The sequence below is a fragment of the Phalacrocorax carbo genome, chromosome Z (genome assembly GCF_963921805.1).
Source record: "Phalacrocorax carbo chromosome Z, bPhaCar2.1, whole genome shotgun sequence".
Lineage (NCBI taxonomy): Eukaryota > Metazoa > Chordata > Aves > Suliformes > Phalacrocoracidae > Phalacrocorax > Phalacrocorax carbo.
The window spans coordinates 14,303,611-14,534,217 of NC_087548.1; the positions used below are offsets into that span (position 1 = coordinate 14,303,611).

The window sequence follows — 230,607 nt, forward strand, 5'->3', positions numbered from 1 at the left end:
AAAATCAGATTAACTGATTTTTCCATACTTGAGACTTTATTTCTATTCTTATAAAGATTGAAGAGGAGATAAAGAGTTGTCTGCATTTCTTACGCACTGTGTATGATGTCTTTGGATTTTCCTTTAAACTGTATCTCTCCACTCGTCCTGAAAAGTACCTGGGAGATATAGAAGTGTGGAATCAAGCTGAAAAGGTAATCAGTTTTATTAATTTTTTACGTGAAAGCAAGGCTGCAGCTGGAAGTCCTGTAAGAACATATTGCTTTCTGGGAGGTACAGTGACAGCTGGACATGAGCAATATAACTTCATTAACTCACCTCAGTTCAGTCTATGTGTTGTAAATAACTTACTCTCCATACAGAAGCAATCTCCATGTCAGAATCCAATTACATATCCCTTCTTCCTCCTTCTCTCTCTTCTTGCATTTTTTTGATAATTGACAAAAAAAAAAAAAAGGAAGAGAACCAATTCTGGCAGCCCTTGTAATAAGACTTAGAGCCATCTCCCAAAAGTCAGGTCGCTTTTATGATTAAAGGGATGGGGTTAGCCCCCGCAGGTACTGTACTGGGGAGAAGATAAGGCACAACTAGACATCAGTTGTATCAGGGTTGATCCCCTCTTAATATTATCCACAAACATTGAATCTAGCATAAAAATTTCTTGCACGTAAGCTAATGCTCCTTGTTTGGCCTTTTCCAGAATGAATGCACATCATGGTTTTAGCTGGGATAGAGTGGCTGTGTGGTGCTTAGTTGCTGATTGGGGCTAAACCATGACAATGCATTAATTTTCTTTGTTTGAATTTGGACTGTATTCTTTTTTATCTGGGGCTCTTCCAAAATTTTCTGTTTTCAAAAAATAAATGAGTTGCAGCAGTAACTGAGAAGTACTTAGAACTGGTAGTATCACAAAACTGTAGCAGGAGGCTGAGCTGATGCTGTAACATGGAAAGACAGCAAATGATTGGGAAGTACTGAGTGTATGTATCCTTTATCTCTAGCAACTTGAAAACAGCCTCAACGACTTTGGTGAGAAGTGGGAGTTAAACCCTGGCGATGGAGCTTTCTATGGGCCTAAGGTTAGTATGTTGCTAATCCCTAGCTGGGTTGGGCTATTAATTCTGTTGGGGTGAGGCAGACGAAAGTTATACAGTTCCTTGCTTTCCATTGATAACACTGTAATCTTGGCAGTAGGGGTAGCAGGCAAATACTGTTCTTTGCAGTATAGCAGATAAGCAGAAAAACCCAAAGTCTTTTTGTGTATACAAAATTATGCTAAATGTCACCTTCCCCAGAAAGACAAGTGTTGGGGCATCTATTTGTGCAGACCTTTTGCCAGGTGACTTCAAACAGATACCTGACCAAGGCAAAGTCTCCATCTAGTCAACATTCTGCTCTAAGCTAATTAAACAAATACAGAGGGATACTAAACACTGTAACGCACAAAGAATGTTTTTCATATCTTCTTATGAGCAAGGAGGAGAAAATAGTATGGTGGTGCTCTTGGGTTTTATTCACAATCTTCTTGGTAAAGACAACTTTTATTTTTCACTTATTGTCCTGCACATTCCCTTCCAATATAAAGTTATAACTAAATTTTTCAATGTCAGTGTGCGTTTCTAAAGCACTGGTGCAGGCTAGGTTTGGCTGGAGGATATAGAAGAAAACTGATTTCTAACTGACAACCTGGTACAAACTGAGATTGTTAAGAGCTGGGATTAGGAAGGGGCATTTTAAAAATAGTTTTCTAATACCATTTTAAGGTGCTGTATGGCTGAAATTTTTTTGTTTTCCAGGCACATAATCTCTGATGTACTTAAGACAGAAGTATACTCTATGATCCTGGTTTTCACATAGCTTTAACACACATTTCATTAATTAAACCCAGTTTACATGTATAGAATGTTTGTCTGCTGCTTAAACAGAGCTGACTGGTTTAGTGGGAAACATGAACAGAAGGTGGCACTGTAAGATCGGTATTACCACAGCAATTACTGCATTAGAAATCATCCTTTGAGCGATAAGTGAATCCTAAGTCATAAGAAAACCAAAAATAAACTTACTGGTAAAACAAATTTTTGAAAAATATTGCTTTTACTGGCACAGTTTTGTAGCTGCATTGAGTTGCTGGTGGGTTTCGGTATTTTAAAAAGCCCCTTGCATTAGTTTTCTGGTTTTGTTGTTTTGTTTTGTTTTAAAGCCACCTCTTCAGTTTGCACAGATTAAGTAGGGATGTTTAGAAATTTCCTGATATCTTTGAGTGTAAGGACAGAGAGCCTTACAAAACTACCTGCAAATCTTTTCTTAAACCTACACTACATTCGTGTCTACATTCAGTCACCTAGTAAACTGATTCTCATTTCTCTCTTTGTATGCTGATTGAATCAGTTTCAGTTTATGGGTGTAGGTGAAATGTGTTATAGCAGCTAATCATTCAAAACCTGAAATGCAGACAAGATTTAGTAGTTTCCTCAGTTAATTTGAAAGAAGGCAAATATCTACAGGAACCTCTGTTAAGGAACCTTAATTAAACCTATACTTGCTTTTAATACACTCTAGCCAAAGTAAAGTAAGCATTTTGAATTGGTTTTAATGGAAATTAGTTAAAGTTATGTCTTTACCTTGAAGTTCTACATCTAGGGTACTTTTAAACTACTTGGATTTTTTTTTTTTACTTCTTAACTGGGTGATTTGAAAGTAAGGAAGGTTGTAAATAATTTATTTTGATAGAAGCTCTTTGGTGAGTAGCTGAACTATGATAAACTCTGGCTTCCAAATGCAAAAGTGAAACACATTTAGAACATCAGTTAATAAAACACTGATCTGTTTGTTTGATACATATATTAAAGTAAGTCCCCAACATATAGCCATACTGCTAAAGTGATGAATAAGAGAGCTATGTAATAAATAAATAAGGTCAGGACACTATAAATCTACTGTTTTCTGTCTGTCTCTCTGTCTAACTTGTATAAGAAGTGTACTCAAGTTTAAAATGTAAGATCCAATAGAAAGAATAGGCTTGACTGTAGATACTCATAGCCAGAACAAGTGTCATTGATTAATATGATCCCTGCTGCTGAGTGGACCAGTTAACAGTAGGATTCTCATGCCTTGTTCGTGCCTGAATTTGTAACATAAGCTAGAAAGTATTCAAATACTGCATGATAAAGGAGTGTAAGTTTGCCAGTTTGACGTTGAAGAAATCTCATTTTTGGCAAGACGTGTTCACTTCTGATCTTGCACTTGCGCTTCTGTGCAGCTGAATTCACTCAGTGAAAAGGCCCATGAAAGTCCCAGATTGAAACTCATGAAAAATAGTCTGAGGTATTAAATGTGGTTCCCCCCTGAAGTAATGTCTCTCTACTTGATCACCCTGTTTTTAGCGCTAATATTTTTTGCATCAGAACCTGCAAATCATTTAAATCCTAATGTAGGCTGAAGTAAAAGTATGTTGTCTAAAACCACATATAGTTCCTCTGCATTGATTGAAACCTTCCATCTTAAAATGAAAGAGTTTGCTTTCAGAGGGGGATGCTTGTATCTTAAACTATAGTAAAAGTTTGTGTCTTTTTGTTTTTAAGATTGACATTCAGATTAAAGATGCCATTGGCCGCTATCACCAGTGTGCTACCATCCAGCTCGACTTCCAGCTGCCAGTCAGATTTAACCTCACCTTTGTCAGGTAAGCAGAGAGGCTGGTGGTTTTAATTGCTACATAATCTAACTTTCCTGTCAGTTACAAGCATAAGTTTGCATCAAGAAAAAAATCTTACATTTAAAAAAACCCTAAATCTTTCTTCACAGCCATGATGGTAATGACAAGACAAGACCAGTTATCATTCACCGGGCTATTTTGGGATCTGTGGAGAGAATGATCGCCATTCTAACCGAAAACTATGGAGGCAAATGGTAACACTGAAAAGTAGATTTATTATTCCAGTTTGAGCAAACACTTTACGTAGGAAAGAAGTTAGCCCCAAGTGTGCAAGAAGCAGGAGGGTTTGTTCTGCTTGCTGCAGAGATGTGCCTTCGGTATACCTAATGTGTTCCTTCTGAACCACCTCCCTTAGATACTAAATAATGCCAGGTGTGGTAGCCTCTGCATGATACCACTCATGCAGGTGCAGCATACAGCTTGTCTGTGCAAGGCGTATATCTCTCAACTTCGCTTTTGTAACTGGGCTTCCTTGCAGTGAGTCATTTATGTAGGTTGTCTCCTTTACCTGCTGCAGTATAACACCTGATGGGGATGATCCCTCTACTTATAGTAAGGCTCAAAAGTGAAAGTTTTCCCATAATTAGCTAGTAATAAGCTCAACACTCAATTATGATTTGGTGCCCATGGTAAAACACAACTTGAATCTTCAGGTGAAAAAGTACTTTCTTCCACACTGCAATTCTTTTAGACACTGTTCTTTTTGGGAGATAAATTGTAATGAGGCTGTCATCACCTCTGAACCCAGTCTAAGCAACTGGCTTTATAAATCTCTTGTGTAGATTTTAGTCCTGCCTGTTAAGTGGATTTTTTTATACTAAAAAAAATACTGAGAGCCATATAAATTTGGGTTTTTTTGTTTATTGAAGGCCGCTCTGGCTGTCCCCACAGCAGGTGATGGTGGTACCAGTGGGACCAGCATGTGATGAGTATGCTCAAAAGGTGATGTATATGGTTTGGGTTTTTTTTTTTCAGTATATTGTATTTAGTTGAGATACTTGGTTATTAGTGATTCATAGTCTATATACCAGATGAATGTTATAAGTCTTTGCATATTACATTGTATCATTTTTATATTACAATGACAGCTGCTGAATTTGGAGATGTAGCTTCAGAGGACCTGAAATAGCTTTTGGGTATCTAAACAACAAATGCTGATCTTTGTGAGGCTTTTATTTTTGGAAAACTTAGTTTTTTCTCTCTAGCTCAAAAGCTGTCTTACCCTTCAGGTTCTAGTATCCCATGGCCATGTGCTTCTTGCAAAAGCAGAAAGACGATGAAGATGGGTATTTGCATATTTAGCACCCAGCAGACCTTCTTCTGTATTTCTTTCAAGCACATTATACATAAATAAAATAGTCTGCAAATTAATTTTAAAAAATTTTCTAATCAGAAAGCTCCATCATCCTGCTGCCTTTGACAATACCAAATTAGTATTAAGCCCAAAACATCAGATATTCACATCACTGCTTAGTTATTTAGTGTGTACGTGCCTGCGTGATAGCTGACTGGTTTTCATTTCTTGAACTGGGATCATCTCCAATGCCTGAGCCAACGATGGTGCCTTTGTTTTAGGGGTCAGATAAGCTTGACTGGCTTGTGTTTGCAAGTCATAAATAGTGCATTGTCATGAATATCCTATAGTGACAGTTCAAATACTTTTTCTCCTAGGTCAGGCAGCACTTCCACGATGCTGGATTAATGGCAGATGTTGATGTAGATCCTGGGTGCACACTTAACAAGAAGATCAGAAATGCTCAGCTCGCACAGTATAACTTTATTCTGGGTAATGTACAGTGCATTTGTTAATTTATCCTGGCTGACTTTCCTGCGTAGGTTAAAGGATTTGATCTTTTTTCTGTGAGCAAGGCAGAGCGTGGTAGTCGGCGTTGTAGGTCACTTTGTTCCTGGGAGTCTCTGTTCCAGAGATTCTCTCCTGCCTGCATGGTCAGCATTCCTGGCTTGTATACCTGTCACTGGAAGGAGGTTGCTGTGGCCCAAGGCATAACTGCTGCTTTAGAAAAAGGCCTTTGCTGTCTTCTGGTCAGCAATGTTGGAGGCATATATGAGATCTCTTGCCCTTTGTCAGTCAGGTTGTTAAACAATTTTTCCATCCTCCCCAGTCATTTATGCTCTTGTTTCAAGTGTAGCATGAGAAGTACCCTGTTTTCACTGGATTCAGCTGTGGTGCGCTTCTGAGCTATACATACATAGGAGAAGACTGCTCCACGAGAGGGTGATACAGGGACAATTAGAAATTCACCCTGAGATATGGGATTTGAAGCACTATGTTAGCCATGTCATGTATATCGAGGCTCTAGCATTGACCCTAAAACTGTCTGGGATCCATTATGGTAGAAGGAGCCTTTGACAGAGAAACTCTACCCTCAAAGCAATTGATAGAATCAGGAATAAAGTTTTTTTGTTCTTTAAAAATTCAAGTCTATGATACAGATAAGACACAGCCACATTTTACCTTCAAGACCACAAACAAATATGAACTTATCAGGGGGAAAAAAAATCTCATCTCATTTGTTTGCAGAGGTTGTTTCAAGTTGTCGTCCACTGAACGTAAATTGTATTTCTCTGGTGCCCAATCTCCTGTAGCAACCTCCCAGCGTATTATGTAAAATTTATATTAGTAATAAGATGTACATATATTATCTTGGTATCTGTATCTTTATGTTTAAGTAAAATAGCTTTGGGATTTTCCAATAAACTGTCTTGCTGCCTCTCTAAAGAAGACAAATAGCTATCGGTTATTTACAATCAAGTAGTCTTTCTGATCTTTGCCTGTAGAGTACTCCGTGTTTATTTCTCACTTTGACTTTGTGGTTCTCTCTAATAAGAAGTAAGTCAAGCTGGACTTACTAGGTTTACTTTTCTCTTCTGTTTTGCTAAGTTGCTGTTCATAACATACTAAAACCTATTAAATGGTGTTGGTAAATGAGATTAAACAAGGCTATTGGCTGTTACAGGTTTAAGTGAGGGGAGGTGGGAGGAGGGCAAAGAAGGATTTGATGTGTTGGTTGGTAAGCTTTTTAGAGTTTTTGTTTACTAAGCCTAAGTTTTAAGGGAATGGGGGGAAAAAAGCGTGTGCTAAATGTTAAGTTCATTTCTCTGCATCTTGGTTTTTTCTAGTGGTTGGTGAAAAGGAGAAGGCAAGTGGAACAGTTAACATCCGCACCCGAGATAACAAGGTGCATGGCGAGCGTACAATTGCAGACACTGTGGAGAGACTGCTGCAACTGAAATGCTCTCGCTCCAGACAAGCTGAAGAGGAATTTTAATGCCATCTGCTCTACCTGGCATAAAAAATGATTCTAGTTTTCCTAATGCCGTTAAACACAGAGTTTTTGTGCCGAACCAGATTTTAAATATATTTCACATTGCACATCTTGCTCATTTTAGCAGGGACTTTTCTTTTGTCAGAAATATCTCTTTTTGCAAAAATCAATTTTTCTCAAACCTTGAAGTAAAATTTCCTGGCCTCTGACGAATGGCAGATGAAGGAAGATGAAATGACTTTCCATGACCACAAGGGAAAAATTGAAATGTTAATCAGGGATGCCCACAGCATTCTAACTACCCTGTTAAGAATAAAATACCTTTTGGTAACAAATGTTTTTCATGAAAGTTAAACAAAATACCTCAGGCCTTTCAGTAAGGCTGTATATGTCACTGCAGAAGCAAGAATGTACAAGGGTAATGATTATTTTTCTGAAGACAAATGCTACTTTTCAATTTAATAGGTAGAGTCTCCTTCAGTGGAACACTTCCTTCCCGAGCCTCAGTCCAGGGCATCACATACTCAGCGGCCCCTCCTACCTCACAGCTGGGGGATCTCATTTGTTGGCTTGGGGTTTGTTTTTGGGGGGGTTTTACACACCTGGCTGACAAGAGGCAAATGTCTGTTACTGACAAAAAATAAAATAATGGCCTGAGGTTTTTTGGGTTTGGTGTTTTTGTTGGTTTTTTTGTGTTAACTAACTGGAACAGCCTCCAAAGGTGGTTGATAACTCTTCCTTTAAAAAGAAAGTTACTACTTTCTTAGCAAACCCTCAGCAAAGATCAGACACATCTGAGGACAGGTTTGAACCCTCCTGTCTTTTGAAAACCTTCAGGTATCACCATTTCCTTTGTTACCTGGCCAGAAGCATTTCATCAAGCCTTTTCTCACCTATCTTTCTCAAGGTGATGGTAACATTATATCAGCACTTGAACCATTGTGAATTCAGTCTCACCAGACCACAACCACAGCAACTTTTAGCAAAATTTATTTCTTCCTCTTTTGGTTCATTCAGACTAAACGTTCCATCTAACTGCTGGGGGAAAAAAAAGCGGGGGGCATGCGTTACCTTTCCACTGCTTTGCTGCTTTAAGAATTACTTTGTTGAGAATTAAGTGTGTTATTATTTTCTGTATTTTTCATCTGCTTTACTTTGCTGTGAAGTGACTGTTGCTCCTGCAAAAAACAGCGGAATGGGATGTTGGCAGTCCCTGGGGCAGAAGGACTTCATCCACTGTTGAAGTGAAACCATAGCAGATACCAGTCCCCCAGGGAAAAGGAGCCACCAGCTCTCTTTCCCTCTAGGAATCATGCCTCAAACCACCTTTCCACTAGGCTGGTGTATTAGTCGATTTTCAGAGAGTGCTCTGCCTTTTCTTTTGCAGGGTCCCTAGGCAGGCTGGCACTGAACTGTAGGCGTGTAGTGAGATACTGGTGTGGTGAAACGCTAGCCACTGCTGCGTGTGGCTCAGTAGGTGTCAGTCTTGGACAAGTTATCCTTTTGCGGAAACCTCATTTACTTGGATTGTGCTTTTAAATACCCATATAATGATATATATGTAGATACGTGAAACTAGACACAACCCCTAAGGGTACAATCCAGTAAAATAGGTACCTCCAGCAGGGTGCGGACAGAACTGAGGTGTCCATGTGCAAATCGTGATCTGCGCAGTGCTGCAGTCCAGTGCCACCCACAGTCACACTCTGCTGTTCTTAAGTTCTCTAGCTGCCAAGAGCTGTAGATGTGCACAGAAGCAGAACTGGTCTGGGCTGAGCGGCACATCCTCTCTCTTGGTTCACCCAAAGTCCTCTGAAGAGCGGGCTTTGGCCACTGCTCGTCCACCTTTGGTAGGACTAAGCGCCCAGCAAAGTACTACGCTTGTTTCCTAAGGCAGGAGGACACAACTTTCATGTCACATTTTAACAGTGATTTGTCAAGCAGGGGAGAAGCCTTTGTACCATTCTTACCAGGGCCTGAGAAGCTGAAAGCCACTCTTCCAGTTCCATAGAGCATTAGGCAAGAGAAATACAAAACTTGTGCAACTTGGTTTTTAGTCTGTATGTCCCTAAGGAGGTTTTCATGGGAATGTAAACTGCCTCATGTTTACTAGGGAGTCCTCCAGGACATGGGCATTTCCAGTGGAGCAGCTGATAAGGTATGTTTCCAACTCTGCTTTACTTCACAGCAAGGTTTGTTTGCTCATACCGTAAAACAGATCTCAAAGCAAATTACTGAAGGAGCCGCAGAGACTGACAGGGAAGGAAGATAACTAACCTGATGGATCATCCAAGTATAGACAAATAAGGTCTGGCACAAATTTCTGCACCTGGCAGGAAGCACTGCGCCCAGCGTCAGTTTTGTGTGAAACGCCTCAGTTCTGCAAACTCCCCAGAAAGCGATTCCCCTGGCCCAGAGCCATCTGGACGCTGCCAAGACCAAGGGTAATTCCTTGAAGACTCTTCCTGTCGTACCTTGGGATGAAGTCCCCACAGCGGCTGATACTACCTCCTCAGTGAGACGACTGGGTCAACCTGATGCAGTTTCAATACTCTGATTCAGTAACGTTATGTCAACTCCTCTAGAAGCAGTGAAGCATTGCCTTTAGGGAGAACTCGGCTCTAAGACAAATTGTTAACTGGTGTAGGTGCCTTTACACAGTCTTGCCTTGACAACTTTGGTTTTTTCCATTGCCTCCAAACCCAGCCCATGCAAGCTCTCTGGTGAAAGAAAATCAGTTTGCCAAGTCTGACTTCTATCTTGTTAGAGTAGACAAAAGTTAAGGAAGGGGCCTTTGAAAACTCATTTCAGGCCTTCAGCTCATACCCTGTGTAATTTCATGATTACCTTAGCCTTCTCCACTATTTCTTAATTGCACAGTCAATTCTGGCAAAGATGTAAGCAATTTGCCCTCAAATCTGATAATGGTAACCATGCTATGAGAATTAAGTATTGCTAGAGGCTATGCTTATTTAAAAAAAGCAGCCCACACTGATTCGTGCTTAAAGAGTATTTCCAAAACCACTCAGCCTTTCTACACACCAGTGTTTTCCATCTGCCTTAGACATGAACATTCTTTCACAGTTGTCTGGTTGCAGTTGGTGCTGTGTTAGCCCATGTGATCGAGTACAGAATGAGCTCATTTGCACTTGCATGAAGGTTAAGTTTTTTCGCATAGGAGTGCCTCTGGAGCAGGGCATGTATTAACATCATCTGATAAATTACTACAAAGAACAGGCACTCAGATAAACTGGGGCAGCCAGGGACATTTTGTAGTGTTCTCAGACATTGAGGGTAAATCAACTGGCCTACAGCATTTATTTCAATGCATAAGATACCTGTACCCTTCTTGAAATATCCTTCCACTGGATCACAAAGCTCTTCTGCAAACAGGACCATGTTCAGAGATGCACAGAGGGCAACTGTGAAAATGGGAAAACCCACCAACCAAACCCAAAGTGTTCAGCCTCCAAAAAAAAAAAAAATGTATTTATGCCAGTTAAATGTGACAGGCCTTCCACAAGTCAACTGTGCATATCTATCTGTATAAAAAGATAAGGTAGCAGGGACCACTGCAATTGCACAACAGCTGAAGCCATAATGCATCATGAGGCAGCCTTGTCTTCCTCAAAGTCTTTGGAATTGCCTCTCTGGGATCCCCAGAAAGAGAAGCAGAAACAGGGACGAGAGGGTTGGCAGAGGGGAGCAGAGATTAGGCAAGAAAACATGCAACAAAGAAAACGGTGCTCTTCTTGCTGACATCCAGATGTAAAGTACAATTAAGCTCCTTGTATTTCCAGGCATCCCACTCTCTGGTGGGTTTATCTCACTAGATTAGAAGAGAGTATGTTCACTGCATGACAGTTTGGGGCTGACACTTAAAGCACTTTCTGCTACCCATCACAAGAAGAAACAGGCTTAAAACCCAGACTTCTGTTGATTTATTACATTGCTGAAGTATGACTCTTCATTTTGGGAATACACAAAACTAACCCTTGTTCATTGAGTGTGTATGGCAACATCAGCACAAGTTAACTTAATATTCTGCAAGAGCTTAAATGCACAACACTAATCTAATCATGTTTAATAGGTGATTTCTCAACTGCACACTTCAGGGACAAACTGTAACCTGCCTACAGCACATTAGCAATAAAAAGAAAAATTCTCTGTATTTTTGTTTAATGGGATAAAGGCCCATAAGGATGTGAAATCCCTACCCCTGTATATCTGCAAGAATGTTGGGCCACACACTGGAACAGCATTGAATGAACTGAGCAATGGCCGACTTAGCCATGAGTACGGAAAGACACCTTTTATTGGTGCAGCCACTGAAATGTCAAAATGGGATTAACTACTAAGGATACCTTCTCAAGAAGCTGTTGCCAGCTGGGAGTTACTAATCATAAATTACATTAATGCATAAACACTCCACGAGGCTATGGAAAAGTAAATCAAACATCTATATTCTGAGTTCTGGCCTCCACATCAAGACAGAAGATGGTGTCAGCAGAAGAACCAGGTGGAGTTTAAATACCTCCAGATCGTGCTAACAGGACAAAGGGATCAAACAGAGGCTTTCCTTAGGAGTAAGATTTCTTTCTTCAGGATTTTTAAACCACTGTAAGTCTTTGAGCAGATCATCCCTGGACAGATTATACATCCAGTTTACTACCAAGATTCCCCTTTCTCACACTGAAAGGCAGCTATCCTTACAGTCCTCAGCATCAGGAGGCTGAGCTATTAATATCTTTTATTGCCAGAGATTTTTCTGAGATTGTTCACAGGGTGGAAATAAAAATAATTTCAGAATGTTTGTGTTCTAGATTCCAATGACAAGTTTGTTTTTTTTTTTTCAGTGTAAGCCTTTTTTTCAATACATCTTTTTCCACAGAATAAGACTTTAAAGATCTGACTAGAAATGACCATCAAACAACAAATCTCCCTTTCATCGTACGATGTATGAACTTATATCATTCTGAATTTGCAGGTGGGGCACTTAGACTTAAGGAGGAAAAAGGAGCACATTATTTTGATGCAATTCAGAGCTGTTTTTTTTCAGGGCTCAGCTCCCTCAAACAAGGACTTGATAATTCTTTCAGATTTCATGTACAGACTGCCAGAGGAATCCAGCATTTTGTCTGGCTGGTTTGGAAAGGACAACTCACTGATCTGGAAAGCCAGCAAAAAAAGCTGTTGAAAAAAAAGTCAGCCTTTGCAACTGCATTCAAGAAAGATCTCAGCCTCTAGAGTGGGACTCAAGTGGAAACTAGAGCTCAGTCTCAGTCCATAACTGAATCTGCAACCAGCTGCTGCCTGGACCTGGAGCACCTAAACTGCAAAGGCAATGTCTTACTCTTCTTAAACCTCCCTACTCTCCATGCAGAGAGTCCCTGTCCCAGCTGTGGCATCCCCATTTGGTTTCCTCCTCTGCTGGAGGGGATTCAAACCCAAATCCCCAACATCCAATGAAGAGCACATTGTGAGGTTGGGGGTCTCTCTTATACAGAAAGAGACACAAGAAAAGGGAAGAGAGTAAGGAAATACAGAAGACAAGGCCTGTCTGTGCTTGTCTAGTAGTTCTGGGACCCTTACTGGGGGTTTCAAACACATTTCTACTTTATAGGCAGGAACTACTCTCTTCTCACTACCACCATATAAAGTTAGGATCTTTCTTTACTACTTCTGCTTTAGTGAATCTTTAATTCCCAGCAATTAACTCCTGAGTTCTCAAGATGCTCTGTGTAGAGCCAGTCGAGCACAAGATGCAACGATGTGGTGTATAGCTTTGTGTTCTCAATAGAAGAATACTTTGCAAACCAGTACTTTGTTTACTAGATAATCTATACCTTCCAATTAACAAACTCATCAGAACAAGTATAATAAACCACTGATAAGGTAATTTCAATCATCCCTATGTATGGAAGACAGTACAGCAAGATTATGGCAAGCTGTCACTCCGTCTAGCATTGTTTCCAAGTGAATGGAAGAAAGTAGCAGCTACAGTTTGTGACATCAGTCTGCACATGAATTAAGATAGACCTAATAATGCAATTTTCCTTCCATGAAAAGCAAGTCTTGCATTGCTTAGAAACATCTGCCTTGCACTACCCATTAAAACTTAAGATGGAGCGAGGTATCAGTTTGTATGTTGTATGGAGCAGGAGTCTCATCACAGTCAATGAAGAACCTGCTGAAGGTCAAAACACTGCTGCCATTCTTACCCCACCCTGCTGTAGCCAGGATAAAGCGCTGCCACTGCTGGAAAACTGCAACAAAGAGCATTTCAGCTTTGTTTGCCTGAACAGCAAACAGGAGACAATCATGCAGTAGCTAAATCATGGCTGGAACTGAGATCATGAAGCGAGAAAAGGAAAAGCCTGCAGGAATTGCATGAGAGAAGGACAAGGAATGGAGGAGACAGCAGGGTACAGCAAATGAGGGAGTGCTTTTAGCCTCAGACCTGGAATGGGGAAGGAGAGCTGTTAGCTGCCCACTTACAGTCATGTGCCATTTGGCTGCCAGCACAAGGCAAGGGCTCCACGCTCAAGGTGAGGCCAAGACCTCAGAAGCCATTTATTTGCATGGTTTGTCTTCCTCTTCACTTTCACTTCCACAAATGGGCTGTGTCACTGCTGCAGCAATTACACCTGAAAAGGCCGAGGCCCATGTGAGGATGACCCAGGGAGGCTTTTCCAATACCCCACCCCAGAGGCTACTGAGCAACTGCTGAAAATCAGCCCAATTGCAATTTTCTCTTCCAGCATTCACCCAGAGTCCCTGGCTAATGGAGAACCTCCTCCACAACCTCCTCACCTATACCACCAAAAAAAATATGTCAGGAACTGTTGTCTGGCTCCAAGGCCAAAACTCTCTTTTCCCTCCCCTAACTGAAGCTGCTGTGCCCACGCTGCCTCCCGACAGCAGTGTCCTCCAGCTGCCTCCCTGGGCTGTGCCCAACCAGCCTCTGAGCAGAGGGCTAATGCTAGGCTATGCCAAAGAACACGCTGACCTGCAGGCATTGCAGAGAGTGACAGACCAAAGCCTCAGCCAACATGCTGGGCATGGTTTAATTACCGTACATCCACGGCTAATCGATCACCGTTGTTCAGACAAGTATTTCTGGGCTTGCTGTATTAGGGGGTGCTAGGAAAGCACAGGTGCCCGTGTGAGGGCTCATGGGGTGGCGGGATTTGCTGTGCCTGCTCTTCTAGCACAGATGCCATCTTAGATGGCAAAGGAAATGACGATTACAGCTGCACATGTCAACCCAAAACAGAGACAGTGAAACCTCTGTTCTCATATGTGCCAAGAGCTGCCAAGTGCGTCCTCTCTGCAACTCTCCTCTCTTCCCCACTATGGCTGAGCAGCCTGTTCATTCTCAGTTTTAAACCCTGGGAGAACACCATTTGCTTATGAACAGTAATTTATAGTGCCTTTCTTATGTAGCCTCTTTTTGAACATGATAACATGAGTTTAAATGGATTATCTGTGTCACAGCCAGAGACAAAATGAATAACAGCAACCAATGGAGCAACCTAAAGATAATTTGTACAAATCTTAGTTTGCTGATGGCTAACCTGTGCAAGCCAGGGTTTTATGCCAGTTGAAGGAATAAATGCTAAGCTCAAAGTTATAATAGAAATCTGGACTAGAAGTTTTAACTTTCCATCCTCAGCTCTGTCCCTTCATTGCAGAGTCATTCGTCTTATAAACTGTCCTGGTGATGTGGCAGTAAATCATATAATATGATTAATATAATAGTATTAATGCAGTGCCAAGAGACCTCAAACAGGATCAAAATCTCATTGTTCAAAGCTGTACACAGGCAGCCTGTGCTCTGAGGAGCTGGCGATTTAATTACAGGGGGCACCAGGAGTGCAGAGCTCTGTGGTGACTTACCCGGTGTCACTCTGCTAACCCCTGGAAGAACTGGACCTTCAGGCTTGCAAACCAGGGCTCTGCTGCCCACACCACCATGCCTCTTCTGTTTGCTTTGCCAAGTAGCATTTTTAATCAGATTGCATTTGTTAGAAGAAAAAGCAACTATGCATGTGTGTATATGTACATGTGCAGAGTCTGTCTGCACCACTGCAAACAGGTACAGCACACATGGATCGCTGTTTCTTGCACCATTTATTTTTAGCAGCTGCCAGTACTCACTGACCCAGTCTTTTGCATCAGAGCAGTAAGTGAACCACACCAGCAGCCACAGAAAAGGAAAAGAGATGTGGTCAAAACTTTTTATCTTGAAAAGAATGGAGCTCCTCTGCTGTTTAAATTGCTGCTGTGAAAAGCCCTGCTCTGAGTTCCTGCAGTGATGCTCTGTGCTGTAGCGTTAAGTTTGTGGATTGAGACAGTGACTCCCTGTTCTCAGTGGGACCACCTTCACCTCCAACTTTTAATAACTTTTTCTCCCAGCCTTGAAGTGCTGATCTGGCCCAGAAGCTGCCCAGCATTTGTAGATATTCACAAATTTTGAGGCCCAATTCAGCAAAGTACTGGGGCCCTGCAGAGGCGTAGTGTTACCTCTGCTAATGCCGACAGCAGAATCAAGCCTTTGCCTCTTCTGGACGCTTGCTGACCAGGCGTTTGCCACCCAACCCCATCTGTGTCATCCACTGTGTACACTTCTGCACGACCCGATTCCTCTGGACTGTATTGGCTCTGTCTCAGGGTCTGCAGGAAAGGGCAATCTTACAGGGCCATGCTGCCTAGATGGCAATATGAGCCCTGGCAGTCCAGAGAGGTGCTTCTTCAAAAGCTGCAAAAGGATAAATCAGTCAATAAAGTCATTCTCTGGTCTACCTTGTCCTATGGTATTTCAAGCCCATTATTGATTCAGTGCTCAAAATAACACCAGTGCCTTTAAACAATCTTCAGTTCTTCAGAATACAACAGTCTTCATAAACTATCACAGATAATGAAGTCTGGAAAAAAAAAAAACCAGACAAAAAAATCTAACCTGCTGTTTACTTCTGACCAGCAGTTCATCAGCAGGGCTTTCAGAGCTGCTACACCCACCAGGCAGACTGTTTTCATCACACATCATGATCAAGCATAATTCTAGATGGAGGTGAATGTGTGAGAGTTTTTGCAGGCCAGTTTGGGATTATTACTGTAGATAACTCCGTGCAGTGTTTAGGCACCAACTTTGGTGGCTGCAAGCTCTCTCTGAGCCACTCACAAAGGCTTGATCTCTCTCTCCAGTAATTTATCAGTGACTCGTTTTCTCCTTCCTGTTCTGTTCCGTAAAAACAGCTTCAGAAGTTGGGTGAGCAATGAAGATGTTTCTGCAGAGCTCTGGAGTGTGCAGAAAGATCTGTGTTATCCACTTGAAAAGGCAAAAGCATCAAAAGCCTGATAGCTAGCAATTTACTTGTTTCCTCCCTTCCTTCCTCCCTCAAATAGTTTTCAGCCTTCATGGTGGAATTGGAGAGGTTGTTCTCTCCGCAGCTCTTTATTACTGTTGGACTTCTGTAGCATCACACAAAAATGCATTTATACTTGACAAGGACCATTGCTGTGCAAGAAATGGGAGAAGCTGGTAGAGGCAAGGTGCTGGGTGGGAAGGGCAGCATCCCAGCCCTCGGCAAGGACTACCTGCTGTAATAGCAGCACATGAGAATTTCACAAAAACAAATCTCATTAAAGAACTGCTGCACAGTAATTTTAATCCTCAGATACAACTAAGTGCCAGACAGGCTGGTTTTCTTTTCTCCATCTCAGCTGAAAACAACATTTGGCTCTGTTACCCTTCTACAAATGCAAGGTGAGAAGACTGAGGACTGAATTTCCTCAAGAAAGAAAAGACATTATTTGGTTCAGTTACCCACACTCTGCAAAGGGCTGAGCTTGCTGAATATGTTTCTAGTCCATACTTGCTTTTGACAGCGTTTTTGCTTCAGGTTGCAACCACAGGCACTGTCACCGGAGAAATTTTTGTGAGCACATCTTTAACTCCCTGAGCAGAGTTGGCTAGGCTACCATCAGTCAAGCAAATCAGTGTTTTGAATTCACCTACCTGAAAAACTACCTGCTTTCTATCTCAACTTTATTAGTGCTTTTGCTACTGTCTTCTGTAACACCCTTATTGACAAATTGATGAAGTATGGACAAGATCAGTGGGTGTGAGGTAGAGCGAAAAGTGGCTGAACTGCCAGGCTTAAAGGGTTGTGATTAGCAGCACGAAGCCCAGCTGGAGGTCAGTGACCAGCAGTGTGCTCTAGAGATCAATACTGAGGCCAGTCCTGTTCAACATCGTCATTAATGCGCCGGTTGATGGGACAGAGTGCACCCTCAGCAGGCTTGGAAATTATACAAAAGTGGGAGAAGTGGCTGATACACTGGAGGCCACCATTCAGAAAGTCCTTGACGTGCTGGAGAAACGACCTGACAGGAACGCCAGGCAGTTCAACAGAGGGAAACGCAAAGTCCTGCACCTGGGGGCAGCAGTACAGGCTGGGGTCCGATCAACTGGAAAGCAGCTTTGCAGAGAGGGACCTGGGGGTGGACAAGGCGAACATGAGGCAGCAATGTGCCCTCACAACAGAGGCAGCCAACAGCATCCTGGGCTTCATTAGGTAGAGCATTGCTAGCAGATCAAGGGGGTGGTCCTTTCCCTCTGCGCAGCATGGTGAGACACATCTGGAGTGCTGCATCCAGTGCTGGGCTCCCCAGTAGAAGAGACACGGACATACTGAAGGGAGTTCCGTGAAGGGCCACAAAGACGACGAAGGAAGGCTGTTAGGGAGAAAGCACACACATTGCTTCAGATGTGATGGAAATAAAATCAGCAGCAGGAGGCTGGAAGTGCTGGGCTGGAAACTGAAAAGGATATTACAAAAGGATGCACACACAGGCGTTTGTCAGGAAAAAAGCCCTTGCACTGCTACCCGAACAGTGTTCAAATGGGGAACGTACAGTCATGTAAGTCTCATCCAAGGGGTACTTAGCTGAACATCTGAAGCTTCATTTAAAAACAGCCAAAGCTTTGCAAAGCTCTTCTGTGAATATGGATTAAATTTCAAGAAAAAAATATGTTGTAAAGTGATTGGGGGTTTGGTTCTCATTTGAAAATGGGAAAGGGCAAGCTTCTGCTGATGAAAATCTTGTGAATTGCTGTTCAGTTTTATTCAGCTGCCTCTCCAAAGTTGCATGACTTGGTATTTGAGGTAGAAATCAGGTTCAACGCATCATTTTAGGACTTTCTTCTGATCTGATTGAGAGAAATTTCATATGAAACATGATTTTAAGTTGTATGTTAATAAATAACATCCAATGCCATATAACATATAGCAAATAAAGCCTATTTAACAGTGAACAACAATAATGAATGATAGCAGAGCTCATCAGTTACCATGCAGTATGCCTCCAATCTTTATGGAGGGGAAATGTAGGCACAGAAAGGAAATTAGACAGGACATAGGAGTTAACATCAACATTTCAGAAACATGTCAAGTGTTATTTCTCAGTAGTTGCTAGGACTGCACACAGGGTCAAACAAATAGAACCAGGTCAAAGTTTTGATTGCTTGTCAGCTTTCCACTAAGTACTACAACTTTGCCAAGATTTTACTTTGAGAGGAGGATGTTAGCTATGGCAATATTTTTTTTTCCCATGGAAAAAAAAAATCACTTTGTCTAATAAGATGTCATTTATTCTGAAATGTCATTTAAAAAAATTAATTGAGCTTCCCACAGTTGAACAAAATATCTTCAGTTAAGTCTCTTTTCATCCATTAAAATACTCCTGACCAGCTCCTGTCCTGAACTGTCTAGAGATTCAGAGTCCAGCTGTTAGTTTTTAAGCTAGATACCACTGACATTTGAAATAAGATCTGATATTATTTCAGACAGGTGGCATTTTCAGTCGTAAAATGGCTAAACAGAGAGTGAGCTCAGATCATCAAAGATAAGCATTCCCAGAATTGGCAATTCAGAGGCAAATTATTCCTTGTTCACAACCTTATCCAGTGGTGGCACAAGAGGAAAGTGGCAAGTCCTTCACTGAGAAAACTAATTCCTTCTCTCACAAAAATTACATGTTTTTACTTAATTTTATCGGTCATCAATAACTACCACTGCTTTGGAGTTGTCCATGGAAGTTTTGCCTGACCACAAGCCTACAGCTGTGCTTCTGTGATCTATCCAGAGGGATCACAGCTCAGCTCTACACAGGCGAGCAGTCCAAAGAGCACCTGGATTTGTAACAAGGTCACTATCACCTGCCTCCTCTCACAAATTTCCAGCACTCTAAGTTGCCTCCTTCTTTCCCCTCCAAATTAGCAGTAGCTGGATCTGCTTCTAAAACAATAACACTTTCCCTTCCAAGCTGTTACTAAGCTAGACTAGTCTCCCTAGATCAAAAGCAGCTCTGTTCCTGGCCTTGGCTATAGACATCTTTAGGATTATTTTCTCAGTTAAGGCAGTGATGAAGACAGCCAGCTCCCTTGCCAGCCTTCCTTCCTCTATTTGGTTTTACTCTGTAGAAGCCATGGCCAACTAATGGCCCCTGGGGAAGAGCAGGAAGGTGCTGGATTAATACCTGTGTGCACTGAGGTCGCAGCCTGGGAATGGGCTGCACCTTTTCCAACAGAAGCCTGTGGCACAGAATCTCCTGTTGCAGGCTCCCCTAAATTATCAGCCAACATTGGCTCAGGAAGACTTTCAAAACCAGGATTTCCCACATCATAACCCCATCAGATGTGCTAAAAGGTTGCTTAGCCTGGACTTTACAAGGAGACAGTGGTCCTGCCTGGATCTAGAAAAGCTGCAAGCACACATAACTCCCTGGTTGTCCCTTTTACTGCTGCCACACATCAGAAGCAATAGTTTTTTTGATGCTGTGTCTCAGCATATGGTCTACAGAACCAAGGTGTGTAACCTCTACGTCAGAACCATCCTCACTCTACAAAGTTCAGGAGCTTTCATAGCCCTTTCATAGCCTGGCCCCATCCAGCTGTAAGCACTGGGCCTGCAAGTCCCTGGCAGACAGCTTCAACAGATGCCCTAGGAACATCTGTAAGTTGAAGCTTTACAGTCAGCATATCAGCCATTAGTGTGAAGAGAAGCCAGCTGAAGTTCTTCCTCTGCCGTAACAAATTCCCAGAGTCTCGCTGGTCCCATGGGCTGGTCTGCAGCTGGTTGGAACAGCAGCTGCTTACGTTTTCAAAATTCCTATGATCGAATGTATAATTAGAAGTGTCAAAAGGCAACAAAGAAGCATGTCATGCAATAGATCTCCTCTGCAAGTCTCTTACTTTGCTTTCCTCCCAATTTGGATGTTTAAGATGGCAACTGTCCAGCTGACCCAAAGATGTCTCAATGGTTATACTAACAGAAAGCTGAGATCAAAGACGTTTCAAAGTTGTTGTTGAGCATGTTTTCAGTGTGCCTTGAGGTTGAAACTTCAGAAAGACAAAGGCTAGGTTTGTGGCTTTTACTGGGGCAGTTTGACAAGGATCAACCTAGTAAAAACCATAACCCTAACACAGCTTCCCTCCAACAGATGAGCTTGGTTGGACTGGACAAAAGGTATCTGTGAAAAATTTCAGTTTGCCTCATGCAATATTTTGATTGTATAAACTACCACTATGTTAAACGCAAGCACATTCAGAATTCATAATAAAAATAATATACAAGTGAAACATCAACCAAACACTTTCATTCCTGTAAAGACATATTCCTGCCATTAAGTATCTTTATTGATCTGGAAGAAAACAGAAAATCCATGCTAGGAATATTTTCAGATGACACAAAAATTGGTGAGACAATAAATAAAGGAGATTGGTTAGATATGGTGAACTGGGTCATTTGCTAAAGTCAGCGGAATTTAAAGATCTGCTTTCATAAAGGAAAAAAACTAAATTCATAGATGAGAGGTCATATATAAGAGGGTGCCTGTATGCTGAAGTTCATGACATTGGAAAATAGCAGCATAGTAATGGCAAACTACCACTGAGTTTATGTTTATAACTCAATGCTAGAGCTGTAATAAGTAAAATTTGACCCTGAAAAAATAACAGAATACCAATGCTGTGTGCAGTGACAAGACCAGATCTGCAGTACTGTAGCAAGTTTATGTGTCTGCACTTCAAAGTTAAAATTTTAAGGGTTCAAAAATGGAACAGAAAAAATTGAAGTCCATTAAATACACCTTGGAGTAACTGAAGAAACTCATTGTATTTATTACATTCAAGGGAAGACAGAGAGGTGATTTGACCAAAGTTTGCAAGCACGTCTCTGTGGAATAGATTTCTAATGGAGGCTGCACCTAATCCTGGCACTGAAAGAAAGAGCCCAGTCTTGAGGTTGGAAGCAGAAGGTACAAAAATTGCAGCTAGCAAAAGGCAGAAAGCTTGAAAATGTGCGGTAATATAACATAAGGTTAATCAGTAGTTTCAGTCATCCTAGCAGACCAGCTCAGGAGCAAAGAAGATGTCTTGATTTCACTGGGACACAACCTCTGCCTAGATCAAACATACTTTTCCTTTGATTAGAACAAGTACTGCTAAGGATGCAACAGTCCTCTTAGTATCAACCTTAATTCACTAATCTAGGGCTAAATATTTACAGTCTTTCACCAAATGTAAAGGAAACCAATAAATAAAGGTGATGAAAGAGGAGAAAGAAACTCATTGTCCATGTAGCTCTAATCTACAGTGGATTTTGCATTCTGTATATGGCATATTTTCATCTCAGCAGGCAACTCCCATCCAAGAGGGAGAGGTGGCATGTGCTGTCACAGAGGATACACAATGTTCTTTCCTCAGAGACTTATTTTATTATTCCCCCTATAAAAGGTCTTCAGCCTTAAGCACATGACAGCCCTGTGTGTGCAGAAACAATGGGAATCAGTCAGACATACCCTATAAATCTGTTCGGGGACTTTTGGTAATTGCTTACTGGGCGAATTCAACACCAACTTGCCTTGGCCGTCGGCTAGTAAAACACACCCATTGAAACCAACAACTTTCAGCTTTGTGCTTAACATATTTCCTGTATAAAACCAGCACAATGTGACTGGCCAGCAGAAAATAATTAGCTTTTCTGAGTAACTGTTTCTTCCTCAGCTGACTGATTATTTATTTAATAATAATAATAAAAAGAGATCATCTAGGGTCAAGATGAAACTGAGATTTTTCCCTGTGTGTTGGAGAAGGGACTGCTCCTTGCTCTCAGCTGACAGCCCTAAATATCACATTATACTGTCTTTGCTGTCATAATTGTCACTATGTAGTGGAAAACTCTGTCAAGAGGAAAGACTGGAGAGGGATCACTCCATCATCCTGCACAAACCTGCACTTACAGCACTCACACCAAGTTGCAGCCAAGTACCTGATCCAAATGTGAACTCCAGGTGGCAGCTGATGGACAAACCATCCAACACAGTTTCTGATACAGTTTCTGTCCTGTGAACAGCACCCACCTACATTCCCCAACAGAAACATTTCATTTCAGACATATCAAAATTATCAGTTTTGACATTATTCATGATTGCTCATAGAACCTGACTTAATGTGCACAAGATTTCAAACACTCCAACACTCCACTTTTCAGCAATTAAATTTTCTAGCATAGTTTGTCCCTATTGCTGCTTAACAAAAACTTCACATTTACACAGACAAACTCATTCTGCAACCTAGAGCAAGGGTGACTCGATGTAGCAGATGGAAAATTTCAACTCCAGTCTCAATCACCTTTCTGTAGTTTCAGACCCAATCAGGGTCATGGCCATGGCAGTCACAGCAGCAGGATAAAAGCTCCCTGGACAAAGCTTCCTTTGTATTAGTGGACACTTTTTGCCTCCTCACATGCTTGCAACAACAGCTGTCAGTGAACCCAGAGACGGGTTGCTCAAAGGATTTGTTGAGCTCGGCAGAGAATGTTTTTGTGTCCCCCATCTCACCACTCTTTTGGGTACCATGAGTCCAACAAGGGGTGAAAGACATTTCTCATTTGGACGGTGAATGCAGGTCAAGCGGAATGAAGCTAAGCCTCAGTCGGTGCTGAAGGAATGTCTCTGCAAAGGAGCAGCAGATCAAAAGCCCCAGCATCCTTGCACAGGTTTTATGCCAGCGCTGCCTGCTCCCAGCAGGGTCCCCAAATAAACGAGGGTACCCTTGTCAATCAGACCATCTGTCCCTTGTGGGAGGGGAGTGGGAGCCAGCAGGAATCTTCAGTCAAAATCAAGTTAGTTGAATGTGTGACTACAATAATTAACAAGACCCATTTCTGCTCCCATTAACTCCATCAGGGTCTGGCTGCTGCAACATTCCCACTGCCTCGTTGCCTAAACACACACTTGGGAGACAGGCATAAATGGAAATGAAGTGACCCAGGAGCAACAGGGAACTGTCAGCTTCCAGGTCCCTCACAGGGAACACTTATTAACAAGGGGGATGGCTGCTGTAAGCAAACTCTGGCTTCATGCTGGAGCCTGAGGACGCTCATGCCCTCCCCTCAGCTCAGATGCAATAATTTCAATTTTACATGGCTGTGAAGCCAAGACCAGCTGGGCTTAGCCACTCATCAGATGGTCAGGAGGAATAAAGTCAGTCAATTTTCATCTAGGTCTATGGCTGCTGGGTACAGGGTCTGGCACAGCCTGCTTTTAGCTAGGGGCAGAATCTCTCTGGTCTTTCTGTGTATTAGTTATTCCAGTGACTTGCTTTGACTACCAGGGCCAGGGCTGTGTACCATGAAAGCCAGGACTAGGGACAGAGACATGTAGAAGAGAATTTGCAGTTTTCCTCTGGAGAAAAGTGCCATTCAATTAGCTTTCAGATAGTAGGCGTTGCAGCAAAGAACAGTATTTTACAAGCCAGCATTGTTTGTTATGAGTCTGATTCAGGCTCCCATACATTATTACATGACAATATATTTTTATTTCCAGAGCCAAACAACCAAATAATATACTTCCAAGCAAACACAGTGGATAAGAGGTAATTTAATCTCAAGCTTCATTACTTCAGCTATTGTATGAAATAGATAACAGATGCAGGAGAACAGACAGAAAACCAAGTCTCTCCATACCTGCCATCTGTATAAATAAGTACGTGGGGAGCTTGAAAATTCACTGCACTCCCAGTCACAGTCACCTCACGGGTTTGTAATAAAGCATTCCCTCTCTGCTAGTTCATTAATAGCTTCCCTCGCACTGCAGCTTTTCTTATGGCACTTTCCCATTAATGCCATGTTTGCCATCACTCCAGCATGCCAGCATTCCCAGTGGGAATTTCCCTTAACAGTAGCACTACAGTAGACAGCAGTGCCCTTTGCCCAGGCAGCCGGGCGGGCAGGACCACAGATGTGGCATTATGAGGGCAGCACTGAGCGCCTGTTCACATCCCAGGGATTACTGCTGCAGTAAAGCCACATGCTGCCTTGAAGTGCTCCCACCTACAGTGACCTCCACCTGCCTGGGACTCCCCTCCTCATTTGCAAGGAACTGGCCTGACCTCACATGAGGTCTCTTTTTGCTAGCAGATAGTATTTACTCAAATCCAAGACAATCCTCAAGGGTTTAAAATCCAAGGTTCACCCCTTCTTTCATTTATTGATACTTCATTCTGAACAAGAGGGAATTCAGGGTTTCTGTTCTGCCTTAATGGCATAGTAAGAGCTGACTGTTACAACGTGTCCTTGGCTCAGTGCCTTGGGCACTGTATTGGCCTATTAATTAAGAAGCTGGGATCAACACCTTCCCTTTCAAATCTGGAGGGAAGTCAAACTGCAGCCTCTCATAGACCAGCTTTGGGGCAGGCCTCTTTGGCTGATTGGCCTTCATGAGCCCTGAAAGTACTGTTCTCCAGAGTCAATATAAAGAGAAGGGATGTATCATGTCTCAGCCCCCAGCCAAAGCCACTGAATCACTGGGTCCATCAGAGAACAGACAGCTGCTGAGGACCATCTTCTCACCTGCTTGCAACATGCCACAGATAGAGGTAACTCCAGAGGTCTAGCAAAAGACTGCCTCCTCAAAACACCCAATCCCTCCAAGTAACTATTTTCCTCTCTTCTAAATATTTAACTTTGATTTAGTAAAAGGTACACCAAATGACTCATAATGGTAACAGTGAAGTAGCAGAATCCCTTAAGAATCTTGATAAACTTTCTTTTTGATTTGATTGTATTTTTAAAGTAGGAACCCAACAACAGCCCAGATATTTAACATCTTCCTTGTTTTCACATGTTCACCACAGATTCCTACCAAAATCAAGGCACCTCAGTTTACAGAAGATGGTTGGCTACTTTGAAGGTACTGTAGTTGTTGCTTATTCTTCTGGCTCTTGCTGCTGCCACCACCATTTCTGTAGACAAGACTTGTACTCCTTGCCTAACACATCCCAGGTTTTATTCCTCTGGGTGTGCTGGAGATATCTGCATTTGTTCATTAAGAGAAAGGAGAAGGTTGGGATCAGCCGCAGAAATAAGCAATATCCTTGTGTGAGCTCCCCATATTCTACCACCTCTAGGTATAAGAGCTGGGAGGCTGCAGTGCTGGGCAGCAGCAATAAACCATGTTTCTTTTTAATCACAATTTTGCAGCAGAATGAGTCCCTGTAAACACACAGTTGGATCAGTCAGTCCAATGGAGAGAGGTGTCCGGCACCAAGCTCTCCAAGGGAACACGATAACCCACTGAAAACAAAGACATCTAGGACACTCACTTCAACAGGGCTGAAATTTGTCACTCTTAAGTCTCCAGTGTACTGTGTTTCTGTATCCACAAAATTAATCTACCAGTGCTGCTGCATTAAGTGGCTCCACCTGGAACGCTACTCCTCAAATCCCTACTTCCCTCTTGCTTCATCCCATCATCATGCAAGTGTGCTCCTGCTGGCAGAGAAGCCAGCACACCTAGAAATCTGCTGTAAAGGTCTACTCCTCATTGTGCCTTGAAGCCACAGGGTAGCTATTTTCACACTTAGCTGTTAATGAGCGTCACATCTATACAAATCTCACTGCCTAGCCCGCTAGTATTGCAGAGCATGAGATCAGAGGTTATGTGAAACCCAGCTAAAGAAACAAGTTACTCTGGGTGAGGACGCTCATCTGGCCTTCAGCTTACCCAGAGCTGGTTCACAGCAGAGCTGCTGTTACTAGGTGTCACAAACCACACTCACCTTTGCAGCCAGCAGCCTTAGAAAGGCTTAGAGAAGGAAGACGTCCAACATCTCCATCAATGAGTTGCAATACAGTACCTGACAGCTTAAGGCACGTGCGATGTAGAGTCTGCTGCTACTATGCGTGACATTTAGGGTGTTCCTGAGCAGTGTCCTGGATCTCAAAGTGCCCTTAACCAGCTTGTAGAATGGACAGATGGAGGTTGCATGTATAACAATTAGCAGACAATCAGTCAGTGATTACCTATGAAATGTAGTAGCTAACTTGTAGCTATCCCAGGTGCCTACATCTACATTGGATACTTCTGCTTAAGCGTGGGTAATATCAAGCACTTCTCATGTATTTCCATAAAATCAGAACAACCAGTGACTGACAAACACTTTTTCTACAGAAATCATGGGGGAAAATGGACAACTAATTGCCCAAATCCACCCACACCCTAGGGACCCTATTTCTATTAAAATCATGGAGGAAATCACAGAGCCACAAGCGCAATGTTTTCCCTGCATACTGATTTAATTTTGAGCTGATGCTAGGCAGCCAAAAGACAGGCTTTTTGGTGGGTGCTGCATGCTTTGCCAGGCCAAAGAAGTGCAGCAAGCCATGCCACACAATGCAGCAGACAGCAGAAACTACTCGTCAGGCTGTGTTGTGCAGCGGGTCGTCCAGTAAATGCCTAATGAGCCTTTGCAAAGTCGAGGGGGCTTCAATTAATTTTTCAATTCAATCCATTACTCCTCCTTAAAGCAGCTGTGCCAGACGCTGCCCTTGTGGGCTGGAGATCCACACTTTCTTTGTGAAGTAAGAAGGAGAACTTCCTGCAACTTCCATGGGGTGTCATGAGGCTGAACCCACGGATGGATGCAGAGGTGGAGTTTGGTAACTGAGTGCAAACTGATGGTGCTCTCTACCCAAGCATATGTGCCTAACTGCAATGCCCGTGCTCTTGGGCTGCACGCCAAGGAACAGGGTTAGCGTGATTCAATTTCTGGGTATCAGCAGTACTTGCAAAACCTGAGTATTAAGAAGATTCCAGGGGGCAGGAGGGGGTGGAAGCGGGCATGATCATATTGCATACAACTCCTCAGGAAACAAATGCACCCCACAATAGACACAATAGACATGCACACATCTGCTGCCAAGGAGCTAGGGCACATCTGCTTAGACAAGCAGTGGTAAGGTGTCATCTATTTCATAGGAAATAACTAAGCCTCTTAATGTATATTTTTAGTTAGTGCCATCCTTTATTCCACTGCTTTTCCCCGCACCGTTTTTAATGATATCTTTTATGTTGGAATATCAAGCATCAAAATACCTCAGGGATGAGGATTCCCCTAGAATAGAAAAGATACTTTCTAAGGGTTTTTTCCTTGGAATTCTATCTTATGAATCTTCTTGCACTGGAAACATAAAATACCAGAGACATCAGATATAAGCAATACCATTTATTGAAGCTTGAAACAAATATGTCATCATAGTTTATTTTTTAAAACTTGAAATGTTAGAACAAGCAGCGAATGTGCCAAATACACGTTTTTTTTTCCTGAGCAACCTGTTGAAGCTGATGTGTCTCAGGCTAATACAATATAACGATATCATGCCTCTGCACTTAATACTCTATTCAGTTTTGAGAAGAGTGACCATCTCAATTAGGACCATAAATCCACCTTTACTTAAACAGAGTTATGTCATAAGAAAGGAATCTTGCTAAATAGATGGGAGAGACGGCTGCACATATTAGCATAGAGGAGATATTAGGCTGCTGAGTGCAATGTAAGAACCCATGTAAAATACAGCAGTGGCACTGCTCTGTTAAAACAGTTCATGTTGTTGTCACAGTCTTTTCCCTAAAGTTTTAAGCTGAGCAACAGTGATGCTTGTGCTTCCCTGGGTAGAAAGATTACTTTGATTAATGTCCATAATATAATTTAATTACTTTTATCCATTTCAAATTAAGTTACAGCTCCCTGAAGAAAACAATGAAGCCAGAAATGGTTTTGCTCCACAATAGCCATACAGAGCACTGGAAGGGACAACCCCCCCCAGCACTTTTTCTCCCACCTGCACTATATCCACTCGGTCAGCTACTTTCTCCTTTGCCCGCATACCTGATGGCCCACTTCTGCTGACCTCTGTGAATAAAACATTGCAGGCACCTCTGAGCCAGAAGAATCTGACTCTGAAGCGAATCTAGCTTTGTCCTGCTTAAATCCTAGAAGATGCTTCTGGGAACATCAGAAACATCTGCACTGTCCACCAGTCTAGGCTGCCTGGCCATCAGAGAACTGCCTTGGACATAGCAGTACAGGCTCTGCTCTATGCAATGCAGCCTGTGGCCAAGCCCTGCCCAAATGCTTCCTGAATCAGATGGAACACCTCCACTCCTTACATGATTCAGTATTTCTGTGTCCAGTGGAATAAGAACTGCCCAGATCTCTATTGCTCAAAGGGTCAGCAGCCATTCAGGACGTCAGAAGGACATAAGCACACTGTGAAACTTAAAAAGCATTATGTCTGGCATTGGCCAGCAACACCATAGACATGTATTATTTTAAGAGTATGTGCATGTATGCTATATAAACACATGCATGCACGTGCACCATTGTAAGTCATCCCCTACATCTGTTATACTAGCACCATATTTTAACAGTGGATTTTAAGTTTTATCAGCACCTATAACTGGGGTTATATTGCCATCACAGAGGTTTATAAATCTAACCTTACCATGCTGCATATCCTGCACTCCCAGAGACTTCAAGTGAAGAAGTGAGCCCTTAGCCACAGGTCACAAACCTATGAAAAATGACAATTAGACTTGTGGCTATCATTAGGTTAATTCATTATAGCCAGGCCCAAATATTTCTATTAACTTTCATAAACTTCTGTCTAGAAATAGGGCTATTGCTAGTCATAGCTGTGTAACCATAGTGACACTTGGATTCATGGCTATGTGTCTCACTCTACACTGCATAAAATGTGACATTTCCCTGTATTACAATCTTAAATTGACAGGCAGCTAGGGAGTAAATATGAGATTTTCAAAAGAGCATGGAGAACCAAGGTGTCCAAATCCTACTGAATGTCAAAGGAATCTAAACATCTGACTCTGTCTAGCAATTTTGAAAATGCCCAGCTTTTCTTCAGAGGGTCCAGACTGGTCTCCCTGAAGTTTGTTCTGCCACTTTCTTCAGTAGCAACACATATACGCTATTTGGCTAGTGCTCTCCTAATGCCTGAGGCCCAGAGCTATGCAGATATTTTGGGTCAGAGGCTGCTGTCACTGGTGCCCTCACCCTCACTATGATCAAGGATTTGCACTGGGAGAGAAGTTTGCTATGAGTGAGGTGATAGAGTACTCTGTGGATGTGGGCTTACACTCTACTAGGAGATACTGGATTAAATGACAGCTCTACCACCACTCAATAGTGGTGTGAATTACAATCTACCTATTAAGGTGGTAGATGCAAACAGCTTTGCTTTCATGATACCACGAAATGTTGCTTAAAATATATTTGGGAACTTAACATCCCATATTTGGTGCGGTTTTCAGTTTACAGCAAGACATTTGTAGCAGAAGAAAACTTGCCAGGACAGGCTATTGGTGAGGTATCCTTCAGAGGTTCAGTCAAGTACAAGATGAACATTTTTTCTTTTGAAAAACCCAATGTTTCAATTCACCCTGTGTATCATAATCAGTTATTATAAAACTCTGCTTTTCAATTTATGAAGTGAGCAAACAATTTAGAGGAACACTGCCACTTCACCTTGATTCCTAAAAACAGAAAAGTGAGTGAGCACAGAGGGATCTGGCCCATAGTGCAGGTCTGTGCTGCCTCATCGGCTGCCTTCACCCAGCACTACTGAGTAAGTGGTGCTGCTGTTTCAAGTGGATTTCAGAAAAGAGATGGAAGAAAGAACAAGTAAAACATTCATTTAAAAAAATAAAAAATTATTGCAAGCTTGATTCTAGCCTCTATGCATGCCTAAAAAGTACTAGCTGCTGGTACATTGCAAATTATGTTACGAATTTTGGACTATTACACAGAAAAATCTGAAGCAGTAAATTAGGACCGATAACCCTCAGGGATGTGTTTTCCCAGTTTTGATCACAGACTTCCATTTATGTTGGATGGTTCAGAAAAAAAAGGAGGAACATAAAACCTGTAAACAGAAGCCCTGCTCAAAGGAGCTAGTGCCGAGCAGCTTGGTTGTTGTTTGCTTGGTTTTGAGGTGTTTTTATTCTAGATTTAGTGTAATTTTGTTGTTTGAGGCCTCGCTGATCCCAATATCTTGCTTTGTTACGAAATCGGGGCTGACCACACGTGAAGCAGCACTGAGTCTGTATTGATGGCAGCAAGCACTTGCCAATGCCTTTCAGCCTCTGGCAGAAGTGAACTGACAGTTGGTCTTTGCTGCAGGGTAGCCCTATGGTGGAGAAGATGAGAAGAATTAGCTATATTTTGCTGACAAATTATCTGTATTTCTAAAATTTTAAACTGCTTTATGCCAGACAGTCATGCCTGTTAAGGTTTTTATTTATGATGACTTTCTCTTTCTTTGTATTACTGGTCAGCTTGAACCCCTGAAATTTCAGGACTTTTATGTGAACAGGTCCATTAAACTTCACACGACCTTCTGTCTTGGAAAATATATCACTCTTTTACCACTGTTCAGTGAGGCTTTTCTTTTGCGGCGGGCATAGCTGATCTATGTTTTTCACTTTAATGTTTCTGCTTTTCAGAACTGCCAGAGAAGTCTAGCAACAATGATTTGTGAGTCTGGTACTTTTGCATTGTTGTAATAACGCATTTAAGACAAACCCAATGGGCTGGCAGCATGCCGCACAGCCATGAAGGGCAGGCAGAAGAGCATAGACAAGGCACATGCAACTACATGTTCAGCTGGACTACGCTTCAATTTCTGCAGCACCAGAATAAGCCAGGGACTGGTACTGTGTACATTATGGTGCTGATAGGTCTGTGGTAACTTTAATAAACTGATATGCGTGAGGATTAGTTAGATATTACAGAATAGGGGTCCTCAGCTGCAAGAAGAGATGGGTAGGGGGAGAGTAAAGGTTTGCAAAAGCAGGAAGGTGGTGGATTAGCTGAATGCAAGGCTGTTGTTCAGCAAATCCCTCAATACGAGAACTAGGGAAACTCAATGAAATCATTATACAGGTAGTTTAAAACAGATAAAAGCATTTCTTTTCACAGCAGGCTGTGAAACTCTAGAACTTGCTGCCACAGGAGAGGGTAGAACCAGACAGCATTGCAGGGTCAAAAAGGTATGCAACATATTAATAGAAAAAGTTCCATAAACCTAAACTAAAAGGCACTTAGAACAGGTGCCTAGTCACAAAATCACAGAATGGCAGGGGTTGGAAGGGACCTCTGGAGATCATCTCATCCAACCCCTCTGCTTGAGCAGGCACACCCAGAGCAGGGGGCACAGGAACACGTCCAGGTGGGTTTTCAATGTCTTCAGGGAAGGAGACTCCACAACCCCTCTGGGCAGCCTGTTCAACTGCTCTGTCGCCCTCATAGGAAAGGAGCTTTTTCTCATGTTTAACTGGAACTTTCTGTGTTCCCACTGGTGCCCATTGCCCCTTGGCCTGTCGTTGGGCACCACTGAAAAGCATCTGGCCTCATCCTCTTAACACCCACCCTTTAGATATTTATAAGCATTGATAAGATACTCCCTCAGTCTTCTCTTCTGCAGGCTGAACAAACACAGGTCTCTTAGCCTTTCCTCATAAGGGAGATGCTCCAGTCTCCTGACTATCTTCATAGTTCTCCACTGGACTTGCTCAAGCAGTTCCCTGTCTTTCTTAAACCAGGGAGGGGGCCAAAACTGGACACAGTTCTCCAAATGTGGCCTCACTCGGGCGGAGCAGAGGGGCAGGATAACCTCCCTCAACCTGCTGGCCACTCTCCTTTTAATGCACCCCGGGACACCATTGGCTTTCTTGCCCACAAGGGCACGGTACTGGCTCAGGGTCACCTTGCTGTCCACCAGCACTCCCAGGGCCTTCTCAGCAGAGACGCTTCCCAGCAGGTCAATGCCCAGCCTGTGCTGGTGCATGGGGTTGTTCCTCCCCAGGTGCAGGACCTTACACTTGCTTTTGATGAATTTCATGAGGTTGCCCTCGGCCCAGCTCTCCAGCCTGTCCAGGTCTTGCTGGATGGCAGCACAGCCTTCGGGTATATCAGCCACTCCTCCCAGCTTGGTATCATCAGCAAACCTGCTGAGGTTACACTCTGTCCGTTCATCCTGGTCATCGACAAATATTTTGAACAGGACTGGACCCAGCACAGACCCCTGGGGAACACCACTAGTTACAGGCCTCCAGCCAGACTCTGCCCTGTTGATCGTAACCCTCTGAGCTCTGTTGTTCAGCCAGTTCTCTGTCCACCTCACTGTCCACTCATCTAACCCACAATTCCTAAGCTTACCTATGAGGATGTTACGGGAGGCAGTATCAAAAGCCTTGCTGAAGTTGAAGTAAGCAACATCCCCTGCTCTCCCTTCATTGACGCAGCCACTCACGCCATCATAGAAGGCTATCAGGTTGGTGAAGCACTATCTTCCCTTGGTGAATCCATGTTGACTCCTTCTGATAACCTTCTTTCTCTCTACATGCCTGGAGATGGCCTCCAGGATGAACTTCTCCATCACCTTTCCAGGGATGGAGGTGAGGCTGACTGGCCTATAGTTTCCTGGGTCCTCCTTATTGCCCTTTTTCAGTGACATTGGCTACCCTCCACTCCTCAGGCACCTCTCCTGCCCTCCACGACCTTTCAAAGATGATGGAGAGTGGCTCAGCCACAGCATCCGCCAGCTCCCTCAGCACTCATGGGTGCATCCCACTGGGGCCCATGGATCCAGTTTGCCTAGGTGACCTCTGACCCACCTGTCCTCAAGCAAGGGCAAGTCCTCCTTTCTCCAGATTTTCTCTCTCACCTCTGGGGGCTGGGATGCCTGAGGGCCAGCCTGAGTATTAAAGACTGAAGCAAAGAAGGCATTCAGTAGCTCTGCCTTCTCTGCATCCTTGTCACCAGAGCACCCCCCTTCTTCAGCAGTGGGCCCACAGTTTCCCCAGTCTTTCTTTTACTACTGATGTATTTGAAGAAGCCCTTCTTGTTATCCTTGACATCCCTTGCCAGATTTAGTTCCAAGTGGGCCTTGGCCTTCCTCCTTGCATCTCTGCATAACCTGACAATATAGACCTAATATAGTCAGTTGGGAATGCAGGAGGAATACCACAGAAGTGAATCACAGGAAAGGACTAAACTCCTGTGTTCTCCCTAAGTAGCATCTTCTAATGCTGTTTCTGGAGATACACTATTGGGCTGCATGGACCACTGGTCTTCCCAGTAGGGCATTTCTTATGTTCTAATGGCCCCTTGAGCTTTTATTCACAGAAATAACTATTACTAGTCTGTGCAGGTAGTATTTATCTGAGCCTGTCTTTCTGAACATGAGGGGGACAGGAGACCAGCAGACCAATTCAACCCTAGGGCAAAACATGTGCTAATAATCTTTGCGCAGCAGGAGGAGTGATGCACCACTCTCAAGTGTATGCCAGATTTGCACTGCCCTCAGGAGTCAACCTCTTGTCCCATTGCCAGATTGGACCCTTACTGCTGACTTGGTAAGATGGAAGAATCTTCCCACAAAAGGCCTTTGAAGGCTCTCCCAGAAGGAGTCTGAGCTGTTGCTGTTCTTACCTGAGGGTACCTGCTGGATAATGCAGTACACAGACTACAGATAAAGATACCCTTCTGTAAACTTCCTCCCTGCCCTGCCACTTCTTTTCTGGGCTATTACCTTCTACACAACTAGGCGCCTGGGCCCTTGAAGGAGAGAGGTACAGGACACCCTGAATCACAGGAGGTCTTCTCTCCATCTCTTCATTTTAGAGACAGTCTCACCCTGTGGGGCACTGAATTCGTAATGCCAAGACTGTATCTGAGTTCACTGCCAGTCAGATTCTTCTTACAGTGTCTGTCTCACTTTGCTTGCTTGCACTCCCAGTCCAGAATTTACAGTTCCCATAGCGGTATCTGTCTTGAGAAATAGCATCTGTTTGGACTCACTGCATGTCCTCCTACAGCCCTCAAAACAGCCTATGAGTCACCTAAAGCAGGTCAATACAAGCAGACCTATTCATTTAGTTGTGGCATCATAAATAAGGGATGTATGCTCAGAGAACTGCATTCCCCATCATGGCAACACAAGGCCAGTAGGGCTGGAGTACATGAGAATGTGATTCTGCCAACAGTGTAGCTGAGCAGTAACAGGTTAGGCTGACCCGTAATGATTGAGCCTGTAGGATTCACAACAAGCTGATAAACTGGGTCAGCTCCCAGTTTTTGCAGAATTTCAGGACAAATTTGAGAGCCTTTTGGAAACTGTCTGATGCAGGTGTATTATCATACCTGTGCTTTTCCTGCACTCTTGCAGATTACATTTCTGATACTCTGTGGGCTTGGGTTTATCCACACACGCACTGTCATCTTCAGTTTCATTGGCTTCTGTATTCATGCACTTCACAGTTCTTTGCTGAATGCCCCCTCCACAAGAAACGGTGCACTGAAAGAGAGTAATTTTAACATATATAAAGTCCTTTACATGGAAATTGTGTAATATGACAATATTTGAGCTGTAATGTCATGGAAAGCTAAAAATGCCATATGATCCAGGACCAATAACACTAAAGAACTTTGTGTACTGCATTCTCCATCCAGACACCTCCATGGTGCATCATGGCCATATTTGGGAAGATACAATGGAGGGCTAAATAGTACAAATACAGCATCTTGGAATATGCAACCAGGATAAGAGGACAGTTTTCTACAGAGGAGGAGGAGGAGGATCTGAAAAGCCAGTCCTACAAAATAAGAGAGCAGTAATCCAAATTTGTACTGCATACTGACATTTTTTGTTTGCTGTGTTTTCTCATCATCTAAATTAAACCTGTATAATCAATTGCCATGTCAGATCTAGAAATGACCAAACTGAAGATTTAAAAAAAGCTCAGTGAGATGTTTTTAATTTGGTGATATTTACACTGATGGTTACCCATTCTTTACAACCACAAAACAACTGCCAGCTGCGTTTTCTGGCTGCACACAGAAGCCCATAAAAAAAAGAACATTTTCAAAACATGTTTCTGTACTATTCTGTAAATGTACTTAATTCTTCCGATGTCCCAGAGTGTCAGAATTCCAGTTAATTTTAATTTATTTTCTCCTCAGATAAATAGTGGCCAGCAAGATAAATGCTTCAACATACAGAGAATGCCAGCTAATGAAGCACAAGAGTTGAAGACAGGACTGGTATGTCTTTAATTTTTGCACAAATTATCCCCTCTCTAATGTGTATCTTTGTGCATAAGACACAATATTACTGGTGTGAAGCACATTAAAAGATCTTAGGTACTCCTGTGGCAACTTTAGATTGATGTTTAAGATAGGTTTTTTATCAAGTAAAATACATTGATTAATAAATCAGTAAAATAGCTGCTACACATTTTGGTATTCAGTTGCTTATTTTATGCAGTCTCAACATTTTCACTTCCATATTTAAGCGTTAGAGTTACATTAACTCTACATTACGTTATACTCACATCCTGTCTAATGGCTTTGTGTCAAAAATAACCCATTACATTTTCTGTGTTAAATGACTATCCATTATTTCTTTATTTGTGGCTCCTGGCTTTTGGTGTTCTTCCAATGTTCTCTTCTGCTGTGAGGACTATTTATGATGTATGAATAGTTTTACTAAGGAAACTGGAGGGAAAGGTTTATTAGATATACCGGTTTCTTTATAACTAAACGTGTATTGCAGATACTGGAAGGTTCACCAGAGATACACCCCGTATTTGTCAATTGGATTTCCAGAAGCCAAAGTAGAGGGCTATTGATCAAAATTCTGAATTTCTGCTTTGGCAAGTCCAATACTTCACAAAGCTGCTTTAAGGGTCACTCCCCAACCCCCCAAAACATAGTATTGAACAGTAAAACTTTACAATGACTGGAGAGGCTCTGGAACCACAGACAGATTGAACACCCTGGTTGTACTTGGAACGCCTGTAACCTCTTGAAATGTTACCTTATTCTCTATCTAACTGAACATGGTCAAATTTACTACCCACGAGCCTCTTCCAGTGGAAAATTTCGAATGAGTAATGGAAGAATGTCAATGGTAACTCCTTTTTTATTAGAAAAGGAAAAATAAACACCAGCCCTCCATCCAACAACATCTAATGCAGCAACAAAAAGTAAAAGCTATAACGTCTATCACCTGAAGGAACTGAGATGGACTGGCTCTGAAATGTTTATTTTATAATGTATATTTGCAAAAGATCTTCCTTTGTAGCCCCAGCTGTGCATAAGAAATCATACTTGCCATTGGCACTGAGGTTCACCGACAAGTGGATAATATGACTAAATACGGCCAACTCAGAACAACAAATAAAACAAAAAAATAACTGAATCCTACCGGGCCCCATGCCTGGTTAATCCACTGCGTACAAGGTTGCTGGTTACATGACGCAATGGCATTAGGTCTTTTTGTCCAGTCACAGTAGCCGCCTTCTGGGCAGTAGATATGCCGCTTTTGCTGGCCACCACCACATGTTCTAGAACACTGACAAGAGAAGTGCACAAACCCATGAGGAAAGAGGTGGGAATGGATAAGAAGCCAGAATCAGACCATGAAGACAATAGGAAATGTTCTTCATTTAGAAATGTGGAGACACAGGTAACATGAAGCACATCACTGACCCATGTGAAAGATGTACAGGCTAGCCTGCATATCAAGTCTTACAGTCCAGATATGAAGAAAAGCTCTGCACTGAGACATTTATTTCATCACATCCTTGGACAGAGTCGGAAGAAGCCATTATTGGTCCAAAATACTTAGGGGAAAGACGTTCCTGACAAGCATTAATGCAAGGCATATAGGACAGCATGGAAATGGCAATAGAGAACAGGCAACACAGAACTGCTCATGCAGCACCACTGGCAACAGTAAATTCTCTAACAAGAATGAGATTGGAAGTTACATGTCTGCAGGATTAATTTGTAATATTTACTGAAGACAGTGCAAGTTCATGAGATGCAACATCTCATTTTTATGAGGCAGTTGGGGACACTGAAATTCACCCAACCCATTCAATGAATTAACTATTTTGCAATAAAAACATCATACAAAGAAAATGACCCAGGTTATTTTTTAAATCTTCTTTTGTCCACATTCTAGTATTACTTACCAACTGATTTTTTACTATTATTCACTAGATCTGCAGTAGAGCCTGCTTGAAATACACAAAAGATTTCATAATCTGACATGAAATAAGACACCAGGTATACTTTGAATAATGCGTCCTATGGACATAGGACCAGAGTTGACATCTGATAAATAAACCTTTTCAATCCAATTCTATCCAGTATCATTAGCATGAAGACAACTGCCAGGGTTGGACAAGTTTTTTTATAAAATATTTTAAGTGAGAAATGGGTACAATCATTTGGCTACTCTTATTTTTTCAACCCTTGCTGACTGCTCTGACAGGAAACCCACATCCTGGCCCCCCTCTTATTGCAGGTGTGATTTGTCAGTGGTCTGTAAGGAAGCAATGTGATAAGCTCCCTCGAAATCCAAAACATCAGGTCCACATTACCACAAACACTGTGGCACTTTCTACAAAGCTGCTTTCAGTGGGAGTAAACACTAAAATGTAATGAGACCATGTGTTTTAGCTGACATAAATATGTGCCTGGTTATCTATGAGTGTGTTGGCACAGATTTATATTACAGAGTGACCCAAAAAGTCAGATTTATCATATGTCTGACCTCAGTCTCTGGCCCCATGAAATTCCAGCCCAAAAGTGTAAAGGAAAATTCTAAATTAATCATAACGAGAAAGCAACATTAAAATGGCAGCAAAAGGGATCAGTCCGAATGAATCACATTTAGTGATCCAGTAGGATAGCTAAAACAAATCGCCTAGGCCACCTGCTTCCCTCTTTCAGGGTATGGTAATTTACAGCTCTAGCTGTGTATCACACACAGCCCTAAGAATGATTCTAGAAGTTTTACAAACATCTACGGTAAGTTTTGCTGTAACCATACACAAGGGCTGCAAAGCTTCTGAGTCCTACTAACTGTGTGTCTTCTTTTGAGTGAAAGTCTACCTAACAGCATGGGATCTAACAGTCACTGTTAATTGACAGCTAATTTTTCATTCTCAAAGCTTCTTTTAAAGAAGAATACCTCATTCCAGGGCTCCACATGCCACTGTACACAAGGCTCCATGTTACAACTAGTGTTGAGTAGCGGTTTATATCCAAGTAATTGGCAGTGAAAAGGCCTTAGAAGTCGCTTTTCACGAACATCAATACAGTGAACGTCTCGGGTCTTGAAACCGCCGTTGCACTTAGCAGAGCACTGGAGACAAAATAGAAAGAGACACATCTCCAAACGATGCTCCACTGAGCAGATGTCCCTTCCCCAGTCACAGATGAGGACAGTGTGAGCTTTCAGCATCCTGACTCACAGAGGGAATTCCTAGTTTACCATTGCAACAATCTGCTGTTAGGCTTGAAAACTGTGGGTTTCATCATAGCAGATCAGAACACACCATGTAAATATTTCCCTTTCTTCACTGGAACATCTGTTAATAACACGAGTGCATATTTAATTAAGAAATCTTGCCAGCTATTTCCAAAAATGTCATAGTGAAAGAGTCATAATGCAATAAATACAATAAACAAATCCTTTATGCAGGGAAATTGTCAGTTCTTTAGTTGTTTCTGAGGGAGGAAGGAGGCACAGCGGTGTAAGTTGATTTGTCATTCAGCCAGGGCAGAGGTCAGTGTTCACAGCAGCTGATTGCTCAGGCTGGCAAAACTGCTCCTTCATAGCCCATAGACTTGAGCTGCTCCTGATACCACTGGGAGATGGTGGACTCATCCCGCAGCAGTAGTCCCCACCCTCACCTTCCTCACTCCTCCATGGTGCCAGGAGGATCCATACCCCAAGAGAAGCCCAGGCCTGAGAGAATGGGGGAGAAGAGAGAGGCACCCTGAGCCTCCCTCACTGCCTGTGAAATCCCTTCTCAGCTTGAAGCACCAGTGGTGAGTCAAGTGAGCCCTTCCAGTCTCCTATTTCTCCCCAGAGCTTGCTCCAAGGCCTCATGCAGCAGCACCAGTGTGTCCCCACCTACCAAAACCCAGGATCTCTCCAGCTGCTGAGGAAAAACTGAATTTGCTACCCCAAGGATAAGGACAAATATACACCTAATTATTCTGCCTTCATCTGAATTCAAGCCAGTTCTACTGACACCACTAAGTAACCTCAGATTAGCTTTCATCTTTACCACTGTCATACAATATAACAACTGATGCTGTTCTCCTTTGCATAAATAAGCATTCTCCAGCTGAACAAGGAAACTGAATATAACTTCCCCAAGGAGCTGAATGATGGATGAAAGGAGAGTCCATGCTCTTGTTCACAGAAGCTTTTGTCCCTCTTGATAGAAACAATGGACAGAAGTGACTGTACAAGAAACTGAGTACACACAGCTCCAAAATACATGTAAATTATATTTGGTATTAAATTTAGTCTGCAAGATCTAGTCTGAAGCACCTTTTTGGGGATAGGAACAATCAGATAACAGAAAAAGAAGCTTTACTACACTAGCAGTGGAATAGAGCCATCTTGCTGTGATAAGGTGACATAAAAATGTTTGACACAAGTAACAAAAAACAATTGCCACTTGCAAAAGCAAGCAAAAAAAATAGCCATTTTTATATATGAAATTGTAAATACGTTTGTATACTTCAATTGCTGGAAAATAAGGGTGGCTAACACAACAGAATTCTGCTAGGAAAAGCCTTTTGTCTCAAATTGGCCTCATAATTGAACTGATATTTTTAAACATTTCTTTCTTATAATATTTATCATCAAACCTGATTTCTAGCTAATATTTGAGACATAACTATCATCCACTTGTTGCAAGAGCAATAACATTTATGAAGAAAAAGTGAAGGTGAAATATGCCCTACTGCAACTGGGACTGCAGAATGTCTATGTATCATTTAAAATTATTTTTGAAGGCTTAAACTTGGTTATATAATGCCTGGGCCATTCTTGGACCTTCTAAAGAATCATGTATGTCACATAAAAATCAACTGTATCTCAAAGAGCTCAATAATATAACACAGGCTTGCAACTATAACTTTTCTTTGTATAAATCTGCCCTCTAGTCCAATGGCAACAACATTGTCCTCAAAAATTATAAGTATTGAGAAAGTTTGAGAGATCTACCTTTTTCTTTATTAAATCAACATTACTTCAGATAGAATTTTGTAGTTTTTCTCTTTTGAGTCTTGAAAAATAACCTACTGTTTGAAGCCTCAATTTTAAACAGTGTGAAGATGAAATCTAACAACTTCAGGAAGTCACCAAAGTCCTTCCAGGTGTTCATCACACATCTTACAATATCAAAAAAGAACTCAAACACAATTCATTGGGTTCCACTTACCACCTTGGACATTATCCTGTCTCTCAACCAGGCCTCTGTACATAACGAGGGCCAAATAATATCCTAGCCATAACAGGCATCCCCAGTATACTTTTCTTTAGGTTTTATTATGTAAAAGTTAGAGGTTACATGAATGGGGAACAGACAACATCAAGTAAGAGACAATACACAGTGGTAAGGGTGAATGGGAACATTCCAACTCCCTCTCCCAAAATCCCACTTGCTTCTTAAAATTAGGATACGCCTCTGGAAGCAGAGATCAAAAAGATGCCATGTGCACATATGTACAGCTTTGCCCTAGGATCTCCACGGAACATGGATGGTGAGCCCTGCTTTAGCTCTAGATGAAAGAGTTAATGAGAACAACCCACACACAGGAAGAACAGGATTCACAGCACATGCATTTCCATAAATAACTGAGTCAGGAAATTAGTAAATTAGTAAATTAGTGCTGCATGGTCAACTGGGAATCATGTATGCATTCACTGAGTAAATAACTATTTTTAAAATTAAGTATTTAGAACTCCCTAATCTTTGAATTTAGCCAACTTGCTGTTCACACACAGCCCTGAATGAAGTTACCTTGCTCCAATTTCCTGTTTTCCAGCTAGCACATGGGCGAAGATAACATTTTCTTGCAGGATCAGGCTTTTTCATGTGCTGACAGTAAGATGTGTTCTTGCTGCTGCACTCCACGTGTCTCCAGAAAGCCCCCATTCCACAGGTGGTAGAGCACTGCACAAGGGTGAGAGGAAAGCCCAGGGGCAAGGTCAATGTTAGTAAATCATTCTGGAAACAAACCAGGAACCTAAATATAAATAACCAGAGCCATATTAGATGACCTAGTTTATCTGAGATACTCAGAAGAAGATTTCACATTCACCTAAGGTTCTGAATGAGGTCTTCTTGTTGCTTTGTTAAGAAAATATAATTTCTGATTCATACCATGCACTGCTCCTCTTTGGCAAACTCCTGCTTACTGAGACATTCTAAATCTGTACCAGCTGTTCCACTGTTTCCTTCTGTGATCTTTGGGGATCCAATGCAAAACGTCATTGCATCCAATCTTCAGCACTGTTCTCTCTCTATCCCTAATACTGCTGATGAGATATTCAGCAAATTGCGTGCATGATGATGAAAATATGAAATAAATTGTGTGAGACACTTGGGAAAACTGTGCAGGAAAAGGATTTTTAAAATTATGAGTTCAGAGAGTGACTAAGTGTTTCCAACATTTGGGAGGGTTTTAGTGTCTGAGGCAAGAGAATATTGATCATGCCAGTCCAGATCCCAAGAATGCACACTCTTCAAGAAAAAGTCACTATCATTGTATTCTGAAGCAGGAAGAAGTGAAAAGTGGCTGGAGACACCCATTTACCTTTTTGTCCCTTAAAAAGGGAGGGACAGTCAACTATGTGCATAGAGTCAACTCCAACACACACCAAGCAGCCTGTGGCTGGCATGAGAACCAACATAAATAATCCTGGATTAAGACAGTAAAATGATGAAGACAGAAATTGTTATTGTGTGGTTTGAACTCCCTACATGGAAGTGGGAAACAGGGAAAACTGAGTAAGTGTCCTTGGAAAGCTAAGCTGAAGCTAAAGCAGGGGGAAAAAAAAAAACATTGAAGACATGAAGCTGTTTCCAGATTCTACTAGAGAAATGGAAAAATGGTTAATGGTCACAACAAAGAATTTTTGAAAAATTGCACATTATGAAGAGTGTGAATCTGCAAGACCTCTGCAGTATGCCATCTCCAGCTTCTAAGATCCCTGGAACATCTGTCCATGAGGCCACGAAGATCCTGTTAGAGGTGACTGCATAGCATGGTACAGTTTTGCATAGTCACGTTCAAGACAATTTGTCCAAGAGGATGGACTGTCCTTGTCTTGGTTGCTGACTCTTCCATGGCTCCCCCCAGTCCCGCTATACCAGTCTGACAACACCAAGACTTTATTGAAGGGCTGCTCAGTCTTTGACCAAAGCCCCATCCTGAGCATTCATGAGAAGACCAAAAATAGCTCCAGGGACGATGCTGGGCAGATCATACTTACCAAGCTTTATGTTCTTGTCTGAAACACAGTAGGATTGTTCAAAAATTGTTGCGTGCACATACAGAGCCAAGAGAGAAAGGCATGATGCTGCAAATAGTACCGGGAGAAAGCTTTAGCTTTCTTGACCATTGTTTCATGTTATATAAAGGAGACTGATTTCTCTGAAGTTCAGGAAGACTTACTGCTTTTCTCTTTTGTCATTCAGGAACTAAGACTTCCTCTTGTCACAGTAGATGTCTATTGCAGAGGGAGGAAGTGCAGGTGACGTTTCATGATCAGTACAGAGGTACAGAATGAGCAGACCTTGTAGTAACATGGTATCTTTCGTACCCAGAAAGCTCTTAGAAAGGGAAAACTGACAGCCCAGAACGACCTTGGAAAGTAGTAGGAAAGAAGTTAAAAGTTACAGACAGATGCACTGATGTTATTGGGCACTGTTTTGCCCTACTCTGATTAGGGCTCTCCCTTGAGAGGTAACTGTCCACAGTGTTATGGGACATGTCACACCAATCCATCTCAGTGACTATCACTATTCTTGTGCGCTATTTATTTACTAGTATAGACATACCCTAAGGAGAAAAGAAATGCCAGAATATTGGCTGTCACTAAAAGAGGAAGATAGAGAGCATAAGAAGACATTCAACTAGGTAGATGTAATGTTCTTGAAATATAAATGCCTTGGAGAAATGTAATCTAAAAACAGGCACAAAGTTTTATTAATGACAGGTAAATAGAAAGAGCAAAAATGGAGTCAGAAAATTGTAGTCTAAAAATGAATTAAAAGTAATGAATGATAAGAAAAGATTCTGTCAATGTTATAATCTAGGTGTGGAGAGGAAATACAAAACTTTCATTTTATGAGAAAGATAATAGATGACTTATTTACAGAATCACAGAATGGTTGAAGTTGGAAAGGACCTCCAGATGTCATCTTGTCCAACCCCCGTCCTCAAGCAAGGCCACCTAGAGCCAGTTGCCCAGGACAATGTCCAGATGGTTTCAGAATATCTCCAAGGATGGAGATTCCAGAAATTCTCTTTTTCACCAGCCTTTCTTCTTTAAACTTGAAAAAAAAAATCGAAAAGAAAACACAGAATCATGGAATGTCCCGAGTTGGAAGGGACGTGCAAGGATCATCGAGTCCAACTCCTGTCCCTGCACAGGACAGCCCCAAATTCACACCATGTCTCTGAGGGTGTTGTCCAAGTGCTTCTTGAATATCATGAGGCTTGGAGCCATGACTGCCTCCCTGGGCAGCCTGTTCCAGTGCTCCACCACCCTCTGGGTGAAGAACCTTTTCCTAACATCAAACCTAACCCTCCCCTGGCACGTCTTCCTGCCATTCCCTCAGGTCCTGTTGTTGGTCACCAGAGAGAAGAGATCAGCGCCTGCCCCTCCTCCTCCCCCTGTGAGGAAGCTGTAGACCATGATGAGGTCTGTCCTCAGCCTCCTCTTCTCTAGGCTGAACAGACCAAGTGACTTTAGCCACTCCCAACACAGTTTCCCCTCTAAACCCTTTACCAACTTCATGGCCCTTCTCTGGACACTCCCTGTTAATGTTGTATCCTTAATGTATGGTGGCACCCAGAAGTGCACACAGCACTCGAGGTGAGGCTGCACCGGCACAGAGTAGAGTGGGACAATCCCCTCCCTCGACCGGCTGCAATGCAGGGCTTGATGCAGGACACGGTTGGCCCTCTTGGCTGCCAGGGCACACTGTTGGCTCATGTTCAACTTGCCGTCAGCCAGAACTCCCAGATCCCTCTCCACAGGGCTGCTCTCCAGCCTCTTGTTCCTCAGACTGTCTGTACATCCAGCGTTGCCGTGCCCCAGGTGCAAAATCTGGTACTTGCCCTTGTTAAACCTCATCTGGTTGGTGATTGCCCAGCTCTGTAACTTCTCTAGGTGCCTCTGCAGGGCCTCTCTGCCCCAAAGAGTGTCAACAGCTCCTCCCAGTTTTGTGTCATCAGCAAACTTAATTAGTATTCCTTCCAGTCCTGCATCCAAGTAATTTACAAAGACATGTGCCAGGCTTCACAAAAAGTTAACTTGAACAAGACGCTAAAGAACCATAAAGTTAGATGCACTATCCTTGAATTGATTTAATCAGTTCTGTGAAACCAAATGTATTGACCTTACCACAGTATTTATTCAAGTATTCTTGAATAACCTTTGAACTGTTAAAAATTAGTTTTTAAAATAGATTGAGAAAGTCCCAGAGGATTAGAGAAGAACATCCTTCAAGTTATCTTTGGGAACAGAAAAAGGCAGATCTGTGGACTAATGGAACACTTCACTTCATAAGAACATAGAAAAGCAAATTTTTAAACAATCAGGATCAAAATGGTAAATTCTAACAAAGACGACAAAGCAATAAAACAGTCCACATGGACCTATCTAGAACAAGCTATTCAAGTCAATCTAATATCAGGTGTCTGAGCAGCCTGATCTAGTTGTAAACATCCCTGCTCATTGCAAGGGTATTAAACTAGATGACCTCTAAAGGCTCCTTCCAATCCAAATCATTCTATGATTCTGTGATCCTTCTCTGACAGGGGTACCTGGTTTAATGAAAATAGAGAGCCAGCCGATGTGATGGATTTTGACATGATCCCACAAAGCATCCTTTTAGCAAATGATGGAAATATGGTCTAGGTGAAATAATTACAAGATTGGTGCCCAGCTAACGAAAAAACTGTAATGAAGTGGTCCTCAGTGATTCAGTGTCAAAATGAAATGACATTTTATGTATAGCCCTGGAGGGCTCTGTCCAGAGCCAAGCTCTCTTCAGTATTTTCATTAACTAACTGAATGATGAAAGACAGCATGCACTTATAACATTTGCAGATGATACCAAGTTGGGAGAGTTGGCAGGAATGTTGGAGAACACAATCTGAATTGAAAAACATCTCGCCAAGGTGAAAAACTGTAAGAAAACAGCAACCTGAAATTCAGAAACATATGCAAAAAGCTACAGTTAAGGAGAATTTTTTATACATATACATACACATATATATACACACACATGAACACATGCATATGCACACCCCAAACAAAACTGAGAACATCTGTTCATCTAGAAATATTGTACTAAGGGATCCAGGGTTAACAATGGAACACAAATTGAATAAATCAAAGTGGATTGTTACAAAACAAGACAAATCCTATCCCAATATTCACAGAAAGTGTCATATATAAAATGATAGTAATTATTCCATTTTATTTGCCAGGTGTCAGCTGAGGCCATAATGAACACCACTGATGAAGAAATATATGATGAAACTGAGCAAGTCCATAGGAGAACAATAAAGTCACCAGGTATTTAGAAAATACAAAGAAAATATGAAAAGAACCAGACTGTTTTGTTTAGAAAATAGATCCAAAACCAGTTATTAAAAAGATAAATTATCTTCCATGGTCTGCATAAAAAAAATAGAATCTTCATTTTCAGTACAGAAAATGTCGGTTATGTGTAAGGAAAATATTTCTAATGCAGGTAATGAATGACCCGTACAAACTGTAGCATCTCTGTATGATAGACTTCTGTTCAGGATGTGCTGGGCTTCAGAGCTCAACCTTTGCCTGGCCTTTCTCTTGCAGGCTCTTTCACCCAGGCAGGTCTTTGGGCATGTGCAGAAGGAAATCCTTCACTTGTCTCACTTGAACATGGGAATCTAATGCCATTCTTACCTCGCCACTGGAAGGCACAAGACGAAACTTCAGACTGCCATCAGGAGTGCATGTCCTGAGCAACTGCTGATGAGGTGGTAACAGAGAAGGGGTCTTACCCACTGGCTGCAACCAGACAGGGCATCAACAGGATCTTGGTGGTCGAGCTGTGCCTCCACTGCCACCAGATACACTAAGTCATCTCTTGCTGTCCTTTTTAGCCATACATTTCTGCATTTCCATTAATGTGCATCATTCCAGGGAGAGCAAACAGGTACAGAGAAACTGACCTTTGATAGCCTTCTCCATTAATACTGAGACACAGAGGCAGATCAGCACAAGGAGGTTTCCAGATCTGGACCCTTGGCTATACTGATTAGCTTGGTTAAAAAAGGCCATCAGAAAAATGACCCAACTTGTTCAGATACAAAAGTCTCTCACTTTAGGTATCATTATTTGAAGAATATAAAATCCATTAGCATAAAAAGAACTCTGTTTACATAAAAAGACTTTTACAGTGGGAAGGATATTAAATTTAAGTTTATTCTATATTCTTTTGTTATAGTTGCTAGAATTAGGTGGTTGCCCCCTCACCAGCCCTGACCCCAAAGAAAGCACTATCTCAGGACACAGCAATGTAACAGCACAGAAACCTAACTGTCAAAAAGCCTGGTGCTGGGTATTGGTAAATGAAAGTCAATACCAATATATAAAAAATAGTAAGCACTTTTCTGAGGCCACAGAAAACTCTGCAACTTATACTGTTCTTATATTGTTATAACTTATATTAACTTATTAACTTATATTGTTATAACAATTCAGTAATGAGCAGGGATCAGGGGAAACTGGGACAAGTCATCACCTTTCAGACGAAGTATCTTCCATATGCTTTACATCTCAAAAGAATTTTCAAGCTCCCTGTACTTGTTTCATTTTCTCAAACAGAGAGACAGTGCTTTTGAAAGTGAGCATTACAGGATGTTAAAACCTGTTTTCACTGAATTTCACTACCATTAAAAATTTTAAAGTTCATTTTGGCACAGCCATTAAAGCAGATAAAATAACTGTTCATTTCCACATTCAAATGAGACATAATATAACACTGTTAATTATCAGCTGCGGTATCCAAAGATAGTATATAACCACAACCACTGCCCTGACAATTCTAACTTCTAGGCCAACCAGACAAAAATGCTTTTACTTTACCATGGCTACAACCCAGTTCCAATATATGATCACCTAAACATCAAAAAAAAGGTGCAGAAATCCATGTTACAGTGTCTCTCCGTAGACACGTGCTGGACAAGTTACGAACCTTGGATATACCAGTTTAACATTGGACTAATATTCTTGTCTTTGCTTTGTAGACTCAAACTGTTTTTACCAGGCAAAATGCTGCTCTGAGTTTGGAGTTATTTGCTTAATTGTGGATACAAACACTGAGGGTGGGATGAGACAGAAATGAACCACAAAACCTGTTAACAGCCAACTAAAAATATGTTTAAGTATCCATGTAATGAATGTGCTTTTATACAGTAACAAAGCTAGCTTACCTACATGACTGTGGTCACATACTAAGTCAGAAAACACACATAATTTAGAAAGAAATGATTTATAAGTGAAGGTTAGAACATAATAGCTTGTCTGCATCTTACTTGCATTATGTACTTATTTGGAAATACATAGTCATTTGGTGTCTCCAGGATTTGCTGTGCCCTAAAAAAACCCTCTTGAAGTATTTCTGGTTATAGTTAAACCTGAATGTCATGGCCCTGGAAGAGTTATGCATAGTTTTGCAGAATCCATAAAAACTCATTCTATGTAAGCAAATTTAACATTAGATATCTTAAGTTACTAATTTTTTGTGAGACAAGTATTTCATCTGAATGTATGATACTCATTTCAGATAACTGCAACAAACGAAGACACTTTATTTCCTCAGCAGTGGTTCAGACAGCTGTTCACACTCTCTACTTTTTATGAGTTAAAAATAACTTACCTCACTCCAATTGCCTACTATCCAGTAGGCATCACCAGGGAAACTGTTGGATGTTATTATGTGGCTGTTTGGTGTGACATTCGTCAAAACCCCCTCAGAGGTTGCACTTTGGTTCCTGAGAACATGCTCATGAGCTGACGATTCTGTGCTGGAGGTTGTGGCGTCAAGTAGCTTAATTTCTCTTCTGTTGTCAGTCTGGTCTCTTGGTAAATGACCAACCACTGTAGGCATTACTGTAACGGATGCTTCTTGGGTAGTTACTTCTGCAACAGGCACATCAACTTGCAGACCGATATAGTTTGCTGTTGTTGGAAATGCCACTTCTTGTGCTGCTCTGCTAACAGGAGGGAGCATAGAAGGTTCTCTGTGATGAGATACAGGGGTGGGATGAGAAGTCATGCTTTCATTTTGAAGGACGGGAGAGCCAGTATCTAGGGTTGTGCTCTTGGTTCTGATTTCAGGATTGAGTTCTGTGCTGTAAAAGAGATCAGCTGGTTTCTCACTGCCTCCAACTGACCCATCAATGTCATCAGATTCTTCTGTCAAGTAATCATAGCTGGAAGTTATTTCTGGACTACTGGTAAAAGAGGAGACAGGAGAGTCCTCACTTCTTTGCACCTCACCTTCTACAGTAGAAACTGGCTCCCTTTCAGAAATATTTTCAGCATGCCTCATAATTTCAGTACTTAAGATATTATGAAAAGGCCATGAAGTAGTATTTTGGTATGAACTATTTTCAGCAGAAAGAACCGGATGATTGTAAACACTACTTGGTCCTGCAAAATTATTTTGTGCAGTTTTGTTGGCTGTTCCTTCTTTTTCTGAGACATTATCCAAACCAGAGGACGTAGGCAAACAGGGTGTTACATTTTCAGGCTTGGGTATTTTTGTTGTTGTATGGGACCTCGGACTTGGTATGGGCATTCTGCGAGGAGGACTCCATTCAGGGTTAGTACTTGTTTTTCTGATTATGATCTTTCCTCTTCTGGGTGCCAGTGGGTGTATCGGAAATCTTCCAGGAGAAGGACATTGCTGGAGACCACACAGCGCCTTAGAGTTTGGTCTCTTGGAAGTATCACATGGCTCATCATTATTTTTGGCACAAGTGACATTACGAGTCCTTACTCCACCACCACAGGTAACTGTGCACTGCAAAAGAAACAGAATTAATATATCTCCCCTCTTCATTCTGCTGCATGTATCAATAAAAGTAAGTATCAAATGACATCTGTTTGTAATAAAGAAACATAATTATAAATAATCAATAACAAAGCTTCTCCTGAGGAACAAACCCTTCATTCTAGTGATGTTCCACCTACATGGAACTCTTTCCAAGTTTTCAGAACAGTAAATGTCACCTTGGGGAAACAGCAGTGAAAAAAAGACAACACCATAAAGACTAAATATTAAAGTAATATTCTAGAATATTATTTCTTCAGTGAATCACAAAAATTTTTTAGCCAATACCTTTCTACCAGGGTTATAAAAAACAGACTAAAAGCCTGCATTCAAAAACATATCTGACTGGCTCAGTGCTGGCTACTCACAGAGCCACAAATCCGCTGTGATCATCAATGCAGCAGCTCACAGATCCGTGTTGCCTTTATTAAATGGATTTTTCATTCAGGCTGAGTGCAACCACCATAGGCTGCTAGTGCAGCTAGCATGTCTTTCCTGAATGACAGACGACTGAAAGTAACTAACCTATCTGGCTTCTACTTAAATGGAAGCACTGTTTTGTATAAAGGGTGCTGGAAGCTAAGGAGACCCAGTTTTTCTGTGATGTTTTTCATCCTCAGCCCCACAAGCACAGCCATGCCATCAGCAGCTGTCCCTTCACTGAGGGCTTTCTGAAATTTCAACACACTTCTCTGGTTTTAGGTACTAAGGCTGGATGACTGGTGGGGTATGAATGGAGATGTTACATCAACGTACTGGAAGAAGTCTTCCTAGGATGTGAGGGAGCCTGACCTAATTCAGCTGGATTAAACCAGATGCTCAACATGAAGTGATGAACACTCCTATTGCAAGCACTTTAAAAACCCTGGAATATTTAATCATTTTTAGAGCTAGCCTAGGTCATGGGGCAGTAGAAATACCAGTAACCTTGTGTTACTGGGGCGCTCTCTGTTGTTAAAACCACTAAAATACCATCAGCTCTGTAGCAACAGGAGCAGGGAGGAAAGCAGAGTAACCTCAGAGTAACTAAATTCATTAGCTATTCTCTCTGTCCTCCTCGCTCTTCCAGCTGTATAGCACATTTGAAGTACTCAGAGCTATGCAAGTTTACATCAGCTGCAATTTAACCTCTGAAGTTACTGAGTAAAGAATTTTGCTTATTGGGGAGAACAGCAACTACTAACACTATGTTGTTTCTTACACAGAAATACAACACACTTATTTTGTCAGACTTTGCCACTTGGACAATTTACATTTGTGTGAGTTAACAGGAACATCCAATCTCATTAACTTTTGGGGGTAATGGCTGTCTCCCAGAATTAGCTTTGGAAATCTCTGCTTTAGATTACAGCCATGTACTAAACCCAGATTTTAGAATGGCTACAATGCTGTACCCTTGTTATCTGCCTAATTAAGTACGTTCAGTTTATAAGATACAGATTGATTTTCTAACAGCCAGATAAGTTCAGAGCAAAAGGAAGTTTTGCCTGTGTAAAATCTCTCCCTTACATTCGCCAGTAAAGTACATTCTGAAGTTACACGTGTCCTGAAAATCCTGTCATTTGTGCAGGAGAAATGATCTGTCCTAGGCACCCTCCCCAGTTTCTACAGGTGTAGAAATTTATTTTTGTCAGGAACTTGCAAATATAATCCAACAACACATGCGCATTGGCTGTATTCTGTAACAGCATGCTATTTCTATTGTACTGCTAGCCACATAATCCCAGTCTATTTTTGCAAAGGCAGTTAAAACATGGTGGCTACTCAATTCACAAAACAGCAGCATAAACTGAATTAGTACTGTCACAAAATTTTATTAGTTCAGTATCCGAATCTGCTCTCAAACACAATAGTGAGTTTGGTAAAAAAAAAAGTTAGGAGAAAGAAGTGGGAGGCCTTTTAAAAAAGGAGAATAGGATATCATATCATATCATATCATATCATATCATATCATATCATATCATATCTTCCATTGGAAGGGACCTACAGCGATCCTCTAGCCCAACTGCCTGACCACTTCAGGACTGACCAAAAGTTAAAGCATGTTATTAAGGGCTCTGTCCAAATGCCCCTTAAACACTGACAGGCTTGGGGCATCGACCACCTCTCTAGGAAGCCTCTTTCAGTGTTTGACCACCCCCTCAGTAAAGAAATGCTTCGTAATGTCCAGTCTAAACCTCCCCTGGTGCAGCTTTGAACCATTCCCACACATTCTGTCACGGGATCCCAGGGAGAAGACATCAGCATTTCCCTCTCCACCTCCTCAAAAAAGCCTCCTTTTCTCCAAACTAGACAAGCCCAAAGTCCTTAGCCATTCCTCATAGGCCATGTCCTCCAGCCCTTTCACCAGCTTTGTTGCCCTCCTCTGGACGTATTCAAGGACCTTCATGCCCTTCTTAAACCGTGAGGCCCAGAACTGCCCACAGTGCTCAAGGTGAGGCCGCACCAACGCTGCATACAGCAGGATAGTCACCTCTCTTGACCGGCTGGTTACGCTGTGTTTGGTGCACCCCAGGTTGCAGTTTGCCCTCTTGGCTGCCAGGGCACACTGCTGACTCACACTGAGCCTGCTCTCTACCAGCACCCCCAGATCCCTTTCTGCAGGGCTGCTCTCCAGCCGCTCCTCTCCCAGTTTGTATTTGTGCCCGGCATTACTCCATTTCAAGTATACTTCTTAAATTTTATCCCATTAATCATTTCCCAATGCTTCAATCTATCCAGATACCTCTGCAAGGCTTCTTGTCCCTCAAGAGAATCAATAGCAACTCCCAGTTTGGTATCATCAGCAAACTTGCTAATGGTGCATTCAACTCCTGCAAGATCATTGGTCTTGGAAGTTTTGAAAACCTTAGTAAACTGCTTTTTTATTGACACCTGAAGCGGAAAATATTTGTTGCGCATTTGTTGTCATGACTGTCAGCTAAATGCCTACTTGTGAGTTGAGCCATGAGCAAGTCATACTACAACAGAATCAGAATAAAATAATTTTAGAATTTCACGACTCAAAACCTATTTCTCCCCACTCCAGAAGAAATATCTTAGTGTGTTTTTAGTTTTCATGGAGAAGTAGACTGCTCCACATGCTGGGGACCCTGAACTCTCCTTGCCTTCAATGGAAAGTGAAGTTGTGAAACACCTGTAGGCACTAGCATCCTAATCTAAAGAAAACTAAGAAGCATGAGGTCCTTCCACAGATTAAAACCTATGGTAAAGCACACCAAAAGAGTGGTCCCTACTACTACTACTAAACATTGCAGAATAAGTTGCAGTATATTTAAACAAATTTAGTATACTGCTGCCATCATTTTGATGACCTTAGTTCATCAGTTGGCAGTGAAATAACTGCACAATATTTAATTAACTCTTGAAGGATACAGAGGCACTCCAGTGTGTGTTACGGCTTCAGATTAATACCAGAAATAAAAAGCTTGCATGCTATGACAAAACCAGCAGAGTTATGAATGCAAGAGATATGAATGTAAAGAATGTAAAAATGCTTCTTTGTAGGCCTACAGACATGACACAGAGTCTCTCCCCATCTGGTCCACAGCAGTAATGAGTATTACACAGATTTTTAGCAGGGAAGCGTGCTCTGTTCTACAGTCCCAAAAGCTCAGCAAGCCAAACGCCCAGAAACAGTTAACACGCAACACTTGCTGAGTTCTTTAACAAGCAGAGCAGCTTTTCTTTTCTGCACAAAGGATTTGTGAAGACATGTTAACAGAAGAAAATTAAAAGAAAAAAAAAAAGGCAAAAAAGCAGGTTATTGGTCCTCTCTGATGACTATAACGGGTCATCTTGAAAAAAACGTTCAATATCACAGTTGACATGAATTTACCTCAGTCCAGTTGCTCACTGTCCAGTCAGATGGGCACAAGACATCTCTGTTGCATGACAGATGGGTCTTTGGTTTAAGCAAGTGCCGGCACTCTGTGACAGCCAGTGCCTGCTCATCAGATCCCACTGTCTGGATACAAAGAACAGTTCGCTTCTTCTGGCCTGTTGGGCCACATGTGGTTGAACATTTCTGCCACTCTCCTGCCCACCATCTGAAAAACAGTGGGGTAAGAATCATCAGAAAACAATCCATCACAAGCACGTTAAGGAAAAGGTCAGAGAGTACAAGAGAAAGAACCAGTAATTTCAATTCTGGGTTCAGATATATGGTTTTCATATTAAGTCCAGATCACTCAAGCTTTCCCATCTGCTCTGTGCTCTAGTACCAGCCAGTCACTGAAAGATGCTGATTCCCCACAAAGCAGTAGGCACCAAGTATTACACTTCTACAGTCCATAAGAATTCTCTGAGTAGATGGTCTTTCAAATTCAAATTTGAGGAACCACTAGCAAGTTTAGTAATCTATTTACTCTACCTTATTGTTTATCTGCTTATCGGTACCTCAGTACCAAAAGAGTTAACAAATGAGAATTGCTGGAGAATCTGTAAGGACAGCACAGAGGTGGAGAAGGTCCCTGCACACATCTATGTAGCCAGTACAGCACAAGTGATCAGACTGGCCCTGCAATACCTCCAGAAGGGGAAGCAGCAAAGCACACAACCCCAAAAACCAGGCTAGTCAGAGGTATGCTGTGTGCACCCACGTGGAATCAGTGCCCTGCAGCGCTGTACCTCTGGGCCTAGCCTCTAGTTCTGCACTAGGTTGGACTATTTTGTACTTTATTCCACCATAAAATAAAAATGAGCCCCTTATGTGACTCTTTCCTGATTAAAGATGGTCTTCTAGTAGTGTGCTATGCAGTGTTGCACTGAATGAAAGATGTGTCCTCTAGTGCAGTATTTTCCAATGTAAAACACTGATGAGAACTGTCCCCTTTAGTCTCAGTTTACCTTAGTGTTTCTCCAGCTTCATCTAAACATTTCTTCTCGTGCTGACCCAGCGTGGATCAAATATCTGCATACCTGCCTTCCATGACAAGAAAGGAGGGCAAAAGCTTCTGGGCTTCTCCTATTTGAGAAGCATTGGCATCAACTGTGACATTTGCCTAGAGATTTACCTTTATAGTCTTTAAAAAAACCCACCATATTTTTCCTTCCACTTTAGAGGGCCATAGGCAAGAGCATTGCTCCAAGCTGCTGTATAAAAAATCCATCCCAGCTGTGAACTCTAAGAAACAAAAACACAATATCACTTGTTCCTGAGTTTTGAAGCAGGTCATGACAAAGCCTCCCACTGAAAACAAAACCAAGATATATTTGGAAAACACCTTTCTAGACAGAAATGCAGAAAAAATTGGTTTTGGCTTACAACCAACACCATTCTATTGTATTTTTTTCCCTTTAAGGTCAGTGAACTTAGAGCAAAATAATCCCTTTCTGATAAATACATAAAAGTTTAACATCCAGTTTTATAACAGTTTTTGCTCCTTGCTTTGTCTCCCCTCTGACTGCATTTTTGGCTTCTTCGCTTTGCTGATAATCCCTCTACCCTTTCCTCTGTAGTTGCCATGTTCCTTCTCTGTTTCCCAATTAATTTATTCTTCAGTTGCAAATGAGCTGTCACTGATGTGGAAGGCACCGATATCTATTCCCAATCATTTAAAGAAAAGCAAAAATACTCAGAGCAATCAAGCTATGCACACAGCTCATTTGTGCAACCATTTGATCTTCTTTGGGGTACCTAAACCTACCTTCCTTCTCTTTAGTTATGTATACATACTGCATTTGCTTTTGAATTACCCTAGGAGGCCTTTGGGGCACAGACTGTTTTGCTACATGCTTTAGAATGCAGCCCATTGCCACCACAACCCTGTGTGAGGCATCTGGACATTGCCGCAATAAAAGAACAAATTATTTTTCTCCTTTTCCTGACTTTCTTCAGATTGTTGGAACTGGCTGGATGGTTACCCACTATCAGTACAGGCTGGGGGATTAAGGGATTGAAAGCATCCATGCCGACAAGGACTTGGGGGTACTGGTGAACAAAAGGCTGCACACGAGCCAACAATGTGCGCTTGCAGCCCAGAAAGCCAACCATACCCTGGGCTGCATCAGATGAAGCGTGGCCAGCAGGTCGAGGGAGGTGATTCTGCCCCTCTGCTCTGCTCTGGTGAGACCCCACCTGCAGTGCTGCGTCCAGCTCTGGAGCCCTCAGCACAGGAAGGACATGGAGCTGTTGGAGCAGGTCCAGAGGAGGCCACAAAAATGATCTGAGGGCTGGAGCACCTCTCCTGTGAGGACAGGCTGAGAGAGTTGGGGTTGTTCAGCCTGGGGAAGAGAAGGCTGTGGGGAGACCTTATGGTGGCCTTTCAGTACTTAAAGGGGGACTACAGGAAAGATGGGGCAACCTCTTCAGCAAGGCCTGCTGTGACAGGACAAGGGGTAAGGGTTTTAAGCTAAAGGAGGGTAGATTTAGACTGAATACATGGAAAACATTTTTTACTATGAGGGTGGTGAAACACTGGAACAGGTTGCCCAGAGAGGTGGTCGATGTCCCATCCCTAAAAACATTCAAGGTCAGGCTGGACGGGGCTCTGAGCAACCTGATCTACTTGAAGATGTCCTTGGTCGCTGCAGGGGGGTTGGACAAGATGACCTTTAAAGGTCCCTTCCAACCCAAAGCATTCTATGATTCGATGTTTCTTGCTCTTCAAGACTTCTGTGAACAACAAAGAAAAACTAACAAGTGGTTAAAGAGAAAATGCATGGGCTCCTCAGTGAAACACAGCTATAAAATAGAGAAAAATGTATTATCACAACCTGAATCAAGGCATTTCAGGGTTGTTTTCTTCTCTCACATCTTCTTTCCAATTTTACCATCTCTAGTATCTTGGAATTTGTTGACACTTCAGCACAAATGCAATTTTAAGTATGTAAATTGTCCTATTAATTTTAATGGAACAAGGTCACATATTTCAAGCTACAGACATGCTAAGCTGACACCTCTTCCTCCCCATTTTCAAATGGCTCTGAGTGAGGGTTCAGAAGTTTGCAGGTTTAAATGCTAAACTCCTAGCAATAAATTAGCAGAGCTTACTACAGAACCTATCTTGCTCAGCAGTAATGGTGCATGATTGCATGCAAAACATTTTTACAAAGTCATGGAAGAAAGTAAAGTGCTTGCTCCAAAGTTAGGAAATCCCAGAATTAAGATTTTATCTTATTGCACCTTCATGGTAGATCTTAAATTACATTTAGTCATTTAACTTTTTCTATAGGGTTCTTCCTCGTTCAGTGCAGGTTCACAGAAGATACTGGTGAGCCAAATAGGTAATTGCCAGTGCCATGTTTACCACACACACTTCAAAAAACTTGCTCTGACCAAAAGTTTATTTTTATCAGTTTTTGATGGTGCGTTTTCCAATTTCTATTCTAGGGTGCATGCACGTGCTTTAAACACTCAAGCGTGAGAAACTTAACATGGAAGGACATGCACTCTTGTCTGTTCATGGTCCAAAACTGAGGACTTCTGAACTGTGGCTGAAGTTGAAGCTGAACAGGTTCCCTAGCTGACAGGGAAGAAAGGCAAATCAAGGATGGCAGAACACCTCCCATCCATTTGTTCTGGTACAGGATACTCCAAAGCAGATCCTGGACCACACAGAAAGGAGCAGCACCTGAGCGACTGCTTTGCCAAACTCTATCTGACTTGGAGCTTCTGCTGTCTCCTCACACTACAGAGGAATAAGCAAAACCAGAGGTGACTGCTAGGCACACATCCAGGACTGACAAAGCAATCTCAAATCCAAACATGCAACTTCAAAGTTGAAATGACCAAGCTATTGGAACCCCCATCTGTAAGCTAAAGAGTGGAAGGCACTGCCAGACAGACTTAGCTCTGGGCAGGTTATAAACACGGCTTTCTTAAGATCACACCTACAGAGACATGACTGGCAAAGAAAAGGATATGGGGAACAAAACTAGTAGGTATCTGTGCTGATTTTGGTGAGAGACCGGGAGTAGTTGGTGGAAACTGAAGTCTGATAGGAGTTGCCATCCAATGCTTGTTCCTGCCTCTGGTTTCTGATGGCATTTACCACTAGAGCAACTGACCTGTTCTTAAATATTAATGTACCACCTGATCCCTCCAAAGTGACAGGACTGTCTTACCTCCACAGTCAGGCATGGCTAGGAAAGATTGAGGTAACAAACAAACAAACAAGCAAAATGCATGATTTAGGCAATTTATTTATTTCTGCAAGCAGTAATTTTCCTGAGGCTGTCAAAATAGAGAGCAGTCTGTATGGTGACAGCATAACCTCAGTTTTCAGCTGCAGCTGTGAGTGCTCAGCTCTTCTGCAACCCAGCTTGGGATAGAGGTAGGGAGAAAATCTGATTCTCTCAGGTGGCATTCAGCTACCTTAAATGAGACCTATCTCTTTTCCTCCCATGCTTTGTTTCAAAGGTCTGTAACAATTAAGGCGTGGCCCAACAGCCTTAACCATTATACAATCCTCATCTATACCTAGATGATCTGTGCTGAATGAGGTGTGGATCCTGTTGAAGAAGTAGTAGCAGGCGGTTTTGGAACCGAAGTTTGCTATATTCATGCCTATGGGGCTGGCTGAATATTCCCTCCCTCCCACCATATTGTGTCACACATAAAGAAAGACTGTTCCTTCACTATGTATTTGTATAGCATTAGGCAAAGCAGATACCAACAGAGCACTGATTTTCACTCTGCATATTATGAGAGAAACAAGATTTCCTATTCTTATTATGCTGTTGGTGTCCACTAAGCAGTCTGGAAGCAGGACAGTACCGTAACAGCAGATAAAAGCAGGAGATCCCAAGTACTTGAAAAATAATCTATTTACGGTTACTTTGTTCAAGTGGTTAGTCAGGTTAAAAAGGCTCCAGGCAATTTTCTTTACAGGGGAGAGCAAATTTTTATTCACAACACTGTAAGTAGTTAAAACCTGTCTCTTTCTTTAAGTAGTATCTATTGATTTTTATCATTAACATCTACAGAGCTACATACCTGTCCACCAAAGAAACATATAACTGGAAATCATATTCCATAGTGTAATGTGGAAAAATCATGCATTTATGCTACAGTCTCATTGCACTCCTGCTAAGCCATATCACTCAAGTTTTACACAAGTGGTTGTATGATCTTTTAATTGTCAGCTGCTCAGCCATCTTTATTTTGTTCTGAGTCAACATGTGACATATAAATATTGTGATATTTTAAATACTGTATTTGTTTTGTTCTTGATTCTTTTAGTAGAAAGTGTGGAAAAATAAACGTAGACCAAATCATCTAAGAAACAAGAATGTTAAGCCTTGGACTTCTCAGAAGCCTGCCATTTAAACAGTTTATAATTAACTTCCTGAAATGGATTAATGAGATAAGATCTGGTTTGTAAATGTCACAAACATTATATAAAGTTAGTCTTTGCCTGTAGCTACTCTTTGATAAATTTTTTAATTCTGATTTCGTGGTCTAGTAGCTAGTTTCACAGTAGCATGTTTTCCATCAGTGGGATTTAGCAGATCATAGCAGGGAGGGTTATGCATGAGAACATCCTTCTTTTTTTAGATAGGATGCTCCTATAAAGAAACTGGTTCACTGCTGGGAAGTGTGAGATCCTCTAACAGTTTCAGTCCAGTGGCTGCAGCACTAACCAAAGATCCCCTGCAGTGTTGTGTTTAACAGCACTGTCCTCAACCCAGCACTGAATTTAGCTACTTCTCTACAGAATACTTCATCTTCGGCAGCTTCACATGAACTCTCAGTTATCCTGTATCATGCCGTTTGGGACAGTCACACCTTCCTCCAACATTCAGATTTTTTTTTGAACCAAACCAGGCTGCACTAAGTGTTGTCTTGCATTTCAGATGAAGATATGCAACGTTCTGTCTGGATTAGAAGTGACATATATGCCATGGAAAGTAAATACCAACTAAATCCCACACTGGGGCTACAGCCTGAACAGAGACCAGATCTACAAAATGAGAGGCTTGGGAAGGGTGGATAGGAATTTATTATTCACTGCCATCTCTTCCAGCAGAAGAACTCAGGGCCACCAACAGAAGCTAGTGAGAGCCAGGTCCAAATTAATTAAAATGAGGTGGTGCTTCACACAGTAGGCATTAAAGTGGTGGAACTTCTGGCATTAGAAGTTGTATATGATGGAAGTTTTATAAGGTTGCAGAGAGAGGCTGGACAAGTACTTGGAAGAGAGGTCCACTGGAGGTTACTGATTAGACAAGCCATAAAAGCCCCTGGAAATGCCTCGAATTAAAAGCAGTTGCAAGTTGGAAGAGTATTAGAAACAGATATAGTTTATGCTTGCCTTGTCTTTTCCTTAGGCACGTAAGCCCTGCTAGGAGCAAGAACAGGGACTTAGACCCTTGGCCAGACTATTACAGTCACTCTGTAATATAGAAAAATAAATACACAACGTGACTCTAGAACTAAATACATATGGGTTTCCTGCACTGCATTTTGTCAGGATTTTGCTGTCCTCAGAAGGATAACTGGTGCTTTCCTCTGCAGTGTAGAACGAGCTTGAGAATCACATAATTCTACAGTTTGCCCAATAAGGGACAAATTCTGCTCCCTCACTTTCAAAAGCAGGTCTAAATGATGCAGTCACTTAGAACAAATAGGATGAATTGAGCTTATTTGGAATTTTGGAATAGATAGCATAATTTACAAGTGCTATGAATAAAAAGCACCCTGATGTATGCAGGTAGCCTCAGCTCTTAGCGAGTCAACTAGTTAACAAGTTTGATCTACTGTCAATTGATTTCCCAGCAATCTACAAATAATTATAAAATGCTGGTAGTTTATGCTTTTAACAGTAGTTCCCAGAGGAGATATCATATACTGTTGTGAAGACAGTTGGAAACAACTGGTAAAACCAACAGCCATGTAGAATTTTTAACATTAAAGCCTCATGAAATTCACTGCTGGCAAATGTAATGCAATAGACTTTAAGGGAATCATTGTAATCACTTCAATTTGATTCTGATCTAACTAGAATTACTACGGAAAGACTGGTATACCATTGCGAACAGCATGATATACAATCTCTGAAGACAATGAAAGACAAAAGTAAGATGTTCCTGTACTTAAAAGCATAAAACTAAAACCAATATTGATTTCTCCCAGCAAATCTATGCCTATTTTATAAGCCCACGGTTCTAGTGTCACCTGGAATGTTTACTGTGGCTAGTCTTCCTTACACGACTTGCTAAAATGGTAGGACAGAAAAAACAGAGATGAAGATGAATTAAAATAATGTTATGGGAATGGAAAAAACTCTTCCCATGTGATCACAGAATGAACAAAGCTGCACTTTGCTGAAAGGAAAAAATAAGAATGGACATGATAAAAAGATGTCAAATAATAAGTGCTATAAAGAAGGTATAATAATTGGAGTTATAGAAGTGGGCATTTCCACTCATCATCCCTCACCAAAAGGACAAAGGAGTATCCAAAATACTGAACAGCAGCATCAAAAGGCTTAAAAAATCCTCTCTGCAAGTTAGTTTTTGGAACACACAGCAATACATTATCACTCAACCTAAGAGAGGATCAGGATTTTAAAATAAATAAGAATTTATATGTTTTTCAGGCACACCTGCACCTAAACTGACCAAAAAGAGGATCTATACAGATGAGAGAGCCATCTCTGCCATAACCAGCACAGACTGCTCAGTAACTTGCACTGGAAACTTCTTAGGGCAGCTCACTCCTAATCTATTAGAATCATAGAATCATTAAGGTTGGAAAAGACCTTAAGGATCATCAAGTCCAACCACCAACCCAACGCTACCATGTTTCCTAAACCATACCCTGAAGTGCCACATCTACACATCTTTTAAACACCTCCAGGGATGGCGACTCTACCACCTCTCTGGGCAGCCTGTTCCAATGCCTGACAACCCTTCCTGCCACCTTGCTCTGCAATGCTTGGGAGCTCTCACCATAGCAGGCCTTAGATGTCACACTTATCTGGTGTTAAAACCAACATTTTCCTTTGAATAAGGCTGCTATTTAGCATTCCCAGAGCCCTCCCAGTATCTGTTACCTGGGTGGACAGTCCTTTTCGTAGCATTTCTTTTGTCGTCCATTTGGCTGTGTTGCTGGGTCACAGAAGGAGTTTTTGATTGCTCCACTTCCCTTCCGCATGCAGTGGGCAATCTGGCGCTGCACCCCTGTGAGACAAAGACACAAAAAAATGATCAGCAATCTATGTAGGCTCGGAATGCACTGTAGAAATCCTCTAGCATGGTGAGTACACACTGATCGTACTCCACATCCCAGAATACAGTAACAGCTGTGAAGTCAGTTCTGCTGAATGTCTGGGCTAAGTCAGGTATGAGCATCCTTTACTCAAGCTGAAAAGGTGCTAAGCAGAGCTCTTTTGAATCAGATAGCTCAAGCAACACATTAGAAAGAACTTTCCTTAATCTCAATTTAGTTGTCAGCCTCAGAAAGGGCTCCTGCAGGCCCTGAAGCATGTTTAAAGGGCTATGAATGGTTCCTGGATTATTTACAGATAAAAGGTAACTCAGCAGCATCAGGCTATTCACAGCAAGGGTATTTTTGCTGGTCTTTTCTTTGTACTTCTGGAAGGCTGTTTAAGCAGAATACAAACTGGAGTGTACAAGCAAAACTATAATCCTGTGACTCTTAATGCTGAGTTCCACTTTTAAGAAGTTTTGGTACAAATCTTGACTGAAAATGATTATGCCATAATACAAGGGAGAAAATCTTCTATTTTCTAAATAACTAATACACAGCACTCATCACGAGGCAAAGCACAGTAATGACAAGAGACACAGAGACATCCCAATTTGGTTTATTTCCTAACAGTTCCACTTACAAAAACACATTTAACACAAAGAAACATGAACCAAAATACTCCATTACCCTAGTGTGAATCTAAAGAAAGACAGTTTCCAGAGGTGGCTGTCTTCCACACAGTTTTGCAATAATTTGAGGTAGGTCCTGTGCTGCAAACCCAGTGTAAAAAAAAATATTGAAATATTACCGTTTGAAAGGGTGTAGCTAGACAGATATGGAGACATTAAAATAGGGGCATAAGGCCCAAACAAGTCCGAAAGACTAAAAAGTCTGAAGAAACCTTGTTTATTAACTCTTGTTAAATTAACTGTGCTATTAATTCAGAGCAATTAATATGCAGATGGAAGGTCACTGTATCTCTGTGACTTTTATCCTTCCCCTGGGAATCAAAGGGCCCAACAGCACTGTTCCTATGATGTGAGGGGTAGGTGCAGGCTATTTTGCAGAACGTCTAGGAACCAAGTTTTTGCTTGCCTCACACCTCCTAATAACTAGCATGGGAAACGATCTGGAAGATAACAACAGTAACCCGTAGATAATAATACTTGGGAAATATGAAAATATTCCTCTGTACAACATATACCTATATTCCTCTATAGAGCAATGTTCCCATATATGGCAATTAAAACATATTTCCTAAAATTTCATGCTAGCATTATGGTTATCTTGCTTCAAGTAATTTCACAGCATTCAATTTTTTTTCCTTTCCAAAATTCAACAATCTAATTGTAAAAATAAACACAGAAAAGATGGAATACCAACTCTAATACTAGGAAATCCAAAGCTAGCAACAGAGGTAACTTCTGGTGGGAGAACTGAGCACAGACCGCATGTGTGAAGGAGAGGTTATAATGAGGTATTACTGAAGAAGGCCTCCACAACACAAGGAAATTAAAAACTTTCTATGCATATTTGGGTCATCCCATAGAAGCAGATGGAAACCTGTATCTCATTTTTATAGTGCCTTAAGACATCAGGTCTGTGATACTGTGAGGAAATGCTATAGCTTTTAGGGTATTTTCAGACTTGCGACTGAGTCATGTAAGACAATCTCTGACAACAGCACAGGATTTGATGACTGAGCCTCCTCCAGTCATACGTGAAGGCTGATTTGCTAAAACAAAGATTAGCTTCACCTAGAAAGGATGATTAAGGGACTGCAGCCCTGTGGCACTGTTAATACTCTTCACTTTGGCATTCAAGCTCCAGCATACATGATGTGGAAGTAGCTGCAAGACTTTGGGACTTCAGCAGCAGAAAGCTTTTTGGTTCAGTGCCGGACTTCCAATGTTTAATGCTCTGTTTTATATTATGAAAAAATGTAACTTGAATAGTTAGCAACCTTCCTGCTAGCTGTAAACAAAGCAGTTTACAGAAAATGTTTCTGTCCTTTTCAAAGTCATGATATGTTGCCGTTACAAATGCAAGTAAGAGAACTTTTTTGCTTTGATTAATTTTTACTGTCATTTCAGCTCCTGTAATTCACTTTAAAACCACTATAAACCTTTGCAGAAGTTTTGTTTCAAGGCTGTACATTCTCATAAAATATTTGCTGATTGCTGGCATCAGTAACCTAATTTATTCACACTAACAATTTTTATTATGGAAGTTATGTGAACTCCCACTGTAGTTTCAAAATCTGGAAAGTTCTGGGATGGCTCTATATATTTAAAGAAGTCATAAATGCAGTTTTTTCATCATGACTGAACAATATGCCACAAGACTGTGTATAGTTCCATTCCAAAGTTGGAAGGAATCCTATAAGCATATATCGGTACACACATATATATGTAGGGATATGTATAATGACATAATGAAACACAGGTATTTTTTTCAGCTTGAGCAAGTTGACCTAGAAAACATGGCAAAAGTAGAAAACTAGTCACCCCACACTGACCCTGCCCCACCAAACATTCACACAGTTACATAACTTAAATGTGCAATATCCTATATAAATCACAGATTAAAAATTCTAAATATACTTAAAAACTCAGTAAAATTCAAAACTTAAACACTATTTGTATAGGGCTCTATACAAAGATGCTGGCTGTATCCATCAGGACATTTTCCTTGTGGTCATAATCCCACTGCAAAGGTCTTGCTTTTCCCTCTGGAGTGGGAACATCCTGTTCCTTTCTGCTCACGTCTGTACTCATCACACTGTAGCCCTTCCCACACCCATGTTTCTTTACTCAGAAGTGCACCATCTCAGCTTTGTGAAAAAAAACCCTAAAAATATTTCTGGGAAGAAAAGAGAAAAGAAGGATGACAACAGTCAGTTCAAAGAATAGTCTAGATTGCACTAAATCTGCTCAGGAATTGCTTCCACCTCTTTGTGCCACTTCATCCCTAATGCAGGACTTTTTAGATGGGAGGTTGACCCACTCAGCTCCTGATTTCTCACTTACGTTTGCAATAAAAGGTGCCAGTCTAAAACCATTTTTGAAACAGAGGACTGCATAGCCCTCAGTTTGGGCAAAATTAAGGCGAAGAACAACAGAAATTAAGGACTAGAAGCAAACATAAAAAAATGTGTATACAAAAGAGCATATTTGATTGAAAACTAATTTGAACATTTAATTGTCACAGTTGTGCATCAAATCAGATACTCCGCAAGGAGTTCACTTTGGTATTTCAATTAACAAGTTATGTACACAAATCAAGAGCAAACCTTTACATTCTCGGTGTTACAAAGCTCAGACCCATAATAATGAAGGAAAACATAGTGACCTTTGTTTCATAAAATCAATGCTACAAGTTTAGTACTACCTTTCAGTTCAGGAACACCTGGAGGTAATTTTGCAAAGTAGCCCTAATAACAGTTGTGAAGTATTTAGAGGGCACATAACAATTAACCCCCAAACAAATCTTACAGTTAAGTCCTATTGCAAAGCTTTGAAAATTTGCCAATTACTGACGTTATTTATGGAGAAGTAAATTTTTGAGGTTGCCTAATATTCTCCCTTAGTTGCAGCTGTGCTGCGCTCTTCTTGTTAGGTTCAATGCCACTCAAAGCTAGTTCTAAGAAACATGATTAAAGCCTTTAGACAAGGATGAAGGATTTATACTTGCAATTTCTAATTGACCATTATTTAAAGAAAGAATAATGGGTAGTTGGTCTAGAAAAAAAAACAAACCCAAACATTCAGTGAGGCATTTAAATTAATCTTCCTATAAAAAAGCTTAAAGGCTTTACATGCTGCCTTGTCAGTAGGCTCTGGAGGGACAGGCTCTTGACCAGAGGGTGCAGCAGTCTGCAGGACACTGTCCGGTGTGCACACATTCTGACAGCAAAGCAATTCCTTTCCGCATAAAGCAAATGGCAGGCAGAGAGTCAAACTGCCCTGCAGTGAGGACACAGCAAGGCTTGTAATTTTTACTATAAATTATCCCCTTCAGCCTTTGTTTGCCATGAAACAGATTGCAATGTAATTACTGAACTATTTTCTACATTGCAAATCGATATCAGGTAATGCAATGTATTATCCTTTTCTCTGCATGCAGTATTAGGTATGTTTGCTACAGAAAAAAATTGATTTTTCAGACACTATCTTTTCCCTGTTAAATAGTGTTATTGTAGACTTGCCAGACCTACTCTTTGAGACTACAGAAGACAGAGGCACATAAAATAAATGAAAGAAAACATGAGGACATTTACATCTTCTCTGTCTTAGTTGCAATGGGAGTTGGGGAAGGGTATGGGTCAGGGCTTGGCATTGTGCTACCTTGAGGCCACAAACCTTTTGGAAAATATCTTTAGGGAGCTGCTCTGGGCTAATTCTGAGAAGGGACAGCTTCACTCTACAAAGACATTATTCAGCATTGGGACTTTTTCCAGGTACACTTCCCTTGGATATGGAGATGTATCATAGGGCTAAAACTGTTTTTTTTTTCCTTAGGTCAGATGAGGCTTTCTTGGATCAGCCCACTCCTGTGCCTGCAGCCCCATTTATCATTCCCTAACTCAGCTTCACACTCTTGGCTCCAGAAGGCATTTGTTTGCATTGTCCTGATCTCTGTGGCTACAAAAGGCCAAACCACCCTTGGATTTACTGCTAGTATATTGACCAGTCATGATGAGAGGCCCTGTGCTGAATCTTTAGGCAGGTCCAGATTTGCCAAGAGAACTAATTCTAGGTAAGGATCAATTTCTCCCACTGGCTGTGGCCATCAAAGTTAGTTCAACAGTCTACCGTTCTTGGCCTTCCCTTTTATCCTGAAAAACTTATTATTATTTATCAACTGATAACAGCAAAATTCCTTGAAGGTTATTTTACTACTACCTTTAGTCTAAATAAATGCAACTTTTCTTACCTCCTTGGCCTGCACTGTAGGCTTGTCTTCATTAAGACCTGTCATGCAGCACACCTATAGCAGAAGATGATCTTATCTACTTCAGTGCGTTTTATCTTACAAACCTTTCCAAACTCTTCAAATGCCTGAGATTTGACACAACAGGTCTGTTACTGCCAATGGCAATAGATTCTGAATCTAAGCAGTGTATGGTCAGATCAAATGAATCTCAACATTCAAAGCCAGAAGGAAGTTCTGTGGAAGTCAGAGAAGGGTGTTGCTTAATCCTGGGAATATTCAGTTCTGCCTTTACTCTGCCTCCTGGTCCTGAACTGAACTCAGTGGGATCAAAGCAGAGTAATGAGTAACCATGTGAGACATTCTGGTTCTAGGTCAACAATCACTGTGGTGCCCATATTCCCTGCTAAATGAGTAAGATTTTAGAGTTTCTAAATTTACATAATGATGGAGAACTAACATTTTCCAAACACACTTTCCCTGCTGCTACGCCCTTTTTGTTATGCAGCAAAGCTCCAGATATTTTTGCTGATGTGTTTGTGTTCCCATCATCCGGGCATAAACCTGGTGCTATACCACTGCACCAGTGTGGTGCTTAGGAGCACCAGCTAGCTCAGATTCAGTGCCAAGCTAACAAAAGAGCAGCACAGCTGGTCCACATTCAGACAGCCCAGAGCACAACCAGATTAAGCATTGGGCACCTGCAGAAAACTGCAGACAGCCTGTAATATCAGAGCTCCCCTGGTTCAAGTGATGCACTGAAGCTCTGTGCCAGGGTTTCCCCTTTTTTATGTGCAGGGAATAAGCAAAAATACCCTGACTGCATCATGTATTAGCAGATTACAGCCTCCTCTAGATCTGTTCAGGTTCTTTTATAAATTTATGTATCTAAGACGAAAGAGAGCAAAGGGTCTATTAATGTATTTTCTCCTGTCCATGAAGGAATGCAGAGAACTGGGAACGATTCTGTATCCTTTTTGGACTGTAATGCATCTCTTGGTTCCACTGCAAAGTCATGTCAGTAAGCCCACAGTCTTGCCTGAAACATATCATTTCTACTTATGCAAAGAAAAAGCTAATGAGCTCAAGAAATATTTCTTAAAAGCCTAAAGACAGTAAACAGGGGAAGTCACTTATTAAATAAAAACTGAAAAAAACTCTATATCCTGCAGTCCTCTATTGAAGTAATCCATGTGGCAGTTAGGAATCAAAGCCAAGTCACACAGTTCTTTAGCCAGAAGGTAGTACACAGGGTCATAATTTACTTAGTGAGAAACAGTTCTGGGAAAAGCGCAGCTGATGTGAAAAAAAAAACCACACCAACATAATAAACAGTCTAATAATAGTTTCCCCCCTCCTCTTTTTGTTATCCTGCCAATTGTTACATTAAACGCTATCCACAACCAGGTATCAGAACTAAAACACACAGCACAAAATTAATCAAAACACTTGGTCTGGGTACCTATTTAAATAATTTTTTTTCCTGCTAACCAGAAAGCACATGGTGTTTTGTGCCCCAAAAAACAAACCACAAAAATATTTGCACAAACATATATCTATATATAAACATCTCCATAATATATCCATTCTACCTCTCAAAATATTTATTATAATATAGGAATGTTATTGGGATGGTGTAATTTACCCTGTTCTTCTAAAACCCTTCTTTTAATCTTCTAAAATTAAGGCCATACAATGTCCTTTGTTCAACCTACTGAAAATGCATTATTTTAGTGTCTTCCCTGACAGGAGAGATTAAAAAATCGTTATTTCTTAATCATCACTGCTTCTAGATTTCCATCTGGATTTGTTACATTTGTTTGTCTTTTTCTTTCATTCTGGAAGCTAGTTAAAGAAAGAAATGATTACCAAAAACCACTGACAACCCCCTATCATTTGAAAGAGGAAAGGCTTATTTCATATTGTTCGTCTGGCTCTAACATTAATCTTATACTGTTTTGTACAGTTTTCACATAGATGGTCAGAGAACAAGGTTCCCATCCTATCTCCAGGTCTCTTCTGTGCAGTGAAACTAAGGAATTAATTCAGGCAGAAGGCTGCAATCTCTTCCCCAAAGGTGCAAACTTCCTTTCACACACAACATTTTTCTCATCCTTTAAAAGTTATTCCTCCAAAGGATGGATAAACACTCCTACTTTTGTAAAGAAAGCGTCAATCTTTTTATCATTATTGTTGCTTTACTGCAAGCATTAACTTCACCTCACTAACCTGTTAACTACGTTAAAGAAAGTTTTCTGCTAGCATTTTCTGTGTGCTACCAAAGGCAAACTTCTAGACAGGCTGTTAGACCCTACTTCATTGTCGTCACTCTGCTTGTCTGGTTTAACATGCTGCACAGAACTACAGTATAACTGCAGCTGTTTCCAAGCCATTGTACTGAGAGTGGCAAAGACATAAGTTCTCTAGACCAATTTAAATGAAGTAATTATTGAGAAATGCACAAAAAGAATTGTTGCTTATCGAGGCAGGACAGAAATGAAGAATATTTTTTGTAGTTAACATATTGGAAAGACTCAGCAGGGGAACAAGGGTAGGCCATAAATCAGTATTGCTGGGAGGTAGGTTTATTGTGAACAATATTGACAACAAATTATAAGGAAAACTGTAGCTTTTCATTTTGGTTCAGAGGTTGAAAATTTCAGGGCACGTGTTACAGAAAGCTATTTGTCTCTAAATTATTTAATAACTTTATATTTTAAAGTCAAAATAAATTATTGTAGCCATCTGACCTGATTTCCCACCAAATGCAGGTTAAAGAACCTTATCTCTTTGAAGACACTGTCTGGATAACTTAAAGTAAAGGTGAGATTTACCAGTAGTGAAGACAAACATGAATAGAAAAAGAAAATGAGGAATTACCTCTTCCACAGGTAACACTGCAGGCTGTCCAGTCTCCATACTGCCAAAAATACTCTGGCTCTCCAATCTCATTCTCATTACTTTCTTCTTTACGTACAGTATATTCATACTTGATGCCAGGGTTAGTTTCTTGAAAAAGTAGCTGGAAAAACAATGTGGTTTATTTAATTACTTCTGATTTTAATAATCTACTGGCCCAAAACTTTCAATAAGTGAAAACAGAACAATAAGCAAGGTTTAAAGCTACCCATTTTGGAGCCTAATACTACTTCAGAAAAGCAGACTGGCTAAAACTTCCATTTGTGCACTGACAGTGGCATACATGTATCTTTTTAAGACACCATCGTTTGCCACACACTTTTGCAAGCAGAGGTGGGAGTAAGTGGGTCAGCATAATTGGTATCCTATTGACTGTAAGAAAATATAATGCAAGTCCATCCAAGGCACTGACAAATATGCTACTGATTAAGAGCTACTGCCTGTCACCATTATAAATTATAATTTCCCTACCCTTCTGAAATAGCTGTTACAAAACAACTAGTAGGTCAGACTTTATTCAGACACTGCTTTAATATTATTTTTCAGTGTTTCTGGATTAAGAAGGAAAATTCCAATTGAGAAGAGCCACTCAAGAAATTTACCATGTGGCTGATGAGAGGGAGAAAAGAAAAACACCAACAAGGGATAGAAGGCTTCAGCAGTGAACTCTTCCTGCTAATTGTTTCCTTGACGTTGTTACTGACAGTGAAGATTGAGCACCCATTAGATATGCCTTCTCACCAGACATTCAAAGTGTGAAAGTGTGTCCCTAATACTTCGTTTAATTGCATTGTGGATACACAGGCAAATAAGCCAGGAGAGCTACATTCAGAGAACACAGGGGCAATTGAAAATTATTTTTGCAGAATTAACAGAAGCTGGTTCCTTTTAACTTAGAATCTAGAAAGCAACATAAAAGAAACAAAAGGGAGCAACCTCAGTGGATGTTAAATGGATCCATTTCACTTACCATAAACTATTAATCCATCTATCTAATGCTGTATTTTCTTGCTCAGTGTAAGCTGTCACTGCTGTCAGCGTTCCCTAGCTCTCACTGTTCACAGGCTGACATCAGCTCCCGTTTTGTGATAAACAGTTATTTTTCATCTGGGTCTGGTTCACATCACAGCCACACGTTGGTTTAGCTGGCACAAGAGACAAGGAAGCCTGGGCAAATGACTGACCAGCTACAGGTGGGAGGATCACTGTCCTAGTGGCAGCACTGGATTATCCTACCCTTTGATAATCATCAGACTATGATACTGGACATCGGTTTTCAGAACCACAACAATCCTCTCAAGCAAGGTGTTTATTTTTCTGCAAAATAGCTCAACTGATTTCTGCAAGACTACATGCTAATAGATTGTTTTATATATAAATTTACATATTTTTCCAGCCTCAGTTTCAAAGCCCCAACACTTTCTGCTGCCATCCAAACCTAGCAGGTTTTACTAGTGATCTCCTATTTACCTGAATCCATATTGATTCATTGGTGGGTCCTGGAGCAGTCAGATTTTCTAGATCCCCTGTTCTGTCATACTGAAATATTGTGCCTGCCACCTTGTATTCACCATTCCACTGGATGATAAAGCCTCCATTCAGATAGTATTTTTCTGGGTCTTTGCTTCGCACAGCAAGGAAATTTCCTGCTTCTGCAACTTCCATGACTTTGATTCCCCTCGCACCTTTTGGAATTAGCCCAATATCAACGTATCCTAAGAGACGAGAAAGGTTCGTGGAGGTGAACAATAAAAATGTCACTGCATTTTACTTATGTATAAGATTATTAAAATACTAGCTTTGCTTGAAAATATATACAAAGGTGCTACCACAGAGCTTGTATTTCATTTTATTAACAGTGTGACTTTCCAAGCCAGGTTTTCCAGTATCAGCTGGGGAATATTAATACATACGGTGTTTAGGCAATGACAGTGGCATTTAGAAGGGATATGGAGGTGAACGATTCTCTGAGCTGCACCAGGGAAAATATACTCCACAGATGAGCATCAAAATCTCCATTACCATACCAGAGGGCTCTGGCATACTGCAATGTGAGTAATCTGGAGAAATGCCAGGAAGTCGCAGCAAGTTAACAGTCTGTGTGGAAAAGGTCTTTCCAATTTGCAAGGAATGTTTCCATCTGTCACCAACATACATGTTTTTATGTTCCCTGTACTTTCTCTTAAGTCATTTAACTTTTCCATGACTGTTTCCCATAGATAGCCTTGGTACAAAAAACTGAACTTTATTCAAATGTCTCAGATTACTAAGATTAGTTGAACACATTTTTATAAAGCACTGGTTTTCATAAGGATGTTCAACAGCTCTTCATGTATGAAGTTACCTGTAAAGAGATATTTTTTTTGTGTTAGGAATGAACCCAGAGCATCTCTTATAGGATTTTGTTTGCACCACAGGTAATACATGACATCAGGATCCGTGCTTCTCACTTTACATGGAACTCCTATTGCTATTGCTATTGAACTGTATAAATAGGAAGTTCACATAGAAATTCTAACACAAACTCAGATAGCTTTCTTGCTATTGCTCATGGCTGGACTTTAGAAATTGGATGGGTGTAAAGCAGGTGCCTTGGGAGTGTGAGCTGCAGTTTTGCTGGTTTATTTGAAGATTGGAACATACGTCGTTTCCCAGTCCTCATCATGCACTGCTGAGCACCACATGAATTAAATTCTGAGACTCACATCCTGTTCACCTTTCTTGTGAAATAAGCTCATCACCTTTGATGATTCACTCACATGAATAAGATAAACCACACTGAGCATAGAAAGCAATCTTCAGTATCAAAAGTCTCCACCTACCTAAGTACTTACAGGCTCTACAACAGCCTGCTGTCATAAGTGCGTGCCCCAAAGTTAACATCTGAATTTTCTTTGCAGCTATTTTGTGGGGTGATAAGTATTGGTTCTAACGTCCTATGTTGCTTAAGGTACAAAAAAACCATCTGCTTATCTCAGGCCCTTCCTAATTACATTAATAATGTACAATTATAAATTTTTTCCTCAGTGATTAATGGTCAAGAGGGAGAGTTTTCTGGATGTCACCTTTTGCAGGTTTCCTAGACTGACTGTGGAAATACAAACTTTTCAATCTTTCGTAAGTGAAGGGAATAACAAAATCTGGAGGGTTACCAAATAACTTCTACTATAGGAAGTCTGGGTCTATTATAAGTAACTAAGGTCTAATGATTCTCCCAAATGCTCTATTCATTCAGTGCAGAGGAGATGTGTTATGAACACAGTGTGTGATCATGTAACTAAAGACTTGATTAGAAGGCATACTCACAAGTGGGCCAAATTAACACAGCATGGAAAATCTTAATTATGTCATGTTCTGACAGTTTGGCTATACAACACTGGTGTCCTTTTCAGTAGGGTTGGTTTTTTTTATGTAATTAGAATAACATACATTCAAAACAGAAAGTATAAAACTAATAAAACATAATTTTCTTTCTGTTGTAATGTAAAAACCTGTATCTTCTCAAATTTTTGCATAATTATTTTTGTCTGAATCATCTGTTTTTGCCCATAAACTTTATTTTAAATGTATTGCAACTGTCTGGTGATAGATGTTACCATTTGGTCAATGTATCACACTCCCTTCTCTCTGTTCCTCCTTTTCTTGACTACGTAAATTACCTCCTGATTTCCCAGAACCTCACATTAATTCCCAATGAATGTTATCTGCTTTTGAAAGCAAAGCTAATCAGCAGCAAGCTTTTGTCACTCAACATAATAGTTTTTTGTTTAAAAATGATGTGGATGGTGTTTATATAATTGTCCCTGGTTATATGGTTTCACCTGATAAGGATCTAGAGATCTGAGATTCAATAACAGTCAAAATGTCAGCTGCCTAACCTACATGCTGTGCTCATTAAATCCTGGAGCATCCATAGTGTGGGTGCTACCACACACCCGTGAAATGGCAACTCCCAGATGCTATTAATCTTTCCCTTTTAATTAAAATTAAATCTATATGCTCTTAACAGGGATGAGAGTACAACATGAATAAATTCATGCAACCCATGTTGCAGGCACAGCTCTACCAGGACTGAAGAGCTTGTTTCTTTTTTCCCATTGCTGTGAGAGAGAAGCAATTTCACTCAGGTGGTTAGCACAGTATTGGAGATAGGATTATAATCAGATGTGGCTAGTTCTTCTTATCACAACAGCTCCCATCCTGCTCTCCAGTTTTTTGTATCTGTGGGCTTCTCTCTCAAAAATACATGTTCTTAAGTCATGATTTTCCTCTAAGCCAGGCTCCAGACATTACCACAAGAGTATTATGTGGAAACAGCACAGGCTCCTGGTGGCATATTGGGTTTGCAAGTCAAGGTACGGTTGCATACAGCCTTCCCATGGGATAGAGGGAGCACTGCAGTGTGTGATGGTAATGGGCAAAAAATCATAGTCCATAGACAGTCTCCTAAGTAAGGATCCAGGAGACCTTCCAGTCTCTCAGATTAATATTTGCATCATGGCTATGTCCAGGCTCCATCTTGCAGCTAGGTTCAGGCATGTACCAGATCTCTGTCTGCAGTTTGGTTGCATGAAAAGGAAACGGGGTAGCAGGGAGACCATGGCACATGACAATTCAGTCCTAGCCAAGTTGGTCAGGAGATAATGGGACAAGGCTAAACCTCCGGGTTAGATTAAGTACAGCCAGTTTCATTCTTTGCCCATCACTTTACTAAAATTCAGCCCTTCACAGGAGTGACATGCACTTAGTCTTGCCTTCTGACTGGCGAACTAAGACACCTCCCCCCCATTGTACAATCCCTCATTTCCAAATTTTCATAAACTTAAATGCATTGTCCCTTTGCTACAGAAAATTGGAAGATTCATTCTGCCTACACACACAAAAGGGTGAGGATGGGACAATTACCCATCCTTCTAACCATCACTTGTTTCCTAGCCACTCCTCCTTCCCAGGCAGATCCCTTTGATCCTTACAACCTCATTCTCCCTTTTTGTTATCCTTTTACTCCACACTCCCTGCACTTGCCACAGTCCTTCTCCTACCCCTACCCTTCTCCTCATCCAGAAGCACAATTTATTCTCCTTCCGAAAGAGTTTGCATACCCTGAAAATGTTCTGCTGTACACAGTAATAATCCTTTGCAGTAATCACAAAAACATGAATAAGAAGAGGGACTTCCACTTATAAATACCTCAAAATAAAGCAGACCTTAACAACAGGAGAGCTTGTGACTTCTTTGCCCAGGCCTAGGACTTGATTTTCAATGCCCTGCTCATGTTGCAACCTTTCTGCCATAAGAGTTCAGCCGAAGCAACTTAAATGATTTTTCAAATGAACCTCCTGAAAACGAGGTGCAGACCAGGTACGTGTTAATATTAGTGTCAACAGATGAGACCATTTGTGCACATCAGACCTCTGATTCATTTTCCATCATGAAACTCTAATGGAATCCATTTCAGAGATGATGCTGCCATTCCTGCAGCTGTTTTGGGAACCCCTGGACCGCTATACCCATTTTGCATCCTTGGGAAAGACAAAGAAATTTGAAGAAAATCTAAGTAATAATACAGATTTTAAAACTTTTCTTTCTGAACATGAGGTGGTAAGATTTCCGGTAAAACTGATCACCCTGCCTTGCAGCGAAAGGCTGAATTATTAATTCTTTCCCAGCATTTCATTAGTCTGACCTGGCAACTTAGCTTACAGACAGAATACACACTGTTGCAGCACCAGACCCAAAAAGGCCCTGCTGGACATAGGTTCTGAATAAAGCTTTAAATGAAAATATATTAGCTTTGATTTTGTATTTCTCTGTGGCATTAAACATAGAAAAAACTCTTCAAATCTTCCTTGCCAGTGACTGGCAGCATGCTTTGGTCCAGTTTTGTTACCTATACTAAATTTATGAGCCTGAAGTCTTCATGTTTACACAAACTGTTCAGTAGCCACTCTGCGTGTACTACAAGACAGAACACTACAGTACCTGTCAGAGACAAAAAGAAGCCAGATATTGTGAAGAAAACCATTTTCCTATTTTCAGTTTAACACCTGTGAACATCAGCGAGATCCACACATCTTAAAAACTGAACAGCCCACCAACCTCTGCCTTTCTCGACACTTTTCCTTATTTTGTCTGCAAGATCAATGAATTTTTTACTGAATCTAAAGAAAGTAATGAAATAATTTTACTTAACACTCAGTATCCCTCAGCAGTATCTGTCAGTGAGGCTTACTGAATCTTGGGGCAAGGGAAAATTAAATGAAGGTAAAACACAAAATGAATTTAAATAAAATAAGAGGCACTTATCATCCCATGTGTTACAGTACTGGACCTTTTCAGTAAAACTTATTTGAAAATAAACTTCACATTATCTGCAGCCTTGGAAAACCTGCACACAGTCAAAGGCAGTGTGAATTTTAGAGTAGCAGAAGCAAAAGATCAGAGGGTGATTACTGTAGTATTGGAGGACAGGGAGCTCTAGATTTGCTCACACACATATACAACCTGCACTGCTGCATGGTTGCAGGCATCTTCACAGTTCACATGTGGGGTATGGAGCAGAGGAAAGCAAATCCAAGTATACAGTGCAGAAAAAAACCTGAAATATTAAAAGCGCTTTCCCCCCAAATTTCAGAAAATCTTATCAAACCAGTTCTAAATTATTAGCACAAATCATATTTGTGCAGATCAGAATTATTTTATGAAAAAAACCCCACAAACCCAAAAGCCAGCCAAAGCCACACCCTCACCTCAGCTTCTCCCTCCTCACTAGCATGGTACAAATATTGCTCTTGAGACTTCTCTCCACCTTCTCTCCTTTCTTCTTTCTTCAGCTACAGACCTTGCTCTAAGCACTCTCCAGTGCCTCATCTTCTCCTTCCCCTCCTGTCCTTATTTCCCCTTCAAAGATGTTCATCCTGTCTGTCGTTGCCATCTTCAACTCACCACTATGGTTCTCATTCAGTTTTAGTCTCCCATTCCCTCTTCCAGATTTTCTGACTCCCATTGACCCCACAAAAGGCAACTTAAAGCCTGAATATCTCACTGCTATCAGTGAAGAAAGGCTCTCTCCTCCATGTGCTGATTCAGACCACCTTAAACCTGCAGGGAATTACTCTTCTCCCCTTTCAAGCCAGAGGCATCCCACAGAAAATTTTAGAGCAACCAGAAGTGCAAAATTCTGCATGGGGAAGAGGTGGTGCATGGTCACCAGAGCCACTGGTATCAGATTTATGACACTTAGAAATGAATCCCAAACCACTCACTCCAGTATTTTCTTGGTGCCTTACACTGTCCAGAGATTTGGTCCAGATCTTCCAAGGTGGTAAATTAGATTAATTTCATAAATGTACTTACTATTTTGGGTTTTATTATTATCTGTGTAACTTGCATAGGACCTGCTGGTCTCTGACATTATTTTTATTAGACAAGGTGAACTTAAAAAGCACAGACTGCAGATCTTTTCTGGCAGAAGCATGATTCACTGTGAAACATCCATTTACAATTTCCTACGCAGACTGATCACTCAGTTTGCAATGAGAAGAACTTAACCCTTTTTATGTAGAGAAATGACTTCACCAACTGAAGAGTTAAAAAAAACAACCCATTTTACCAAATCCTTCACTTTGATTAAACATCATCTTCACTGTACGACAAGCAGAGCCGTCTCCCAAGCAAACTCCACACTGGTCTTCAGTTGCGTTGGAATTTATCTCATAATCGCAGCCAACAGCCTAGATTGAAAAACAGTTTCAGAATAAATGTGGCCTCCACAAGGAAACACTCAGAGCTCGTGTACTGCTGCTTTCATTGTACTCCGCTCTTCTAAGAAGGAGGAGAATAAATTTTGTGGAAGAGCGCATATCCAGTATAAACAAACTAAGAGTAGAGATCGTTATATCTACGTCAAACTCACCTGTATTTTATGAAGCTGAAAAGCAAACAAACAAGCAACAACCACCACTATGTCATGAAACATACAGTAGTGACCAATTACTTGAGTTGGAAATGTGCCACCCAAATGGCCTCAACATCTAGGACTGGCCAATACATCTAGGATTTGTGTCTGCTTTCTTAGGTTGTAGAAGCATCCATGGATTCCCAGGAATACAATGCAGTAACAGAAGCAAAATCTCTGTGTCAGCTTTTTGTGGCCATCAGACAGTGCAGAACCTCTACTGCGGTCAAACACCCTGGCAAAGAGAAACTCTTCAGCAGGCATGAAGTTTTGTATCTGTGACATCTGTTTCTCCAGCTCGCCAGCATGGGGGAATGGGTCAAGATAAAGTTCTGGTAAAGACTGATTTTCCAGTTCATGCTTGCTACAGGGAGAAAGCAAGATAAAAATGTATTCATCCTGAGTCAGGACAAAACTTTTCCTTGCCCAAACCAGAAATTCTGTGCCCTAATGCCTTTAAACTTCAACAAATCTTCATTTGGTTTTGGGGTGGCTTTTTCCTCTCTTTAAAACTAGCAATGTTGCAGAACAAAACCTAATGTCCAACACTTAGTAGTTGCTAATAATATCTAAGATATCTGGAGGCCTGTTGTCCTAGTTTCAGCTTGGATAGAGTTAATTTTCTTCCTAGTGGCTGGTACAGTGCTGTGTTTTGGAGTTAGGATGAGAATAATGTTGATAACACACTGATGTTTTAGTTGTTAGTGAGCAGTGCTTATACTAAGCCAAGGACTTTTTTCCTCATACCAGCCCACCAGCAAGTAGGCTGGGGGTGCACAAGAAGCTGGGAGGGGACACAGCTGGGACAGCTGACCCCGATTGGCCAAAGGGATATTCCATACCATACGACGTCATGCTGAACAAAAAAACTGGGGGTAGTTGGCCAGAGGGCGGCATGGTCGCTGCTCAGGAGCCGGCTGGGCATCGGTCAGCAGGTGGTGAGCAACTGCATTGTGCATCACTTGTTTTATTTATTATTATTACTGTTGTTGTTGTTATTATTATTGTTATTTCCCCTTCCTTTTCTGTCCTGTTAAATTGTCTTTTCTCAACCCATGAGTTTTACCTTTATTCCAATTCTCTCCCCCATCCCACTGAGGGGCAGGGTGAGCGAATGGCTGTGTGGTGTTTAGCTGCCTGCCGGGTTAAAACATAACACCTGTGATTTAGATGAATAGCCACAAATCTGGTGGTATGTAAAGTATTTCTCAGCTGATTTTTATCAAAATAGGCTTTCACGTGTGATACCTGCCAACTTCTCTAACACCCTCTTGATGTATGAAAATCTGGGTATCTCCTCTTTTGACTTTGATCTTATTTTACCTTCAGTATATCAGCTACTGTAATCTTCTGTAAGCTTCTCACAGGAAAATCGATCTATTAGACTAATCTAGGTATAAAGACACCTGCATTCTCTAATATTTTTCTGTCATTTTCAGCTCAAGAAACACCTTAACTATTCCTCTATGCACCAGTGATTTAATGAACAGCTGGAGAAGCTGCAAAAATGGAAGCAAGGAAAGGTCTCAAGTTACAAATGGCGTCAGACCATGTCACTTGCGTTTTTACAGAGGATTCAAAAAAGACTCAACCATTATGTAACACCAACACTTAGCCAGCACCTTCGATACCTGCTCCAGAAAACAACGACCATGCCAAAAGCTTCTGCAGCAGCCTCAGCTTCTCTCTTCTTTCAGCAAAGGTTACTTTCAAAAAAGGGATAATGTCTTTCACACAGACACATCTTGGTAGCAAGGACCACATTTATGAGCAGTACAGAATGTTACAGAGATAAGCACACATTAAGAAGGTGACTACATTTTTGCCTCCAAGTATGTAGCTATTCAGCTAAGGATGGATTCAAAGTACAGAGATGCCACTGAGATAACAGCAGGATGTTTCTTTTGCCAAGAGTTCAGATCTGACTCTTTACCTGCTATCTACAGATGCACTGCAGATTATATTTAACACCTCCTATGAATTTAAAAAGGTAGGTGTATAGCTATTTTCTTAAAGAGATGCATTCTGCAGTATATTTACTGTACTATCAGTACATTTGTTAATCATCTACAGTTAGTAAAGTCATTGTTACCAGGTTTATTATTAGTCCAGAGAAGCAACTAGCCTCTCTGGAGAGTCCTGAGAGTTGAAGTTTATTTTCTGTTCTATGTACTTACTCACTATTAAACAGAAAGTTGGGGAAATCTGGATATAGAACCCTTACACTTTGTGTTTTGCTATTTTAAAATTTTATTAACAAGTGTTTTGGAGCTTCTGTTTTGAACTTCTTAAAAAAAAAAGACTTGTCTTCAAATTGTATAATTTTTGCCGAATTAGCGTTTTCCGGTACAAAATGCATGTTCTTGAAAAGGTTTCTGTTCTTTCCTATTTACTGTTCATGCTTGTTTGAGTGGTTGCACCCAGGCATAATTATCTAGTTCAGGCTGTCAAGCAGACATTTTGAAATGAACATGACTGAGCATATTTCCCCTGTGAGTACTGTGTACTGTAAAAATCCCCAAACGCTAGACAAATTAGTCCTGAACTACTGCGCTGGCACTAGCAAATGAGTCTGGTGGCAGCACCACAGTATCATCACTTTCCTATTTTTGGGTTGCCAGTTTGTGTTTCTGTGTGGGCCATACTCTGTATCAGCTCAGTCAGAATCAGCTCGGATCCTTCCCACTTGGCCATACATTTCCTTTAGCAACATGTCCACGGCATCAAAACATGACATCGCTATGACATGAAGTGAACCCCTTCGCCCCTTCCAGTTATTAGCACAGAAGCTTCTATTTTGTTTTTCCTCTGATATTTGAAACATAGTTTGCATCTGATTGGACATCACAGTCTTACCTACACATGCAGCAGGGTAGGGGGCAGGGATCCCCAAGAATGGGGCACTGCAGACAACAATGGCAGGGCTGGTAATTTACTGTGTCACAGTAAATAAAGCCTTCATTTTATTCCCTAGCTCTGGGATGCTGCTGGTGGTACAATGACCTTCATATCTAGCAACAGCGCCTCATCTTACAAAGCCATTAATGATCATCTCATGTGTCAGAATGAACAGCTCCAGCAGTCATCCATTCTAAGTACATTTACTTGAACTTTAATTTCCAGGCCATGTTTTAATTTCCTGCTCCAATGAATATCACATTATTTTTGTCATACATTAGATTAATTTCTAGATGCTTCCACTTCCCTTTTACTGGCTTTCCTCATGCTTCTGATCCTTCTAGATACGCAGTAGATGTTATTTGCTAAAACTGCTTTAAGTCATGTGCCTCAAATTTCTGCCAAATTACCTGTTAAAAGGGATATGGAGACTAAATGCAGGTTATAAAACAAGAAAAAAATCAGCTGCAATTAAGCTCTGATTCTTTTGCACACATGCGTCTTTGTGCACCCTCTGCCAGTGAAACGTGCTGCCACAACCTGTGCAGCACAAATTACCATCCTTCCATGCAGCCCTTTGCCACTACCCCATTCACCAAGAGCCTTTCTGATGCACCTGAGACTAGCTTTATTTCTGGTCCCAGCACACAGTGCAGATGCAAAAATAATGACCTGAATTGCCTGGCTGCACTACAGGAAGGAGAAACAATTTCTTTCCTGCCACTCAGTGACTAAAGGGAAAACAGAGATATTACCCTTTTGCCACTTCCAGAGGGAGAGACTTTTGTGTCCAATTGGCAGCAGGTGGCAGGTACAAAAAGTCCTTGCTGTCACTGAAGGGTATGGCCTAGATATACTGGCTAAATATCAAAGTTATGTGGATGCTACATTGCACTTTCAGGCTCTTCCTTCTGCTTTCCTCCCCCACTGGTTTCCAAATAAAGAAATCATGTTCATGTCATGTTGGCTATGACATTGCCTTGAACAGGGAAGAATGTGTTCTGATGTGCCTATTTCTCTTATAATTTGTCTAGATGAGTCTGAATCAATGTCCTCTCAGGCTAGCAGTGGGAGGAGGAGATTGAACCATAGTGAGAGGTAGTAAAGCTACTACAAAAATCTGAGATCTGTAATCTGCTTTTCAGCAAAAGAAAAAACCCACTTTCCTCCCTAGTACTACACAGCTGTGTATTTCTCCAACAGTGCTAGTCTCTCAACATAACTACCATGAATTACCACACAGAACAGCACACAAATATGCATGACTGAAAGTCATTTAAGTCTGTTAAAATTGTGTGGAAGTCAAATGCCTGTCAGAAACAGCAGAGATGCCAGGTCCTCCACTCTCAGCATCTGCCTACTCTCAGAGCATATACCATGTAAGCCCTCAGGTTTAGAAGATGCCATGGCTTGTATATGACCAAACTCCTCAGTCACGTACATATCACTGCTCAATAAAAATAATCTGGTGGCAGTATCTTTGCTTATTAACACTGGGGGAGCAACAGAATGCTCTAGTAAGAATTAAGAGTGCACTTGTGATGTATGACACACAGGAATATACAATATGTACTTTAAAAACCTTCTAAATAAAGGGAAAAAAGTGACACTCAAAGGATGAGTGTGGAATAATATGGCTAAATAGCAAACTAGTCATGGTATATCTTAATGATTTTAGATTAAATTACTGACAGATCTTATTGATTCTTTCCACTCAAAGTGGTTTATAAGTCTGGGAGAGGAGGGGGTCTAAGAAGGTACCTGAAGAAAGACCAGGCTAGGTGCAAATACAATAAAAGGATTAAGAGGAACGCATCTCTCATCTTATTAGCACCACTTGGAACAAAACCTTGTTGCAACTGCAGGCCCATAGCTTTGATATCCTTCTTTGCAGCTACTGATTCCAGCACTGACTTACTTAAGAGCATTATATCTGTTTAGGGAACTCTTCTGTGTAAGGACAAAGCTGATTGAGGACCCTGCTATTTTATACCCCAGGCCCACAAATGAGTTAGCAATTCTACCTTGCCTTTGAACTGACAAGGCAAGTTCTAAAGGAATACCATACCAACCCATCACCAGTAAGGCTTTCTTCTGCACTGAGGCACAGGCAGCACTTCTAAAAAATTACGACCCATATACTGGACAAATTGCAAGGGCCAAGTGAATCAGTGCTAGTATCTGTCCGTACTTACTTCCCACTTGAAGATGCTCATTATGGCTTTGTCAGAGTGGCTAGAAAAGCATCCAGTATACCTCAGTTAGCTAAAATGAGGCATCTCAATCCACATTTAGCCATCAAGGTAGTACCAGTTTCTCTGACTGCTCTGAACAAAACCATAAGAAACTGCAAAATCAGCTTGATATCAGCTGAATTTAGATTAAATATTGATTAACTCTATCTATCTTGTTTTGACATATCTGCTAGGAGAACTCTGAACAAGATTGCAAAAAAAGATACTCTGCACACCAAACACAAGTGAGTGATATGGTCAGTGGATCTAACGTTCAATATCTCACCATTTTAATTTTTTTCTCAATCTCAGACCTAAGTGAAGTGCTATTTTAGTACTCAGAACAAATGTGAAGTGTTTTTGTGAGATATAGTACTGAAAACCAAAACAGGGCTTTAACAGACATCGCCATTAATGTTTGTGAACCCCTTTGTCACCTCAATAGCAACATGTTGCTATTGGAGCACAAGAATGATGTACCAGACTAATTATATTAAATGCATTTCCAGATTCATTCACCATAACCTGTAATGTATGTATTATGTTTAAATAGCTGGACTAAAATACTAGTGAATTTTATGGTGACACTTGAAAAAGTTTCTCCTCAGGTGTTATGCTGGGTACCTATTTCAGATAAAAGCACACTGCCTTTTACAAATGCAAGCTATTTGGGTTACCTATTCATCATTTGGTCTCATTTGTGGCAGCTGCATGATTTTATTGTTTGCTCTGTGATTCTGACTCCAGTTAGATTTGTTTGTCAGAAGACGTGAAGCAGTAGTCAACATGTGAAATGCTGGCAAATCTGTATTTATGATAGCACCACTACCTTGAATGAAATATTTTAGAAAGGCTTTGAGTCCCCAGAGCCATTAAAGCTAAAGTATATCTAGTATCTACAGACTGCAACTAGAATTAGCCTCTCTCACCTCCGATCCATGGCTTCTAATGAATTAAGTTTTGCTATTTCTAAAATCAGTGTAATTTTGAACTCTCACAGGCAAGGTTCAAGATAAAAAGCATATGGAAACTAAATTTAACCATAGTGATCACAGGCCATTTGGGCTGGAAATCAGAAAATGAAGCGTAACATTACAAAGACAGCCTTCTGATTTAGCACTTGGACTCTTCCAAGTGAATGTTAAAAGCACTGATACAGTATGCAACATTTACTACCAATTTTGATATGCTAAAGATGTGTTTCCATCTGGCTTGAACTGCTCAAGGCCAGGTCAGGTCTTTCACCATCATAGTTAAAAGGCCCATCACGGCTCTCAGCAAAGTCAGGAACGATCTGTTCACTGTGATTTTGAGCAGGGTCTCACTAACTCCCTTTCACAAATGCATGTACTGCAAGGAAAGCTTAAAACAAAATTTTTTTTTGCTGCTCGCTGAGCCACTGGCATTCTACTAAAATAGATGGTCTTCAGAGAGGATATACCAGTGACCTATTAAAAATGCTGAGTTTCCATCACTAGCAGTCTTTAAGAAAAGAATGTGAAATATATCAAAAAAGGAACATGATTCTGTAAAGGGATGAAACAGATGACTTCCTGAAGTCCCTTCTAGTTGCCTTTTTATACAATTCAACGACTTAAGACATAAAATCCCAAGTTCCCTACAGTAACATAATGTAGTTTCCACAAGACACCAAGTCCTGCTTTTGTTTCCAAAGATGTTAAAAGCAAAAAAGCTATCAGGCTTCAAGGTGGTACAGAACACAAATCCCCAGTTTGAAGAAATAATCCATAATTGTAAATAGGTACCCTATAAGTAAAGCACTCGTTTTTTTATGAGAAATTCACTAAAACCAATGCTAAGACTGTGGGTGTTACAGCATCTACAGAAGACACCTTCAAATGCCACAAATGCACGCATCATCCTGGAAACCTACTATCAACAGGCAGAATATGCAGAGAACTTTATACTTATTCTTCAATAAACAGAACTTTATTGAACCATGTACACTGTGTTTGCCTGTTATCTCATTGTACAGCGTTATTCAATTTACTGTTGTAAATGAAAATAATTTTTACTGGCTTGAAGTGCAAACATCTCATCCTATTACAAGTCAGTTCAGAACTGCTACTTAACATGTAACGTCAAACTGCATTTTCATAAAAAAAAAAACAACGCAGCGACTGGTGACACCAATTGCAAAGCTACAATCCTTTGTGAAAACTTCTCACCAGAAACAAACTGATTTTCTTAAATTGATGTTTTAAAATAATGGAAGAAGAGAGGAATTTAAAGGTACCACAAGTAATTAGCACACAGTCTAATGGATTCATTAAAAAGGATGGAAATTACTTGTACATCTACTTGGAAAAGCTGTTTCTATAAACTTGTTTCCATGATCATTAAAAATGTGATAAAATGGGGTACTTGGCCTTGATCCCCCCAAAATTTGTTAAACATTTTCCCCTAACTTTATAAAATAAAATTATAGAGAAAGAAACATGCAAACATACCCAATACCTTACACATGCCATTAATACAGATATCTCGGCTGTGCCTTCCTTCAAAGCAAGGAGTACCATCAGTGACTGCATCAAGCATCTTCTCTGAAAAATGGCCATCTATCGGGCGACAGTGGAGCTCACAAGGATTTGCTGAAAGGAAAACAAGATACTTTCTCAGAAAATACTTCAGTGGGACATCGAACTGTAACACAGAAGGAATAACAGTATCTTTTTACTGCACCATCCACTCACTTTCCCTGGCATTTGCTGACAGAAATGGCCTAATTAGAAGCAGTTAGCAGAGCCAGGATCATATGGCTAACAAAGTGACACAGGCCTGATAAATGCCACTTGTGGACTTCTGGGAAGTCGTTGGACGCTATTGCCCTCATCCCTCCATGCTCTCCATCGCTGGTGTCAACAGCCAGTGGCTGAGTCAAGCAGTAATGAGGCTGTCAGCTGTAATGGAGAAAGGAATGGGAAATCAGCAAAACCAGCTGTCATTAGTGAGGGGAAAGGAGAAATCTCGGGGTCAGATTGACAAGGTCACTGACAACCAAGTGTCTTCTACCAGCTGATGACTGCGTGATTTCAGAGATAATTTATAACTGCTCATAACTGCTGCCAGCATCTCTCAGAGAGAAGTCAAATGGGTGCTTCGGATCTGCATGTCAGCAGAGTGTCACATCACTGCTTATTTTCAGCTATCTGTTGGCACTTAATAAATTATTTCGAACACTGGACTTATTTTCCTGCTTAGCAACTTATGAAATGGGGATAATATTGGTGGGTCTGAGAGACCCAGGCTGTTCTTGGATAGATCTGCACAGAAGCAACAGGGAAGAGAAAAGCTGTAGGAAAAGCAATCTGTGGGTCTCTGAACCAAGATTTTCTGTAATGGACCAGCCTTAGTCTATTCCATCCATGGACTAAGAAGAGCCAAACACACACTGCCCTGCCCACCCCCACACTGATCCTTGGGAACAGGAAATCTTGAAACTCAGGCTTCAGAGAGTCAAAGTGCACAAGTTTGATAAAAAAGTTGTGTACATGGAAGATGAGTTAGAACTGAAACCAGGGTCAAAGCAAAGACAGATATAATCCCTGCCCTTATCTCACTCCCTGGAAACCCTCCAACAGAGCCAGAGCTATCTGACTGAAAAAAAAACCATCCACTATCATATTGATGAGGTACAGCAACAGCAGACCTGTCTTCTGGTTTTGGTCTATTCAAAGTCCCGAGTCTAGCCAGGTGTTAAAGCAATTTGTTCATGCCTAGCAAGCTGAAATGCTTTGCTGAGCAAAGCAGTGGGTCTTAAAACCACCAGTCAGTAGGGTCTTCAAGGCATCATTATTAAGGCATTTTAATACAATCTCCCTGTGTGCTGCAGAGGTGCCTCTGCGGAGTGAGTTTCATCCTGTGCCTGACAGAGCCAACGAAAACTGCTCAGTTAGTCTCAGAGGGATGCAGGGTAACTATACATCTTCTACATGCTGGCTAATGCATGTCTTTCTCCCTTTTCCTCCCATTCCTCCTTTTTTGACCTGGCTTGTGTCATACAAAGAACTGTGTTTAAAATTAGAGGAAATTCTAGCAATGAGAGAAATTAAAACTTTTGGTAATGCAAAGGAACTAAATAATTTCCTACAAAATGGTTTATTCTTTTGAAGGTGGAAATTCACTCTCATTGCTCTGGTCTGTACAGCACCAACATATACATAGCACCATGCAGTGCACGGCAGCTCCTGACCCCAAAGTGCTTGCAGCTCAAGGACTGAATCTGACACAGCCTGAGCTTTAAAACTGCAAATCTGATTCATATAAACAGGATGCCTGCACAACTAAGATCAAAAAACCCAAACCAAACCAAACCAAAACAAAACAAAAAAGGACATTGAAGGAAATCCAACACCTTAATGAGGAGTTTTGTGTTTTCTTTTTGTCTGTAGAGCTAAAATAGCATCTTAGGACTGAGAGCAATATTGTGCTTGTGGCTTCTAAAACAAAGATGCCTTTGTTAAGGGCAACAGAGTGATTAGAGGCATGGGCCAAGGTTACAAAACTGGTGGAATTCAAGGTGATATGAGTCATGTTCAAGAATATCGACAGAGATGGAGCTCCAAAAGAGTCTCAGGCAAGAACATAAAAGTTTGTAATCCTTATCAGCCCTCAGCCCCTCTGTGAAAACTGCCAGCCATAACATCCATCAGTTGTTCTGATAAGAGCTGTCATGATAAGTAATACAGGTAATTCCACTTCTATCAGCATATATCTTTTTCTGGCCATGTGGCTGACTTGATTAACATTCTAAAATTTGTTTCATCCTGCTTGTCTCTTCAATGCAACATTTTTTTAAACAAAAATCACAATACCCTCATGGAAAGGAGAATCCCAGAATTCCAGCTGGTCTGTTACCTGCTCAGAATCAATCCTGACGGAAACAGACTTTGCATAAAGCCAGGTAAGCATTAACACTATTTGTAATGAAATATGTAGAGCAGCAGTTTGATATTAAAGAATCACAGAATGGTAGGGTTGGAAGGGACCTCTGGAGATCATCTCGTCCAACCCCCCTGCTTCAGCCGGCACACCTACAGCAGGGGGCACAGAAATGCATCCAGGTGGGTTTTGAATGTCTTCAGGGAAGGGACTCAACAACCTCTCTGGGCAGCCTGTTCGACTGCTCTGTCGCCCTCATAGGAAAGAAGTTTCTCCTCATATTCAGGTGTAATTTCCTGTGTTCCAACTTGTGCCCATTGCCCCTTGGCCTGTCATTGGGCACCGCTGAAAAGCATCTGGCCTCATCCTCTTGACACCCACGCTTTAGATATTTATAAGCATTGATAAGATACTCCCTCAATCTTCTCTTCTGCAGGCTGAACAAACTCAGGTCTCTCAGCCTTTCCTCATAAGGGAGATGCTCCAGTCCCCTGATGATCTTTGCAGCTCTCTGCTGGAGTTGTTCAAGCAGTTCCTTGTTCTTCTTGAACGGGGAAGCCCAGGACTGAACACAGTACTCCAAATGTGGCCTCACTAGGGCAAAGTAGAGGGGGAGGATAACCTCCCTCAACCTGCTGGCCACTCTCCTTTTAATGCACCCCGGGACACCATTGGCCTGCTTGCCCACAAGGGCACGGTGCTGGCTCAGGGTCACCTTGCTGTCCACCAGCACTCCCAGGGCCTTCTCAGCAGAGACGCTTCCCAGCAGGTCAATGCCCAGCCTGTGCTGGTGCATGGGGTTGTTCCTCCCCAGGTGCAGGACCTTACACTTGCTTTTGATGAATTTCATGAGGTTGCCCTGGGCCCAGCTCTCCAGCCCGTCCAGGTTTCACTGGATGGCAAGACAGCCTTGCAGTGTATCAGCCACTCCTCCCAGCTTGGTATCATCATCAAACTTGCTGATGGTACACTCTGTTCATTCTTCCAGGTCATTGATGAATCATGGAATCATAGAATTGGTAAGGTTGGAAAAGACCCTTACGGTCATCGAGTCCTACCGCTAACCTATCCCTGCCAAGTCCACCACTAAACCATACCCTCAAGCACCACATCTACCTTTCTTTATAATACCTCCAGGGATGGAGACTCCACCACCTCCCTGGGTAGCCTGTTCCAATGCCTGACAACCCTTTCGAGGAAGAAGTTTTTTCTAATGTCCAACCTAAACTTCCCCTGGTGCAGTTTGAGGCCATTTCCTCTCATCCTGTCGCTTGTTACTAGGGAGAAGGGTCCGACCCCCACCTCGCTACAACCTTCCTTCAGGTAGTTGCAGAGAGCGATAAGGTCTCCCCTCAGCCTCCTCTTCTCCAGACTAAACAAACCAGCTCCCTCAGCCGCTCCTCATAAGGCTTGTTCTCCAGACCCTTCACCAACTTCATTGCCCATCTTTGGACACGCTCCAGCATCTCAATGTTCTTCTTGTAGTGAGGGGCCCAAAACTGAACACAGCATTTGAGGTGCGGCCTCACCAGTGCCGAGCACAGGGGCAAGATCACCTCCCTGCTCCTGCTGGACACACATTGCTGATACAAGCCAGGGTGCCATTGGCCTTCTTGGCCACCTGGGCACACTGCTGGCTCATGTTCAGCCGCCTGTCAACCAACACCCCCAGGGGCTTTTCCTCCAGGCAGCTCTCCAGCCACTCCTCCCCAGGCCTGTAGCACTGCATGGGGTTGTTGTGACCCAAGTGCAGGACCCATCACTTAGCCTTGTTGCATCTCATATCGTTTGCTCTGGCCAAACGATCCAGCCTGTCCAGGTCCCTCTGTAGGGCCTTCCTGCCCTCCAGCAGGTCGACACTTCCACCCAGCTTGGTGTCATCTGCAAACTGGCTGAGGGTGCAGTCAATCCTCTCATCCCAATCATGAATGAAGATATTGAACAGGACCGGCCCCAGCACTGAGCCCTGGGGAACACCACTCGTGACCGGCCGCCAACTGGGTGTGACTCCATTCACCACCGCTCTCTGGGCTCAGCTGTCCAGCCAGTTTTTCACTCAGAGTGCACTCGTCCAAGCCGTGAGCAGCCAGCTTCTCCAGGAGGATGCTGTGGGAGACAGTGTCAAAGACCTTACTAAAGTCCAAGTAGACAACGTCCACAGCCTTCCCCTCATCCATTAAGCAGGTCACCTTATCATAGAAGGAGACCAGGTTAGTGAGGCAGGACCTCCCTTTCATAAACCCGTGCTGGCTGAGCCCAATCCCCTGGGTGTCCCGCATGTGCTGCGTAATGGTATTCAAGATGATCTGCTCCATGGCCTTTCCGGCACCAAGGTCAGGCTGACAGGCCTGTAGTTCCCCAGATCCTCCTTCCAACCCTTCTTGTAGAGGGGCATCACATTTGCTAGTTTCCAGTCATCTGGGACCTCCCCGGTTGACCAGGGCTGCTGATAAATGATAGAAAGTGGCTTTGCGAGCCTCTCTGCCAGCTCCCTCCATACCCTCGGGTGGATCCCACCCAGCCCCATGCACCTGTGAACACCCAGGTGAAGGAGCAGGTTGGTGACTGCCACCTCTACAGCAACTGGGACTTCATTCTGCATACTATCTCCATCTCCCAGCCCAGGGGCCTGACAACCCCAAGGATGACCAGTCTGACTATTAAAGACTGAGGCAAAGAAAGCATTAAGTACCTCAGCCTTCTCCTCATCTTTCCTGGCAAGGTTACCTTCCGCATCCAACAAAGGAGGGAGATTCTCCCTGGCCCTCCTTTTGTCACTGATGTATTTATAAACACATTTGTTGTTATTTTTAACGGTGGCGGCCAGTCTAAGTTCCAGCTGGGCCTTTGCCTTCCTAATCTTTTCCCTGCATAACCTCACAACACCCTTGTAGTCCTCCTGAGTCACCTGCCCCTTCCTCCAAAGGTGGTAAGCTCTCCTTTTTTCCCTGAGTTCCAGCCAAAGCTCCCTATTCAGCCAAGCCAGTCTTCTCCCCCGCCTGCTTGACTTATGGCACATGGGGACGGCCTGCTCCTGCGCCTTTGAGACTTCCTTCTTTAATAACACCCAGCCTTCCTGGACTCCTTTGCCCTTCAGGACTGCCTCCCAAGGGACTCTGTTAACCAGACGCCTTAACAATCCAAAGCCTGCCCTTCTGAAGTTCAGGGTAGCGGTTTTGCTGACCCTTTTCTTACTTCTCCAAGAATCAAGAACTCTATCATGTCATGGTCGCTGAGCCCAAGACAGCCTCAACCACCACATCACCCACCAGGCCTTCTCTGTTCGCAAAGAGCAGGTCCAGCGGGGCACCTCCCCTGCTTGGCTCGCTTACCAGCTGCGTCAGGAAGTTATCTCCCACACACTCCGGGAACCTCCGAGACTGCTTTCTCTCTGCTGCGTTGTCTTTCCAGCAGATATCTGGTAAGTTGAAGTCTCCCACGAGATCAAGGGCTAGAGATTGTGAGACTTCAGCCAACTGCTTGTAGAGTACTTCATCTGTCTCCTCATCCTGGTTGGGTGGTCTATAACAGACTCCCACCTGGATGTCTGCGTTATTGGCCTTCCCCGGACCCTTACCCATAAGGACTCAACCTTACCATTACCGTCATTGAGTTCTAGACAGTCAAAACACTCTCTAACATACAAGGCTACCCCTCCACCTCTCCTTCCTTGCCTGTCCCTTCTAAAGCGCTTGTAGCCATCCATTGCAGTGCTCCAGTTGTGTGAGTCATCTCACCATGTTTCCGTGAGGGTGACCTCATCATAGTTTCCCTAGCATGCAGTGGCTTCCAGCTCCTCCTGTTTATTGCCCATCCTGCGTGCTTTGGTATAAATGCACTTCAGTTGATCTATTGATCTCTTTTCCAAAACAGGTATGCCACCCCTAGGCTCATTCCTAGCAAGCCTGGTTTTATATATGTATGTTGAACAGGACTTGACCCAGCACAGATGCCTGGGGAACACCACTAGTTACAGGCCTCCATCCAGACTCAACAAGCAGATCCCTGTTGATCGTAACCCTCTGAGTTCTGTTGTTCAGCCAGTTCTCTGTCCACCTCACTGTCCACTCATCCAATCCACGCTTCCTACGCTTGTCTATGAGGATGCTATCGGAGACAGTATCAAAAGCCTTGCTGAAGTTGAGGTAAGCAACATTCCCTTCTCTCCCTTCATCGACCCAGCCACTCACGCCATCATAGAAGGCTATCAGGTTGGTGAAGCACTATCTTCCCTTGGTGAATCCATGTTGACTCCTTTTGATAATCTTCTTTCTCTCTACATGCCTGGAGATGACCTCCAGGATGAACTTCTCCATCACCTTTCCAGGGATGGAGGTGAGGCTGACTGGCCTATAGTTTCCTGGGTCCCCCTTCATGCCCTTTTTGAAAGCTGGAGTGACATTTGCTTTCCTCCAGTCCTCAGGCACCTCTCCTGCCCTCCATGACCTTTCAAAGATGATGGAGAGTGGCTCAGCAGGAACATCCGCCAGCTATATATACCTCCTCCCTAGCTGTGTGTTGATATAACAAGCAAGATGGTATCCAATTTCATTTCAGAAATCACTGAGCAAGAAAAAGCTGGCAGTGCTGACTGCTGACATAATCCTGTCATAAGTGTGATGCTCTACGTACATAACTCAGAAAAAGTTTGTAGAGAAAGGTAACTCCCTTTCTCTAAGCCAAAATAAAAAGTAACAATAAATAACAAGCAAACTTTCAGACTTGCAATTGTTCATGATTCAAAGAAGGGCGTTCTGGGCATGAAAGCTTTCCTGGTTTTCCTAACTGTACTAAGTGATCTAAAATTAGATCCTACCTGTACCCTCAAATTTTGTATTGCTTTTCTTCCTATCAGTTTTTTACAGAGCCCCACTGGAAATGAGAAGATACTGCTCCCTCCCCACAAACTCAATTCTATCCAATATTTTTACTCCTGCAGTAATTCTTCAAGTTATTTTGATATTTCATCTGCATAGGGCGCCACTGAGGAAATTATCCCAGCCCTTAATTTCCTAAAATTGTTTACTTATCTATCATTATTATTTTTTTACAGCTGAGGTCAGGGACCTGACAAAAGATCAAGGCTCCATTATTCTAGCACTGTAAATAAACTTTACCAGAATATGCCACTGTCCTCAAAAAGTCTAACATTTTAAACACAAAACAGATACAGATGTAGAAAATACTTTTCTCTCCTATTTCAGATAGAGAACTGACACACGAGGAAAATAAATACATTTCCCAAAATGATGGTAGAACTTGAAAGCAATGCCTGGCATTGAATTCAGGTTTTCTAAATCATATTTCAGCCTGAAATTGTAAATAGACTAAACTGAGGTCGAGATGAGCACTAGGGTTGCTGAACAAGCAACTGGTTTAGTTGCAGTAACTTCAGCAAATTTGATTAATTCATGTTGAGACTTTAATAAAAAGGCTGTCATCTTAATAACTTTTAGGGCAAAATATACGGAAGCTCTTGTAACCCAGTATATGCATGAGATACTAGATCAAATCTGTGAACACTCAGTAACGACCACGCTCACACAATCCTCGTTCAGAAAAGGCATACTGAATTCCTGTTTAAAAAGTGCTTATTTCTGCCTGGGTAAAGCCTACAGGGTTTAACCCATCCTTGCACACCCAAGGAGGATCAAAGCCACTTGATCCTACAGCTCCTGCTTAGATTGTGTTTATATCAGCAATGATAATATTAATTCCTCAAACCCTCTAAGTAACCTGCTCTAATGTTTAACCACCCATATGGCAATGAAGATTTCTTAACGTTTAACCTAAAGTTCCCTCATGCTGTTTTGGCTCTTTCTGCTTGTCCTACCTTTATGGACGTGAAGAACTTCTGGATCAGGCTTGCTCTGGGGATTCCTGTACTGCTTGAGTGGAGGGGATGGCAAGTTGCAATATGAAGCACAGTGATGGAAAACTTGAGGCCAAATCCAAGTTTGAAAGCAGAAGAGCTACATTCAAACTGAGCTCGTAAGACCATGGGGCCGTTCTTTTCAAAGCCAGTTAAGAAGGGCATAGAACTGCTTGGATCTTGACAGCTTCTTCCAGACCTGAGCACAACACTGCATGGAGCCATGCTGTCTTGCTAGCCTGTATCTCTACCAGCTCAGGCTCTAGTTGAGCCTATACCTCTACTAGCGTGCTATATAACCTTACAAACTGTCTTCAAGTATTTGGCATTTAACTCACTCCATCTTCTCTTTTCTAGAGGAAAACTTGCTTTTTTCAACATTTGCCATAAACTAGGTTTTTCAAATAATTTGACTTCCATGTTGCTCTCATGAAAACCTCCAGTTTGGCTGTATCCTTCTGGCAGTGCGTTGCTCCCACCTGGACATAAGATTTTAGCTGGCTGTCACCAATGCTCAGCAGCCTAGAAAAATTACATCCTGGTTTTCATTTGCAGTGCCTATATCCTGCACCAAGATTATGCTGCTGATTTGAACAGGGACAAGATTAATCCACTAATACATAGAAGAAACCCAGATGCAATAGAATCCCAAGCAAGAGAGATCCCATAAGCACCCAATGACTTATTTGTAATCAGAATGGGACTGAGGAAGCCAGCAAAGCTGAGTAAAAATCCTAAAATTCAGGCATGTGATTTTTTCCCCCTGTGTATATTACAACAGAGTTTAGATTCACCAAGTGCAAACAGAACATGAAGATAACTAGAAAGGAGCATACTCTCTGCCTTATTTAAATTTGATGCCCTCGCAGCTGACTCTCATGAGTTCACATGCAGGAAGGATCCCACTTATCCTGACTGAGAAGGATGTGTCTGCCCACAGAAGACAAGGCTTGAATATTTTTTCTTACTTCGCAAGGAAGAAAAGAGGTGGGCCTCTTCAAACCCTGACCTCTGTGAGAACTCAGAACTGGATGAGGAAATCCAAAACAAAGAAAACTAGAAAAGACAATTACTAAACACAGACAAAATGGGGAAAAAAGCTGAGGTGAAGCTCCTTTATCACTTTAACCAAGCTTGGAATTCCAAAAGGAAGTTTAATTTCAAAGCAGTGATCGCAGAAACATTATCTCATGCTGTTAGCTCAGCCCCTGCAACCATATCAGTACAGATCTTGCTTGATACACAAACATATTTTGGAAGAAATATGAAATTTGAAACACTTTAGCAACACAACCCCTATCTGGCAGTACTTGAGATGACCCTAGCACCAACTGAGAAAAGAAAGGTATTTATATGACTCAATGTAGGACTCATACTTACTACATGGAAGTTAAGCCCTGGGAATCTATCAGATTCAGATAAATGTAATTTGTCAGAAGGTATGAAATAAATAAATGTGGGGTCAGCCTGATGGCAAGAGAAGTAGATTAACACCAGAGTCTGACTGGAGTGCCAAAGCAGGGGCCTGAATCATGAGAACAATTCAGAAAATACCCTGGTCAGAGCTGCTGGATGCTTTAGCCACCCTTGAATCTGAAGTCCCCTTCATGTTGAGACTCCCAGGGATACTCAGGTGCTCCAGCTTCAGCACAGGGGTTTCTGTGCTCTGGGGCAAATCCACAATAGGACTATGCAAGTTTCCCAACAGGCCCAAACTAATTTAAAACAGAAGGGAAAAGTCTCAGTTGGAAACCTTAAATATAGTTAGCCTAAGTAACAGCAAGATGTCATTCACTGCTTTTCTGCCAGGCTGCCTGTTAAACAGGCTTGTTGCATCTCACCTTATATTAAATCATAAGCTATTGAAAAAAGTCTTTGTCCTCTTGTGAAGGTACAATTTACACAATTGAAAATGACATTATGACAGTGTTTAATTACATGACATTCATTAGAACTGGCTTATGTAAGCTATGAAATTAAAGTCAGGAGAGAGAATTGTGACCATCTAGTTCATTTACTGTTTTTCCAGCAGGATGAAGGAACACAGAATATCTAAAATATCAAAAAATGTCTAAAATGTCATAAGATGTCTAGATCAGGGTTTCATCTCTTCAACTACACGCTTCCACACAATAACTGTTATGTGCACTCAGGGTTTGGGAAAGCTTTGTGATATTTTCTTATATCCCATATATCCCTTTATATCCCACATGCAGCATGAGAGGATTTAAAATGCCTGATAATAAAACACAAGCTGTATTGGGTTTGAGTGGCAAGGTGTTAGTAGCAGGGGGGCTACAGGGGTGGCGTCTGTGAGAAGTTGCCAGAAGCCTCCCCTGTGTCTGACGGAGCCAGTACCAGCCAGCTCCAAGACGGACCTGTTGATGGCCAAGGCTGAGCCCGTGGTAACACCTCTGGAATAACTGAGAAGGGGGAACGAAATCTGTGCAACAGCAATTGCAGCCAGAGAGAGAAGTGAGAATATGTGAGAGAAACAGCCCTGCAGACACCAAGGTCAGTGAAGGAGGAGGAGATGCTCCGGGCACTGGAGCAGAGATTCCCCTGCAGCCTGTGGTGAAGACCATGGTGAGGCAGGTGTCCCCCTGCAGCCCATGGAGGTTAGTGGTGGAGCAGATATCCACCTGCAGCCCGTGGAGTACCCCACACCACAGCAGGTGGGTGCCCAAAGGAGACTGTGACCCCGTTGGAAGCCTATGCTGGAGCAGATTTGCTGGCAGGACTTATAACCCTGTGGGGGACCCACGCTGGAGCAGTCTGTTCCTAAGGGACTGTACCCTGTGGGAGGGACCCATGCTGGAGCAGTTTGTGAAGAACTGTGACCTGTGGGAAGGACCCATGTTGGAGAAGTTTGTGGAGGACTGTCTCCTGTGGGAGGGACCCCATGCTGAAGCAGGGGATGAGTGTGAGGAGTCCTCCCACTGAGGAGGAAGGAGCTGCAGACAGAACATGTGACGAACTGACTGCAAACCCCATTCCCCATCCCCGGCACCACTTGAGGGAATGAGGTAGAAAAAATCACGAGTGAAGATAAGCCTGGGAAGAAGGGAGGGGTGGGAGGAAGGTGTTTTAAGACTTAGTTTTATTTTGCATTACCCTATTCTGATTTGATTGGTAATTAATCAAGCTAATTTCCTCGAGTCTGTTTCACTCATGATGGTAACTGCTGGGTGATCTCTCCCTGTTCTTATCTTGACCCACAAGTCTTTTGTTATATTTTCACAGAATCACAGAATCCCAGGCTGGAAGGGACCTCAGAGATCATCTAGTCCAACCTTTCTAGGAAGAGCACAGTCTAGACAAGATGGCCCAGCACCCTGTCCAGATGACTCTTGAAAGTGTCCAATGTGGTCGAGTCAACCACTTCCCTGGGGAGATTATTCCAGTGGTGACTGTCCTCATTGTGAAAAATTTCCCTCTCATGTACAAACAGAATCTACCCAAGATCAACTTGTGTCCATTCCCCCTTGTCCTCTCCATGTGACTCCATGTAAAAAGGGAGTCTCCGTCTTCTTTGTAGCTGCCCCTTAAGTACTGGTACATGGTGATGAGATCCCCTCTGAGCCTCCTTTTCTCAAGGCTGAACAAACCCAGATCTCCCAGCCTATCCTCATATGGCAGGCTTCCCAGTCCTTTGATCATCCTGGTGGTCCTTCTCTGGACCCCTTCCAGCCTGTCCACATCTTTTTTTGTATAGCGGGGACCAGAACTGGACACAGTACTCCAGGTGTGGCCTGACCAGCGCTGAGTAGAGACGGATAATGATTTCTGTATCTCTGCTGGCGATGCCCTTTTTGATGCAACCCAGCATCCAGTTGGCCTTCTTGGCCGCAGCAGCACACTGTTCACTCATGTTGAGCTTTCTGTCCACCAGGACCCCAGGTCCCTTTCCACAGAGCTGCTCTCCAGCCAGGTGGATCCCAGTCTGTGCTGCACTCCCGGATTATGTTTTCCCAGGTGCAAGACCTTGCACTTGTCCTTTTTGAACTTCGTAAGGTTCTTGTTGGCCCACTCCTCCAGTCTATCCAGATCTTCTGGCAGAGCAGCTCTCCCTTCTGGAGTGTCTACTTCCCCACTCAACTTGGTGTCATCTGCAAAATTCATCAGGCGACACTTGAACCTGTTATCCAGGTCACTTATAAAGAATTTTTCTCTCCCCTGTCCAGCTGAAGGAGGGGAGTAATGGAGTGGCTTTGGCAGGCACTTGGCATCCAGCCAGGCTACCCACCACACAAGCCAAAACCGCCTTGGCAGCAAGGTAAAGTAGTAACAGAGTGCTGTGAAACATCTTTGAAATTAGATTTTACCACTTAGGGGGAAAAGTACGGGAAGCTGGTGTACACTGACAAAGGTTAGTGTACATAAGGTAGACATCCTGATTAAGTCTCCAGAGCCCTGAAACATCAGCTCTTTTTTTGGGAGGGGGTTTACTAGAGGCTGTTGGTTTGCTTTTGTTTGAAGTCTTAGTTTGTTTAGGACAAACACTCACAAGAAAGGCTCAAACTGCTCCATCTCACAGAGACAGCCCTGTTTCATGACCATATTTGAAGTTATTTTGCCCAAGGCACTCTTAGCAACCAGTGGAAGGTGAAAGAAACTTTGAAACAGAGATGGGAGGAAAACTCTCAGATGTATTTCAGTGCAGTAGGTAAGGCTGGCTAGACAAAACTGGAAGCAGTGTGCCCATGATAGCCAGCCACCCTCAGTCCTACAGCGTTCACGTCAGATGAAGGATCAGCACAGCATTTGGCCAACTCCCTGCTCAGACGAGTGTTCTGAGGAGAGCCTGCCTATTTGAGGAAGCCAGGCTTTTTGTAAGTTAGTGTTTAGCAGCAAGAACACACTTCAAATGCTGTAATGGAATGTAAGAATGAAGTTACAAACCTTAAGGACCTCACAGATCATGGGGGAGACATGTAACTCTAGACTGAAATTCTGGCTGCTGACAGAACAGGTGAAAACAATCAAAAAGCTTTTAAGCCACAGAAAAAATATTTCCTTGGTATTTGAAGGATTTTGCAAAAGGTCACATGAAATATAGCAGGCTCAACAATGCAGCATTTTAAAGATAAGTGGTTTGTCTGTAAAGATACAATCAGGTCTATTTGAAATATGTCATGGACGCACCAGAGTCCTTCCTTCCAGTGTGCGGGAAGCATTTGATTCATGATTCTTAATGCCCTTTAAAAGCAGACCTGCTATAACAAATGCACAGGCAGAACTACCAGTTCTGTAGCACTGCCCTAGAGAGAACATGAACAGAACCAAGGCTGTACCTGCAGTGGTACACATGAGTATCAGAGAGGACTGAAATCCCAGTTTCAGTGACAGGCAACTGCAGAAAACAGTTTATTACTTTGGCTTTGGACTTAGGCTGTTAGCATTTACCATGGTTTGTTTTACTGGGGATCCTTCTGAAAAACTCTTCTATCAACCATATTTTCTTTCATCAGAAATTTTCCTAGAAGTCTGTCTGCTCCAGATTCATCTTCAATGGTATATTTGTCAGTTGAAATTGAAACAGTAGCTGAAATTTAGGAAACTTATTCAGAACTGCCAATAACCGTGAAAATGCAATGAACATGCTAAAAAAGACTATTGCCAAATAAAATTGAAAGTTGAATCTTGAGCTTCACTTCCCTAACTGGTTTATTTTTTCATTAAAAAAAAATCATATTGCTAGCTTCTTCTGGACAGTATACACCTTATATTTATGCATACAGCAAGAATTAAACTGCATGGTAATAACTAATAACTACTACCACTGCATTTAGTAATGAGCTGTTACGAAGGAACAACTACAATAGAGGACTGTACAATACTGACCCTGTTGAGGTATTAATTCCTCAGTGTGGTGCCAGGTACACTTACCATGCAGATCTGAGTTTGGAAGCAGTAAAGACACATTTGTGCAGTGGAATGGCTCTGCTTATTGGGTGCAGTGATGCCTGCAGGCTCAAACACTGCACACTATACTACTGTACTTCTTGTTCTGCAGTTGACACTGGAAAAGATGGTTTAGGTCTGTCCCAAACAATTAGTATAGATGTGACTTAAACAGCTTTTCTTAGTTCTGTATCATTCCAGGAACTGGGCTAGTTACACTCACAACCATTATCACCAGAGTTTTGCAAAAACACCTATGTGTAGAGGAGAATCCCTGCCTTTGTGTATACACAAAAGGCATAGCTGCATATGGAGGCACACTAGATTTTTCTCTCTACTTAATTAAAAGACTTATAATTCAGTGACTTCTTGCCCTCATAGCGGTTTATCATAGCTCTGTATATTTGACTCTTTACACAAGATATTAAGAAATTTGTAGCTTCATACCTGTGTTATAAACAGGAACCCAGTGATAGAATTCATTCTGGTAGGGAACTGTATCAAATTCACTGCACTGCATCTGACGAAATGTTGGCAAGCCTTTCCGACAGGGGCTAATGTTACACATGCGATAGCGTTTCCTTTCTCCAGTACAGTAGTCTCCTCCAAACTGTGGTCTAGAAAAGGAACATTGAGACTGGGACGTGAGATTCTGGGCAAAAAGTAGTTCTGAAAGAGCAATGTCTTTCAGATGCCAACGGGATAACAAGGTGAATCTGTATCCTTGAAATGGTAGATACTGTTCACATGTTCAAGTACCCAAACATGTCAGTATGGAGCACATAGATCTAGACAAACCCTGTATCTCAAAGAATTGCTTGGTACATTGCCTGGCTAAGCTCACAACAAATTACCTTATCAGATGAACTCCCCCAAAATACCACATTTTCCAGAATGTTTGACAGGTCTTCCAGAAAAGCCAAGTGATTTCCGCTGTTAGGCACCCTCTTAGTGACTTCTGAAAATGAGATGTAGGGTCTTCATGTACTCAAATATGTATGAGAAAATTCTGCCTTTCATGTTCTGTTGCTATCAACTCACGTCTGAAGCTCAAACAAAGCTGGTGACTAGAACAAAACATGAAAGGTGAGTCCTTGATTTTGCTCAGGAACAGATAGCTGGCTATTGTTTTCACCCAGTGTTTGAGGACATTTATTTATTCATGGCAGTATTATTACAGCAACATTTCTATTATTTCTGCAAAGCCTGAATGCTAAATAACAAGATTTTTTTTTTCATTTTGTGTGGAAATAAGCTCTATGGAGGGCAAGAATTAAAGAACATGATGATGATTGTAAAAGGTGAGCCAACTGAATTTCACACAGGTATGCTCTACTGGGAAGGTGTTCAGTGTCTATCTTGCTGTGGCACCTGCTGATAACAATCTCAGACAAAAGAGTTCCCAACATCATAAGAACCTAAAAGATCTTGAATAAAAGGTAAGAAAATATTGCACACTCAGCTTACTCTGGGTTATCGCACGGTCTTTCTGCACTCTGAACTCCTGCCCCACATGTCCTTGTGCAATGGGACCAGGATGACCAAACGCCCCAACCACCATGGATTGCTTCAGGAGTCTTGCCTACTGTAATGCACTCGCCAGAGAAGCACCACTGAAGAGAGAAGAGAAAGAACAAACAGCTTAAGATAATTGTTGCAGGAAAATGTTACTTTGAATTATTTGTTATTTCAGTCCCTGAAGGCTGAAAACATAAATGGAAAATGAAATGGACATGTGTCAGGATGCCCCTCCTTCAAGCTAAATGTGGCAGAGCTACTCATGGCCACACCACCACCCTTTTGCAAGCAGTGTGGCTTGCAGGCAGGACAGCTCACACTCACCTTGTTTTCACCGCACCGAGTTCCATCCGCAGCTGCATCCAGTTTGGAGCGGCAGGAGCCTTTCACTGAGCACCAGAGTGTTTGGCAAAGGTTCTGGAAAAGAAAGAAAACTGCATCAGTCCGAAGGACAGCTGAATTCCTAAGGCCAAGATTTTCAAGAGTCTCCCACAATTCTGTACATCCATTTGCAAAGTTTTATAAGGGCTGTATTTCTAGAGGCAGATGTTTTTCCAGAAGTTAGGACCCACCAAGTGTCCAAATTTAGGCATCCCTCATTAGTGTACAAGGAGGGACTATTTGACAAATACAAAACAGTGAATGCTTTCTATCAAGTGAATTACCTGAACTATGTGAGTTTAAATATTCTCCTCACTGGCTGCTCAGCTCCCAGCTACACACAGGAGAAATAGCTTTACAAAGTTTGGGCACTACTGTTTGTAGCTTAGGTGAATAGCATTTGTATTATTTTCATTTGATGAGTGCTAATGAATACTATGTTCAATTCTGCATCGCTGTCTGCCTGAAAACACACAGTGAAATAAAAGAAGGTTAGAGAAGCCAGTCAGGTAAGTAAAACCAGCGTCATGCCCCCCAGGTACAACAGCCAGGTTAATATTCATGAAGGTCCCAAAACTGGGTGAAGAAAAGGAGATCAAAACACAGGCCTCTTAGAACATCAGCCAAGCAGATGGCAAGGGAATGTTCTAAAAGAAGCAGTCCAGGCTAGCTGGCAGAGAAAAAAACCTACTGGGCTGGGTAGAGTAAAGGCTCTGGTTAGTGAATGCTTGCATAATAAGTTACTCAGAAACTGGTGCCAGTTCAATGCAGTACATTGCCAGTAAAGCACAGCGTTTCAGCTGCTGCACCACATGCAGTGGTCAACTCCACAGAAGGGACAGAAACTCCTGACAGTCAACAAAGCTAGCTGGGCAAGAAACGTTACAGCTACCTTATAAAAAGTCTTCTTCACTTGATCAGAACAATTCTCTAGTGAGTGAAGACAGACATTGAGGGTTATTCCCCCCTCCTCAGTTCACGTGCACACCAGCTTCTCTTTTGGTTGACACGCAGGAGCCCTGCATGCCTGGGAATTCCTGAATGAGCAGGGCATTGTGTGGAAGACCACTTCCAAGTTGGAGAAACCAGTGGTGTCAGAAAGACTGTGCACTCCCAACTGGGACAGTAGAAGAAAAAGCTCAGGGGCTCTGGGCCAGGTCTTGGCTGAGGCTGTTTGAACTGCAGAGTTCAGCACTGGGAGAGAGAACAGAGCTGGCAGCATCTACCTGTGAAGCAAGGACAGCTCTATGTGTCATCAGAGGAAGGACCCAATAAGAAGGATTCCACTAGCAGATCCTGCTGGGGTTCTCAGAGCAAACAACGTGCCGGGTTCGGAGGCCAACACAGAAACTGGGCACTCGTAACAATCCAGCTCCAATGAGCTAGCAGCAACATTTGGTTGAGCATGAAATGCAAAACTTGGCTGCTGTTTTCTGACCTGCTTCTATTTAAAATAGCTAAGCTTGGGCACTGACTGAGAGGGTTACCTTCTATTTACTTTCTATATTGTGTGTTCACCTTGGTTTTCATCCAGAACACCCGAAACAAAGCTGATAGTACAGAACATCTCAAACCATTCCAAATCTCCAGTTGGAATACAATGTCTGAGGCATTGCATCTCAGCTCATTTAGTTGGTTTTGGGCAATGTATATGAGTCAAAGCCTGTTTCACAGTTCCCTGATTATAGTTCAAGGGTAGTATTATTTATTAACACCTTGTGAAACCATCATTGTCAGGTTCTTAAGGCAGACCTACCTAAGTGTTCTGGCTGATGAATTTTCTTTCATTATGGAATTCATCCTTATTTTTACTCTTGTATATATAATATATCTTGTACTTTTTACTGTATAAAGTACACTTCTGCACTGTGCTTCAGATACCACAGAAAGGCACAGAAACCAAGCACAGCTTTCTATTGACAGTTACATTTTTATGAGGTGCACTCATAGATTTCAAAGTCAAGAGTTCACAGAGGAAATTCTTTAGCTTTGCAAGATTTTTTCCATATTCACCTCCATGTACCACAGCCTTTTTCCATACTGGAATAACAACAGTACAAGAAAAAGCACTGTTAACTGTGTGCTTTTGGAGGTAACACCCAGAAATTCATGACTCTACCATGGACTCACTGCAAGGAAACTGATTTTTATCACAAGCAATATGGCATATACTTTCCACCCAATCTATGAGATCAGGGTCTGTGTCTTAAAGAAAGTCGAGTCCAAAAAAACCCAGTTTCACTGAAGTCAGTAGAAGTTTCGGAGGTAAAAAGAGGACAATAAGATAAAGACTCTGAGCTCCTACAGCCTTTCCAATAGGAAGCTATGGGTCTACCTACGACCTGGAAAATTCCTTCCCCTAATCATTATTTTGCTTTTCTTTTCCTTATTAGAGGGACCATATTTAGGTACTTCACAAGATGCTTAGAGGACTTACTACCTAAACGGCTCATGGAAACCACAATCTGAATTATAACCCTCGGTCTTTGCTAAGTGTAATCACTGAACCCTGGGGCTTCTTCTGCTAAATGCAGAATGTTCTTTCTGAAAGAATCTGTGGATCAAATTCAATCGGACATTAAAAGTTACATAACAAAAGCCGCCTGGTCAGTAAGTGTTAAATTAAGAGCGGAAAGGCAAAGAACAGTCAGGCCTTTAAGATAAAATTACTATACTGATCATGCAACAGACTAAACAGACTATACTATTCACAATTCCTCTCCTTGCCAGTGCAGCTACCTGCAAAACACAGGCCTTCCAGTAAAATGCAAAATGAGATGGTAACAACTGATGTTATGACACATGTCTAGCTGTAAAACTGGTTAATCAGGAGATGTTCAATGTTTGGCCTACTAGGTTCAAACCCAGGAGAGACAGAATGAACCAATACTAAAAAATTACACTTTAATTTTCTGTCTGTACCAACAGACAAATTACAGTAACTGAGGAACCTAGAACAGCAGGTAATGAAGGCAATCTTTCAATACCTGCTTCAGATTCAGTAGCTGCAGTTCAACATTAGTGATCATGTTACATATTAAGGCTGAGAAGACAAATCAGAAATAATCTCCCTCATAGAAGCGTAGATGAGGATACACATAATTATCCAAATGGAATAAACAGTCAACATTGGCAGTCCACAATCCACAGCTGTGCACAATACCTTGCCTAAAAACCACTCCAGAGCTGCTGATAGCCATAATACTACTTCTCCCACAGCTGTGTTTAACAGGGTGAACAAGCTGGATGCTATCTGCAATGTTTGCTGCATATTGCTGCCCAAAACACAATGAAAATTAGCGATCGCTTAGCTAGACCAGCACTTGAAACCACTGCTTATGATCTGTTCTATGTAGAAAAATGCTGTATGGAGCCAAATAGCTCTGAAAATGCTAGATATAGCTAAAATACCATACCGCTGCATCTTAACTAATATAAACTCGTACTCTACAGTGGCTCCTAGCTCTTGTAGCGAGTTGTGCTGCTGTGACTATACTACTCCCTTGCATCTCCACACAACACTATTTTGCTGTGCTATGAGACAGACCCCAGGGTACTTTGTGAATTATGCATTTCAACATTAAATCTGATGTACGATGGGAAAATAGAGATTCTTCAGGGTACACGGAAAGAAATTTCCTTTAATTAGTTAGACCATCAAGAGCGTGAAAAATCAGGACATATGTGAAGAGAGCACAACCCTGATTTCTTCAGATAACTCTTCCTGGAACCGAAGATTTGTTCCCAGAATGATTTGATCAGTTGAAAGCTATAAGCTTGAAGCATCTTGTTTTTTAAAATGGGATTTAAGCTGCATTTATCATTTACCAAAGGTCAGTATTTTAAGTTCAAAACCAAAATTACTCCAGTGCTGAAGGACAGGCATTCAACAATAGACCAGATCCAGCAAAGGTCTTGCAAAATACAAGGCAAACAGTGCAACAACTCACTTCCAGAATCTGCAGAGCAGAATTAAACCCTGTTAGGCAATTGCCTGCACTGTACATCTAGTGTATGAGACTCTGAACATGCTACATTTGCAGTTAGCAACTGAGGTTCACAGGCTGCACTTCCACACTCTTCAAGAAGCTAAGTTCTAAAAACATAGAGCACTTACGTCCACATCTTCACAGAACGTAGCATTGGAACCATATTGAAGCTGGCACTGGTGATGCACATCATAAATCACTCCAGGAGCAATGATTGGGGACTTTAAAACTTCCTTTTGGGGGATATCATCCAGACAGAATCCCCACCCACGGCTAAAAGACAAAAATTGCATGTTAAAAAACCCCTACAACATTTTTTTTTACACTTCTATAGAGATTTCCAATATCTAATTCTTAACGGTAATTTTGCATATGGCCTTTGGAAATAATACTTCCAGATTCCAGCTAGATTATGCTGAAGTGCTGCTAACAAACAGCACTCCATCTAGTAAGAGAGGGTTTACAAAGGCAAAACATAGCTTGTCAAAGTGGAAATATCATTCAGGTCATGATGTTTTGCAGAGCAGCTTCAGAGCACTCCACAGCCTCTGGCTGAAGTTATATCATATTGATGCTCTTAAAAAGAACATAATGAATTTGAACAAGTCATTGAAGTCAAGCACATGTCATTGTGTCCAAAGGCAAGGTCTATGATGTTCCATCAGAGTCCTTGATGGAAAGGCTTCTTTCTTCCTGATAACCACAAAAAGCTGCAGGTTGTACCAAACCTGAGCTGGTATGACAAGACTCGAGTTCACTTCCAGAAAACAAGAGTATAATGGAACTTTTCCCAAATACTAAGTGAGCAATAAGCTTGAGGTATGCCATTCATGGGAATTAATTCAAGCACACTACAAAAACCTACATTTAGTAATATAATAATACAGGATTTACTTTAAACTCCACATAAAAATCTCATACACTGTTGATTCATTTCAGGGAAATGCTACAACCTGACCACTCACTCTAGGAAGCGTGTGATATATTCCTTGCTGCATTGTGACCAGGTGAGTGGAGTAGGATCATACTGCAACTGTCGGGACATAATATATGGGCGCTTTCCAACAGGCTCACAGTCATTCTCTTTTCCATCGTGCTGGATACCAAAACTGGAGATAAAAAAAGAAAACATTTAGTAATTCCAGCTGATTGGTTGTACCACAACACTTACTATGGGTTTCTCCACATGGTGATTAAAAAGACACTAAGGTTGCATCCTCCACTGGTGAGCTGTAGCTACCTGTTTGCTAAAAAACATATAGATGATCTGACCCAAACCCTACAAAAAAATCTACACTCCAACAGGCTTTCAAACATGTCTCTTACGTACAGCAATGTTGTCCTGCACAAAATAGAGAACACAGTGTCACAGACAGTGACAGTTGGGTATTTTTAAGGGAGTCAATCACTAATTTGTTAAAGCTGCTAAAGCTAAGAGTGCTTCCTAGCTCTTGGATCCCAGTTATTTCAGACTTGTAACACCTTAACTAAGATCAGGCTTTGTTATCTTCTATCTTACACTCTCTTATAACCACATCTCTATTGCTTCTTTCTTTTTAAATCTCTTTTGATAGATTGAAACAGATATATTGTTTCCAAAATTACTGAACATTCAGTGAAGTTGCCTCCAACATCCACTCCTTCTTCCTATTTAGCTTTCTCAAACTGTGCTTTGTAAACAGATCTCCAGAGCAGGTGTTCCCAATATGGTTCTCCCCGGCTTCTCCGGCTTATTAAGAAATTTATTTATTCAAAAGCTTCTAAAAGTCACAAACATAGAAAACTTTGGGTGGGATTCAACTGACTAAACATACGTGCCTCCACATCACCTCATTGTGAAGGAGATTATCTGAAATAATAATATAGAAATATAGTGATATATGAAGATGGTGAGACCTACGCTGTTAACGTCTGAAGGTGTGTAAGCCCTTGTGTGAAAGAGCAGTGAAAAATTACTCAGGTTATGATTCAGACACAGATCAGACAATGAGTTCAAACCACTTAAGACTTTGTTTCTGGAAAATGTAATTATACCATGACTCAAAAGTTCCAAAAGCAGGGCATGATTTCAGTTAGAATCAACTCCAGTAATGGGGCTGAGGCATAAAACCAAGCGTGTCCCGTTGCTGACATGTTCTTTTCTATGAACAAGGTCTGTTGACACAGGAGGCTGCAAAGGTCTAGCGGGACAGTATGGGGAAGAATTAACTTTTGTTATTAATCTCAGGAATGGGTGCATGGCCTTCTTCTCACTTTTTGTTCATCTGTTCTTATAGACTTTTATTGTCCAAACTTGAACCTTTTAACTTATGTACTATAACCTAGACTGAGCAAAGGATGATTTTATGCTATCAACAAACCCTATGATATTAAATTTTCTTTGAGGAGAAAATTCTGACAGGCAAGGCCCTGTACCACTCCTGCAAAGGCATAGCAGTACTCTGTCTCACAGCATCCAAAGGACAGTGAGTTACCAGCCACCCAGGCTATACCAGGAGATGGTCACACACAGCTCTATGGGGAAGAAGCGTCTTCTGATAACTAGTGTTACTGAAAAAAACTCCCTGCCAGCAAGAGGTTGTGGGAAACAAATAACTAAACCCAAAGTACCCAGATCCAATTGTAATTACTTCAGCGTTATTTACTTATACTATTTCCTTTCTGGCAACTGAGGGTTTGAATAAAGAAAGGCCAATTAATGGATCAATATTTGAGTAATCTTTGTACCAGATTATTTATAGTAGTAGTAGTAGTATATCACATCAGGAAATAGACTCCATACCGACTAGTGGTTGGGTGCATAATGAAAGTAATGTGATTGTAGATATAGCAGTGAACATGCCACCTAGCCAAGCAACACGGTCCAGCTGGAAAGTGCAGGCATTATAGCCAAAAAGGAGTATCCATGAGATAGGCCTCTACTTTGGGGAAAACAGCTCAGTGTCAAAACAGATTAAAAAATCAGATTTTTTTCAGGCGAGTTTAATAAACCAACCAACCAGCAAAAACACCCTTAGAAATCAGAAATACTGAGAAACCTAGTTTCAAGCAAGAACACCCAGTCATAAAAAAAGTTTAGGTGTGTCAAAAACTGAATGCCCAGTAACTTCAGTTGACTTGACCTAAGTGTATCCACAATAGCAATATAAATACACAGAAGGTACCAGTTATTAAGAAATACCCCAAACTTACTTTATTTGTTTATCAGAAAGGAGAATGAAGATTTGATATGCCTGTGAAGTTTGACTGCTTGAATTAAAGCTAATCTGCAATACTGAAATACCTTAGTATAATGAAACAGGTATATTTCATGTAAATTATTTGGATTGAGTTGGAGACAATCTGAAGTAATTCTGTAGTAATTCGGTGTATGTTTGGAAAAATTAGCATGATTAAGTGATGCTTCTTTGTAGCTCAATTATTTCATCCTGTTGTATTGCCCTATCAGACTCTGTTAAAAGGGGCAGACTGAATAGTTGTAAATATAAACAAAGGTCAAAGGCTTAAGAATCTCTTTATATTCCTTTGCTTAGGGAAAACAAACACAGTTTTGATTTTAGTCCTAGAGTATGAACTCACTCTTTGTTTTCTTTCTGTCTGGCGATTTGAGTAATAATATACAACTAATAAGTTAAACCCAGCTAGGTCCCCCCCTTCACTTTCAACTATACCTGTGTCCAAGTTCATGAGCAATAGTGAAAGCCAACGGCAGGCCAGAATCTTCATTGATGTTACAGCTTCTGTGAGGTTGACACATGCCTGACAGATGAGACAAGCCTAAGGTTTCACATGGACGATTCATGCCAGCACAAATGTCCTTTCTAGAATCACAAGAGACGTGCCATTAAAAGAGCTTAAAACCAACCATACAGTGTCACTTACATTGGGTGGTAAGTCTCCATCTTATAATAGATCAATGCTAATTTGCATTTTAAGCAAAGCATAGTATTAACATCTTTACAAACATACATGCAACAATAACATGCACGCAACAATAACATGTGCTTGTTCTGCTATGATTTGTAGCCAATATTTATGTTTCGGCAGTGTCTAAATAGGTATGTTTATTATCAACTTGCATTGCATAAGAGAAAGTTTTAAAACCTCCACCTCTGACAGCATTTTGAGGTATGGTTTATTAAACTCATCATACATAAATATCATTCAAGTGAACTGTTTGAAGCCTGTCTATTTGGAGAGGTAAAACATGCATCATTGTGAGACCTCAGCCACATTGGACACTATCAAGAGTCGGCTGGACAGGGTGCTGGGCCATCTTGTTTAGACTGTGCTTTTGCTAGAAAGGTTGGACTAGATGATCCCTGAGGTCCCTTCCAACCTGGGATTCTGTGATTCTGTGTGATTCTTTTTTTCATTCTTATTTTAGTATTTGCTGACTCTCTTCTTACTGCACCACTTAAGGGATTTTTTGGATTTTTGTTTGTTTGTTTTGGGGTTTTTTTGCCTGACAGACTTTAACTCGGAATGTTTTTTTGCCAACCTTGGACCCAATCTTTTCTCTCAGTTTTGTGCAGACTGGATCCATTTTTATGGACCTGAAGAAGTTCTGTTTTATGCCCTGCAACAAACTCCCTATCTAACCTCAGACATAACTTTTTAAGTTTTCTGTGCCTCCCTTGCTCATACACAAAAAATATTTTGTGTCTCCTTAAATATGGAGACAATATTTAAAAATCATACACTTCAAAGCTTAAAAATAAATGGCACTGTATTCACAAAATACTCTTCCATTCTGAGCTGCACCTGTACATTACTTTAGGATTTGTCATTATGGAGTTATTAATCTATAAGCTACGTTATTTTGGCACATTGCCTCAAAGAAGAACAGAGAAGTGATTGAGCACAAAATGAAATAGGACCAGGTGGGGAAAATGACCTGAGCTCTGCAAATTGTTAATCTCTTGGGACATACAGATCTCAATTTCCTGACTAAGACGCATCTCTAATAAAACACCCACATGCATAAATAGAGTGTTATATGTACTTTGAAAACAAATCAAAACCAATTCCTTTATAAAGTACAGTAGGTCTACCTTTAACCAGATATTTTATAATATATCTCATATTGTCTGCCTGTATGAGTGTCAGGCATGTGCACACTAGGTTATTTTTGCATTAACACTGTGTTCAGAAACCACACCTTCATCAGATTACAGGGTTCTATGCAGGATGAACTAAATGATGGCAAGAGCCTATAAAAAAATATTGCCACCAAAAAAATACAATTAAACAATAGTCAGTCAGAGCTGCTGAACTGCTGTCATACCTGGTTAGAAGGACGGCTACATCATGGTGCGTAGGGTTGACATCACTTTTGGGATTGACACTCTTCTGCCATTTGCAGAAGCTGGCTAGTGTCTTATCAGCATGGTGAACTATCTTCAAGCCTTGCTAATGGGAAAGGAAGGAAAATATTATTGTAAAAACCACACGGAATTGCAATAACATGTCAGTGATGTTAGCTGTGAAGCTGGGTAATCTTTGAAATGCAATTGATTATGCTTTTGCCTAAAGCTAGAGCCATCAGTAGGAGCAATGACATCTATTTATCTAACATACTTAACATTAAGTTAAAATGTTAATATTTTTGTAATTGGTGCAGCTAAAGTTAAAAATAAATGCAGAAATGTACATATTTTTTGGCAAGTCAGCTTCCTAAGATCCAACACTTAATTGGAACTTTCAGACAAACATTTTAGATTCTCTTGAAAGCAAGTTTTCCTCTATAGAGAAGGTAAAGACTAATTAGTGTGGGACTTCATACTCAAGCTTGTCACTCAATGTAATGTGAACAAGGTCATGTTCAGGGATCAATTATGCTTCTAAGGGTGTATTTCTTTCACAATATTTTTCAATTCCAAAGAGAAACAATGCAGGTATTTCCTCATCATATTATTATTATATATTATACATTCAAGTTACAGAAATTTCTTCTGAAATACAAAGTAAGCAAAATAAATTCATTCAAAAACATACTTTCTCATTTTTGGTCTTGGGCATTCACTGTATCTTGTCTCAGTTTATTCTATTTAAGTAAAGTAAACTTTTTCCAAAGCATCTAAATAACACTGTTACCAGAAAGTAATTTCTGGGTAACTTAAAACCAAATTTTGAAAGATATCCAACACTGCTGCTTCCAACGTTGCCATGCTCAACTGAACAGGAATCCATGGTTTATTATCAAAACAGCCGCAGAAATTTAGCACATGAACTTAAACTTTACTTTAGCAGGTAAACTAAAATGGACTTCAGGACCTAATTGTTCTATTAAGATGTGAACTACAGATTTTGGCCTGCACAGTGTTACAGTGAGGGCTATAAGGATAGACTCTATCCTAATCATTATTTCGGAAGACATAGCCTGGCCCCATGGCTTTGTTCACTGCCTTCAATAGCATTGGGACCATCCAGCTTGTGCTTATGAGCCACTGAGAAAAACCCTTAATGTGTTCCTACAGTCACAGCAAGCTGTATCATTCAGAGTGTTTTAAAAATAACTATAAAATGATGACAAGCAGCATTTACTTAAGCATATAGTAACATATTTGTGAATGAGAGATATTGGAAACTATCAATATATGATTAGTTTATAGCCATTAGCATCTACTTAGTCCTCTTTTTTTTTTCAAAAGAGATCTAAAAAGAAAATGTGTGTTTCAGCTGCACAATAACAGATTTACTTCTTCAGAGACCTGCAAATAGTCTAGCATTACACATTATAATACATTTCAGGTAATGCCAGGTAATTAGATTCTAAATAATGATGCATAATTTCTGGTTCTCATCTAGTCTTCCCTCATATCCCATGTACTTTTGACACTGGGGAGATTCCATTTCTCCATTCCTGATTTGGCTGTTTCAACTACATTTTCCTTGTTGATTTTATGCAGAAACACCTGAAGTCATCAGCTAAATACTTCGCTATCCTGGGCAGCATTTATTCTAAACACAGATGTGCCAAAGATTAATAGAAGAGTAAAATGCACATTACTTTAAGCAAATAAACCCTCCTCTCCGTAATTATAGCTCAATGCATTGAACTACCAACTTTTATAAGTGGTATTTTGAAGAAAATAGAAACCTTACCTCCTCCTCCTCAAAGAGGATGAGCCGGACCAGCACAATGTGAATTGCATTGCCAATGCTCGGATCATGGAACAACCCTGTGACCTGTGCCAGAGCCAGGAGGTATGAGATTAACTGATTCCTCTATAGCAGAACAGGACTTTAGAGAGAAAATACTACATTTACTTCAAGCACACTGTTCATGTTGTGGTGGGGGCATTGTTTTGTTTTTTAAATCCTCAAGGCAATTCACTGCAAGTTTACTGAAATGCAACAAATGTTAGAACTACTGCAAATGGCAGCTCTGCCAAATAAGCGATGACACAGGATTTGGCAAAAGTTACTAAACGGAAGACCAAAAGCACACACAAGACTATTTTATGTCCACTTCCCTTTTAAGAACTTTAGCGTTCTTAAAACACACTAGCAGAAAAGAATGCAACACTCGAGTCATGTAACATTGATGGAGAGGTCCACTCAGGATGCAAAAAACCCCCAGCTATCAAGTTGTTCTGTTTTGATTTGATAGAAATCAGTTTCTGCCACAACAAAGCAAAGATGAATCAGTACAAGGCAAAGAGAAATTAGTTAAATGATGCATACCCTTGTGTTTTCATAGCACCAAAGAGGATGATAAGAACAAAAGCAAACATAATCCATTAAAAAAGAATCCACATAAAAGAGAGCAAAAACTGAACTCAGAAAAAATTTGACCCAAATGTCATACACATCATCACAACATTGAATTAGGCAGGAGAAAAGGGAATCAAAACAGAAGATAGTCATAACCTATCTATATTTGAGCTATGCCATATATCACAAGAAATGTGAACGGACAAAACAAATTGTGTTTGGGTCAAAACTGTTTTGGAGAAGACTGTTAAAGGAGAACTTAAACTGAAGTGGTAGTTGTGTTTACAAAGGTCTGTTTGGATGTGGGTGTCTTTCAGGGTATTAGACTGGAAATGGAATGATTGTAAGTAGCCGTAATATCTCAGGTACAGACCACAGAGAATCACAGAATCACAGAATGGCAGGGGTTGGAAGGGACCTCTGGAGATCATCCCGTCCAACCCCCCTGCTTCAGCAGGCACACCTACAGCAGGAGGCACAGGAACGTGTCCAGGTGGGTTTTGAATGTCTTCAGGGAAGGAGACTCCACAGCCTCTCTGGGCAGCCTGTGCCACTGCTCTGGCACCCGCACAGGAAAGAAGTTTTTCCTCATATTCAGGTGTAATTTCCTGTGTTCCAACTTGTGCCCATTGCCCCTTGGCCTGTCATTGGGCACCACTGAAGAGCATCTGGCCTCATCCTCTTGACACCCACCCTTTTGATATTTATAAGCATTGATAAGATCCCCCTCATAGTCTTCTCTTCTGCAGGCTGAACAAACACAGGTCTCTCAGCCTTTCCTCATAAGGGAGATGCTCCAGTCCCCTGATGATCTTTGCAGCGCTCTGCTGGACTTGTTCAAGCAGTTCCTTGTCCTTCTTGAACGGGGAGCCCAAAACTGGACACAGTACTCCAAATGTGGCCTCACTAGGGCAAAGTAGAGGGGGAGGATAACCTCCCTCGACCTGCTGGCCACTCTCCTTTTAATGCACCCCGGGACACCATTGGCCTGCTTGCCCACAAGGGCACGGTGCTGGCTCAGGGTCACCTTGCTGTCCACCAGCACTCCCAGGGCCTTCTCAGCAGAGACGCTTTCCAGCAGGTCAATGCCCAGCCTGTGCTGGTGCATGGGGTTGTTCCTCCCCAGGTACAGGACCTTGCCCTTGCTTTTGATGAATTTCATGAGGTTGCCCTGGGCCCAGCTCTCCAGCCCGTCCAGGTTTCACTGGATGGCAAGACAGCCTTGCAGTGTATCAGCCACTCCTTGGGCAGCTTGGTATCATCATCAAACTTGCTGATGGTACACTCTGTTCATCCTTCCAGGTCATTGACGAATATATTGAACAGGACTGGACCCAGCACAGACACCTGTGGAACACCATTTTTACAGGCCTTCATCTAGACTCTGCCCCGTTGATCACAACCCTCTGAGCTGTGCCGTTCAGCCAGTTCTCTGTCCACCTCACTGTCCACTCATCCAATCCACGCTTCCTATGCTTACCTCTGAGGATGTTATGGGAGACAGTGTCAAAAGCCTTGCTGAAGTTGAGGTAAACAACATCCCCTGCTCTCCTCTCAACTACCCAGCCAGTTACGCCATCATAGAAGGCTATCAGGTTGGTCAAGCATGATCTCCCCTTGGAGAATCCATATTGACTACTTCTGATAACCTAAGACTTGTTTGTTCCTGAATCCAGTCATGACAGCATTTTATTCCACATATTTTCCCTGTGTGGATAAAACCTCACGTGTTCAAATCAGCTTTGTGTCTTTTTAATCATGCTCACTGCCTCAGTAGTGAGTCAGACTGCTAGGGGCACAGCTGGGAACGTACTGTGTAAACATAAGGGACAGATTGGTTACCATGGCTAGAATTACACCATGATTAATTTCACATATATTACACATGTACCATGGTAATGACATAGAAGACATCCTCAATAGACTCTCCGCGGTCAAAATGTACTATGATACAGAGCGTAATGGAAGACATATCTGTAGGCAGCCTCATGAAATGCTGTTACTTTTGCCAGGTCAACTTACATTTTCAAACTTGCCGCCCAGGAAAACACTGAAAGTTTTTTTTTTCTGAACATGGACTTTGTATTACAGGCAGGATACTTATCTGGAAAAACAGTTGCACTGGTTTTAAGTGGGACAGAGTTAACTTTCTTCATAACAGCTCATATGGTGCTGTTTGTATTTGTGACCAAGCCAGTAATGCACTGATGTTTAGCTCTTCCTAAATTACTATGATTTACGTGAGGTCCTGTCTGCCTTTCTCATCCACAGACATGGGAATAAATCCATATGATTAAAACTGTAGAATTTCTCTCTGTTGCTGTCGCTACCAGACTGAAATCACCAATGAGCAACAGGTTCCAGGGGAGACAGGGAAATTCAGTGGAAAGAAAACTAGTGCTAGCATTTATAGCTGTGAAACTTCTCTGACTTAAAATCCAGAGAAAAATTACTCCTATGCAAAATATAAGGTTAAAAAATGCTTTAAAATACAGAGTTTCAATGAATATATATGAATGATATTACATTTATTTCACTGAACAATGTTACAGAGTTGTTTCAAGGTGATGATTAACATAACCAAATTAAAATATGCTTCACTCATCTATCTAATAAAAGGAAATATTGTACATACCATATTCATTATAGTGAGGATATATGATTCCACATGGTCACTTCCATGATATTCAACCATCTTACTGTCTGCAACCACAAGTGTCTCCACCCATCGCTCCTTGCTGACAGAGCGCCGAGAAACCTTTCTGGCCGGCATATGATTTTGTTCCCATCTCTCCCTCCAATGCTGTTGCTGTTTGAAAAAGCTGAGGGTGTCTGGAAGAGTAAGAAGCAACACTGACTTGAAAATATTTTCAAGCTTGATTTGAAGTGTATGCAGACAGAATGGTAGCATCACAGAATCACAGGATGATATAGGTTAGAAGGGACTTCTGGCTGCCACCCAAGCAGGACCAACTCCAATGTGACACCAGCCTGCTGAGGGCCCTGGCCAGCAAAGTTCTGAATACCCCCTAGATGGATTAAACACTTATCAAAAAGTTGCCCCTACTGAAACACCAGGGATTAAGATGTGAGACAGAGCCAAGCTAAACAAATTTAACCGGGTATGCCATTTGCAAGGAATTTATCTTCTGTGATTTGGCTCTAAACTCTCTAATGACAACAGCTCATAGTTAAAGATGAGGGATACGCTTTTTCCACAAGCAGCTTTTATTCTTAGCAGGATGGCACGTTAAGCCCAGTACCATGGCACATACATGAACCATTTGTTCTCTGCATGGAAAATATCATCGAAGAGTGGGGACACTTCACCAGTAGGTGTCATGTAAATACCAGCGAGGTAGACAGCTGTGGACTCTTCAGCTGCTGTTACGTCTGACTGACAGGCGAGACACTTACTGCTTCCACTGTAATTTTCAGATCTGTGCACCTAAAGCCTTTTAGGAAGAAGTCTTTGCTCTGTAGAGTTGATAGCTGCCTTGCACTGCACTCAGTGGGCTAATTACTCTCCACTTATTCTAGCTTTGAATGCCAGGTGACTGTGTTACCAGGGAAATACCAGGGATGTAAATACCCTTAGGCCTGAAAAAGAAGCAAGAGATGCCAGTTTGACAGCAACTGGTGGCAGTTTTCCAACCCAGAAGCCAGAGAAACACTTCTACAGTGCTGGGATCCCCAAGTCCTAGGAAGAAACAGCAGCGCTTGCTGCTATTACAGATACTGCAGTAGTCCTTTGGCATCTCACTCATGGAAGATGATGTCCTTATTGCAGATGGGGCACATCCGCAGGCCAGAAAGACAGCTCCTGCCTCAAAGTGCCTAAAACCTGTCCTGCATGACTCCCACTACCACGTGGCAGGGGACAGTTATCCAGTATTACTCCCATCTTGCAGCACCACTAAGTGTTGAAGGACAGTTACCCAGACCGCTCTTCCCTTGAAGAATGGACTACCTGGCAGCTACGTCCCAAATCTTGTGTTCACACCAGCAGAAGATCTGTTACACCTTTGTCATGAATGTGCTGTTTACCCTCTGGAAGACTTAAATGCAGCCAGAATGTGCCTACAAAATGTGGCACCACTGGACTATTAATAATGTGTAGAATACACCTCTCAGCATAAAAGGTGACTGATATCTTGGTTTATTGTATATGTGCAAAAGAAGATGCACAGCTTTTTAGAAACAGGTTCTCTGAAGTCAGTCTGAAAGATGCCTAGAGAAAGAAATGCTAGTACTGATAACACATTATATGTAAAAATGAAATATGCCACATTAACAATCAGAAGTACAGCAGCCACATCGGACATTTAGAACTGAGCTGCAGTGCACAAGTGTGCAGTACACAGCAGCTCTATTAGCTGACACGCACTGTGACCAGTTAGCACTACATCACAGTACCAGTTCAGGATTTCAGCCAGCAGCAGGCACTTACCACCGAGAAGCACACAATCCTACAAACTTACCCCAGCCAGGTTCATCCTACTAGATGGAAACCCATACCTCCCCGGACCACCTTTTAAAGGATACTGTATGAAGCTGAATTAATACACTATGCAAAATGTCATGTATTCTATATTGTGCTTTAGAATATAATAAATAAATAAATTCATACATTTAAAAAACCCATTTGTAAGTAGATAATTTTTGCATGAACTGGCATTTGCATTTTAAGATGCTGAAAGTACTATTTGTGAAGGACAAAGAACCATTAGATTTTTCACCTGCTTGGCAAGACAAACAGCATAAAAATAACTGAATGTAAGATAAGTTTTAATATGTGTAAATAAATTTAAATAAACATGTAAGCTTGTAATTTTTATTATTCATACACTGTCACAATAAGAGCCCAAGAATATCGATTTCCTTTTGACTACCAACCTAAATCACTTGTCAGTGTAATCATGGGCACCCACACAAAGAGACTTTGTCCTGCAGATAAGTCAACTTGGAAGAAAGGTTAGTCAATAAAGTTGCTTTCCCACCAAGCCAAGGGACTCAAAGAAAGGCATATATTTTTGTATCTTAATCTTGAAGAATGAGCTGCATAGGAGAACAGCATCTTGTCTGCATAGAAGACTGTAATTTGTGAGTAAAGATAAAGAAAAGAAACCAGTTTATTTGGTTTTGTTTGTTTGTGGGGTTTTGTTTTAAGAGAAGGGAAATAGACTATCACTGCTACAGTCCCTACCCTAACCCCACCAACCCAGACTGAAGGATCACTCCTACTGTCTCCCTTAATCTTTGTTCAGTTACTGCAACAGTCACATCTGTGAGGGGCTATTTATGAGGTGCACTCATTAGTCTCTCATGTACGTTTGCAGTTTTCAGCATTCTTTTTTCTATGAAGCGCATTTCTCAGTATCTATATTTCTAAGGGTTTTGTGCTGAGAAAAACCTTCCCCACAGCTATCTGAAAAAAAACTTCTGTTCCAACTGCTGGTTAAGTGAATTGTTTATGGCAAATAAAACATCTTGCCAGTTGTCAGGCTTTGTATTCACATCTGGCAAAGAGTTTTGTTTACTGTGTGGACAGGTGATAGCACTGGAGGTAAAAATGTTTAAAGCCATACAGACTGCAACAGTGAACAATCCTCAGGGAAAAGTCTAGAGTCCTGGTTAAGCCAGAGGCTACGTACCCCAGGAAAATCTCAGAAGATATTTGAGTTGTGAAAACTGATGCCAGGTAGCAAGAGGATTCTGCAGAGAAAACTCTCTCCTCAGTGATCGATTCCCTCCAGTGCAGGGATCTAACCTGGAACGTGTCATCTAAGGACTGGACCCCTGCTGTGTTAAGTCTCCTGGCAGCTTTTTTAGCTAGATGAAGCAGAGAGGAAGAACTTCTTGGAGCTACAGTAACATACAGGCAGCTATGTTCTCCTTGTATGGTTCTACTTCTGCTTTTATGTCTCTCCAAATAATGATTGTCTCAGTTAAGCTTTTCATTCTAGTAAAACAATCTCACCTTGCTTTTACCTTAAATTAGTAAAGTTTTGCAAGTGCAACAGGAAGCAAGACTTCAGATTTGCCGAGAAATCCTAGGCACCCTGTTGTGCAGGAATGGAAATCTTGACTAGGAGCCCACCAGTTCAGGAATAGCCAAGAAGTGAGGGATGATCTAAGACCTAGTAACATACAGTGCTGTGGAAAAAAAGCCTCCCCATGCTCTTCCGTCAAAACTGCTGAGCGCAGCACCCTCTACAAGTAGAAGAAGAGAGAAAGAGGGTACTCAAACCCTGAGGGTTTCCATGTATTTTTGAGAAAGAGATATAACACAGGATGGAATAATACTTGAGTCCTTAGGAGCAGAAGTGAAGGTAGTGCTGAAAGTATACCCAGGATAGTCTAAGACTAAATAAAAAGAAGGTTGGTAAGAGATTCAGCTAACAAGCAGCATGAAATTCAAGCAGCAATAGTCAGAAGTTTCCATCTGTTGTGGGAGATAATTTTGCGGATGTGAGGCATTTATTAGAAAACCTGATTCAGCCAAATGAGTCACACACAATGTTCCATAAGTCATATGGGATATCTAGCCATATCACTGCATAACCAGGAGAAATGGTGTAGATGACAACATTTAATCAACTTCTAGTTAGAAATAGCTGATAAATTTCAGCAAAAGGGTTGGTTTTTAAAATGAAAATTCAAATTGCTCTTAGTGAAAAATAAAAACGTCCCCCAAAACTATTCATACAAATCCTACTTGACTAATTCAACAACATATAGGACCCTTAACTCTCAGCTAGAAGGAAAGATTTTAAGTTAATTGAAAGTCTCAACTCTATACAAAAAAACAGTTTTATACAAACTTCTCCAGTATAGGTTAAGAGTGCATGGCTTCTGTGTAGGAAAGAAAAGTTATATACTTTCTTTTAGAAAATCAATTTCATTTTTCATTAGGTGACAAAGAGAACCATATTGCAATTTGCCAATCCTTATTAAGAAAGAGATTTCTAATATTTAAAATGCAATAACAATACTCTCATTGTAAAAAACATTTAAGTTCTTCACTTTGAACAATTCATCCACTCAAAATGTTGCTTGATTAGGGTTTTTATTAATTTCTGCCATTAAAGAACAGATATGATTCACCTACTTAAAGGAATTACATGAGATTTCCATATCAAAGGCTTTTCTTCCACCTTTGTTTCCTGCAGGTGTTGCTCAAGGAAGAGTGAAGCATACAGAGCAACACAAGGGGACCTCAAGGTGCTAACTGCACACAGCCACCTTTCAACACCTTTGGAGACACACAGGACTTCGAAGAGCAAAGTGAAAATGTCTGGAAATTCCCAGAAGAGAAGAATCCAGCCTACAACTGAAGGCTGTCAGACAAAATTTAGTAGTACTGATTTATGTCTTCACTTTCTATCCTCATCTCCTTTCTCTTTTCACAAGGCCTCTTTCATTTTCTATATTATTCACAGTCAAAATACTATATGTCCAGACATGAGGTATGAATGATGCTAGGGACGTTAGACTAATAAATCCCACGCTGTCCAGAACTTGCTACATTATGATTTTTCCTATAACCTTCACTTTGTCCTTGTTCTAAGATATGCCTTTAGTTTAAGTATTAACACAAGGACTACAATTTTGGGATAAGTTCCTCAAGAGGCCAAGAAACTGCTGAAAAGAGTAGATGAATAAACATATGAAATCACCATTAATAACATTAATCTAGCACTAAAAAGTATACATAAGTCCAAACATAGACTAAATAAAGGAAAGGCTAAGGAGTGACTCAGCTAATAAGAATTAGAAGGATAGTAAGGCAGAGAAATGAACACAGTTTTCTGAAAAGTGATTATTATCTGATCAGCTTTGGGCTAGGGCTAATAAAGGACTTGGCATTTCCCAGGACAGTGCTCTAGACACTGCACTTCTGAGTAAAGAAGGTGGGACCTTCTCCTCTTTCACTCATGAAGGAGGAGAGAAAATCTAATAGTTGATTTACTGCAAGAACTTGCTAATTATTTACAAAAATAAAATACAGTAAGTGAATCCCTTCCCTTATTCTAACTATGCTGAAATAAATGAGGCAGCTATCTAGAAAAGCTCAGTGAAACCAAATACACTAGAAATTTTGTACACATAGAATCTTCATATATATACAATCATGGTTACAAGTATCCATAACAAAACTAAAGGTGGATGCTGACAATGCGGGAGTAAGGGCTCACTTAGTATATGGAAAAACTGTTGTGAACCAAGGAAGAAAGGATGTGAATTTAAAACTGAACAGGTAACCTAACCAGCTCATCTTACAAGCATTTCTGAAACAGGCTAAGCTAAATCATGCAAATGGTTTCCGAGTGTGAAGCAGTGTTCACACAGGAAACTATTACAGCTATTTAATCACATACTTCCCCATGTTGACAACTCTCAAGTCCCAACAAAAACAAGCACAGAGAAAGAAAGCTTACAACTTTGCAAGCTTTGTTTAACTTTAACATTCCTGCTGTCAAAAACATGAAGTATCAAACAGTGGAGTCACACCACTCTAATGCAGAGTGAAGTTAAAATTGGACCTGTGTTGACTGATGCACTTAATCAGATCCTGCTGCTGAGTGCGTCTGCTGCTCATTACCACTTATGCTGGAAGGATGGAATGATAAATGTTCTGGGCCACTGGCATCAGGAGATACACAGAGAACAACGCTGTGGGAAGCAGCTATGCCTGGAGTTTCCTACATTTTGCAACTGCGATTTTCCTTCTGCCTGAATGTTTTTATTTTTTTCCCCAGGATTAAACTGAAGTTAATAAGGGACAATAAAAAATAGTAGCCGCATAAGATGCTGTTCTAGGAGGACATTACTCAATGTTATTTGAACTTCCTATGCTCATTCACTTGGTAACTTCAGTGGCAGTTTCCTCTTATTTCGGTGAAAACTGAATCCATTAATGCAAAGGATTAGAGGAACATGGTGATGTTTCTATGAATTAATCTAGCACTTCGTAAAATGGCATAGTTTAACTTGCAGCACAATTCTATTTTCATTTGATGAAAAACAAGTATCTGCTAAAACAAAATATACCTCATTGTAAAACAAATTTGCAGATTAACAATTCCCAATAAATTATGACCCTGTCTCACTGTCTCTTACCAAATAATTTGAGAAAGTTGACCTAATAATGACAGAGAAATGAAATTTTGGGGAGCTATTACGATGCAAATAAGAATATAAATAAATGGGCTTTATTGATAATTTTTCTTTCTTTTTACATAAGAAAATTAATTCACGCAAAATTAATGAAAATAACTGAAAGTGACATCTTGAAGTAGTTGTCTGTGCATTGTCAGGGTTGATATGCTTTCCAGTAAGGTTAACTGAATAGTATCCAGAACCTCTTGAATCAGACTCCAAAAATTTCTATTGAAGTTCCATAAATTTAATTCACATAATAATGAAGAAAAAACAAACTGGTTATATGCTGGTGATCAGAGGTCACCAACCTGCTTAAGACAGGAATAACAATAAGGTTAATAGCCTACAAGGATCTTATTCACTACAAGAAAGACACTGAGGTGCTGGAGCATGCCCAAAGAAGAACAGCCACAGGTGGTGGAGGGTCTAGAGAACAAACCTAATGAGGAATAGCTGAGGGAACTGGGGTTGTTTAGCCTGGAGAAAAGAAGGTGTACAACTACCTGAAAGGAGTCTGTAGTGAGGTGGGGGTCATTCTCTTCTCCCATGTAATGAGTGGTAGGACGAGAGGAAATGGCCTCAAGCTGCATCAGGGGAGGTTTAGATTGGATATTAGGAAAAATGTCTTTACTGGAAGAGTGGCCAGGCATTAGAACAGGTTGCCCAGGGAAGTGGCGGTATCACCATCCCTGGAGGTATTGAAAAGATGTGTAGATGTGGTGCTTAGGGACATGGTTTATTGGTGGACTTGGCAGTTTTAAGGTAGTGGTTGGACTCAATGATATTAAAGGTCTTTTAGAACCTAAATGATTCTATGATTCTATTCCCTAAGCTTGCATGCTGCAGGTTAAGTTTGTGCAGGCACTGCAGAATTCAGCAGTGAAAAGAAGTGTTGAAACTCTGGAAGCATACATGTTTTTTGAGCTTCTTGAACATATGGACTGGAAGTTAGTTCATTGTCCAGCAGTTAATTGATTGGACAGCAAGGTGACCCTGAGCCAGCACCGTGCCCCTGTGGGCAAGAAGGCCAAGAGTACCCTGGGCTGCATTAAAAGGAGAGTGGCCAGCAGGCCAGGCAAGGTTATCCTCCCCCTTTACTCTGCCCTAGTGAGGCAAAATCTGCAGTACTGTGTTCAGTTTTGGCTCCCTCCCCGGTTTAAGAAGGACAGGGAACTGCTTGAACAAGTCCAGCAGAGCGCTGCAAAGATCATCAGGGGACTGGAGCATCTCCCTTATGAGGAAAGGCTGAAAGACTGGGGTTTGTTCAGCCTGCAGAAGAGAAGATTGAGGGAGTATCTTATCAATGCTTATAAATATCAAAAGGGTGGGTGTCAAGAGGATGGGGCCAGACTCTCTTCAGTGGTGCCCAATGACAGGCCAAGGGGCAATGGGCACAAGTTGGAACACAGGAAATTACACCTGAATATGAGGAAAACCTCTTTCCTGTGAGGGTGCCAGAGCAGTGGCACAGGCTGCCCAGAGGGGTTGTGGAGTCTCCTTCCCTGAAGACATTCAAAGCCCACCTGGATGCGTTCCTGTGCCCCCTGCTCTGGGTGTGCCTGCTCAAGCAGGAGGGTTGGACGAGATGATCTCCAGAGGTCCCTTCCAACCCCAACCATTCTGTGATTCTGTGACAGTTATGAACCCACAGGATCCAGAAATTGGTTGCACAGGTCTCTAGAGTGCCCATTAGTTCTTCAAAGTTACCTAAGCAGTTTCCACAGCAGGTATTCATTGCAAGCTGCCCTAATGCCAAGTTTCAAGAGTTGGTAAGAATGTAGGAATGGTGAACAGAGTATCAATGCAAGAAAAGGTGCCAGAAATAAGCAAAAGTATGCTGGAAGAAGCAAGGACAGGGCAGAACTACTCAGGGTTGTAACTCCAAGGATTTGGACAGTGCGAGTGATTTAGACTGAAGGTTTGCTCTATGCATGTGGCTGAGGCAAGAGAGCAATGTGGTCTTCAAGCTGTGCAGATTGTAAACAGCCACTACAGGGACTTGAGAGGCAGCTGAAAGAGGCCTCCATCTCCTGGGCTTTAATAAGCTTATGTACCCAGCAGCAGCTGGGTGCTGTACCACAGGGACTGGGAAGAGACGTTCCTCTTGGGCAAAAGCCAGTAAGGCAGCTTATATACTGTCATGGTTTTAGCTGGGATAGAGTTATTTTTCTTCACTGTACCTGGTACAGTTCTGTGCTTTGGACTTTGTGTAAAAATAATATCGATAACACACACATGTTTTAGTTGTTGCTGGGTAGTGCCTATATTAGTCAAGGACATTTTTAGCTTCCCATGCTCTGCTGGGTGCACAAGAAGCCGGGAGGGGAGGGGGCACAGCTAAGAGAGAAGATTCAAACTGGCCAAAGGGATATTCCATATCATGTGACATCATACCCAGTGTATTAATTGCGGGGAGCTGGCCGGGGCAGGGAGCGATCGCAGCTTGGAGACCAACAGTGTTGGTTGGCAGGTGGTGAACTGATGCATCACTTGTTGTTTGGATTTTTATTTTTTCCTCCTCCCGAGGGTTCATCTTTCTCTTTCTCTCTCTCTTGTTATTTTGTTTCATTATATTACTATTATTATTGTTGTTATTGTTATTACTTTTTTATTTTAATTATTAAACTGTCCTTATCTCAACCCGCAAGTTTTCTTTGGCCCTTCTGATTCTTCCCCATCCCACAGGGGTGGGGGGAGTGAGCAAGCGGCTGCGTGGTATTTAGTTGCTGACTGGGTCTAAATCACAACATGTACCCACACTTACATTTTAAATTGACAATACTAACTGAATCTAAAACTGGTGAACATCAGCAGTCCTCTCATGACAGAAAAATAATTTTTGAATCAGGGGTTATATGCAAACTGGTCATTATCCTGTACAAACATTTTACTTCTGAAAAGTTGTGCAGCTCCTCTTTTATCAGACACTGAATTCTGCATGGTACAGATACCTATCAAAGTCCTAAAATGAAGAAACATTTTGTTCTGTTCCCCAACAGAACCACAAGCTGAAGTATAGCAAGGGAGGCAGGTGTGTCAGCATAACGCTCTCCTCTGGTCCACAACATGTGCTTCCTTCCACACTGGTACATCCTCTAGCCAGGGTATAACTTTCCTAGGTTCAACCAGGGATAAACAGCTGCAGAGCAGAAGGGGAGGATTTGGGATTCTCCTTGAGGGAAAACAAGAGGCCTCTCTTCCCACTTGCAGCCTTGCTCAGCTCTCTGCAAAAACCTTGAGATCCCCCGCACCTTCACTGGGGTTCTGGACTAATTTTGGTGTCATTATAACTGAGCTAGAGCATTAGTATATGAGTGTGTCTGGTAAGAAACAGAATGAGCCAATCTGGTATCTTACTGACATAGCGCTGTGAAAGAATTAGTTTAATACTATGGATGTCATTTGGAGTTTTGGAAGAGAGAATCAGAAGGTTGAAAGCTGATGCTGAGGACACTTGGGGTTTACTTTTTGCTAGATTTTTTTCTGGTGGTCTGGACTGCACAGCTTTATCATTCATATGGCTTGAAGCCATCCAAATATCCAGTCACTGCTTTGATCGCTTTTGAGTAACAAGTGATAGGACAAGAGTAAACGGCCTCAAGTTGCACCAGGGCAGGTCTAGATTGGATATTAGGAAAAATTTCTTCCCCAAAAGGGTTGTCAGGGATTGGAACAGGCTGCCCAAGGAGGTGGTAGAGTCACCATCCCTGGAGGTATTTGAAAGATATGTAGGTGTGGCACTTAGGGACATGGTTTAGTGGCGGCCTTGGCAGTGCTGGGTTAACGGTTGGACTTGATGACCTTGGAGGTCTTTTCCAACCTAAATAATTCTGTGATTCTGTGACCTCCCTGGAGAGGACAGACTACTGCTCCATACACCCAAGATGTCCATATTGGCCTTCTCAGCCTTGCAACAACTGAGGAAGGACTCCCTCCACACAGATACCCTTCATGAAATCCTCCCTGTACTATCACCATCACTGCAAAACCAATATTGCCAGCACTGTTTTGCCTGTTTACACTCCCCCATGCAGAATCAGAAATGTCAGGTGGGTTTAACAGCCTCCTCTACGTCTCCAAGAGCTGAACTGTGCACCACAGGAACTCCTTTTGGGCTTATCATTTCCATTCAGTAAATACAGCAAAACCAGTCACTTGTATCTGTTTCTCTGTGCTTGCAAATGATCAGCACAGAACCAGCTGGGACCAGCTGCTCCTGCCTTCTCTCATGGAGGGACAGGAAGTCAGAGGTAAACGCACACAGGCAGCACAGAGCAGCCGCGAGATGCCACCACCCCTGTGTTTACCCAGCCTCTTGGGTGGTCCCAAAACAGGATGCAGCCTCCCTGCAGGCTGTGACTCTGCTCCAGCTCATACCTTCACCTCACAAAGGAACTTCCAAGTTAACAAGAACTGAATCTCAGCAGTTTGGTTTGGAACTATCTGTGAAAAGCACAGCTGCTGAACTGAAGCTGTTTCATGTCACCCACCTCTGTCCTTCTGCTTGGCCCAATCTCTTTGCATTCTTCTGCGCCTCTTGCCCTAATTGTACCTCTTCACTTCCTGAAACACCAAGCAACTCTGCTTGCTGAATACTCTGCAAAGGCTCCAGCTCAGCTGTGATTCTCATGAGCAAGCCCAGGCATCCTGAACCCCTCATGCCATTTCTAGGGCCAATTCTCTCCTTCTCTCAGATGTTGGCACTGTGCTCTGCTTGGACTTGTTCTGGGTCAACGACAGCTTGGAAAGTGTGGCTCAGCTCATCCCCCAGGAAGCTCCAGATAGCTGTAACAGTGAAAACCAGCAAGCAGACAGTTGTGCCTGTCAGACCTTCTTCAAACTTGTGAATTAATCATCCATATTCTCCTGGCTAATAAATTGAATTATCGAGAGATTTTTTCAGCTGATGGAAGCATTAACTTTGCTTTGCAAGTGGCAGACTTTGTCAGCTCTGTTTGTGACATGAGTGTTACAAAAATACAGAAGTTCAGGATATGACTCCAGGTCAAAAGCCTGAGCTGAAATCTGCCATGTACTAGGTGAACTGTGCAATGAATCACATCAAATTACATACTGGGTCAAGGCCCACTTATCTATACATGGGCTGGCTGAGGACAGAACAGACTCCAAAAATATCTAGGGATCGAAACAGGTCCTCTAAGATGAGTCAAAACTACTTAGGTTGCCAACAGGTGACCTAAGGTCCAAACTTCCCCAGGCCCATAGCACATAACTGCCGGCAGACATCCTACTGGGTACCATGAATGAACACTATCATTGTCAGTCTCCACAGAAAACCTAATAGCTATTGGGTAGCTGCAGTAGGGCAGTCTCTTCTAGTTAACCAAGGGGTTACATGTCCTCTGTATAAGGCTTGCTGTTATGAGGAGGTCTCACAGTCTAAACAGCCTCTCTAAAGAGAAACTTAACAATATTCCATTACAGTTGACAGTCTCTAGCTTCCAAAATACATTTTGTGTTAAAAACTGAGTAAATTTGCTCTTCATTATCTCCATTGACTTCTGGTAGTGAGTGCCACTTCTTTCCATCTCAGCTATTATAACCAAAAATAGTAATTTTGCAGAGTTTTTTGCATTTGGGCAGTATTAACAGTACATTGGGCCTCTACCTTATAGACACTTATCTCACTGTTTTCTACACAGAGAGATTATTTTTGATAGCACCTTAAAACACATTACATTTCACCTCTCTTTATAATTCCATATTTGATTCATTCACACCCTGGCAAAAAGAACAAAACCTGATAGTATTTTCACAGATTGCAAAAAAATGTAGCAAGAAGTTAAACTTAGCAGTGGCACCCAGTATAGCTAATATTTGTTATTTATCTAGTCTAACTATCAAAGTTGACCCCCTGAAGTTACAGACTGCCTGAAGTGTTCTTAGCAGTGTTTCTTGACCACTAATGATCCATGATGCATCTGCAAGACAGTTCAAAAAATTTAACATTTCTACACGTATGAGCAAGCCAACAGAAACATGGTGGGATGACTCGCACAACTGGAGCACTGCAATGGATGGCTACAAGCGCTTTAGAAGGGACAGGCAAGGAAGGAGAGGTGGAGTAGTAGCCTTGTATCTTAGAGAGTTTTGACTGTCTAGAACTCAATGACGGTAATGGTAAGGTTGAGTGCTTATGGGTAAGGGTCCGGGGAAGGCCAATAAGGGAGACATCCTGGTGGGAGTCTGTTATAGACCACCCAACCAGGATGAGGAGACAGATGAAGTACTCTACAAGCAGTTGGCTGAAGCCTCACAATCTCTAGCCCTTGTTCTTGTGGGAGACTTCAACTTACCAGATATCTGCTGGAAAGACAACGCAGCAGAGAGAAAGCAGTCTCGGAGGTTCCCGGAGTGTGTGGGAGATAACTTCCTGATGCAGCTGGTAAGCGAGCCAAGCAGGGGAGGTGCCCCGCTGGACCTGCTCTTTGCGAACAGAGAAGGCCTGGTGGGTGATGTGGTGGTTGAGGCTGTCTTGGGCTCAGCGACCATGACATGATAGAGTTCTTGATTCTTGGAGAAGTAAGAAAAGGGTCAGCAAAACCGCTACCCTGAACTTCAGAAGGGCAGGCTTTGGATTGTTAAGGCGTCTGGTTAACAGAGTCCCTTGGGAGGCAGTCCTGAAGGGCAAAGGAGTCCAGGAAGGCTGGGTGTTATTAAAGAAGGAAGTCTCAAAGGCGCAGGAGCAGGCCGTCCCCATGTGCCATAAGTCGAGCAGGCGGGTGAGAAGACTGGCTTGGCTGAATAGGGAGCTTTGGCTGGAACTCAGGGAAAAAAGGAGAGCTTACCACCTTTGGAGGAAGGGGCAGGTGACTCAGGAGGACTACAAGGGTGTTGTGAGGTTATGCAGGGAAAAGATTAGGAAGGCAAAGGCCCAGCTGGAACTTAGACTGGCCGCCACCGTTAAAGATAACAACAAATGTGTTTATAAATACATCAGTGACAAAAGGAGGGCCAGGGAGAATCTCCCTCCTTTGTTGGATGCGGAAGGTAACCTTGCCAGGAAAGATGAGGAGAAGGCTGAGGTACTTAATGCTTTCTTTGCCTCAGTCTTTAATAGTCAGACTGGTCATCCTCGGGGTTGTCAGGCCCCTGGGCTGGGAGATGGACATAGTATGCAGAATGAAGTCCCAGTTGCTGTAGAGGTGGCAGTCACCAACCTGCTCCTTCACCTGGGTGTTCACAAGTGCATGGGGCCGGGTGGGATCCACCCGAGGGTACTGAGGGAGCTGGCAGAGAGGCTTGCAAAGCCACTCTCCATCATTTATCAGCAGTCCTGGTCAACCGGGGAGGTCCCAGATGACTGGAAACTAGCGAATGTGACACCCCTCTACAAGAAGGTCTGGAAGGAGGATCTGGGGAACTACAGGCCTGTCAGCCTGACCTCGGTGCGGGAAAGGTCATGGAGCAGATCATCTTGCATACCATTACGCAGCACATGCGGGACACTCAGGGGATTGGGCTCAGCCAGCACGGGTTTATGAAAGGGAGGTCCTGCCTCACTAACCTGGTCTCCTTCTATGATAAGGTGACCTGCTTAATGGATGAGGGGAAGGCTGTGGATGTTGTCTACCTGGACTTTAGTAAGGTCTTTGACACTGTCTCCCACAGCATCCTCCTAGAGAAGCTGGCTGCTCACGGCTTGGACGAGTGCACTCTGAGTTAAAAACTGGCTGGACGGCCGAGCCCAGAGAGTGGTGGTGAATGGAGTCACACCCAGTTGGCGGCCGGTCACAAGCGGTGTTCCCCAGGGCTCAGTGCTGGGGCCGGTCCTGTTCAATATCTTCATTCATGATCAGGATGAGGGGATTGAGTGCACCCTCAGTAAGTTTGCAGATGACACCAAGCTGGGTGGAAGTGTCGATCTGCTGGAGGGCAGGAAGGCCCTACAGAGGGACCTGGACAGGCTGGATCGTTTGGCCAGAGCAAACGATATGAGATGCAACAAGGCTAAGTGATGGGTCCTGCACTTGGGTCACAACAACCCCATGCAGTGCTACAGGCCTGGGGAGGAGTGGCTGGAGAGCTGCCTGGAGGAAAAGCCCCTGGGGGTGTTGGTTGACAGGCGGCTGAACATGAGCCAGCAGTGTGCCCAGGTGGCCAAGAAGGCCAATGGCATCCTGGCTTGTATCAGCAATGTGTGGCCAGCAGGAGCAGGGAGGTGATCTTGCCCCTGTGCTCGGCACTGGTGAGGCCGCACCTCAAATGCTGTGTTCAGTTTTGGGCCCCTCACTACAAGAAGAACATTAAGATGCTGGAGCGTGTCCAAAGATGGGCAATGAAGTTGGTGAAGGGTCTGGAGAACAAGCCTTATGAGGAGCGGCTGAGGGAGCTGGGGTTGTTTAGTCTGGAGAAGAGGAGGCTGAGGGGAGACCTTATCGCTCTCTACAACTACCTGAAAGGAAGTTGTAGCGAGGTGGGGGTCGGACCCTTCTCCCTAGTAACAAGCGACAGGATGAGAGGAAATGGCCTCAAACTGCACCAGGGGAAGTTTAGGTTGGACATTAGAAAAAACTTCTTCATCGAAAGGGTTGTCAAATATTGGAACAGGCTGCCCAGGGAGGTGGTGGAGTCTCCCTCCCTGGAGGTATTTAAAAGGAAGGTAGACGTGGTGCTTGAGGGTATGGTTTAGTGGTGGACTTGGCAGTGATAGGTTAGCAGTTGGACTCGATGATCTTAAGGGTCTTTTCCAACCTTAATGATTCTATGATTCTATGAAAATAAGAGCCAGAAATTATCATAGTTTAGCCAATATTTAGCTGGACATAAATTAAAACTATACAAAATATTAATTTCTTCCTCACCCAAACCAATTTATTCTGCAACTAAAAAAAAAACCTCAGAAACACTATTTTGTAACAGCAGTTAGTAATGATTCACATTCTTGACTTGCTATTAGCATGGAGAGTATTCATCAAAATACTATTACAGTGTTAATTTCTGACATTACTTTAATGCTTAACTTGTTGTTTGGCTTAACTGGTTGTCTGGATGTAGATTTAAGTGGCTGAGAAAGTACTACTCTGAAATATTAATACTGTCCAGAGCTGCAGAAAATCTTCAGTCTGCTATTTCTGTCATGAATAACATAGCATCAGGTCAACTAAAACTATTAACAAATTAATGTTGATACCTTAAAATTAATTCAGTCAAAGAAGCATTGTAAAAGTCAAATGACCAAACTCTTGGTCATAACTCACCAGCTGGTAGCAGAAATCACTCCTGAAAAATCACTTGCATATTTCCATATGGAGAAGCAATCCTCATGCAGTCCTATTTGACTTTTGTATTTTGACGTGATGAGGATTTCCCCTACTCTAATATAACTGGCTTATCCCTCCTTGACCCTCAGCTATAAAAAGCTGACACCTTTGTATTTCTGTCAATGGCATCCTTGTATTTCTAAGCCACCCTTGCCAGCAGGGCACCTGCCCCAAGAGAGATGCTCTGCCAGGGCACAGAGCACTCCCCATTAATTTAGTTCCTCTCCAGGTGACGTGCTCTTTGTGTACCATGGATATATAATGCCACTCGCAAAGCTTCATGGACCAAAATGGCACTCCATCCTCTCAAGTCCCCTCCTCACCAAAAACAGACAAAAATTTGCCCTATCAGGCTTTGCCTCCTCCAATAATTTAAATATAGTCATGGAACAAACACTCTCAGGCACTGGAACTTGTTTGCCTACTCTGTTAAAGTGGATGATTCCTAGCACGGCCTCAGTGAGGCCCAACAAGCATGCTCTCAATCAATTCCTGAGCATGGCACAGGCGCTGACACAGGCCTGGAATTCCTCTCAGTAGTCAGGACCTGGCCATTCTGTTCATAAGGCTGAGGAAATTTAATGTATGCACACAGACTGTTCTGTGCTACTTGGCAGCAATGCCAAAGAATACCAGAGTATTTATTAGCACAAATGTAGCCTCATCATGTCAGAATAGTGTTTGCCATGAATATCTACAGTGTTACAATACAAGAGTAAGTGCCAGATCAGCACTCACCCTACAGATAAAAAGTAATAGTGTTCAAAATACCACTGCCATCTTTTAAACAAAATTTTTCAAGCAAAGTTATTAAAGAAGATGTCTACTTATGTTCATCCTATAAATTACCTGCCTTTGTGGCTATTCTGTACATTTACAATGTATGTTTTTTGCTACACATTCTGGCATTGGATTAGTATTTTCAGGGTATTTTTATCACTCAATTACTCAAATGTGTTCACATTTCTAAGAAATAATAGTTTCAAGTTCAGCTTTCAAAATGTACAGCTTAAACTGTGACATGTTTCAAATAATCACTTTCAAGGTGTCAGCAGAGAGGTTACTGGATATCCATGTGCATAGGAATTGGGGAACTTAGTTGAAACCACCCCGGAGCTGGCATCCCCTTATTCTTTGGCACTGCCACGACAAAAATTTGGGTACATTTCAAGAAGGCAGATTCACCTACTTTAACTTTTCCAGGTGTGAAAATAAGACAAGAATTCAGCTAAAAATACCATTTCAAGACTGGATTTAAGAGAGTTCTCCAGCTGTAGCATGACAGTCCGATTATACAGCACTAGACAGAAATAAATTATTTCACATCCAAACATAAAACCGGTAAAATTAAAAAAAAAAATCGTTCTAGACAGATCTTTGTCTTAGTATTTGCAGGACTGACTGGCTAAGAAATAATTTGATCCTAGGTTCTAAATACCAATGTAAAAATATATGAGGATGCATTTACTTATATGAATTAATGAAGCATCCCCATGGGACTATTTCACTGAGTACTGACAATGAGAATTTCCTGGTCTTATAACCAATAGTTTAAAAACTGGCTCTTAGCTGCCTTGAAATCCTGACTTATAACACAATAGAACAGAAGAATACTAAGAAAATAATCTAGATTACCCTGTCTTTTTTCTTCTGCATCTTATCTTAGGTCTATTAACATAGAAGACAGAACCCCATTTTTTTCAAAACTTACCAGAAGGTATCCTTTATGTCAGCCATAAAACCACCTACTGTACATGGTAGCACATCAAAGACTCAATTTTTTAGCAAAATATACACAGGGAGAAGGAGGTGTAAGAAAAATACTCTAAAACCCAATATAAAGTGTTTGGAGTACCCCTCATAACTTTTAAACAAAACATTTTCAATTATCAAAGGAGCTGAACAGAAGGTCCATTAGTGTTCTTCATATAAATTGCCAGGCTTTGTTTTAGCACTGCATTTTGACACTTTATCTAGCTCATGTATGTAAACACATTCATTTTCACCTTTTTTTTCCCCAAAAACAGTTTCTTAAAGTTAATAGGTAGCATGCACTAACAGGAGTGGAAAGGGGTTTTACAAGCTAAAAAGCAAGACAGTAATCACTGCTTTCCAAATACTCCAAAAACCCTGTTGAAAAACTACTGCCCTTGGCTATTAGTGAAGCAAAGATGAAACCCCAATTTGGTATTTGTATTAGCTACTTCATGTGTTATTGCTATTGTCAGGAATTCTCCAATGCTCTCATTTTACACACTGTACATGCTCATTAATTCAGGAAAAGGTAAGTTTACACAGGATGAACCAGAAATTACTGCAGCACACTGGGCTTGGCACAGCAGCCAGGCTGAAACACCATGGTATTCAAGTCATGGAGCCAGATCCACCTGAGAATCAAGAAAAATTAGTCTACACCAAGAGCCCTGCATGAGTACAGCCAGCTTAGCAGTGCTCCCAGCATCCTTCACCCACAGCAGTTCTGCAGATCTAGAAGGAACAACTGCCTCCGCACCTTCCCGTGAGGGCATTTTTAACATACTGCGGTGGATCTTGTAGCATGAATAGAGGGCAAATAAAGCTGGTCTGTGCTTCCAAAATGAAGTGTAATCCAACACTCCCTGGCAAACACATCTTAGCTGACAGTTCTGCTTCACTTCTTCCAGGATGCCACTGTGCCTGCCCCACTCTCATTTCAGGAGCTCCAGATCCTTTGGAAATATGGCAGTTTCCATAGCAAAACTCAAGCTTGCAGAAAAATCCAGCAGTGTCTCTAGGCATTTCACTGACTACCATTGAGCTTTACTATATAAAAGCCTAGAAGTGACAAATCAGTCTAAAGATGCCAACAGATTGGAATATTCAGAAAGCATTTATCTGAACTAACAAAGCAAGGAAATAACTAACCCCATTAATTTTATAACAGAACTAATTAGCTATTGTAATTGACTGCACAAGTCCTGACATTTGCCTTTTAATCTAAATTCTGTAAATGTAAAATTTCACCTGCTTTTCCTTCCTGCTTTTCCTTCCTTCCTGCTTTTCCTTCCTTCCTGCCTTCCTCTAGAATTATGGAGAAAATAGCACTTTTTCCAGACATCAGTCAAAGCTATCATGACTTATTTTCATTATGGTGGGACTGAGCACCAGGATGAGCATAAGCCATTACCAGTGAGCACGGGTGAAAGCTGGAAAGAATGGCTGGATCCTATTCCTTTGCTCATCAGCAAAGAACTACAGAAACAACTGTCCTGTTTTTGGCTGGGATAGAGTAAATTTTCTTCAGTGTAGATGGAACAGTGCTGTATTTTGGATTTAGGATGAGAGTAATGTTGATAACGCACTAATGTTTTAGCTGTTGCTAAGCAGTGCTTACACTAAGTCAAGGACTTTTCACCTTGCAAGCAATGCTCTGCCAGGTGCACAGGAAGCTGGGAGGGATCACAGCTGGGACAGCTGACCCACACTGTCCAGAGGTATATTCCATACGATAGGACATCATGCCCAGTATATAAGCTGGGGACAGTAGGCCAGGGGCAGCAATTCCTGCTCAGGGACAGGCTGGGCACCCATTGGTGGGTGGTGAGCAGTTGCATCACTTGTTTTTCCTAGGGTTTGTTTCCCTTTCTCTCTCTCTCATTGTTTTCATCATCATAATCATCACCATCATTATTATTATTATTTATTTCAATTATCAAACTGTTTTTACTTCAACCCATGAATTTTCTTACTTTTGCTCCTCAGATTCTCTCCCCCATCCCACTGGGGCGGGGAGGATGAGCAAGCAGCTGTGTGGTGCTTGGTTGCCAACTGGCTTTCAACCACAACAACACCAAAACAAAAAGATACTTCTCTAAAATACTGTAGCCCATTCAATCTTTTTGGCACAATCACATAAGACAAAATTTGAAAGCAAGATGGAGGAGTGGATAGTGCTGGATGGCAGGTGTCAAGTTAGTGAAATTCTGTGCCTCATTTTCCCTGTCTCCCAGTCTTCATACACCTGTCTGAAGATCTTCACATTGGAGGCATGACATACACAGGGGCCAAGTTCTCATGAATGCACCATCCATCAGTAAGTGAACATTCCTGGCACAGCAGTTTGTTATACATGGAAAACAGCCATTACTGTTCACCCATAATTCTAGAAACTTGAATTGTTTTTAAAAAAAATCTCAGTTTTATATGTTCCAAAGATAGTTTAAGAAATGTAAAGTATCCCAACTAAATTAATGTATAATGTCTGTGTTGTAAAAGAGAAATGGCTACTCACAGAATAGGTCTTCGAAGTGGTAGTTAAACTATGCCTTTTGATTAGTTTGGTTTAAGTTCAGATTACTAATGAAAAGAAGAGGAAGACAGTCTGGAATTAATCTTGAAATGAAATGCTATTCTTTCAAGGTTTGATGTGATTACCTTTAAGAAATACTGCATGTACTATAACCTTTTTATCTTTGGTCTTATACAACAGAGTTTATTTGGCCTTTCTCTGGACCAGCTGTTGTTTTTTCCATTCCACTCCTCCACTGTATTTAAACTATACCAATCCCACTAGCATCCTTAAAGGAAAAAACATGTTAGCACTTTGAAGAGCATCGTTGTCCTTGGCTGAGGCCAAATGTCTTGTAATTCAGATGGTGTCACTAAGCAATACAGCATTCAGAGCCTCAGCCCCAACACTGCTGTGCTTCTGCAGCAAACATCAGCACTTCAAGAGCAGCTCTTACAGGTGAGGACTCACCGCTGAGCCTGGGCTTGAGAAGGGGTTAGTCACTCTGGGAGTTATTGAAATGAATTGTGCTAATAGAACATCTTGAAGATCTCAGATACATACTGCTTTTAATGTTTGCTATTCTTAGAAGCAGGTCCTGATAACAACGTTTTTCAGCTTCATGACATTTTGAAAGATAGCCACGGAGGTTCTCCTACTCGAACTCAGCACACAAGATTTCATTTTGCCTCATTAAGCCTCTGAAGAGGCACCCATGTGCAGACAACAGCTATTGAAACAGCAGAGCAAGGACTGCCCATCACCCACCTACTCAGTCCTGCAACTGGGGAGAGCTGACAAAGGCATCTGTAAACTGGTAGAAGGGGCAAGGGGAGGAACAGTGCAAATGGCATCAAGGCACCTCAGGGGATGCAGCCAACAGCATCTTTGCATGTGAAAGGTTAAGGACCTCTGCCACCAGGCGCCTTGCACAAGCACTCCTGTTGTGATAACACCATCTTGGGGTCACTGGTGCCATTCTCCACTCTTCATGTGTACCATTGCACAGACTAAAGGTTCCTTCTAGTTTTAGCCTGAGTTTTGAGAGTGACTTTTTCCCCTGATCCTGGTTTCCTATCAGAGACTGGTTGTCAGGGGCATTATAACCTGTTGGATGTCACGACCCCATTAATTTGCTTCCACTTTTGTCATACATAAGGTGAGGGTTCACCAGTAACACCAACTAATAATTAACTGGACTCCCTGTGGTTTGCCACCTACAGAAAACTGCCAGAATCCTTCAAAGACAGGAGCTATTGGGACTCCCACACTAAAATACCAAGAAGTTTGAAAGTGTTTTCTTAGAACTGGGTTTGAGCTTTGAAATTTGCACTCCTGTGGAAAGAGAATCAAGCAAAGCCCTGTCAACAGATTCAGCCTCTGTTATTTTCTAAATGACAATCTCAGTTTTCATTTGCAGAAAGTCACTGGCTCCTCTTCTCTCTAGGTAGCCTTGAAATTATAAAGGTATGTAAATGAGTGGGACCAGAAAGAGAGAAAAATGCAGATAGGTTTCCCTGAAAGAAACATCCAGTTCACACACATCATAAAACAGTATGATTAATTATAGCTTAAGGAGAAAAAAAATACCTAAAAATGGATAATCATGGATAAAGCCAGGTCACATCTGTCAGCTGGGGAAAGGACTGTTCATTAATTCATTCCCCAGTGTTAAGGCTATCTCTGCTTGGACAACTTTCAGCTGCGTGCCAATGTTACCAGTCTGGGCTTTGCAGGAAACTCCCTTCTTTTACTGCCCTTCTTCCTCACTACCTCCCCAGCAGATGATATTTCATCCCTCTCATCTCCTTCCATCTCCTCTGAGGAAGACCTGACTGACAGAAGCACCTCATTATGGGCAATGGATACAACTGGGACACTGAAAAGAAAATACCATAAAGCACAGATTGGTTCAGTGAATATTCTATCTGGAGAATGTCAGGCAAGTAATACAGAAAATGTCATGAATGATCCCTTATTAAAACTGCAGCATCTGAAAGAAGACTTTGATCCAAATCCAAACCTCCACAGAGCTGAGGTGAATCCAGACTGGGGGCTCAGCTGACAACAGTGCAGATCAGAGAGGAAGGAACTTGATTCAGCTTGTTTAGAGCACAGGCAGGCAAGAAACTTGCTGCTGATTCTAACTTTGGCAGAATGAAATACTCAGACTGAAGCTGTGTTTAAAAAGTATTTAAAATACAAAAATCTATCTCTCTGCAGCTTCAACTCAAACACTGTTTTTCAGCTGAGCAAAATGTCTAAAGACTTTTTTTTAAATTAGTACAAATGAGAGACAGCATGGAGTTAGAGCTTTGTTTTTTTTAGAAATAAAGGACATCAAGGTTTTGGACTTTATATTTTGCACAAAGATTTATTTTGGGCAGTGTTTCTTGAGCCTTATTAGAACGGTTTAGAAGAGACTTTCTCTAATTTAACAGTCAACTTTATACGCACAGACTTCATCATTTGTTATTTAAAGAGGAAAAGAATACATAGGTTTTTTCAGCTAAGCCATCTGATTACATTGTTGGCTGAAGTAAGTTTAAGATGAATATCTGCAAGAGTAGAAAAGCAGAAAATATAGAAGAGATCATGGAAAAAATCAATATTCTTTTTCATATAGAAACTTCGACATGCGACAAATGGTTCCACAAAGTCTTCAAACAAGTACAGTATTTAAGGGCATCAGCTAAAAACATTTGCTATAGCTTTTAGCACAGCAATCTTCTGGATACTTTTTCTGCATAAAGGTGAATGCCTACTTCTGTTGGACAATTCCTTTTTCTAGAAAAAAAAGAGTGTTTAATTCTGTATGATCTTTAAGTGAATAATGTTCCTCCAGTCTGTTATTTACATACAGCTTTTTCAGAACAGTTCAGAAATAGTACACAGTAAAGTGCCATTATTTGCAAAGATACCCTGCAACAAGTAATCTTTACATAAGCACTGTGAAACTGAGGAACAAACCTGACCCTACTAGAAATCTTACACAACAAATCAAATTCAGCTAGCAAGTCCAGTAGATCACTAAATCTGTGTTGAGACAGATCTCTGTTTTCAGCAAACTAATTTAAAAGCAGTTCAGACATAAAGACCTGTGTCAGAAATTATATCCTGGGCTACAGAAGATGCCCTTCATAGACTGCTGTCTAGTGAAATTGCGCCTACTAAACACAACATCCCAAGCTACTCAATATTGCCAGAAATTAATTATGAGAATGTTCCCCTTGAGAACCCATCACTGGAGTTGAGAACTTCATCCTACTCAGCAGATGATCGGGAGTGCAGAATAGGATCTGTGCACCCCAGAACACACTACTGAGTAATAGTGTGTGGTGTGGTTAAGTCCAGATATGACCCCACTTCTACCTAAAAAGGAGAGAGCTTACAGTTCTCTACTACCCCTCACTATAAGAAGGACATTGAGGTGCTGGACTGTGTCCAAATAAGGGCACCGAAGCTGGTGAATGGTGTGGAGAGCAAGTCTTATGAGGAGCAGCTGAGGGAACTGGAGTGGTTTATTCTGGAGAAAAGTAGGCTGCGGGGAGATCCTATCACCCTCTACAACTACCTGAAAGAAGGCTGGAGTGAGGTGGGGGTCAGTCTCTTCTCCCAAGGAACTGGCAATAGGACAAGAGGAAAGGGCTTCAAGCTGCATCAGAGGAGGTTTAGATTGGATATTGGGAAAAATTTCTTCACTGAAAGAGTGGTCAGGCATTGGAACAGGCTGCCCAGAGAGGTGGTGGAGTTGCCACCCCTGGGGGTGTTCAGAAACCGTGCAGACATGGCACTTCGGGACATGGTTTAAGAGGCGTGGCGGTGGTGGGTTGATGGTTGGACATGATGATCCTAGAGGTCTTTTCCAACCTTAATGATTTGATTCTAAGATGACTGAAGTAGTGGTAGATAGAAAAAATCTTATGACTTCCTGAGTTACACAGTTCCCCTTATTCCCAACTAATCATAAAGCTAAGATCCATGGTGAGAGGAGTATTACAGTCTCCTTTTACGTACAATTCATCCAGAGGAGTCTCTCCAAGTACACAAAATTCATCCAGGTTCAAGCAAATGCTGGGAGCATGGAGTGAAGAACACCAGCCCTAAGTAAGGAGTGGACAAGCTGCAAGGAAACTGTGTTTCATGCAGAAAAACTGTGCTCAGACACCTGTTTAAAGTGGGTCACATATCATAGGAGGCTGCCAGAGGTTCATCAGGATATGCAGACTTCGGAGAAACTAATTGTGAACACTGAGCCCATATCAGTGCATTAGCCCCACAGCACAAGCCCAGCACTTCTCAGAAGAATTAGAAATCTGTGATCTGCCCAGAAATAATATGGTAATTGTACTTTCTTTTTAGAAAGTTCACAGAGAGTTCAGTATGGTTGAGAAATCTGGCACTAACCAAACTGAAGGCTGAACAGCTTTGCCAATACTATTTCATTAATGGGTCAAGTGTTTTGAGCAAATTTTCAAACCCCTGCAACAAAAATGTTTCCTAAATGCAGCTTAGCTTTCTGGGTTTTCTATTTCAGCTGTGCAAATAACTTTGACAATTGTTCACGGCATGGCATGTGACAGGTAACAGTTTAATTTTAAAGCTTGCTATTGCTCTCTTAATCAATATCGCAGCATTTTAACGTTTACGTTACCAAAGCATTTGTTTACCCAATCAATGGCAATAGTCAAAAAGTGCAACCGCATCACACACAGTTTGATACGGAACACTGTAGCCACAGAGCAAGAGCAGATTGTATTACTCTACAACAGTACACTGTTAGAAATGCTGAACTAAATGCAGTCTGGATCCAGACTAAGACTCCTCAATCTGATGAGTTTTAATGAAGACATGGAAGAGACCACTGTCTACCCTTTAAACTACAGGAAAGCAAGTGCAGTGAGCAAGCATGGTGTAGCAAACACTATTTCTTTCCAGTGGCACAGAAACTGAACAGGAAGATTCCACTAAAACACATTGAAGCTGATTTTTCCCTCCTTATAGTTTCGACTCATATTATTTGGAAAATGGCCTGTCACAGAACTTTAAAATTTACTCAGTAATTGAGTGAGAAAGTGTATCATGTTTCTGATGCCTTCTGGTGGCAAGAAGTGACTATTATCACATCATAACAACACCTCCTTTTTCCACATTTTCCTCCCTTACCTCCTGCACAAAATAAGTATATATGGAAAGCACCTGGTTTCAGTTAGTAGGAGCTAGCAAAATACTGAATGTTAAATTCCAGCAGAAAAGAGAAGAAGATGAGAAAACAATCCAGGACTGGGAAAGCAGGTGCCAGCACTCTGCCAGCACTGAGGTTTCTCTGGCCCCTGTTCAGCAGAGACTTTGGATTCTCTTGGAGAAAGTTCTCGTTTTGTCTCTGCACTCATTTAACTGGAGAGGGAGAATTGCACAAAATACAGTGTCTTATTCCTTTCTCCTCTACCAATATTTCTACTGCTTGTAACTAGAGCTCCCAAGGACAATTAATCCCAAAAGTCAAAGATGACATTTTAGGATAGGATAAATCAGCTGTGGACAATGACTGTTCTACTCCACTAACTATAAAAGGACCCAGCTTGTAACACAACTAGCTTAAACTCAAGTATTTAACTGCTAGGCTACTCAAGTTAATAGACAAGAACCTTCCCCTGTGTTCTTAAAACCTAAAGTTCAATTAATAGTAAACATATTTATTAAACCTCTGTATATTAATGAAACCTAGACTCCTTTTTATTGCTTAGAAAGGCTACACATTTGCACCTGCTCATTTGTTAGAAGTAACAGGATTTTGACAACAAAGTGAAATGAACACAGAAGTCTTAAATTCATAAGTCAGACGTTAGAAACTCAAAGTTGAAGGATTCTTATCTCCCCAGCCCAGAATCCAGAGGTTTTAGAAATAGAAGATGACTACTCCTTTTTCTGGAGAAGCAAAGGACTACACAATGAAAAAAAAATCTATCTTATCTCTGATGAGCTTCTAATAAACTCCAGAGAGCAACTGAAAAAAACCCCAAATTTATCCTGAAAACTGAAAGAAAGTTAAAATCTTCTGCTTTCATTTCATGAGCTCATTTGGAGGGGAAACAATCTCTTGATACCAGTTAGCAGCAATTGTTTCATCCACTGCTAGAACAAAACAGCTATCATGTCTTCTTTCCCAGGTACCATACCCCTGAAATGCTAAATTTGCTGTCTGCACAAGCAGGCACTCACTGTTTTCATTTCAATGCAGACTGTTCCAGAGATGAGACATTCTCCACGTACTCCCGCAGGCTGTTTGTTTTGTTGTTCCTGCTTTAAAATAAAGGGTTTCTGACAGAATGTATCTATTCACTTTCATGACAAGCATCTTCTGAACAGGTCAGTAGAGCCTGTTCTTAGGAAGCTGAGGGATGCAGGGAAAAAGATATTCTTCCCTCTACATTGAATTAATCTCAGTTAATACAATTTGATGTGTGAACTTTCCATCCTAAGAATAACAGCCTCTGTTTTGGAGAAACTAAGCAAATTAACCTGAATTGAAACTGATGTGGTTAAATACAGGATAAACAAATACTGGAAAAATGTCAGCATAATTCTTTAAAAGATATGGAAGCTACTCAGCATGTACCGGGGTTCTGCCAGCAAGCAAGGCTGCTTACATTGGCCAAAAGTTCTTAAAAAAAAAAAGATAGGTTCCCTATGAGAATAAAAGAGTGTCCTGGGCTTCTTTTCCCTCCCTCTTCCAAGGGGCTTAACAAAGGACTTCACTGTCAAAAGCCAAGACTAACAGTTTATGCTGTACACTTGCAGACAGAAAAATTGAAGACAATCCTCTGGCAGTATCAAATTAATCATCAAAACGCAAGACCATGACTGAACTAGTGGTGTTCCCCAGGGGTCTGTGCTGGGTCCAGTCCTGTTCAATATACTCATCAATGACCTGGAAGAATGAACAGAGTGTACCATCAGCAAGTTTGATGATGATACCAAGCTGCCCAAGGAGTGGCTGATACACTGCAAGGCTGTCTTGCCATCCAGTGAAACCTGGACAGGCTGGAGAGCTGGGCCCAGGGCAACCTCATGAAATTCATCAAAAGCAAGGGCAAGGTCCTGCACCTGGGGAGGAACAACCCCATGCACCAGCACAGGCTGGGCATTGACCTGCTGGAAAGTGGCTCTGCTGAGAAGGCCCTGGGAGTGCTGGTGGACAGCAAGCTGACCCTGAGCCAGCACCGTGCCCTTGTGGGCAAGCAGGCCAATGGTGTCCCGGGGTGCATTAAAAGGAGAGTGGCCAGCAGGTCGAGGGAGGTTATCCTCCCCCTCTACTTTGCCCTAGTGAGGCCACATTTGGAGTACTGTGTCCAGTTCTGGGCTCCCCGGTTCAAGAAGGACAGGGAACTGCTTGAGCAACTCCAGCAGAGCGCTGCAAAGATCATCAGGGGACTGGAGCATCTCCCTTATGAGGAACGGCTGAGAGACCGGGGTTTGTTCAGCCTGCAGAAGAGAAGACTATGGGGGGGATCTTATCAATGCTTATAAATATCAAAAGGGTGGGTATCAAGAGGATGGGACCAGACTCTCTTCAGCGGTGCCCAATGACAGGCCAAGGGGCAATGGGCACCAGTTGGAACACAGGAAATTACACCTGAATATGAGGAGAAACTTCTTTCCTATGAGGGCGACAGAGCAGTGGAACAGGCTGCCCAGAGAGGCTGTGGAGTCTCCTTCCCTGAAGACATTCAAACCCACCTGGACACGTTCCTGTCCCCCCTGCTCTAGGTGTGCCTGCTGAAGCAGGGGGTAGGATGAGATTATCTCCAGAGGTCCCTTCCAACCCCTACTATTCTTTGATTCTGTGAATAAAATCCTGCACTCAGACACAATCCTTAGGAAGAACCACAGGTAACTACTGTCTGAAACAGCTTAATGGCATTCTAGTCACCTTTTAAATGAGCTATGCCACCAAGCCATCATTCAAAAGACTTAACCAGTTTTGCAAAGATGATGTTGCTCTGTTCCTTCAGGTCCCCTCACCCCTCTGTTCATTTCAGGCAGCACCCGGCCTCTGTCTCCTCCCTCCCACCCCTGACTTTTCCCATCACAGGTCCAATGCAAAATTGCTCCAAATGAAGAATTTTCAGTTATAAGATTTATAGTTCCTCTGCAGACAAGGAGTTGGAGGTCCATGTACAACCCAAACGAATCCTAACTTCTGTTCTGTGTGGAACTTATCTATGAAATTTTTCAATGCCAAAATGAGGGCAAAGCATATGATAACTTCTGTACTCCTAAAGCTCCAGTTCAGTATTCTCAGGAGATCTACTTTAATACCACAAACCTTTCTTTCTGTAGTTCTATATTACAGCCTACTGCAGCAATCACTGGGTTGCAGTCTGAATAAACTCAGCTACCCTCTTCTGAAAGAAAGCAACCTGACTACCTCACCAGTCCAAGAAAAGTCCATCTATTCGTATCATATCAGTCCCCTCTGTAGTACTGAGTCAAAAAGGGCTCCATCATAGCATTTTTGTTCACAACCTTTGCAAAACAACTCCATTTTGCAGCTCACAAACAAACCAATACCTTGTGGCAGACTGCATGAAAACAAACAGAAAGAAACAGGAGGAGATCTTTTCTTATTTTGCACAACGGAGGATAATTCCTTCTCTCTTGCATTGTATCTCAGAGCACTGTCAAGTTTCCAAAATAACCTATTTAGAAAAACAAAACAAATCCCCAAATCCTTAGTTTCCTCTCCTACAGGCACAAATTATTAGAAGGGTTATTTATCAAGCTCAGGGACACTTTTCATTTATCATTTTTGCTACTTCTCACAAAGATTTCAAATGATACAGTAAGACAGCAGCCTACAATGTACAGTATTGCAATGCTACTTTCAAGATTAGCACTTGATTTTGCATGCAGCTAATGACTGAGTCATCTGGCAGTTGCTTAAGCAGCAGTGGAAGTGTACAGCACAAACCTAGTTTTAATTTACATCATTTACTACAGAGATTTTTCTCCAAATACCTGAAACAGTTAACTGCAAATTATAAACTAATTAACATAATTATTGCAAGAGCACAGGAATGTAACTGATGCCAAAGTATTACTGTATGTAGAGATGAGACATGACAAGCAGGTTTGAGCTGGAGATTCATGTGATTATTGCCACAGTAAATGTCATGAGCATGCTGCACAGGACTTCTTCCAAGAAGTTACATGGTCCTTGCATTAAAAAATAGCTTTAAAAAGACTGCACAGGAGGTCAGCATCCTCTGCCTATTCCCTCCCAAGCTAATTCCTCTCTCTTGATTTTGCTTATACAACTAGTCTTTATATTCCTTACCTGACAGGTTAGTTCTGACTAAAAAATTATCAACACCCAGCTTTGTACGCTGACTTGAAAGCATCCAAGTGGTTTAACTTTTCCAAACAAAAATCACCAGCACATTTTAGCCTGGGCACACAAAGGGTTTCCAAGCATAAGTCTTAGAAATGACTCAACTGACTTAGCTTAAATTTAAAGAAAAACAGAATCAGAACTCAAATAAACAAAAGCAGACACTGCATATGATGAATCTCAGTCCACAGGGTTAAAATATTTGATCCTGAAAACCAGTTCCTACAAGAAATATGGCAGGTAACTGTTCATCAGTTAAGCCACAAACCAGTGGGGACAAAGCTAGGGCTGAGAATACAAAATGGTCATGATATTTAAGCTGTAAAATAGAATTCATTTCTACAATTAAATGTGAACTGGAAGATTAAATTATTTTGCTTTAAAGGGATCCCAAAAGGCATCACTCTGGGCCATCTGTGATATCATGTGGGTGTACCAGACTTCTGGCATCAAACTTAACAGCATGAAGTGCTTGAGGTCTTGAAAAGGGGGAATAGTCAACTTACCACTTTTAAAATTTATTTATGCACCAAGTATTCCCCAAAGCCTGTGTAGTGAATATATTTAGCACAGAAAACCAGAATTAACTCACCTTCCTTTTTTGCTCTGTATTTCACTTCTAACAAGAGCAATTGCTCTTTGACAATGCATAATGTGAACAGGAGATGACACTGATTACTTTCTTTTTTCTACCCTTATTGAAGAGCTGGCTACCACAGAAGTGGAATAAGAACACGTAACACCCAAATTAAGAGTTAAGGCCTTTAGAGGGACCAATGATTGTTATATCCTGTCACACAAAGGGCAAAAATGTAATGAAGGAAATGCTTTCTTTTCCCCATGCATTTTTCACACTGATTACTTAACTTTTGTGAGAGTCAAACAGATTACTGCTTGGCCAAAAGCAGATGTTACCTCTAAAGGCTGATTGAATCAGTTAAACATAGACACATAAATGGCAGTATATTACTTCGTTAATGCATGTTAATGCATAAGACACTCCCTTTGCTAGCCTGGAATATCATGAACATATTATTACCACCAGGAATAGTTCTGTGACATTAGAATGAATAACATCAAACAGGCAGTTTAAATTCAAAAGCGTATAAGAGCAAACATAGCTAGTCTAAGTGATGAAATCTCAGGGAAGCTACACTCAATTTTTCCCAGCATCCAGGTACGGCCAGTCTTTTTCTGTCTCATTCCTCAGGACTTTGAAGGAAGATACAAGTGGTAAAAAGTGTGAGGCAGAAAGAAAATAAGCGGGCTACATAAAGCAAATACATAGCATGATCCCGGGTATCTCCTATCTCCTCTCCATACTTAAAATTGTTGCTTACAGATGTTATTTCATGCATAAAAGAAACCTGGAAGACAGTAGGCAGGAACATTTCCTCATTCTTCACAGGCAAATCTAAACTAATTCCTCTCATTTAATTGAGCAGTCATCAGAAGAAACATAAAATAATTTTTATTTGACAAAAAATAGTAAGAAACAACATTCATATTAATTCTTACGGCTCTTCCTTATCCTCACCTGTCCAGTATCACAGAAGATTGAATAACTCCCCCGCTAGCAATCACCCTTCTAGTTTCCCCCAGGTATTATTTCACACTGCTCTTGGCCAGCATGCAAGATGTAGAAAGCAGGTCTATGACAAGAAATACAGTGGGGCTGAGTTTTTGTTTGCTTCTTTAATTTATCAATTCATATTAAACACCAATAAAACTTCAGCAGAGGTCATGACTGAGGATTAAAAATCAATGCAAGGTATATAAATTTTTGGTATGAAGTCAATCAAGAAAATGATTTTATTAAATAAAGGAACTCATTCTGTAACTAGGAGATGGCAACTACCCTCTAGATATACTCTTCCCTTCTAGGACAGCGTATTAGTTTGTTTTCCCAAAAGCCTCAATGCTGATTATTACTGCACCAATATTTACTTATGCTTCTACAAAACTTTCTGTTGATGCCTTGCATTCTACTTCCAGAACAACCAAATAAAAGTCTTTAAAATTTTGATAACTGTCACGGAGAATCTAGAAATGCTAAATTTAAACCATGGATTAAAGGAGGGATATTTTATGTTGAGGACAGCATTTGCATGGACTGAGAATATTTTACAAAAAATCAGAATGACTGCAATTCTTGTCATCCCAGAACTACTCAAGAATTCAACTCAAACTCACCGAACAGTTCTCGCTGGAGAAAAAAGTGGGGGTAGAAAGGATCAATGGTGCAAAAAACATATTCCAGCAGTCATAAGGGGGATTTAGGTTTTCAGAAAGGAACCCAGATGGGTGGCTTCTGAGATGTTTTGACTGAGATGCTCTCATTTTGCATAATCACTTTTTACATAATTTTTTTTAAAGCCTGGCAGCAGGAAAGACACACTGGAAAATAAAAGCTGCTTAAAAAGATGCAGAAAGCAAATAGGCAGAAATCCAGCAATATTTGTACCATTCAGTCCACATGCTTGTTCTTTTTCCACCGGGATCGCCCGTCTCCTCCTCAAAGCATTTTGAAGGTTATTCGCCCCATAGATAATATGGGGATGGGGTGTCCCATCCTTCTGTGGATGCTTTTTAATGGGCTCAATGAAGTAGTCTCCATGGGGCAGATGGAAATATCCAGTCTGAAAATAAGTACAAAAGAGTTAATCTCTACTGTCCAGTACTGTAAGTCAAAAATAAAATAGTGTCTTTTCATATCACCATACCTGAGCTTTTCTTATAAGCCAGTCATTACACTGCAGAAATATGAAAACCACAGTTTTTCAGCGTTTATTTTGCTGCATACATCAAGGTTGCTTTGTACCTCACAAAGATGTAACACTCCAAAGGGGAATAGAAAAAAATACCTTCTTCCTAATAACCTGAAATCCTTTATACAGAGGCAGAGGCCCATATTTGTACAAAGCCAGTGAAAGGTCAAAAGTTAATCTGTCAAACGTGATGCACTAGAAAGAGTTGCACCTTGTTCTTTTGGTGTTTTGCATCCTCGGAGAACAAGCCCTGAATAGAAGCTGTTTCGTAAGTGCAAAGCACAATTCTGCTCCTAGCTGTGATTCCTCAGTCAGATTATACAACCCGTCAGATGAGCTGACTGTGTGGTCCACCCTCGGCTCAGACTACAAACCCACCCGGCTCTCAGGCTTTCAACAGAAGAAATAAGTAGCTTTTCAAGAATTAAAGCAAGCTATTGTGATCATACAATAGACCTGCATAACAAAGGCTGGTAACATTTCTCAGGCTATAACTTCTGTATCAACCTCCCAGCTTTGACTGAGCTACACGGCCTTTGATATCCATCTGGACTACACAGGATTAGTTTACACCTCCCTCTGCCATGATCTAAGAGACACATGCAGCTGGGCATGGCCTTGGTCCCTTGTGTCTTAGCATTTTTGCAGGGATTGCTAACATTGCAAAACCATTGTATAGGCCTTCCACTTCAACATATATGGAGCAGTAGTAAATCTAAAGCAAAGGATCTACTGACATCCCAGCCCACATGGGGTTGTGACAGGAGGCTGAGATATCCCACTTCTATGGCTTTGTTTCCTCTTTACTTTTTCCTGTGGTCAGTGTAGCCTTCTTAACTTTCTCTGGAGCAGGAAATAACGCAGCAACACTGTATTCCTCCAGCTGCTGTATTCAAACTTAAAAGGACAGACAAATTTAAAACCCTTTTGAAACACTCCAGGGTCTTACAGTTTTCCTGGACAGTTGGGAAAGCCAGTATGAGGGTAACGACAAGACGAAAATCATACGAATGGAAGAAAAGCATTCTCAAAAAATAAGCAACCATGAGCCTTATGTACTAGGAGCCCAAAGGCAGCTTGGTGAGATCTCCACACAATGTGCTTCAAAGTCTCCTCTACTAGATACCTTCTGCCTCCACTCTGATTATCACAGGCCCAATACATCCCGCAGCAAACTCGTACAAATAAATAACTGTGACTATCATTTCACAGACCTTGCCCAACATTTTTAAACTCTCTCCTTCCAGTTTTCTGGTACAAGTCAAAGTTTAAAAGCCAGAGGTTGGCCTTGGTTTGAAGCCTTGGTTACACCCATAAAGTTCCACAGGTTCAGGACTCAAAGTCACATGTTTGCTCACACGGAATGACAGTTATTGCTTGTATGTTTTTTGTTTCATTTTTAGGAAAAAAGGTATCAAGGCTTCTGATTCTTAAACATGAAATCCCAAAATTCTTAGATTTCTTTTTAAATTATAAATCAAGGCTATTTTTGATATAGGAGCTGAGACACATTACAAAAGCAATAAACCCCATGTTCATATTGGATAAAGATGTCAGGCAAGCATGAATCTATAAGGCAGGAATGCCTATACAGAGGCTAGACCAGGAAATTTGTAGATGTGTCTTTCTTCCTGCTGCTCAAGGAATCAAAGCACCATCACCAGTCTTTGCCCATTCCTTTTCATTCCACAGGATTCAATCTTCCCTGGATATTCTGAAAGTCTTGGTTGACTCAGTCGGCGAGGCATGGGGCGGCAGCAACGGTACATCCTGCGACTGGGCGCTAGATTGGGGTAGACAAGGGGGTTTCCTGTGCCAGGGAACCCGATAACGAGCCCGGTGGGGCCCTCGCGCCAAAACCAACCGGCTGCTCTCGCGAGCGCGGCAGACGGGGCTTGAGCGTTGCTGGGGCAACGGCAGGAGATTTAAACGGGCCCCATGGGAGCGCGAGCGACCAGGCGCGTGGTGACCCGGCCGGGCAGGCAGGGCGTGGCGCGCCAGGCAGGGCGCGGCGCGGCGCGGCAGTTCGCGCAGGCAGGGCGAGCAGGCAGCGGGCGAGCTCTCCTCGTGGTCTGCGCTCTCCCGGAACAGACTTAGCCGTGGTCTCTGCTCGGACAAGAGCCATCGCCAGGAGGTATGTGGCGAAGCAGACAGAACTCCCGCTAAAGCATGCAGCCACCCAGGTCTCTGGCTGCGGGGAGTGCCAAAGCCTTGCTCCAGTCATGGAGGGCTCCCGAGACAGGACCTGTGTGAGGTGCGAGCAGGTGGAGGATCTGCTCAGCATGGTGGCAGAGCTGAAAGAAGTTGCAAGACTAAGGAGTATCAGGGAATGCGAGAGGGAGATAGGCTGGTGGAGCCATTCCCTACCATCCCAGAGACGAACGCACCAGATAGAAGCATCAAGAGAAGGAGTGGCTTCCCTGCCCTTGTGCCGCCAGGCAGAGGGAGGGGACCCAAGAGACGGAAGATGGATGCAGATCCCTGCTCGGTGCAGTAAGCGAATCCTTTCCCGGCTGACTTCGCCCCCCTGCCCCAGGTGCCCTTACACAATAGGTATGAGGCTCTCGAACCCCAGAGCCAGGAGGATGAAGATACAGACAGTGATCCACCCAAGGGGTTGACTAGGGGGAACCAGTCAGCCCCACGCATTACAACGGCCACTGGTAAGAAAAAAAGAAGGGGAATTGTCGTAGGGGACTCTCTTCTGAGGGGAACAGAGAGCCTGCTATGCCAACCAGACCCATCCCATAGGGAGGTCTGCTGCTTCCCTGGGGCAAGGATAAGAGCATTACCAGGAAGCTCCCTAGGCTAGTAAAAGGATCTGATTATTATCTGCTAGTGGTTGTTCAGGTCAGCAGTGATGAGGTAGCTGAGAGAGGTGCAAAAACAGTCAAAAGGGACTTCAGAGAGCTGGGGCGATTGCTTGAAGGGTCACGAGCACAGGTAGAGTTTTCCTCTGTTCCATTAGTAGCTGGGAGACATATGGAAAGGAACAGGAATTCCCATCTCATTAACACGTGGCTCAGAGGCTGGTGCCAGCGGTGGAATTCTGGGTTTATTGATCAAGGGGCAGTTTACATGGCACCAGGCCTGCTGGAGACAGATGGGGTTCACCTGTCGCAAATGAGGAAAAGGATTCTGGCTCAGGAGTCAGCCGGCCTCACTGAGAGAGCATTAAACTAGAGAGGAAGGGGGAAGGGGATAAAACCAGGCTTGCTAGGAATGAGCCTAGGGGTGGCATGCCTGTGTTGGAGAAGAGACCCATAGATCAACTGAAGTGCATTTATACCAACACATGCAGCATGGGCAATCAACAGGAGGAGCTGGAAGCCACTGCGTGCTAGGGAAACTATGATGTGGTCACCATCACAGAAACATGGTGGGATGACTCGCACAACTGGAGCACTGCAATGGATGGCTACAAGCGCTTTAGAAGGGACAGGCAAGGAAGGAGAGGTGGAGTAGTAGCCTTGTATCTTAGAGAGTTTTGACTGTCTAGAACTCAATGACGGTAATGGTAAGGTTGAGTCCTTATGGGTAAGGGTCCGGGGAAGGCCAATAAGGCAGACATCCAGGTGGGAGTCTGTTATAGACCACCCAACCAGGATGAGGAGACAGATGAAGTACTCTACAAGCAGTTGGCTGAAGCCTCACAATCTCTAGCCCTTGTTCTTGTGGGAGACTTCAACTTACCAGATATCTGCTGGAAAGACAACGCAGCAGAGAGAAAGCAGTCTCGGAGGTTCCCGGAGTGTGTGGGAGATAACTTCCTGATGCAGCTGGTAAGCGAGCCAAGCAGGGGAGGTGCCCCGCTGGACCTGCTCTTTGCGAACAGAGAAGGCCTGGTGGGTGATGTGGTGGTTGAGGCTGTCTTGGGCTCAGCGACCATGACATGATAGAGTTCTTGATTCTTGGAGAAGTAAGAAAAGGGTCAGCAAAACCGCTACCCTGAACTTCAGAAGGGCAGGCTTTGGATTGTTAAGGCGTCTGGTTAACAGAGTCCCTTGGGAGGCAGTCCTGAAGGGCAAAGGAGTCCAGGAAGGCTGGGTGTTATTAAAGAAGGAAGTCTCAAAGGCGCAGGAGCAGGCCGTCCCCATGTGCCATAAGTCGAGCAGGCGGGCGAGAAGACCGGCTTGGCTGAATAGGGAGCTTTGGCTGGAACTCAGGGAAAAAAGGAGAGCTTACCACCTTTGGAGGAAGGGGCAGGTGACTCAGGAGGACTACAAGGGTGTTGTGAGGTTATGCAGGGAAAAGATTAGGAAGGCAAAGGCCCAGCTGGAACTTAGACTGGCCGCCACCGTTAAAGATAACAACAAATGTGTTTATAAATACATCAGTGACAAAAGGAGGGCCAGGGAGAATCTCCCTCCTTTGTTGGATGCGGAAGGTAACCTTGCCAGGAAAGATGAGGAGAAGGCTGAGGTACTTAATGCTTTCTTTGCCTCAGTCTTTAATAGTCAGACTGGTCATCCTCGGGGTTGTCAGGCCCCTGGGCTGGGAGATGGACATAGTATGCAGAATGAAGTCCCAGTTGCTGTAGAGGTGGCAGTCACCAACCTGCTCCTTCACCTGGATGTTCACAAGTGCATGGGGCCGGGTGGGATCCACCCGAGGGTACTGAGGGAGCTGGCAGAGAGGCTTGCAAAGCCACTCTCCATCATTTATCAGCAGTCCTGGTCAACCGGGGAGGTCCCAGATGACTGGAAACTAGCGAATGTGACACCCCTCTACAAGAAGGTCTGGAAGGAGAATCCGGGGAACTACAGGCCTGTCAGCCTGACCTCGGTGCGGGAAAGGCCATGGAGCAGATCATCTTGAATACCATTACGCAGCACATGCGGGACACTCAGGGGATTGGGCTCAGCCAGCACGGGTTTATGAAAGGGAGGTCCTGCCTCACTAACCTGGTCTCCTTCTATGATAAGGTGACCTGCTTAATGGATGAGGGGAAGGCTGTGGATGTTGTCTACCTGGACTTTAGTAAGGTCTTTGACACTGTCTCCCACAGCATTCTCCTAGAGAAGCTGGCAGCTCACGGCTTGGACGAGTGCACTCTGTGCTGTATTAAAAACTGGCTGGACAGCTAAACCCAGAGAGCGGTGGTGAATGGAGTCACAACCAGTTGGCGGCCGGTCACGAGCGGTGTTCCCCAGGGCTCAGTGCTGGGGCCGGTCCTGTTCAATATCTTCATTCATGATCAGGATGAGGGGATTGAGTGCACCCTCAGTAAGTTTGCAGATGACACCAAGCTGGGTGGAAGTGTCGATCTGCTGGAGGGCAGGAAGGCCCTACAGAGGGACCTGGACAGGCTGGATCGTTTGGCCAGAGCAAACGATATGAGATGCAACAAGGCTAAGTGATGGGTCCTGCACTTGGGTCACAACAACCCCATGCAGTGCTACAGGCCTGGGGAGGAGTGGCTGGAGAGCTGCCTGGAGGAAAAGGACCTGGGGGTGTTGGTTGACAGGCGGCTGAACACGAGCCAGCAGTGTGCCCAGGTGGCCAAGAAGGCCGATGGCATCCTGGCTTGTATCAGCAATGTGTGGCCAGCAGGAGCAGGGAGGTGATCGTGCCCCTGTGCTCGGCACTGGTGAGGCCGCACCTCAAATGCTGTGTTCAGTTTTGGGCCCCTCACTACAAGAAGAACATTAAGATGCTGGAGCGTGTCCAAAGATGGGCAATGAAGTTGGTGAAGGGTCTGGAGAACAAGCCTTATGAGGAGCGGCTGAGGGAGCTGGGGTTGTTTAGTCTGGAGAAGAGGAGGCTGAGGGGAGACCTTATCGCTCTCTACAACTACCTGAAAGGAGGTTGTAGCGAGGTGGGGGTCGGACCCTTCTCCCTAGTAACAAGCGACAGGATGAGAGGAAATGGCCTCAAACTGCACCAGGGGAAGTTTAGGTTGGACATTAGAAAAAACTTCTTCATCGAAAGGGTTGTCAAATATTGGAACAGGCTGCCCAGGGAGGTGGTGGAGTCTCCATCCCTGGAGGTATTATAAAGAAAGGTAGACGTGGTGCTTGAGGGTATGGTTTAGTGGTGGACTTGGCAGTGATAGGTTAGCGGTTGGACTTGATGATCTTAAGGGTCTTTTCCAACCTCAATGATTCTATGATTTTATGATTTGACGTTCTTTTCCTGTTGTGTTTTGTAACACAGCTGGAACCAGGAAGAACTAACCATCTTCACGGCAGACCCTGACTTTATTGTGCAGGCTGATTAGTCACTGGTCTTTGTGTCAAAAGTTGCATCTGTAAGAAGAAAGGCCAGGCAATCATACAAAAAATGAGTATATTAGCAATGACCTCATTTCCCAAGTCCCCCAGCAATTTTTGCATGTTAAAATTCAGCTCTTCATTCAAGGTGTACGGAGCAGAAGAAAAAAAAGAAAAATTCACCGTATTTTATACTGCACATGCACACACAGAAATGGCAGTAGAAGTTGTTCAGTGAGCCAGCAAACACTGGCTACTACAGAACCTGGCTTCAGACATTCCCATTGATATTTTTTTATTATTGTTTTCTTAACATTATAATTTTTTAGTATGGAATAACTATTTTCAGTCTTACAGCTTTTTGCTATAATGACTCTACCCCAAGCCATTCCTGATCCAATACAGCCACAACACTCCCAACCAGCTGGTATTCTGTGGACAACATTAGTGAAGTTCAGAAATACAACTATACCATCCCACCCACCTGAGGTAGAAATCCTGCCAGTCTTCCACTAGATCCAGGATGAAACTAGGAGTTTCAGGCCTCTTAGCCTCTTCAGTAACTGCTTGTCTGCACTAGTTCATGTACTGTTCTTGTCACTGTCATTGTAGCACCTTCCAGGAATATGTGTGGCTACTTGACTCACATCTACTGCATATGCTTCATTCTTTACATTAAGAGATAACTGAATACAGACAGAAACACAGTTAGCAGCACCATCATTCTCTGTGTTTTGATTACTACCTTCCTGCTTCTCTCCTCTTTGTTACGTGAGGCAAGGTCCAAGAGAGGCCTCCTGCACTTGATGCAAAAAAAAAGTGGAAGTTTTGTATGTCCCTTAGTTTCTGGAAGAGCCCATGTCTGTGTGTGAAATGTACCCTGATGAAAACTACCTCAAGGCATGTGTAACTTCTACATAATATCTTTAACATTTGTTCTTTAAAAGAAGTTGATAACAGCCAGGACTTTTGTATTTGTTGGCTACAGATTGCTGAATCTTGGGAATATAAAGGCCGCTCCCACACTTGACATCCAACCTGCAGTCACTGTGGAGCACGAAGAAGTCTGAGGACCTGTTTTACCAAGGAGACACTCTAAACTTTGCAGAGTATCATCAATTCACAGTTCAACTTGCCACAACAGCTCCTGACACCTTGGGACTATGACAAAATCTTTACTTAGTGAAAAGCAACTAAGCCTGTAGAGTAGCAAGTCTAAGATGGAACTAAAACTGCTGCCGGCTCAGAATAAAACAAGAAGAACCCTAGGTGTATTTTCAGGTTATGCAGAACTCTTCGTGGTTGGCTTGGCAATACTGCTGGGCACACCCACACAACCATTTCAGGCATTAACACTATGGCGTGTCCCCACAAACAACTAATGGAATGGCATGGAAATACAAAAACCAGCTTTGTCACCAAAGAGAGTTCAGGTGTACCCATCACCCTGCTGAATGAGCATTTCTGAACCACAAACACGGCTTGTTGCAGTTTCTCTGCTTTTAGCTCTGACCTCACAAAGACCAGTGAAAAAACCTTTTAACTTCAGCCTAAAAAGTGGTTCTTGGGACAGGAGGATGATTCCTTCACTGGTGGTGTTTCCTGCAGGGTTGAAAAGTATCAATATCATGGATTCAAGGCTGCAAGTCAGTAGGCCAGTGTTCTGCATTGAACTCTTGGTTTAACCCAACATGGCATTTGGGAACAAGGTATCCTTGGCTCTTTTCCATCCCTGCCTACTTGTTCCTGCCATCAAATTATGGCCATAAGTCCCACCACAGTGCAGTCCATGGAGGGAGGAAGGACGAGCAAACATACATCGAGCCTGTATTGCCTCTAAACTCATTGTAACATAAACCCTGAATCTTGATTTAATTTATGGAACAGACCTAACGTTCACCATGAGACTGAACGTACATCCAGCACTTGGGAATCCTCATTAAAAAACTAACTTATAAATCATCACTGTTACACAAAACTTACTCCTGTTTTCTGTCAGTCTGCAGACTAAAGCCCAGCTCTACTTGCAGTATCTAAAAAATCCGCAAAGAAAGGCTGGGGCAACACTGTGTTACTGTTCTTACACAGAAGATCCAGCATAACATACAGTTTTCCAAGTACTACACTTCTAGATAAGGTACCAGATTGCAAGTTGTAACAAAAAAATAATTTCCTCCAAAAGTTCTCATGGATCCTAAATTCTAATCATGAATTTATTTAAACAAAACTGCCTGTTCTGTCTGTAACAAATTCCCCAATGAAGTAAGATATTTATAAACAATCTTTCCTTTCACTTGAACTTTGTGCTATGGGAGTTTCTGAAAGAGTTCAAAATTCGGACTAAACCATCATCACTAAAATACAAAATAAGAGAAACATCATTACATCCTACATGGCATTTTAATGCTACCTGCACTCTGTGCAGTGAAGAGATCTGCTTCAATGTGTTCCCTGTTACAGGACAGAGACAGTGTATTGTAACCAGGCCAGATCGTCTTCGAAGGTGTCAGCCAGTGTTTTACCAAACATCCCTGAGCATTCCCTCTTCCCTGACAGTTTCTGTATATGGGTATTCTCTATCTATGTTGCTAGTCTGAAATCAGTGCATGAACTGGCCTGATTTATCTCACAGCTGAAGTTCTCATAGTGCTACAGCATGTGCAGAAAGTACGCTGAATGAGAAGATGAAAACAGAAAAAGTAAAATAATCTGAAGAGTTTCTCTGGTCTATAGTACTACTCCCAGCCAGCAGTCCAAGAGGAGATAAGGGTTCTTGAGACGAGTGTCTTAAATACAGCTCTGTAAATGTGCTACAGAAATGTTTTATGCTCTCTGTTATCTGAAGTACCATAAGCCAGAGCAAATTTAGGGAGGCTCAGGAACTTAATACAGCTCTATAAATGTGGTACAGAAATGTTTTATATCCTGTGTTAACCAAGCTACTATACACAAAAACAAATTCAGGGAGGCTCAGGAGCTGAGACCTTTCTACACAGACATTTTATGCTCATGGCTGCAAAGATAACTAAATATTTTAAAATCTGTAACATGTTACGACTTGCTCCACTTCTATTACCTGCAAATGGCTGCACTGTGTGCCTAAACGTACCAGAGATGCAAAGAAGACATGTTTAGCTCATATAAAAGATCAGTTCTGAAACCTGCCTCAAAACTTTCCCCTAGTTCTAGCACCATGTAGTTTTTGAGTGTCTAAAAACATCTGCCAGTTCCACTTTTGCACTACAACAGCACCACTATTACAACAAGAAACAGAGATGATACCCTCCAGGAGAAAAGTTCTTCTCATGGCTATTCCCAGAAGTAACTGGAATATAAGTTAGGCATTTGTATATCTTCTAAATCAAATGCCTTTATCCTTGCTTTGTTTATCCTGACACTATTTCATTTTTGACTGATTGGCTGTCAGGTAGAAACCATGACTTTCATTTCTATCCAGAACCATAAAGGAGAGCACACACAAGTTATACTCTAAATTATAAATTTAAAAAAATCCATCAATTACACGATCTATCAGTTGGAAGTATAAAAGCCCTACACATCAGCACTAGTGAATAAAATTATCATGGTCTTAACCCTGATAAATGTGGTTCTCTCAGAAACAGTCCATCACTGTAAAAAAAAAAAAATTCATATTTCAAACGCTAATCTACTGGCAGAAATAATATTTTTTATTAATTCAATTTCCTGCTCCATCTTATAGAGAAATGTGTTGTTACAGAGAAAACTCTGTAAATTTATTAGTATGGCCAATTATGGAAATCAGAGTGGGAAACACACCATGCCTGCCAGTGCTGCTTGCGATGAAGTGACTGTAAAAGTCTGCTCCTGGCATGGAGGTGTGATTTCCAACAGCTTCCAGAGACTTCCAGCACTGACTGAACTTGCGCTTTGCACTTTCACTTTCATCCTGCACACACTATACACCAAGAAATGAAATGCTGAGACTGACTGGAAAACGCCACTGATCTTCACATTAAACTTACTACAAAAATCTCAGAACGAGCAAAATTCCCTTTGCTGATCAAGTACTTCTTTAGTTTTGTTCTTTAATTCTGTTCTTTTCTGACTCACAAATATAACAGCAAGAATTTTTCATTTAAAGTCCATCAGATTTCAAGCTCTGTACGCATACAATATATGCTCTTTTTTTTTTAGCAGTTTGTCGCATCATCCACTTTTAAGTGCATTCACATGGCCTCAGAACACACAAAGGAGTGCCGTTATGAAAATCTTATCAGAAATAAGCCAGCCTTATTTATGCTCACTACAGAGTTTAGTGTTTGCCACAGAAAAAAAACAACGGCAGCCAAGTTTCCCTCATTTAAACTTCTTTATGAAAAGCTGCCTTGTAAAATAGTAACAGAAATGGCCAGAAAATAGGGGGTGGTGGAGTGGTAATGAGTGTATGTCTGTGTGGTGTGATGGGGCATGGGAGGATGTTAGTGTGTTTCCCTCAATGCCTACAGAGGAAAATCTAAGAATCTACCACAGAGGTTTTTTCTAAATTGTTGTTCTCCCCTCCTTCAAATCTCCCCCTTCACCCCAAAATTCTGACATATTTTGGCCAAATATGTTTCCCAGACTGTATTTGAAAGTGCTGTTACATTACTTAATGGGATTTTTAGTTCAAGTGCCTCATTATTTTGACACCAACAGCTCCCTGGACACATCACATCTCCCACACTGCATGTTGCTCACCAGGAGGACATGGTGATCCCGGGAGGCTTCTGACTCCAAGTTTTCAACCAACCTCTTCGTCAGTATAAATCTGCATTTTCCAGTGGAAAGCAGATATTTTTCACATTTCTTTTGGTCAAAAGTTCATGGGTTTTGTCAAAATATATTTTCTGGCAGATTTTTTTCAATCAATTCCACATGGGAAGCTGAAGCCAAGTCCTGTGGGAAGGGAAGAGAGCAGCTTTAGCCTTGGCTAACGCTTTGGAATTGCAATGTTATCCCAGACAGGAGGGGCTGGAATTAGTGGGTGTATGTCAAGAGAAAAGGAGGTCAAAAACCAGTTTGAAGTCTAAAGCTACATAACCAAGTACATTGACAATAATGCCAAAAAATAACATCTGTAGTAAGAACTCTGTAACTCTCAGAAAGCAGACAGCAGTATTTCTGACAATAGGGCAGCGATGGACTCTGAAAACATAGTGAATTTCTAGAAGTGATGTGAAAGAAAAATAAGACGACAAGATGCTGGTTCTACCTTTAAGTACTTTGTTCCAGCTGCTTATAAAAACTGTAATACATGGTAAGAGAAATTCAGTTTGATTAAAAGAATTTTCTAATTAAAGCAACAATTATGCCATAGGAAACATCCTCTGCCAGAGAACTTCAGCCATGTATAATCAAAGCTGAACTGGTGAAGTAAATTATCGCTAAATATTACACAGGCTGAGTTTATTTTCCTTTTCAGCTTATGACTTAATTGCTTTCCATGTGTATTTTTTCCCCCAAGAATCTTTCTTTTTGAGTTGTCATCTGTCCCTATCTCAGCCAGAACGCAAACCCCATGACATGAGGGTCCAGGTAAAATTTTCACCTCTGTCCTCACCTAGAGCTATAAAAAATGGACCTAACTTACCATTGCTCAGGCAAGAAAGAAGGAATTTGCTTATTTGTTAGGTATTGAGCAATTTGACAAGAGACTTTTAAGAACATTGCCCATAGAAAAATACAACATTCCAGCTATTATTATAAAGTTCTACAGAAAAAAAGCAATGCTTTCAGCAACATTTGGTGAAAAAGGTACTACAACACTGGAACACAGCCTTACAATTGTAACGTATCTTTGGTCCAAAATTAAAGTAGCTTATTTTTAAGATGACAAGGTGAGTGAAAGAACAGGATGCTATTGTATCACATGATTATCTCTATATTGGGGAGACATTGCTTTGATGGGTGGACTGTTCTAGTGGATAAGGAACTGGTTATTTTTTTCCCTTTAAAAGAAAAAATACTCAGAGCAATCAAGCTATGCACACAGCTCATTTGTGCAACCATTTGATCTTCTCTGGGGTACCTAAACCTACCTTCCTTCTCTTTAGTTATGTATACATACCGCATTTGCTTTTGAATTACCCTAGGAGGCCTTTGGGGCATAGACTGTTTTGCTACATGCTTTAGAATGCAGCCCATTGCCACCACAACCCTGTGTGAGGCATCTGGACATTGCTGCAATAAAAGAAGAAATTTATTTTTCTCCTTTTCCTGACTATCTTCAGACTGTTGGAACTGGTTGGATGGTCACATCCAGAGGGTAGTGATCAATGGCTCAATGTGCAGATGGAGACTGGTGACAAGTGGTGTCCCTCAGGGGTCCCTACTGGGACCAGTACTGTTTAATATCTTCATCAATGACATAGACAGCAAGATCGTGGGTGCACCCTCAGCAAGTTTGCAGATGACACCAAGCTGAGTGGTGCAGTTGGCATACCAGGATGGGATGTCATCCAGGGAGACCTGGACAAGCTGGAGACATGGGCCTGTGAGAACCTCATGAGGTTCAACAAGGCCAAGTGCAAGGTCCAGCATGTGTCGAGGCAACCCTCGACATCAGTACAGGCTGGGGAATAAAGGGGTTGAGAGCAGCCCTGCCGAGAAGGACTTGGGGGTACTGGTGGGTGAAAAGCTGGACATGAGCCAACAATGTGCACTTGCAGCCCAGAAAGCCAACCATATCCTGGGCTGCATCAAATGAAGCGTGGCCAGCAGGTCGAGGGAGGTGATTCTGCCCCTCTGCTCCGCTCTGGTGAGACCCCACCTGCAGTGCTGCGTCCAGCTCTGGAGCCCGCAGCACAGGAAGGACATGGAGCTGTTGGAGCAGGTCCAGAGGAGGCCACAAAAATGACCTGAGGGCTGGAGCACCTCTCCTGTGAGGACAGGCTGAGAGAGTTGGGGTTGTTCAGCCTGGGGAAGAGAAGGCTGCAGGGAGACCTTATGGCAGCCTTTCAGTACTTAAAGGGGGACTGTAGAAAGGATGGAGACAGACTTTTTAGCAAGGCCTGTTGTGACAGGACAAGGAGGGAGGGCTTTAAACTAAAGAAGGGTGGATTTAGACTGGATATAAGGAAAAAAAATTTACAATGAGGGTGGTGAAGCGCTGGAACAGGTTGCCCAGAGAGGTGGTGGAGGGTCCATCCCTAGAGACATCCAAGGTCAGGTTGGATGGGGCTCTGAGCTACCTGATCTAGCTGAAGATGTCCCTGCTTGCTGCAGAGGGACTGGACTAGATGACCTCTAAAAGTCCTTCCAACCCAAAGCATTCTATACTCTTCTGTCATGTTTGCTAGCTTGTATATTTTAGAAGCTGCCAGAAAACTGCTCAGAGGTATCAGAGATGCGCAGAACTATGCCCTGCACACTGTGAGCTCAGAAAGTTCAACTGGACAGAAAAGAGAGGGAAAAAAATATCACTGCAAAGCCAAATTTAAAGCAATGTGGACTTCTGTGGCAGAAATAAGGTAGTATAGGAAGAAGTAGTACCTCATATCCCCCAGTTCTCAGGTTCTTAACAGTAAGGCTTCAGTCCTGAATACTCTTCCTGGCTGTGGACCTACCCTCATCAAAGGAGAAAAGTCAAGTTTCTATGCTCATGTTGATCAGTTACCATACAACCACTCACAGTCCATGATCACTCAGCCAAGCGACTCAGCAGAGCTTCATCACTCCAGGTTATGGCATCAGCTTGCTGGTGACCACACTCAACTTCATTTTTTCAGTTCACTGCACTTGAGCAGGACTGATCCATTCATCTTCCCAAGTTTAGCAGAAATCCAGGATATGTTTTAATAAGCTAAGGCATCAAAAACCCTCCCTTTATGAAAATGGGTAAAAGAAGCAAACATTTGAAATCCTGTGTTCATTTGCTCCTCTGCTGTGCCCCAGAAACAGTTCATTAGGCAATACTGATAGCCAGAAATAATTTCTGTGGATCTCCAACTCACTGTGAGCTTTGCATCTCTTACAGAATCTGAAGCACCCTGGCAACATTCATTTTCACTCAAGGAAATTTTCTGTGAAATTAACCTCTGTGGGGATTTGAGCATGCTCACATGGAAAATACACAACTTGAAACATGTAATTTTAAAAGACATTTTTGATCATACTTCAGGTCATGGCATCCTCCACTATCAATCTTTACTGCCCATCCTAAAAACATCTATTATTTCTTCCTATCATTTTCTAATTATCCTCAGAAGAAACAGTCCAGGTATCTTAACCATACATGCACTTGTGGGTGCCTTCTTGACCATGGCTATATTTGCATTGTAGAAATATTCCACCTAACTACTTTTCTTATGATAGAAGATCCACAAATGAAAGATAACTGTGTGCCTCTGAAGCTGCTTAGAGCCTCGTTAGTCTCTCTACAGGCTTATGCTTTGCGATCTCCTGCAGTTCATGAGGAACATGAAGCTGTGTTCCCACAGCTTCTACAGCTCTGTTATCACAGTGCACAGCAACAATCAGTTCATGTTGTCCAATTCCCAGAGAGCCTTTCAGCTTCCTTCCACATTCTCATTTTCTACTTTTTGAAATATGTCCTATTTAATTTCCTTAAGCCAGGACTGTCCTCCTTTGCTGCATTTAAGGCTTAAGCACACCATTAAATTCTAGGGTAAAAATTTAGGAGATTTAGTAATTTAATAGTCTCAAAATACAGCAAAGATGACATTTAATAGATTTTACACAGCTTCCAGTGCTGGTTATATTAAGCTGAGACAAGCCTGCGTTCACCACAGGCTGAGCATCCAGCAGGGAGATTGCGTGGCACAGCTAACAATTCATTAACACAAACACAGTTTGAACCCTTATTCTATTTACCAGTGAATTTCCACACTGCACCCAAAAGATAGTCTACCAAGGCTCTCTGAAGCCCAGAGCACTCCTAAGACCTGGGGCACCTTTTATCAACAATTCCTTTGTCACTCAATTGCTGACAAGTCTGTTGTGTCTTTGGAGAAGGCAACGTTGCAGTCCTTTGGGCCGTCTAGCCTGCCCAGAGCCAGTGAGGTGACACCTCACCAGCACAGGCTGAGTGGATGGTGCCTAATCTGTGCCCTGAGTGCATCCACACAGCAAGTTACACCACTCCTGAGGATATCGTGCACCCAGTTTTCTCCTGCAAAAATCAGCTAGGTCACATGGGGCATTCCACCAAGCAAGGAGTATGAAAAAGTAGTCAATATAGCCTCAAGCTCTACTTCAGGGTGAATCTAATAGCAAGTTAAATCTGCATTAAAAATCAATAAACTTTGCTATCCAGCCTGAAGACACTCTTTGGTGAACAATAACACAATATTTTTCTGTGTCTTCGACTATTCCTCTTATCCATGCTTTCTCCCTCCCCCTACTCCCTTGTTTCTGTACTGGAAGTTTTAAAGGCAACATGTGCTTTAAAAAAAAAAAAGAAAAGAAAGAAAGGTCTGTTTCTCCAGGTGCAAGAGGCTTGGTTTGACTTTAGGCTCGAGAGTGAGACTCAAAAGTTTTGACTTCATTTGGGATCCAAAACCAACTTGGCAAGTGTCACTGTTCTGAGACAAAACAAGAAGTTTGCCCCACCCTTCCAAAAATGAACTTTAGTTTGGAAGAATAGGAAAGAGCAACTGCTGTTTATTCCTGGAAAATACTCTTGGAACATCTAATTCATATCTTTCTCATTAAACTTGTTCAGAAAGCACTGTATCAGGGGTCTTACATCATACAAAGAGGGTTTTTTCCATCTCATTAATACCAGAACAGCCCCTCATGAAAATGTGAATAAACACTGCAAAAATGGTTGGTACTATCCAGCATTTGAAATGCCCTCTGAGATTTCTGATAGCAGGATGAGAAGTTTTGATCTGGACAACTGCAACCTTTTACAGTTTGTAAAGCAGATCAAAAGTTTGATGATTTAAAGCCTATGTAACACTGAACAGTAAAGACTTAAACACCAGATTGGTAAGAGGTTCCTTGCCTAAACTGTGCTTTCTATTAGCAATAAAAACACAAGCAAGAGGATCCACAGAGCAGACATGATGTCTAATACTGGAGACAGAAAGGACCACGGCTGTTTTGGCTTCCTGCTCACTTATATTTTAAAACTAATTTCAAGATAGTGAGCATGACAATGTTAACACTGCAGAGCTCAAACTTTATTGGAGAACAAACGCAAATATTTGATCAAATGACAAGTGGCATTGTTTCTATTGACAAGTATTGTTTGTATTACTGTGACCCACAGGAACCCTAGTCAACAGTCATCATTTGTATCTCTGCTTTTCTGACAGCTGCCACAACGTGTGCAGATAGATGGAAGAAAGCACAATTATCCCATTTTCCAGTGGATGAAAGCCTGGCGGGTGCTTTACTATCCTCAAGAGCAGAGCAAGGGAAGGTCACAGCCCAACTCCTTCCGCTCCACAGAAATTATTTTGCTTGAAGAAACAGAAGTCTGTGGGGAAAAATAACATCAGACTGCGCTACATTGACCCATCTGCTGACGCTCTTCTCCTACCTTCACTCTGTTCAGCCCAAAAAGCAAGCAGAGATGTTGAGAGCAGATGGCATATTTTAGGTTTGCAGTTGTGATCATAGTTATGCTGGGGTAGATGGCTTTTCTGCCTCTCTTTTCTCCAAACTCAAGAAGCCTCTGGCTGTGCATCACAGATGGGACTTCTGAATGAATTTCAGCATGCGTAGTGTAATGCCACCACGAATCATGAAAGTGTCACATCGAGACAACCTAAAAGGCAGCCTGTACTGATGCCCTCAGTTTCTTCTTCACTTACCGTTTATGCTTCCAATGCCCTTCTGAATGGTGACTTCCCCATGCTGAAGGATAACCTCAGAGCAGTGCTGCGACATGGAGTTTCAGCTCAGTGCCTACAGGAGGAATCATGGCTTCTGCTCAACAACTGCTGCTTGAAGCTTGAAACACACTGCCCACGTTTCTGTGGGTGGTATGAGAAAACAGTTGCTCCTTTTTCTCTGCACAGCCTTACAACAGGCTACGAGCCATGCTCAAGCTGCAGCTTGCTGTGCTATCACCGGGGAGGAATGAAGGGGGAGCAAGCTTATCAAAACCAAATACCTTACAAAACAGGAAAATTCAGTCCCCAGTTGAGGGCTGCTGTGGCACATTACAGTATCGGTGTCAAGTAAGTGACAGTGTACACTGAAAAGGTTATTTTGCATCACAACCAGTGGCTGTGTTGAAAAATGATTGAAAGTAACAAATGGGATGTAGAAGGAGAGCAGAGAAGAAATGCAATGAAACCATAAGAACAAGGTTCAAACCAAGTCCCAGAACTTGGGAAGACAAAGTGCAGTCTCTACTACATAGCTGATGCTCAGCACATGGCAGTCTGGGAACTAGCATGATGATACCTGGCAATCACAACAGAAGTGCTTAACTTCTGCTGGCCTGAGGCAAATCGCATGCCACTCATTTGACTTTCCCTGTTATTTCTGTCTGCTTGAGAAAGGAGAACCAAATGATTTTATGACTGCACCTGGCACACCACCATAAATGTTTTTACAAATCTAGTATGAGACCCAGCTCCCATGCATACCAAAGCTGAGGGCTGATCAGAATCAGCATTGGGTTCAGGTCAGTTTAAGAGCATAAAGCACTTCAGTTAGCTCTGAACTTGATTTAAATCCCCACTTGAAGGCTGAATTCTGACTGAAACCCATGTCTGTTGATATGGGAGGTGCAGGGCACACACTGATACATCATCAAAATAACGTGCACATGTGAGACACTACAGCTTGCAGGCAGAAAATTAAAAGTTCTCAGAGGTGCAGAGAGATGACTTATACTTTGAAATTCTAGTTGTGGGGGGAAAGAAAAAACCACCACAAAAAAAACCAAACCACACCACTAAGAACAAAAGCCTGCAAGCCAAACACATATACTCCTCAATCTACTCACAGTCAAGTTTCAGCTGAAAACTTGGCAGGACATATACTCAGTAAGAATCAAATCACATTTGGTACACAACCAGTAACTGAGAATATTACTTACACTAAGACTAGCATAAAATCCCTGCTAATTCCGAGCCCACCCCCACTAGAAGCTAAATATGATGAAATGCCAACTACCTTCTTTAAGATGCTGAATAACTTTAAGGTCCTCCTGAAGCTGGTGGGAAATCAGCAAGTTCAATGTTCTCCAGGGCAAGGCCCTGTATAACGCACACCTGAAAAGGCTGGAAAAGAGACAACATGGAGAAGCAGCAAGTGGCACAGAGAAACTAGAGCGTTTCTGCTTGTTTGATGTCTGCCCTAGCACAAGGGGTAGGGAGTTTCAAAAGAAGCTGGAGGCAACAAAAGGTTTTTTCACCCAAGACCTACTTAAGCCAAAGGAGCATTTGCCACAGAAAATTGCAAATCTGAAATGTTTTAGAGATGTTCCAGAAATGGATGGATAAATCCATGTAGGGAAGATTAGTCCCGCATTTTTAAATAGAAAAACACTACCTACATCTCAGAAACAGACAGCATGTCAAGATGTCCCTGTTACCCAGCCCTGTTCTTACACCTCTCTCCAGGCTCCGCTGTTGACAATTATCTCCTGAAAGTCAGCTGCATACTCAACAAAGCCAAGGGTCTGGCAAATTAACACCACCCACCACATGGAAATCAATCTGCTGCTCACATGCTGCTTTTCCAGGAGCTTTTTCGGCAAAAAAAGAGGATTTCTTGGCTGGGTGCTTAGTCTTCTGGTTGGTTTTGCAGCCTTTTTGGTTGCTTTTGCAGCCCTATAGGCTTGTTCCTATTGTGCCTTTCATGCTCCAGGTTACTATTTGTAGCCATAACATCATCCCGAGATGCCTTCTGGGACTTCAGAGCAGGGCATATGCACTCCTTTCTATCTCTTTAGATTAGTCTTCTTGTCTCAGACTGACTATGGGGCAGGATGGACTTCTGGTCTGACCTTGTACTGCCATATGTCTTAACTCTTCATGAAATCAGCAACCACCTCCTTTAAAAAGTGCCCCTTTTCCAAACTGTTCTGGGGGATACACTTTTGTCTGCTCACAAAAAGAAAAAGTCTTAGTTGTGCAGCTCACCCACTGAGAATAAAGGGACAGATTTCAGTCTAAAAATTATGAACTTAGGATTTCTATTTTTGCATGTTTTGATGCATGTGTCCGTTCCTTTTGTAGAATATTTCTGCAAAAAAAAATTAGGTTTTGCCTGTTGAAAAAGCTATTGTTTTTACTTAAGACTGACAAAATAGTTGGTCTTTCCATCAAAATAATTCTTTGTTTGACTGCAAAGAGATTGATTTTGCTATTTCAGAAGTTCAACACTTTGTAATAAAAGTGTTACATTCTGTCTTGCTTAAAAGCAGCAGTCAGCCTTTTAGGTTTGAATGTGGTATCCCATAGCACAAAAAAAAGACAATATAGAGAAGAGTTGGGCTATTTATATGAAAAAAATTAGCAGTAAAACATCCTTTGGAACCAGGTAGGTGAGGAAAAGTATTTTGCTATAGTAAAAGGACTCATTTTCTTTCTATAAAAGCTCTGCTGTCACCTCTTCTTTTTTGCTCACAGGTTGTTAAAGTTCTGTCTTTAAAACTGGCATGTTTTGAAATCCTCATAATGTACCTTTCAGGAATTCAGAAATTATGAAAATCCCTTTTCACTTAAAAAAAAGGCACAGATGTTCAGCATTTCTAAGAATTCAGCAGTTTGTCTCTTTAGGATGTATAGTACTTTTTATGTGAAACTGATACAGTGATACATAGGAAAATATGCAAAAGAATAAGAAAATACTTTTTGTACAGATCAGACAGATGTTGTCTGCAGATGAAACACCTTCCTGAAGACATGTGTGTAGTTCTGTAGGAAAAAAAAAAGTTTTACTGAAAAAGACTAGCATGATTCTTGTTAGTCTAAGAACACTGAAACTTCAAAAACTTGATAACAATTCAAAGAAATAGAGAATAATAAAGAGTAGATTATACAGAGTCTTGACAGAATACCAGTGGACTTCAGAGTTCTTTTAAAGAGAGGTGTATTTGACCTGTGAACATCTAACAAATTTCTGTGTGGTCAGGGGACTGTTTAGAAACAAATTGAGGAAGGAAGTCAGGGCCGAATCATCAATAACTCACAATTCACCCCTCACAAAGGTGAACTTAGAAAAACAGTAAGTAGAATAAGAAATTCATTCTGCTTTATTATCCAGAGTTACACATCTAAATACCAGAATTTTACCGCAGAAAACTTTACAACCAAGAGATGAGACTGTGGCTTTTTGAGAGAGATTTTCAAAACCAGGATTTTTGTACAGGATGATGCCATATCGTGACAGAGGCATTGAAGCATCAATAACAGAAATGCTATCATTGAAAAACAATGTTTTTGCACTAGCCAAGCAAAAGCTATTTTTGTTCCTCCCTAAAATAATTCAGAGAGTTTTCCTTGAGTTGACATGTTTCTTTGTCAGTGCTATGCCTTTTTTTCCTTCTTCCCTTCTGTGATTCTGTGAAATACATCCCTGGCTCAACCTGATGGATTTATTTGCAGCACAAATGGATCTGACAGCCTACATCTCAACAAACTATGTGCAGATTCCAAAGGCAATGAATAACCCCCTCTAGGCTCAGATGCAAAACACATGCGTTGTTCCCATCCTTTCTTTTGCTTCTTTAAAATATGCCTGACCTTACTCTATGGTCAGTACTCAACACATGGCAGCACTTACAGATTCCCAACAGGCATTCTGTAAGAGAAGACTTTCAAGACAGGTTCTGCCACAGCTGAGCTGGAAACACAGAGGTGGTTTAGCAGAACTGGCTGTTAAAAAGCACTTTCAGCAGGCTTCTTTCCCCAGTGCTGCTGGCTGCTTTCCAGGAGCTACACCACCTACTCCTAGTCCAGGATGGACCTTCTGCTTTCCTTCCACAGACTGGTTCATCCTCCCCAAAATGGTTGTTGTTTGGCAGCACATCTCTGCATTCTGCCCAATTTTATTCAAAACGTCAAGACTCACACGTGCCTTATTACAGCTTCAACAGGTCTGCCCGGTGCTGCTGAGATGGCAACAGCTGCCTTTCCACTGTGACTGTCCATCCAGTGTCCAGCTACTCTCCTCCTTAGGTTCTAGACTTCCCTATGAAGTTACTGCCCAAACTGTCCAGAGCCCTGTGTCTAGTTTCCCCACATAATCTGATTTGATTGATTTGGCACAGCCTTTGATTACCTTTCATCGAGAAGCATTGGAGAATATTTAAAGATAAGAGCCATGCACAGTTACTGAACAAGCTTTATTTTTATCTTCAGTCCCCTTAGTTTTCACAGCCTTTTCAGAGGGTTTTTTCTTTTCCATAGTTCAAGTCTCAGCAAATATTTTTTGGAGGCTCCAGGGAAGCTGTTGGGATTTTCTTGACTGCTGCCCTTAAACAATAATTCTGCTAAAAATTGCAGAAATGAAAAATTAACTCTAGCTCCAGCACTGGAAATCATGCCTAGCTCTCAGCCACAGCAATGTAAAGTGGAAAAGGCAAGCAAATGAAGGATAAGCAAAGGATACAGTTACACACAGAGTAAAATCAAGCACACATAAAACACAAAATTGTAACAAAGACCTCAGCTGGATCCCTGCAATTATAGATAAGAAGGATTGAGCAATTGTGCACTCTAGCTAGACCAGAACTGAGAACTCTGAGCACAGGAATTTTTAATTAATCCTCAATTTGCAACAAGCCAGCTGACCTTTGTCTCATTCTATCGGCAATGAATAAACAAAAATAAGTGAGTTTCACTAAATTTGCAGTCCTCTAAATGGGACATTTGTTAAAAATACGTATCTATGTTAGCCTTTTTCGACCTCTAAATAAATAGTTTTCCTCTACAGCTATAAATCCTTTAGAAGTATCATACTCCAGCTTGCTGCAAGCATTTGTGCCTGTATATGAGAGAGAGAGAGACAGGGAAAGGAGTTCAGAGCATATAAACCTGTGTTAATGACCATCTGCCGTGGATCCTTCAGACATAAGGGATCCACAAAGATTTTTGGGCAATACTGCATAAGGCACAACTCTGAATTATCTGTAGGAATAACTGCCAGCAAACAACAGATTCTGGCTTGCTGACACTAATACCCAGTGGCAAACTGTGCCTTGCTGCTGATCTGAATGTTTTAGGACTACCCAGAGAGTTGCTGGGATTGCCAGTTGTGTTTCAGAAAGCCAATCTATAACAGAGACAACTGCCTGAAGTTTCTCTGTTTGCACTTCTACAGTCACACTGACACTGGACATTTCTAGTCCTCCAAGAACAGCAATGTATTAGTCTCCTTTCAAACAGTAATAAGGTCTGGAAGGTAAACTTTTCCATTTATATTGCTTTATCTTGCAACATTTACTACTTTTCAAACACAGGGTTTTCATCTACCCAGAAAAGCTTCATAATCCCTGTGCTGCAAGTTAAATACAATATTTTCCTGGGTAATTATCATCAGGCATCTCTACAAAGAGTGGAAGAATAAGGATTTTATCGCAGTCCCCTGCCGCCGTGGACTGGTTTCTAATAAGAAAGCCAAACCAGAAACAGAAATCTGCAAGCAGAAGTGCAAAATGCACGAGAAGTACATTTAGATTAATTTCCATCAGATCTTTATCTGAATTCAGACCTCTCAACTTGGGCCATGGCATGCTCCTGCCAACACGTGGAACTCAGAGAACATATTTATTTAGTAAATGGCACTTCAAGTAATTTGTCAAATAATAGCATCACATATTTTACAATGTTTGGGGGAGCCCATGGAAAACTTTATGATGTTCAAAGATCCTGTTTTGAAAAAAACCCACAGTATTTTTGTTCTGCTTTTCAGGCAAGAACTGCTTTCACCACTTCTTGATAAAAATTGGATTCCTCATGGTGCCAGCCCTTCTGCCTGCATTGGCTGTCCAAGTTGTCCATTTGGACATGACGAAACAAGTGAAAAGGTGCGAGCAAAGTCAATGCTATTGTCATTGCATGTTATCTTCCCACAGGGTAAAGTCAGGAATTAAGTAACAAAGTTTGTGATTCTCCTCAACTAGCTTCGAAGGTCACATAGCACAATTCTACATGTGAGTTTACCACCCAAGAATCAACCTTAAAACATCTGCTGAGCTAGTTCTCAATCGTGGGAAAAATATTTTGGAAGGATGAGGACTGATTCTGAGGATTCTGGATGCCCTTACATCTCAGGTGAACTCCCCAAATGCTTCTGGAGTCAGTGTTGTGTGGGGTATCCCAGACTGAACAGCTGTGGCATGCAAGAGGTTGACTAGAGCTGCACAGGAGCTAGAAGCTTTCTGAAAGGCCAATACTTAAGCCGTGTCAGTGCAAGAAATACCCATAAACTCTTCTTTCCTTTCTTCACATTTACCTTGCTCCTTCTAAAAATGAACTTCGCTGAATGATACAGCTGCTTTAGCAGAACTCAGCCCTTTCCCCAGTAAGACACCAAAGCATCTTTGAAGATTCCATGGGTTGAAGGGATGGGAATGGTCAAGCCCACACAGTGCGCTGGGGAGCAGAAAGGGCTACACTGAGTCCTTGAGCTCATGTAAAGTTCTAATGCTTGTTCCCAGAAGCAAACCTAGTGAGGGTTTTGCAACCTGTAGTGAATAGACAAGCCCATGGCTCACATATCGTTGTGTAGCACCTGACAGCAGCAGGATGCTTTCACAGGAAGGTCTTTTGCTTGCCACAGGCTACAGTCTCCTGGCTTAATGCCACAGCACAGCAGTGACTATTGACTGGAATTAACACTACCACTTTGACAACATTATCAGTGTCTTTGATCTTATGTTTAAAACAACACACAAACATGCTGAGTTGTGCTGTCCTTTATAACTTTGTGGAAGGAAGCAGACTTCTCCAGAGGACAATTGAAAACATGATCTACAGAAGGACCACAGATTAAGGAGGTATCTAACAAGGTATTCAGGGTAACACTGGGTGGTAAAAAGGAACAGGAATTAGCAGGCATAGGCAGCAGAAATCAAAACTGCCACTGAACTGTTAGCATTGCCTAATTTATTCTGTATCTATAACTAGAATGAGCTGAGGTGTCTCAGCACAGCTAATGGAATAGAATAACCAAGTCCCACTCCTGAAGTCCCCTATGAATATCGAGGGCACAACTGGTAACATAAGCAGTGGATTCAAGCCATCAGGACCTAACAGTAAAGATCGAATGTTTTTCTCTGATCTTTTGAGAAACTATTAAGCCTCACAAGCATAACTTCCTTCAGCCTTCTGAGTTTGAGAACATGATTTAAGAGACACTTGACAAATTGAGATCCAATAATGACTCAAGACAGAAAAACAATTTAGCTTGCTAGAAAAAGTCCTCTGAAAGTGATTTTTTTTTTTTTAATACTGGATTCAGCCAATAGCCAGGAGGAAAAATAGTTTCAAGCCCTTTCATGGTAGCTTGATACACCAGTACCCAATCGTGTCCACCTATGTGGAGTACTAAATCACGAAGGTTTGAGAAAAGGACTGTCTTTGTCTACTTGAACTAGAAAGGAGCAGCTTTCCTCCCCAGATAATGACAGCTAGGCCAATCTGCCTGTGGGTAGTTTAATTAAAGACCTGTAATCTCCTGTCATTGACCAGCCATGTTTCCCCATCCCTGCTCTTCACTGATAAAACATTTGTTACCATCATGATCAGAAACATCTGCTCTCTGTCTCAGGGAAAAACACTCTTCTCTTTTAATTGGTAACATACAGAATGCAATACTGGAAATGCCTTTTTTTAAATGTAACTTACGCAAGTCAGGCTGATTTGCATTTTGGTGCAGTAATAAATAACAGTACAGAGTTAAAATAAAATCGATTGCTCACATGCTGCATTACCCAGCTGTTAGCAATGACCCAAAACAGAAGGGAATTAAAAAACACAAGAGTCACTATGTGTAGCACTACAGCAGGAGAAGCAAGTATATATTTCCCACTGCCAGCTAGCTACCAGTTCAAATCCTGACCAAATACACTTACACAGTTACTGCACAATAATTATCTTGTTTATGCTCTGATTCTTGTCTAAACTATGTTTCCTGGGAGTTTAATGTAAAACTAGTAGAGTACAAAAATTTACATCAGTGGGAATTGGACTGCGGTGAACGGAACAGTGACTGACTTCCCAGGCTCCTGACAAGACTCAGAGGTTCAGTGATCCCAGGCTGAAACACAAGACACAAGCACAACTTTAAATAGCAAGACAGCAATCAGATGGCTGGTTGTGAAAGGGAAGGAACTCATGCTGCCATCAGCCCACATTATTGCAGCAAGGTGACTGCAGGTCTTTGGAAGCGTCTCCGAAGTAACTCAGAAGATTCTATTCAGCAAAGCCAACGAGCATCTATGGATTTTGTGGCTACGTATTAATTGCTTACAGAACTGCTACCAATGAAACTGTTACTTTAATCATGTAAACCAATATTTGCTTTAGTCCTACATTAGGGGACAGGCCACATATTGACTTACTTTTTAAGGAGACATTTCGTTGTTGCTTTTACCCCTTTGGATTCCTTCTTGCCCGCCCCCGCCCCGTGTCTTGTCTCTTGCATTGTGTGATTGGCAAAGCTGGTAAAGATGAATCCCAGACGTTAAACTTATTCTGACAAGCTGAAACAAAAACACTAACACCCCCACCCCCCACAAAAAAAAAAAAATCACCCTTCCACTGCTGGGTATATTGGACCCAATGAGCTCTACCCATAATTCAGTATTTTTCAAGGCCAAAATCAAACTCCAACTGTGGCATTCATCTGACCAAAAGTAAATATACACCTCTAAGCTTTCAAAATATTTTAGAACTTTAAATAATTAAAATAAATAAATAAAAAATAAATTTTGAATCTTTTAAGTAAATAAATAATTGTCATAAAATTTTATAATTTCATAATATTGACGTTACAGTAGCAATATCAGTAAATAAAATACAGGCCCAGTCAGTGGATCCACTGCGTGGTTCTTACACATCTGTGTAAGTTTTTGCTGCTATGAATGCCATTACACAGAAAATACTACCTCCCTCCACTGTCTTTATTCCTACACCTCATGAAGCATACCTGCAAGAGATTCAAATTTTCCATCCCATTCCAATCCAGCTGAATTACCGTGCTCATTATCATTAGCAAATTGTAGCAATAATGAAATAAAAAAGCAACAAAGCAGTTTGTAAAAATGACACTCCATAAAGACTAGAAGATGTTAACCCTGAAACAATGTCATTTAATCAGTATTATTTTTACTAATTCACATGGATGATGCTTATTATACGTTCCCTCTTGGATCTCTGTATTGCACAGTAATGGGGAAGCTAGTTTAGAGCGGAGTGCTACATATAGTATTTAAGTTCCCAGAGCATAAGAAACAGGACTCCATAAAGCAAATCAAGTCAGGAAACACTACCACTTCAGACCATTCAGTTTTGCAAAGCTAGATCCTTGCCATTACAGATGTGAAAGACTTGTGAAAACACAGCTGGAGTCTACCTATGAACCTTTATATTTGCTTGAGACTGCAGGAAGCATGAAACAAGAGCTTTGAGATATGTCCTATTCTGTTTTCAAATAGTGTTATCTCAGATACCAAGAAGAATACAATAACTCCTTCTTCAAAGTCCACAGAGACGAAGAAGAGTTCAGTCACAAAGAACTCTGCCAGTGTTTTCCAAAGCAAGCATGGCCTGTGTTCAGCGCAGGTTTAAAGAGTACAATTCTTGTCAATTGGACCCAGCGCTGTTGCATTAAAAGGGGCCAATCCTTAACTTCATGTGGGTGGAAAAGACAAGTACATCCTTCCCCCCAAAGTATAACAGCAATAATGCTGTTATACACTGTGTGGCAGATAAAAATCACTCTGCTCTGATGTAGTCACTCCTGCAGTCCTATAAATAGGTATTTTGGAGCTCAGCACCGTTTCCCCAAAGCCTTCCTTGCAGGTCCTTGTTGTCCTGCAGAATCCCTTCCTAGACAGCTGCAGCAGCAGCCAGAACTGCTGTTTGTTTATCCCTTTGGAGCACTCTCCCCCACCTTCTGCTAATGCTCCATACCTGGCTTCCAGTAATTGCAAACTAGAGTTAGCAAGCAGCAGCTAAATTGGGATTACCCTAGTGCCTCATATATTTACTTCTGTGTTTGCCTTGAATTTTTGGCTGCTCCTGGAGCGGAGGTGCTAATGAGACAAATGGGACCTTTACTGGCTATTTAGGAATCCTTTACTTGTTTTAAAACAGCAATATGGGTAAAACTGTATGCAGACATAGTGGTAAGATCTCCGCTACCAGTGACATGCAACACACTTTTTACAATACTACCTACATTCTTCCCCTTGATTCCATTAGGTCTATTAGGCAAAACAGTGAGCCTTCATCTGAGAATAGCATTAGTTTTAATCCAAATTGCATCAGCTTTGCTCGGTCAGTGCAACAATTTCACAGGCTGGCGCTGCAAGATACTAGGAGAGTGTTAGAAACTCTGTTAAAACCAAGTGTATTTTGCCCAAACAATTAAATGCTAGCTAACCATCAGGAAGATATTTATGTGCTAATAACAATGTTCATATTGCAAATTCCAGTCCCCATGTGTAATCATTCCAACAAAATTGCAGCTGATTGCAGCTATACCTAATATGGCATTGAATTCCAGATTTTGGACCATGGTACTATGCTACAGGCTATTTCTGAATAAAATCTGTCTCATCAGCCAAGTTATAAAACAAACAGAAAGAGTAGTGGCACATTCCACTTCAGTTTATGCAATAACTCTGTTTTTCCCCAATACAATCAACAGTTTCTCAAGCCCTGTGCAAGTATTTTACTAACATTTTTTAGGTATCAGTATACAATTCATAGATAACAAATGACATAGCTGTTATGGGCTTGGCAAAAGCCAAATTTTCGACTTGGCTCTCCCAAAGCAGACTCTCATCAGTACAAACAATTAACTGCTGTCTGCTTCTCCTGCTTATGTCTAGTGGTGCAGCTACTGGACAATGCACAAAGCCAGATTCTCCTGTCCAATTCTACTATTCTACCCTTTTATAGCAACTCATCATAATTTAGGAACAGGGAGAGAAAAAAGGTTGCGTGATTAGACCATCATTTGTTTCTATCTGTGAGCATACGCTGGAAGAGAATAAAGGACCGATTGTTAAAGCAATCTTCAATAATTTAGTTCTACCGCTGCCATCTGTTGTAGCATTCTTATTTGATGTTGGGCACGTCACTAACAGAAAACCTCATAAGTGACTCCTGGTGACATATTACTTTTTTATTTTATATATATATATATATATAGCCTGCAATGAAAGCTGACAGAAGCTGAATATACAAAAACTTGTGATTTTACATTCCCAGGGAAGTCTAAATTGACTCTCTGGTACTTTATAGTAAACATCTCAAAACAGTGAGCACATCTGATTTTAGTTTCTCTGTACTCAGAGTTATAATATGTAAAATAGGGTAATACTATCACCTTAGCCACTTTAGCTCTGTGAAAAATACAAACATTTTTCAGAAAATCACACTGATGAGCACAGAAAAACTCAGGAAGAACTATGTAAGTTTGTTCTCAAAATAAAAACCACATTCTCATTAAACAAAACATGGGTCTACATAGCAAGCAATGAGAAACAATTGAAATGGAAACAATTAAGTGTCATTAGGAACACTTGAAAGGAATAAATACAAAAAAGCATTTATGACTAAGACTTTTAAAGATCTCATACCACATGCAGCCCTTCTTCCATACTTGAGGCTGTACCAGCAACACTGCAGTAGGGACTTCTCTGTCTTAATGCTGTATATAAGATTTCTTTATTAAAATCCATGTAACAGCTCAATTTGTGGTGGGTTCTTCCCACACATGGCCACCTTTTGCAGGAGCAATATATTTCACAACTGCACTATGTTTACTGCTCCAGAGTATCTCCCCACAGCACAGTCATCAATCATAAAGAACATACAGCAGCATGTATTGTACCAGGTGGCATGGAGTGGCAACTGTTAAAAAAAAAACAAAAACATATGCACAACTCACCAACAACAGTGCTTTAATGCAACTGTTTCTGATTCTCAGTAATAGAATTAAGGGACTGTAGGGAAGTGAGGCCATACATATGCCTTCCCAGTATCTGCTGTTCACACACAAATGACATCAGCAAAATCTTATTTTTAAAAGCTAAAAAGGATGCAGGAGACTGAGTCTATTACCTAGAGATTGAGCCTTACTTTGAATAAACATCCGAACATAACTAGGCATACATGGTCTCCAACAATTTCCAGATACAATAATAATTTGGGAAAAAAAAATGTTGCTATTTTGTATCTGTTCCTCTCTTAATTAATTTTACATTTACTCAACAATCTACTCCTGGAGCCTGAGGAGAGGTTTTTATCTTAAGGTATTCTAGGACAATTACCAGCTTTCAATAAAACCTCTTCTGAAGAAGAAAAATGAAGCAGTTTTCTTGTACCCCTCAGATTCACCTACAGTTCTTTAATCCAGTTTACTTTAAAACAATGAGAACCAGGAGAGTTCTAAAGAAGAGTTTCAAGCAAAGAAAAGCTGATCTAAAAGAAAGAGATTTAACAATTGTTGTATTGTTCCAGATCATGTCATTCCCCATACTTTTTCCTTGTGCACACCTTTCCAGTACTCAGCTTATGTACTGCACCATCTAACCATACAGAGCATACAAGTCTTGGTCCAAGACAGATGTCTCCTCTCCCAGTAATGCTTATGACTGTGAGGCTCAGGCAAGCCACTTCTGTATAAATTTACTACCTGTAAGAAAGACAACACTTCTCAACCTCACACCAAAGGAAAATTAAGAGGAATAAACAGCAGAGGTGGATAAAGTGTCCCTAGTGAAAGAAACAGACTGAGTATCTTCTGATTTCAGATGCAATTCTAAACTCAAACCAGCTTCCTCTTACTGTCTGCTGATGTTGGGGATGAGTCAGATGCAAATGAATCCCGGCTTACGGACTGGAAAAAAGGCTTCTGTTAACATCCTTCAGCAACAGCCTAATCAAATTTTTAGTTGCACATAGTGGTGGAAAAAGCCTACAGAAACTGCCTTCAATGAAAATTTGCCTTTGGCAAAGAAAAATATACGCTCAGAAGGATAAAACCCATCTGGGTCACTCATTTAAACACTGCAGAAGCAGCAGGGATATCTGCACAGAACGGCCACCTTGCACCTACAGCAATAAGAAAGTTGCAAAGCCCTTTGAAAATAAGCAACACTACTAATTTTTATTGTCTTTCTAAAGGAGAATTGGTTACATTTTGCATCAGTGGGGATTCCTTCTCAATCCTAACCAGGGGAAGGAAAGAATACGTTTCAGTGAGAAGCATAGTCATCCAACCGATCATTATAACCAGCTATCACACACACAGAAATCCCAGATTTGACAGAAGTAGCAGATAAATGACACATCTTTGGTCTGTCCTGTTGTATGGCCAACAGCATCCAAGGTCTGTTTATAATGTGCAGTGTGCACATATTTGGGATTGTAATCTGAATATCTATGTAGAAATAACGCAGGTCTGAAGAAAGAATGAAAGAACATTAATATAATCTGTGCTAGTAAACATTATCTTTAGATGTCTGACTAAAACTGTGAAGATTTCATGTAAGAGTTTGATATGTCAATTCAAAGAGATAAGAAATCTTATGTTGTATTATATTTTAGGCCATGAGTTAACTGGTATCACTTTGAGCAGAAAAAAAAAAAATAATCACTCCACCACTGCACTTTCACTATAATTTCCATAAATAGTTTCAGAGCGTGTTGCATGCATGGGCTTGAAAATAATAATTCTGAAATTGCTGAACCTGAAGTAGTAGGTTGGATTCATCCATTTAGGACCTAAACTCAGTTTGAGCTCTTCAATTTCATTTTTTGTGCTTAAGCGGGCTGCCTCACCAGAGGCACACTAGGGACTGTTTTCATGACTATACAAGCTGTATACACGCACGCTCACAAATCCCAACAAAATATACAGCCATATATTTAACAAGTTATATTTCCCTGTAAACAGATGAAGAATTTACTCAAATTAGCAAAAGAACTCAGAAAAATAGTCAAGTCCATCTGCTTACCACACTTGAACTTTAGGATTTGTTTAGAAGCACTGCTCAGATATAAGTTGCTTAACAATATAATCCACAATTCAGACATAACACAGCTGAAATTTAAGTGAAGCATTAAGTTAGTAGCTATGCTGGTTTGCTTAAAAAGCTTCAGACAGGGGAAACAAATACTCACAAGTGAGATTTGTTTCAATCATATACATAAATTCCTGAGTACAATACCAACACCAACAATGTTATCTTTACCAAAGTGATACAAAAGTAAGTCTCAAAGCCTCCTTTGACTTGAAATTGGATACTACAAAAGCACTTCTGTCTGTTCTGTCTGTACCTGAGAAGGCAAGTATGTAAGTCTATTTTATACCAGACTTACCAGCACGGCAGTAAATGGCATCAAGTCCCCAGAAGAACCTGACAGATTTTTAGTGACAGAAAGTTAGCATTGTGACACCATTTTGGACTGTAAGGTGTTTGTTTCCAAACAACACAGGAACTTGCACATCACCCATCTTGTCTTTATTACTGTACTATCTTGTACTGCTTTTCCTCAGCATGCACAGCACCACCTACTTTTCCGCAGACATTTTTTTGTCATGGGCTTGTTTGGGCTTTTTTTCAAGGGGGAGGGTTGTTAAATGGCTATACCTCCCTTTTTATTTCCCTAGAGGGAGTGGGTACCTTCCCCAAAAAAGAGCAGGGACTGAATGCTACCTTGTCTAGAATGAGTGCAGATAGAGGAAGGAGCAAAACCTTTCTGTTCCTCCCTCTGCTCTGGTTCCCCCAACCTCTGCTTGTTTTAAGGATAAGTCACCAGGTAGTGCTAAGGAACCTACAGTCAATACTAGAGAAACAGTCCCATTTCCCAATTTGATTACATCTGTACAGCTCCTGATCTCATAGGTTCAGAAAAAACCTGGAGCGGAAGGCTGAAAGACCAAGTTCTTTACCTCTGGGATGTTAGTAACATGTTTACATTCAGAAAGTTTGAAGATCTTTCTTTGAAAATCAAATTTAAAAAGCAAACACGGGATTAAGTTTAAGACCCATGTGGTCTATCCCAGGAAAAGGCTGTACAATAACATCCTCTCAGCTCAGCAGCTCTGAATACTTCAGGTGGAATCACACAGCCACTTTAGTCACCTGTTTATGCAGATGCACCACTGATGTAACCATTTAATTCTAGATGGTAGAGATCCATGGCTAAAGTAAGCCCTGCATTTCCTGGACGTGCCAGGGAGAAATGAACAACGCATCCTGAGCTGAGCCTTGAAATGGGTTGCCTACTTACTAAGCAAGAGATTCTCACAAGTAGGCTATGACACAAAAGATGAACATTATTTCCCAAAATCATTGCCACAGCCACAATTAACTTTGCATCACCTTCACTAGAATCAAGGTCTGAAGCCAAGCTGCAGGTGAGATGGTAGTGTGCAGGAGCTTTCAGGGTTAGGTAGATCCAGAAAGTAAGGAGACTGAACCCTTTTGTGGGACTGTAGTAGGATTTTACATACCCAGCTTAACAATTAAATAGGATTCAGACAGGATCTTGTCTTCAGATATCTGGTCTCCCTCTTTTCCCTTCAGCACAGCTGAACGGCAATACACATTGTAATAACTTTTGCCAGAACATGATAGGTTTTTAAGCAGTCACTACTTTGAAAAGCAGATAATGTCTTGAACTTGCCAAACTATTAATATCCATTTCACTGTGCATTACAGACACCTTTGAAATAAAATTAATCACTTCCGTCTGTCACTAATGTGGCACTACCAATGCAGAGAAGTGAGTATTGTCCAAACCTCTGCATTAGTCAGTAGTCTCAAGTACATCGTACGACAGCAATAGGTATTGTACAGAATAAGAGTGTATCGAAGACGCGGTGACCATGCACCTCCAAATGTATGTATTTTTCAGATTTTTCATGAAGAGTGGCTGGGTTTGGAGCTGCCACATCAAAGAAAGGGAAATGCAATTGCTGGTAACCGTGGGGCAGTCTGTACTCCTGCACACAAATTCTGCAAGGAGAATATACTTGAAAATTCAGATCTGACAGGTATTTAAAAAAAAAAAGCTGTTATGAACTTCAAGCATGCTTCAGCTAGAAAATCCACTCTTCTATACATACTATCTCCATGCTAGCTAAAGAGTATCTGCTGAGTTTAAGAAAACTAGTGAATGCAAGAGGATTATGACTAGGGAAAAAAGCCAAACAACCAACTATGAAATGTAATCTATAAAAATGCTTGAGAGATTAGGGTTTCTCCAGATTAATTTTTACTTTTTCTTTTACCACACAAAAAATAATAAAAAGAAGCTTATCTGAAGATCGTGCAGGAAGGCTAGCTGCGTCAGTCATACTCAGTCATCCCTCCACTTTCTCTGAAAAGAGCTATGATTCCAAACACATTCCTATTTGCCACCAGGTGTGAAAAAGTCTATAGCCCAGAGCCACACTGAAAAGGTCATTTAAATTTCATTTTTCACATTAACACACCAGAGCTGCCAAACAGGCAAACAACAGAGGGAGAACCCTGGACTTTATTTACATTTTCAAACAGAAATGCTTATTGAAGCCAGGCTGGTGCAAAACTAAAGGTCCACACTGCATTTAAATTAGGTAAGTAACAGCACTTAAGCAACCAGAGTAATCAGATGATAATTTAGCAGGTGTTGGCAAGAAGAATAAATCTTCATACCTGGTTATTTAATACACTAACACTTCAGTAAGCTCCCTCTCATGTAAGGCATGCAATGTATTTAGTTACAGCACTGCATGAGACAGCTATAGCACAAAACATGACAGTGAGGGCTGAATTCACCTTGTCCAGGACAGGATAGGTCTGTTTGGGCTGCTGTCAGGAGGTGGCTGGAGCTGGACCTTTCTGGCACCTGAGCTAGTATACTCTTTGCTTGCACATCTTCATGTACCACTGCATTACAAAGCACAGATGTAAGCAAAGACAGCCAGATATCTAGGCAAGCCTGAAGACAGATGAGTCGCTATACAATCTCTTCCCTACTCTCCTCTGATTACCCCATACTTAACAGAAGGCCACTCAGCCCTCTTGTCCATCTGAGTTGCACCCAAAGAGTCCTGGCTGCCGTGCCTGCCAACTCTTCATTCTTGGAATATCATTAGAGTCTGTTCCCTTTGTTACAGCAGCATCACATGAAATAATCCTTGAGCAAAGCAGACTTACACTTGTTATATGAGAGAAGAAATTGGCCCTCCATGATGAAATCCAGCATCTTCTACTACAGATTTAGAGGCAGTTCACTCTTAATAAAAAAAAGTAGCACTATAACATAAAAGCAGGAATAAAAATAGTTTCTAAAAAAATAAAAGCATTTATAAACAGAGCAAGAAGACATATTTCTAGTCATTTGATACCCATTTCTTCAATCTATGGATATCTCCACACAATACATATTAAACAACCTGGTAGGAGACATTGTTGGAAAGATCAATACCACAAAAGAATACAGGGTGCCTACCTCTAATTTAATTTAAGATAAGGCACACCAGGTTCATGTAACATTTTATAGGAGAACAGAGGCAAGTGAGGGACAACAGTGTTCCAAAATTAACTCTCATTTTTGCTGTTAGCTATTGCTGACTTTGATTGCCACAGGTCATTAACAAGTCTTTAGAAGACATGAAAAGCAGTCAGAAATAAAATGAGAAAACTACCCTGGGGTTATACTTGAAATTAGTATTTTATATTTATATACATTTTTATATTTATATACATATTTTTAACCAGATGCTTTTCCCTCCGAGTTATAAGCTTTTATAATACGAAATCTTTACTCTGCATAATAAATATTACTACTGTCTTGCTTGCACACATTTTTAAATTAGAAGAAAACCTATCTGCTGCATCACCTGCAACTGAGACTTTCAGGAAATGTTAAGAATTGGGATACTGGTCCCTCTAGTATCAGACTGTTTAATGACTAGCAGCACAGAGCTGAAAACCCAACCAACTGTGCCATGGGCTCACACATACTCAGTGAAGTCAAATATTTGTCAAGATAGTTTGCTTTGGTTGGGATAGGAAAAGAAAGGAAAACAGCTAGGATTATAAGGGCAGAAAGCCACAATTTTGTCCAGAGAAGATGTTAAATTATGGAGCCATAGCCTAGACAAAATGCCTCATTAAACCAGTCAGTGGGTAAGGATTCAGAGTACCCTTTCAAGAGCCTCTGGGTATGACATAAACCTGAAGTAAGAGCAGACTAGCAGACAATAAAATCATGGCTGTTTTAATTTTATTCCTTTCTGAACATGCAGGCTTAGCCTCTGTTCAAGTCACGGATATCATCATAGATGCCCTCCACCCAACTTTAGGTGCTTGAATGAAATACCTATTGAAGTAATTAATGAAAGATAAACATTACCTGTGCTAGATAAGGCCTTTACAAAGTATGAAGAACCAATAACCACAGTTAAGAGTTCAGCTGCTGAAGCACCTTTTTAGGGGTCTTCACAAGAAAGACCTTTAGCAGGCTGGACCACCCTCCTGGGCAAACATGCTCCCACCTCAAGATCCTTGGGTAAGTGTCTAAAATAAATCCATATGAATCCAGTTCTAAGAGCGCTGGTCTGAATCATGAACAAAACTACAGTTGGCGTCCATACATCTCTACAAATGCACCTGTTTTCATTCAGACTCTCTTTAAAATGCTGCCAACCAAATCAGCAATATAAAACCATCAGTTACCCATACTACTTAAACAGTCCACAGGAAAGCACAGTTAACATCTGTGACTTGATTTCTTTCAAAACAAAGACAGGACATCAGCCCTCATCAAAATGCCATATGGTGGTGCCAACCTATGTTACATGTCTCTCTGAGAACCAGTTTCTCAGAAACAGGGGAGCACAAATGTTTGGCCTTCTAATTCATAGCAAAGAATTATTTTATGAGACATTTCAGTAAATGAGGGTAGCATATCAAATAACGTTTCTAAAAAGTACAAAAGCAAGTTGCTATGTATTTTTCAGCAATAATTAACTGACCATCAACTTTGCAAATGTCACTTACTTTCCTTCATATAAGAACTGCTTTATCTCTCGTTCCAATATGCAACAGCCTGACAGAACACAACTACAAACAGCTTTCCGGATCATTGTCCTTGGACTCAAATACAAGCTGTATTAACGTTCTTTTCCCCAGTGTTAAATGTTTTTGATAGCTAAGAGAAAGGCTCCATAGTGTAAGAGCTAGTTGCTAGATGAGGGCATCCCACTGTGGGCTGTATTTGGCACTTCTTTCCTATAATGTGAAAGCATGACACCCATTAGTATAATTGGGATTTACAAGCCTGCACAATGAAGCAAAACTTATAAAAGACCCAAGAGAGTGAACGTAAGCTATCATCAACAGGGGTGAATTTGACATGTAAGCCATAACGCCACTACTAGAGCATTTCTGGCTTTCATGGAAAACAAAATTCTTAGTATTGTTTGGTACTCAACATAGTTAATCTTTTTTGTGCTTTTATCTCACACTAGTTTTTAAAAATAAATGTGAAAAGCCAAAATAAACAAAGTCATCCTAAAACATGATACAGCCACATGTTAATTTAAAAAAAAATCTTTGGAAGGGAGCAATTGATGGAATAAAACCTGCAGGGAGACAGATGTGCACATATTCATTTTTTTGGCTTTCTTGTTAGCTATTTTAAAGGGTCAACCTTATGCAGATGGCACAATTTGAAGAACTGATTTTCTGTGAACTACACTTGTGAAAGGCGTTTCTTACAAGAGTCTATTTCTTTTTAATGCTGCTCAAACTGCAATCAAAAGCCGGTGAGTCTAAGCCATGGTCCTGCCTCTGTCCACTAGAACTTGGCTTTTCTCATGTCCAAACTGAGTTCAAGCACAATGGCTTACACACTTGAGAAGCTGCCCACATACTGCTCTGTTATTTTAACTCATACTGTCCTTGCAATCTCATCCTTATAAACTGTGACTACCATATGTCTGTTTATATTCATGAACAAGTCATGCTACCTGACTCAAAAGGAACGACTGGGATTTACAAGTTTCCCCTAGAATTATCCTCAAGCAAAACAAGCAGATGCCCAGGCCAGCAGAGAGGAATAATTAAACAATTCTGTTGAGGTAGAGGTCTACCTTGTCTACATCCTTTCTACCCCTCAGACAGTGATTACAAAGCCAGTGAAACACAAATATAACATACCTATTGGAAATGAAACTGCAAATATAACTTCTGGGCTGTTATTAAATGGAGAAGATCTAACTGTTGATGCATAGAAGACAGCCAGGAAAAAAAAAAAAAAACAAACCAGAATGGTTTATCAAAACGTTCTTGTTTTGTGTATAGGAAGACAGTCCTGCAATGTAGTCATACTATTTCTACTTTAAAAAATAACTCAGGAAGATATTAAAGAGCAATTCCTAAAGTCTGTCACTTCAGGGACAAGTTTTGATAACTTGTAGCCAGGAGTTGTAAAAGGGAAGGTCAAGTAGCGTGTGGGAACCTCACGCTGTTGTTCACCAATTTCAGAACAAGAGAAATTTTCCAAAGACCTCAGAAAAGCCAGTGTTGGTGTAGCATCTACTAAGGGCACACAGCACAACATAGGACATCACAGTCATGTCAGCTTGGCTTGATTCAGGGTGGGCAGGGAAGGAAAGAAGGAAGGACAACTGATATTAACCAGACTGGTAAAGAATTAACGGCAGGAAATATGGCCAAAGCCAACTTTATAAACAACAGATCCTATCTAATGAGATTACAATTTTTACATTTTCTAATCACATTTCCTAATGAGATTACAAGTTTGACCAGTAAAGGATACAGTATGCTTATAGCACATTTAGGCTTTGTAAGGCATTTGTCTTGGCACATTTTGATGAAGAATGATTTACAAGAAAATCAATGCTATACACATTCCACTGATTCAAAACCTGGCTAAGTGGGAGAGCTTAATATACAATTATAAATGAGAAGCCACTATCATGCAGGTACATTTCTACCAAAACCCTCCAGAGGTATCAATTTTGCCTCTTTGGAACTTAACATTCTTACAAAGCTTTGAAAGACAACATGAAAACATTCCTGATACCATCTGAAGATTATACAAAGATTGCAGGAATCATGAGGACAAGTGACAGACACGTAACCACCAAAGTTATTTGTAATCTGAACTCCAGGAAACAGCACAATTTTTCTTTATGTTCAAACAAGAAGTCCCACAACAGAGAAATTAAGCCTCAGAAAACAAGGCTGTTGTTTGCCAAGCAGCAGCTCTTGAGACTCTTGGTGTTACCTTAGAGTGGTTGAACACTAGCTGTTAACAAGGCTCTGCAGTCAAAAGGGTTAACACGAACCTGGGAGATACACAACAAGATCTTGGAATCTCTCAAGGCACTGCCATGTACTGCTGCAGGGGCCTGCTTACATCTCTGCCAATTCTGCTTTGCCTGACTGATACATTTACTTTACTTTCACTACTACCCTGGCTTCTCCCGCACAGAAAAACTTTGCTAAAAAGCAGGTACCAGGCTAGCACAGCAATACTAGCTATTTATTTTTTCAGAGCTGCCATACCAAGTGACAAGAAGTATATACTTCAGAATTACACGTTGCTACCTACTACCATATAGTAAGCAGTATGACATTTCATGTTTTTCTCCACGGTCGTTTTGTCTTCAGCTGCCTGTACAGTTAGACCTTTACTTAGGCAAGCTATACTTAATACAACCTCCTCATTCTTCCACCTGCCAGTGCTGATTTGCTCACATCAGCAGGCTAACAGTGACAGCCATTGCTTTACCCTTCTCTCCAATCTTTGTATTTTGGCAGATCAAATGCAGCATTTATCTTTCTTTGCAGAGACACACACTAGCTCCTGAAAAAATCAATGATCCAAGCTGTTTAAACCTGTCCCCATTGCCAGCTGTTAAATTACTATACATTGGCATGTGTTTCTGCAGTGACACGCACACAGTATTTTAGGATAGAGTGTAGTGGGCAGAGTAAGAGGAAGGCATGTGTGGCAGCTCAGGAGAATATCCTATGGGTTTCAAACCAGGCTCAAGACAGCCCAATCATAAGGATGTGAACTTGCTATTTTTCCCAGTAAGCTCAAAAGCATTACCATGCTTGAAGGAACAGTCTACACAAACTGCTTGAAAATTAACTTTTATTAGATTCCCAGGGTTCTTCCCAAACTGCCTTTCTTAGGGTCTTGTTATTTCAATAACTATCCGCTGTGGCCTGTTATAGTTTTCTGTATGCAAAGAGATTCTATTTTCCACTATATTAGATTTAAAAAACAAAAAAGTAGAGAGTGTGCTGGTCTTGCATTCTCATGTCAGACATCCAATTTCCACAGCCATGTATGCCTTGTGAATGACAGCAAACCGAAACATCCTGAACCACAGCAGCCTTCCAGCACTCACAGGTACCACCTTCACTGTTAATCTGCACCCCCCACTACTGCTCACAGCATTAGGATACTATTCCTAAATGACCCACTTTCTGCTCCATCTCATCCCTGGCTTCTCCTGCCTGTCTCCCAGTCCTTACAGAGCTTATCAGACACTCTTCCTCATTTCTCTCATAGGTTTGAAAACTTTCCCGTACCCTTACTTCTATCATTAGTGGTTACATAGACAAGTAGTTCACTTCAAATCTTCTACAAAGCATCAACCTCAGTTTCAAATGGTAATGAACTGTATTTAATAGGACCAACTAGATACCAACACTTCTGCATACACTTATTGACAAAACCACACAACCTGAGCTACACTGAAAATACTGAAGTTACACTCTTCTGTAAAATGCTTAGTCAAATTGTAGACCCTGCCCTTGTGTGACAATTGTGCTAATAATACTACAAAAACACAATAATTATTTGGAAGCACTACATTCTTGCTTCATCATACACAAGGAAATCTGTATCAACATGCAGCCAAAGATCTAAAGTTGCTCTGAGCTTACAAAAACATTCAACATCACACCCTGGAGTTTAGCCTTTTCTTGGCTGTGCAACAGGAACCGAATTTGGTCCTTAGCTGTGACTGACTTCTGCAAATATTCTTATGAGTTTTTATGGCTCAAAAAATGTTGTTTTGCTTATGACAAAAATCCCTGCTCTTCTTGTACTCCAAAACTCCCTGAAGATACTATGCCAAATTGCTGATATAGTACTGCTTACCTAGCCTTTATACAGAGTAAATTCACGTGCAAAACCAAATACCTTGCATTTAAACACTGCCTGTAACTTATATTCCACAACTGGATTGGGCAGCCAGTGACTGGGCAGAGGAGCCAGCTGGCTAATTCACGGGAGCAAGGAAACCTGCCGGAGACTAACAAGACTCCCCTCTGGCTTCTGCCCACAGGGCTGGCCAAGAAAATGCAGCAAGGTCCCCAGCAGCAGTGGGCACCCACTACATCTGCTCATCCTGCTGTCCAGCTTTAACTATTACTCCTCTATTCTTGGCCCTGACCCCAGCACCTCTTCTTGGCTCTAGTGGGAGCACTTCTATCCATTTTACAGATTAAAAAAATCTGGCCCAGTTAATGAGTTAGAAACAACAGAGCAAATTAGCAAATTATCTGGGACTACTGTCTCTTTTCCTACTGTAACCACAGCATGAAACTGCCCTTTTGAATAAATCCTTGCTCTAATAGCATGTAATACAACATGAAGAACTGTGTTACAAGTCAGCGATTAAGCTGCAGAAGACAGAGCACATTTCATTCTTCAGCATTATAGTAATACAGAACACAAGAGATGGTCTTTGTCTCAGCCTCTGTACCAGACACTACCGGAGTATTTTCTGTGATGTTGTCCAACACTTACACAGAGTCAAACAATTAGAATTTCTGGTTGTCAGCATCAAGTTCACCTCCCTCTGTTCTTAACACAGTCCTTGGAGCACAAATTAGACTTTCAGAGGTAAAAAAAGCAAAGGCTACAGAGTAAGTGCTGTGTCCGCTGTCTGACTAAAACCAATGCAAGTCTATACAGAAAAGAATCCAACCCAGAAAGTAAATAGTTTGCTGCCTCACATACTTGCCCTTGCCCTTTCACTTTCTTAAAGTGAAAGGTGACCCCAAAAGCCTTTCCACCTCTGCCAAAATCCTCAGAAAATAACTTAGCATGAGAACACGGGGTGCCCAGGCTTCTCTCTCTGCAACTCGAGTGCACTGTGATCATGTAACAAACCAGTGTAAGAGACGTTATCTTACTTTTGCCACAGAAAGCAGTAAATCTGAATCCTTCATGAAACCAACACCAAAAACACAGGTGATAGTACTAGAAACCGTAGTACTGTTAAGCCTTTTGGACAAAGGGTTAGTGAGCTTCACGAGACTCTGGGCAGCACCTACGGTCACCCCCAGGTTACTCTGCTTTTGCTGACAAACAAGTATACGGACCTGGGAAACGCCAATGAAAGATGGTAGGCAGTAATTGGAGCCTAATTACAAAAGTCAGAGGCTGTATTTAGAGTAATTCATCTCCCCATCATCCCTTCACTCCCTCTATGTATGAGACCTCTACTCTCAATCAGCCTTCTGCAACCAAACATTTCTGATACCACACAAAGGCACTACAGCACTTCGCTGAGGAGAAAAAAGGATGCCACTGACTGCAGGGAGGTAAGGGGTTGCCCAGCCTGCCTCCAGACCCACAATCCTCCTCGTTTTGGACTAGGGAGGTCATGCAAGCACCCAGCCCCAGCTGCAAGCAGGGGTCAAAGGGAGTAACAAAAGCCACAGCAAGCAATGAACAGAAGACAGCTGAGCTGCACCATACAGAGCAAAGATTGGCAGACGACAGTCATAGCTAAAAGCTGGCATTATGCTAAAGAATTGCACTCATAAAGCAACGTGGCATCAGCATGTCATCCACAAAGAGACAAAAGGGGTCTTGTGACAAAGTTGTGTAAAGACAGAGATATTAATTTGCTTTAGACATCATATACCCTAAGTTATGGCTAATGGATACAAAATATGGTAGCAAGTACAGTAGGACCAAAGCAAAGGGAATATTTTAAGAGGACCTTTTTCTTGTTCGGTATTTGTAAAAACAATTATGGTAGACTCATGCTCTTTAGTGCATCCTGCCTGAATGATCCAGCAACCCTCACCGTTCTATTCAGAAATTATTCTTTTGGATGAATATTGGCCAAGAAGATACGATTGTAAGGAGGGGGAAGAAAAAACCTTCTGAGGCTTGCCCCGTTCAGCATCTCCAGAATCCTGATGCTCACAGACATTGCTTTTATCAGGCTGCGCTTGGGCAAGCATGGCAGAGCACCCCACACAATCACTGCTCCCTAAGGTTCACAATCTACAGTGGACAGGTATGAAATGTATTTACATAGGTAGGTTCAACTCAGAACAGGACAAAGAAGGAGGTTATATAAACCTTCTAAGGCCTGCCTGGAACTCATGCTTGCTGACTCCCTTTTACTGCATCAAATGCCAAAGCTCTTGTTGTGGGCACCGCACCCTTCACATACCATTGTACTGAGATGCACGCTCCTGCTTTTCCGAGCTAGAGACTCCAGTAACCTATCCTTAGTACTCCTGAAGGAAGGACGCTGGGCAAAAGTCTGCTGAGGACAGGATGATATTTGATCAGGTCCAGAGTGCAGAGTCCTCATGCAAACCCTGTTTTCAGGATGCATTTCATTTTCTGTTGCTGCATTCCAGCAGTGATCAGTAGAGTAACACTTAATGCTAGGGAACAGAAATACCCCAGACGGGAAGGCAGACAGGACAGCCTGAAAGAACCCATTTTCAAATATGCTTTTTGCCCAGAACAATGTTTTCTGCCACAACCATCAGGAAAGAAGTTAATGCTATGCCAAGCTCCATAGCTGCAATGCCTGTGACTGCAAGTACCAGAGAATTATGCTGCACCACCTCTGAAAAACAGGGAACATTTCAGGCATTTTTTCTCTTAAAAGGTCAGGAGTTTCTAAAGTTCTGCTGCAGTCTCCCTAAATATCTGTGTTCCCAAATAAAGCCACTGGCACGTGGATGCTCCTGATGCATACCACTGCAAAGCACTCCCTGACAGAGGCCCTGCAGGAATACTGCTGTGCTTGCTATCCTTTAGATGTATACACACTGCAATGCCTCAGCTTCTGTACATAATGGATCCCAGGCAACTGAACTTTATATGGCTGCCAAGATCTTTTCCCTGCAATCAATTATATGAACAACACCCTCTTTTTCTGTTTTGGCTTTTTTTTTTTTTTTCCTTTTCTTAAAGTTTCTCCTTTACCTCTTCTCTATCTCCGTGTTTTACACACAAGTGTATTAATTTAGCTCATGGTGGGTCTCTCGGACATAGAAGTCTTTTGGGCACTTGAGGAAAGGTGCTGGTTTTAATTATTTATACCAGTTGCATTATCTGGACTCATCCCAACCACAGACACTGTGCCCTGGAGAATTACCTTCACTTCAGCCTTTATACCCTTAAAAGAAAGATAAAGTTGAAGAGAATGAAGGCACTCGTGAAGGAGATGTTTATCAATGAGACTTCAGAGCAGTGTTAAAAGGGAGTGTCTTAAATGATTGGAATCCTATCCTCAAATAGGTCCAGGTATACCTAAATCATCTCCCACAGTTACCTAATCTCTTGTGCTCCAATTTCAAAGCTTATTTACTTTTCTCAGTTTTCCAGGTCTTCCCAGGAATATCAGCCTGCTTGTTCCAAGAAGAGTCTGTGTATCCTCACAAACCACTCTGGTCTGAGCACCCAAAACAGTACTCAGCCAGCTAGAAACAGGACTTGAAGGGAAACCCTGAATCAACAAATCCAGTTACCAGTTCTCCGTTGCATAAACTAAGTCTCACATAAGAATAGCAGGACTGGCGAAGATCAACATCTGTCTCCCCCATCCTGTTTCCCAGAACTGCCAAATGCAGACATTTGGAGAACAGTAAAATAGGATGTGGCACTTCCCACTAGTTCTTTCTCTGCCTTTTTAAAACTGAGTGATGAGAAATGCCTGCTCTGTTCTAAGTGAATCCTTAGCCATATTTTCCCATATTTTTCTAATATCTGCTCAATCCTAGGATTTTTTAAATCTTTTTTTCAAGGTAATATCCTGCAATTAGTGAACTGTAAAAAACCCAAACTATAAAGCAAGGATATTCAAGTCTTAGTCTTACACTTCCAACAGATAAGCTTTGAAAAGCAGAAATTCCCATTATTTGCTAAATTTATTACTTCATGCTCCAGACTATGGCACTTAAATTTCGACCCCCTACAACTTCAAGTCTAACGTAACCTATTCTAATGATACATTACAGTCCTTCTCTGTACTGATGATACTTTTCAGCTTTGCATCTTAAGCAAAGTTAACCTCACACGTTCCTTATTCTGGTCCCATGAGCATCAACAAAAAATTTTAAGAAAAGTAGCCCAAAACAGAGACTTACGGGACTATGTGAACAGTCTTAGTTCTCCCAGTAATTTCCCCTCACTTGATATTCTCTAGACTTATGAAGCCATGCAATTCAGTAGACTTACTTAAAATCTTTGCTGTAGTATTTAGAGTTTTATTGGCTTCTTTCTCCAGTGCTCCAAAATAGAAGTTACTGTCTTGACCTGTGGTACATCTGCCCCACCACACTGCCTCTAGCCCTGCAAGTAGGTTTCATGCACACCAGAAGATTTCTGCTATCTGTTCTATGCTGGGGTCTGTTACACACCCTGCCGCCTTTAGGAAACGTCTGTGATCACCAGTTACTACCCCCTTGTCCCTAGGGGTTGCATTCAGGTTCCTCTTTACCACTGCCAAATCAGACAAATCTGTCAACTATTTTGCAATCAGTCAGTTATTACATCCAGGAGAGCAAAGAGCAACTCGGGTAAGTCAAGTCAGCCAAGCTCAGCTCTTTCTAGTCAATGGACAGGAAGCATTGTGGTGCCTAAAGCAGAACTAAGCACAGCTCATGTCTTGACAGGAGAAAGCCAACTACCACCAACCTGCACTTATACCCTGTAACCCCAATAACACAGTGCTCTGAAATACAGAGCTATCATTACACTTGATTTGTGCCAAATACTGGAGAGTAAAAGCTACACAAATACGCATACATACTCATCTCACCAGATATACACCATTAGGCTGCTTAGCTGGATGCAGCTGCGTGGGTAGAAAGGACAGAAGGCAGCCCCCAAATGCTTAACATGATCTCAGTCAGTAACACAGAGGTGCTTCACAGACTGTAGACATACCATGAGTATGTAAATTAGAGCCCCAATTCAATTCTAGAGTAGACAAATGACAGGAGGAGTACTGCTCAATTCTCTGTGGCACTCCTATAAATCTAACAGATGAAACCATTTAATCTACTGCCATTGTCAGGTTAAACACTGAAGACACCTTGTCTTGTGAGCAGGTTTATAAATAAATAAATAAATAAATAAATAAATAAATAAATTGAGAGAGATTGGCCCTAAGCTCTACTTTGGGGTTGGGTTTCGGGTGTTTTTTCCTTTGTGTGGGGTAGGATATGTGTTCTGTTTTGGTTTTGTGTTGTGTTTAAATTGCACCAGTCTGATCTCCTGACTTGAACAGAAATGGGACCCAAGTGGCTTGCTCAGTCACAAAAATAGCCTGTATTGAGGGCTAAGAGTCAGGAATGCCAAAGGCAGACTGACAATTCACAAATTCCTACACTTAACAGAAATCCATCCCTTTGACAGTCTGAGCTGTTATGCCTCATCTGGTTTTCTAATTTTTACCTTTAACTCCCCCCAGACTTATCCATTTACAGGCTTTGTATGTCACTGTGCCTGTATTCTGCATGTTGAGTCTTCACACTGTAGTGTCTGGATGAAGAATGACTTCCCATGCAAGTGTAGATGGTTCTTCATAGTTCTTCAAAGAACAAATTCTTAGCAATGGAGAAACACAGAACACTTATCAAAGGATGAAAAATGCAACTCGGTTTGGCTAGCTTCAGTCTCCATAAAGAGGCTCAACATAAATAAACTTGGCCGGTTTATATTTTAAAATATCTATCATTCATGCTCTTTACAGAACACATTTCTTTGTAAGTGTTATGAAAATCAACTTAACTAGAAAAAGTACTGTGTAAAGCAACATTCATAGCCACGACATAAAGAGGCTATGCCAAAAGCCTCTCGGCTACCTTGCTGGAAGGAGACATGTCCTAATTACAAAAAAAATGGCCAAAAAGATAACACAGCTGGCTTGGAGATCACATTCCTTTCTAATGACCAACAAAGCAGTTCAGAGCACTGCAACAAAAATTTGATGGCCTAAAACCTCACCTGGGTAAAGCAGTGTAGCTGATGATCTGCCATTACATATTTAGTCTCTCTTTCAACACAGTTACTTCTTTTCCTGGAAGACAGTGATTAATACTGCAAGCAGGGGCTTTGCGGTTAGTTGGAGCTAATTTACACTCTCCAGTTTTATTCCCTCCTTAGATATGCATTGCGTCCCACAGGAACAGTAATGGTCATTTACCTTGCCATATCTTTCCTGAATTGCTACTTTCGAACTCTTCTGGAAAGCCAAGTGAAATCCATTTCCTCATTCAAAAGAGAACACTTATGTGAATGAACAAGTGGCATGTTGTCCTTGTAGCTTAGCTAGCAACAGAATAAGAAACATGCATCCTCTAAGTAAGGAGAAACCTGTACTATTCTAATTTATCGTGTTTTTTTCTGGCTGCTAGGACTGGAGTCCTACATTGAAGAAATAGCAGTTAGCTTCCCCTATGCATTGTGATGCAAAAAAGGTTAAATGCACCTGCCATTTTTTGACAAGCCTCTCCTACCAGGCTGTAATTTAACTAGATTATATAAAGATACGTTAAAAGCTGTCAGCAAGTACTGAGACACTCTGAATTGACACGATGTATAAATTTGTCAAGGGAAGAAACATTGCTCCTCTCTTTGGTTATGAGTTATGAGGAAAAAGACAACAGCTGTTGTTAAATGTGTAGGCAATGGAATTCAAATGCTTTGGTGTCAACTAGAGACATGTCCAAAACTGTTTAACGCAGATTTAGACCTAATGAGGCCCTTTGAGGACAAAGAGCAACAAAGGTCATCCAGATTTCATACGGAAAACAAAGCCAGAAAGAACTTATTTTCAAAGGAAATCCTCAAATCTCACAGCAGCAACAGCAGCCAATTCTTGTTTTCTATACTATGCACAACACAACTTTCAAGAGAAGGGGACCTATATTAATAATTAGAGCAAAAATATGCTGGGTTGGTGAAAACCTGTTACACATCTTATGCCATAAGAACACAAAATGGAAAGACTGGATTAAAACAAAGACCCCTTCAGCCCAGCAGCCCTCCTCTGGCAGCAAAGAAGAACGGGTTCTTACAAAACGACTGCAACAGTACAAGGACGAAAGGACATATTCCCTGACCTCCAGATGTTCTGGCAATCTTCTGGGTAGGGACTTCTTGAGTCAAAGGCTGCTTTCTCATCGCTTTGCTGGAGCTCTCCTCCATCAGTTGCTAATTTAGTCCTTTTACTATTCTACCATTCAAGGTAACTCATTGCCCGCATACTTACCCGCCTTCCAAGGTCAAGTTAAATGATATATTATGTCTCACAGTTAGTAATTCAGCATTTTTGTATTCATTCCTTTTGAACAGCATCTTGTCTTAGTGGTTTGTTGTTTTTCATTAAATAATGTAGCTTCTCCACTATGGCCTTGTCTATTTCAACCACTTTTTATCCTCAGTCACATTCTGCTAACAGAAACTCAAGAAGGCTTCCTGTTTCTGAAGTGCTTGAAAAAGTTCCTAGTTTGTGCACCCTTAACAAGCTTTTCTTCAAGACAGTTTTTGCTTATGAACCAAATTTTTCAGTTATCTTACCAGCTTGTATGTTAATTTTCTTTTTTTTCCTCCATCAAATATTATTACTGAATTTGCAAGACTAAACTTTGGCTTTCCTTTTACTTGCTTTTACTTCTTGCTGTTTATTCCCACCAGCTTTTCATGTTTGATTTTTTTAAAAAGGAATGAAGACAATAATAATGAATTATCCCTTTACCTTCCAAGAAGCTTCCATTAAATAAGCCCCATACAACTTGAGTTATTTTACCCCTCCAGCTGTTTCTTTTTAAGCCTTCATAATTTTTAAGCAGCTTCCCTTTTAGCAGTTAAACACACCCACAGCAGACACACTAGATCTACAGGATTAGATCAGAGCTGCAACTCCAGCACAAGTTAGTAGTTACAAATTACTGCTAGTAATTACAACAGATGAATCCTAGTATTAGATCCAGTACCTTATTTTCAACACAGCACTTACAGAACTTATTTTTCACCCTAGCAGAAGGATAACTGAGAATCCCAGCATGAAAAAGAAGTGATAATGAAGGCTGATAAACACAACATTCATTCTTTTTTTCCTTTTTTTTTTTCCTAATGAAATACAATGCATCATTAAGACAAGCACAGTTTCTTCCTCATATTGTTTTGCCCACCTTAACATAGTAGAAAGAGTGGGGAGGGCAAATACTACATATTTAATACCTGTTTTACAAACATTTCAATACATAAATTACCTTCTATGTCAAAATAGAACCACAGATAAAAAGTCTTCACTGACAGCTATCATAATAATAGCCAAGTTGGCTAAAGGAACATAGCTAGAGGAAAGTGCAAATGAAATACAGCAGTCACAAGGGTAGATGTACTTAGATGTACTTTGGCAGCTGGTATATTATACCATGCTGCATAGCACTCAAGGGGAAAAAAAAAAAAAACACAACACACCAGTGGTGCTGCAACAAGCAGTTTTTTTCCACTCACATTTCCCTGCTCCATTTAAAATGCTTAAGAACACAGCCATTGACTAAGAAGTGAGGCTACTACACCAACTTCAGTTGCCAAGGTGAAACAGGGACTACACACAAGACAACCACTCCAGGCATCTGAGGGCAGGATTCACTGTGATTAGTCATAAATCACATCTGGAAGTCTTTTCTCCAAGACATAAAATTTTCCCTTTCCTGAAGAAACAGCAGATTGGAAACCTACATGCTCATCCCAGAGAGCTCTCCAAATGCTTTTGCCTCCCATGCTCTCTGTGAGGCAGGCTGCAGGGGTCCACTGGTTTTATTCTATATGCCACCACCCTGGGTAGTTTGTCAGCCATCTGCCAGCATTCTGCACTGTCAGAAGTGCTTCTTTATACGCAAATCTGCTAAAGAAAAGGCATATTAAGAAATCCACCTTATGAAAAACAGTCTTTCCCACCCACATGAGATGTAAGACTCAGTCCTATTTGTACTAAATAATACTTTTTTTCAGTTTGATACTGATAACACCTGAACTCTCAATCTCCAATATAGTCCAGAGCAAGGGGCACACATTACATTACCTCCAGATGGAGAGTGAAGGAACAACCTCATGTTTTGGTCTCCTCGCTTTTGGCTGAAGCACATTCTGAACACGTGTTTCCTAGCACACAGGGCCAGCCATAGCGACTCCTTTCTGCTGCATAAGCTCACCTGCCCCTGTCTGATGCTTCCCAGGCCTGGGAAGCAGCAGTGCCAAGCACCAGTGTGAGGGCGAGGGAGCATTACCGTTCCTTGCTACTCCCAAACATATCCAAACACAGAGCTATGGTCATGTTAGCAATGTTGCAAAAGAACATAAAGAATTTTTTCACCACAGCAACTTTCTTTGTTCTTAAATTAAAAATTAGTTTAGAGTCTGTTAGACAGGATATAACACAGATATAAGAAGTTATTCAGGGAAGGGCGACTGATGAACTTGAGAAAGCTCTCCTGAGCCTGAGCATCTGGACAAGAAGGAAGATGTAATTCACTGTGCATTAATGAAAATTGATAAAGCGTGGCATGGTGAAGAGAAAAAGGCAATAAAGAAATAATCTGAATTCCTACAGGAACCTGAGCCGCTATTTTCATGGAAAAAATATTTGGAACTATATAACAACGCCCTCTCAATAGCTATACAAAAAGGCTGTGTCAAGTGTTCAGAATTACCAAGAAATAAAAAAGTAGTGAAGAATACACTATGCCACTGAGTAAACCATCTCAAACACTGTGCTCAGTGTTTCACCCTTCACTGTCTCATCCAAGACAACAGCTTCAGGAATCAGCAAATGAAGCTGACAAAACACTAGCAAAAACCAAAAGATACACCTCAATCCATTCTTAAGTATTATAATTCATAGTAAAGATTCATGCTTCTAGTACCAAGTGACTCAGGGGAGACCAAGAAAGTATGTGAAAGCCTAATCTATCAATAGATGCTCAACAAAGAAAACATACCCATATCAAGAAATTTCATCTGAGCTGAAAACAGAAGCAAGGATGAACACAGGGAGGTGTTCTACTACTCTGTTCTTACTCTTCCCTAGATATTTACTTAGTCATTGTTGGACAGAGGGTGCTGGGTAAGACAGATATTTACTCTATCCACAGTCTCCACTTCTTATGATTTTAACCAGATTAGGTCCATGAATGTTCTACATAAGGAAACAGAGTTAACATTGCGTCCAAATAAACAGATATTAAAGTTCTGCCTCAGCATTTAGAATCATCTTTGGTTTAAATATAAATATATTTAAAAACTGAAAAAGAGTGGATTTTGAACACAAGAAAACTTCAAATCAAAAACAGTGTCTGCACGAGCCTTTGGTGTGAGTTACAACTACAATGGATTTAGATATATTCTTGGGATGTCCATGCGTCAACTAGCCTAAGCAGTTTATTAGGGACTTCATGTTTGCCATGAGAACTGGAATGCACAATAGACATGTTTAAACATAGCAAATGTTTAGTCAAGACAGCCAGCTTTTTTTATTACTACTTACTTATTTATTTTTAAAGCTTGCAATTTCAGATCAGTCTTTCTCCAGAGCATGTCCTGGAGCCAGTGTGTATATAAAGTTCATAAATATCCCAGCCTAAATTAGTAAATACTTATATTCTGTTGCAATTTACAAATAGATTGGGAAAGTCCATTGTTAAGTGCCAGTTTCTGGAGAAACCCAATATATTTGGCCATGGCTTGGTAATACCCAATGCATGCAACAGCAAAGAAGCCCTCTCAGCACACAGCATGGGTCTGAAACCGAGAGCCCTAGCTGCAGTGTAACTGTTCTGCAATGACAGAGCTACATATATAGAGAGATTTGCATAGGTGTGTGTCTCTAATATACATGTATATATAACCAAGCCCTGATGCTGCACAAGAACTGCAGCTGCTCCTCTCTGACCAACAAAGAGAATTGAAGAGGCAGGACATGAACTTCAGGCTGCTGGTTTTCAGCTGGTGCCAGAAGTCAGGCTCACACAGCTACTGTAAAATACCACTAGCCCATCTATCTTCTAAGTGCAAGCAGTAGACACAGACTATTTGGGTCTGTTGTTTACACCCCCGTTGCTGTTCACCACCTAACATTCTTCCCCACCTAACATTCTCTTAATTTTTGTCTGCTCAGAACAGGAGCAAGACAGGCTTTTCTTGGTTATTTTTTTTCTTAACAGCTAGACAATAAGGCATGCAATTGGCAAGATTTGTCCCTATTAATGTCACATTATATGCATTACTGACCAGGTATGTAGAAAGGATTCAGTTCTTCCCCTCTTCTGCTCATCATTAACAATTACGTACAGAGCATGAGCTGTGATGGGCAGCAGGTACAGCACATTGTTAATATGGCAACCAGTGCAAACAATTCTGTTTACTTCCAAGATGGACTTTTCCTTTCAGCATCATGAAAATGGATAAAGAGAAAAAAGAGTTTCTATGAACAGCAGAACTATCAACACCTCCTTTCCCCACAGATTTGCTTCTCACATGTGCTCCATTTCCTCAATTAAAGTAATTTTCTCCAATCTCTCCTGAATCTTTCAGCAAGCCTCACTATCAGCTGGGCTAAGGGTGGCACTGCACCCTGCTCAGTAAAAACTTAGAGTTGTGCTGAGCCACTGGTCAATCTGCGTGTGTTAATCCACCATTTCACTGACCAAAAGTTCCCACCTTTACCTGCAAAATTCATAAGAACTTAATGGCTTTGATACCTCCATTCCTCTTGCAGATTGGGCTGAATTTGGCCAACAATTTCAAAAGATACTAGAAGACACAAGAGAACAGACTATCTTAAAAAACTCACATTATAAAGAATCAAGGCAAAATAGATGTTATGGATATTTTTTACTTCTAGGTTCTGAACCTATAGCTTGAAGTCACAATCCCACAGTTTTTCCTTGGTAAATGAGACACTTTTTATAAAAAACACCACACTCATGAAATCATGAATGAAGACTTTCAGGAAAAAAAAAAGACACATACACACATACTTAGAAGATTCATTAAAAAGACTCATGGAAACTGGTACTATCATTGACAGCTCTATATACTAACAATATTCCTAAGTAATTAGCAAATAAGTAGGTACAGATTTAAACAAGAGAGTAAGCCTTAAGACTATATATATATAAAAGAGTCTGTCTTTCATATTCTCGGAAAAAAAAGTTATCTTAAGGGAGCCAGACATTCTAATCCTGGGTTCTCCATTAAACCAGCTCATGCTGACTAATCCTTATTTTAACCTACCCCTTCAATGATTGTTCCACTGAAACATAACAACTACATTAAAAACTCCAGCCATACCCAACTTCTGGGCTAATAACTTCATTTTGGTTAAAGGTGACAAGGCCAAGACCAGGAGCCACAGACATAGCCGGATTCTCATGTATTGAGATCACTGATGAGATTCATTTGACCTGTCAATTAGAGTATTTTTGCAGACAAAAGACTGGGGGAAGGGAGCTGGCAGATGGATATTGAAGTTCAAACACAAAGCAAAAGGATGGATGTTAAAGTACTGCAACAAATACTAATCAAAGTTTGAATGATGAACCTGTTGGGGGCAAAAAAAGCCAAACAACAAACCAAACAAAAAACCACCACTACACATGCTATCTTTGGATCATCTTCAAAATAACCCAAAACCACACAACACAACCACAACACTAGCCAGGCAAGAATATCCAGATATTTATTATTACATGAAGAAAACAGGCAAACCAAGTATGACATAGAACAGATGCACAGGGATCCTTCAGTGTAAATTTTTCTACTTACGGTATTTTCCATACTACTGCCTAAGAGAAGAAACATACAGCAGATACACAACAGAGTTACTTACCAGGTCTTTACTTCTTTACACATGCCAGAACAAGCCAAATCACAACATTCCCAACCCCAAGGAAAAGGCTGGCAGCTTGCTTTCATGCCTGGCATTCTCCAAACACCTTATTCCTACATATAGTCCAGCAGATTAACACTAGCTGAACAAACCAAAAGAGGCTGCTGCAGAAATGTCACTGACATCTAAATAGGAAGACACGACTGGCAGACAGGGCCACCTGCCATACTTCCAACCACAAACAGCACCCAGCATGTACTACACAGTAGAGGAATGGCTGTATAGTACTCTCTTAGAGGAGGCAAGGAGAGCAAGGAGTGAAGGGGAAGAGACCACTGAAGAAGCACTAGTGTATCTGTCTCCAAGTACCCTTGTTCCCAGAATGGAATTAATTTATTTGAGGTAGCAATATAGGAACACACCCCAATTCATCTCTTAAAATAACAGCGATCAAAACAACACACGTGTCCAAACACGTCCTGGGGCTTTACAATTCTATGTCAGGGATCAGTGCTGAATCCAGTTTCAGGTGGTCACAAGTACAACTGAAGAAAAGGTTACATCTCCCCTTTCCTTAAGTTTATTTCTGCACTGCCACATACTTAGTCACTTAAAATAATCGAAAACCACCTCCATTTGATGTAGAAGAATATCTGTTGGTTGCAGACATACCACAAGGGAATATAAAGATATCATCATTTTTCTGGGCTATATGAATGAATTGTGTAGGGCAGCAGCTTTGGAGAGCTCTGGTAGTACCTTTAACAACATATTAACAAATTGTTAATAACCAACCAGCCTCACAAATTGGGACATACAGAAGCAGAGAAAAAAGCTTAGCAATGCATTTTATTCTTCCATTAATTTGGAACAAAATATTATAAAACTGTTTTAAAGTAAAGAGTCCTTTATCCCTAAACCTCAACTAAGGAAAATATTGAGTAGTCCAACACCCTGATGCAAGCTTTCCATACCCACAAGAAAGTCCAAACAGTAGTATTAGACTGCTTTTATAGGGCACACTACCACTGAAGTACTGTTACAGTACCTGCATAGAACTGTTCAACATGGTACAGATCATAAGATGATAACATGGGTCAGCATGGAGAAGGCATCCTACATTAACTAGAAAAGCTTCTTGGCATGTAGCAGGAGAACAGAGATCATGCTGAATTCGCCAAAACCAAAGCAAGTCTGCAACAGGTAAAATGCCATTGGTGGACTTTACGCTACATTGAATGGACCAGATTAAGAATATAGGTGACACTGCATAAGTACCAGAGCTCATTCTTAAGCTTCATATACTAGTGACATCCTGCAATAAGGAGAATGGTTACACTGAAGCAGAATTCAGCCATCATTCCACTTTTCAGTGATGGACTTGCCACATGTATCAGGGTAGACCAGATCTGCTGAGAGAGGTCCCACTTGGAGCACCTCCCACCAGCTGCCATATAAAGAGAAAAGAGCCATACAGCCACAACTAAACATTCACAGCGGGCTGCCTTGACTGTGGCTGGGCACAAAGGAAAGAACTGAGGTGGGGGGAACATTTCAAATATCCTGAGCCCAGGCAGCAGACTTGACCCAGCTTTCTACAGATCACCAGGGTATGGCGCAGCCACCAGGTTTGTTGCATGTCTGTCATTGCCAAGAAACAGAAGTGTTCTGCAGTAACTGGATTTTGGGAGGGGGAATTAATAAACCGATAGTGCTTGGTGACTTCGTGCTGCATTGCTGTTGCCTGGGCAGCAGACAACAGCAGCACTTCTTGTAAACACTGATGCCCATGAGGGCAGAGGCAGCCCCTCTGACCAGCCCAAGACAGCCAAAGCACAATCTGTCCACAGTGCTACACAAGGCCCAGTATGGCCAGGAGCTTACCAGGTACATGTGTACAGATTGTTCTCAATTTCCATACTAATGTTTTTCCACCCTTCTGCCATTTCCCTGCTAATGCTGGTATAGCCTTTGAAGATAAAAGTATTACTAGAAGCAACTGTCCATTGATAGCTCTACATAGTAAACAAATGCCAAGGAAACAAAGCCTTCATGATGCTCTGTCATCTAAAAATACTCTAAACAATGTCTGTGTTACTGATGAATAAAAGAGGGCCTTGTTCCTAATGAAAAGCATAGACTAGCTGAGAAAAATCTTCTTCCAGCTCTATAGGACTCAGTGCATAAACCTAGGGCATTCATTTGACTTCACTGAGCTTTGCTCCCTCCTAGCCCTACTGAGGGGACAAGCTGACACTACCACTGCGACACAAGGGATCTCAGGACTAACACACAACTGAAAATTAAGGCATTAGCATTTGGAAAAGTTCATTATAATCTTCTGTGGAAAACCACTGTGGAAACATAAAGCATTATTAGAAGTGTGCCCTAAATAGCCTGCCAAGACAAATCTAAATATTATTTCCACTGAGAGAAGCAAAAAAGAAACTATTTTCTCCTTTTACTTCCTCTCAGAAACTTTCCTGTACCTAAGAGATTTCACACCTGTTCTCTTCCAAAGTGCCACAGTTTGATCTGTTCCTGGTGTTCCAGTAGCAACTTCCTCTCTGGGGTTTTCTCCTCCAACCATGACCCAAAATAAACAGCAAGATCTGCCCCACTCTTCCGATGTTAACAAAGGTTCATGCATTATTCAACAAGATCCAGAAGTGCAAGAGACTTAACTAGACAACTGACCCAAAGAAGAAGAGACAGAGCAGCATCATGTTCTTCAACCTGTTAAGAAGGTCATGACCTATTTAGCGTGAAAGGGAAACAAGGGTATCACAAGGTGTTAGAAGGAAAATGGATTAGGAAATACAGTTTAGTTCCTCTAGATCTCTGCTAGTATGTCCTCTTTATCCTCTTGTCCAATTCTGCCTAAATTCCTTTATGAACATAGCCATCTGTTTCCACATATACTTCTGAAATTAGAGACATATTTACATTTTTTAAAAAGTACAATGTCATACAATGACTGATCCTCCCATTCTTGTATCTCAAATCTGTCACTCTGTTATTTGCCCTTGCAGGCCATTTTGGGACCACATAAATACATAGGAAAATGACATTTGTAAGACATTGGCATACTTTGTTTCCAGAACAAGGAAGGAGATGCTGCTTCCTAACTATGATGACATTATAGCTGAAAAAGCAACATTCTATCCACCTGGAGAAGCACTGATGGCAAAAAGCTGTTTCTCACATTCTGAAAGTGTCACTTTGGTTTTTTTTCAATTGCTTGTCAATATGATTTAGTCAAACAGATGTCCCTCTGAAACCTGCATCTTCTCATCACCATCCATTTTATTTATGCAGAAATAATTTGATTTTGAAGACTGTCATGAATAAAAATGAATAGTAAGAGTTATATCTTTGCTACATGAGCGATGCCCATGTAATGCCAATGGGAGCAGGAATATATTTTGAAGTAAAAACAGAAGGGAGATAAAAATCCATTTATAAGTTTTCTATACTTTCAGTGCTGTGTGTGAGTGAACTTCACAAGAGAACACAAATCTACACCACACATCTTTGTTTTGTTCTTATACACTGCTATTATATGGGAAATTCAGGAATTTTCAAATATGAAGGAAACAGACTTCACATGAGAGGAAGTCATTGTGGAAAGAGGACTAAAACTGGGATTCCTGACCCACCTTTAGGATTTTATTTTGCCCCACTGCAGGCCAAAATTTTTTTCTTGAGGTGGGGGGGTTGATAATGGGAGGGGCAGTGTTGCAAAAGATGACATATTGTTAAGCAATTCACTTGGACAGAATTACAAGATAACATTACAAACATTTCCCACTAAAAATGTCAACAAAACGGATATTCCAGTAAAACATATTTGTTTAAACAGATCAGTATTTTCCAGTATTAGAATTTTTTTTACCAGCTCCTATCATTAAGAAAGCCAAAAGTTAGCAGTTTAGAGATCACACACTTCCTGTCCCTTATTACTATGGTAAATTGCTGCTTCATTTAGCTTATTAAAGACCATCTCCACAAGGAAAAAAAGCACAGTATGTTTATCATTTTATAATGTACCTGAGCTGTCAAGCCAAAGCAGCATCAGGAAAGGAATATCACTAATATTCCTGTTCCCCATATTTAAAGGCTAAGATATTGGTTCTTACCAGCTCCTGGGTTATGAGGCTTGAGGATATCAGCACTCTGCCAGCTCACTGTGGTGGGCTGAGGAGCTAAGTTTTATTGGGATCCATTTGCCAAAGCACACAGGCTGTCACAGGTGATGACCCATGCCAAAGCATATTCTGGGAAGCTGGCACCTTTCAACCCACCATTTTATTATCTTCCTCTTGTTCCTGTCTCAGCCCTGAGGATCGTTATCAACTTGCCCTGTGCAATTCGTTAATTTATATAATCCTTTTTATCAGGTAGTTTAGAATTAATCTCCTACAGTTAACAAGGTTACAATTTCTCCTCATGGGACAGGTTCTTAGTGTATCAAACAATTTGTTCTACTTCCATGGTGCTTCTCTATTCCCAGTCTCCTTCCCTCCCTCATAAGAATAAACAGAAAAATTCTTTTCAATGGAGAAACAGAACACATCCCCGGAGGAAAAAAAAAACACACACACACACAAAAAAAAAAGAGGGGGGGATCTCCAGGATGGAAATAATTTACCATTAGCTCAGGACACAGCACACCACCACAAACAGTTTCAGAAACATCAGGTTTTTATCCTGGAAACCAGACAGTATTTCTCAATGGTGGGAAAACTATCCATTAATAAATGTTTTCATATGACTCTGGATCTTTTGGAAAACTTTCAGAGGAAAGGCAAGCTAAATCACCTTTCCCCAGCTCGTGGCACTCAGAGGAATTAAGAGATTCAGACCCAACTCTTACTGCAACCTCTTCAGAGCAGTGACTTCTGGACTTCAAAAATCATCGCAACAAAACCATCATGTTTTTTTCCCACAGGTCACTTTCAACCTGAAATAATTTATGATTCTGTATTTTCAACGTTTCAGTTTGGGGTGGGGATAGAGGAAGAAACCACAACAGTATTTTTCCAATCAAGTGTTTTGTCAAAAAGAAAGAATCCCCAAGCCCATATTCTAGCATTGTTTCACAAACCTTGAAATCAAAGTAAACCTCAAAAAGTTTGTAACCCAAATTAAAGGATCAGTTTGAAGGGTGGTACCAAGCTGAATTTAAAATGCAAGTTCAGGGGGGGTTTTTTAATCCTTTTTGCAGACTAAATACTTCAGAAGGCATAATGAAGACCTAGCATCTCATTTTCAAGTCCTCACCCTAATGAAAACTAACAGACATTCTGGTAAAGTAGAAGACAAAGCAACCAAAGGAACTACTCGTATCATCATATCTCCTTTTCCTTACTGACCGTGTATGACCATAACAAGTTTCAGGGAAGTTTTGATAAGTTGGTGCCCATTGGAAGAATTACTTGGGAAACACCTGATCTTCATGCCTGTGGGATCGAAGCTTCTGACCTCAAGCAATGGTCTGTTTCTCTAGGCACCATGCCAAAAGTGTTATCAGCGCTTCTGTATGATTCCAAAGTTTCCCATTTCATCTACAGCAGAGCTGTCTTCATGTTACCTTTTGTAGGCTGCCAGGATACTTCCGTAACCCACTGATTTTTCAAAATTCCTGAAAGCTTCATACTCCTCAATAGCAAGGAACATACTTCGATATTGACAGGCTGGCAGAGAAAGGATGTACTTTACAGTAACTCACCTTGGTGTTGAGTCCAGGCTCAAGAGTGAAACATCAGTCCCTAGCCTGTTGCAGACTGAGATGTTTTGGCCAAAAGGCATCAGTGCACTGCTCTATGCACCTTCAAATACTACCATTTGTCTCTCAGGGATAAAGGCACTAGAACACATGCACACTGCAGACACTTCGCCTCTGGCTACGCACTCCACAAATCCTTTGCATTTTGCTTCTCACAGAAAACATGCCATTTTACACAGCTCCCTAGAGCATCCCCTTCACATTCAGGCCATTTGTCTCTTCTTCCCCTCCCTGACAATACAGGCTCAGCCTTATCCTCTAAAACTACAAACACAAGGTATGGTAGTGCTGAAAAACAAAGCACAGCAAAAGTAACATTTCCACCTCCTTGTCTCTTACATTGAGAAATATAAGACTTCAAGCTCTACCCTTAAAAGTGCTTTTTGGAATGAGGGATGCCTTAGAGGTCAGGTTTGAATTTAAAGCTCTGGCTAAGGTTGCTTCCACCCTGTCATCTATTTCTGAAGTTGCAGTGCAGTTCTGAAGCAAATCTCCCAGTTTTCCCAACCTACCACCAGTTGGTTTGATTTGCAGAGCAGTTTCAGTGCACATGAGCTACATGCCTGTTAGAGGAAACTAAAACAGAAGCTCACATCCAGATACATAGCAAAGGCACTCCAACTACTAATGGGAGGTCACAGAATCACAGAATCATTTAGGTTGGAAAAGACCTTTCGGATCATCAAGTCCAACTGTTAACCCAGCACTGCCAAGTCTGCCACTCAACTGTGTCCCTAAGAGCCACATCTACATGTATCTACATGTATTTTCAATACCTCCAGGGATGGTGACTCTACCACCTCCTTGGGCAGCCTGTTCCAATCCCTGACAACCCTTCTGGGGAAGAAATTTTTCCTAATATCTAATCTAGACCTGCCCTGGTGCAACTTGAGGCCGTTTACTCTTGTCCTATCACTTGTTACTCAAAAGCGATCAAAGCAGTGACTGGATATTTGGATGGCTTCAAGCCATATGAATGATAAAGCTGTGCAGTCCAGACCACCAGAAAAAAATCTAGCAAAAAGTAAACCCCAAGTGTCCTCAGCATCAGCTTTCAACCTTCTGATTCTCTCTTCCAAAACTCCAAATGACATCCATAGTATTAAACTAATTCTTTCACAGCGCTATGTCAGTAAGATACCAGATTGGCTCATTCTGTTTCTTACCAGACACACTCATATACTAATGCTCTAGCTCAGTTATAATGACACCAAAATTAGTCCAGAACCCCAATGAAGGTCACATCACTTACCAGACCATTGCAAGTGCTGATCGCTGCTGTCCCACTCCCAGAACCTGGCTGCAACACTGTCCCAATGAAGTGGCAAGGAACTCTCAGGCAAGTTGCAATCTTCGCATTAGTGTGGTTGCCACGTCTCCTTTCCACTACGTAGTTATGGGAAAGAAATCCCATGTGGACAGTCAAGTTAAAATACAGATCCTTCTCCTCATGGTTAATTTTGTAATATACCACATTTTCATTTTTGCTGAGATCTCTTTTCTTCTTTGTGTTTGAGATTTGATGGTGTAAATTAAAAGAAAGGAAATGCCCGCTTGCATCTACTCTTGCTGGATCAACCACGTGGTATTCCGGCAATGTCTTGATAAATTGCTCTGAGGGGAAGAGGAAAAAAAGAAGCAAAACTAGGGTGAGTGCTAACCTATTCAGCTGATTTAAAGGGAAACTCAAAAGTGACAGTAATTCACCACACCATCCTACCAACACAAAGGCAGGCAGTTCACAGACCATCATGCAATACAATCCTCATTTGGGCTTTCTACTCTCCCATTATGATGCTCAATGTAGAAGCTAAACATTCATCTTTTCAAATGTTTTGTCACCGTTCATACAAATGATTGACTGTCACACACACACCCCTTCCCAATACCACAAGAGCTGGGAACCCTCTCTGTCCTAGGTTCCCAATACAAAATGCTCCGATCAACAAGATCATCCACACACATCCAGAAAGCTGACCACCTGAAGAAGGAGACAGAGCCCTACGGATGGGTGCAGAGAACACTAGTAATTGGCTTGATAGACTGTAGCAATAGCACCTCAGTAGCATCATCTTTAGTAGATGTTGCAGCAGAGGAGGGAATTTCAAAGAAGGGTTTGAAGGGGAATGAAGTAACCATGCCCTTTTGTACAATGGGTTCCAACCAGGGTACCCCTCACTTGTCAGGATGTAGCAGGGGAAGAAAGTGTTACTGGTATTCTTGTCTCCTGCTATGACAAAGAACAAACACCACCTGTTCCCAATTTTTTTTTTAAATTAGTGTAAAACTCAAAAGCCCCAAGCAAATAACATAAATCCACGTAAAACACAATCCCTAAGAACTCATAACCTAAGGGGCAGATCTTCCGCTGACATACTTGACTTCAGCCCAAGAAATCACAGTCTGAACATATTTCATCCAAAAGAAATTGTGAGAATACGTGTCATTCCAGCTCCTCTTTGCCCAAGGCTGTTGTTCATTCCCAAAGTTCCAGCCTCTTATACATGAAGTGACTACACCTCATTTATTAATTAAGCTGGTTAACAAAGCAATTAGCCTGTTCCAGGTGCTTCCAGAGCAACTTACTCTCCCTAGGACTGGTAAGAAAATCCTTCTGCAGATACTTCTGTCTCCACTACCTGCACCTTCAAAGTCACACAGAATAAATCACGCCCAGACAGATAGCTGTCTGGATTCATCCCCTTCAGGAAGGAATGCATCTCCTTTGTCCTGATTAGCTGCAGTATGAGATGAGATGTGACTGCTCATGTTTCCTCAGACCATGGACCCCTGAGACATGTGCACTGGAAACACTCCCAATTCAAAAAAAACCCAAGACAAAACACACAAAAGTCACACTTCCCAGCACATATACAAAACTACATAAGAAATTTGGCTTTGTCTCAGTAGCACCTTTATTTCAGAAGCAAGCTTATTCTCACACACAACAGAATTTTTTGCATACAGCTTTCCCACCAGACTACAATGACTTTGTGCCTTTTCAGGACAAGCTGCAGCGGTGGGCCTTTAGATCTCCACAACGACAGGTCTTGACAACACGGACACTAACACCTAGCACAAGTTCTGAGACACACCTCCTGCCCTTGTCCACATAAGCACAGTGGGGACTGAGATACTGAAAACGCAATCCACACTTTCATGCCTGCAGTTTACACAGCCTGTAGGTAACACAAAAGGTGCCAGCTGCCTGACAATTTAGCAGCTGAAGCTACACCGAGGTCTTCCTGTTCCTCACACCCCCAAGTGAAGCAAAAAATGGGCAGGGGCAAGAGAGGAGACACACCCAAAAAACATGGCTTACCTGCAGCAGTTGAATTGTAAGACTTCTGGGAAGTCCCACATCCTATATTGTGCTAGCAAAGACAGGCTACCAGAGAACACTGCAAAACCAGGCCCCCATTTCTCTGGTTTTCAGTACAACTCATGAAATAATCAAATTAAATTCCTGAAGGAAAACTCGCTCATTTGCTGTCACTGTGCAATTTGCCTCTGCTTGATATCTTGAGCTTAATTTGTTGTGGCTTAACTGTTAAGCTCCATGCAAGACCAACGACTTGCGGTTTTGGACTTCAAGCTATCCAATGAAGTTTTTTATTTCACCACTACAGTAATTAGTGTGTAGAGGTTCAGGCAAACTAGACATCATCATCATCAGTAAAAGGGAAAACAATGCCTAAGCATGTGGTGGGAACAGGATTATCAAAGCAGTGAAGTCTAACTTCTTCCACCCACCGCTTAAATACTCATTTCTGAATACTAGTCACTGGAGAGGGGAATTATGCTGCAATAATAATATACTGCAATATAACTGGAGAAATGAATTATTAAAAAGCTTCCAAAAGACCAGAGGGAATAAGATTACAACACAAGAAAGTTTAACAAGATGAGGCTAAAGATAAAACTTATGATGATTACTTGCAGAAGTTATCAAGACTGTTGGGTAGAGATTAGCAAAGGCAATCTTACCAATAACAGAACGATTTACTGAGCTCCATGTTAAGCCTAACATACCACTTGACCTTTCTAGCTGAAGAAGAGTCAAACAAAGACAGGAGGTACAGTTTTGGTGATGCTTACCTGCTCTTCTAGGGAAGAGTAACACTCAGAGGGCAGAGGCAACAAACAGAATAACTTAATACATGCAACCGACAGTGCACAAGAATAAGGGTTGTATTCTTCAACATTGACTGCCTCAATTTTCCTGAAGTAACAATTAATTCATATTAAAACACCACAGGTTCTCATAAAACTTAGTGCCAGCAGACATTAAATGGAGGGAATCTATCCCAGTGCCACTGACAAGCCTTGGTGCTGGCATGCCACAGTGTCATTCTCCTTGGCCACGTATAACACTCCAGTGTCAGGTGGCACCGCTCAGGATTTATAGGCCAGGAGAGACAAGACTTCCCTGGTCAGCTTGTGCAGCTCCAGAGAATGCTCTGTGTTTCCACAACTGCAGCCTGCGCACACCGGCTTGCATTAGTGCTGTGAGCAAGACCAAAACAGTACACTGAGCAGGACACGTTCAAGTCAGCACTTTGCCTCGCCATCACAGTGTCTGCCTTTCTGGGCAGATGGGATAAACAAGGCTCAGGCCCTTCACTCTTGTTTCACAAGTCTGCGAGTTGTTTAAGTTGTTGGAGAAACCTTCCCTGCAGACTCTCCTAATTCTGCATCATTGAAAACATCTGATAATATTCAAAACCACTGCTGTCTGTTCTGCTCCTCTGTGGATTCAAACTCACCACACATGGCAGAGCATTGCCTATATTAAGAATGGCTGTACACAGAGTGAATAAACTAGGATAAAAAGAAAAACATACACAGTCTGTCACACATGACAGGAAAAGCACAATTTCTTTTAGACCAATAACATGTTTTCTGACAAAATTCCTTTAAAATGTGACACATCATCATTTGCCATTGTTTCATCTCCATCTTTGTAGTTAATCTACATCTGCCCCTCAGACCCTCTGGCTTCTTTTCAAACGATTCCTGGAGATAGGAAATAGCGTTGCTCATCACTGGAGGAAGCATCTTCCCTATCCAAAGAAAAGCTCTGTACCCAGGAAACACCCCAACCTCCAAAGCCCCATGGCAGGGAGCAAGCCTTCAACATTCAGCAAGGGCATCCTCAGCTGTCCCAACTGCCACACCCCTTGTGGACATGGATGGAGCACAACACTTAACAGACACTTCAGCTATGTGGGAGACAAATTTTAGTCCTTCACACTCAGCACTGCATTCAGTCTTCCTTTGGAAAAAGTTAGCCAAATTGTGAACTGTGGCTTTACACAAATCTATTTGCAAACTCGTGGAAAAGCCTGCATTTTTCATGCCTAGAAAGTTAAGTTAATTCTACATTCATTTCCAAATGCCTGACAATTAAACAGCTACTATGTACTAACGCAGCCTCCCTGTTCTGTCCCATGCAGAGTCACAGAAATGCAATGATTGTTTGCATTTACTTTAAACAAATCCAGCAGGAACTAACTTCAGGATAATTACTCATTTTTCAGGCAGCTTACTTAACTTTTCCTTTCCACAGTCTCTGAGGGGCACATAAGATTTTCTCCTCTGTGTTCAAGCTCTCCCACTGACAGCGCCACAGCTGTTAATTGCATCAGGAAGGTTTTCAGGAAGCAAAATTTCCTGCTGTATTTTTGGGTCTTCTACCACCAGAGTCTTCTAACTAGTCATAACTTTTCTCTCTTGGGAGCTGCATCTCTGATTTTCCTTAAAAAGGCAACAGGACAAAATTCCTGAGTTACACTCAGGTGTGCAACCAGTACCAACCTGGGGAATGAAGTTAATCCACCTGGTGGAGCAGCCTCAAGTGAGATAAAGCCTCGCTATTAATTTACCATCCTTAATGCATATGAACAACTCACAGCCGGTCTTACACCCTGGTAACACCGATCCTTCTGTAGTCTGTACTGATGTGATACAGATGCAACCATTAGCTTTAAAAAAAGCAAACAGTAAATTAACTTTTTCAGTTTAGTAATACCAAACGATTCTGGTGTTGAGAGAGATGCCTCTTCACGAGGACGACGGGCAAATAGCGGGATTTAGCAATACCTTCATCTACACAGCGCGACCCAACGACTTCCAAAAAGCAGCCGGAAAACTTCAGGAGAAACTGAACTTCAAGCGGGAGAACTCTCACCGCAAAACTCTGAAGCCTGGAGCGGCCACCCCCGGGAGGCGCCGAGGACAGCGCGGCGGGCTCCCACCCCGCAGGGGCCGGGAAGGAGCCGAACCCCCGAGCGGGGGCGGCGGGGCCGAAGCAGCCCGGCTCGCCGCCTCTCCCGCCCGAGCAGCGCCCAGGAGCCGCGGTTCGACCGGCGGGAAGCCCACCGCGGGGAGGGAGGCGGCAGGAACCGGCTCTCCCTCACGCCGTGCCCGGGCAGCTCCCCGCGCCCCAGCCCGCCCACCACCACTGACCTTGCCTCCCGTCGGGGAAGAGCGAGCCGCCGGCCGGCGGGGCCCTGCCCAGGCAGGGCGCTTGGACGTGGAGGACCAGGAGCCAGAAGGAGAGGTGTGCCACTCGGCTCAGCAGGACACATGGCATGGTGCGGGCGGGGAGCGGGGCGCCGCCGACGCCTAGCCGGGCCGCGGCATGGCCGGGCGGCGGGACAGCGGCGGAACGGCCTCCGGGCGCCGCTCCCCACCAGGGCTGCGCGGGGCCGTCCCGGTGTCTGGTTTCTGCCGGCGGAGGAAGGAGGGCTATGTGTGGGGAGGGAGCCGCTCCCGGGAGCTCCCGCCTCGGAGCACGCCGGGGTTAGCGCGCCGGAGGCGAACCGGGCCGGGCCAGCGGGGAGGGGAGGAGAGGAGAGGCCGCCGGCGGGGGCTACAGCCCCCGCACCCCGCCCTCCTCAGCGGCAAAGGTGGGGCGTCAGCCCGGCAGCGCCCGCGGCCGTCCCGCGTACGGAGGGCTCCTCGCCCCGGCCCCGGGCGGCGGCTCCCCGCTGAGGGGACGGAGCCCGCCGAGTCTCGCAGCCCCGCAGCCGCCCAGGCAGAGGTTCCCCCCCGGCTTGTGGTGAAAGCCCTCGAAGCACGCGGGTGTTCAACGCCGCGGCGGCCCGGGATCGCGGCGGCCTCGCCCCGCCTGAGGCCTGTCCCTGCCTGAAGCGCCCGGAGGGAGCCCGAGTCCCCGCAGGGCCCGGCGGCGGTCTCTGCCCCTCGCCCACCAGCAGCAGCCCGGCTTCCAGGTTGTCCCACCAGCTGCTGAGGCCGTTTCTGTGTTTTAACAGTGCGCTGCCGCATTGGGGCTACTAATGAATGTCCTCCCTTTGCAAGGAAAGTTTCTGATTGCCTTGAGCTTATATTTTTAGGTGCGTGCCGAGTACTTTCTGCCAAGGATCCCCTCACACAGCCTCTGCTCACGTTGCTGCTGGCCGCCACTTCCTAGGTACCACAGCGGGTGCCCAGGGCACAGCTTCAGTGCCATCTGGACCTTGAGACCTAGGCCGAGTTCCTTGTCCACTTCTATAGCCCTATACTTAACATTGACTCTACCATGTGTTTCTTGGATAGTTTGATCTCAATCTATGCTTAATTAACGCTCATTCCTCTGCTTACAGTTCCCCAAAGGTGAATGGATGGCTGTCACAATTCAGCTGCCATAACTGTGAGACCTGTCAACCTCCAACTCCAGAGAATGAAAATACAGGATGGAGTTAGGACTCCAGGGATTTCTAAATCAGGTAGAAATGTGGCTTCTTCCTGGCCTCAGACATGATAACTCTGGAAAGGGCATATATTTATAAAAGAGTGATATTTCATTTATGAGCCATAATGTCCTCTCTTCTAGCTAATGGAATGAGATGATGCAGAAGAGGATGAATTTATGTAATACTTTATATCCAGCAACACTTGACAAGAGAAGATTTGTCCAATGCAAGGTATTTATTTTAATATAGCCACCTATATATTCTTCATACGAATAACGTTATCTCACCTGTTACAGTGCCAAGTTTCCTGGTGTGCGTGCCATTAGGATTCTTTGAATAGTCTAGTGACATAGTGGGCACTAGACTGTTCTGTGACATTGGATATTGTAACCTGCTTAGCTGTCTATCAGTACTTCCCTAGAATTGATTTAAAGCTAAGTGTGACCTGAAATTGATATAAGGTCTATCATACTTAACATTTTAAAAACACTTGACAATTACTGCATAGAACAAGCAACATAATTTGCTGTGATTATTTTAAAATAGTTATATTAGTGAATAAGGAAGTACTTACAGTGAATGGAATAAAAAGGAAAAGGACTGTAAACTGAGCAGAACAGACTAGGAGCATTGGAAAGAAGGGGTAAAAGTTCAAGGGATGGGCATATGTTTACAAAGCACTGGTATAACAAGCTTCTTGAAGGCAATCAGAAAAACAGCCCTTCTGATAGAGGCATATAACTTCGCTTCAATTTGCTGTCATCTTTTTTGGTAGGTGTTCACTGTGCCTGATGTGAGACAACTAGTATTTCGTGCAGGATTCCATCTTAGTTTCTTCCTCAGCAGGAAAAGTTCATTCCCATTGCCTGTAATTCTCGCCAAACATGAGATCTTTTTCTTTCTGCCCTTTCCTGAGACTACAGACTTTCCCATTCTGGATTAACTCTCTCAACCTGTTACCCCTGCCTCTTTTCTTCCCTGTTATCTCTTTTCCAGACAACATCCCATGACAGAAAGAAAAAAAATCAGGAAATGATGAAGAAATGAAAGCTTTAGGAACTCAAGAGGGTTTGTGGGAATGTGGGTGTTTTGTTTTGATTTGATTTTTTTTTAATGACCAAAAATTGTAGATGCAAAAGTCATACAGAATGGAGAAAGAGAAGTGTGGGAATCTGATCTGAAACATCTATAATTTCCTGGGCTTTGTGCCAGCGTGCACATACACAGAAGAAATGATTCACTGGCTGTAGTGTCAGAAAATACCCTGGGGGACAGTAGGGTTCCTGCTTAAGGGATGCTGTGGCTGTAGCTGACACAGTCACATAGAGTTGAAATGTGAAGCGATGGCACAAGTAGAAAGCACTGCTGTGAGGATATACTAAGGCCAGCTCTTTAAATGAATAGAATTTACAACTCTCTGTCTTCTCAGTACAGACCTGATTTAGGAAAGCATTTGTGGTCTATTAAAATAAGATGCCTATATGTTAAACCATTTGGTGACTCACAGAGAACTGTAAAAATCTAATGATAAGGAACTAATTAATGTTTTGTGTTCCAAAAGAGACATAACCTGAGGTTTTGGAGACTTTTGTGAATGTAAGGGCATTTTTTTTATGATGTCAGTTATAAAAAGAAAATTAATACAATTCCACATCAGTTGTGTTCTTGTGACAGCAAAGGTATTGCAGTTCAGTAACTGCAGCTGAACACAGAAAAGCCTGTAGAGTTATTGAAAGGAAGACAGAAGAAACAGTCTACGTGATCAAAAGACACAGTCAAGCCTGAACTGCCAATCCAGGCACAATCAATATCTGAGCTATTCTAAATTTAAGTAGATCTCCAGGCCAGAAGTAACAAAAAAAAAAAAAAGTGTAGATAGGAATTTATAGGCTTGTGGAAATGTGCACAGAGAGACAGAAATGCAAAAGTTATGAGCAGTGAGGAACTGCAACATAAATTATATGATGTGATGTTGAGGAGTTGCTACAAAATGAAGCCCAGCTGAAGACAGTCAGGAAATCTTGCTTCACAGGGAATGAGATTCCCCTGCCCAAAGTTTAAAGACCTAAAAGGCATTTAATCCATGCTTGTTTGTCTTCTCCTCCAGTCAGTAGGGAGAGAAGACATCTCTGGAGGACAGCACATACCTCTCTGTCATACACAAAGTTGTGCTGGTTTTGGCTCCGGTAGAGTTAATTTTCTCCATAGTAGCCCGTATGGGGTGGTGTTTTGGATTTGTGCTGGAAACAGTGTGGATAGTACAGGGATGTTTTATTTATAGCTGAGCAGGGCTTACATAGAGTCAAGGCCTTTTCTGCCTCTCACCCCACCCCACCAGAAGTGGGCTGGGGGTGCACAAGGAGCTGGGAGGGGGCACAGCCGGGACAGCTGACCCCAGCTGACCAAAGCAATGTTCCATACCATATGGCATCAAGCTCAGCATATAGAGCTGGGGGAAGAAGAAGGAAGGGGGGCATGTTTGGAGTGATGGTGTTTGTCTTCCCAAGTACATGTGATGGAGCCCTGCTTTCCTGGAGATGGCTGAATACCTGCCTGCCCATGGGAAGGAGTGAATGAATTCCTTGTGTTGCTTTGCTTGTGCACGTGCAGCTTTTGCTTTACCCATTAAACTGTCTTTATTTCAACTCATGAGTATTCTCACTTTTACCTTTCTTATTCACATCCTACCATGGGGGAGTGAGCAAGCGGCTGTGTGGTGCTGACTTCCCAGCTGGGGTTAAACCACAGTGAAGGTGAAACACTGCCCAGACCTGACTATCCATTAACTACATGGGCAGCTTAACAATTTGCTTGGACTAGAAATGTTAAAAGAGTGAGTCACACATGATGTGGTGGGCTGTGTTCAAGGTACTAGGTATTAGCAGAGAGATGAACTGAAAGAGAATGACTCTGAGTCCCAAAGACTCTGTAGAGTTTGCAGGGAAATTATTGTGTATCCATTAACTTTTTCTTGAAACAGATTTAGATGGAAGTTTGTGAGTATTCTTTTATATATATATTATTCCCTCTTTCTCATTTGGAGATGCGGCCTCAACATGACTGACTGTTGGTAATTGAATCAGAGACACTGTTGGATCTCTCAACTTCCATTTCAAGGATGTAGAAAGTGGAGTTGTAAACGCAAGTTCAAAATGCAACTGTTAACAGTTGTTCTCTGAGTATAGTCAAAAGCATGAGATTGTAGCCCTGGGCTCATAAAAAGCCAAGGGAAGACCATATGGATTCCAGTAACTAAAAAGAGAAAACAAACAAGTGTGAGATGTCCTTTTTTTCCCTATTTCTCTTTCCTTCTCCTGCTTCGAAAATTTGTTTTAATGAGAAGAAAATGCCATAAAAAAATTATTCGTAAAACAGTATTCTATGGCAAGAATGCAACATTTAACAATAAAATAAAGCCTAAGTGACACATATTAACAACTCTTTTGAATGAAATCTGTTCAAGAGCTTTATTATTACTACTCTTTTCTTCATGATGTTGAATAGGAAAAGATAAAAATTCCTTTGCTGCTACAAAAATGCCCTGAGAAATAGCCCCATGTTTCTGTATTTAAAATAGTGACACATTCAATATTTCAAAAATCTGCTTTAAGCTACAAAAATGGCTTTCATATTGAAAACAGAACCCCATCTCACTTGCCAAAACATCTCAGAACAGCATATGGCTGGCTCAGTCACTATCGTGTTCTTAATCCATCCTTCATTTGTCTACAAGGTCTGTAAAGGAAGTGAAAAATTATAGGGATCCTTTGGTGTAAATTGTAGAAAAATTATGATTTTTTCAGCAAATGTTTATTTGGCATATTTATCTGCAACATTTTTAAAGGCTATTTTTATTGCAGGGACACTTTTATCTCTAATACAGTATAGTCAAAATCAATGGGCTGTTGTTGGTCTGAACTGGTGCGATCTTTTAAAGTTTACTCTACGGATTGATGCTATCTGAAGGCAAGCTAGCAACCTTAGCCCCTCGGGTTATTTTAGCATAGTACTCTATAAACCCCAAAAAGCCTCTTACAAAACTCTACAGGATCTGTTTGAGATTTTTAAAGTAAATGAAACAGCTGTTATTTCCCTGTTATCACCGGAATGCTCCCCAAAAGCCTATGGCCATCAAGTTTATTACAGTTTTCAAAACGATTGAGTCAGTAACACCAATTACACTGACACTTCAATGAAGAGAAATTCCAGAAAGTCGCATGTTAGCAAGAAGTTTTTGACTATATTGGTGGAATAAATATAGAACAAATAGAAGACAGTACTTTCCAGAATAATAACCCATAGATAATGTATCTGACAAATTTTGCAACACTTTCTCAAACTAGCTGATGACTTCTTTAACATTTTTTCAGCTATGGAAATGTTCTGATGGTGTGACAAATAAATTATTCAGCTAATATTCCTTTTACTATTCATTTAGGTGTAGCAAGTTCCCTTACCTGCATCTAAACTTCTCTGAGGTGAAGAATGATGAAACCACCCCAGACTGAAAACGAATTTGTCTGGTGGTCAGAATATGAGCAAAAAACCTGGACAAGTGTTTAACATTTGCAGCCCTGTATTCAAAATCCACTACCAGCATTCCCATGAGGTACCTCAGTTCACACTCTGAAGTTGCTTTCTCTGGGTAGCTAACGAAAAAAACCCAATATATCTTCAGACATTAATTCCCCCCTCCCCCCTTTCTGAATCTTTACTACTGTTCGGCCTCTGCAGTACATCAACAAGATGAGCTGAGCAGAGAAATATTCAAATTGTAGAGGAAATAATTTTGGGCAAGACATGGTTTCTGCAATTTTTCCAGTGAAATGCTTAAAATAGGGCGTGGAGGTAGCAATGTGATCAGAATGGGGCAGAATTCAATCTGGGAAAATATCCACTTCTGCAGTGTCCATCCTGCTAATGATTTACCAAATGAACATGTCACTCTCTCTGCATGGCTCAGTTACAGATTATTTTTTTGCTTGTGAGCTAATAGCAGAAGGACTAAGTACAGGAGAAATATTGAACAAGAACTTGCCTATTTCAAGTATTTTACTAACCTTCATTCTGGATAAGTGCTGACACTAGTGCTACAGCAGCCAGCACTGCTGGGGGCTGGGGAGACACTTCACCTCCAGTACCATTTGTAGAACCTCTGCAGGATGCAGCTGTGATTAAAACTTGGCATTTTCATTTTGCTTGTTTATATGGCGGTTGCAACAGTGGTGCTGAAGGTTCCTTGGCTTTCTCTCCTGCCTGTGCTGTCGTACAGGTGGCTATCTAACACCAGTGGGGCTGTGGGGTTGTTAGGTTTCACGGCAAGGATGGCTTACTTTGGGTGAGAGAATGCGAGAAACTCTTGACATTCAGCAGGCATGGGGTGCAACTTAATGCCCTACTACTGAAAAGGTCATGTGAATGCAACCTCAGATAGTGCTTAAGAGGTATGGAAGCCTAGGAAAAAATCCATGATTTGCAGAGAGTGGGGAAGAAAGATCAGGACTCCATTTTTCAAGGCCTGCTGCAGTCAGCCTCTTGAAGGCCCACTATTTCAAATTTTTTTGTTTCATTCTAATACCAGTGTATTTCATGTAGCAAGTAATCTAGACGCTAAGCTTTCCTAGAGCATTGCACTGCTAATTCCAGTAAGTTGTACCCTCATTATATGCAATAAAAAATATGTATAAAACTTCCTAATTACTGTTGTTCCCCTTTAGCGCTCCCTTGGTCCGGCGGATACTTTTGCAGGGTCACTGTAGGTATGAGGCAGAGTGATGAGTGGACAGCTGGCAACAGGTGGCATGCAGAATAGTGGCTTTGCAAGAATTTCGGTAAGATAAATCGGCTTAAAGAGTATGGAGAAATAATTTGCTTGTTAAATCTTTCCTCCATTCCCCACCCCCGGCCGATTTATTTAGGTACGTCTAGAATCTGTTTCGTTTTCAAAATGTGCGCTTACTGTGATTTACTGACAAGCAGACTGGGAGAAGGAAAGCTTCGGCTCCCGCTCCCATCGGCTGCTCTCCGCTTCTGCCGCCCACCCGGCGCAAGGCCAGCACGGGGCCGGCCGCGCAAGGCCGACCTCCGGGCCCGCTCCCCGGCGCGCCGGGGCCCCCTGCGGGCGGCCGGGCGGGCTCCTGCCCTCGCCCGGCACTGCCTGCCGCCGGCAGCCTGTTCAGCTCCCGTCCCTGCCGCTCGCTTTAAAATTAGGGATCGCCACCCTCTTTCCGCGTCCCGAAAGCGGGAAAGGTGTTTGTCCGTCCCCAACCGCGGGAGGGCGGGAGATGAGTTTTCCTTAGGAGCTGACCCGCTGCGGGGACTTTTTGGGAGAGGGCATCGCCTGAGGGGGTCTGAGCTCATCCCAGTGAAAGGCGCCGCCCGCTCCGTTGGCAGGCAGGGCTCCCTGGATCTACGGCGGGGAGGGCGGCGGGGGCGGGCGGGGGAGCTCCGTCGCCCCTCCGCGCATGCACCGGCGCCGCCGGCGCCGATATAACCGCGGCGGAGCGGGGATCGGCGCCAGCTGTACCGAGCGGACCCGATCCGGTGAGGCGGAGGGACGCCGGTCCCGGACCTGCCGCCGCCGCCGTCGTCGTCCCGGCATCCCGCCCGCCGCAGAGCCTGCCCAACACCGCCGCTGCCGCCGGCTTGGGGGTCTGGGGAAAGGCTCCCCCGGACCCGTCGGCCTCCCTAGCATGGGATGGGCGAGCCTTGCGAGCGCGGTTCTTGCTCGCCAGCCACCGGCATGAAGGAGGGAGCAGGCTGGGAGTCATGGGACGCGCCTCTAGGTTTCCTGGAGGGCGCCCAGGTGGGCAACAGGAGCAACGTGTCCTTCCTGCAGTTCTTTAAGAATATCAACCTGGAGCGAGCCGATGGGATGCAGGGGGACAGCTCCGACGTGGTGCGGATTGTCATCTCCCTGGTGTACTCCGTGGTGTGCGCCCTGGGTCTGGTGGGCAACCTGCTTGTGCTCTACTTGATGAAAAGCAAACAAGGGTGGAGAAAGTCCTCCATCAACCTCTTCGTGACTAGCCTGGCAGTGACTGACTTCCAGTTTGTGCTGACCTTGCCTTTCTGGGCAGTGGAGAATGCACTGGACTTCAACTGGCTCTTCGGCAAGGCAATGTGTAAGATTGTCTCTTATGTCACAGCCATGAATATGTATGCCAGTGTCTTCTTTCTCACTGCCATGAGTGTGGCTCGATACCGCTCTGTGGCTTCAGCCTTGAAGAATCAGCGGCGCAGGGACCCACTGGGTGGCTGCTGCTCTGCCAAGTGGCTTTGTGCACTCATCTGGCTGTCAGCTATCCTGGCTTCCCTGCCTCATGCCATTTTTTCCACCACTGCCACTGTCTTTGATGATGTGCTCTGCCTTGTCAAGTTCCCCGAGGGCAGAGGCAACAACGGCCAGTTCTGGCTGGGTCTCTACCACATCCAGAAGGTGCTGCTGGGCTTTGTGGTGCCGCTGGCCGTCATCAGCCTCTGCTACTTGCTCCTGGTGCGCTTCATCAGTGACAAACATGTTGGCAGCACCTGCAGTGGCCCCAGCAGCAAGCGCCGCTCCAAAGTGACTAAGTCAGTGTCCATCGTGGTGCTGTCTTTCTTCTTGTGCTGGCTGCCTAACCAAGCACTCACAACATGGGGCATCCTTATCAAACTCAACGTGGTGCACTTCAGTACTGAGTACTTCCTCTCCCAAGTGTACCTCTTCCCCATCAGCGTGTGCCTGGCACACTCCAACAGCTGCCTCAATCCCATCCTTTACTGCCTCATGCGCAGGGAGTTCCGCAAGGCACTGAAAAGCCTCCTTTGGAGGATCACCTCACCTTCCCTCACCACCATGCGCCCTTTCACCGACACCACCAAGCCTGAGCAGGAGGAGCAGGCCCTGCAATCCTTGGTGCCTGTCCACCCCACCACTGCTTCTTCCCCTGCTGCAACCGTCCAGCCAGAGGTGGCCTACTACCCCCCTGGGGTGGTGATGTACAGCAGCCGCTATGACCTGCTGCCTGCTAGCTCCACAGAGCAGCGCTGCTGAGTTGGGCAGGGGGATCTGGGGGGTGGGACTGTGGGGTCTGTGCAAGATGTGGCCCTGGGATATTGAATGCCTGGTGGGGACAAGGGGAGGAGGAATGGGTAAAAGAGGGTTTCGGCATGAGAGATGCTCTTTTGGGGTTCTGTCTGCTCTCAGAAGCTTGTTGATGGAAATTGTTGTCTTGAAATTGTCCCCCAGACTGGGGAACAGGAGTAGGAGGAGGTAGTGGGGGTGTACTGGGGGCTGATGTGGCTCTAGGAGAGGCTTTTTAGTGCTTGTACCTGTTCTGGGATCAAGGAACTGGGAGGGTGGTGGGACTCTGTCCAGGGAGGATGCAGGATGTTCAGGGCACTGTAGGGAGGAGTGGGACTGGATGGGGTGGAGCAAGGCTGGCAGCCCTCAGCTGTGGCCCTACAACCTGGAGGTGCAAGCAGCAAGGGGCCAGCAGCCCTCCCACCCTGTTTGTGGCAGGGGGAGGGAGCTGGGCTGCTTTCTCACTGCTGTGTGGCATTCTAGACATTGCTGGCTCAGCTATGGTCACAGCTCCCTGGGCTCCAGTGAGGGCACAGGGATCAGGCAGCCTATGTCCTGTTTTATACCTACCCTGATGGGAACAGCCAGGACAAGTGGGTACAAGGCTTCTGCTTGTTCAGGCTTAACCCCTTTCCCCTCTTTTAGGCACCTCTTAGGAAAAGAGAGGGGACAAGGAGCACTGTGCTCCCATCTGGATCTGTGCAGGATCTGCTTTTCCAGCACCCCCCCATCCCCTCTGCTGCCAGGATACACAGCAACCCAGACAGCCGAGGAGAAACCTGAAGACATGACTTGCAGCTTCATGGAGAGGTGTTGCTTTGTCTGTCTTTGGAGGGGAGGGTGTGAGCCTGCCAACGTTGTGTTCTCCAGCCTCTCTCCAGGGTGCTGGGGGGGAAACCCACAGCACCGAACCATATGTGGCAAGACAGGCATCTCTCCCAGGGCGCTGAGGCTTCAGGCTTTGTTCTCACTGTGCTTCAGCCTGTTTGTATCTCACTCCAGGAAATCAGCACAACTAAATAAAAAAGGGGAAAATACAACTAAATAAATGAAGGGAAAAAGAAACAAATCATAGCCACTTCCAGCTGCTTGCTCTGGGACACTTCTGGGTTCAGCTGCAACCAAGCACCAAGATTTTTGTTTTGCTGAAGTGTTTGGTACGGGTCTGCACTGATACTTGCCAGCATTTCAGTTAACTCCATTCCAGCTCCTCTGGTGTGAGCAGCCCCAGAGCCTGCAGTTCAGTGCTCTCTCATGCTGGAGAAAGGCAGGAACAATGCCTGTCCCGGCCTGTGTTCCAGAGTAACATCTGGGAAATAATTTGATGTTGATTTGAAATGAACTTTTAGGGGGATAAAAAGGGTAATTTTAAGCTATGAAACTTTTTATTATAAGATTATATATTTACTTTTAAAATATTTTTTTAAATTATGAGAAAAAATAATTTAAAATGGAAAGGTCAAAATACTTCTTTAAAAAGATAGCAAAATGCAACAGTTCTGGTTTTGTTGTCAAAACACAGGTTTGTTAATCTCCAATACTGCATATGGGATGCAGTGTTCAAAACCCTCTCCCCTAACTCCAACATCTCTAAAAAAGCATTTCTGCAGAGGGTTGTTTGTCACCTCTAAGTACTGCCATGGAGCAAACTTGCTATTGCTGTCCAGAGAAAATTGCAGTGCTGTTGGTGGCAATTATGCTTTGCAGACTCTGTTAGGTTTACTGTACTTGTTGGTAACTCCTGTTGTAAAACTCGGGTTTGGTCTGGAAGCAGCTGGTTCTGTTACTTTCAAGGAGAAGCTGTTAGTTTTTCAAAGCAGAAGAGACTTCTACTACAGCCTTTGATGCTTGCTAACTGGGAAGGTGCCTGGAGAAGAACAGCAGAAGTGAGCTGACAGCTGATGGACATGCTTATACAGACGCAAAGACTCTGAAGAATTGAGATATATCCACAGAAGAACTTGAGCATCTAAGGACTGTACAACTGCCCCTCTAAGTTCCTAAATCCTGACTTGGCTGCCACTTGAAGTCTGTAGGTATTTAAAGTTTTTCCTAGTAAATTTTTTTTGTGCCTAGAAGTCTGCTCCTGAGCATGCCTAGATCTGCTTAAGTCTGTAGCATTTATCTCAGTGCTTCATGGGGATCTCTCAAGGCAGGACTGGCTGCAGTGTGTATCCTAAGTGAGGGAGGCATCCCAACACGAAACACCCTGTACCAGACCACACAAAGTTAGGAGGGGCAGTCAACTCATTCCCCCCATTCCTTTGCATCTATGTATAGATATGCTTCTCCTGTCTCACCTTCAATGCATGTGCAAGTTATGCTCCTTCCTCTTCCCTTTGGAAGCACTAAATAAGTGGGCAGAGCTTTCACCCGCAGCCTGGGAAACTCAGCTTCCTCCCTTCCTCATCCCTGGGGAATGGCTGAATCTCTGGGCTACTCTGTGAATGTGCTCAAATGCTCTGGCTTGAAACAGTTCCCTGTTGCGTGAGCTGCTCACCGTTGCTGGAACATAAAGGGAAAGCAAGCCTTTGAACACTACTTTGCAGCATAGGGTTAGGATGTGAGCCCCAAAGAGGGAGTGGTAAGATTCTTTCCTTTTAAATACAGAAGAGAAATTGGATCCAGATCTGGATTCTAGGTCTCTCCCTTCCAAGAACAATGATGAACTTGCTCCTAGGTCCTGATTCAATTAAAGTTTCGGTCTGCCATGCAAGAGCGTGAGAGCTTTCTAGACCTAAAAATCTAGCAGCCTAATGTGTCAAAGGATTTGCAAGAAATGCATTTGGGTCTCACATGTTCTGGGAGAATGCTTTAATGCCTGTGCTAGCAGATGAAGAAAGCCACACTGTTGTGTGAGAAAAGGATACCGTGAACACTTAACTCCACAGTTCAGAGAGATTGAACTGTGTCTGTATAGGCCAGGAGAAAGTACAAATTGAAGAAAAGGGGATGAATCTCAAAGTCAGACTCTCTTCTTAGTGTTTGCTTCTGAACAGCATAGTTTCTTGCTTGGCTTAGTGGAATTTAAATCCCTGTCCTGATGCTTAAATGTTCTTGTGTATTACATAAAAATCTATCCAGGTGTCTAAAGCATAACTGTAAATTTCAGTAGATAGCAAATTGCCTAAAAGACATACTGTGTGGTACTCAGCATGACAAAACCCGTGTGCTTTTGTGGATGTCAATGTAGAGATAATTTTATGCCAGCAAAGCAACATAGTAAAGTAGATGATGTTCAGAACAACCCATAGTTAGCCCAGAATGTTAGCAAGGTACCATGCTCAGAGGAAGCCATAAGTACCTGATCACTGAAGACATAAAAATCTTACAGCTGGCAAATCATGCAAATAGGAAAATACCTTGGGTGTGAAGGGACCGGACTCTGGACTTAGAGGGCAGTTCTGTCTTAAGGCACTAATACACCAGGTGTAGATCATGAATCTGTTCTTTGAAAGAGTCACAACCCATCCACAATTGGCCAAATGTCAGTTCAGGTCATATTGTTGGTTCAGGCTGTGTGGGTCAGTGTGTGTGCAACATGGCCAAAGAGCACTGCTCTAGCTGTGCATGAGCAGAGAGGAATTTTGCTTCACATGTGCTGTGAGTCTCAGTTACCATGAAATCTGTCTTGTATCGGCAGGAGCACCAGCCTGGGCATTGCAAGGAAAGAGCAGTTGCTCTGAGTGTGCACACAGCATCAGGCGTGTGGCCTGAGCAGAGGGTCTTTCCAGCTTTGAGACTACATGTTAGCAGCCTACTGGGTGTCCAGGGGTTTCCTGTGTAATCAGTACAACACTCCTCTTCCTGTTTCATCCAAATGTTCATGTCTTCATTTGTAACAATTGCCTTTTCATGGACTAAAATAAACACAGCTGAAGGGCACAAAACAATACTTACACAGTTCTTTAAGAGATTTTTGTGACCAGTCTCCTGCTGTTGGAGATTCCTGGTGGGGTGCTGGCAGAGGTGTGCACATTGCTACAGAATGATAGGGACCCGAAGGTGCAGGCTGACACCTAGTGACAAACTCAAGGAGCCTGTAAAGCCCAGATATTCTCAAAGTCACTGACTTTGCCTAAGGACTTTTAAATATCTACCCCCCTCAAATAACTAACCAAGCTCTTAATGTAATAACAACCTCCAATTGCATTTCCAGGTTTCCTTTTGAAATGCCTTTTCAGTAGACACACTGATTCACTTTCTCATTGAGTTATTTTGGCATTCATTTTAGCAGTAAAAAAACCCAGTCCCCTTCGTTCCTGTTCATGGCTGTCTGCTTTAAAACTTGATTATTCAATTGAGTGCCTACGCAGAAGGTCTGAGCTAATTGGTATCCCTGAGCTTGAGCAAGCATAGGTATGGGTGCGGTGCAGCTCAAGGACGTTAGATTGGGAGCTTGGATCTCCAATTTTTTGAGGGTTATTTCTTTCCTGCTTCAAAAGAAAATTCTGATTAATCCGTTCAGAAGCGGTTATTGAAAATATATTTTTATCATGGTTAAGCAGTTGTAAGAATCTCTTCCAGGTACATTCTCAGCATCAGTCAGTGCAGCAGCAGTTGAGACAATGTCTGCAAGAAAAGGCTGGGCAGCCAGTTAACTAATTTCTTTGCTAAAGTGCAGCTGGTAACATGCCTTAGATGTGTTCCCTACTTGCAGGGAGTTGTTTTCCTTAGAACCAGCTCTTTCAAATCCTGCACATGAGTGCAGGTTTCTCAGCCTGTGTTTGTGTATAGCCTCAGAGTCCTTCCCAAAATCTGTGCTGTAAAATACAGACTCACAGGACACCTGAGCGAATTGGGCCAAGAAAACACCTGGAGACAGCAACAATTTATTTAGTTGTACAAGTTTTTTTAAACCTTGACCTATCTGCTGGGGGAGTGCAGACAGAAGGTTCAGGTGACCGACTGCAGACTACTCAGAGTGGGAAATAACAAAATACAGGCAACTCACTCAGATATTAACTCTCTCCCTCACTCATCCGTTCCTTGGGACAATGAGATACTATTTCTCCAAGGACTTGCCTTGCTCCTTGCGCAGACCAACTGAATGAGTACACTCTTTGCACAATGATCAAATTAACTATTCAACACTGACTTCTAGGATCAGTGTTCAATGAGCCTTTCCACTTTTGTTCAGAAGACACATCTAACATAATGTTGTATAAAATCAGAATCCTGTGGAGAAATTACTTCTTTCTGTAGTTGTGAAAAAGTATCTGATCAGCTTAGAAGTCTGAAGATCAAATACCTTTCATTTTCTTTTCAGGCCCAATCCTAACAAACACTGAGATAATAAAGTTGCTATCAATTAATAGCTAACAATAACTAGCCCAGAGTTAAAACAATTCAATAAATTTCATTTAAATTGAAGGAAAAAAACCCACCTTTTTTATGGTGAGTGTGGTCAAGCACTGGAACAGGTTGCCCAGAGAGGTTGTGGAGTCTCTGTCTTTGGAGATACTCCGAATCTGAGTGGACATAGCCTGACCAACCTGCTTTAGCAACTCTGCTCCGAGCAAGGGTATTGGACTAGGTCACCTCCAGGGGTGACCCCAACTATTCTGTGCTTCTGTGTGATTCTACGATGGCAAATAGATTGCTGTGAGTACATCTTTGTTCCAATACAGTAGAATTATCACATCTGTCTTGCTTGACATTTATTCTGAGAAACCTCTAAAAATGTTATACCCTCAAATCATGTCCTACTGTGTATTTCAAATCATCAATTATATGTTTGTGGTCATAAGCAGATTTCAGAAATGTTTTTACTGCTTTTTATTTCTACTGAAACAGCTGAGGGGCTCAGAGGAAATACAGTCTTCCTTTTGTCCATCAAAAGGCATTTCCTGCTGAACCGCAGGACCTTATCCATAGGCAAATCCAGTGATGCATGTAGAGGTAGAGAGCTACCCATGAGCTCCTGAACTGAAGGTAACATGGATCCTACAGCACTGTATTAAATAACTGCTCAACCTGTACAGCTGATCACAAATAGTGAAAAGAAGAATCTAGTTTGAATTTCAGATTTGGGGTTACATTTTCAGAGATGTAGACTGAAATAGTGAATTTTGAGCATACTTGTTATAAAATCATTCCAAGTAAAATATTTTAAGAAAACCAAAATTGCTGTTTAGAAAAGAACACCACCATTTGACAAGGTGCCATTTCTCTCTTGGAAATAATCATAATTTTAACAATTGTTTTCTTGCCACGTTTTGCAATGTTATGGCAATCTAACAATATTTGTGATATATTTCTTAAAGGTCTACTTATTGGGATTGGGTGTTACATTGGAATTTCAGCATTTATTAAAGAAACAAGTACTTCAGCCCTTAAAGTTATTGGAATTTGATAACTTGCAAATTGTACTGCAAGATGGCATTTCTTTTATTAAAAAAAAGAGGCAGATCTAAATGTTGACAAGCTAAACAAATCATTTGTGATACATTTGCACTTATACGGTGATATGCCAGCCATGCAACTCCATGGTAGTGCTCCCAGCCTTTAACAAAAGGCATCTGTGCTAGAACCTTTCCCTTTCCCACATGCTACTTCTAAGACCCCACAGTTCTGCTATTCTTCCATCTTCTCCTCAGCACCTAATGAGCAGAGGGGCCCTGTAACCAGAGGTGGTGCTGCCTACTGTCCTCTCTATGTGCTATGACCACCATCCCTGCATCCTGATATACCTTACCTGTTGGGAACCAGTGCAACAAAAATTCATCTGCCAAAAAAATGGGGAAAAGTTGCACCACAGGATCAACTCTTGGCATTGGCACTGAAGGTTTTGAAGGCCAGATTCTATCACGAGCTTGATGCTAAGCATGTACGTGGTGGGCCTCTACCACCACGTGTCCATGTGGCAGTGTCTTCATCGGCATTATGGGGCTGGGTTACAGCTAGTAGCAAGCAACTTTCCTTTGTTGCTTATGCACAAAAAAGAGAACTGCAGCAGTGCATCAGTATAAGGAAACTTCAGAGTAAGATGAAACAGAGAGGGACAGGATTGAGGTTAGAAAGTGATGCAAGGAAGGGCAGGCAGCTCCTAGGCCCTGGAGAAGTGTTATAATGTCATTGAACACTGGGGGGCAACCACGCACCCAGCTTTCAGCGAGGATCCTGAGAAAGAGAGCAGCCCGTTCCCTCTCCTCCTTGGAGCAGACAGAGCCTTTGATAATTAACCATTCAAAAAGCAGTCCATTTTTTAGAAAAGGTCATAGGTTGCTGTCCTTGAAAATAACAGGCAGGATCTGCTTATCTCCATCTACTGTGTAATCCAGAGTGGAAAGAAAGCACTGAATTTTGTTTTCCCACTACTGCAAGTACTTAGCTAGAGCAGCACAAGGCAGTACTCTCTGGTTTGATGTCTCTGCACAATGCAAAATCATTACCTTTAATACACAGGTAAAATATTAATACATGGGGAGGTAAAAGGTTCATTTCCAAGAAGAAACTTTAGGGAATACAGCTGATTAACACACCTTGCATACCTAAAGGAGCAATGTATGAAACTGAATACACCGTAGAAAGCAAGAGAATTACAAATCACTTTTCACAGTTTAGTCTTGGACAAATGGCCCCAAATATTTGCTATTTAAATAAACAAAGAAAAAGCAGCTAGGGCGTAAGAAATTAATACTGGAAACTTAGAGGGA

General features: G+C 42.0%; 3 protein-coding genes and 1 long non-coding RNA gene across 8 annotated transcripts in view; 3 read left to right on the forward strand and 1 right to left on the reverse strand.

Moving 5' to 3' along the window:
• Window positions 1-7,660, forward strand: part of TARS1 (threonyl-tRNA synthetase 1) — a 16,481-nt gene extending 8,821 nt beyond the window's left edge. The window contains exons 13-19 of the mRNA XM_064437776.1: window positions 57-194; window positions 1,002-1,079; window positions 3,582-3,682; window positions 3,805-3,909; window positions 4,585-4,657; window positions 5,387-5,501; window positions 6,857-7,660. Of these exons, the coding sequence (XP_064293846.1) occupies window positions 57-194; window positions 1,002-1,079; window positions 3,582-3,682; window positions 3,805-3,909; window positions 4,585-4,657; window positions 5,387-5,501; window positions 6,857-7,005 (759 nt within the window). The 3' untranslated portion in view covers window positions 7,006-7,660. The remainder of the gene's footprint in view (window positions 1-56; window positions 195-1,001; window positions 1,080-3,581; window positions 3,683-3,804; window positions 3,910-4,584; window positions 4,658-5,386; window positions 5,502-6,856) is intronic.
• Window positions 7,661-15,118: 7,458 nt separating this feature from the next.
• Window positions 15,119-214,070, reverse strand: ADAMTS12 (ADAM metallopeptidase with thrombospondin type 1 motif 12). Of its 4 annotated transcripts, none has more exons than XM_064438863.1 (24): window positions 213,656-214,070; window positions 208,440-208,801; window positions 147,544-147,718; window positions 115,605-115,801; window positions 112,358-112,441; window positions 110,538-110,662; window positions 108,922-109,071; window positions 106,216-106,359; window positions 105,379-105,523; window positions 101,205-101,297; window positions 100,830-100,975; window positions 99,810-99,979; window positions 85,163-85,296; window positions 77,208-77,328; window positions 71,066-71,310; window positions 69,557-69,698; window positions 61,587-61,713; window positions 53,426-53,636; window positions 48,409-49,557; window positions 41,266-41,418; window positions 38,412-38,585; window positions 36,636-36,782; window positions 34,571-34,724; window positions 15,119-17,742 (listed from the first exon to the last, which is right to left on the reverse strand). In XM_064438863.1, exons 1-24 carry the CDS (start codon window positions 213,780-213,782, stop codon window positions 17,594-17,596), a joined length of 4,824 nt encoding a protein of 1,607 aa, XP_064294933.1. In that variant the 5' UTR covers window positions 213,783-214,070; the 3' UTR covers window positions 15,119-17,593. The 4 variants fall into 4 exon arrangements, with proteins under 4 accessions (XP_064294933.1, XP_064294929.1, XP_064294930.1 ...); XM_064438859.1 differs by lacking the exon at window positions 15,119-17,742 and adding an exon at window positions 27,560-30,554 and having other exon boundaries at window positions 213,656-214,068; XM_064438860.1 differs by lacking the exons at window positions 15,119-17,742; window positions 213,656-214,070 and adding exons at window positions 27,560-30,554; window positions 212,742-212,869.
• LOC135310614 (uncharacterized) lies at window positions 212,944-217,529 on the forward strand. Of its 2 annotated transcripts, none has more exons than XR_010370682.1 (5): window positions 212,944-214,422; window positions 214,546-214,622; window positions 214,795-214,917; window positions 215,025-215,115; window positions 215,660-217,529. It is a non-coding gene; the product is annotated as an uncharacterized LOC135310614 (long non-coding RNA). The 2 variants fall into 2 exon arrangements; XR_010370683.1 differs by having other exon boundaries at window positions 213,266-213,783.
• A 3,859-nt stretch (window positions 217,530-221,388) lies between these two features.
• RXFP3 (relaxin family peptide receptor 3) lies at window positions 221,389-222,923 on the forward strand. The gene has a single exon (XM_009502772.2). It carries the CDS (start codon window positions 221,582-221,584, stop codon window positions 222,917-222,919), a length of 1,338 nt encoding a protein of 445 aa, XP_009501067.2. The 5' UTR covers window positions 221,389-221,581; the 3' UTR covers window positions 222,920-222,923.
• The last annotated feature ends 7,684 nt before the right edge of the window (window positions 222,924-230,607 follow it).

Excerpts from the sequence above, each read along its gene's own strand:
- RXFP3 (XM_009502772.2), top strand. The coding sequence starts at position 221,582 with ATGGGCGAGCCTTGCGAGCGCGGTTCTTGCTCGCCAGCCACCGGCATG.
- ADAMTS12 (XM_064438859.1), bottom strand. The coding sequence starts at position 213,782 with ATGCCATGTGTCCTGCTGAGCCGAGTGGCACACCTCTCCTTCTGGCTC. Across the intron at positions 105,524-106,215 it reads TATATCACACGCTTCCTAGA|CCGTGGGTGGGGATTCTGTC; the intron begins GTGAGTGGTCAG and ends TTTGTCTTTTAG. Across the intron at positions 69,699-71,065 it reads ATGAATCAATATGGATTCAG|CTACTTTTTCAAGAAACTAA; the intron begins GTAAATAGGAGA and ends TTGTTTTTCCAG.